At 36.4% G+C, this 288,358-nt stretch overlaps 6 protein-coding genes across 8 annotated transcripts in view; 4 read left to right on the top strand and 2 right to left on the bottom strand.

The window, feature by feature from the left end:
- The window catches only part of LOC149071749 (FGFR1 oncogene partner 2 homolog), a 7,535-nt gene extending 6,439 nt beyond the window's left edge, over nt 1-1,096 (bottom strand). Inside the window, exon 1 of the mRNA XM_089247895.1 lies at nt 980-1,096. The gene's annotated coding sequence lies outside the window, so the exon portion shown is untranslated. The remainder of the gene's footprint in view (nt 1-979) is intronic.
- An 826-nt stretch (nt 1,097-1,922) lies between these two features.
- On the top strand, nt 1,923-11,557 carry LOC149071748 (nurim homolog). Its single transcript, XM_089247766.1, has 4 exons — nt 1,923-2,198; nt 5,548-5,711; nt 5,827-5,997; nt 10,337-11,557. Exons 1-4 carry the CDS (start codon nt 2,036-2,038, stop codon nt 10,607-10,609), a joined length of 771 nt encoding a protein of 256 aa, XP_089103892.1. The 5' UTR covers nt 1,923-2,035; the 3' UTR covers nt 10,610-11,557.
- A 63,306-nt stretch (nt 11,558-74,863) lies between these two features.
- On the top strand, nt 74,864-222,070 carry LOC149071747 (ecdysone-induced protein 78C-like). Of its 2 annotated transcripts, none has more exons than XM_089247631.1 (8): nt 74,864-75,895; nt 124,263-124,390; nt 198,595-198,736; nt 205,609-205,829; nt 209,059-209,367; nt 213,701-213,806; nt 214,963-215,233; nt 216,455-222,070. In XM_089247631.1, exons 1-8 carry the CDS (start codon nt 75,442-75,444, stop codon nt 216,468-216,470), a joined length of 1,647 nt encoding a protein of 548 aa, XP_089103757.1. In that variant the 5' UTR covers nt 74,864-75,441; the 3' UTR covers nt 216,471-222,070. The 2 variants fall into 2 exon arrangements, with proteins under 2 accessions (XP_089103757.1, XP_089103758.1); XM_089247632.1 differs by having other exon boundaries at nt 74,866-75,895; nt 214,963-215,238.
- Nucleotides 222,071-225,386: 3,316 nt separating this feature from the next.
- Nucleotides 225,387-244,046, bottom strand: LOC149071746 (protein saal1). Its single transcript, XM_089247838.1, has 13 exons — nt 243,982-244,046; nt 242,370-242,412; nt 239,810-239,931; nt 238,718-238,852; nt 238,474-238,557; nt 235,972-236,051; nt 233,915-233,974; nt 232,037-232,152; nt 229,892-230,015; nt 228,253-228,338; nt 227,634-227,807; nt 226,902-227,245; nt 225,387-225,553 (listed from the first exon to the last, which is right to left on the bottom strand). The coding sequence occupies exons 1-13, from the start codon at nt 244,000-244,002 to the stop codon at nt 225,539-225,541; spliced, it is 1,404 nt and encodes a 467-aa protein (XP_089103964.1). The 5' UTR covers nt 244,003-244,046; the 3' UTR covers nt 225,387-225,538.
- Nucleotides 244,047-244,262: 216 nt separating this feature from the next.
- On the top strand, nt 244,263-256,299 carry LOC149071745 (uncharacterized). 2 transcript variants are annotated; one of them, XM_089247888.1, is made up of 10 exons: nt 244,263-244,329; nt 245,941-246,042; nt 247,374-247,510; nt 247,956-248,168; nt 249,424-249,503; nt 249,956-250,020; nt 251,188-251,351; nt 251,956-252,159; nt 252,271-252,359; nt 255,688-256,299. In XM_089247888.1, exons 2-10 carry the CDS (start codon nt 245,952-245,954, stop codon nt 255,911-255,913), a joined length of 1,269 nt encoding a protein of 422 aa, XP_089104014.1. In that variant the 5' UTR covers nt 244,263-244,329; nt 245,941-245,951; the 3' UTR covers nt 255,914-256,299. The 2 variants fall into 2 exon arrangements, with proteins under 2 accessions (XP_089104014.1, XP_089104013.1); XM_089247887.1 differs by having other exon boundaries at nt 244,291-244,385.
- A 480-nt stretch (nt 256,300-256,779) lies between these two features.
- LOC149071744 (uncharacterized) lies at nt 256,780-261,008 on the top strand. Its single transcript, XM_089248003.1, has 4 exons — nt 256,780-256,811; nt 256,924-257,158; nt 257,271-257,359; nt 260,694-261,008. Exons 1-4 carry the CDS (start codon nt 256,780-256,782, stop codon nt 260,917-260,919), a joined length of 582 nt encoding a protein of 193 aa, XP_089104129.1. The 3' UTR covers nt 260,920-261,008.
- Nucleotides 261,009-288,358: the final 27,350 nt, after the last annotated feature.

Genomic DNA, 288,358 nt, shown 5'->3' with positions numbered 1-288,358 from the left:
GGCCTGGATCCCCCTGCCTCGGCTTCATTCGCAACTTAAGATGTCTGACTCCATTCAGCTGAATATACGTATCTTTGCTCCATTCACAGCTGAAGACATCTCTGCCTCAGCTTCATTCACAGTGCTTGAGATGCCTGTGTAATGGATAAGGATGGGGTCCTTCTGTTACTTAATTTGTCTCATTATACGAGAAATACTCATATATTTAGACCTCAGTGACCTCTCGGCTATCGAAAACCATCCAGAAGCCTTAGTCTTATGGCCACAGGGTGGGGGTGTTCGAGAAATTTCCCCTCTGACCTTTCGTCCTTGACATTTTGCCCTTGGTATATTGCATTTCCCCAACAGAAAATTTTTCCTGTCCTGACCATATGAATGACTGATTAATTGAATGACCATATGAATGACCAAATGAGTTTGCAATTCACTGTACGAGGCACCAAGTTCGCAAAAATCGCTGTATGAGTGACCAAGGGAGTGGCTGTATGAGTGACCAAGGGAGTGGCTGTTTTCCTGATCAAGTCAGTCACCAGATGTTTGCAGTTCACTGTGTGAGTGACCAAGGGAGTGACTATTTCCCTACCACACTCACTTGGATTCATTCATACTATCACTCATCCATATGGTCACCACACACTTGCTCACTTACCAATTCTATTAGTCACTAACTTAATCACTCACTAATAGTCACTCCCAGGGTAATGCAATTAAAATGTACAAGGGGCGAAATTTTCGTAAATCCCTTACTCTCTAGGTTACTCGTTTGATCCCTCACTGATCTAGTTCCCTCGCTCTTTAGGTCGATATAGATAAATGGTCTTACCGTCTATGCGAATTCTGCCGCCCCCCGAACCTGCTGCCCTGGGCTATAGCCCGCTAAGCCTCCCTGTAAACACGCCCCTAATTGGTATGCAACATTTCATTACCCCACAAATTATTCAAAAGAGATTAGTATTCAATTAACAGTTTGAATACTCACTGTTTAACTTGATAAGAAAATAAAGAAACGCTGCATGCTACAATGTTCGCAACACAAATATGCGGGTGACCTATAAAATAACATTTCCCTTTAAAACATGGCAGTACATTGTTTTGATGCCAGATTCTATGAAAAATTTAACAAATTTAACGATTATTTGGGACAAATACTGAATTTACGACTTTATCGTAATTTTAAATATAAGGTATATTTAAAATTACCAGATTATTATTATATTATATACCAGATCGTAATTTTCCGTTTTTACCTGAGGAAATGTGTTCACCTAAATGGTTTTAGTTGTGATAAGCATTTTTACTTTCTTTTGGCTAACTTTCTAACTATTTTGACGAAAATCGTCAAAGTTATAATATTCAAGGTTTCCACTCGCTTATTTTTCTCGGAAAAAATTATGGTCAGAGTTAAGATTGTCTCTGCTGACCGTATTTCCTTGAAAGAAAATATGGGACTTTGCCAATTATCGCAAAAAATGACGCCAAAAGTAAACAAAGTTGCCAAGCATTGGTGAAATTACGTAAACATCAAAATGGTGGTTAATAAAGCATTACTGGAAACTGCAGTGAATTTAAATGAATTCCACGAAATAAAACGTTCACCAAGACAAAAGTGAGAGAATAATATTCTTATTTACAATTGTAATTATCATAATATAATTTATGAGTGGGAAAATAATTTCTATCTTTGTCTTCAATAAAAAATAAAAATTCAAGTAAGCTTCGTGTAAAAAACGGGTAAAACCGGGACACTTACGCTAAAACTAAGTTAGAACAGAAAAAATCGGGACAGTTCCGTAAAATTCGGGACGTATGGTAATTTTAGCAATAAATATATTTTTCATCGTAACGCTGCGATGTTTTCGTATAACATTTACGATTGATTCATGGAATTCGTCTGTTTTCTCGCTTGGCGTAGTCCGTGCTTTAATGAGCGTTGTTTTCGTTCAGCGGGAGGTCGTTTTGTTTTGAAATTTTTTGGTATTGAAATGCTATTAGCAAAGAAGGAGGAGGAGTGAAAGATACACACAAAAGAAAAAGGATGAAGTCCAACGCAGCTCTGTGTTGTTTTTGTTGCTTGTCGCTGCCGCTGTTTGTGTTTTGCGTTTGGACGATTTTCCGCTTCGCGTGTTTCCTCTCATCCCAGTCTCATCTCGGCTCTCCCTCATCATCATCCATCTTCGTGTTTGAGGATGACCACATTGGTAAGGAAAGCCTTTCCATATATATATATATATCCGTTTTATACGTGTATATTTGACCACCCGGGTCTCTTGTACGTGTAATACTTAAAAAGCGTGGTTAATTGATCCTTTTTTTTGTTTAGGGAAACTACAAACTTAGTTCCTGGTATCAAACAGGGGAAATAGAGGGCGTAAGGCATGCGCGGATCCAAGAGCTAGAAAATGGGGGGGGGGAGGATTTTTCTGTTTCCCCTCCCCCCTTAAAATATGGGACGATTTAACGAACCCAATGGTGTCTGTCCACTACATTCACAGCTGAGGATGTAAGCCCCCACTCAGTTTGAAGCTGAATATGTCCGCCTCAGCTTCATTCACAGCTGGTGATATCTGCCTCTGCTTTATTCGCAACTGATACCACCTCATTCCCAACAGAAAATGTCTGCATTCGCTTATTTGCAGCTGATAGTGACTGCTTGATTTTATTCGCAGCTAAAGATGTCTGAATTCATTTGCAGCTGATAATCATAGGTAGAGATAGACTTGTAAGTCTTGGGTGCATGATGATGATGTCAATTCATATATATGGAAATACATTAGATCAGTTGGCTTTAACTTTGCAGCTGGGAGGGCACCCCCCCCCCATATCTCCGCCCATGCCGATAAAGCAGCTTCATTATGATGATTTCATTTGCAACAATTAGTGCCCCAGCTCAATTTCATTCGCAGCTCAAGATGTCTGCCTATTCTACATTCACAGCGAAAGATGCCCGTCTCCACTTCATCGTAAGCTGAAGATATCTGCCTCTACTCCATTCACTACTTAATATGTCCACCTCTACTCCATTCACTCTCCCTTCTGGTTCATTTGTAGCTGGAGATATCGCCTTGGCTTTATTTGCTGCTAATGGTGTCTGCCTAGGCTTCATTCACAGCTGGAGATATCTGTCCCAGATTTGTTCGCAGCTGATGGTGTCTGCCACCACCTCATTCCCAACTGAAGGTGCTTGCCTCCCCTTAATTCACATCTAAAGATGTCTGAATTCATTCCATGCACAGCTAATTGTTCCAGCTCAATGATTCACAGCCGATAGTTTCTGCTCAATTTCATTCATAGCTGGAGATGTCTGCCTTGGCTACATTCGTAGCTAGAGATGCTCACCTCCATTTTATTTTAGACTGAAGATGTCTGCCGCTACTTCATTCACTGCTGAAAAATATCTCTCTTTCATTTCATTTGTAACTATGATGCGAGTCCTTAAATGTCTGCATCATTCAGCAAGATGCAAGCTACCAGATATTTTGAATGTTGAGCCATGAGTGTTCCATCACAATAATTTACCAGCTCACAGGTCCCTCCTGGTGTCAGATTACTTGTCAAAACATATTTTACAGCCAGCTTATCTTGATCCCCTGATCTTGCCCCATGTGACTTTTTCATTTTTCAGGCCCATCATTTGGGGGGGGCAGGTGGGGCTGTGGGTCCCCCCCCCCCCTAGCTTTTGAAAATACACTACAAATGGTATATATATACAAATATATATATATATATATATACACAAATATATGTATATACATACCTTTAGTACATGCTCTTTGGCCCCCCCCCCCTCCTGGAAAAAGTTGAAATGACGGCCCTGCCATTTTTCCTCAGATAAAAGAATTTGTTTAAGGGGCAGCATTTCTCAGGTTCCAAAAATATGCTGCAACGAAGGCACTGGAATGTGTGACAAAAAGAAACCGGCTTGTGATCCGCATTTACATCTTTCTACAGATAGTGGCAAAAATGTGTAATTACTTAGGTTTTATCTGTATTCATTCTCTTATGATTAAGTAAGTTTCGGAACTTCGTGAACGTAATAGTATTTGATCTATTACAACAAATCCTGCAAAAGTATACCTTTCTCGAACAGGGCTGGACAAATCCCAGATCTCTATGGCAACTAGAAAATTGATATTGGCTCCTAAAATTTTCTGAAGTTTGTTAAATTGCAGTCCAAGGGTGACAAAAAAATTTCTGATTTCATCGCGCTACATCTTTTAACTTGAGGAAAATAAAAGAAAACATTATATAGGACTGCCTTTCTTAAAGATTCCAAATTCCATGCTTGATTCCTAAGAAATCAGGCTGACCTTGTGTATCATTATATAGGAGGTTCTCTGCATACAGACACGCCAACATTGGCTTGAAGCTTGTCAGTACTGATGAATGTTTAGCTTGGCCATTAATTTGTTTGTTTTTTTTTTATTTCAATTCAAAGTTCATTAAATACAGCACTTGGAACCTAGAAGTCTCTGACAACATGAGCCTCCCGAAGCAACTTTCCAAGGTCGCTGAGTCCCTTAATAATTCATTCATATTCAATGCAATCCCAACCTGCATACACCCTTTTGGACCATATATACAGATAGCTAGCAACCCTTGACCCCATCCCTGTTTTCTTTGCATCAGCACCTATGACGAAATATTCTTTCCGACACAAGTTCCATGAGCTTAACCATGCACTATGGAAATAAAGCTAGGTTTAAACTTGCCGAACTGAACCACTCAAAAATCTGTTTTTGGCCCACAGATCAGGGTTTAAGCTACGGTCCCATTTTTTGCAAAATGCGAAAGAAAATCGTAGAATGTGAAAGAAGTAGTAGCCACTTTTGCAAAATTTCGTACAGGAGGTACGAAACGAGTAGACATCCAACCATCAATAATTACGTTAGCATTGTAGCATTTTGCTAAATTTCGCTTTCTTTCCCCCCCCCCCCCCATTTTCGCTTTTTTGCGAAAGGAATTTTTTATCCAGCTTAAACCCTGCCACAGCTAGGACGGTTTTTTGACGAAAAAACAGGTTTTTGCTCATTTGGGGATCAAGTAGAGTGGCAGATTTAGATGCAAATTTACAAATTGCCGCGCTCCAGATAATACAGATCGGCTCTCCAAGTTTGTCTTCTCGCGATTTCTCTCACATGGTGTACAATTTCATCATTATGGTAAAGCTTGATGCAATTTAAAAAATAATAATAGAAATAAGTAAAACGCACCACAAGAAACTTAAAGACCCAATTTTTTTAAACTGATTTCCGTAGTGTTGAGAGTGTCTCCAGTAGCTCCATGGTTAATTACAGCCGTCCTTAGAAACTAAGGAAAATTCGTAGCAGTTGGCAATTCTGTGCATATAAACAAAATATGTAAGTTTTTTTCATTGCAATTGTTCTCAAAGTCTAACATTCAGGAGAATATTCTAGCTTCACATATTCGAGCAAGGAATACCTATAGGCGTAGCTATTTTTTTATCATATTCAAGATTGAATGGGATCATCATATTTGGGATTGAATAGAGATGTGTTTTACTAATTTTTGTATATTTCTCTTTTGCAGATAATCCTTGGTCATCGGTCCTAGTTAATTTCAGTTTGCTGAGTGTTTTCATGTTACAGCACAGTCTGCAAGCGAAGAGTCTTTTCAAAGATATGCTGTCAAATTGGGGTATGGATATCATGGGCAGGATAATATACAACACCGCCACATGCTTAGCATTGCAGGTAAAAACTCTATTTTACTGAAATGTTGTGGCCGTTGCCTTCTTCAATTTGTAAAATATTGTACATTATAACTCCTAAAGAACCACTTTCTCTCTCACTCTATCTTTTGTATTAGCTACTGATGATGTTCTGGCAGCCTATCCGAAGTTGGCCGATTTGGGAACTCTCCACTGAGGATAGCAATGTTTTATGGTGGACGTTCACAGTTGTACATATAACTGCTTGGGCTACAATTTACACTGGTTGTCTTGTTTTAGATTTGTTCGAGTTGTTGGGAGTCAAACAGGCGAGTAAATTTCACCATTATTTCAGCTCTGTGTGTATTACCGAATAACATTCCACTGAATTACATTTTTATACTATTTAGTGTTCAGAAAATTCATCGCCAACAATTTACCACCATGTAATTCGCCAGTGTGATAATTTACAGACGAAGTGGCATAGTGAGCAAGTGGATAAGCAGGTGAACAAATTAACGAAACAGTGAGTGAGTCATTCATATGGTTACTCACTCGATTGCTCTGTCACTCACCCGATCATTCATATTGTCAATCACTTGGAAATATACATTTACCGACTCACCATCGCTCATTCATACAGGTACTGGTTAACTCACTCGGTCACTCATATGGTCATTCACCAACTAATTCGGTCACTCAATCATTCATACTGTCACTTGATCACATATGTTGATTGACTTACTCACTTGGTCTGTCATTCTCACACTCACTTAATGGCTTACTTATTCGGCCACTCATGTGGTCATCAACTCATTCTGCCATTCATTCGCCTGATCATTCATACTGTCACTCACTGTCACAAACATTCACTGACTTACTCAATCACTCACTCATAAAGACACTGGCTCACTCACTTGGCCATTCACACACTTACTCAATGGCTCACTCACTCGGTCACTCATATTGTCATTCACTAGCCCATTTGCTAGCTCATTGACCGACTCTTTCTCACATTTAGTTACTTTGCTCAATCACTCACTCATAATGATGTGTTGGCTATGAGTTGTTTGTCGTTAATTTTCCCATCAGTGGTTTCTCTGTCTGGGAATTGTGTGGCATTCAATTTTCAGACGATGTTTCTGTAAATCCAGCATTGCTGCCAAGTCTCACAGATTTTCCTGGAGTTTCCCAAATTTGTACTCCATCTCTTGCTCTCCCAAAAAATTATTCTCTCAAATTTTTACTGTGACTTAATTACAAAAAAAAAACCCCTATTTTTTAAGGGTGGGAAGATTTATTTTTTTCAAAGAATTCGCCCAAGAAAAGGCTATTGCCTATATTGTCCTCCCTCCAGAAAATGTCAGCACTTTGTTAAATCACAGAGAAATGTTTGTTTAGCAAGGAGAATACAAAATTCATGAATTGGAACAACTACCATCATTTCGGCATCTCAGCAGTCGAATCAATGACTTATGTCTGGGATGACTGCAGCCCCATTTAGTCCATCTTTCTGGCATTTTCAGACACAAAAATTTTTAGTTACAATGAATATGATTTGAGAGTGTAGTAATCACAGGTAATTTTTAACCTCAAGTTTAGTGATAATTGTTGATGGCTAGCATTGGTGTCACATTTTTCAATCTTAAGGATTTCTGAAAATAAATATATATCTTTCAACATACTTTATGAAAATTTGGAGAACTATGCAATCTCCCTAATTCTTTTTCTCCAAATTTTGGGAGGGTGGGGGAAAAAAACAGATGAACGGTGAAAAAAAGTGTTTTTTATTTCCCTTTCTCCTTCTTCGCGGGTTACAGTAGACTCTGCACTTCTTGGGGCCAATGCTGCCAAGAAGGGTGCTTATACTGCTTTTTCACCATCAGTGAGAAATTTCTACTACAAGCAAAACATGAAACTGAAAATAGAATCCTACTGTGATATATAAGGTGGAAGTGAGCATGAATTACACAATTTCACAAACTGAAGGATGTATGAACGTGGTAGCCCAGGTCAATAAGATGCCTAGTTCGTCCTTATCATAAACTTTTCTGACACACAGAAGTACAACAGAAATTGAGGTATAACCACAGAAAAAGATTGCTACCACAGGAAGTCCCACATCAAAGGGTTAGCACAGCACCTCTCTGTGAGTATAAAAAAATGCTGCCATTTGGAATCGGTAATAAATTGTAGGTCCCAATCTAATTATCCCTTGCGAGCAGAAAATGGCAGTGGTACAACAAAAATGATCAAATGATGATCTGAAGGATGTACCTAGATAAGGTACGTATTGAGCTATTCAAAGAGAACATCTAAAGAGGAAAAATAAGAAAATAAGTTGCAAATTTTATTATGCATTACTAGTTGAGAGAAAAAATAATGGTTGCCATTTTCGTAATTAGATGTAAAATTGTAACAAGTGTTTCAAATAAATTGATTCTGTATGTAATAGTAAAATACAATAGCCTATATCATTGTTAAATTTGATTGTCAGTATCGTGGCAATAAAAATCTTTCAATTACCAGTTTTTCAATATATACACTGCTCGAAACAATTAGGGGAGCACATGGTTTTAACAAAATTACGCAAAGATGTATACCGATAAGTAACATAAAATGAATCATCCATAATTTAAAGCCTAGCAGGAAACGGAAGAAGAAAACTTCATATGCAAATCAAAGTTCATGACGTCAAAAACCAGAAAAAGGAGATAAGGGCAGAAATCGGGATGTTGCAGAAACGTCTGTTTTACTGCCGTAACTGTGAAATTAGATTGCGCAGTATTTTTTTTTTGAGACAATGTGACTTGAGGATGTCTCAACAACGTGATTTACCGGAATCCATGGCATGGCGTGTTATAAGCAGACTGGAATCCGGGCAAACACAACGTAGTGTCACGGACGCTGTTGCAGTCGCCAGAAGTGTTGTTGCAAGGCTGTGGAATCGATTCCAAGAAATGGGAAATGTTAGACGTCGACCAGGGCAAGGTCGGCCATGCGCCACTACAGCAACTGATGACCGGTATATACGGTTAACAGCCCGTCGAAACAGAACAGAGAATGCTATGCAGCTACAAAGACAGTTGCTCTTGGCAACAGGACGAAGGGTGTCCAGCCAAACAGTACGTAATCAACTTCATGAGGGAGGGCTCTATGCACGTAGGCCAATGGTCTGCATTCCGTTGACCCCATGCCACCGTGCGGCCCGAAGAAGATGGGCTGCTGAACATCGAGATTGGGAGCAACATGACAGCCAAGTGCTGTTTACAGACGAGTCCCGATTCAGTCTGGAGTGTGACACCAGACCTGTTCTGGTATGGAGGGACAGGGGGCACTCGAAATAACCCCACATTCGTTGTGAAAGGTCACAATACAGACGAGCTGGTTGGATGGTATGGGGTGGAATCAGCATAGGCGGACGTACAAACCTGCATATCATTCGGAATGGCACTTTGTTGGCCCGAAGGTATGCAGACGAGATACTGTGACCTCATGTCATCCCTTACGCTGGAGCCATTGGAGATTCCTTTGTTTTCCAGGAAAATGCCCGACCGCTATAGCTTGTCTGGTGGAGAACATGCTTGAAGCTGAAACAATACAGCATATGGAATGGCCAGCGTGCTCTCCTCACCTGAATCCAATCGAGCATGTTTGGGACATGCTCGGACGACGCATTGCTGCGCGACCAAGGCCGCCTGTTACTGTCCGAGACTTGCAGATTGCACTTCTTGAGGAGTGGAACAGTATTCCCCAAAGTCTGATCGATAACCTCATCGCATCCATGGCAAACAGGTGTGCAGCAGTCTTAGCTATTCGAGGAGACCACATGCCCTATTAAAACTCGTGCATCATGTCTAAACAGTACTTTTTTTTATCGTTTACATGTAACCAAATTGTTGCCCTAAATCATCTTTTCATGTTTTTTCCATATTTTCAAAGAATTAAAGCTTAATTCCAAATTTTTTTACGTCTTTTTTCTGTGTTGCGCATTGATACGCATGTGCTATCCATTGTATGCCAATACGTGGCTGTCTCTCACAGTTTTCTTCACTTTTTTGCTTGCTCCCCTACTTGTTTTGAGCAGTGTATTTACTTAAATAATGAATTGTATAATTAAAATTCAATATTAATCATTTGAAAAATTACCGATAATTTTATTTTCAATTTTAAAAAGCAATTTTATTGATTGATTTTACGAAAATTGATATTCTGCCAGCAAATATTTGGTATTTCACCAGAACATTAGCCGAATATTCAGTATTCAGCCAAATCGCTATTCGTCCTATCTCTAGCAAGAAACGCGAAAAATGTAATTGACAAAAAAATTATTCAGAGTATCAGTGCTTATCCAATGTGGAAAACAAACTACCAAAATACATGTAACACGTGTGTGTCAATCATAAATAACAAGTCGCATGCTGAAATGGGTAATTCTGATGCAGCATTTTGCCCATCTCTTAACATGGTTAAACTTGAATGGATTTTTTTCACTATTGATTTGGAACAAACATTCACTGTTGACTGTATTTTATTTATCTGCTGATAAAGAAGTGTCCCTAAGAATTGTTTTCGACTTTTTAGGTGGCATTTATTTATGATAATTTATTTTCCTCATTTTTTTGTCCAATTTTGTGAGAATGACTGATATACGTCTTTTTCTTCCAGATCTATTATGCCATGCAGGGATGGCCCAGTCCATTGAATCAAAAAGGAGGCCGCTTGTTGAGACTCTATGACCACATGCGACATCCCGGCTTCACTGCTCTCACAATTGTCTGTTTCGTTCATCCCGTGATGCAGGCAGATCGTCTACTTCTTGCGTATGTGCTTGTGATTTACATGATTTTTGCTTTCAAAGTTGATCAGTTGGACTATGTCTATCACAAGAAGCAGCTGAAAAAGAAAAAGGCAGAATTGCAGATATCTTTTATTCACTGAGTGTTTCTTATTGTGTTTTTTCCCTCCCGGTTTCTGTTATTGGATTTTTGTGCCAGTTTTTAATTTTTTCTTAGTTATTCATGCCTTTTTATTTTTTGCATGCTATACAAGTTTCCTCGTCATCTGCTTGATTGTGGAACTAAAATATTTGATACTGGTGACATTTTTCTATATTTATTTTGCTTGTAATGTTGTTCAGTATTTACCTATTTGTAACGTTTCAAACGTTTAGTTCCTCTTCCCCATCCCCAGAAACTCCTGTGAGAATTTCAAATATTGTTCGGGGAAACATTTATGTCACAATCTGAGATTGTGTTTTTGTTTCAAAGGCTATAAAAAGGGTAAATAATCAAAAATTGCCTTAAATACCCACAAGTGGTCTGTAATGACAAAATGGGAATCACACAATAACTCCAAATGCTATCTGCTAAAAAAAAAAAAAATACAAGATACATGTGCAGTACAACGTCATCACTTCCAATATTGTCTGACTGAAAACCATCCCTTTTTATTAGTCCTGGCTATTGTGTTAGGGAATTATCATTGATTACTTGTTATAAAGTCACTCCACTAAAGTGAAGTTGCTCCCCATGAGTGATGTTATACTGAGGTCTGATATAGATATAAAAAGAAGGCTAGTCAACACCTTAATGCAGGGATTCTTAAAGCTTCTATGTCCTTTGGGCTGTTTGTGGCAATAAGACGAGGGTATGGCAATGAGCGATTTCTCGTCCCAGCTGATGGAACCCCCTGAAACCTCTCCAAGGAGCTCTGGTTAAGAACAACTGTCTTACGGTTACTGCCTACAAGCTATACAGATCTTAAAATTCAATTTAGGCCTGTCTCTGGACCAGGGCTGGACAAATCGGTTGCCCAACATGCCTGGGGCATGTAAAAATTATTACTGGGCATGAACTTTTTCAACCATATGCCTGATGCGAGCCACATAAAAACAAAACAAATCAAAACACTTTCGTATTTATATTATGATTATAATTACCGGCATTTATGCAAGTGCTCTTCCAGCATTCCTTTCATTTGACATAAAAAATAAAGGTTTTAGAAGACATAAGGCCAGTATCTGTCATTTTATGACTCTGTCACAATAACTGTATGGCGCATAATAAGGCAAACATGGGTATTTATGGCATATAATATAGCGTGACCAGAAAGTTTACTAATGAGGCCCTTAGTAAAATAAACAGGCATGTTATTCAGGTACTTTTCCTACGTTTCCATAACCATTTGAGAAAAACAAATGGATTGTGGGGACTTCCTGGACACACGCTGTATAATATGGTCTCTTGGTGGTAGCTCATAAATAACAATTACTTAGGAGCTACTAGTTATTATTTCATTTCCAGATATGACTGTGTCAGGCAGTAGCAGTTGATTATGTAGTCATTGTATTTTAAACTATTTTATTTTTACTGTCCCTAACCCTTACAGTGGCAATAACAAGATATCTTGTCTAACTTGGTGCGCTATATTTTGGCAATGAGTTGGCCATATAGTTCTATTGTTGGCTTCATCTTCGAACATGGTTTTTCATTTCTTTCACCCTCCGCCAAACTTGTCAATCCACTGCCAGTGGGTGGAGTCAACTTTTGTTCGAAGTTTGTTAACAATAGAAAGAGAGAACCCCCTCCCACTTTTCGGAGTAGTATAGGAATATGCATACAGAATAAGTATTAGAAAAAAGATTAGAGTATTTCTCTTCCTTGTTTTTTTATTATTGGTTTCGGGGGGGGGACCAATATCGGCAAAAATCAGGGAAAAAATATTCCTGAAAGTAGGTGCTAATTTCTAGAAGGTTTAGTAATGCACATTGTGGCAGTTATATTGCAGATTTAAAAATTTTTAGAAAAACCACTTAAAGGGTTATTTTGGGGCCTGGTGCTGCTGCTGTGTTCCTCGCACCTACCCAAGTCTGGTGCTAGAAAGTAAATCAGCTACGATTCCATTAGTTTAGTTATAATTTTTTTATTTATAATTTATAATATTTGATTTTTTTATAATTTGTAAATTTGACCCCGAATCTAATGGGATGTCTTAGCAATCAGAAAAAAAATTCTGGCAAGGGGCAGTAAGACAAAAAAGAAGATTGGGAATGCTTAACTCAGTGCTTGTTTCAATCATATCGCAGATTCAAATGATTTATATCAGTGGTTTCCAAACTTTTGTCACTCACGGCTTCCTTGCACAATTCATGATTCATCTGCGACTCCCCCAGCGTAGTTTAGTAGATATTTTCACTTATAAAGAACCATTTTGAAGCTTAAAAAGGTACACAAATCAATATCTTTAGCTCGCTACGTTGCCCCTGACAAAGATTGGTGATGCCCCTTAGAGCCGTGATGCACACTTTCAGAAACACTGATCCATTTTAAAAATTTCTGTATTCATTTTTTAAGAGGATTATGTGAATAATTATTAGGTATGATAGTTTAGATGATTTATTATGATGGATTAGGTTTACCATGAAGCTATTTTGTGTGTTCTTTTTAACAATGAGGAGTGATTTTTACAATGAAATAAGTAAATGCAATAACAATATCTATCGGGCATGTATTTTAAGTTACATGTCTGACCAGTCATGTAATTTTTTTGGAGATTTGCCCAGCTCGTGGTTTGGACCACCTCACTTATAAAGGTTTAAATATCCGATATGAAATCATAGATATCACATGTTTGTCTGTTGATTGTATCCTATATGTTAATTTTTTGCTTTTGATATAATATATCTGATAGTATATTATACTATGTAGTGAAGTTTAGAAATTCTATTCGAATGTATGTGTGATCAAAACTTACCTTTCAATTCATGAAACAAGAAGTGCCTCATCAGAATTGGTGATTTTTTTTAATTAATCTTCAAAGACAGTGAATCAATGAGTGCGAAAATTTTATATCGAGTGTTTTTTGAAATCTTATTTCCACTCACCCAAACGTTTATAACTAAAAATTAATATTTTGTACTTTTCCCGGATTTATTCAATAGCAAGAATGATCAACTTCTTTCTGTTCAACGCCGACATAATCATCAGCTGCAATGTATTGGGCTGCACTATGCGCCCCACCATCAGTTGTGTATGCTATTGACACTGAGAGTATCAAGTCATTGAATTAAAATAAATTTATTTCATTGGTATTACAGTCAGGAGCAACACAAGCTTACCGGTCACCCAGGTGCAAAGATTCACGTGCCGCCCCTAATGACAAAATTCTGGTTGGGCGATAAACCTGATTGTTCACATGCAAAGCAACAAAAGTTGTTTGTAAAGTGATAAAAAGTTGTTTTTGCCAAACAAAGTGTTCATATGGCCATATATCCCATTTTTTAAAGTGTTGTTGTGCGAAAATTGTGCAAAAAAACAAAAACAATCATCCTGGGGCTGGAGCCCTGTCAGCCCTAACTTTGCAGGAGCCACACTTATCCAGTAAAGAAAGAGCATAACGAGACAACTTGTATTAACAAATTTATTTCAAATCTGTTTCTTTTGTTTCAGAGTCGGACATGTAAGGAACCAAATTTTTCCTTTGTCTTTGTTTTTGACCATTTCAGAAAAATTACTGGGGGGGGGGGGCATCAAAATGCACACTTGTCCTCCTTCTGATACTGTACATTCTTGTTTCTGGTAGTACGTTCCTAGGACCATCTCAAGAACATCATGCCCTCCCCGACTAGAAATTGCCTGTCGACCAATAATTTCACTTTTTACTCTCAAAAGTTTTAATCAGATCTTATTTTTGCCAGAGTGGGCAGATGCCTTGAAACAGCACTGCCTCTGCCCTGTCTGTTCTTTCAAGTTATCTCATCTTTTTCGTCAAGGTATGGCTCGAAAGCGTCATGATCAAATTGATCAGTTTTGTCACACCATGGCCATTTTCTGCACACAAGAGCTAATTAGACTGGGACCTAGAAGCTATTGCTGATTCCGAACGTGTTTGACATTTTGCCCTTTTTGTGCACACCTAGAGGTTAATGCACTATCCTCCTTGGTGTGGGACTCCCTGTCGTAGCAATCTTTTCCTGTGGTTATGTCTCCATTCCTATTGTATCTCTGCATCAGGAAAGTTTCTGAATAGGACAAATTGGGTATCAAACTCGCAACATCTCTAATCCTTTGATACTTTAGGTGAGTATCTTATTGTGACCTGGCTATGATGCCCTCGAAAGCGTTGTATCATGTGAGTTTTTACTATTAGAAATTTTTAAAAATTTAAGTGTCCAACGAAAGACTCAAGTTGCAGCCAGAGAGCGCTGCACTCCTTGCACCCTCACTTATATGCTGCCTTTGGTAGTTTTGTAATTCATTTTCTATGAGGAAATATGTTATGTGTAAGTACATTAGTGAAATAATATGCTGCTCATGTGCAAGAGCTTCTAAGAATGTTCCTGAATATGCGGAATTCCAAAAGCTGTGTGGATCATGAATATTTTACACGTCTTTTCCTGCACAAAATGATATCTCCAGTCAGGTTAAAACTTAACTGGTCAGATTATTTTACTGTATCATGAATATCGGCAAATTTTTTCATGATTATTCCCAACATTTTGATTATATACACTATAAAGTGAATTTCATAGAAAGTGCAGATTTCGTAATGCAGAAATCACTGTCAAAAAAATCTTATGAGCATACACAGAATTTTTCATGTTTGATAAAACAATTTTTATGATTTTTTATATGGAAAGTTTGTACAAGTATTATTCATACTCATAACTGTTTTTAATGAATACACTAAAAGCCCTCTTTTGCAGAGACTTGCAGGACAAAAGAATTTGTTCGTAAAAAAAAAGGTGATTTTATCTGAGGTGGTTCTTGTCAAAATCGTAAAATACAGTATTGACAATAATTGGGCTCATTATTTGAAAATGAATGGTATTCTGACTATACAAGATGCATTTAAAGTCATGAAAGTGCATAATTATTGCATAAATTTTTGTGCAATTGAAATTACAAAATATTATACAAAGCGTGCATACTGATTTTACATCTTTTAAAAAAAACTGGTTAGTCACGAGTTTTGGTTTGTTTTGCTGAGTATTTCAACTCCTTCAATATGCATCTCAAGCTGTGAGACTGATTCAATGCCTTTCCATCATTGTGTTTACAGAAAAATATATTTTATCCATTCAATTCTTTAAAAACATCCAAATGGTTTTTGACACTGCTTTATTTCTCGTCACACTCGACTTCCATATCATCTTCAGTTAACTTTGCCCTGACCTTACTAATTTCTTAACAACATCAGATATTTCGGTAGTATCATCTTCTATTCTCTTATTATCATCTATGAGAGCATAATCTTCTGCTGATATTCTCATAAATCATTATTCTATGACATAAATTTTTTCTCTTAGTTATAGAGAGCGGCGATTACTGAAGTTGGCCGTATTAAAGCGTGGAATCATTTGTGAAATATATGAGCGAAACTAGCAATAGGTGGTTTCATATTCCGAACTGACAGAGTTGCCAAACATCAGCAAACTTCAAGCCAAAATTGCATTCAAAAGTAGCAAAAAAAGGGATAAAATATTAGAACATGTGTTGTTTTCTAGTGAGAATAATTTGGACCAAAATTGCAACTATTGGTGTCGGTAAAACAGTTCCAGTCCACTGGGAACGAGTCATGAAAAAGGTGTCTGACCTTTTCATGGGTCTACCTTCTACTTAGGGTGACCGTTAAGCATGGGTTCAAAATATACACTATTTAAATAGGCTTTTTGCCAGGGGGATTTTATTAGGCCATTAAGAGGGGTTTTAGTGTATTAACATTTGATATGAGCATTGTTCTCTCTTCAAATATATTTCGTGAATGATACTTTCATAAATAGAATCGCTTTTGTTTTTGGTCAAACCAGTAGTATAATTTTTGTGTTATTTGTAGTTATTCTTTCTTTCGATTGTAGAGATAGTTCACTTTTTATTTATTTTTAGTGCGTTTCTTTTTTTTAATATGATCATAACATGATAGAATGTTGTTGGCCATACCAAGTTCATACATTGTCGTTTACTTGAGAAATAAATTTTCATGTTGGTTTTTTTTTTCTATGGAAAAGAACCATTCCATGAATGTTGATGTGAGACAATATTTTTCTTGTATCATATTACATTTTTATAACTTTGGTAATGCCGACGAAATCAGTAGTGATCAGTGTGATTTTTCTTATTTACTTGATGGTGTAGAAGAAAAATGTTGTAATCACTTGTTTTTTGTGTAATTTGTGAACCAACACTGCCACCTTTACATATATTTTTTGTCAAATAAATAGTTTATTTTGTTATAAATTTCTTCCTTTTTATATGTTTGTTTGTATATATGGTCAAATTTGGTTAATTTATGTTCGAGACGAATGCAAAAAGTTGCAAAAATATCCAATTCAGCTAAATGGTATCTGAAGTTGGCCATCAATTGCAACTTAATCGTCAAAATTCACGAGTCATGTTATCTGAGACATTATTTTACTGTTCTTGAATCAGCATTACTTTGATTTCTTGATTATATTTAATACCTGATTCACGAAAACTTTTTGCTATGGTCTGTTATGGAACTTGTCCAAAATCTTTGCTAATCATTTAAAGCAGGGATGCATAGCATTTTTAGTCCGTGGGCCAGATCAAACTTCCCCATAGGAAATAATGTAAACTCGGATGATTCGTTCCACATGGGTTCATTCCTATAGAAAATGACTATATAAAAGCGTGTCATCAATACAATAATAATTTATTTAATAATGCAACACATAAGTAACCATACAGTACAATAATTTTGCAACGACCAGAGAGAAGGGGACTTTTTTAGGACTAATTGTATAATCTGCTGGCTCACCATTCTTTTTGTGTGAATTTAGAAAGAAACCAATGTAATTACGCTTGCTTTTTGGGGATTTCGCGGAAATGAGAAATTGCATCGCCATTCGACAAATTCATTGCTCGCACACTGCTGCAGCTTTACTTGGGTGGTTCTTTCTACGAAATTTTGCTTGGTTTTTATTATCTCTCTAATCTCACTTTTGAAGTGAATTACTCCTCATTTCTATCTTCAGACGAGAACCTGTCCATAAGCTCTTGCACGCAATGAAGATCCGTCAGTTCGTCTATGGTCAACTCCTTGCTCTGTTCCTCCACTACTACTTGAATGTTGTCCTCATTCACCTCTAGTCACGTGGTCTTTCCCTAGACACGAAACCTCTTCGACATTTTAATGTTAATGAGCGAGCGCCTCAAAGTCACGTTCAACAATGCAATCAGCCCCACAATTTTCTCCAAGCAGAATTGAGGGTTCACTTGGCAACTCCATCCCAGTCTATATTGATGATTTTGATGCAATGCACGGTGTTGAAATTTTTATCCGTAACTCTCGGAGTGTAACGTTTGTTCCGTCAGTCATCTCGAAGCATCACTAAAATAGTTCTTTGGTTAAAGCTGCTTGATGTTGTAAATTATGTATTGGTAATTGCCGATCTCGGAAATTCGAGACCGAAGGGGAGAATATTTCAGTCACCTCGTTGGGTATTTTTCCTGTTGTGACCTTTGTATTTGCATATTACCCACGATTCCACAGTACTTATGTGGACGAAAGCGAAAAACCATAGGGTCGCTTGTAATAAAGTTATACTAAATTACTCGTAATGCGAATCATCACTCGTTAACCGAGTCAAAATTTGTTAAAAATTTTCGCTTGTTATGCGAACTAATTAAGCGAACCGCTCGTTATCCGTTGTGTTTCACTGTATTTGATTATGCTACTAGTTCTGTGAGCCAATTTCTTCTTCACATGTGATGCAGAAGGAAGCTGTAAAAAAAGTGGCAGACAGCAGGTTTAAATGCATTGTCAAAAACAGTTTTTCCACTTTTTCTGTGGAGTGGCTTAAAACAGGGCAATATATCAAAGGAAGTGATATTTACTTGCCAGATTATTTAAAAAAATTATTTTCTTTATTTTTTTATTTGTATGCAAAAATTTTTCTTGTTGAATTTCATTCACAAACTCTCTCTTGTGTGGCCAGCCCAGGTGCTGGGGCACTTTCACTACGGCTAGATGGCACCGGTGAGCCTTTACTGTCTCTCTTGTGGCCAGCCCTGTTGCTGGGCCACTTTCGCTATGGCTAGATGGCTCTGGTGAGCCTTTACTGTCTCTCTTTTGGCCAGCCCAGGTGCTGGGCCACTTCCACTATGGCTAGTTGACTCTGGTGAGCCCTCACTTTTACTCTCTCTTGTGGCCAGCCCAAGTGCTGGGTCACTTTCGCTATGGCTAGATGGCTCTGGTGAGCCTTTACTGTCTCTCTCTTTTGTCCAGCCCAGGTGCTGGGCCACTTTCACTATGGCTAGTTCGCTCTAGTGAGCCTTTGTTGTCTCCATTGTGTGGCCAGCCCAGGTGCTGGGCCACTTCCACTATGGCTAGTTGACTCCGGTGAGCCCTCACTTTTACTCTCTCTTGTGGCCAGCCCAAGTGCTGGGTCACTTTCGCTATGGCTAGATGGCTCTGGTAAGCTTTTATTGTCTCTCTCTTGTGGCCAGCCCAGGTGCTGGGCCACTTTCAAGGACCCCACTTTCAACCCCCTAATCCGCAGGTTGCCGGTCCAAGTGTTGGGCCCATTAGATGCTCTAATCCTGTAAGTAGAAAAAGTCTCTCTCTTGGGTTTGGACGTTTAGAGCGTCTTTTGTGGACTGTTGGCTGCATATGCCAACACACACGTTGTCATATGTTTCCTGTGTGTGTACGTTCGCCCGACTCTGGAGTTCTGTTCACAAGTAAGGAGCCCTTACAAAATTAAGGACATAAGGCTCTTCTCAAAAACCTACAGAGGTTCTTTACCTCTGATATGAGTGGCTGGTCTTATTGCAAGAGTCTTGAATTTCTTTGTTTGCACTCTCTGGAATGGCGAAGAATCGCTGCAGACAGGGCCAGGCTTAGGAATTTCGCGGCCCGGTGCAAAAAAAATTTTGCGGCCCCTCCAAAAAAATTTTATGCAGTCTCTCTGATCGATCTGTAGGGCTCCTTCGAGTTGTGAATAATTCTCTTTTATCTGATGTATTATTTGGAATAATTACTATTGTTTCTGTAGTTGAAACATAACTACCTCGTTGTGTTATAGTGAAAAAAAACTTTTTTTATATTCCCACATATGCGGGACTCCTCCAAGTGCGGAGTCCTGTGTCGCCGCAGCTGTCACACACCCTAGACGGGAGGATGACTGGTCAATTTAATGGAATACTAAAAAATATGTATGTGAAATAAATAGTTTTTCGCAGTGCATTTGTGGTGTGAAAACAAAATCAAAATAACACTTGGGTCCACGGAGCTGTCTTCTTCTACTCCGCCTTGGGTGAGTCATGACGTTAACTGTTGACCTCTGGGAGTAGTCATCGGTCAGCTATACATATACAATATAGTCCAACGCCTGAGCGAGTCATATAATGTGAAGCATGTAGAGAAGCAAAAAAATTCTGATTTTCCTCTGCTTTTCTAGCATGGGCTACATCCATCTGAAACACCACGACTAACAGCCATGGACCCCACACGGGTGGGACTGACACGACTTCAGCCGGGGGGGGGACTCGATAACTATTTTTTTTCTTCTATGGGACCCGTGAAACATGTGACAAGGAGGCCTGCCAAAGATCCCAGCCCGGGTAAAACTTATGCAAAAAACTTCAATGCTTAATTGATTTGAGTTGCTTTGTATTATTTTTAAAATTCTCCCTAGACTCAAATTCCGCTACAACGATTTTTGTTTTGCACATGTTAGAAATTGGAAATTCCTTTATAACGAAATTTCGTTATAACGAAGTGATTTCTTTGGTCTACTGGAGTTCGTAATAATGGGATTCGACTGTATAACTTATTTAATAGTAGGCAAACATTGTCTTATCAGAGAATGAACTATCGGGGCTGCAGGAAGAAGGAAAAATATCAGGGAGGCCCCACCGCAAGCAACGTAGCCTACATCCTAAATTTTCTGACCTTTGTTCTCTTTAGTTTCTATGCATGAACTCGCTATTCATGAAACAAAATATCTCATGTTGGTACTGTACTAGGTGATAATCAAATTGAGAAAAAAAATCAAAGAGAGAAACGTCTTACCTTTTTTTCGGAAGAGAGTTCAGTAGTAAAAATTGTCAAAATTTATAATTTACACATTATATATCCGTCTTCCGGAATATATGAGAGAATGATTCAAACAATGTTAGTTATCTTGGGCCCCAGGGCTGGATCACTGTCGGCTCTTCAGCTCTACGCTTGTGGGGGGGGGGGCAGGATTATTGGTGTTGCTGTACTGTAGAAACGAGTTTTTTCTTCATGTGGAAAATATACTGTAAATCATTTCAAAAAAAAAAAAAAACAACAACCAGGGACCATTGACAACAGGCATCCCTCATTGTATGCTTATCAGCAGCTCTTTTCAATGAGTAAAAAAGACCGACGGATTCAATTATTGTTAATTGCATGTGCTCAGGGTAAACAGCCTGCAAACCCATCGGGAGTGTCTGGTGTCCGCGGGCTTCACACTGGACACCGCTGTTTTTCTTTTCCTACAATTTCAACAACAGGACGCAAATCCCTGGGGGGCGGGGGGGGGAGGATGAATACAAGAAATATCGGGAAGTAGATGACAATCACATTCGGTTACGGATGCCTTTTAAGCCGAATACTGTTTTGTCATCCCCAGGACTAATGAGCTAGTGCTAGATATTTTAGATATGCAAGGTTTTCATCAATTGATAGGTTCTCGGTAAGAAGGGGGAGATTGGTAGCTGTTGGTAGTACGAATACGAGGCGAAAAAAAATCGCTGAAATTAATAGCGATTTAAAATTTCTTGTTTTCTCACGCAAATATAGAAAAGCGCTTTCAGTGTACTATATGAGCTATTTTTAAATGACGTGGTGGAGCGCGGAAATTTAGGCACTAAAAATTGTAATAGTCAGGCAAAAAGGCACTAAAAATGCCTAAACTAGGCACTAAAAAAGGTATTTATAAGTTTTGGAAGGAAGAAAAATAATTAAAAACAAAGATATTAAGGGTCCAAAAACTAGCTGAAAAATTGGTTGCACTTAATCCGTCAATTGTTTTAATTATAGTTTGTAATAACTGCATCATTATCTAAATTAAACTGATTTCAAGCCCAAAATAAAATGTTAGTAAATCATCAGGATTAGGGTAATTCCCGGACCCCCCCCCCCCCTCCCATTACCAGACGTGGATCCGGTAGAGAAAATAATCTGTGGGGCTCCTTCGAGTTGCGAATAATTCTCATTTATTTTCTGTATTATTTGGAATAATAATTATCATTTTTATAGTTGAAAAACGGTGCTATCTCATTTTGTTTACAAAAATAGAACAACTTTTTCAAATATTACCACATATGAAGGTAAATACGGGCATAGGCGTACGCAGTATTTTCTCGTGGGGGGGGGGTGGTTGAGATTTTTTTTCCTTCTGGGGTGGGGGTTAGTTTTCTCCTGCTACACTATAATCTTGGCTCGGAAGGGTGAGAACCCCAAAACCCCTCTTTGTGTAAGCCAATGAATACAGGGCCCCTTCAAGCGCGAGGCCCTGTGTGGTCGTATCTGCCAAATGCCCCTGAGAGCCACTCTGGTCAATTTAATCGAATATTAAATGCTGTATGTATGTTTAATAAATAGCCATGGTTGTTTGCAGTGCATTTATGGTACAAAAAATAAAATCAAAACACCATGGGCCCTGTCTGCTTCTACTCCGCCTTGTGTGAGCCATGACGTCAATTCATGACCTCTTGGAACAGCCATCAGCCAGCTATGCACATACAACGCAGTCCAATGCCTGGCCGAGACATTATGTAAAGCGTGCGGGAGAGAAACAAAAACTTCTAGTTTTCCTCTGCTTTTCTAGCACGGGCTGCGTTCATCTGAAACAAAATCATTCACATCTAACACCATCTGGCCAAAGCAAAGTTAATGCACGGCAACACTAGTCTATCAGATCACTCATTTGCGTGAAATAGGCTGGAAGTGGGTGGGGGGGGGGACTGTCTAATAATTATTAATACTGAAAGTTGAAAAATTTTAAAAATTACGATTTTTTTGAAGTTTTTAATGCCCAAAATACCCAAGTTTTTCAGATTATAACCTTTGAAATTCACTAATAAACTTGAAACTATGTTGAAATAGGTATTTATGGCACGAAAATTTCAAAAAGGCATTTTTACCAAAAAAGTTTGAAAATAGGCAAAAAGGGCATTTTGCCTGGTCTTCAGGGCTCTAATGATTGGTATTGCTGAGCAATACCAGAAAAATGATTGGTATTGCTTTAGCAACACCAGCAAATTCTGGCCAGGATGTTGCCGTAATTCTGGCCATACAACTTTTGTTTTGCAAGATGTCCCGTATTTTGCTTCATTTTCAGCAAGGCTTATTTACATTTCTAAAATCACAAGAACTTTTTAAAGATTATGTTATAGTAGGCACGTTCCCTAGAAAATAACATAATCATAACTTCCGTAAGATTGAGATATCTGCCGTAGCTCTGCAGTTTATTGCGGCCTCCGTAGAAACTTCGGACAATCCGTATGGAAAATACATGATGCAGCTATACATACGGATCAGGGTAGTAGAGTGCCTTCGCGGGGTCCCAGGGCAGACGTTTTCTTGTGGGGGGAAGGGCTTAAAAGGGAAAGAGATTATGCATAATAAATGTACATTATTTGTGAGGTCACCCGTTTGTCCCAGCCAAGTTACGGCCCTGATGCATATTTATTTGTCGATTGAAAATATCGGTGTAACAAGAACCGAGTTTACTCGTCATAAAAAAATTGTCGTACCGACTTTTAGGCTCACGGGGACGGGGTTTCCAACGGCGAGAAAACTTTTCGATTTTTTTATACAGCATTTTATTTATTTCAAAATTTATGTTTTAACGTTTTCAAGAAAAAGTCCCAACAGCGAGGCTTCCATTGTTGATGAAGTTTCGTTGTTGTGGTCGTTGTTTCTCAACAGAAAGAAAGAAAACCATGCAATTCTTCCGAAAAACCATTGTTGTTCTCTATTGTTAGTTATAATTGTTGTCGGTGCTTTAATATCAATATATAAACAGAGCGAATCACCGTATCATAAAAAAGAGAGATCCGAGCACAAAAATCTCAGATGAAGCTTTTTGGTTATTTTCTTAACCGGGTTCAGCAACGCCATGACGAGATGTCTCTGATATGGTGTTGTTGTTGGAGGATGAGGGTATTAAGGATTTGGGATGAAATTTGGTGAGGGTACTTGCGAGACACTAGGACCTGTAATACTGCTCGAATACAGTCTGAGTAAATTGACCCTGGTTGCTATTTCAGGGTCGCATGCTAAGATACAAAAAAAGTATATTTACCGGGGAAGAGATATGTGCCTGCAGTATTTTTTTCTGTGTTCTTGCAAAACACAGATTAAAACACGGGGCGCCGTGTTACAGAGTGTTGACCTTAACTACGAATCCGTGTGGATGTTCTTTCGGTTCAGTGACGGCCTTTTTCGAAATTAGCGTTCGAATCAAAGAACGCCACATTTTTCGAGTCGAAGAAACATCAACCGTAAATTTACGGCTTCTTCGGTTCAGGGAGGGTGGACGGGTATGGCCGGATAAAGCGCACTGGTGAAACAAAGTTATGACCTCGTCCGTTTTTTCACTAATTACCTTAGAACGGTGTAAAGGCAAAAAAATTAAGGACCGATTTCTGGATAGATGTAGATGAGTTTGCGGGACGCTGCGATCATTGAATTTGATTTCAGAAAGGAGCTTGATGAATGGCATGACGATGCAATCATCAAGGGTCAGAACCTTCGCTCGGTCAAAAAAGAAAATCCTAGGTTGTCCCCTAAGTGTGTATGGGCCTGAAAACTTCGAGTGCACATTTAGAAAGGACACTATAACAAAAGATCATCCTTTAAATATGATTCTCGAATTTCATCGACATTATAGAGAACACACACCTCATACTTTACAACTTCTTGAAGACCAGAATGACGTTTTTAGGTCTGAAGAATCTATTTTTTGTTCTGCTGTCGTATAAAGATATTTCAACTAGATGTTGAAATTCTGTTTGAGACAATTTATCGAGTAATTTTTTTGGGAAACTTCTTGGCGTATGTAGTGATGTCCAATACCCTGGAATCTTTTCCGATATTGATGTTTCTAACGAACCACAAGGAAGTCAATCCTATCGTCTGAGAAGCTTATGCTGATATCTTTCGAGGGAGATTAAGCTGTAGCGACTAGCAAATATCCACGCAGGGGCAGCGTATAGCAGCACTGGTCTGATGATCACTTTGTAGAGTACGAGTTTGTTTTGAATTGATGGACTGCAATTCTTATGGAAAATTCCGTGACTGAGGTTACAGTTGCCTTACCAATAGCATCGTCACATTGCCGGAAGAAACTGAACCTCTTATCCACGACAACACCAAAACACTTCGTGTGTGTAACAAGTTATATGGGTGTACCCTGCACTAGTATGAGAGTATTTTATGGTAAATCAATTTTTTGTTGGTAAACCGCATAAAGACCGTCTTGGCAGCGTTCAACTCGACACGGGTTCTGACGCACCTGCGCTCGACCAGACCCACTAATTCTTGTAAATTTGAACGAGCCTTTCTGGGCTTCTTATCCGTATAGCAGTGGGCGCTATCATCAGCTTTAAAAGCTGTAATGCCTTTAGGGGCTGCCGGAAAATCATTCATGTGAGAGATTGGATCCAGCACACTTTCCTGAGCTATTGACGAACGAATGGGTCAAAATTTGACATTGAGTCACCTATAGGTACTCGGAAAGAACGCGAGTCGACATAGTTGCTCACGAACTTGATGATGTTGTAAGGCATTTTCACATGCGAATCATCTTAAGCAGCAGTCGTTCCTGCCATACGTTGTCAAATGGTTTTCGTAAATCAAAAAAGGCTACTGCCGCAGAGTCTTTGTAAATTTTGGCTTGGTGAATACATTCTACAAATCGGAGCAATTGGGTAGTGGTCGAGTGCTTGCTGCGGAAGCCATGTTGTTCTGGACCAATTATGTAGTGCTCTTCTGTATATTTGTGGATCCTAGCAGCCACAACTCTCTCGAATAACTTCCTCCAAAGAGCTGAGACGTGACGCCAATTTTGATGAGAGGATAATATAGCTCTTGCCCAGAATTAGGGAGAACCTTAATATTGACCACTTTCCAGTTCTCTGGGAAGTCGAAGAAATTCATAAAAAATGGTCACAAGGTGCTGAAACATGTTGTTAGGTAGTTTCTTCTATGTATTGTTTGTGATGGTATCCTGACCAAGTGTCTTCTTTTTTAGACGCCTTATGATTTGAAGTATCTCCTCCGTATCAGTGGGAGTCACAGAAGAGGGTTGTTCCGGGACTGTATCCCTGACATAAATATTTACTTATCTCTCGACACTAGCTATGTAGTGAGGAGGTGTGTTGTTGCATGGCGAGAATTGTCTTTCGTAAGTGTCCGCAAAAATTTCTGCCATATCGGCATCAAAGTTGCCAAACATATAAAAAAAAACTTTCAGCTAAAATTTCACTGAAAAGAAATCGAAAAATAGGGTGAAATATTAAAACTTTTGTTGCCATCTAATGAGCATAATTTGAACCAAAATTGCAATGTGATTGGTGTCCGTACAGAGGATTTGTTTAATGGAAAGAATGACAAAAATGGTGTGTCCGTGACCACATCTGAGGCTGATCGTTAAACAAGGGTTCAATACATTATTTAAATAGACTTTTTTGCCGAGATATTTTTATTTGGCCATAAAACAGGGCTGACCTAAACGGGTTTAACTGTACTTGGACGCCCCCTTCAAAATCGACGTGTGATTAAACGGTTGGATCCATGCAAACATGGACGATATATCTTTGACAAACTGTGTGGAGCCGTTCAAGTATTACGTCATCATCGATGGTGGGGATTTGCTGACTTTTGATGACGAGGGGGGAGGGGGGTTTTGGATAATCTTTACGTCATCAACCACCTTTCCGGAAAAAATCTATATATGTAAAATTGATTTTCCGTGTGTGTGTGTGTGTGTGTGTGTGTGTGTGTGTGTGTGTGTGTGTGTGTGTGTGTGTGTGTGTGTGTGTGCGTGCGTGCGTGCGTGCGTGCGTGCAAACACGTGGGTGAGCAAAAGTGTGGCCAAAACACTGTGCAAGCACGTGACTGAACAAGCAATTAGTGACTTGGAGCGTGAGCAAGCATGTGAGTGACCAAACCAGTGACCTACAGAACGTGAGCAAGTATGTGAATGACCAGACGAGTGACTTTCAGAGCAAGGGACCAGGTGATTGATTTAACTTAATGTGCGCGCAAGTATGTGAGTGATCAAAACAGTGTGCAAGCGAGTGACTAAAACAGTGTGCAAGCAAGTGAATGACTTAAAGAGTAACTTTTTAGAATCACGGTGTACTTGCAGGAATGGAGAAAGCCAAGCGTGTTATAGCACAAGATGCCGAATTCAAGGAATGAGTAGTCAAGAAATTTAGACTAGAATGGGAGAATGGTGGCAAAACTCTTGTAGCCCACAGAGGAGGCAAAACCACAAATGCGCCTCTGCCTGATACACAGAACCACTGCGTGTTCGTGAAGTTAGTGCTTCCATCTAGATTTCGCTTTGTGAGTGAAGTGTAATGCTTGAACATTTGTACAGGTATGTAGGCACACTTTTGTACAGGTGTGTAGGGCACGAGGGGTCTGTGGTCCCGTGCGCTGGACAAGAAACGGTGCAAAGTTTGTTTCTTGTTCGTTCAAAACCACGAGTAAGAGGTGCAAAAATGTATACTTTCTCTGGGTGACTGTTTCGATTTTAAAATTTTTGTCTGTGGCTATGGTTGTAGGATCTGTTGCGAATCTTCTCAACAGGGGAAACGACCCACAGTTGTTCCCACAGAGTAATAATACTATAGAGTGCGCGCGAGGGGTTACAATGTGAAGCAAAGATCCGGAGTCAGGTGACTTCGGTAGAAAGGCTGGTCAGGGAATCTCGCTGGCAATGCTTTCCTTATGGCTACTCGTATGACGATCTACACGTGCTGTCTTGTTTTTCATTAGAATGGTCACCACGTGTGCAGCTTTCGGATGTTCTGAACGGTTTAGGAAAGGAGGAACATTATCCTTTCACAAGTGAGTACTTTTTTACTTATTCCCCTTCTTATAAATTAAAAATTGGAATATTATATTGACGATGCAATGGATTTCTGACGTAATCTCAGTTTTTAACGACTCCATTTTGGATTTAATTCAATTAAAGTTCCAAATTTTGGTAAAATTCAAATGTCATGAATCATTATTAAATGTTTAAATAGAATTTTTGGCAATAAATGATTGAAATTGTGAGTTTTATGAAGTTTTAACTGAAATATACGTCTCCGCAAGATTTGGTGAGCTAGTGAGTTCATTCGAGTTTTGCTCAACTTGGAAGAAAATATGCTTTTCAGAAGGAGAAATTTATGAAAAATATTCTATTTAAATAGAATGTGAGGAAAACTCCCCCCCCCCTAGACAATTGCAGTTTTGCATAAAAATGCATAACAACCTCTAAAAATAATAGTATTCTTACCCCTCTTCACACCTGAGATAAAACTATTACAGAAAAGAAATTTTTTTATTCATTAATTTATGTTTGTTGTATGTGAAATTGCCTCTTCAAACAAGAAAATTAATTATTCAATTGATTTTTTGAGTCAATATCTGTACTAAGACCTGAAGTCATATATTGTGTACCTCAGATGTTATCTTGAAAAAGAATCATCCTAAAAACGATTTAATACCTTAAATTAAGATTAACATATGCATACTTTTGGAGCGAAGAGATTACATATGTCGCATATATATATATATGTGACATGTGTAAATATTATATTATACATGATAAATTTTATTGCATTTATTCCTTTTTATCAGTGATTATGTACAATCCCCAGCTCGTATTGATAAATGTGATAAATCGTCAAACAATAACTTATATTTTCCAGACATTACGCCCGAAATACCATATAGGAAGATGAATTCGATCAGTATAACGGTTATGTTTGCATATGCTGATAAATACAGTAAAAGCCAACATGAACTAAGCCGATTAAAAAAAATCTCTCTCTATTTTCGCATTTATTATTAATTTAATTTTTATGGCGAAATATGTGTAGTGCACGCATCTCATACGGACAGAACTAAGTTGTTGAAATAAAGTGACATTTCAGCATGGATTTTTTCCATATTCATTAAACTTACTAACTTCATTTTGAGAATTATTCGATTCATTCGTAAAAAGTGATAAATGCTACGAAATTCATCAAACTTACTAAAAATATTGGTAATTATGCATATATTTACCAACTATTATGCATAATTTCTGAAGATAACGCGCACTACGGATTTATCAAATTTACAGTAACATAAACATTATATATTTGTTGTATACAATATTTTGTTTCCTGTGTGTGTATAGATATTTAGAAAGATATTAAAAACTGTGCCAAAAAAATTTATTTCATGAAATTTATACTGTTTATATTCACTTCCTTTAAATATTATATATTCAATTAAAATTTAAAAACCCACGTGTTAAGAAATTATTAAGAATTATCCCTTAATGGAAAATAAAAAAAATTCCGTTTTCCAATATTTGTTTATTTTATAGAATTTATTTTTTCAAATCTGATACTCCCTAAATATTTCACATAAAAATGAGTGAAATTCATTGAAAAAAAATGAAGGAAAGTTTTCATCAACTTGATCGAATTGAGTCAAATTTCGTTACAGCAACATCCTAGCTTCTGCGAAAACGCGCCAAATGTAATAGCGCAGAACCTGTTCTTTCCCCGACAATACTGCTCATCTTTCCTTCACGTTCGACAAGTTTTATGAATAGCGTGCGCGGTCTATTTATATCTTAAGTCTATGGTTGTTCTTGCTGAGGGAAAACGGCAAAAATCCAACTTCAGCCGAATCAATTTGGATTGGGAGGTGGCGGGGGAGGGCACCGAACTAGCGTTAGAAGCCATGATGGAGAAAGTGGCCGCACAGAGACGGCTACAAAATGGCGTAGCTATCATCTCGGTGGACGTCTACGGAGCTTTCGGCGGGATCTCCCTGTCCCAGACAACCTACGGCAGATGGCAACTGGCATCCTTACGGATAGAAAGGTGACCATGGAGACAGACGGAGGAACGACGTACAAAGAGCACCACAGGGCTCTTGCTCAGGCCCGTTCGTCTGGAACGCGGTTCTTGAGGTTAATGAAAAGGACGGGACTGGCCGACTGGCGTGGGAACTCAGGCCTACGCCGACGACATAATCGTAACGGCCGTGAGTTCCACAGTTAAAAAGACCGCAAGACTGGCAGAAAGACCCTTGATCATTATACTGAATGGCTTGAAGAACACCGTATGACTCTCTCAAAGAGGCAAGTCGTGATAGAGAGATAATCAACAACGTATGTCTCCCACCATCTTCAGCCAAGGCACTAACCTGAAGGGACGTGATGGAAGAATGGCAGCTGGCTTGACACAACACGGAGACATCTGGACGAACGACACGCGACGTGAACCCTAATAATAGGTGTAGAAGATAGATCACACATCATATTTATCACCGGACACAGACCCTTCGCAGCGAGCCTTCGCCGTTTCAAAGTGGTACCAAATGACAAGTGCGGGGATGCGGTCAGATTGGGAGCAAAATGCACTATGCGACACACACACAGCGCATCTGCACTTCAGGGCCCCTGGTGAAAGCTGGACCACGACCTAGATAAAATTGATACTCAAAAGACCAGAACTAACCAAACGGTTAGTAAACCTCATCACCTTCCTGAGCGACAACCCAGAGAAGGCCAAGCTGATGGGGAGCCCGAATGATGGTGAAGAAAGGATGGACTCGGACAACCCAGTGCCTCTCCCCAGAGATCAGCTAAACTGACAACAGGGCAAGTGCACACAGAGATGCAGTCGAACGCAGAAGGATAGTACCTGGAACTTGCACAGAACCACTAACAACATGAGTAAGGTTCTCCTTTGGGTCCAATGGTAGGGCTCCCGATTTTCTTTTTTGTGATTTTGCATTTACACATTGTAAATTCTATTTTTGAATCTCGAATGGATGCATATTGTCACAATCATTATATGTATAACGATTAACGAATTTATATTGTACATTACGTAAGAAGCCCCCACCCCCGATATTCCCCCTTGTCTTTCAGAATTTTCTCCGGCAAGATTGCGCCCTCCGGGCGATTTCTAAAATCGCGTAAGCGACAGAGCCTCGTCGTGTTCGGTCTGTTCTGTTCTGTCCTTGAGGCCCGATATCTCGCTCTTGGATGTGGGTGAGAAGACTCATTGGAAACAGGAGCCACGAGATCCCCCCTTCCCATGAACCCAAAAAAAAAAACACTGATATAAAATATCAGTTAAATATTCTTTTTTCATTCAGGCATGCAGCGCCCTCTTGCGTCTGGAGGAACATTTCTGTTTTTAAATTAATTTTAAAGTATTTTATTTAAATATTTAATGCATCATTGTCGTTGAGAAAATCTAAATTCTTCGAAAAAGCTTCATGGCCAATGGGCCCCATTGTAGCCATCTTTCATTTAGTCGTATTACGATAAACAAAATAGCAACTATACATGGGTGCACAACCTCCGGACCCTCGAAACGTGCTCCGGTAGGAAAATACACGTGATACGATGCTTAGGCAGTGCCGTCTTAACGCATGGGCCCGCCCGGGGGCCTCAAGAGAAGAGGGCCTCACAAAAAATAAGATTCGGTGGGAATTTTCTAGAATTTACCAGGTAGCACTTCAGAAAAGCCACTTGGCCCGGGAGCCCATGATGCTCTTAAGACGGACTTGTGCTTAGGATGACCATATTTCCTTTATAAAAATTCGGTTAATCGCAATCCACACTGGTTAGCATCTAATATCGCTAAAAAAAATCTCAAATGCAAGTAAAGTTGACAATTACGGTCAAGAAATTACCAAATGCAAGTTGTGCAAATTACTGCCGAAAAAAATTGTCAAAGGCAATAATTTAAAAGGTTCAATCCTAGTCCTTTTTATCTCGATTTTGCGAAATGATCGCATTTTACGAAAAAGTTGGGACGACCAAAATTATATATATATACGGAAACGTCCCGTAAAATACAGGTCATATGGTCACCAACGAGATACAAGTTTCTGGCCCGCGATCGGTAGAAATACCGCTTCTGAACTTGGTGTTGGTTTGACCCGTGGACTGAAAAGGTTGTGCAGCCCCCTGATATGGTCTATTATGGCCTGTTTTAATTAATGATAGAATTAATCGTTAAATCATCGGAACCAAAGAAAGAAAATAATTTCAGAATTATGAAAAAATCCAATATAGAACTAAGTGCAGCGGCGGATTACCGCACAGGCGCATGAGGCGCGCGCCTGGGGCCTCGGCAGAGCGGGGGGCCTCCAAATAGTTGTGTGCTTCATCCTACATATGAATTTACATGCGCATCAACAAATCTCTTGAACTAAGTACAGTATCTGCTCTTCCTTTTTTTTTTAACCGCATTTTTTTTTTTTTTTATGTATACTGTACGTGTATGTATCAGATGGTAGTGTTTATGACTGAAACTAAGAAGTTCTCAAGCCTCCCTAGAGAAACATCATGACACTTCAGAGGTCCCCAGGAAAGCACGCAATTAACACTCTGGAGGACAGTCGAAGTTGCCTCGCTCCGGGGCAATCATCTCTAGAGATGTCCATGCTACAGACCAGGGGGTCTATTACGCTCACGTCGTTATACAACGAGGTCGTTAGTGACGTCACGCCCTTAACGCAAATTCTCAACGAGCCTCATAACGCAAATCTCAGCGACCATTGTCAAAAACTTGATTTTTTTCAGCAACCCGCGGTATGTCGTTATCTATTTTACGAAAAACTCCCTGGTCCGATAGTTGCGTTAGCTCCGAAAGGGATGGACCAATCGGATAATTCTTTCCGCTGCTGATAATAATCATCACTATCAACGAATGCTGCAGCACGTGCGTTATTATTATTTTATTTACTCGTGCGCGTTGGTTGTCCCTAATTTTCTAAGCTATATTTTTTTTTAATTCATCCGGATTATTTTTATTTTCATCAAATATTTGAGAAAAAGGTAGGCTATGCACGCACATGATACTGGCGCGGGGAAATTTTCTAAATTATTACGTTTAAAAAATGATTTTCTATTGAAATTCAATGCCGCTATATGAATTTGCAAAACGACTATCAACAATATCATCATCATATATTACCATGTTTTTAACACATTTAATCTACCGTCTTGATATTAAGTCAAAATCAAGAACAATTAACCTTTTATTTACATCATTAATTAGACAATTGGTTTCCTTGTGTCACACATGAAAATGAAGTGCCGCTAAATTTACACTGTTGTTGACATCTTTTTTGTACTCCGATCAGAAAATTCACTCAAGGATTAGAAAAAATTTATTTGTTGATTAATAAAATTTACTTTGATTTTTTATAGTGTACTTAGCGCGCAGAGTATAGTGTGTGTGTAATGGTGTTTACTGCATTACACTTCTGTGTACTGCACAGAATGTAGCAATACTTAATTGATATCACAAAATATCAATGTTATTAAACGAATTAAGAAGGGGAAAATCTGGAGACGTTTAAATATATATTGACGTCGATTTTGAACGAGGTGTAAAAAAAATATTGAGCGAATTTCAAAATGTCTTGAAAACATCGCGATAGAGAGATTTACCAGTTAAATAATAATCTTATATTGAGATGAGTTTAAGATTAGAATAAAGCCATTTCCACATTTCTGTACTGAATTTAACATGTCTAAGAAATTTTTATCACTATAGAAGCATGCACTTTATAAACTGTAATCATTGGCGTACGCAAAGGGGGTGGTGGGGGGTCCCCCCCTTCCGAGCCAAGAGATTATAGTGTTATTTTGCAGGGGAAAAGAGTAACCCCCGCCCCCGGAGGAAAAAATCTGAAACCCCCTCGAGACAATTCTGCTTACGCCTATGACTGTATATAATCAATAAATTCTGAATACAATTAATAGTATTAATAGATAAATTATTAAATTAATGAAATACGCGCCGTATATTCAACCCTTTAAGCGGAAGTAACAAAATATCTCGTCAATCTCTCGCCTCTAATTTTAGCGTTTACAAGACCAGACATTTTGTAAAAATCCATTAATGCCTGCTCCAGAGTGGGGGATTAAACACCCACCCCCCCCAAACTCGAATTGACCTTTGGAAGTGGCAGAAAAGGAGCGCAAGGAATTTCTTCCAGAAAAATTCCGAGTTATTAGCTTTCAAAAAGCATTTAAATTAAAAAAAATAATAATTAAGAATTGTCCTGTGTCCCCAGGCTGGAACCTCTCGACCCGACCCACGTCGAGGCCATGGTTTCCTTATTCCAACAGTGCACATTTGTGATTACTTCATAATTCATTACTTTCATAATTTATCTATCTATGAGATAAAAAGAATTGCACAGGAACGGCAATAAAAAGTCCATGCTATATGCAGCTGGGTTACAATCAAGGACGAATTGAAAAATTTGCCACACCATAGCTTCCAGTCTAACTTTTTGGTAAGTATTTATATGGTCCCCACATCCTGAAGCAAGGGCCCTCTTAAGGGGTTAGTTTTCTCCTGCTACACTATAATCTTGGCTCGGAAGGGTGAGAACCCCAAAACCCCTCTTTGTGTAAGCCAATGAATACAGGGCCCCTTCAAGCGCGAGGCCCTGTGTGGTCGTATCTGCCAAATGCCCCTGAGAGCCACTCTGGTCAATTTAATCGAATATTAAATGCTGTATGTATGTTTAATAAATAGCCATGGTTGTTTGCAGTGCATTTATGGTACAAAAAATAAAATCAAAACACCATGGGCCCTGTCTGCTTCTACTCCGCCTTGTGTGAGCCATGACGTCAATTCATGACCTCTTGGAACAGCCATCAGCCAGCTATGCACATACAACGCAGTCCAATGCCTGGCCGAGACATTATGTAAAGCGTGCGGGAGAGAAACAAAAACTTCTAGTTTTCCTCTGCTTTTCTAGCACGGGCTGCGTTCATCTGAAACAAAATCATTCACATCTAACACCATCTGGCCAAAGCAAAGTTAATGCACGGCAACACTAGTCTATCAGATCACTCATTTGCGTGAAATAGGCTGGAAGTGGGTGGGGGGGGGGGGACTGTCTAATAATTATTAATACTGAAAGTTGAAAAATTTTAAAAATTACGATTTTTTTGAAGTTTTTAATGCCCAAAATACCCAAGTTTTTCAGATTATAACCTTTGAAATTCACTAATAAACTTGAAACTATGTTGAAATAGGTATTTATGGCACGAAAATTTCAAAAAGGCATTTTTACCAAAAAAGTTTGAAAATAGGCAAAAAGGGCATTTTGCCTGGTCTTCAGGGCTCTAATGATTGGTATTGCTGAGCAATACCAGAAAAATGATTGGTATTGCTTTAGCAACACCAGCAAATTCTGGCCAGGATGTTGCCGTAATTCTGGCCATACAACTTTTGTTTTGCAAGATGTCCCGTATTTTGCTTCATTTTCAGCAAGGCTTATTTACATTTCTAAAATCACAAGAACTTTTTAAAGATTATGTTATAGTAGGCACGTTCCCTAGAAAATAACATAATCATAACTTCCGTAAGATTGAGATATCTGCCGTAGCTCTGCAGTTTATTGCGGCCTCCGTAGAAACTTCGGACAATCCGTATGGAAAATACATGATGCAGCTATACATACGGATCAGGGTAGTAGAGTGCCTTCGCGGGGTCCCAGGGCAGACGTTTTCTTGTGGGGGGGGGGGCTTAAAAGGGAAAGAGATTATGCATAATAAATGTACATTATTTGTGAGGTCACCCGTTTGTCCCAGCCAAGTTACGGCCCTGATGCATATTTATTTGTCGATTGAAAATATCGGTGTAACAAGAACCGAGTTTACTCGTCATAAAAAAATTGTCGTACCGACTTTTAGGCTCACGGGGACGGGGTTTCCAACGGCGAGAAAACTTTTCGATTTTTTTATACAGCATTTTATTTATTTCAAAATTTATGTTTTAACGTTTTCAAGAAAAAGTCCCAACAGCGAGGCTTCCATTGTTGATGAAGTTTCGTTGTTGTGGTCGTTGTTTCTCAACAGAAAGAAAGAAAACCATGCAATTCTTCCGAAAAACCATTGTTGTTCTCTATTGTTAGTTATAATTGTTGTCGGTGCTTTAATATCAATATATAAACAGAGCGAATCACCGTATCATAAAAAAGAGAGATCCGAGCACAAAAATCTCAGATGAAGCTTTTTGGTTATTTTCTTAACCGGGTTCAGCAACGCCATGACGAGATGTCTCTGATATGGTGTTGTTGTTGGAGGATGAGGGTATTAAGGATTTGGGATGAAATTTGGTGAGGGTACTTGCGAGACACTAGGACCTGTAATACTGCTCGAATACAGTCTGAGTAAATTGACCCTGGTTGCTATTTCAGGGTCGCATGCTAAGATACAAAAAAAGTATATTTACCGGGGAAGAGATATGTGCCTGCAGTATTTTTTTCTGTGTTCTTGCAAAACACAGATTAAAACACGGGGCGCCGTGTTACAGAGTGTTGACCTTAACTACGAATCCGTGTGGATGTTCTTTCGGTTCAGTGACGGCCTTTTTCGAAATTAGCGTTCGAATCAAAGAACGCCACATTTTTCGAGTCGAAGAAACATCAACCGTAAATTTACGGCTTCTTCGGTTCAGGGAGGGTGGACGGGTATGGCCGGATAAAGCGCACTGGTGAAACAAAGTTATGACCTCGTCCGTTTTTTCACTAATTACCTTAGAACGGTGTAAAGGCAAAAAAATTAAGGACCGATTTCTGGATAGATGTAGATGAGTTTGCGGGACGCTGCGATCATTGAATTTGATTTCAGAAAGGAGCTTGATGAATGGCATGACGATGCAATCATCAAGGGTCAGAACCTTCGCTCGGTCAAAAAAGAAAATCCTAGGTTGTCCCCTAAGTGTGTATGGGCCTGAAAACTTCGAGTGCACATTTAGAAAGGACACTATAACAAAAGATCATCCTTTAAATATGATTCTCGAATTTCATCGACATTATAGAGAACACACACCTCATACTTTACAACTTCTTGAAGACCAGAATGACGTTTTTAGGTCTGAAGAATCTATTTTTTGTTCTGCTGTCGTATAAAGATATTTCAACTAGATGTTGAAATTCTGTTTGAGACAATTTATCGAGTAATTTTTTTGGGAAACTTCTTGGCGTATGTAGTGATGTCCAATACCCTGGAATCTTTTCCGATATTGATGTTTCTAACGAACCACAAGGAAGTCAATCCTATCGTCTGAGAAGCTTATGCTGATATCTTTCGAGGGAGATTAAGCTGTAGCGACTAGCAAATATCCACGCAGGGGCAGCGTATAGCAGCACTGGTCTGATGATCACTTTGTAGAGTACGAGTTTGTTTTGAATTGATGGACTGCAATTCTTATGGAAAATTCCGTGACTGAGGTTACAGTTGCCTTACCAATAGCATCGTCACATTGCCGGAAGAAACTGAACCTCTTATCCACGACAACACCAAAACACTTCGTGTGTGTAACAAGTTATATGGGTGTACCCTGCACTAGTATGAGAGTATTTTATGGTAAATCAATTTTTTGTTGGTAAACCGCATAAAGACCGTCTTGGCAGCGTTCAACTCGACACGGGTTCTGACGCACCTGCGCTCGACCAGACCCACTAATTCTTGTAAATTTGAACGAGCCTTTCTGGGCTTCTTATCCGTATAGCAGTGGGCGCTATCATCAGCTTTAAAAGCTGTAATGCCTTTAGGGGCTGCCGGAAAATCATTCATGTGAGAGATTGGATCCAGCACACTTTCCTGAGCTATTGACGAACGAATGGGTCAAAATTTGACATTGAGTCACCTATAGGTACTCGGAAAGAACGCGAGTCGACATAGTTGCTCACGAACTTGATGATGTTGTAAGGCATTTTCACATGCGAATCATCTTAAGCAGCAGTCGTTCCTGCCATACGTTGTCAAATGGTTTTCGTAAATCAAAAAAGGCTACTGCCGCAGAGTCTTTGTAAATTTTGGCTTGGTGAATACATTCTACAAATCGGAGCAATTGGGTAGTGGTCGAGTGCTTGCTGCGGAAGCCATGTTGTTCTGGACCAATTATGTAGTGCTCTTCTGTATATTTGTGGATCCTAGCAGCCACAACTCTCTCGAATAACTTCCTCCAAAGAGCTGAGACGTGACGCCAATTTTGATGAGAGGATAATATAGCTCTTGCCCAGAATTAGGGAGAACCTTAATATTGACCACTTTCCAGTTCTCTGGGAAGTCGAAGAAATTCATAAAAAATGGTCACAAGGTGCTGAAACATGTTGTTAGGTAGTTTCTTCTATGTATTGTTTGTGATGGTATCCTGACCAAGTGTCTTCTTTTTTAGACGCCTTATGATTTGAAGTATCTCCTCCGTATCAGTGGGAGTCACAGAAGAGGGTTGTTCCGGGACTGTATCCCTGACATAAATATTTACTTATCTCTCGACACTAGCTATGTAGTGAGGAGGTGTGTTGTTGCATGGCGAGAATTGTCTTTCGTAAGTGTCCGCAAAAATTTCTGCCATATCGGCATCAAAGTTGCCAAACATATAAAAAAAAACTTTCAGCTAAAATTTCACTGAAAAGAAATCGAAAAATAGGGTGAAATATTAAAACTTTTGTTGCCATCTAATGAGCATAATTTGAACCAAAATCGCAATGTGATTGGTGTCCGTACAGAGGATTTGTTTAATGGAAAGAATGACAAAAATGGTGTGTCCGTGACCACATCTGAGGCTGATCGTTAAACAAGGGTTCAATACATTATTTAAATAGACTTTTTTGCCGAGATATTTTTATTTGGCCATAAAACAGGGCTGACCTAAACGGGTTTAACTGTACTTGGACGCCCCCTTCAAAATCGACGTGTGATTAAACGGTTGGATCCATGCAAACATGGACGATATATCTTTGACAAACTGTGTGGAGCCGTTCAAGTATTACGCCATCATCGATGGGGGGGATTTGCTGATTTTTGATGACGAGGGGGGAGGGGGGTTTCGGATAATCTTTACGTCATCAACCACCTTTCCGGAAAAAATCTATATATATAAAATTGATTTTCTGTGTGTGTGTGTGTGCGCGTGCGTGCGTGCGTGCGTGCGTGCAAACACGTGGGTGAGCAAAAGTGTGGCCAAAACGCTGTGCAAGCACGTGACTGAACAAGAAATTAGTGACTTGGAGCGTGAGCAAGCATGTGAGTGACCAAACCAGTGACCTACAGAACGTCAGCAAGTATGTGAATGACCACAAGAGTGACTTTCTGAGCAAGGGACCAGGTGATTGAGTTAACTTAATGTGCGCGAAAGTATGTGAGTGATCAAAACAGTGTGCGAGCGAGCGACCAAAACAGTGTGCAAGCAAGTGAATGACTTAAAGAGTAACTTTTTAGAATCACGGTGTACTTGCAGGAATGGAGAAAGCCAAGCGTGTTATAGCACAAGATGTCGAATTCAAGGAATGAGTAGTCAAGAAATTTGGACTAGAATGGTAGAATGGTGGCAAAACTCTTGTAGCCCACAGAGTAGGCAAAACCACAAATGCGCCTCTGCCTGATACACAGAACCACTGCGTGTTCGTGAAGTTAGTGCTTCCATCTAGATTTCGCTTTGTGAGTGAAGTGTAATGCTTGAACATTTGTACAGGTGTGTAGGCACACTTTTATACAGGTGTATAGGGCACGAGGGGTCTGTGGTCCCGTGCGCTGGACAAGAAACGGTGCAAAGTTTGTTTCTTGTTCGTTCAAAACCACGAGTAAGAGGTGCCAAAATGTAAACTTGTTCTGGGTGACTGTGTCGATTTTATAATTTTTGTCTGTGGCTACGGTTGTAGGATCTGTTGCGAATCTTCTCAACAGGGGAAACGACCCACAGTTGTTCCTGATGGGGGAAAACGGCAAAAATCCAACTTCAGCGGAATCAATTTGGATTGGGAGGGGACGGGGGAGGTCACCGAACTAGCGTTAGAAGCCATGATGGAGAAAGTGGCCGCACAGAGACGGCAACAAAATGGCGTAGCTATCATCTCGGTGGACGTCTACGGAGCTTTCGGCGGGATCTCCCTGTCCCAGACAACCTACGGGAGATGGCAACTGGCATCCTTACGGATAGAAAGGTGACCATGGAGACAGACGGAGGAACGACTTACAAACAGCACCACAGGGCTCTTGCTCAGGCCCGTTCGTCTGGAACGCGGCTCTTGAGGTTAATGGAAAGGACGGGACTGGCCGACTGGCGAGGGAACTTAGGCCTACGCCGACGACATAATCGTAACGGCCCTGACTTCCACAGTTAAAAAGACCGCAAGACTGGCAGAAAGACCCTTGATCATTATACTGAATGGCTTGAAGAACACCGTATGACTCTCTCAAAGAGGCAAGTCGTGATAGAGAGATAATCAACAGCGTATGTCTCCCACCATCTTCAGCCAACTAACCTGAAGGGACGTGATGGAAGAATGGCAGCTGGCTTGACACAACCCGGAGATATCTGGACGAACGACACGCGACGTGAACCCTGATAACAGGTGTAGAAGATAGCTCACACATCATATTTATCACCGGACACAGACCCTTCGCAGCGAGCCTTCACCGTTTCAAAGTGGTACCAAATGACAAGTGCGGGGATGCGGTCAGATTGGGACCAAAATGCACTATGCGACACACACACAGCGCATCTGCACTTCAGGGCCCCTGGTGAAAGCTGGACCACGACCTAGATAAAATTGATACTCAAAAGACCGGAACTAACCAAGCAGTTAGTAATCCTCATCACCTTCCTGAGCGACAACCCAGAGAAGGCCAAGCTGATGGGGAGCCCGAATGATGGTGAAGAAAGGATGGACTCGGACACCCCAGTGCCCCTCCCCAGAGATCAGCTAGACTGACAACAAGGCAAGTGCACACAGAGATGCAGTCGAACGCAGAAGGATAGTACCTGGAACTTGCACAGAACCACTAACAACATGAGTAAGGTTCTCCTTTGGGTCCAATGGTAGGGTTCCCGATTTTCTTTTTTGTGATTTTGCATTTACACATTGTAAATTCTATTTTTGAATCTCGAATGGATGCATATTGTCACAATCATTATATGTATAACGATTAACGAATTTATATTGTACATTACGTAAGAAGCCCCCACCCCCGATATTCCCCCTTGTCTTTCAGAATTTTCTCCGGCAAGATTGCGCCCTCCGGGCGATTTCTAAAATCGCGTAAGCGACAGAGCCTCGTCGTGCTCGGTCTGTTCTGTTCTGTCCTTGAGGCCCGATATCTCGCTCTTGGATGTGGGTGAGAAGACTCATTGGAAACAGGAGCCACGAGATCCCCCCTTCCCATGAACCCAAAAAAAAAACACTGATATAAAATATCAGTTAAATATTCTTTTTTCATTCAGGCATGCAGCGCCCTCTTGCGTCTGGAGGAACATTTCTGTTTTTAAATTAATTTTAAAGTATTTTATTTAAATATTTAATGCATCATCGTCGTTGAGAAAATCTAAATTCCTCGAAAAAGCATCATGGCCAATGGGCCCCATTGTAGCCATCTTTCATTTAGTCGTATTACGATAAACAAAATAGCAACTATACATAGGTGCGCAACCTCCGGACCCTCGAAACGTGCTCCGGTAGGAAAATACACGTGATACGATGCTTAGGCAGTGCCGTCTTAACGCATGGGCCCGCCCGGGGGCCTCAAGGGAAGAGGGCCTCACAAAAAATAAGATTCGGTGGAAATTTTCTAGAATTTACCAGGTAGGACTTCAGAAAAGCCACTTGGCCCGGGAGCCCATGATGCTCTTAAGACGGACTTGTGCTTAGGATGACCATATTTCCTTTATAAAAATTCGGTTAATCGCAATCCACACTGGTTAGCATCTAATATCGCTAAAAAAAATCTCAAATGCAAGTAAAGTTGACAATTACGGTCAAGAAATTACCAAATGCAAGTTGTGCAAATTACTGCCGAAAAAAATTGTCAAAGGCAATAATTTAAAAGGTTCAATCCTAGTCCTTTTTATCTCGATTTTGCGAAATGATCGCATTTTACGAAAAAGTTGGGACGACCAAAATTATATATATATACGGAAACGTCCCGTAAAATACAGGTCATATGGTCACCAACGAGATACAAGTTTCTGGCCCGCGATCGGTAGAAATACCGCTTCTGAACTTGGTGTTGGTTTGACCCGTGGACTGAAAAGGTTGTGCAGCCCCCTGATATGGTCTATTATGGCCTGTTTTAATTAATGATAGAATTAATCGTTAAATCATCGGAACCAAAGAAAGAAAATAATTTCAGAATTATGAAAAAATCCAATATAGAACTAAGTGCAGCGGCGGATTACCGCACAGGCGCATGAGGCGCGCGCCTGGGGCCTCGGCAGAGCGGGGGGCCTCCAAATAGTTGTGTGCTTCATCCTACATATGAATTTACATGCGCATCAACAAATCTCTTGAACTAAGTACAGTATCTGCTCTTCCTTTTTTTTTAACCGCATTTTTTTTTTATATATATATATACTGTACGTAGATGGTAGTGTTTATGACTGAAACTAAGAAGTTCTCAAGCCTCCCTAGAGAAACATCATGACACTTCATAGGTTCCCAGGAAAGCACGCAATTAACACTCTGGAGGACAGTCGAAGTTGCCTCGCTCCGGGGCAGTCATCATCTAGAGATGTCCATGCTACAGACCAGATAGTAACTCTAACGAGAGGGGAGGTTTTCAAGGAGAAAAAGTTACTAGATTTTTTTTGTGGTGCTCATTTTCACTTGCTGCCCTAAGCATTTTTTTTTCTTGGTTAATTCTGTTATTCTTTAATGGCAGAAAGAAAGGCCAGACTTTTTTTCAGGGGTAAAGAATGCGACCACCTGCATACACTCTTTTCCTCTTTGAAATAAGCCAAATAATAAGCCATGCCTGATAACTAGAGCCCGGATTATATGCAAATGCATATGTGCATATGCATTTGCATATTTTGGCCTTTTTTAGTATTAATGCATATAAATGCATAAAATCAAAGAATTTCCAGTATAAGTGCATATTTTTGAAGGTTTACTTAAACTCACTTTTTTTTTATAATTTTCCAAATAAATATTGTTCATAATATTTTCATAACATCGATTTTTTTCCCCGGTATGTGAAATTTAGTGAATTAATACATATTTATAAAGTATTTTACGATTACTAACTGTTTTATTGTAGGGCTATTTCTAGAGATGTGTCAAAATGTTAATTTTGTTTTTAGAAATAGTGTCGAAATTCTTTTATTACTGCTATTTTCTTTATTGAGCAGCTACAACAAACTGAAAACTAAAAAAATGCCTGAATAAAAAATATGTAGAAGTTATTTGCATATGCTGTATACATATATATGAGGGGATATTTTTCGGTAAAAATGAAATACATATGCACTAATAGAAAACATGTATTTTAAAAACACATTCGCTTTTTTTGCATGGTGTATTTTTTAATGCATATTTTCCCTTTTTTTATACATATTTCGGAATTTTTGACTTTTTCAAGATTTCTAATGCATATTCTGGGGTGTTTAATGCATATTTTGGAATTTTCAGTGCACATTTTGTATTTCAAGTGCATATTTTTGCATTTTTAAGTGCATATTTTTACATTTTTAAGTGCATATTTTTACATTTTTAAGTGCATATTTTTACATTTTTAAGTGCATATTTGCATATTTTTAGAGCATATTTTGCCACTTTTTTAGTGCATATAATCCGGGCTCTACTGATAACACTAAAAATGATGTTACTGTATAGGGGCTTTAAACTGATAGCCTCCTTTCACACAATCAATATGGAAAAAAATTCGAATGGGAAAAAAATAAAATTTTAATAAAAAATTTCCAAAACATCTGCTGAAAAAGGAAAGGGTTTTGATTGGGAAAATTGTGGCCCTGAAATTTTGCGGCCCGGTGCGACCGCACTTTTCGCACCCCCCCCCCCTAAGTCCGGCCCTGGCTGCAGATATGAAGATGTGCTACAAACTAGTCCACCACATGGAGAACCACCATCGGGAGAACCTTTCTTCACGATCCTGGAGACAGACAAGACCGTGGAACCAGTCTACATAGGCATTACTTGCAAATAAGATACGGTCAGAAGAGATTGCTTTTTTCTCGAGTACAGATGTCGTGTTGCGAGAAAATGGAGCAGTCTACCTTCAGAACTTGTATGCGGCACATACGCAAGATTTGCTTCCGCTATTGAAGATTTCGACCTGGCTCCGTATACGAAGAGCTTTCCCTTGTTTGACCATTTTTATTTTTACTATTATCCTTATTATTTTATTTATATTTATTATTACTTTTCCAGTGCAAGTGCATTCCATGCCTATTCTAGGGTTGTTGTAAATAAATAAACGAATAATTGCTCTCTTTTCACAAAATTATTCCTTACAATTAATCGAAAGGAGTAGAAATTTCAAAAAAAAATGTTTTGAATGACACTGGTTGCAAGTGTTTTCAGTAGTTCTCACCACGACATAGACGAGGTAGCTTTTGCTTGGGTGTGCACTGTAGTGCCGTGCACGTATCAAACGTATATTCGTTTCATAAAATGTAAATCCATGCAAGCTGTATCATTTTTAATAATTTATCATCATGATTTTAGTGTCCTCGTTTTTTTTTAAATCCTTTTATCCAATGGTTGTATATGATACTGCTACTCTCATGATATCACTTATGGTATTTTTTTTACATAACGCTGTTCTTCCTTCAATTTTAAACGAAATGTTACTTTCTTTTTTCTTTTTGAAGTTTCTTAAATGTTCTCATCTGGTGATGGATATCGCATTACCGATATCTGTTACACAGTATCGGCGCGAGAAAGAAAATCTCTCTCACGCGTCGAATACAAGCAATTCCAAGAGATTGAAAACTCACCTCAACCTTTTCCTCCCCTCATTGAAATCGAAGGAAATGGTCCGGTGCAAAAAAAATTTTCCTCCAAAGAGAAAAATTTTGATCGCGAATCCCCTCCTCCTCTCGCATTACGATCCAAGTCCCTATCCCACCTCCCACTCCCTCAAAAAATATCATCGTTTCTCAATATCTCTAAATTCACGGACCAGTAAATTGCCCGAAAAAATTATAGAAATTCTAATATTATATTTTCAAGTTTCCTGTATCACGTCTTCACAGACCACAGGCTGAGAAACGCTGCTCTAGAATAAACTAGCAGTGGAATTCAAATTTTAATCCTTTTTTTTTATAATCGAATATAACCTTTGGATCATTTGGAGACAATTTAAGTTATTATTTGCTTAAATAGGTAGGAAAATGTACTTGGTATGGGAAAAAATGGATTTTATCCAGTCACCCTGTAATACTGAATGAGAGGTCAATTATCCACAATGTTTTGTCCCAGCTCCTCCCTCCAGTTGCAGCTCTGCAATAAATATATTTTGGTAACCCATTGCTTTTTATAGACCTTGACGCATTGTTAGAAATCTTGATCTATTGTGGGTGTTTTTGTTAATTTTGAAAACATTCTTTATATTACTGCTATGTCGAACGAGAGAAATGGCATTTGTTGCGCAACAATTAATCTGATATCAATAGTCTTATAACAATCGAAGCTGTGTGCTACAGTCTTACTAATAATGATTCTCATTGAAAACATTGGTCTGAAGATAATTTGCAGTGCAGTCATACAGCTTCATTCAACTAGTATTGCACTAAACCGCACATATGGGCTTACCTACACCCCGTAAGTATTCCTGTAATTTCGAAATTTTTTACTAATTACGAAATACTATTCCTTTACTGGGTTGTTAGTCTTGTTACAAGCTGGTCCCACGGACATTGGAGGTGAATTTTTTGCACTCCTGAGAAAAGATCGATTACGAAGTAATGTGCGTTTGAATCTTCGATTTCTCATTCGATGATGTCAATGATGTCAATGACGCCCTCCTGGTCCAAGTGATTCTGGAATAAACTTCATTATAGTGCCAGCCGGCGACGCTATATAGTCTGTTTAAAATTGAACTCTTTCACCGCCATGTTGATAATACATCGAGCTGCTGTCGTGAGTGAGAGCTTTTTCTTAGAAGTGGTTTTTAGTATCTTTAAATGTTAAATGCACTAATAGAATCGATTACTTATTCGTACTTTGCACTATTTTGCCAATCAACTGCCAAAATAACCTTATTCCCGGCGAAGGCCTTCTAAAAATTGGAGGGTTTAAAATACAGTAATTTGAGTTTTTACACCCAAGGGCAAATGTGTGTTGAGGTTGGGTGTTCTGTCAGCATGTGTGTGTGTGTGAAGCTTTGTGTTTTCTTTACTTATGTATTTTCCGTTCATTCGATTTACGTGATTTGGAGGGGTTAACTCATGAACAGAAGCCACCATTTGTTGAAGTGATTGTGGCCCAAAAGGAGGCAAAAACAAGTATTTGTGCCTTTTTAGTCACATAAATAAAGAAGAGAGTGAAGTGAGCCATCCGATAATACTGTAGCCGAGTGATGCATTGGTAAGCTGCCTCTCTTTCCCCATGCAGATTACTCTGAAGGCTCATGGGTTCGAATCCGGGGATAAGCATCAAAAACAATTTCTTTACCTACCGAGCCTGGAGCGACCACCGATAGATGACCTCCATTATCAAGTAGAAATCAGTGCTTCTCGTCATTCCGAAAATATCAGCGTTAAAGATTGAGAATATGTCATATATACTGTGAAATCTGTGTATAATGATAAACCTGCAAAGGACGATATTTAATTTGGTCCTGGAAGAATTCCTATCCAATAGGAAATAGCGCAAATGCTCAAACTGTCTACAACGATAACCTGTGTCTATAATTATATTTTTTCTAGGTCCCTACAGTGTCGTTATAGGCAGGTTTCACTATGTATGGAAAATGTATGCATCGAACGAAGCGATGGTATAGTCACATGAAAAAAAAATGTATGCCTGTTCAAAATTTGTCTTGCCCCGTTTCCTACATTCAAAACAACAAATGAACACTAGAAATACATTAAAATAGGCATCGGCGTTATTTCAATGGTTCGGGCTCATGAAAAGAGAATAAACATCGTATCAAGCGATATTTCACTATATCCGATTATTTTATAAGTGGGTACACCTAATCAAAATAATCAATTATTTTGTAAATTATTGGGAAATCGATTTCTTGGATAAATTAAGTGATAGAATGTAAAACAAATTGCCAAAATGGAAATCGTGTAAAATTAGAAAGTAGTATTTAAAATCAACGATAGATGACGCTAAAAGCAGAACCAATTTATTCATGCGTGCACAAAATCGAAACTTAAACTGACTGGAAATGAAATGAAACTTGTCAACTGACCAAAATGAAAAATAAAAATATATTACAACCGGTATTTGGCTGCATCAATTCTCTCTATAATTGTGTTAGGTTGCAATAAATTTTATTAAAATAATAACTTAGAACATAAATTTTTGAAAAAAGAAGAGAAAAAAATATTTTTATGATTTCCTTCAGTTCAGAAATTTATGTTGTAAGTCAACAGCAGAGGACGCTAGTAAAAACTTTTCTATGTTCTGACTGGAATCAACAAATTTTTCATTGTTTTTTTTATTTCTTTACCAAATTCCACGTAAGTTTTACATATGATTCTGGTTGCTTAAGTAACAAAATCCCCCTTTGGGAAGTTTCAAAATCCTCCCCCCCCCCCTCGTTCCATCACCTACAATTAAGAAAATCAGACCGGAGGCAATCAACTTGTTGTGGAAACATGTTTAAAATTGAAACCCTTTCATCTGGAGGGCAATCAACAGATTTCCCATACCAAGAGTTGAAAATGTTTTAAAAAAATTATTTTGAAATTTTATCAATGCTGAAAACATTCTACAATAGACCAAAGTTCTACAGAATATGGTCTCTGAAAAATTCACGAGTGAACATAAAAAAAGATAGAAATAGGAATTTACGGCAGAAAACATTCGAAAAAATGCATTTTTGCAAAATAGGTAAAAAAAAGGCATTTGTGGCATTTTGTCTGCACTTCCGGGCTCTAGTAATCAATGTGTTAAAATTCAATTTTACTGCCCCAGTACGTTCGCACACTTCGCACCTGCCAAAGTCTGACGTTTACTATTGATTTCTGTTTTCTATCTGGTAAATATAGCTCAGGGTGACGATAGTATTGAAATCTTCAAAATCATCAACTGCATCTATCCCATGCTGGGTCTATCTATCAGGTATATTTCGTAAGAAAAACCAATCATAGTGCGATGAAAAGATCCCCCCGCGTCGCAAACTCTATATTGAAAGCAGCTCCATCGGTGAATACGAAATACACTGGATAGCGTTGATAGGAGACCCTCTGCTGGTCAATACAAAGAAATAAGGTAGAACGAAAGGGAAAAAAATGCGAAATAACTTTTTCTTTGTGGACATTGGCCGGTGGGAGTGAGCATTTTCGGAGCACAATGGCCCACAGCAGCACGCGACTTCTGTTGGCTCGCGCCCGTTTTCTTGTCCCGGACAATCGGCCGAATTCTGATAATAGGTAACATTAAACCGAGACTCTATGCACCCTTCCTTTCCGGTTCATTTAGTCCGCCGGGCAGTAGCTTTACACAAAGTCTACAAAAGAGAGGGTGAAAGCGAGACATTATTTGCTTTTTCAATCGCCTCCTAATTTCGCAGTGGGCAGTTGCTCACAAAAGACATCTTTTATTCCTTTTCTGCGCGCTCTTCTTGGGCAGCTGCTTCCGAACAACTGGATACATAAATAATATCATCAGAGTGACCAGGGTCCGAATAAGAAGGATCGTTGCGCCCTATACTTCTGGTATCGGTGACATGGGTTACTTAATGAACACGTCAGAATGGCATTTCGTATCCGGATTTGGCCTTTTTTGATGGCAGAGTATCTGAAATGTTATCTCGACAATAGTCAAGTTTGACACATGGAGAAAATTTCTCTTCCATAATAATTATGGCAATATTGCTGCTGGGCTCCGAGACGAGATAAAGTTTATAAATAAATACAGTGAAACCTCTATATAACGATGCTCTGCAGGCCAAGAAAAAATATCGCTGTAGAGAGATTATCGTTATATCGAGAGGGACCAGTTTAACATTAGAGTATAGTTATTTCCAAACAAGATTTGAAAAAATATCGTTGCAGAGAGAGTTATCGTTAATTCGATTATAGTTGTAGCGAGGTTTCACTACCGTGTTTTAACGTGTGTAAGAAATCTCCTAATTTTTAGGCATTAAAATTTGGAAAAAAGTTTTCTATGGCTGGTCCGATTACTCGATCAATTGTTAATCACAGTTAAAAATTTCAGGGGAATTATAATCGACTCTCGATCAATCCGATTAAAGACTTTTTTTGAATGAGAAACCGGCTCGCATTCACGCTTCAAAGTTGAAGAACCGCAGAAAACAAATTCGGCCGACCACCACGTAATTTATTAATACGTAACTAATAATACTATCCATGTATATGAACCCCCTTTTTTTGAGACCCAATTTTTTGGCTTTGTTAGTACTGTACCATCATAAAATGCATTTATCGACATTTGTTAGGCAGTAAAAAATTCTAATTGATTAGTTGATGAATAAAATTCATTTGGTTGTCTCACCCTGTAAAGTAGCTTGATTCACAACACTTTTTTGTACTACACAGAACGTAACTTCACGGAAACTGTAATAACACTTTCAGCGACAAATAATCATATCTTAAATCATCCTCGAAAGAACCGAAACTGGTGAGAAATTCAAAAATACATTGTGAACATGATTTTGAGTGAAATATAGAAATTATCGTTGGCGCAGTTTTACAATCTCCTCAAAAAATACCGTTATAGAGGGATTTGTCGTAGTAAAGGATATCGTTGTATCGAGAGAAGTTTAACTGTAGGGCCATTTCAGACAGGATTAAAAAAATATCGTTGTAGCGAGGTTTCACTGTATACAAATACAACAATATAAGAAAAGAGTGGGAAAAAAATTTACCAAGGGATCAAAAAAAAGATGACCCATTATGACAAATGCTAATTAAATTAGTACGGACTATAAAAAATAATAATGAACGGGGAAAAAAGTTAAAATATATAATATACTGAATACATAGGAAATTTATGCTATTCAAGGAGTGTGGTAACAAAGGAGTTCAATTTGATAATAAATTCACATATTGCATCAAATAAAATTTTAAACATTTAGTACGTTAGGAAAGAAATTAAAACAACAAGATGCAGCATGCAAATAAATTCAACTATTACGTTATAAAAAATTTTAAAAAAATACATGAGGAAAAAAGAGAAACATAAAACAAATTTTCTATACCATCCAGGGAGATTAAGTATTGTTTGTACGTTATATAATAATGTGTTATAACGTTAGTTAGTATACGTTAGTATACGTTATATAATAATGTAATATAATAATGTATTGTACGTTAATATAAAGGATGATAATTTAGTATTGTGTGAGTAATTTCTGGTGGTAATGTATTGAAGAATTTTTGGGATGAGATAAGTAAAATGTTTTTCTCAAAAGTGTTTTCTGAACTGATGGTAGTGAAACAAATAGGGAAAGGCTCGAAAGATAGTCAAAATCCCAAACAATTAGGCTATATATTAGGAGAGAGTGAAACAGGGAGTAATAAAGAGTTAGTAAAAAATACTGGTTTAAAATAAGGTCTAAGGTAATTTATAAACTATTAAACTACAGCATTTATAAACTACAAGCGCAGTAGTCTTTTTTAGAAAGTATTTGATATGACTTTCATTTAAAGATTGTGATCAATGTATATTCCGAGGTATTTAATTGTAGCAACATGTTCTAGACATGAACAATTACAATCGGAACCAATAGTACAATCGTTATTGTTACACCCCGTTTGGTCGAACGGGTAAAGATGACTTACTCACTAAAAGATGGCAGTACAACTGATATTGGAAAACTGGAGAACTTCTTTCCTATATAATTGGTTGCGAATGTTCAATCGTTCCATTCCAAAATTCTAAAAAAAAAACGGGAAACATTTTTTCTTTCCTTTAAGCTAAAATCCAGCATTTTTTTATACAGCCATTGTGAGGTGTTAGAATGTAACTGCCTAATGTATATCATTAATTAAAAACTCTTTTTAATGTAAAATACGTACGTTTCATAGGTACCTTGAGGGAAAAGGCCTCTCGGAAAAAGAAATTTTGAATCTTGTCAAATGAACGAAACTGATAAAGAACTGAAGGAAAGAACTTTTTTGTTGTCATGCATTTGCCTTCACCATTGTAAAAGCAGCGTACATGGATCACAGCAAGCACTACGGACCGATTACGACATAAAGTACAGAAATGTTTGTCAACAAGGGAGAGAGAACACCACTTCTAGCTTTCCACATTATCTTGTAGGCTGATAACGATTACTTAAAGGGGGCAAAAATAAGTTTGGTTATCTTCGGAATGCGCAAAAAAAAAAATCTTTCGACGGAAAAAATAAATTGATAACATTATCCAAAGTGCCGATAACTATAAACTAATTTTTTCCTCATGTTATGATATTGGTCCGTTCCGTTCTTTGGAAAAGTGATAACAATACTCGAATGATAACATTATTCGGGATTTTAATCGACTTCGACTGTAGCACAGTTTCTCTCCAAATCTTTCCTTTTTAGCAAGCGTCGCGTCGAGAACATACTCACCTATCCAGTGATCAGAATGGACCAGAGTTTACCAGATTCATACAAAATTACTAATACCATAATAGTAATTACCATAATCATAATTTCCATAAGGATAATTATAATTATGAGGCAAGGGGCAAGTATCAAAAGTTTGAGAACCAGTGCTGTAGGCCCATAGGATTCCTCCTTCACAAGCACATAGCACGAGGGACGCTGCCCCCCTCCAACCCCTCCCGAAATGTTAGGAAATAGCTGATTTTTATGGAATAACATGGTGAAAATCAATTTTTCTATCACTTTTGCTCCACCCCCCTCCCCCGAAATACTAGTCATCCCCTACGAAATAGAAATCCAAAAATCTGTCTACGACCCTGCTCCTTGATATAGTACGAATATTGGGCGTTGAAATCATAATGACTGCAGCTGTTCGTTTTGGACCAAGTTGGAGTTAATACCACGTTTCAGATGTCATTCACAGATCTAATGTCAATTCAGATAATTCTGTTATTTCGAGATGGACAATTCAGTACTGGGACGGGTTTCCATTCAACCCATCAAGACCGTCGCAAGTGATCGGAATCACAGCAACACAACCTGTCAAACATCCAGACAAAAATCAACCATTCAATGCTGGTTCCCACGTGCTGATACAAAAAAAAAAAAAAAAAAAATCAAGAACATTTATATTATATTGTTGATGTTGTGGCTTTTCAAAGCGATCTTCCGCGTATAGAGTACGTACAAATCCGTTCTTGATGCCGCTAATCTTTTCTTTTGATCCCGTCCATCCCTTCCGTAGATTTCTTTCTTGTTAAAAAAAAAAAAAAAACGGTAAAAAATACTGTGCACAAAATCCCAAACACTGTGGGTGTCGATGTTTTCGTTCCGCCTAATCAATAGGAGCGCTCTCTGTCGGGGGTGGATTTAGGTCTTTTCAATGGACCAAAGAAGTACAGTAACAGCAGCAACGACAACAAGGTGTGCCTTCTACGGGGTCGCTAGCTTCATTCAAAGTTTTTCATCGAAACGGATGTTCGAAGAAAACCTAGAAGGGCTATTTGTGACTAGAAGAAATATGTTAAGAGATGAGGATCGTGGGAAACTACTTCCTTATGTGTACGGCAATGTACATTAGTTTTCTTTTCATATATTCGATAGTGCATAGGCGTACATTTCTTTTTTCTTGCATAGTTAACGACTTTCGAAGAATTTTCAAGAAGAAGGCAATGTAAGGGGCAGGCAGGTTAGGCTTAAGTTAGACATAAAAATTTTTAAAAATCTCAATAGTAAAAACTCACTATTGAGATACAGTTCATATATCGCTTAGTGCGATAACATCGGGACTCAGTATTTCCAATAACAACAGCCGAATGATAACTATATCCGAAAAATACCATTTGCAACTGACGCATCCGGGCATTCATTAAATAACAGAAAATATACATGTAAAATTATTTTTTTAAAAATTGTAGACATTGTCAACTTTGCCATTGGGCTGTAATAACTATACAACAATAATAATAATTACAGCCCGGATTATATGCACTAAAAAAATGGCAAAATATGCTCTAAAAATATGCAAATATGCAGTAAAAATTCCAGAATATGCAATTAAAAATGCCAAAATATGCAATGAAAACCGGAAAAATGCGAAAATATCCCAAAATATGCATAAAAATCATATCAGGAAAATTAAAAACAAATTCCATTATATGTATAAAAACTGAGAAAATACGCATTAAAAATCATGCAAGAAAAGACATGTTTTTAAAAATGAATATTTTCCATTTCTTAGTGCATATTCATTTTAAAATATATACCTACATATCTACACTCTACAGTATACTGTATACTGCATATGCAAATAACTCCACATATTTTTTATTTACCCATTTTTGATTTCTTCTTTGCTGTAGCTGCTCAGTAACGAAATACCAGTGGCAAAACAATTACGACAATTTTTCTGAAAAGGATTTAACGCTTTTTGACATATCTCTAGGAACAGCCTTAGGCGGGAATTACACTATAAAAAATTGATAAAAGTACTTTTATAAAACTTGAAAATGCAACCAATAAACGTATCGGTTACAAGTTTTGTAAAACGGTTGATATTTGGAAAATACAGTATTATAAACAAACATAAAATGTTATGATAAAATGTTAAAATGTTATGATAAAATGTTAAAATGTTATGATAAAATGTTAAAATGTTATGATAAAATGTTAAAATGTTATGATAAAATGTTAAAATGTTATGATAAAATGTTAAAATGTAAAAATAAAAATGTTATGAAAATATTCTGAGCAATATTTGTTTGAAAAATGATTTTAAACAAAGTGATCGAGTTTAAAATAGACCTTCAAAAATTTTCACTTATTCTGAAAATACTTTGATTTTACGCATTTATATGCATTAATGCTAGAAAAGCCCAAAATATTCAAATGCAATATGCACATAATATAATCCGAGCTCTAATAATAATAAATTATCTGTTCGATCTGGGAATCGTATGCATCCCAGTTATTGATGACGATGCCCACACGAACGCACAGCGGCATTCAGACCTGCCAGCTTTCTGGATTTAGCCCGGGCAATTCCGGATTTCGCTACGTTTACAGGGCTTCCGGAATTCGAATTCATATTGCCGGATTTCAATTATTGCCATCAACGTCAAAAGAATAAAAACTTTGAAGAAAAGAAACGCTGAGTTTGATGTTTTCCCGTTGCCACTGTCTCTTTCCTTACGAAAGTGCCCCCCCCCCTCAACCCCCTGTTTACATAAAAAAACACTTGCGACATCACATCACCTGAACGGTACCCTGCATGAACGATAGTCAAAGCCGTCCAAATCTATGAACGTAATCAAACATGCAGCCCATTCACGTTGAAGGCTTTTTTATATGTGTTTGATCGCAAGACTGCTGGTAGATAATTCATCCCCAGCGCGACCCAACCCGCAAGGGTAAAAGGCTTATATCCCTGGAGGGACAGAGTCTGGGTCGTGACTGGTCTGTCGGTAGATAATTCAATAGGTATTGCTATGCCAGCCATTCATGGCCAAAATTATGAACAATCAGGATCAATGTACCGGAAAATTCGGGACATCTCCAGTTGTGGGCAGAATTCCTAATTTATAGCTAAAAATTGCCGATGGGAGGGAAATTAAGGACTTCTATATAAATCTTGGCTAATTAGAATGATTTCATGAAAAGTTTTATGTAACGAAAATTGCCAGTAAATATCAGAGAGCGTCCGCGTGGAGTGGTGGTAAGATGCTCGTTTACTACCGTGAAGCTTGCCGTTAAGTTCCAGGTAGAAACCGGGGGAAGATTAAAAATAACGAATATTTTCCCTAAGGAGCTTGAGGCGACCATATAGATGGCGTCTTCATTTACAGCCCTACTCGTTAAGGACAATAAATTGCGATATGGCCGGAGTTAGTGTTTGGTGAAGTAAGTAATATCAGAAATTCAAGGAAGTATCGTTGAAAAAAAAAGGTAATTTTTCTTTTGAATAGTCGGACAGCAAATGATAACGAAAAATACGGGAATGGCTCGTAAAATATGGGTGATAGATATATGGTCCCATTATTATGTCTTATGTTGGTAATAGTATGGTTTATGTCATAAAAAAAATTGGCCAAAAGTACGTTTGCCGAATTATTTTAGCATTTTTGTAAGGAAGTTGCAGGATTTTTACCTTATGAAGGTTGGCAAATCTGGACATTGTAATAGAAGTTGTAATCAATACAATTAATATTATAACAAAATTTGCGCTTGGAGTCAACAAGTCTTGACATCTGTTGCCGTTCTTCGGCACGCTCCCGTTTTGGCATTTGATGTCCAGTATCAGATACCTTGGACTTTTTGGAATCCTCAGTCACCCTATCCCAGATTTTCTCAAAGGGTACGTCTTGGCTCCTAGGGTCGTTGCGGCGAGCTGGAGGTATTGATTTGTGTGCCTATTTATGCTTTAAAGTGGTTCTTTTATATGGGAAAATATCTACCACACTTTTCTGGGGAGTCGCATATGAACCATGAATTTTGCAAGGGAGCTGCGGGTAGCAAAAATTTAAGAACCACTGCCCTATCCTCTCAAATGAATTTTTCGATGTTTTTAAAACTATTTATTAGTCAACTCTCACGTTGTTTTAAGAAAGAATCAAAATTTTGCTGTTTTATGCACAATAATTACAAATAAATACAAATACAACGCCACAATAGGCAAAATGCCCAACACGGTGGCTGAGAAAACTCAGAAGTGACTGAGAATCTCAAATACTCGTTATTTGGTTTATTTTACCACATTTGTAATAAAAGAAATAAGTAGAACTTATTAAGATGTATCGAATGATACCTCACATCGGAGTTTCGTTCTTATCATGTTGACTGCATACAATTTAACCAAATATTAGGCATCGATCGGCCAAAACTGGCCGGATGTCCTGCTTTCGACTCGAAGAAATATGGTCAGCCATTGATGTCCATAACATCCGAGTTAGGAAAACGGAAATAGGACAGGAGACTTTACTAGTCAACTGTACATACACCTCGTACACGTTCCGCTACGGAATTTCGTACGAATTAGTACATGTCGGAATGTGTGTTCCGAGTTGTATGTGTGGCCCCCCTACATATTTATGTTGTGAGAGTATAGCGCTTGTTTTGTGTTCTTGCTGGTGCCGCCATCTGTTTTCCATCTGTTAGAGTGAAGATGGTAAATGTTTGAGTTTTCGTGTTATGTAAGTACTATGCTGTAGGTCTGCCTGCTCTCTCTTCGAAGAGACTTTTTCAAATGGGGGAACGCTCGCATTAGGATAGGATACTATCATTTGGAACAAAATTCTTCCAATTTTTGGAGAGGGCTCTGCTCTCAGTAGAGTACAGTTAAATAGCGCTTGCGCGTGGTTTCGGCATTCGTAAGTGGGGCATTCACCCAAGGCCGCATAATTTATGGGTCCCTCAATTTTAAACAACAATACTGATTAGACAATCATCTTCAACCCTCACCACTGGGGGGCCCCAAATACCTGCTTCGCCCTATGCCCACTCAAGTCAAAATCGGGTCCCGAATAAGATTGGTAATAGTCACGTGATTGGCTACATCCCATAAAATAAATTATTGAAGATTGTTGAAAATCGCATAATTATCCCTTAAAAAGGAAAAAGTGAATTATAAAAGCTTTCGTATACATAACCACCGTTTCTTTAATAAGCTCAGATTAATTATCGGATAATTGACTCATTAACGTACAGGGGGAGGAGAACGATAGATGTATATAATCGTGATTGGATGTTATTTGCCAGGTAATTAATTTCCACAAGAAAAGAGAATCTTTGTGTGTTTTTCAAGTCCGATTCACGTTCCGAACGGGACTTCGAAATAATTACGGGTTGTTCCACCAGGTGGCTCACGTTTTTCTTTTGTTTTTCACCATCAGTTCTTACATGATAAATTCTAGTGTAATTTCTTGGGCGGATTGAAGAAAAAGACGCTTTTTTTTTTCGTCAAACGCCAGTTGTTGTACAGATGGGAGAACCTGCCGTGAAAGAAACGGAACAAGGCAGGTACTCAAATGTTCCCCAAAAACTGATGCTAGAGCATCTTTTGGTTATCCAGTAGAACTTCGTGGCTGCATCTGCATGTACACAGCATGCCATTATGTTGATCACTGTTATTCTCGGTCGTAATCCACAGTTTCGCGAATAATGCACTTTTTTTTTAGTGAACAGGAGCTTCCCATCTGCATCCGCTTATGAGAGTATATAAGTAGGAAATGGCAAAATAATGCGCTGTACCTTCGACTATGAAAATGTTTTTGAATATTCTAAAGTTTTACGAATTAGTGAAATTATTCGTCCCTTAGTACGGGCCCCCCGACCACTACAATCTTCTTTTTCGCACTTGGTCCCAAATCTGGTAAAGACGCCCCTTGCATTATATAAAATGTTGAGGGGAGGTACACAAGACCAGGAGTACATACGTATTCTATGCATTTCTAGGAGTACGCACGCATTCTACGTTCTATAAGAGTACGTACGCATTCTATGTTCTAGGAATCCACGCATTTTACTTTCTATAGGACTACGTACTCATTCTATGCATTTCTGGGAGAAACGAAAATCCCACGCCTTTCTAGACGTAAGCAAATCTCATGCATTTCTGGGTGGGGGGGGGGGGGAGCAGATACCACTTACACATTTGAAGAGATGTACAAGTATGATGAGCATTTCTAGGAATACACAGGCCTCCTATGCATTTCAAGGAATTACGCATTTCAAGGGGGGAACATTCACCTCCCACGCATTTCAATTGGATCCCACGCTTGGATTGGACACGCAAGCTACCTATGCATTTTTAGTGATAAGAACGCTTTCTTTGTGTTTCTAGTGACTTGGATTTGCGAGTCTCAACGCCAATGGTTCTCAAAGCGCGGCGGCTCCTAGGCGCGTTGGAAACCTTTCCCAGGGGTTACGTGAGAAGTTGGTGCCTAGTGATGTGTGCCCATTCAGTGCTTTCAAGTGGTTCTTTTCTGGACTATTCTGGGGAGCCACGGATGACAAAAGTTTGAGAACCACTGCTTAACGCATTTCTAGGCCCTGCGTTTCGCGAGTCTCTACGCCAGTAGTTCTCAAAGTGTGCGTGGCGGCTTTCAGGTGCGTCACCAATTTTACTCAGGGGTGCCGCAAGGAATTGGTGCCTATTGATGTGTTCCCATTCAGTGCTTTGACGTGGTTTTTTTTCTTGACTATTCTGGGGAGCTGTGGGTGGCAAAAGTTCGAGGATCGCTGTTCAGCGTATTTCTAGGAACTTGGATTTGCCAGTCTATATGCATTTCTAGGACACAGATCCCTACGCCAATGATTTTTAAAGTGAGGCTTAAAAAGAGAGGTTTAAAGTGTGTATCGCGGCTCTTAGGCCGTCAGGCTTCGTCAGGGGCGTCACAAACAGTTTGCGTATATAATGCACATTTTTGGGCGAACCGGGGGGGGGGGAGTCGCCCCCCTACCGCCTAATGTCCCGGGAGCTTCAGGTGGCAAAAGCATGAGCACCACTGCTTAACGTATTTTTAGCGTAACTTGGATTTGCAAGTCTACACCCATTTCTAGAGCATGGAATTTGCAAGTCTCTACGTATTTTGAGGAACTTGGATTTATGAGTCTCTACGAATTTTGAGGAACTTGGATTTATGAGTCTCTACGCATTTTGAGGAACTTGGATTTATGAGTCTCTACGCATTTTGAGGAACTTGGATTTATGAGTCTCTACGCATTTTGAGGAACTTGGATTTATGAGTCTCTACGCATTTTGAGGAACTTGGATTTATGAGTCTCTACGCATTTTGAGGAACTTGGATTTATGAGTCTCTACGCATTTTGAGGAACTTGGATTTATGAGTCTCTCTGCATTTCTAGGGCTTGGGCTTTGCAAGTCTCCACGCCAGTGGTTTTGAAGTTGTACGACGCGGCTCCTAGATTCATCGCCAACATTCGTCAGGGGCGTCGCAAGGAGTTGGTGTATTCAGTGCGATTTGAAGTGGTTCTTTTCTAGACTATTCTGTTCTGAGGAGCCGCGGGTGGAAAAAGTTGAGAACCACTGCTCAACGCATTTCTAGGAACTTCGGGTTTGCACGTCTATACGCATTTCTAGGGCTTGGGATTCGCAAGTCTCTCTGCGCATTTTTACAGCTACAAACACCACTGACGAATTGCTATCAGTACGCACGCCTTCTACGAATTTCTAAAGGGTACTCTCCCCACCTTTGCATTCTGAGAGGAACTCTAAGCTGCTACACTTATTCAGGAGGGGGGGGGGGGGTACTTGAAACATGAAATACTATGAATCACAGCATTGGATCATTATTTTTCGACTTAGAACCAAAAAAGTTACTCATTACAAAATGCAGTGGAGGATCTTTATAAAAACTTATTTCGAAAAATACTACACTATACAGACCGTTTACTCATTGTAAAATGAGTGCAATCTCATTGGACGTTTTCTTATTTGGACTATAGTTTTAAGAATATTAATCTACTTTATTCTCTATATGTCTGAATTTTTTTTTCAAAAATGATATTTTAATTTTGTACTTACAGGAATAGCCAATGGATGCAGGTTAAAGAGGCAGTGCGAAGAAATGATAAAAAAAAAGGTAAAAAAGTATCTTTCTGCATATCTATCACCTGTTTCTCCTATTGAAAGTCCTGCCATAGATGGCAAAACAGGAAGACCCTAGACCAACAACAACAACTACGAAAAAAAGGAGAGATTCTCCTACAAGTATTGAAAAGTTTTAGAACCCCCGTAGAGTCGATACTCTTTTTTTTGTATAGTTAAAGGCTTAAAAGGCTACCCACCTGTATAATAAAGGCTTCTTGAATGTCCTTCTTGTCCATTGCACTAAAGAAATCACTAACCGAGACAGGAGAAAAAAAACTCTCCCGAAAGAGAATATACAGTATATTTGTATTGATGGCTCGGTGCGGCACTGTACTGTATAGTATTGCAGCTATGAGTGGCGCGTGAAGGGGGACTTGACATTTTCACATCATCGTTGTAAAAGGAGAGGAAAATATTGCATATTGTGTAAAGGTTATACAGGCAGATGTTAGTGTACCTTGTACTTGAGTGTACTTTTGTTTACGGCTGGAAATTTCTGGGCTTGAATTTCAAGTCGAAAAAAAAATGTTTTCGTATCCTTTAATGTTTTTAGATCAAGACGATTATGTGCGGAACACTAGAGGAAATGTTTTAGATGAATTTATGTGCTTACAATATGTACTTTATAAAGGTTGAAGAAATGTCCCTTTCGAAGGTAACCGTTGGTCTGGTCACAGTTTGATAGTGATCGACCTCTTACAACGTCATTCTGTACAATAAAAAATCTGGGAATTTGAGAGTAATTAATGCACTTTATTAATGATTTCGAGAAAGGAAAATGCTGGATGTATAAGTTACGGTAAATGTGATAAATGCCGTTATTATGCATACTTACAAAGTATTTTGGTAAGTTTGATAAATTTCCCTAAATTAATCACTTTTCCCGGCACTTATGCATAACACCCAAACGTCGTGTCGTTGGTAAACATGATAAATCGTACTATATCATATACATGGTAATTCATACATGTATTGCACCATTATATCGGGGTACGCTCGCAAAATTTGTTATCATTATATCGGGGTCCGACTACATTAATCACACATACTAGACCCGTTTGGAATATTTTTCATATTTATCAAATTCGCCAATTACGGTAGGGTATTATGCATAATCACCGATAAAGGCGATGAATTTCAAATATTCATCAAATTCACCAATGACGCTTGAATATTATGCATAATCTCCGGTAAAAATAATATATTTTTTAGTACTTATCAAGACGATTGATAAGTATGCATACTAAGCGGTTATTATGTATATAACCGATTTATCACATTTACCTTAACATATACATTGCTGAACGATGTCCCTTTGTTTCTTCTGAAAACAATATATACAAATTTAGCTCGGGCTAATTCACCCTTGGGCCAGATTTGGAGAAGAAAATCTCTATTCGGACCCATTAATATTGAAGAACTGTTTTTGGTCAAGTTTGCTGAAGAACTGTTTCGGCCATATGGATTAATATTGAAGAATTATTCTGGACCACATCAACTGAAGAAGAATAGGTTTAGGCTACATTAATTGAGAAAGAACGTTTTAGGCCTCATTAATTGAAGAGCTGTTTCAGGCTATATTAAGAATGGAATAATACTGAATAATTATTTTGGACTACATTAACTGAAGAAGAATTGTTTTAGGCACAGTTGTTGGTAGAAAAGAATTGTTTTGTATTTGTCCTTTTATTTCTTTCTTTCGTTAATTATTGAATTATTCATTTCTTTAATTAATTCTGTATTCATGCATTCACTACGGATTTCTTTCCCTAATTCTTCATCAATTATAGAATTTGAGTACTACAGTAAAAACCCTCTTAACGAACACCCCCCCCCCCCACACAGATGCGGTCACCTCTCTTTTACGACCAAATAATTATTTCTCCGTGCATAATAAGGTTTTACTGTATTTCGTCAATTCCTGAATTTCTTTCTGCCAAGTATTTCTTTCATTAATTTCAAGTTCTTGTCAATTCTGAATTTTCATTAATTTCAAGTTCTCATCAATTCTGAAATTTTCATTAATTTCAAGTTCTCATCAATTCTAAAATTTTCATTAATTTCAAGTTCTCATCAATTCTGAAATTTTCATTAATTTCAAGTTCTCATCAATTCTGAAATTTTCATTAATTTCAAGTTCTTGTCAATTCTGAATTTTCATTAATTACAAGTTCTCATCAATTCTGAAATTTTCATTAATTTCAAGTTCTCATCAATTCTAAAATTTTCATTAATTTCAAGTTCTTGTCAATTCTGAATTTTCATTAATTTAAAGTTCTCATCAATTCAGAAATTTTCATTAATTTAAAGTTCTCACCAATTCTGAAATTTTCATTAATTTCAAGTTCTCATCAATCCTGAAATTTTCATCAATTTCAAGTTCTCAGCAATTCTGAGAATTTTCATTCATTTTTGTTTTTAGTGCATTCATATTTTTGTGAGACATTTGCAACATTCCTGTGCATTCTGCAATAATATTATGCTTTCTATATGTTGACATATCCCGAAAAAAAATACATTAACGACTTAAAAGGGTCCCAGTGCCCCTGAAACCAGTGGCGCAACAAACTGTAGATTTATTACCGCAGTGTAAGTGGATTTTTACGACCCCACAGGTCGTTTGAGTCACAACCCATAGGTTAATAACCCCCCTGCGTAGGAGGTACAATTATTACAATTTAATTGGAGATCCCTTGTAGCCGCGACACATACACTTCGATAACTACTTAGGTCTACTTAACCGTACAGGCATCTCGTACACATTACTCTGCGGAATGTCTAACGAACAGGTAAATGGGGGAATGTGTGTGTATGTGTATCTGAATGTAGGGTATTTCCGCTAACGTATTTATGTTGTTAGACTTGTGCTTGGTTTCTTGTTCTTGCCGGTGCTGCCACCTGTCTTTCATATTTTGAATTGAAGATGGTAAATTATATTTTGAGTTCCATGTTATGCAAGTATCATGTTGTAGGTCTGCCTGCTTTCTACGGAGAGACTTTCTCAAATTATTCCACAATCAGTCTTTCTGTGTTGAACATGGGGGGGGGGGGGATTTTTGATTCTTGACTTTTTCAAAATGGCTTGCATTCGCACCTCGAAGTTAGATAACCAGCTTCAGCCGACCACCACTGTGCCAGCAACGAGGTTCGAACCTGGATCCTCACGATGAGAGCAGTGGCCCACCCGGGCATGGCCCGGGTGCCTCAAGAGAAGAGGGGCCTCACAAAAATCTGATCTGGTTGAAATTTTCTAGGATTTACCAGGTACGGCCTCTGAAAAACCACTTGGCCCGGGGACCCATGATACTCTTAAGACGGCCCTGGATGAGAGTCCAGCATTCGAGAACTATTGCATTAATCCCTTAACTCGGCTCAATACCTGCTCATTAAAATCCAAAAACAACCCAAAAAAAAAAAAAACATGCCTTCTTTCTCAAGAAGCTGTACAACATGAAAGCAAAGACTTCGCCCTAGACCTGATTTTCTTCAAATAATCTCTCCATATTTACCCACTCTCTCAGGTATTCTTCAGGTAAAAAAGAAGGGGAAGCCTACATAAAATGGACTATAAAAAAAATAAATAATAATACCGAATGGGGTCAAGGGAAAAGAGGGTCCCCCCATACTATATTCTTAACCCTTTCTTGTTCGGCATGTGTCTGTGTATATACATGTATGTAAACCTGTTTCACGCTCAGCTACCACCTGGCCAAAGACGATACTGATCCTGAGAGGGAAAGGGTTAAAACGTGGGATTTTTTGGGAATCACGTGCGAAGGTTTTAGCATAAATCACTCACCTGAGGGGGTAAAGGCCCCCCCCCCTCCCTTGTGCATCTCGTTACCCATAAATTATATACCATTTTCTTCTCCTGTAACTTTCGTAAATAAAAATCGAAGAATCGCCAGAAATTTGCTCGTTGTGCTTTTTTGAATTCATGCAGTCGATAGAAAATATACGTGAATTATGACCGGTGTCGAATTTTATGACGTTGTTTATCGGCTGTATATGTGATATATCCAGGCCTTTTTTGGCCTATTTCATTTCCTTTCTGACGTTTACTTAGGTGTTGGTATCTCAAAATGCTTGATAGAGCTGTTATGTGCACGGGAAACCGTATCACAATTTACTTATTTTTTTCTTGTCAGCTTCCGACAGCTGTTGGATAGTCGATTGGAATTCAACAAAGATCAATTCTTCGTGGCTGTCGTTTCTGGAATTTTGTATGGTTTGAGAAATACGTGATAAATCAATCCAAAGTATGTATCATATGTCCAAGCAGAGGCGTACGCAAGAAGAGGGTGCAGGGAAGCCCGTGCTCTCCGCCCCATGACGATCAAAAAGTAACACTAGAAGGACCACCGTTCTGTTATACCTGGAAGCACTGATATCAGTCATAATGATTGGAGCTTAATTTTCTTACATACTCCAAATTTTCGTAAATTTTATTATATTTTAATGTACATATGAGTGTAGATAAGTAATAAAATATGAAAAATAAGAGATTTTTTCGAATAAAAACATACATACACTCAGAATACTCATTCTGGCATGTACCGATTTGTTAGAAATTCTGCAGAGGAATGTGTACGAAGTGCATGTACGTTTATAAGTAGTAAGTAGTAGCAAGCATGCAGTTCATGCGAAATTTCTAACGAATCGGTACATGGGCATTGTTTTTGTGCCCCAGGCGCTGTACCAGGAAAGTGTGCTGAGTTTACTTTTTTCCGCTAAAAATTACGAGGAAGGGGCGGGTGCCAAAATGGACACTGGTGCACAAACAGCTATTTTGACACCCAATTCAAGTGATTTTAAATAAATAAAAATTGAATTATAAGCAACCCGCCAACCCCCTTGTTTGTTTGCTGACCAGGGCCCTAGCATTTCCTGCCCCACCCCGTCCCTTCCCATTCTCAATGTTTTTGTTTTGTTTTTTCTAAATCGTGTTTATGCCATTTCAAATAGTATAATGAAAAAAATTGAATTTTGAACATTATTTGTAACCTCGTCAACCATTATAAAAATCTTGGTATTTTTTCGAAAAGGTCAAGATTCTCTGTAATACGAGTATGTACTTTGAACTTGAGCCTTCTGGCGGTATCTTCAGTTTCAACAGGCTATAGGTTCCAGTGACTCATGCGGAATGGCTCGTGTTTCGTGAACATGATGCGACAAAATTGAAATATTCGTATAATATAATACAGTGAGATACCTCGGCCAACGAGCACCTCGGCTTACGAATTTTTCGGCTAACGAAGATTTTCGTTGATACGGATGCACGCGCTAACATAAAGGAGCCTCCTCGTGAGCTGAATTTCAGCACCAATCATCACATCAGAATCTGTCACTCGAGCTTGATTAACTCATGTCTACTTCGGAATTTTTTTTTTGATGAGTACCTCTCAACTTTTCTTTGTGAAAGTTTTTGAACAATTTCATATAAAATGGAAGATTCAGCTGCTTTGAAAAAAAAAGAGTAAATGTTTTCAGTAGGGCCGCTCCAATTAATCGATTAATCTGGTCAGTTAATTGATCAATTACTAATCGGATTTAAACATTTTAGTCGATTCGATCGATCCGATTAAAATTCGATTAAAGTTTTCAGAAGAAGTTTGAGCAAGTATCACAATCACATGTTTGCCTGTTGTGATCTCTTTGTAGGAGTACTATCCAGCAAAAGTTTCTAGAAAAACGAGCAAAAGTATGAAGATTAGATGTAGTTTCGAAATCAGTGATTAACTTAAAATAACTGATTTAAATGACAAGATTCGAGTGAAGAAACTTCAAGATTTGACAAATACCTTCAGTATCTTAAATTGCTTATAATTTATTCTTATATTTCTTCGAATCTGAAGAATAGGTGTATGAAATGAAGAAAAATATTTTTATGGAATCAGTTAGTATTTATTTATAGTTGCGAAAAATATTCGATTAAAATTCGATTAATCGATCAAAAATTTCTGATTAACCAGTTAAAATTTTAAATCGATTCCTAGCCCTAGTTTTCAGAGCACTCGTTCTTTCAGTGCAAGACAAATAAAACTAGACATTCTAGGAACTTCTCTTTTCCATCTGCACATGGAAAAGATAAGGTATATAAAGGAAACATAAGACAGTAGAACCTGTCTAAGTTGTACATCTATGTTTTGATAAAAATCTGAGTTTTCGATAAATTAGAGGTGTCAGTTGAAGAGGTGTCCAAAATACCGTATTATGGACACACTGTTATAGGATTAACATTTAAAACTGTTCAATGTCGGGATGCATCCAGAATACAGAGGTGTCCAAACTGAAAGGTTTTACTCTATCAGACACAGAAATGAGCTGATTGAATCACAAATGGGTGAGCACACCTACGAACTCGCCTTGGTTGCGTTCACACCATTTTTTAACAGACTAAATGAAAAGGATGTTGGTTGTGTGTATATTAGTGTAAAAAATCAAAAGAGATCTTCAGTATCTTATTTTCCTCTGAATTATCATTTAAGCTCATTGAAGCTGTTAATTTTGGCATTCGCCCAATTTTTTTGTCTTTATTTTTATAGCGCTCTTAGCGTTTTAAAAAACATACCTTTACATTTCGGGCCGTTTCAGGAACGAATCAAAAGATCTGCTATACGAAACCTATGGAAAATGGCGTTTTGGCTAACAGACGCAATTCCGGAACAAATTGTCATCGTTAGCCGAGGTATCACCGTATACTGATCACAATCAGTTGGCAACGAGCAAGTCAGTTCGGAACCCCAACCATGTCGATGTATCGAGATAACCATCAATATAACATGAGTTTTAACCCTTCCATGCTTCAACTACAACTACGATAAAGGTCATCGACTTCATAAGGTGTTGGATTTCCTAACTTTCAACAATGATATATCCAGAATGTGACATCGACAAAAAAAAGGGATATGTATATGTCTTTGCACGAGACTTAGGTTTATCTGTCTTAAAAGTTAAAACTTCCAGAACGAAGTAAATTTCATAACAGTTCATGATGGTTACAAAAAAATTGAATTGAATGCTTATTTTCCTCACTGGAATGAGAGAGTCAATTATGGATCGACCTTTGAATGAATTGACCGGTAGAACCGATCACCCATGCATAATGTATTACACTCTTTCACTTTTGGGCATTGCCTATTAAATGTATTTATTCTTCAAGGAGAAAAGGCGATCGTGAAAGGTTTTAATGAAATCGTTGCCGACCTCTGACCAGGCGATTCATTTCAATCAAGGGTTCAAACCGGTTCGAACCCTTATTTGTTTGCTTTGGGTCTTAGTCAAGTGGTCATCGTTTACGTGCAGATATTGGGATGATATGCGGTGTATATTCGTGAATGAAAATGTTTCGCCGATGAAGGGTTTTTTTTCTTTTTGGGCACTGGTTCGTGTTCTCTACATTCAAACTACCCGTACATAGCACATTCGGGTAATATGGAATATCACTTTTAGTTTTTCGATTATTCTAATTTAAAACATGATAGAAACCTGTATTTCTATAGAATTTGATTTCTTGTCCTATTACCGACAAGTATGTCGCATTTAAAAATGAATATCATAACTAACGAAAAAGGCATTCAAAAAAAATCATTTTCGTGGGGAATTATCCCTTTCAGATCCTGGTGCCACAAATGTGTGTGGGTTGTTTTTTCCCCCATTGTATAATTTTTTCTTTTGACCTCAGAGAGCTAAGTCTTGACTAAAAGGATTGTGTAAGTTAGAAATATGGGGAACATAAACTTTGGAGGAGGGGCCTTTGATCAGAGTGCAGCACTTAAAGTTGGACTTTCGGGAGGTTTTTAAGATGGCTTCCAGGAGAAAGTGACTCCGGGAAAAGGATGATTTATTATATAAAATTACGATTACACATAATACCTAAGCGTTGTGTCGTTGGTAAACATGATAAATCGCATATGTGTACGATAAATGATATATATGTGTAAGATATAAAAAAAATACATGATATATATATGTGTGTAGGATAAATGATATATATGTATGCATATACGATAAGATGATAAATCGCTATATGTGTACATGTGTTAATTCATTTGATCATTTTTTTCGCGCCATGGTCATTTTCTGCACACGAGGGTTGATTTGACCATGACATAAAATTTATTGCCGATTCCGAATGGCACCCATTTTTTTTACTTAGTTGGGTGCTCTGACCCCTCGGTGTGGGATTCCCTGCGGTAGCAATCATTTTCAGCGGTCATGTCGCCGTTTCTGTTATACCCGCGCGTCAAGAAAATTTCTGACTAAGACGGACCAGGTATCGAACTCGCGACACCTCAAAATATTCTTTGGTGCTTTGGGCAAGTATCTTATCGACCTGGGCTAACACGCCATGGTAATTCATGCATGTATTGAATTATTATACCGGGGTATGATCGTAAAATTTGTTATCATTACATCGGGGGTCCGACTTTATTCATTACACATACTTTACTCATTTGTTGTTTTTCATGTTTATCAAATTCGCCAATTTTACTAGGGTATTATGCATAATCACCGATAAAGTTGATAAATTTCCTGTATTTATCAAATTCGCCAATGACACTTGGTCATTGCGCGTAATCGCCGGCAAAAGTGTGACAATGTTTTCAGTATGGATCAAATTTACCAACGACGCTTGGGTATTATGCATATTCGCTGGTAAAAGATATATATTTATCAAACTTACCAAGACAATTGATAATTATGCGTAATAACCGATTTATCACATTCACCGTAAAATATATATACTATAGATTAATACTCTTTATGATAGATGTAATATATTTAGGTGAAAGAAAGTGCATACGTACTTGCCCTACTTTCAGTGGAATTTCTCAAGAGCAAAATGCCAGATGCGTTATGTGTTGTTATTAGAGAGTTTTCTCCTATTTTTTTTTTTTTTCCATCGTTTTCCTCTTCATCCGCCGCCATCATTATGTACCGCTAAACTTCTTGAATGGGATTTTTCGAAGAGTGATTTTTTTTTTTTCATTCTCTCCTACCTCTTTCATAAATTTGTATTGTAATTTACCGGAAGTTCATAGCATGTTCTGTGCGGTGATGACGCCTGTTTACGCGTACAGTTCGGGTCAGGAATGGGCGGGAAAAAAAAAAATTACGTTCTCTTTGATCTTCTCTTTCATTGAACTTGTACCTTCTTTTCTCCCCTCACCAGTATCGGAATTTCCGATGCATTTCTTTAAAAATTATTATTATTTTTTTAAAAATACCGGAAGTTGAAAGTGTTATCGCTTTTCTTGTTATATCTTCATTTCTTCGCTTTTTGAATATTTTAAATGTGTCACAAGTTTCTATTCCCTTAAGAAGAGTGTAACCTTCGCGAATGATTCGTACTCTACGGATCTAAGAATTAAAAAACAAAAAAAATTTCCCCGCTTTTTTGTACTTCTCAACAGTGAAAAATTTAACTGAAATATCATGGAGGTATTATGATGACAGATACTTCCATGGGAAATATCCTCTTCGCTCCAGAAGTACATTGTGCACTTCAATTTTAATAATTTTAAATGATTTTTAATGGTTCTTTTTCAAATTAAGACCTGAGGTACTCGTATGTGACCCTAACTCAAATGGCCCTAGAAACATATCAACCGTAATTAATTAATTAATTTTTTTTTTCTTTTTGAAGGGCATTTTGACATACAACAAACATAAATTAGTCAAGGAAAACAGTTTTTTTAATAGTCAGTTTTGGTCCAAAGAATAATAATGGAAATAATGTGGCAAATTATTAAACGTCTAAACTCAAGTATATTCTGTTTTTTTTATAAATTTAAAACTTCAAAAAAATATATAGCAATTGAAGAAAAAAATTGTATTATCAAGAAAACTGAATACACAATTAAATTTTGATTTAATTGGTTATTGCAAATGTATACCACACCCGATATTCTTAACATTATTAAATTATCACCCTTCAAAAACCATCTGAAGCAATATCTATTTTCTATCAGTGACATGGGCAGTCTCTCTTCATTTGATCTTTCTACGCTCCTTATTAAGTTAAATTATGAAGCAATTCGATCTTATACACATTGCGACGTTATACAGATATTAATTATTCTTACTGTTCTGAAACTCATGCAATGTATATTTCATGTAATTACACTCCCTCCCTGTTGCCATAAATACTGCTCCGTCACCGGATCTCTCGGGCTCTTCACCTGGGACTTGAAGATGCTTAAAAACTCACGAGACAGAGGATTTAAGAACGAAGAAACGTTTTTTTTACTGCAACTAGAATTCCTGCTAAAACTACACCAGTCTTCTCTCTTCGAATTCTTCAGCCCAGTTCGTAAAATCTCACTCTTCTATTCGGACTCGAACAATCCTTTTCGAATTTCTACCCTTTGTAACATTACTATCGGTCATGCGAAAGTATTGTACAGACTGTGCTTCTAAAAATTAAAAAAAAAAAAAAATTCTAACAATTTAAGAAAATTAAACTTTCAATTTTTAAAAAGTAAATTCAAAAATTTTTAAAAATTTAACAATTAAATGAAGAGTTGATAGTTTTCAAAGATGTTAAATTATTACTTTAAAAGTTAATTACCTAAGCAATTGCTAAAATTTAAGAGAAAAATTTCAGCAAATTTTTAGAAACAGCACTTTTGAAAAATGGAAGAAAAATGCTTCGGAAAGTTAAAAAAAAAAAAATCCTTCAAAAATTTAAGGATTAAATGCTTTAAAAATTTCAGGGAAAAATGCTTCAAAAATTTGAAGAAAAACTGCTTTTGAAAAATGAATTTAAAAAAAAAATGCTTCCGAAAAATGAACTGAAGAAAAAATGCCTCTGGAGATGAACTTTTCAAAGATGGCAATAAGAACAATCACAAAAAAAGAAAAAGAAAGGCATTTTCAAGAAAAATGGAAGAAAACTAAAAAAAGTTTGCAAAAAAACTAAAAATCTGAAATATATTTACATGTCAGAAAAATATTTAAAGCAAAAGAAAATTCGATCCTATAGAAGCGTAAAATTTCAAAATACTTATTTAATTTAAAATTTTTGGACAGTTACGATTCAATTAATATGATTTACTCTCGAAGTATGCAAACAAATACAAATACAAGGACCACAACAGACAAAATTCCCAACGAGGTGGCCGAAAAAAGATGCCCATAAAAAATACGGATGTCGGAAATATATATCTAAACTATATCAAAAATGCAGCTACCCAATAAGAGCAATAAAAAATCAATCATTATGATAAAATATAAATATACTGTCCATAAAAGATTATGTTTGTCTCATCTAGGTATCAATAGCTTCTCGATTTATCCCAACATGTTTATCATATCAATTGTGTTTGGATTCATGACCCCCGGAGGTAAACTATACCATTTATTGACTACCCTATTAGAGAAAAACCTCCCTGCGGCACCACAACCTAGAATTTTCTCTTACCAATCAATACTGGTGTCCCCTTCCCGAATCAGTTAATGACGATGTATTAATAATTCATGTGGTCCATTCCGGTGAAATTTTTAAATAATTCGATCATATTCTCCCGACACCTGCACTCTTCCAATGTTTAACCATAAAAAAAAATCAAGTCTCTCTTCATAGCTTACTTCTCTTCCTTATTCTCTTCCTGTGGCTTACGGGCCGGGGATGCCTGCCGGTGGTTTGGTGTTAATGCTTATAGTCCTTTGCGTGGGTCGGGAGTCGGCCCGTGGTCTTGTGGTGGCTGGCGGGGCTTTTTCTTTTTTCCAGCATGGCCCAGCCGTAAGGTAGCGTGCACAAGAGAAAGAGCGGGGCCATGCTTGGTGTTTGCATAGCTTAAGCCTCGTGTGCCATCAAAAGCACGAGTGGCACTTCTCTGCACCCCCCCCCCCTCCCTAGCAAGTCTATGTCCCTCTGTAGGTATGGTCTCTAAAACCTAACGGCATACTCCAATCCAGGGCGAACTAAGCCCCGGAAAAGTGAAAGGACCACTTTAGAAAAATGCGAAGAGACCTTTATGAGAATGAATATGAGCATTCTATTCGATTTTTTGACCATCGCTGAGCAATGTTCAGAAAACCTAAGCCCCTCATTCATAAGAATACCCAGATCGGTGATCGTAGTTGCATCCGGAATAATAACACCATTCAACTCGTAGGTGAAACGTGTGTTTTTCGAACCAAAATGAGCCACCATGCACTTATCAACACAAAAGGCATACTCCAATCACTAACCCATGCTGAAATCATATTCAATTTAATAAGATAAGTTTGTCAATGACTTCCAAAATGGAAAAAAAAAACAATCTTGATTAGTGGAGTGGAGTGGTTATTTGTTACCGTCTAAATTTCAATCGAATTCGTATCGATTCTAGCAATATGGTACCGTTTGTTTACGGTCATTTCTCGAAAGTACCGCTGCGACTGCGGTATATGAGGGGATTTTCTTTTCTTATAACTAACCATCTGTCACGTTGAACCTAAAGTAAATCACCGTGACACCCCATTTCTACTGAACATAATAGAAGATTCTTAAGAACCCATCTTATAACCTGAGATACAATCGGTGTTTACGCCAAAGTAACGTAAACATCACATCCTCTCTCTCTCTCTTTATAAGGTACGTACGTACTTTGAAGCTTATATAACCTGTTCACTGTACAAGTATGAGTTGGAAATCAGTGTACACTCGAGTTGAGATTAGCCTTTTTTTGACGCACCCTTGCATAACCCTGCTCCACATTGTACGAATGAGGACAACATCCCGTTTTTTTCCCTATAGAAAGTGGTATATGTAAGAATAGTTTCTCCTGGAAATCGGGGTTCCGCGTACAATAAGGGTTCTTCTTTTTATTTTGTTATTATTATTATTTTTATGCATGCCCTACTTAGTTTAAATACGCTTCGAAAATTCTTTCCCACGTTAAATGAAGTGCACAGGCGAAAACCCTTTTTCTCCCCCTGTTTGTTTATGGAATTTTTTAAGAAATGAAATTTCAGATTTTTATCTTCATTTTGATTATTTATATACTGTGAAAGGCATGCTATCTCGCATGCCTTTACTAAATCGTATTTATTTAGATCTGAAATGGTTACAGCCCCCCCCCCCCCCTCTTTTTTATGGATAACGAAGGTTATATACATAGGCTGCATACATAGGCTATATATTTTCTTCAAAATTACTATAAAAACCGACGTATATAAATAGCCAAAGGAAAACACGCAGTTTTCATCGAAAATATAACGGCAGAGGAATTTTTAACATTAAATAGAAAAATATCTATAGAATGTTAAAATTCCTCTGCCGTTATATTTTCGATGAAAACTGCGTGTTTTCCTTTGGCTATTTACATACGTCGGTTTTTATAGTAATTTTGAAGAAAATATATAGCCTATGTATATAACCTTCGTTATCCATAAAAAGGGGGGGGGGCTGTAACCATTTCAGATCTAAATAAATACAGTCGGCCCCGCTTGAACGGATAATATCCTCCGGCACCAAAATTTCTTCTACAGAGACAATTTTGAAGTTCTCCGCCTAATATGATAATTTCAACTACTTTCCCATAATTGGATATTGTGGGCTGGAATCGTTGATATCCCGTAATATCAACAAGTAATATAATGGCATATAATTTGCCTTAAGCGGGGTCGACTGTATCTCCGTAGAGCTGCAGGAAGGCAAAAATTAGGGGTTTCAAGGCCTATATTGGGCTGCACATTGTAGAAATTAGCTTGTTTTATTCATAAAATTTTGCATTAATCTAACAGGTATATATATATCCACACATCATTTCCCCTATTCCCTTTAGTCACTGTATCCTCTCAGCCCGAACGTACAATGATTAACTTTAGCGTGTTCTGAGCTGTCTACAGCTTTGACAACCCATCAAGAAATTACGGAAGTTCAGAAACATCTTCATGAATAGGGGGGAACGTTCAACATTCCTTTTGAAGACGGAAAATTTATGCAAACATTCTGAAGCGAAAAATTTCTCAATATCTACATTAAGACGTTTTCTCAAAGATTGATAAACTATCTGATGAATATTTTCGGCTTTAGACAGCTCACAACGGGAATTTTAACTTTTTTGCACTCTGTATGTCAATGACGATGTACATCAATTGCTCTCAAAATTTGGTCTTCGTGACTTATCTTGTCTTAGCAACCATTTACATACACTTGCCATATAAAACCAGCGGCTCCCTCACTTTACTCATTATTTGCCACCAAATTTTACTCAGTGAAGCAGCGCCGTCATAACGCATGAGTCTACCCAGGAACGGTTGGGGGGGGGGGCACACGAAATTGAAATTTAATTGAAGTTTTCGAGAGTATTCATGTCAATTTGTCTGGTAGGGGCTGAGAAGAATCACTTGTCTCGGGGGCCCATGGTACTGTTAAGACGGCCCTGAGATGAAGATGCCTACCTTCGCTCAGGCGTGGATCCACAAGGGGGCAATAGGAACGACCAACCTTCCTAAGAGCCGAAAAATATGGGGGAAATTTTATGGGAAACACGAGTCTGTCCCGTATTTCCCATAAACTGCCGAAATCACTTCATTGAGACAAGGCGGCGGTCCATGATTTGGTTAGGAGGGTGAGGTATATCCCGTAAAATACGGGACGATCAAATGAACTCACACAATTCGCACCTCCCGTCACACATCCAGGGCCGTCTTCGGAGCATCATGAGCCCCTGGGCCCAAGTGGAATTTTTTTTTGTTAGGCTCCCTTCTTCTCTTGAGGCCCGCGGGTCGTGCCCGGGTAGGCCCACTCATTAATACGGCACCGGTCACATCGTTCTGGATCCGCGACTGTTCCGTTGTCCCACCCGTGCGGTATTTAAACCAGCCATCCCATGTAATCATGGTCTTAAATAAAATGATTTAATTACCCGACCGGTATCAAATCAAAACTCAGTCATTCGTTAAAAAAGAAAAGATAAAAATACAATACGAACCATTCTTCCATGGGACGGTCCCGCTACGAGATCGTGACGTCACGAATCATCCCGTACGTGACGTCACAGCCCAACTCCCCACGTGAGTGGTCGTCTGCACACACAACACCCCTTTCTTTCTTTCTATCTACAGTTCTTTTTATCAAGGAGCAGACGACTCTGGAAACTCCCTGCTTCCTGTCCAACCAGAAAACTTGTTCTTTCTTTACTTATTTCTTACTCTTCTCTTTTTTTTTTAACGTCAGCATCATCATCATCAGAGTATCGTCTGCTGGAATGGCCGGCGTAAAAGTTTCGTAGTGGGGACTTTTCATCACTCAGTTCATCGTCCGCGTAGTGTAAACATCGCAGTGTAGAGAGAGAGAGAGAGAGGCCGAACCGGGAAACTGACGTTACTACTCGACGACGCGTCCGGTCCCGTTCCGGAGTTTCACGTGACTTCAAATGTCTACGACGGCAACAACGTCCGAGACCGCTGCCGATAAACACGGTGTTATCTATTTCTGAACGGGACATTGGAAGGTGTCACAAAGGGAGAAGAAAGACCAAACCAGAATGGCTATTATCTGTGCCCATTAACATCCACGAGATTTCAAAAATGCTGGCTTTACCGGCACCTACTTTAGGGAGCTACTACTTGGCTACGTAGCCAAGTAGGGTATTTTGCAAAGAAAACTGTCATAGACTGTACTTTTCCCCCCTCCAAGACATTTACGGACTTGGATTGTGCGTGTATGTGATTCAAAGACATAGTCACCGTTTGATTAAGTTTTTGTTTGGTGTTGGGACTTTGTGTGGAAGGTTAAGGGGTTTTTTTTTTTTGGTTAATTTCAGTTATTTTCTGTTCGGTAGGTGCTGGTTTTGTCATTGGGTTAAGGGTGCTGGGTTATACATACTCAGCGGCTCCAATATCTACAAAGGAAATAGAACAAAGTTATGGATGTGTTTTCCGACAGTTGCGTTCTTGGATCACCCGTCACTAGCTCGGTAGTCACGACTACCGACTCGATAGCCTCGGATCTTGGATTTGATAGCAGTGAGAATGAGTTCAATTTGCATTTTTTCGAACCGCCATCGAAAAAGGAAGGCTACGAGGAGAAGCAGCCGCCGTTCTACAGTATGTCGCCGGAGTCTTACTTGCCTCCTTATCCGTCCACCATCAAGAGCGACAACGGGCTCATGAGCCCACCGCCTGTGGTCAGCAGTGGTGGTGGAGGTATGGTCAGCTCGAGGGCCATCGCTCAGGCCATCATCCAACAACAGCAGCAGCAGCAACAACATTCCACTTATCAGAGACAGCTCGGTGTCGTTTACGAACAACAGAAAAGTCTCAGTCCAGAAAGTTCGAGCCCAGGTTCGAGACATAATGGAAGGCACAAGAACTCTTCAGGTATGCATTCAAATTATAATCTCTAATGTCACTTGCCTAAATAAGAACTTTAATCTTATCCCTTCCAGAACCCCGAGCATTAATTTTTTTTTCGGAATTTTCAACGTATTTTTGCATTTTTGATATTCAAAAAATGCATTAAAAACATAAATGCCAACAAATCTGCATTTTTACAAATTTTCAATTTTTCAATTTTTTTTTGGAGCGAAATAATTCATTTCGTTTAAATTTATTCAGCCGGAATGACGCAGGGTATATTCATCTTCACACAAAATTTTTTCCAGAATTTTATTGCTAAATTTTATGTAATAAATCACACTTTTCCCGGAGGCACTTTCTACTGGAAGCCGTCTTGAAAACCCTAATACTTGAAGTCCAACTTCAAGTGCTGCCCTCTGATGAAAACCCTCAAAGCTCATATTCACCATATTTCTAACTAAAAACTTTCACTATACTTTAAGTCAAAGCTTATCTTCATGGGGATCAAAATAAAAAAATTGTACGGTGAGAATTAAACAACCAAGCATAATATCACAAATCAAACCCCCATATCAACATACTTTAACTAACAAGAAGACATCAGCACGTGGTCACCAATGGCAACGATCTATTCATTTTTTATGTGATCTTGCACTTCTGGAGCTTCAAACTGTAAGTCACAGCCTCATAATTCTTAAATACAGTCGACTCGCGACAAGTCGAACTCCGAATATTTGTTTAAGTCGAAGTTTTCACTCGACCACAGAACGGTTCCCGTATTTTTTAGTGTTTAAATTTTCCCTGAACTCGAAGTTTTCGGGAATGAGAGAGATTTAAAAACTAGCATTTAGCAGTAAATTTAGCAATTAATAGCATTTAGTTGTTTACAGCGATAAAATTTTAGCATTTAGCAATAGAATTTAGCATTTAGTAGCATTTGATTTTTTTTATAGCAATAAAATTTTGCATTTAGCAATAGAATTTAGCGTTTAGTAGCATTTAATGTTTTATAGCAATAAAATTTTGTATTTGCAATAGAATTTAGTATTTGCAATAGAATTTAGTATTTGCAATAGAATTTAGCGTTTAAAAACATAATTTAGCAACAGAATTTAGTCTTTAGTAACAGAATTGAGCATTTAACAAAAGAATTTAGCATTTGGCAACATAATTTAGCATTTAGCAACAGAATTCACCATTTAGGAATAGAATTTAGATGTTGCAATAGAAATTTGCGTTTAGCAACAGAATTTAGTCTTTAGCAACAGAATTCAGCATTTAGCAATATAATTTGGCAGATTCATTAACGAATTCATTTGTCTCCTTGCACTAAGTGATTGACTTTCTCACGAAAAAAATGACAAAAAATAGAGGAAAAAATGAAAAAAACTGCATTTTCTTCAGAAAATAATCTTACATAAAATTGATTTATAATTCATTTCATATATACAAGCATCATATGTGCGTTCGTTTCCATATGAAACACAGTATACTGTATATGTACGTCTAATTTATTTCTAAATATCCTAATTGAATAATTAAATATGATTAAATTAGAATAACTTATCTTTTAGAATTTCTCCATCTCCAGTTTGGCATGTTTTACTAATATGATAAATCACTGATAACAGATGACATAAATATCGCGGTTTTATTTCAATCAATCTTTCTTTTTTTCCCGCTTTGAAATCGGAATTTCCGATAAAGGCCGGGATTACACAATAAAAGTTTGATAATGGTTCTTTTATAAAACTTGAAAAACGCCACCAATAAGCGCATTGGTTACAATGGAGCGAATGTTGTAATTGATACGATTATTTGTTATTCTCCTAAGTTTGATAAAATCTTTTACAAAACTTTAAAAAATTCAACCAATAAAGCTCATAGGTTACATTCGAGCAAATGCAACCGATAAGCTTATTGATTAAATTTTTCCTGTTTTATAAAATGATTTTTATAAAACTTTTATAGTGTAATTCCGGCCTAAGGCGAGCTAACGATAGATCGAAGTTTTCAGTCGGCCGCTTCACCGAGATTATACTGTATAGTTAAAGTCCGCTTCCGTATCGTGTTTCATTATATTTTATTCGGACCGGTAGAAAATACTATTTAACCTGTTGTTTTGTAATTTTATAATGACCGGATTCATGAAGAATTAGGCCCATGGAGTGAACTATGAATACTTTCTTCATATTTCGAGGAAATTCATTATGAACTGCAGAGAAAAAATTCTATGGGGGAATAATTGCATTTCAAAACACATGATACGCAAATTCGGAGAAATACTGGAATGTAGAAATAAAATTATCTTTCAAGTTTCATGAATGAAAAGTCGTTTTGGAAAAATATCGTGCACAGAGAAAAATTTTACTTGGAAAGAAATCTGTGTTGAGCAGAAAAATTAATTAATTGATGAAAATAAAAATTTGCTTAAATTTTTTAGAAAAACGATTTGACAAAAAAAATTTCTCAGAAAAAAATTGATGAGGAATTTGCTCCAGAAAAACGACGTGTTGAAGAATTTGCTGTGAATGAAACTGAATGAAAACTAAAATTTATTCGGGGGAAAAAACCATTTACTGTAGTGGAAAGATTTTCCTCGAAAAAATGTGATATGTAGAAAAATTGCTCAAAAAAATGTGATTAATTGCAAAAGTTTGCTCAAACGAAAATGTGATGTGTAGGAAAAATTTGCTCGAAAAATCTAATGAATGGAAAATTCGATTTGGAGAAACCTGATGCGTAGAGCAATTTTTTCAAGAGAAGTCCTATGTGCAGAAAAAAATTGTATCTAAAAAAATGCTGTGTATAATGATTTTCATTAAAATGAATCTTATGTGGAGAAAAGTTTACATTAAAAACAATTCTATGCGCTAAAAAATTTCATTAAAAAAATCAGCAGTTTATAAAAATTTGTCCGAAAAAACATGAAGTCGGGAAAAATTCACTCCGGTAAAGTTTTATGGAGAGAGATATTTGTTCAAAAGTTTCGATGTGTGTATAAAATTTTACCCTGTAAAACGTAATGCGTAAAAAAAATTGTTTAAGCAAATAAGTCGGATTTATGGAATAAATTTCTCACCATAAGGATCATACAGAAAAAATTTACTCTGCAAATATCTGTCTGATGAGTCAGAAAATTTTCAGTTGTAGCGAAATAAATCACAAAAAAATTACCATACTCGAAGATATTCTTAAGGCCGGGATTACACAATAAAAGTTTAATAAAATTTCATTTATAAAACTTTAAAAGTGCAACCAATAAGAGCATTGTTTTTATTTTCTCGAATGAAACCGGTAACCTTATTGGTTACGTTTTTCAAGTTTTATAAATCAACTTTTATGAAACTTTTATAGTGTAATCCCGGCCTGAGGAATATCTAATATCTAGCAATTATCTAAAAATATTTGGATAAATTGCTTAGAAAGTATCTAATGAGTAGAAATACACGGATAGTTTGATAAAAAATCTAACGTGTAAATAAAATTGAGCATGTGAATTTAAAAACAAACAAAAAAAACCAAACGTAATGTTGAAAAAATTGCTAATTCGTTATGGAAAACAATTGTGGAAATTAGGCCGGGATTACACTATAAAAGTTTTATGAAAATTATTTTATTAGACTTGACAAATGTAACCCGTAAACTTATCGGTTGCATTTCCTCGAATGTAACAGATAATCTTACTGGTTGCATTTTTTAAGTTTCTAAAAGTTGTTTTCTAAAACTTTTAAAGTGTACTCTATACACTATAAAAGTTTGATAAAAGTAATTTTATAAAACTTGAAAAATGCCACCACTTAGATTATCAGTTTCATTTGCTCGAATGTAACCAATGAGCTTTATTGGTTGAATTTTTTGAGTTTCATGCACAAGTGATTTTATCAAACTTTTATAGTGTAATACCGGCCTTAGACAATGTATGAATTTCTGTCCCTTAAAAAATATATACTAGTATGTGAGTGAATATTTACGTATATATTCGGTTTATGGCCAAATATGCCGATTATAAAGCCGGGATTTCACTATAAAAGTTTTAAATAGATTCTTTTATAAAACTTGGAAAATACACTCAATAAACGTATCTTTTATATTCGAGCAAATGTATCCAATATACTTATTGGTTGTTGTTTTATTCAGGTTTTATAAAGGAAGTTTTCTAAAAGTTTTATAGCGTAAGGCCAGCCTAACAATTTTTTTTTCTCAATTTTTTTCGGTGTTTTCGAAAGTACATCTTTCAGTACAAAATACGGCTAGAAAGTACAATAACTGTTCGACTAAAACAATTGATTCGTTGTCGGTGTCATTTTTTTAGAGCTGTTGAAATAACTGCACCAAACTGAGGAAATTGAAAGTAAAATTCAAGGAAACACTATATATTCATTTTTGTAAAGCAAGATTTTATCTAGAGAGATATAGATGGCTTCTTTCTCAGCCAGAGATATCAAGGAAACAGTTATTTTCCGGATATTATGCTGAGGTGAGCTCGGAAAGAAAAGTCATCACGTCTCCGCCGGGACTCGAACCCGGGCCTTACCTTGCCCGGTATGCAAGAGACCTGGGTTCGAGTCCCGGCGGAGACGTGATGACTTTTCTTTCCGAGCTCACCTCAGCATAATATCCGGAAAATAACTGTTTCCAAGATTTTATCTGTTCATGGATAACAATAAAGTGAAGGCAAACTGTATATTTCACCCTTGATTAACTATTTTAGCTAGGTTAAAAAAAAAATCTGCTTTAATTAATTGAATTGCTGTGTTGGTGTATTGTTCCAAATAAAAATATGCTTACAGCAGCATCCGTTTCCGCAAAATAATAAAATAAGTTCAATGTTTTTATAGGAGTGAACAACAGAGCGATAAAAAAAATTTACAAAATAAGCTTTAGATTTTTTGATGAAAAATAACATAGAAATGATGAATATTATTAATTTTTCCTACACTTATATGAAATTGATCAAGTGAGTACCGAACACCTGTTGTTCGGCAGTTTCTAGGCACTTTTTTTTTTTTTTTTTTTGCTTTTTTGCTTTTTTGCGTGCGGATTATTATTGCATTGTGTTCAGTATAACTGGGAAAATGAAATAACAAAAAAAAAAATGAAGGTCAATGTCGAAAAAACGCGCACAAAAAACGCGTTTCCCTTTCCGTGGAGGAGGCGAATTCTTCCGCAAAGTCTCTCGCGCGCGCGTTATTACGGTCGTTGACCTTTTCTTTGCGCTTATAACATAGCGTTGGTTTTACTCGCTTTCTGGAAAAAAAACGCTCAGGCGTTGGTTCTCTTTTTTTTTTTTTTTTTTTTTGTGCTTTTTGCTCATCTTCCGCAATGAATCGGCCTCTCTGCCATAAAAAAGAAATCCCCTTACCCTGCGTAGAGCCACCATTAGGGGGCGTGCGACAGGTGCGGTCACACCGTGTTTTAGCCCCCTCCCCCGCATTTACGATAACAATAATTTCTTTCATAAATTCTGAATTTTCACCAGACGTGGAATTCTGAATTTTAATCAATTCTGCAATTCTTACCTTTCATTAATTCTGCGGTTCTGAACTTTCATTAGTTCTGCAATTCTGAATTTTCATCAATTCTGCCATTCTGAATTTTCATTAATTCCGAAATTCTGAATTTTCATCAATTCTGCAATTCTGAAATTTTATCAATTAATCAATTCTGAATTTTCATCAATTGTGCAATTCTGAATTTCTATCAATCCTGTCATTCTGAATTTCTATCAATCCTGTCATTCTGAATTTCTATCAATCCTGTCATTCTGAATTTCTATCAATCCTGTCATTCTGAATTTCTATCAATCCTGTCATTCTGAATTTCTATCAATCCTGTCATTCTGAATTTTCATTAATTCCGAAATTATGAATTTTCATTAATTCCGAAATTCTGAATTTTCATTAATTCCGAAATTCTGAATTTTCATTAATTCCGAAATTCTGAATTTTCATTAATTCCGAAATTCTGAACTTTCATTAATTCCGAAATTCTGAACTTTCATCAATTCTGCAATTCTGAAATTTCATCAATTAATCAATTCTGAATTTTCAACAATTCTGAGATTTATAACTTTCATAAATTCTGAGATTTATAACTTTCATAAATTCTGAGATTTATAAATTTCATAAATTCTGATATCCGTAACTTTCATCAATTCTGATATCCGTAACTTTCATCAATTCTGATATCCGTAACTTTCATCAATTCTGCAATTCTAAATTTTCCTCAGAGTTGTGCAATTCTAAATTTTCCTCAGAGTTGTGCAATTCTGAGACTATTTCTACCATTTATTTTAAATTTTTAGCAATTCTGGGATCATGTCATTCATTTATTCTAAATTTGCATCAATTTTGAAATAATTTCTTGCATTTATTCCAAATATTTACATGATTTTAATTTCCTGATTTTTTTTTTCGATCCCCTTCTCTCGCAAAAGAAAAAAATCGAAACTGAGGAACCCTGCAATTATTTTCGTGCCGGACCCCGTGTCTAGTAAGGGCGGCCCCGTCCCAGGGTCTCTAAAACAATTAGATTTCTTATAGTGCATAATCATAATAAAATGATGTCTTGCTTATTTTCCCTGGTCTAAAATCGTTCAAAATTATTTTCAATGTCACTTATTTTTTTAATGTAATCGTAAACAACTCAAAATCTGCTGCATTTCTGTATCACAAAATTCACTAATTTTAAAATTATTAAAAAAAAACACAGAATTTTTTCTTTTAAATCTAAATTAATTTATTTATTAAAAGCATTTATATAGCTAGATTAAAAGCTGTAAAAAAAAAACTTTGCGAAATATTTATTCACTAAAAATTTATCAACCTATCACTTCACTTCCAATCATTAATCTGTGATTATTATTATTCTCAATATTCTATATCCATCTGTTTCACCCCCCCCCCCACTACATATTAAACACATATATAGACTTTTCAATTGAAATTCAATGCTTACCTAAGGCTATCAATTCATAATTTAACAAAGTAAGTTCTTTATATAAAGTAAAACTAGTGCAAATCCGGGCTGGTCAAATCTATTTCCCGACGTGCCCAGTGAATGTAAGAATTTCGACTTGACACATGTTTTTTTTAATGAAATGCCTTACGCTAATTAGTTCGCACGTGTGTTATTTCATGTCGGGCATGGAAATTGTTGGAGATTTGTTCCTTATAAGTTAAGGCCCTGGCCAAATATCAATTTTTTTGAGCTCCTTTTACTTATGTGTAGTCTTCTTTGAGGCAGAGGCGTACGCAGGGGAAAAGGGCGTGTGGGCTGTGCCTGAAATACAAAAAAAAAACAATTCTGGGGCCTTGAAAATTTGTGAGCCCTGGGCACGTTCCCCGTTCTCCCATGTGAAAAATAGGCGCTGATCAGATACAGTTATAATGGACTTTATGGGATCAAAAATTTGATTCGCGAAACGAACTTGCGAAACGGCAGTTTCTAAAGGAAATTGACTGAATTATTTTTCTAAAGGAATCCAAACATAATTTCATTACTTATAATTTTGTTTCAGAAATATTGTCTTTTACATTCTCAACAATTTAGCTATAAATGGTTTTGTCTGGGTTAGTAATCAAATCATTAAAACTATACATTTTTACAATCTGATCGCAAGTGTGCCGCGAGATAAGAAAGATTGAAAAACACTGTAATAAGTGAACATCTTATCACAGTGGTTCTGAAACTTTTGTTCCCCGTCGCTTCCTCGCCCCATTCGTGGCTCCCCAGTCATGATTTAATTATTAAACCATAACTGGGGAGCCGCAGATGAGCCGTGAACTATATACAGTCAAATCTCGTTTTAACGAACACTTTTCCAATCTCCAGATAAATTTACATAGGAATAATGCAAAAACCTTCAATTCCTTTATAACGAAATTTCATTATAACGACGTGATTTCTCCTCTCTCTTGGAGTTCGTTATAACGAGATTCGACTGTATATATATATATATATGTATATATATGCATATATAATGTATATATATATATATATATATATATACATTTCCACTTACGAAAAAGAACCACTTCAGAGCCTAAGTAGGCACGCGAATCAATACCTCGAGTTCACCGCGACGCCACTGACAGAGATTGGTGACGCCCTTAAGAGCCGCTATGCACACTTTGAGAAACACTGTCCTATAGGATGGCACCGAAAATTTCGATCGTTATAACCGGGATCTCGATTATATTTCTCGCATTTCACTAACCCCCATCATGCTAATATTTATACGAAAATAACATCAAAGCGTAAAATAAATAAGTAACGAATTATGGTAATAACTACCTTATTATTTAACATAACCTGTCCTAAAACACAAATTATTCTTGGGGTTTTTTTTTTTTAGTTTTTTTATTTAACCTCTAATCATGTGGGAAGGGAAGACCTAAACCTGTTATTAGAGAGGTTATTGATAAAAAAAAATTATATAACTAGCCTTAAACGCCTATTTAAAAAGAAAAAAAAGATATAAAATGCTAGAACAATCATCGATATTTATAATATTTTTCGATATTCGGGGTAGGTGGTAAAACGGAAAATATTTCGAATGAAAAAGAAATCGTGAACAAACTCTTCCTGGAAAATTCAAGGTCAGTGTCAGAGTAGGGAAGAAAATCATCTTTTAGGGATTTTTCGCGTAGGATTTGTTTTCCCTATCCGTAGAGGTCATTGACCCATGGATGCTGAAGCGCGGATTCAGGAAGCACTGTGGAACAGGTCTTTGTATTCGCGATTTTCATTATTATTTGATCTCTCTTCCGTCTTGTCTATTTAACATTATCATCATCATCATCATTGTTATTATTATCATTATCATCATCCTCAGAATAGCGTCAAGTGATAAGTTTTATTACGAAAAAGATGAGATTAAATATAAAAACAAACGGATCAAATGTCGATGTTAAAACAATAAAAGTCAAATCTCTAATGAGTGACTTTTTTCTTTAGTTTCGGTTTCAAAATACATATAAATAGACATTTGTTTTATATATTTTGCTATTAATTTATTGTATTGATATTGTTTTCTTGTTATGTAATAGGAACTTGTTTTTATGAATGTCAAGTTCTAAGTACGATAATTATATCAAATTAATGGGAGGACATGTAATATTAAAAGAATCCGTTTGTTTATTATCAATTATTGTTATTATTTTAATTTTTTTATGTGTACTGTGGGAAGGTTTTATTGTGAGAAATAATGCATATTAAGACTGATGTATATTGAGTAGTGATAGTGATTGATGAGCATTCGAATGGAATTTTTGTTTTACTTTACTGGTATACGGATCTGTTATAATTCTTACGTGCATAATATACTTTTTGAAGTTGTTATGGGGGTATTAAAGTGAAAACTGGAAATTTTGTCCCAATTTATTTTTCGGATATTTGTACACTTTTTAATGCGTTCTCTGATAATTTTTTTTTTTTCATTTTTGTTGATTTTTTTAGATCTATTTTACTTATTGATAAAAGTGTGAAAATTTACTTATAATATGAAAAATCAATTTTTTTTTAAAATACTTATCTTCAAATTAAACTTAACTAAAAATTTAATAAAAAACTTTTACCCTAAATTGTTAATTTTAAATTCCTTCCAAAATTTATATTAAAACTCAATTCGAAAATTCCTCCTGAAATGATATTGAAAGATTCATCCTAAACCCTATCGAGAAATCCTTTCTGAAACTTAATTAAAGAATTTATCCCGGAACATAGTTTAAGATATATCCTAAAATTTAGTTGAAAAATTTATCCTAACTTTTAACTTGAAGGTTACAATTACAAGGTTACGTTACAATTTCAAAAAAATTTATCCTAAAACTGAAAATTTATTTTAACATTTAAACCGAAATTTCTTTTCTTTAAAATTTACATAAAAACTTCAATATGAAGTTTCTCAACATCTTTCTGCACAGTGGGTTAAAGGTTTATCGATCTGGTATTCTTCATATCCGTCGATTGGAGTGATTCCCAAAGTGTGCGTCGCGGCTTCTAGGCGCGGTGCCAGTTTCTGTCAGAGACATCGTGAATAGGTGGTGCAGGAGATATGTGCCTATAAACGATGATAAAGCCAAGGGAGCCGTAGGCTGAAGAAGTCTGAGAACCATTTATTTATTGGTAATAACTACTAAAGGTGAAGTACTTTCCACAATTCCGTGATTCTATATCTATTTGAGGATATAAAGTCGAACTTACCACACATATAGCGGGCCTGGCTTATAAAGAACCTCTGTACGTAACGAATAAAATTTTCGTTCCTGTCATTACGATGTGCCCCTATTAGATCTAATATAACGAACGAAATTTTTAATCCATCGAAGTTCGTTATGACGAGGTTTGACTGTATGTATATCCGAATAACATTCGCGAAACAATGAAATTACGATCTCACTGGGGGAAAACAAAATTTTGAAACAACGGGTCACGGATATCATTTTTTCTATGAAATGACAAAATAATAAACAAAGGATTGGAAACTAAATGATGATTCCTATGAACCGATTTCGATGCATAATATTTCTTGTGAAAGCATTTTTCAAGGTCATTCACCTTTCAGATGAATGAATAGCCGTATGATTATGGTTTGTTTGTTTGTTCTCTTTTTTTCTCTCTCTCTTCTCTTTACGATTGAATAATAGCAAAAAAATAGAGAAAGAAGCTGTGCTTGCTCTTATGTATTTACAACAAGATGCGAAAAGAAAAGGGACGATGTTTGGATGTAACAGGTTTCCATTCAGAGGATTCGGAAAAATTCTTATATAAAGAAAAATGAACGGGGTATATATACGCACACACACACTGAAAGATATATAGAGAAAAAGATGATGTACCTAGGTAGGAGAGAGATCTGTGCGGCAACTGCTACTAATAGTAATAAGCAACCACAACCGGAACTGTTGGCGCGTATTCAAGCGATTCACACGTTCACCTACTTTCCAAGGGTTTGTCTTTTTCTTGTTGTTCTTTTTTTTATGATGAACAACAACAAGAAGAAGATATCACTTGATATATGTGAATCGAATTCAAGGTAAGCTTCGTCATGTCATTGACCTTCATAAGGTACTGAATCAGAAAGAGTGGAAAACAAAAACTGACAGTGGAAAACAATTCAAGGAAATGCTCCACAATGAAGAAATTACATCGTTGAAATTTACATGGAAAATGTACGCTATCATAGTTCTCAACATTATTGTTTTTCAATAATGTTTTGTTTCCCAACTTGTAGTACGTGACTGGCAATTCAGACTTACGCAAAAAATAATCATTAATGGCGGAAAAAACAAGTTAAGTAATTAAAATTTTCAAACGTTGCAACTCTTTTCACTCATTTTTAGTAAGCAAACTTCCTACGTCTAGAGGAACGCAAGCCTCCCAGGCATTTTTAGAAATACGCAAATAAGACCTAACTAGGGCAAAATTATAAATTGGAGGTTTGTGGGAGAGAGGCAAAGGGAATTTTTTGCCATGGAAATTTTGAAAGAATTTTAAATAACAGAAATTCATTAATAACAGCAACAAAGGTTTCTTTCTGCAATTTTTTTCTTACCATTTTCTCTACAAATCTTCGATTGTCTCGGAGACCGCTCCCTGCGCACGCCCATGGGGATACGCAACCTAAGTGCTAACCTGAAATTATACCAAGGGATACGTAACCCTCCTGTACATTTCAGGTGGGGTACGGGTATCTTTTGTATATTCTGGAGGTATGAAAACACCACATATGCATGTTTAAAGAAAACACTGTGTGTAAATCCCGGCTTCTCGGTGCCAAAGTGCACACCTGCTACGTGTTTAGTAGGGGAGAAATAAATTTAGGTAAAAACTTTTCTGAAATATTTATAATGATATTAGTTCATGTTCAGAAATCGAATGGTAACCTGTTATGCATATTCATATATATATATATAAGATATATTAAAATAAAATAAATAAAATGAAAAATTATTATAATAAAGTAAAAAAGTAAACTAATAAATTTTAAATAAAAAATAATTATATAAAATGAAAAAATTATAAAAAAAATTAAGCAATGAGAGAGAGAAAAATTTGGTAATTTACGAAAAAACGAATTATAATAATTGTTTATTATTACAAAAAATTATTATGCAAAATTTAATAATGAAATTTTATCAAGTATCACATACAGCGAATATCAGAAAAAAAAATCTTGAAATTCAATTATTAATAGCATAATTTATTTTTAGCATAAGTTGTTTTTACAAATTTTGTGTATTATATTTAGCTATGTAATCGAGATCCTAGCTTTGAATATTCATGAATTTAAATGCACTGCGAAGTTGATCAATATTATTATCCATCGTAATTATCTTTTAAGTCTTTAAGTAAAGCTCAACTTTGGCAAATATGAATACTTATTGGTTTGATGATCAAGAAAGGTCAATAACCGCGAATATACTCGTCCTTCGACAAAACATGCTTTATGTATGTAATGTATACCGTAAGTATACTGACTGAGAACTGGGTGAAATTCCGTACGTGCGTCAAGCGATTTTCCAGTGCAGCGACGGCTGAAAATGGAAGAAGCTCTTCTTTTTTTTTCTTTCCTTCTGTTTTCACAAAAGCTTGGGGCGTGGGAGAAACTTTAAAAGAAAACAACAATGACAAAAAAAATGAAATTATATTATATTATTATTCCCGAACGAAAGCAGTTTTAGCTCTCGGGGCATTGATACAACACTAGATTAGCCGTTTTCTTTACAAGGAAGGAGAAGAAAAAGAAAAAGTTCATACATTGTAAGAGAAATTATAACATTTCTCTTCGTCTTTCATCGATGATGCTTCTTCTTACCTCCGGGGCGTAATCCGATTGTAAGAAAAGAAGAAATGGGTTCAATGACCTCGAGTTGGGATGCCCAAAAACCTAAGTCCTTACCATTACATTTCTTACGTTTTTTCTTCTCATTAACTGCATTAAAATTAGTTTTTTTTTCTTCAATATTTCAAAAAAAAATTTTAATTTCAAAATCAAAAAATTAAAAATAAATTTCAATTTCAAAACAATTTTTTTTTCAATATATCAAAAAAAAATATTTTTTCAATGTTACAGAATAAAAATTTTCTAAAAAAATTCATTTTTTTATGTTTGAAAATGAAAAATTTCATTTTTTTTCTGATCATTGGATTTTTCAAAATGATCAGGAAATGAATCTTCCGAATGGCATTGTTATTCGAGCCTATAATCAGTATATGTAACTTGTTTACTGATTGCATCTGTGAATTTTTTTCTTTCAATAGGAAACATTCAATATGATTTCTTTGTTTCTTCGTATTGTCTAAATTAATTACGAATGCATTCCTAAATATTAAAAAAAATTCTGTGTAGTGCATGAACTTATTGAATTATTGAATGTGGCCTTGTGATCGTTTGAAAAAATCGCATGAAATTTTAAAACAATAAAAGTATTTCAAATATTTTTAAATGTCACAGTTTGGCCAAATTGGTCCTTGTGCCAATAAATCCGAAATCCAATCCAATATTTTTAAAATTGAAATATTTTAATTTGCTTAATATTGAATTTTTTCGTCAATAAAATGAAATTTTAATAATTTTTCATTTCAGAAATGTAAAATATTTCTGTTCGATTTTCCCATTTCTTTGAAAAAGTATTTGAATGATAATGTTTAAAAAAAAATCCGAAGATTCTCAGTTATTTCATTTCTCATATTAAAAAGAATTGAAGTTTTTGATAAAATTTGTGTACCTATAGGATTAATAATTTTAACGACTTTTATCTTGTGAAAATTTTATATTTATTTTTAAAGGTAATTTTAAACAACAATTTAATTTCCAAAATTCGAAAATTACATCAATTCTTAAGTTGCTAACACGTATATGGGAATCAAAAATTAGGAATAAAGAAATTATGTAAAAAAGGACCGTACTTTGCTACATACAATCCATGGATAAGACGTTAAAACATCTGAATTTCTTATTGCGAACAATACGCATATTTTCTTTAGCTTTTTTCAAAGACGTAGGAATAGTAATAAATATTTAAAAAAAATAGTTAATTTGTAAAAATAAATTTTTGAAGATTCATTGTTGACATATAGATGCGAGTGGAAAACTGGACATTCTCTTCCTTCAAAAATATAACAAACAATCCTTTACATTCTTTAATATTTCATTATTGATGAATGAAATTTGAATATACGGATTATACGCCACTGCGGATTGTACGAAAAAATTCTCTCTCAAGCTTGTGAAATTCGCACCATCGAATTACGCACAGTAAATCACGGAATTTTTGTAAATCCGGTTGAATTCCGTCGCTTCCAACAAGATTTCAACATGGGTGGGAAAATATTACATTGTCAAAAACTTAAGTTTTCATCAAAATTTCAATAAAATTAATTTTCTTTTGGTAATATTTTTTTTTCATATTTATTTGTAAACAAAAATAAATATGATACCCTTCAACATGAATAAAAAATAAAAAAATAAAATATTCCCTCCTCACAAAAATATATAAATAGTAAAACGCATTATAAATTTTAATGAGGTCCCCTTTCTTGAATGATTATTAATTAATTATTCATGAATTAATTCATGAATGGAATAACTTCGGTGCAGGAAAAAAATCAAAATTCCATGCTCTGTTAATATTATTACTTTTTTGATGAAATTTGAGACAATATGCGCAAATCATGCAAACTTATCCGTCTTCGAAGTATCGATAAAGGGTCAGTGACTTTCTTTTAGCAAAAAAGAAGAAGAGATTCATCCACAGCCGTGTAATCTCATTAGAGATAAATCTCTTTTTGTTTTCTGTCTGAAGACAGTCCACTAGAGATACAATTGTTGTAGTTGTTGTTATTGACCGTCGGATATTAAATTGGTTTAAAGGAAGAAGAGAAAACATCTCGCGATTGTTATTGAGCTGCTTGTTCAAACACATCTCTCATTATCGAGACACATGATGTAAGACTTCATTCATAATGCCATGCCGGCAATAAACAACAATATTTGACATTGTCTTTTATCATGGCTTATGAAAAACCTATTATTGCCATATTATTTAAATACATTGTACCACTTAACGAATGAATAGAATATTACACAATAATTACGTGTAAGAGGTTTCATCCGATAGTTAAAATGAAAAATATAATTTTGATCATATATTATAAATAACAATAAAAATATAATCTGTGATTAGACATACAATTTTGATTATTTTAATTACAATAAAATAAAAAAAAAATCATCTATAAATTATCAATATATCCAAGTACTATAATTTCATCAGTTTTTAAACTAGTTTAAACAAATCAAAGAAAAATATTTAGTAAAGGGTAAATTTGTGATTTCATCGGTTATAATGTATTATCATTATACCTTCTGCTAAATTTAATTTCATTACTTTTGAATTTGGTTTGAAAAAATGAAAAACAAACCATTAGGATTTAATCATTAACTTTAATTAAAATTAAAATTATTAACAATTCAATGGTTATAAAAGTTTAATTTATCGCAATTGGTAATAAAAATGTAATTTAAATTTTCTCACAAAAACTTTTGTTTTTTTTATAATTACTATTATAAAAAAAATATAATTTAATATTCAATCTTACGATATTTTTTTTAATATCTGATTTGCAAACTTCAATTTTTGCATGAGCATGTCCAAATTTTAAATTTTTTTTCCAATGATTTTTTAGCTGCGACAAATTTTGGTTTTTAATATTGTTCATTGCAGAAAAATATTTCTTCGCACAAGTATGACATCGGGGGTTCTTTACAAATTACTGTATTTAGTTTGCTTCTGCACAGAAAGTTATACTGTAATCTTCGCCATGCGAAATAATTAATTAATCATTATAGTCTTCATATTATTAATCATTAATTATATCAAGTGAAATCAATCGGGTTTTTTCTCACGAGGTACCCTTAAGATAAAATTGTATTTACATTAATACTTGGAACAGCGATTCACATTCCCAACAGGGGTGCTTCGACACTTTTTAAACATTTGATATTGAAAATCTAATCCACGACAAGGGTACACGGATTCCTTGCGGCCCGTAGAAATATTTTAAGGGGTCCGTTAACCTTGGAAGACAAAACATTCAAGTCAATTATATGCATGCTGAATATCATTCTGGAAAGGAGCCTTCATGTTATTGGCTCAAGGTTCCAGGAACATAAAACCCCATTTTCTAATCTTGTTCTCAGTCTCAAGACCAGGGCCGAAAATAGAGAAAAAGAGGGTGAAACCGCACAACTATCCCGGCCGGCAAATTTTAGCACTGTTTTATAATCATAGACTTTTTAGACCAGCGATTCTTAACCTTTTTTGACTCACGGAGCTCTTTTTAGTGTATAATTTTTATGACGGAGCCTTTTTTCCCCTCAAGTGACCGCGAAGCCCCTGGGTAGTGCACATGGAGTTCCAAGGACTCCGCTGAGCACCGGATGAGAGACACTGTTTCACACTGACAAAAATTATCCATGTTCCTACTTACGACACTTTTAAGAGTGTCATAGTGGTAAAAGGTTTACATTCCCTGGTTCAGAGTTACCAAATAGAGAAATTTCATCTCATTGGCTCATTGGTTCAAAACCTGGGAAAATGTTTCAAATATTCAAACAGAAATTGGAGAAACATCCTGAAGAAACTTAAACTCACATGAATAGAAAAAACGAATAAAGACATATTTTAAGATAAAGAATTATGACGTACCGTAATCCGGGGCTACTTTACACCAAACCTGAAAAAAGATTCAACGTTGCCTAGTGGATATTCTAATGAAAGTTTCCAAACAGAATCATACCTATAAAGTTGTAAGTAATTTATTATTTATCATTATACGATGGATAGTAATTTGATGGCTATGTTCAGAGCAAAACTGTGACTACTTTGCACCACCTAAAAAGTCATGCAAAGCAACCCCAAAGTAGTTTTTTTCATTTTGTTTTAGGCTTATTCAGCTCGCGCAATTGATATTAATAACGGAATTCATTTCTCTTGTTTGTTAATAAAATAATACCGATTTTCATTCACATTAGTTGATATGTATGTTGTTGTATGTTAAAATGAGATGAGTTGCACTTTAGTGAATTTTGATAATTTTATCCACTCATGACAAAAAAAATCCATTTCCTGTCAGTGTCCCGTAGTACTATGTAGTAACACAATAAATTTTAAGTGGATCGACAGCTCCAAAATATTTTCTTGCTTAGAAATAATCAATATATAAGATGGTGCAAAGTAACCCGCTTTTATGGATCACTTTGCACCGATTTTAAAAAATTCGTGAAAATTAAGAAATAAAATTTGATCTCTTTTAATAGCAGCAGACCTGTTCTCACATTGTCATAAAATATGTGCAGATCATTTTCAGCAATAATTTTATGTATTTGCTATGCCTAGTATGAGTTTTTCCCAATAAACTCTCAAAAACGGTACAAAGTACCCCGTTTTACTGTATATGTACTCCCAAGAAGTGTTGAGTTTCTAGAGTAGAAGAAAAAATATGTATATATATATGTGTGTATATATATATATAATATTATTCTTTGATACTATTTATACCATTCAGGAAAATAAAAAATTGCATTTGGATGCTTAATTTTTGTAAGTAAATGAATAAAAATAATTAATAAAAAATTATTTAAAATTTAATATTTTATGATTAAAAAAAAGTATTTTTTGAGTAAATTTTAATAAATTTCACCACAAAATTAATAATAATCATTCCACACGAATAATAATACTTTATCATTTTATTTTTTGTATTTAATCATTTTATTTTTTTGTATTTAATCATTTTATTTTTTGTATTTAATCATTTTATTTTATTTCCCATAATTTTATCACTTTATTTTTTACATTTTATTGTTTCATTTTTTATATTTTAACATTTTATTTTTTTTATTTTAACATTTTATTTTTTTATATTTTAACATTTATTTTTTACATTCTATAATTTGATTTTTAATATTGAATGATAGAATTGAGTAGATTTTAATAAATTGCATTTCAAAATTAATAATAATCATCCACGAGCAAAAATATTTCATCATTTTATTTTTCATATTTATCTTTTCTTTCATTCTTTCATTTGATTTTTTTTATATTTTATCATTTTATTTTTGCATTTTATCATTTCATTTTTTACATTTTATCATTTCATTTTTTACATTTTATCATTTCATTTTTTACATTTTATCATTTCATTTTTTACATTTTATCATTTCATTTTTTACATTTTATCATTTCATTTTTTACATTTTATCATTTCATTTTTTACATTTTATCATTTCATTTTTTACATTTTATCATTTCATTTTTTACATTTTATCATTTCATTTTTTTGTATTCTACCATTTAATTATTTTATATTTAATCCTTGTACTTTTGTATATCATCATTTATTTTTTAATTAAATTAAATAAATAATGATCATCCATAAGTAAAAATTACAATAGCGTATATTGCATTGTATATACCACCAAAAAACGTGCTTTACTTTCGGTACGAGAAAAAAAGGGAAAAATTACAGTAAAAATCCCTAAAAAAACATCCCCGTAAACTTTCTCTTCGTGGTGGAAAAGGTCAATGAACTCTCTCGGTAGAAGAAAAAAAAGAATTCACGTGAGGAATTTTTTTATATTCTCGACATTGACCTCGATTCGTCGATGCGTGCATCATCATCATCATCGTCGATGGCGATCGCTTCACGTGACATGAATTTCAAATTCCTTTTTCCTACTCATTTCCAAACGTAAATTTTCATTCCCCCGTTTATAATTTTGACGTGTAACTTTTAGACCTTTTCAGATCTGAGCATGAATCATTCATTAAACTTGTCAGAGAAAGAGAAGTTACCCTTTCATTTCGGATAAGTTTCCGCTCACGGATTATAAATTAACATTATATGAATTATTACGTAATATATTCCCGATATCTATCTCCTCTCTTCCTCTGTTGATTTATTTTTCGCTTTTTTGAATAAATTTGCCCGGAAAAATTTGAATATGTGTCTCGAGCTGGGGACCACCTTCGGAAACATTCATGAGAAAAGTATAATTACTGTGAGTTTTCCCGTGGTATAGCCGTGTCTTACATGAGTATTTTGAATTTAATTTTCGGTCTCTGTGGCTTATTCAATGCTGTGGACGGTTCACATTTTTTTTTACAGCATTGGTGAGCTTTTGTTATTGAGTTGTAACAAGGACAAAAGCTTGACGTTTTGTCTGCATTTGGCATTTGTGGGGGATATAAAATGAGCAAAAACAAAAATGCAGTCAGGCCCGCTCAATCGGATATCAATTATTGCAGCACATAATATCCCATTTAAGCGGGGTATCCGAATATGCGGGGAACAATTCAATTGCTATTTTACAACGTTAGTATAGTTGATATATTGAGAACTGATTAAGGATCAATATGTACTAAATAAGGCTCCTCGAATGAATCGATGAAAATTATATTCAATTACAATGATCGTGATTAGGGCTCGGATTTTTATGCCCCTAAAGAGGAAACGTCATTGCTGATCGGTGTAAATTCAGGTTTTTGTAACCTATCACCAGCGACGTTTCATCTTCCCTAGGGCATAAAAATCCGAGCCTTAATCATGATACGTCTAAGATTTTTACTTTTCATTAGGAAAGTTTGCTCCCTCTATTGGCTCGACGGAGAACAAAAATAAAATAATTATAAATGTACGTATTAAAGAAAGCTTCAATACTTGGAGGATATTACCTACTCCTAAATGCTTTTTTTTTATCTTAACCTAGTAACGTATTTTAAATTTTAGTTCCAAAAATGTTTCATTCAATAAAAACATGTGTATAGTAGTTGACGTGTGAAGCGTAAGATTCGATTAAGCGGGAAACGTCGTTGAAATTATATATTATATCATATTGAACGGGAAATTTTAACGTGTTTCTGTGGGGGAATTTAGGTGCCGGAAGCTTTTATCCTTTGTTCGTTGAAGTGGAATAGTCACTTATCCATTATCCGATCAAGCGGGGCCGACTGTATTTGAAAGATTCGAATAACTCGGTGGGAAATTAGAATTCCCAACTTCGTCATGAGTTTCAACTACAGTCGAATCCCGTTTTAACGAATACTGATGTAGCGCAAATTTCGTTTTAACGAACACTTTTCTAATCCCCAGATAAATTTACATAGGAACAATGCAAAAACCTGGAATTCCTTTATAACGAAGTGATTTCTCCGGTCTCTTGGACATCGTTATTACGGGATTCGACCATATTTTTGCGGAAGGCTTTATTTAAGCTTTCCTTCATTAAATGATATTTTTGAAAGCTTTTAAAGCCTCAATGATCTTCTCTATCCACGTGGCAAGTGAGCTACCGATAAATGGTAAATACAAAGCTAGGGGAAAGGAATCTAAAGTTCATGAATGCTAGGGTAATGAAAATGCAGGTAAGTGACCATAGGGGCAACGGATATAAGTAGCAAATATGACAAGAGAGTCATGTGGAGTGGTTAGCAAATGGGAGCAGCGACGAAATTATTATTTGTTGTGACAAGAGAACCGCGGTCGCTCAGAAAAAGGGAGCAACAGCTAAATGTAAGTTATGCTAAGAGAACCGTAGGGGTTTTTTTGGAAAAAGTGAGTGACTGCTGAAAGAATGCTGAGGCAACGGAACCACGGATCATTGTGAGAAAAGGTTTACTCTTTCTCTCCCTCTCTAAGCTCACGGATTGAAATCAGATATAAATTCAATTATTTAAAAATGGGGTGAAATAGTGGGAGCTTCAATGATGAAAAATCTGTCTCTCTCTCACCTAAATCATATTTTGCGAAATTACCTGTGGTGATATAATGATATAAAGTTGTGGTAGTTTCCCTCAATTTCAATTATTTTGAAGATTTTTATCTGAGTCATTTTTTTTAAATTAAACATCAATCAATGATCGTGATTTACGGTGATTATTGAAATGCTTAGATCTTTAAAAAAAGTTTACATATATATATATATATATATATTTGTATACAAAAAATAATTCAAAAATGAAAAAGTCATAGCCAATGTCTAGGGCTCTCATCGGAGGTGAGGGGGGACACCCTGGCATTGGCTTAACACAGAACGTTTCTGAGAGCATTTCCTAGCTTAAATAGATGCTCGATCCCCCGACGTTCTGCTATAGTACCATTGAATTCAAAAATCAAAGAAACAAGCCAAGCATGTTTTTGTCAAGTTGGAGTAGCAGTCAATATAAAAATACATTAAATAGATGCGCGCAGAAGGTGCAAGTACATATCATGTGCTAGTCTTAGTTGTGGAGGTAAAATGTTACTGTGTTCCCCCAAATGAGAGCCATAGACATTGGCTATGACTTTTTTCATTTTCGAATTCTTTTTGAAACTTTCATTGTTCATATTTTTTGCTTTCCAGCTCAAATAATTTTTTTGTTCTTTGTTTTCTGTCTTCATATGAAAAAATTGATATTTCAACAATGTTTTTCACTACACTGCATATTACAGCTGCCTATGGCGCTGGTATTGGTGAGTTTTGACAAAAATTAAATTTTCATAATGCTCATTTTGTACACTTTTCTATATATATATATTTATATTTATGTATTTATTTACATTGCTTTTCTGAATTTTTATCGGTTAACAAATTTTCTATTTAAAAATTTTCCATATTATTCCAGTTTGTTCAAACCAAAGGAAAATTTCATAATAATTTAAAAAAAAAGAGAGAGAAGCAAATAAAGAAATTTGCAATATTACTCTAGAATATCAGAAACATTATTCGAAAAATGAAGTCAGAAAATATGAGAAAGAAAACCGAAAAAAATATGAATGAGGGGAAATTTTTTTTTTAATTTTGAAAATGCTATTTAAACTAATCTCAATGTCGGAAACATATTGTCACTACGTATAGTGACTTGACAATTTTTGTGATTGCAAAAAAATATTAAAAATTTATTATGGCAAAATAAATAAATTTAGTTTTTTTTTCAATATTCAGCAGTATTTGAAAAAAGTAATAGCACACTGCTAATTTTCGAAAACGAAATTTGTAAGCAGGAGAAGAAAATTAACTAAATTCCTATCCAAGAAGAAGAAAATATCTAAAAAATTAATAGTAATAAAAAAATTTTTATATATTCAATTAAAATTAATTATAAGTTATACAGGTAATAGTAATAATTTGAAAACCATAATTCAATAAATAAGATTTTTCTTTTTGATTTAACAAGAATTTTTTCGGACAGAAAATATGTTAACACTGATATATTTTTTAAATGCTCAAAATATTTTCGAAAAATTTCATTTTCTTAATCTTTTTGCATTAAAGACATTGATTTTAACTGGTTAAACCAACACCGTAACTTCCTGAGTAATTATCTGCGCTTTTTTTTAATGTGAAGTTGGGATCGAAAGAAATGCAATCGACGCTCGTTATAACTACCATACATTATTGCGACCATTCCATTATATTTGATTGGTATGATAATTTTTTCCAATTCATCCCATGCTATTTTTCATCCAATATAATGGCATAAGAAGGCAATTCAATCGAATACTACGTCCGAAGTATAATTCCAATCATCCGATTTCAATCCAAAATAAACGATTCAATCCAATACAACTAAGCTCTGCTTCGCTTTTTTCTGCCTAGAAATGTACAAAATTCGTGTTTTTCGTTTGCCAAAATAATATTTGAGAATTCAGTACCTTAGTACGTGATGTAATTATTACCACAATTTATATTATCATTTTCCAACGTGGTACATTTTCATCACATCTGCTTACATAATAACAAAATGAATAATATATTTTTTTATTCCGTTCAAGTATGAATTCTCTTGAGAAGATAATTTTTTTTCAATCGTTTGATACAACGAGCTCCCAACATGACTTCCGTTTTCTGTGAAACGATTGGTCGTTAAACGAATGCCGGCTTATTTTTAAAAAATATTTATAAATAAAAAAAGAATTTTTACAAAGATTTCCCAATTTAAAAAAGCAGCACGATAAACATAGTAGGATAAGTCGAGAAGCTATCCATACTTAGAATACAAGTACAATCTTTCTTATGGGCAGTGTATTGTATAGTATTAATTATCAGTTCTTTCTTTCGTGATACGTATTTGCTTTTATATTAGGTTGCTGTATTTTTCTTATATTTGACATCCACATTTTTATGGGCATCTTTTTCCAACCACCTCGTTGGGCATTTTGCCTGTTGTGGCCTTTATGTTTGTAAATGTGTTTATAGAGGGCGTTTAACTGCGAGTAGAATGATAAGACAATTTTTTCTAAAAAATGTGACCTAAAGATTTCATATTTGGTGGATGAAATTTGCATATGGGAATTATAGAATGTCGATTTTTCGCCCTCGAAGCTGTAAAATTCGGATCATGCACAGAAAATTACGATGATTGTAAAAAGAAAGAGGTGATTTTTATGTAAGTTTTCTCCACTTCTTGATTTCGAAAGGAAAAAAAAAATCATTATTCCGTCAGAGAATAACATCAAATCACAAATCCTATAGAATTACTCTCGGAACGATGAAGGAAAGCGGAAAAAAAAAACCACATTTGTGAGATTTCACGCCGAAATAGAAAGTTTCCATCGTAGAAACGTCACCGAGAAAGGGTTAAATACAAGGATACATAAGAGTTATGTCCACAAACAAGCGGATCATGGAAGAGTTGAGCAGAAAGAGAATTTAGAAAGAAAAAAAAAAGGAGTTTAGTACTAAAGAAAACGTTATGTTAATAATAGCTTAAAGGTGGGATCACCAATAAAAGAAAGAAGAGACTTTGTTACGCAACATTACACGTTCGTGATACACTTGATACAGGGGCTCGAACATCGCGGCTTTATATTCGCCAGTCGGCGTATCACATATAAACACACATACACAACCCCGAAGGTCATTCACCTCGCAGTGGAATGACCTAAACTTGGCCTAGTTTGATCAACAGCGTGGTATTTAGCTAGCCACGCAGCATCGCATTGGGCCTACTGCTTACTACCTGTTGTTGGATGTCGTGGGGGGGGGGGGGGGTGCTCTCTCACTAACTGGATGCATGGATGAGCTTTGACGTACTCGATAGATTTGACTGGTGATGAAAGAACCGTATGTAATACATACTAATGATACGCGATTGTCTCGCGTGCCTGAACTGTAACAGCCGGAAGAGAATATTGACACAAGCCTAGGATACTTCTGTCGGTTTTTTCGTACTTAAATTCGTTAGCACGTACTGAACATTCATGGCATTAATAGGTTCACTATAGAGGGTAGGCGAAAATTCCTAGACACATTAAAAAAAAAAAAATCAGCCAATTGACGTAAAAAAGTGCGATTTGCACTAAACTACTCACCAAGGCGTCGATTTTTTTTTTTTTTTTTTTGGAACATACTAAAAAAGTTCAAAATTCCACTCACAGATGACGCTAAATAATCCCAATTTCCCGTGGCTTTTTTCAAAGACCACTGCTCCCTTAGACTCCCTTGCCCTAAAAATCACAAAGCCATTACTCCCTTCTCCCCAACTACCCACGGTTATCTTGCCTCGACATTCATTTAGACGTTGGTTCCTTTTTCCAACGACCCTTGGCTCCTTTGCCCTTTCATTTTCATTCATTTATACGTTTGTTGTTTTTCCTCTGTTTGTTGTTTTCTTTTGTGCCGCTGTGGTGGTCGAGTGGTTATAGTGCCGGACTCGTGATGCGAGGATCCGGGTTCGAACCCCACAGTGGTGGTCGGCTGAAGTTGGTTTTCTGTGGTTCCCAACTTCAAGGCGCAAATGCGAGCCGATCTCCCCGTTAAAAAGTCTCGCCACAGAGAGCAACAGTCCTACAACGGTAAATCATTCAACCATAACACTTCACTCATAGTTCGTAAAACTGGGGGCAGATGACAGCACTACACATAACAAGCATTACACAGAAACAAACTATACGTCAGGTTGCACTACACGTACACGCACATTCCCGCATTTACCGATTCGTTGGGGGGGGTTCCGCAGGGGGGGGGTGCATGTGTGGTGTAGCAGTGGTAGGTAGGGGCTCGGGGATCCATGATGTTCTTAAGTCAGCCACCTCGTTGGGCAATTTGCCTGTCGTGGCGTTGTATTTGTATTTGTATAAAAAGCTCAATACAACATGCAAAATGCGACACAAATACTGAACAAATGAGGTTTATTAAGATTCACTTTATATAAAGCCATCACAATTCAATGTGAACACCCTTTCTAGCTCGGGCTACATTTAAACGGGCGAAGGGTGCTCAAATTAAAATGTGATAGTTTTATATAACGCTAATCGCAATAATATCGATTATGTATTGTCTGTGTAGCATAGTGATTCTCAAAGTGTGCTCCATATGAGCTGTCCTTATTCATCTGTCTTTTTTTGGGGGAGGGGGGGAATGACCGCTTCCTCCGGGGAACCCCGTATGGCGAACTATATTTGCCTGGCCGGGATTAGTATTCCTTATTCATATGTCCCTATTCAATACCATGATCCTGTACTTTGTTTGAGTATTCTAAGGAACCGCGAATATATGTCCACTAGGGCAAAGGAGTCGTGGAAGACAAATTTTGAGAACCAACTGGTGTAGCATTTTAGGTGTTATGTCGAGTTTTTCGTGATACAGTACCATCTGTGAGTGAAATTTCGAACTTTTTATAAATTCAGAAGGAAGAAACTATGTGACCCTAAAAAAGGTTTTTCGAGGATATTATTTATGAAAATGCTCCAGGAAGTCACGGATAAGCGTTGATTAGCGAAAGTGGTGCCGCGGATGGAAAAAAAGAACCCTTGCTCTGGGCCATGATAAGTATTTTAGTGCAAACCGCACCTTTTTATGCCAAATGGTTGATGTTTTATTAATTTGTAAAATTTGTCACGCACCCACCTTGTATATGTATTTTTCTGTACTGACGGGGTTTCTTTCCGGGAAGAATCACACAATGCATATTTAAAGAATTTTTCTCAGAGTGCAACTGTTATCAATATTAAGTTGTTATCCCGTATGAATGGAATTCTGTTATCGATTTCACACGTTGTTTTTCTTCTTCCAATCGATTTTATTTTGACATTTCAATTCGATAAAAAGGGGCTCTATCATTATTTGTGACAAAAAAAAAATTCTTATCAATGACTTTTTTATGAGATTTCTGTTGTAGTGGATTTTAATTAAAAAAACATTCAAGTGCCATATACCAGAACGGAACGGAAACACGTTAAAAAGGGGGGAAAAAAAGGAAAAATGTGTTTTCTGTTATCGTCAGGGGGGTCATTGTGAAAACTGTCAGTATTTCCCTCATGAGTTATTTAGCGGAACAAAAAGTTTAACGCCTAAATGCGCAGCTAAAATGCTCAAAGCATTTTTGAAATTCGTATTGCTGATTTGCACGTATAAATTCCTAGTTTTGTGCATATTTTCCTGAAAAAAAATAAAGGGTAGGTATACAGGAAATATTGCATAACGCATTCATGTATTACAAAAGAATTAATGTAAGGGTTTTCTTTTAACTTTTAAAGTGATAGAATAATCAACATAAAATGATAAGTATCTACTGTTTGAAGGTTGAATTTCTATTCTTGGGAATAAATTCCATTTCTCCCGTCTCAATTTTAAGCTACTTTTAAGATATTTCCATAGTTCCACTGTTGTAAAACTTAGCTAATCCAAGGTGTGGCTCACAAAATGATAAAACCGCTTATACGATTTGCTAAAAATAATAGAATTTATTTTCATAAAGTGAAAATTAACTTTTTTTTTCAATAGAAAGCATAAATGTTAATTCAATATGTATATAAATTTCTCCTGGCAGGAAAATAATTGACCAAATACATCAAACCAAGACATGTCTCAGAATGATATAGAGCCACTCAAACAAACTCAAGTCTAAAACTTTTCTACGGCCAATAAATTTTCTTTTTGTTCTGATTTATGTCGAACACTCGTCCATCCATCCATTTGGCGATCCAACTTTTTGGCGATGTTGTAGTAAAATATATTGCATTACTTTGACCTCTTCTCCCCTCAAAAGCTGAGATACTTTGTATTGTTAGCCGGGATTGCACTATAAAAGTTTGATAAAAGCTGTTTTACAAAATTTGAAGGAAAAAACCCAATTAATAGGCCTATATGTTACATTCGCTGGAATGTAAACGATACTATATTGATTAAATTTTTTCAAGTTTTATAAAAGGACTTTCTAAAACTTTTATGAAACTTGAAAAATGTCATTCGAGTGAATGTAACCAATAGCCTTATCGGTTGTTTCTTTCAAGTTTTGTGAAAGGATTTTTATCTAACTTTTATAGTGTAATTCCGGCCTAAGATTTATAGCCAGCATATATATTTTTCCCTGAAGTGAAGTTACTCAGAAGGATAGCAGTTTTTCCTCTTTCGGGTGGCTAGAATCCTATTGATTTGAAATAATTATAAACACTACTGCTATAGCTCACCTATGCGAGGCCAGGTGTGATATTAATAGCGGGGACCAGAGGCATCTAAATAGTGTCGGTGCTCCTTAGCTGGCATGCAAAAGCAATAAAATACTTCCAGCACTAATGACAATACAGAATTAATGAAAGAAATAATTCCAAAATATATATAAAAAACAAAAATTCCCAAATTTTACAAAAATTCAGAATTAAAAAAATCATTCCAAAATAAATGAAAGAAATCACATTCCAGAATGAATGAAAGAAATCATTCCAGAATGAATGAAAGAAATCATTCCAGAATGAATGAAAGAAATCATTCCAGAATTGATGAAAGGAATAATTCAGAATTAATGAAAGAAACAAATCCAGAAATGATGGAAACTCAGAATTACATAGTAGAAGCTCAGGCACCTTGTTAAATATAAAGAATGTATTTGATATATACGTTACGGCCAAAGCTCGAAATCGGCCAACTGGTGAACTGGAAGGCCGTTTGTCCGAAATTAGGGCTTTGACTGGGCTTTAACAGGGCTTTGATCAGCCAGTTCACGAGGTGGCTGGAGATCCCTGGCCAAAGAAAAAGTTTGAAGCGGGGTCATCCCCAAGTTGGAGGTTTTTTTTTTTGTATTTTTTTGGGTTTTTTTCGCGTTAATTATGGCCATTTGTAATTATGGTTAGCTATGGCAACCCTAACGATAAAAGAGATCGGAATATCGATACCTTGGGCTCTTGGGGGATTGATACCGATATTATAGAGATCGATAGTAGATCATTCTGGTACTGCAGAACAATCTGGAAGAATTTCAAGAAAAATGCAGAAAGCACTATTATGGGAACACTTTCAGTCAGCCAAGTTCTCATAGCAAAACTGCAAAACATTTTGCTTTGGGGGCTGGTTACTAAAGGGCTCCGCAACTATGCCGCGAGCCATTTAAGTGATCTGGAAATGCATCGTGGGTCACTTGAGTAAACAGTAAATGTGCCGTAGGTCATTTAAGTGATCTGAAAATGTGATGTAGGCCACTTAAGTGCTCTGAAACTATGCGCAGGTCACTCAAGTGGTCTTTAAATATGCCACGGCAAGGCGATATCGAGAAAAGGGGGGAACTAGAGTGCCCGGTCCCCCCCCCCGAAATGTTAGAAAGTGACTGATATAAGGTATGGTAAATGTGATAAATCCAGTTATTATGCATAATAATCGGCTATTTTGCGCGATCACCGACTATTTTGGAAAATTTGATAAATTTCCGTAAATTAATCACTTCTACTGGGGATTATGCATTATACCCAAGCGTCGCGTTATTGGTAAACGTGATAAATCGTAGTATATGATATAGTATGTACTATACATGATATTTCATACATGTATCATTGTATCGGGAAGCGATCGTAATTTTTTTTATCACTATATCACATACTAGACTCGTTCGGAATTTGTTTTCATATTTATCAAATTCACTAAATACACTAAGTTATTATTATGCATAATCACAGATAAAGGTGGTAAATTTCAATTTTTTTTCAAATTTACCAATGAAACTTGGTTTATTATGCATAATCACCGGTAAAAATGATAATGTTTTCAGTATTTACCAAACTTAACAACGGCATTTGTGTGAGTGGGTATTATGCATAATCTTCGGTAAAAGTGATATTTTTTAGTATTTATAAAATTTACTAACGACGCTTGGTTATTGTGCACATTCGCCTGCAAAAGTGATAAATTTATCAAACCTTCCAAGACGATTGGTAAGTATGAATAATAACCGATTTATACCGTAACATATGCATGGAGTACCATGCATAAGTCTATTGTTTTATCACTTTGGTCCCCCTTTCGAAATATCAGTTGCCCCCCCCCCCCCCACTGCTACAAAATGAATTTACAGCTACGGCTTTGTGCCGCGGGCCAATTAAGTGATATGGGGAATATGCCGCTGTCAGCTTGAGTGATATGGAACTGCACCGCGGATAACTAGACTGATCTGCAAATGTGTCAATTAGTTAATTTTCCAAAATTGTGTATGTGTGTGAGGTCGTGGGCCATGGGATGAGCATCCATGACGTAGATTCCCACGTGGAGAAATCTCATGGGAAGGAATTTATTTCCAAGTTCAAGTTGGAAAAAGAAAACTCTAGAAACTGACCGTTGTTCTTACGGTAACCACGACATGACGCGAGTCAATAGTTTTTACGAAACAACTGTTATTAGGTGTAATAACATGTTAGGTTTCATTCCTTTTCTTGGCCAATGACTCTTTTTCTTTTCCTCTTTTTGTATTGACGTCAATCTCTAGAGAGAATCTCTTCTTTTCTTATGCACATACGGGGATATATATATTTTTTTATTCTACCCCAGAATATTACGGGGGGGGGGGGGGCATTTTCAATAGAAGAGGATGATCAACACATAAAACGCGAAAGAGACATTCTTACCTAAATTTTGGCCTCCCGAGCATTGTTGGGAAATTTCCGTCATATTCTTGTAAGTTGTAGGAAAATGTTTTTGTATTTAGTGATCAAAATGATGGAATGGACGTCGTTGTTGCTGAACCTGAAAACGATAAGCACATGAATTGTTATTATTATTATTTTAGTGCGAATAGCAATGCCAGAGCTTCTAATCGCGATTATGAGCCCAGATCATTTTTATGCCCGTTTTTTTAAAAGTAGAAAGCATTTTATGCTGTCAACCGAGACTCGAATCCAGAATGAGGAACGTTCGGCCTCTTATCTGTCATCTGGAGATACCAATCAAGTTTTTTTTTTTTTTTACAGCTCAATAAGATGTGGTTCCGCAGATGGGTCATAGGAATGATCTGGACCTCTTTGTCACGGAAATGTTGATTCCTAGTGGGACTCGAAACTGATTGAAATCAGTTTTCTTTTACAATGGGTTCGATATTTACCTGCACGGAACAGAGCAGTGATTCTGGAACTTTTGGCATCAGCTGCGAAGTTGCCCGTATTTTCATTTAGCCATTGCTACCTTTTCCCTACGACCCGCGGCTCCCTCGGCCTAACAGTCATTTAGCAGTTTTCTCGACGACCCGTGGCTTCCTTGACTTGCCCATTCCATTCATCTACCTGCTGGTCCCTTTTCCCAATGACCTGCGACACCTGCGAAACGCCATTCATTTAGCCGTTGCTTTTTTTTCCCAAACGATTTGAGGCTCCTTTGTCCTTACATTCATTTAGCCGTCGTTTCCTTTTCCCAGCGATCCGCCACGCCCTTGCCCTTAAATTAATTTGTCCGTTCGTCCTTTTTCCCAACTACCAATGGCTCTTTTGTCCCAACATTCATTTAGTGGTTCGTGCCTTTTTCCAATTACCATCGGCTCGCTTGTCCTAAAAATTATTAAATCGTTGCTCCTTTTCCCAACTATCCCACCCTAAAAACATTTAGTCGTAGCTTCCTTTTCGTAAGCAGCTCCCTTGCCCTAAAAACATCTAGTCATTGCTCCCTTTTCCCAACAACCCGCATATTCCCTCTCGCATACATTCTATTATCCTTCGGTTCTTTTGCCCTAAACGAATGATGGCTTCTTTGCCCAAACATTCATTTAGTCGTTGTCCCAAATACTCGCAGCTCCCTTACTTTTACTTTGATTTAGCCTTTGATCCTCAAACCGAACCTGTGGCTCTTCACATTTAAATTTATTTAGTCATTGCTTCCCTTCCCCTAGACCCGTGGCTCTCTTGCCCTTGTAATTACTTTTCTGCGTCTATCTTGCCGTTACATTAATGAACTTTAAAATCCTTCTCCTCAGCTATCATTATCCGTGGCTCACTTACCTACGGATTAAGTAAGCCCCTTATCAGGGCTACCTCGCCAGTACTGGTTCCCCCCCCTCCCCAAATGGTCATGTATTTGCAACGTTCTCGTGGCGGAAACAGTGTCGCCAGTAGTCGGGAAATTCTAATAGATACCGAAATATTTACTAATGGATACGTAGATACACGCGAATCCTCTGCTCGACGCGACGCCTTTGATTACGTTTTGTGATGGGATCTAAACTTTGTTATCTACGGTCATCAGAAAAGTACGCTAATAAAGGCCACCACTACTACTAAACCGCGTGTGAACCTCGTGAATATTCATCTGAGCAATTTCTAATGAATCCATGCATGCCGAAATCTGTTGTTGTTAATGTAAACCTTCATATTTAAGGTGTGCTGAACTTCATTTCTGAATGCTCAAGAGCCAGGGGTCCCCAGAGGTTAACACTTTGGACACCCAGAAGTCCCCAAATTTAAGCACACAACATACGTACACTAATTCACCACATACTTTGACCATGAGAGGCCACTTACTACGTATCTATAGTGCCCAGAGCCACCTCCAGCCATAGCGTTACGGTTTTAAAATTTTAAAATAATGTCATCTATCTTTGAAACTGAAAATTAAAATAACAGGTGTGTGAATTCTTGGGAGGGTAATGATTAGAGCACAGAAGTTCAAGCACTAAAAATGGGCAAAATAGGCGGGCAAAAGGGCACTAAAAGTGACTAAATAGGCATTAAAAAAGGCATTTATAATTACTGGAAAAAAGGGAAAGTAACTATACAAATACAAATACAACGCCACAACAGGCAAATTGCCCAACGAGGTGGCTGACTTAAGAACATCATGGATCCCCGAGCCCCTACCTACTACTGCTACACCACACATGCACCCCCCCCCCCGCGGAACCCCCCAACGAATCGGTACATGCGGGAATGTGCGTGTACGTGTAGTGCAACCTGACGTAAAGTTTGTTTCTCTGTAATGCTTGTTATGTGTAGTGCTGCCATCTGCCACCAGTTTTTCTAACTATGAGTGAAGTGTTATGGTTGAATGATTTACCGTTGTAGGACTGTTGCTCTCTGTGGCGAGACTTTTTAACGGGGAGATCGGCTCGCATTTGCTCCTTGAAGTTGGGAACCACAGAAAACCAACTTCAGCCGACCACCACTGTGGGGTTCGAACCCGGATCCTCGCATCACGAGTCCGGCACTATAACCACTCGACCACCACAGCGGCAAATATTACGCAAGCAATTACTAAAAGCTACTATATTAAGGGTCCGAAAACTGGCTAAAAATTTGCTGCATTCACTGAATCTACTGTTTCAATGATAGATTATAATCATTGGCGAGACTAAATAAGTCCACGCCGATGAGAACGATACATCAAATTTACAATTCGGAATTAGTTCATAATCACGAGCCGGAATATGATCTCGAGACAACAAAAAAAAAGTGGTCACAACTTTACGAAAATAAGTCGTACTAAGCGGGAAAACGTACAGTAGGAACGTTATAAGAGGGGTCCAGTGTTATACGATGACACCAAAGGGAAAAGTCTTTTGAAAACTAAAAGAGAAGTCGTTTTGGAAAATCATCCAAGTAGCTTTTGTCATTCCGGAAATATCAGCGTTAAACATTGGGAATATACAGTGAAATATAATTATGAAAAAATTATGTATCGAACGAAGCAAACGTATGGGCATGTAAAAAATGTACGCCTGGACAAAATTTTTAAATGCTCTGCGCATTTCGGGCAATTTGTGCATCCCTGTTTCCTAGTCCAAGACACAAAACACACTAGAAATAATTCACAATGATCATCAAGTTTTTTAACGTTTCTTTCAATGGTTCTAGCACATGGAAACAGAAAAAACATCGTATTAACTGATATTTCACTGTATCCGATAAATTTATAATTGGGCACAACTTGAAAAAATTATAAATTATTCTGTAAGTTATTGAAGGAATTGATTTCTCGGATGAAAAAAAGCGATAGAAGTTGAAAAAATATGGCCAAAATTTATACGTGTAAAATCAGATAGTGATATTTAAAGTGAACGTTAGATGTCGTTGAAAAACGAAACTAACTTACCTTGACGCACAGAATCGAAACTTAAACTGATTCGAAATTTAATGATTTAAATGAAATTTAAACCAAAACAAGTAAGATAAAAATAAGAAACTAACTGATATTTGTCTTCATCAAATTTCTCTATAATGAAGTTAAAATATAATATTAGTCATCAAAATAGTAACTTACAACACAATTTTCTTCGACAAAAAGAAAGAGATAAATATTCCTATAATACGCATCAATTCAGAAATTAGTGTTTTAAGTCAACAACAGAGGACGTCAGTAAAAACATTTCTTCTCTGCCCGCAGGCATCCATCCATACAACGAGCGTTCTTCCAATTTCTTAACCAAATTGCATATCATTTTTACATATGATTACTCAAATAACATTTAAGAAGTTTCGAAACCCCTCCCTTTCACTGCCTACAGTGATAAAAATCAGACAGGACAATCGATCTGACGGCACGAGAACACGAAAATTCAAACCCTTCTATTTTGATGGCAATTGATCGAGCATTCATTCGTACTAAGAGTTGATGATTTCAAACATGAAAAAATTCTTTTTGAAGGTCTCAATACTATATACACAGGGTGAATTATAATAAAAGTTCCCGTACCCAGTTTAATAGTTTTATATTAATAGTTTCCTCTCATCCGAACACTGCCAAATTTTAAGGATATCTTAATCAGACCATGGGAAAGAGATTTATACAGTAAAAAAATAGTTCAATTTTTAAACATCAGGTGATACAGTGGTGCTTTTTCTATTGCATTTTCCTTTTTTTCCATGGCTCAGTAGCGGATATACCAAGTTTCAATGTGGAATGCGTTCACCATAACGGACGCAACAGAGGTCTAAGTGGTTTCAATATACCGACACTGCCCAGACCAATATAGTGTCCGTCGGTATACTGACACTACTCAGACCTATATAGATCCCGTTCTGGCGTATTCCGTTACATACACTATATGGGCCATTGGAAAAAGTAAAATGCAATAAATAAGCTCCACTTTTTCACCTGGTGGTCAAAAATTTAACATTTTTCTTATTGCATAAATCTTTTTCCCGTGGTTTCATTAAGATATCCTGAAAATTTGGCTGTGTTCGGATGAGTAGCTGTTTTACGTGGAAAAACTATTCAGAGTGCGGTAACTTTAATTATGATCACCCTGCATCTAAGTTCTACAGAACAAGGTCTTCAAAATTCACGAATAAACATAAAACAATATCGAAATAGGCATTTAAGACAGGAAAAAAAAACATCAGGAAAAGTTTGAAAATAGACAAAAAAAAAGGCATTAAACCTACAAAAAACCAACTTCAGCCGGATATTTAAGAAAAAGCAACCCAATGTCTTTATTCAATGGAGTTTCTAATCATGAACTCATAAAAAACAGCGCTAGGATGATTGTATAGGCTTACCACACAGGAAAAACTTGTATATGTTTTTCCCAACTTGAATTCATTTTATACCATACGGGGACTAAACCACCCAAAATTACAGTCACAAATTCATGAACATTATAATGATTGCGCTCCGTTCCACTACTCGGTGATCAAAAAATCATTATCGATACCAGAAAAGATTCGTCCCTGATGATGGAACCTGTCATCGGGATGTACATGTTCCGATTTTTCCTGATGATCAAACCGTACTCAATAATTTTGTGTTAGCGACGTACATGACGACAGCTGCCAGAAACATGGCAAAACTAATTGAATAGGCGTGCCTGATCTCTGCCCCATTGGGTCGAAAACAGTGTCACGGGTTGAAAGTTGGTCGATTATCGACTATCAAGACACCGCCTCCTCTTCGTACCGGAACTTCCTACCTTAAAAAATTATAATAATTACAATTTCTCACATGTGTCGACGGCTTTGACCGCGATTTTTTCTTAAGAAAAAAAATGTTGTTATGTAATAAAAAAAACAACACCCTCGGTTTCGATGATGAAATTTCGTAAAATAATTAGTAGGAGCCCGGAGAAGAAACTTCCCCGAGGGACTTTTGATGATCACTCAGAGCTCAGGGACCAACAGGTCCAGGGTTCGATGACCGACCTTGGATGTTGCTAAAAAAACATTACTGAAGAAAATATTTTCTTCCCTCGCTTTTTAAAAGAAGAAGAGTAATACTGTAATTCATTTTTCTTTCCAAAAAAAAAAAAAAAAGAAAGAAAGAAATCCATTATATAGTAAATATTGCGAGATAAATCGTGGAAAAGAGGCAAAAAATAATGAGAGGAAGGTTACGTCCGGCCTGGGTAATGCATCATCATCATCATTATTAATGGTCAGGTGGGGGGGGGGAGAATCCACGATTTATGATGTTTTTCTTCATTTCAGGAAATAAATCAGCTTTTGTTTTTCTGCTTGCTAAATATATCTGCCTTTTCTTCTTTTTCTGTTGAGTTGTCGAGATGAACGGTATCGAGACAATTACATTGATTTAGTCTTGTGATCTACACCGAATATAGTGTGTACACAGGGCTTGACAAACCTTAGGCGCAGGGTCACCATGGCGACTGAAATACTAGCATTATTATAACTGAATTGGAGCCTGCACACAGCGTAAAATGTATTGTGTCACAGTGCATTTCCACAAGTAGATCAATTAGTTACTACTACTACTTATCATTTGTAGTTCAACCCCCACCCCCTCCAATCAAAAAAATTTGCCTGCTCTCTGCGGATTTTATCAAATGAGAGATCGGCTTGCATTCACTTGGAAAAGCCCCAGAAAACCAACTTCAGCTGACCGCCACTGTGCGTCAAGGGGTTCGAATATGGATCCACACGAGGAGTGTGCAACACGATGCCCACATATTTGGAAAACACTTCAATAGCCGATAGAAATATCATGACCATTTTGTTTTTCACTTTCAACATGTTATATTTCCACATTACCACACAACGCTTGCATATTTAACCATTTATTTGGCAGTGTTGTTCTCAAGCAACATATTTTTCCTATATATATATTTTTTCAAATAAAGACATTGTCTATTTTGAACGCGTTTCGACATTGATGCTTCTAAGCTTCTCCTAAACATTCGATTTTTACGTGTGGGCTGTTCATGAAGTTTGTATAATTACCAGTGGAATGATTCAAAGATATAAATGTCTATTTCTTAACAAGCCAAGCAAAAACAATTTTTGGCCATTGCATTTTGGAGGGAAATACCATGTGTGGAGGGGATATATTACTGTGTGTGCATTCTTCAACAATGATATATATGTTGGCAAGTATGTCATAAGTATGTTGCAAACAATAAATGGCATTTTATACTATTCAAATCTATGTCAATCATATAAATACAGTGTGTTCCCCTGAAGTTCAACATCCCCATGTTTTTAAATAATGACAGTAATTTCTTTTCATCATGTATTCAGGGCATCTCATTTGTTTAATATAACCCCTCAAAATGTTTCTCCTCTGAATGTTTCAATGCTTGTCATTAAAGGGCTTAACAACTTTGTTGTAATCTAGATAATAAATATGCACTGCATGTATAAATCTTTTTCAACTGGTTCGAATAAGTTGGAATTTTCATCGATGATCCCGGATTACCCCATTGTCCACTCAACCAGTGTAGCTAATCTCGTTAAAAATTTTGCACAAAACTTCGGGTCATAATTATTATACAATTTTTATTAAGACGTAATATAGTGGTAGAAATCCAAACTGTTTGCAAATGGCGTCCCCGATGGTCCTGTTTTACACGTGTACAAAATTTCATTGTGAAATGTTGAATAGAACTCTCTATTCCGCCGGTAGGGTCATTTAAATTAAAACCACACTATGCGGTTTCCTACCTCCGCGTTCTCGAAATATTTACTTATTACCGCTTGTTATTACGCAGATAGTCAACGCCCATTATTTGACCTGATCATTGAATTCGTATGAATTCATCTATCGATTTTTTTCAATAGTTAAGATGGGTATTTATTAAATTTTTATTAGATGAATTAACAGCAGAATTCCTTGTGTGCGTCTTTTAGATGTTCATTAAATCCAATCAGTATTAAATGCTTTCCAATCAGTATTAAATGCTTTCCAATCAGTATTAAATGCTTTCCAATCAGTATTAAATGCTTTCCAATCAGTATTAAATGCTTTCCAATCAGTATTAAATGCTTTCCAATCAGTATTAAATGCTTTCCAATCAGTATTAAATGTTTTCCAATCAGTATTTGCCAATGCGCATCTGGATGCGTGTGATTCACACATCACAATTCAATTTCACTCCTCCAAATTTCGTCGAGGAATGAAAATACTCATTCAAATTTTAGGTTTTTGAAAAACGAAATTAATAATAAATAATTAAAATTAATATTTGAAGAAAAAATATAATTACAGAATTAATTTTCTTTTTTTTAAATAGAATTATTTTTCTGTTTTTCATTGAAAAACAATACTCCTCTTTTTTAGAAAACCTCTTTTTTACTTTAAACTTTGGAGAGGAAAATTAGTCTTCATTATTTTTTCAGACAACACCGCTTCCAATCTTGTTTTACCCCTCCGTGATGATATCTATTGCAATTTTATAGCAGGCAGTCTTAACAAGTTTGAGAGCGCCGTTACCGAAACATTTTCTGTGGCCCTCCTGACCTCCGTTATGATACACTTGGGGATGGGGAAATTGACATCCAAAAAGTCATATATTATTATGGAAATGCTTGAATGCTAAAGAAATAGTTTTAGAATTAAAGAAAGAAAAAGAAAGAAATAGTTTTAGAATTAAAGAAAGAAAAAGAAAGAAATAGTTTTAGAATTAAAGAAAGAAAAAGAAAGAAATAGTTTTAGAATTAAAGAAAGAAAAAGAAAGAAATAGTTTTAGAATTAAAGAAAGAAAAAGAAAGAAAAAGAAAGAAATAGTTTTAGAATTAAAGAAAGAAAAAGAAAGAAATAGTTTTAGAATTAAAGAAAGAAAAAGAAAGAAATAGTTTTAGAATTAAAGAAAGAAATAGTTTTAGAATTAAAGAAAGAAATAGTTTTAAAATTAAAGAAAGAAATAGTTTTAGAATTAAAGAAAGAAAAAGAAAGAAATAGTTTTAGAATTAAAGAAAGAAATAGTTTTAGAATTAAAAAAAGAAATACACTTGGGGATGGGGAAATTGACATCCAAAAAGTCATATATTATTATGGAAATGCTTGCTTAGAAATTGTGATGTACTGACGCAAAAAAATTTAAAACTGATGAATTAATTTCAGAACTAATGAACGAAAAATCGGAAAATTAATGAAAGCAATAATTTTAGGATTAAAATTTTTTTTTAAAAATCGAAATTGATGAAAGAAAAATTCTGTGAATCAATGGGAAAAAATTTTGAAAAAGTTAATGAACGAAATATTTTTGGAACTAATGAAATTAATAAATTCAAAATTAATTAAATGATTAAATTTAAAATCAATGAAATGAATAAACTCCAAATTAAAGAAAGAAATAGTTTTAGAATTAAAGAAAGAAAAAGAAAGAAATAGTTTTAGAATTAAAGAAAGAAAAAGAAAGAAATAGTTTTAGAATTAAAGAAAGAAAAAGAAAGAAATAGTTTTAGAATTAAAGAAAGAAAAAGAAAGAAATAGTTCTAGAATTAAAGAAAGAAATAGTTCTAGAATTAAAGAAAGAAATAGTTTTAGAATTAAAGAAAGAAATAGTTTTAGAATTAAAGAAAGAAATAGTTTTAGAATTAAAGAAAGAAATAGTTTTAGAATTAAAGAAAGAAAAAGAAAGAAATAGATTTAGAATTAAAGAAAGAAATAGTTTTAAAATTAAAGAAAGAAAAAGAAAGAAATAGTTTTACAATTAAAGAAAGAAAAAGAAAGAAATAGTTTTAGAATTAAAGAAAGAAAAAGAAAGAAATAGTTTTAGAATTAAAGAAAGAAAAAGAAAGAAATAGTTTTAGAATTAAAGAAAGAAAAAGAAAGAAATAGTTTTAGAATTAAAGAAAGAAAAAGAAAGAAATAGTTCTAGAATTAAAGAAAGAAATAGTTCTAGAATTAAAGAAAGAAATAGTTTTAGAATTAAAGAAAGAAATAGTTTTAGAATTAAAGAAAGAAATAGTTTTAGAATTAAAGAAAGAAATAGTTTTAGAATTAAAGAAAGAAAAAGAAAGAAATAGTTTTAGAATTAAAGAAAGAAATAGTTTTAAAATTAAAGAAAGAAAAAGAAAGAAATAGTTTTAGAATTAAAGAAAGAAATAGTTTTAAAATTAAAGAAAGAAAAAGAAAGAAATGGTTTTAGAATTAAAGAAAGAAATAGTTTTAGAATTAAAGAAAAAAATAGTTTTAGAATTAAAGAAAGAAAAAGAAAGAAATAGTTTCAGAATTAAAGAAAGAAAAAGAAAGAAATAGTTTTAGAATTAAAGAAAGAAAAAGAAAGAAATAGTTTTAGAATTAAAGAAAGAAAAAGAAAGAAATAGTTTTAGAATTAAAGAAAGAAATAGTTTTAGAATTAAAGAAAGAAATAGTTTTAGAATTAAAGAAAGAAATAGTTGAGAACTAATGAAAAATTAATGAAAAAGTTAATTTTGGAATTAATGAGAAAAATAATTTTTATAATTAAACAGAACAGCAAGAAATAATTCAAGATTCCACAAAAGAAATTTTTATAGAATTAAGGAAAAAAAATAATTTTTGAATACTAAATAGAAAAATTCTTTCTCTTCTCACCATTCATGAAAAAAATGATTTGAAACTAAATAGAAATTCCTAAAATTATACTAAAAATTCAGTGAAAAAATTATATCAGAATTAAAGAAAGAAAGGATATAGTTCGCAATAAAATTATAACAGAATTAATGATAGAACATAATAAAATTATATCAGAATTTATGAAAGAACAGAATAAAGTTATATCAGAACTAATGAAAGAGCAGAATAAAATTATATCAGAACTACTGAAAGAACAATAAAATTTTATCAGAACTAATGATGGAACAGAATAAAATTATAACAGAACGAATAAAAGAATAGAATAAAACTTCATCAGAGCTAATGATAGAACAGAATAAAATGATATCAAGACAAATGAAAGATCGGGATAAAATTATATCAGAATTTTTGAAAGAACAGAAAAAATTACATCAGAATTGAAGAAAGAAATGATACACAGAACTTCAGAATAAAATTAATCAGATCTAATAAAAGAAGGGAATAAAATTGCATCAGAATTACAGAAAGAAGCGATATACTTCGGAATGCAATTATATCAGAACTAATGAAAAACAGAGAATAAAACTATATCCAAATTAATGAAAGAAATTATTTCATTATAAATAATAATTCTCAGAATCAGTGAAAACTCAGAAGTAATTAATTAGATGATTTCGGAATTATTCGAAATTCAGAATAAGTGAAATAAAATATTTCACAATTGATAAAACAAATACCATCAGAATCAATAGAATTTATAAGAATTAATATAACTCTTAATAATTTAGTTGTTCCCTCTTTCCTATGCTCCTCTAGGTGCTCTGCTGTAGGACCACGTTAGCCCTGCATTAAAACACCACTGTTTTATAGGTAATTTCAGAAGCCAAGAAACATTCTGAAAAAAAGAAAAAAATTCAGCAAATTAAAGAAGATGCAATGAAATAATCTCAGCCGTGCATGAGTTAACATGATTTTTGCTTATGAAACACTATAAAAATTAGTTATAATAGGAGAAAAGTTTTCAGAGAACTCACTGACGATTGATTCATTCATTAATCTGGTTTCAGCGGCATCTAGTGGGTATATTGGTAACTTTTTAATTTTCTTTCTCAATTAGAACCCGACGTCAAATTATGTGTGTTCTTTCTGCGTATCATGTTGCAGGATCTTTATTTGCTGATTAGCATAAGAAATATACAACCCTGTTTTTTAAAAATGTTCCTAACCTTTTAAATTGCCGTGTGCACTTAAACGGCAACTAAAATCCTTTTTTTCTTTCCAAAATCTATTTTTTTCATCGAATAAATAATTTTTCCCCTTGATTTGTACAGAAAAGAAAAATTTCAACAAACTGGAAAAAAGGGAAAAAGTTGTTTGAAATGCGGGGAAGAAAAGAAAAAAATTTGCATAAATTGCGCGGGTTTTACAGCGGTAAAAAACAAAAAGGTCAACGAACTCTCAAATACACATAACGGTATTACTATCATCATAACTAGCATGACGATGATGATGTCAATTTTCAAACGAGGATGAAAACTCGGGTTCGAACCGGTTTCATCTAAATCCGCTCCACACACTGGGCGAAGTCATTTCGGGCATCACTCGATTTTTACGTGCTATACTCATAACATAACATAGATACCGGAACCGGACATAGGACCTGGAGGCTGAGCATATTTGAGCCCCCCCCCCTTCCCAATTTTTGTGAGGGGTCTGAGCCACCCCTCTCCCCCAATAATTTATGAATGTACAATGCAAAGCATTTGTCCGCCTCCTGCGTACGGGCTTGATAATAAGGGAATATTAATACGAATATCGGACAGGAGAAAAGATGACAACGGAAGCTGAAACTCTGCAACTTAGGACGTTATCGTGACCTTCGAACGTGATGCATTTTCTCAACGACCTTTCATTCAATGTTTTACGTTTTAAGGTCACGAATATTTGATCACTAGAGCCCGGAAGTTCAGGCAAAATGCCATAAACGCCTCTCTTTTTTGTCTATTTGCAATTTTTTTTCTTCTAAAGGGGGCCGTTCAAGTATTACGTCAGCACATTTTTTAGCCATCTTTGACTCCCTCGTTCCCTTGTCTGGTCTGCAAAAGTCAGCGAAACTCTGACCCCTCCCCCCCCCCCGTCAGCAAAATTTCATCATCTTGGCCCCTACCTCCTAACACATATTTGCGGGATCAGAGACGTATGCACGGGGGGGGGGGAGATCATGGGGGGTGGCACCAGACGGAAAAAATATTTCAAAAATAAATAAATAAAATTTCGAAAGAAAATACCTTTATATGTTATTATTATCAATTTATGTTAGTTTCAATGCTATTTGGAAGACTAAGAACTCAAAATTTATTTTTAAGAAATTCATTGCGACCCACCCTCTAAGCCATATATGGTGAAACCTTGTGCCCGTGGACCAAATGTAGTCCTGGGGGTTTTTTCGGATGTGGCCTGCCCACTTAAACCTAATTTTGAAAAAATTAACTAAGCGGCACAGTTACTGATCGCTTATATGACCCATGGCACAATTCCAGAGCATTTAAGCCACCCATGGCACATTTTCAGATTACTCAAGTAGACCCACGGCACGTTTACGATCACTCAAGTAGGCCCGTGGCACATTTACAGATCACTTAAATGACCCGCGACACAGTTCCAGAACACTTAAGTGACCCGCGACACAGTTCCAGAACACTTAAGTGACCCGCTACACAGTTCCAGAACACTTAAGTGACCCGCTACACAGTTCCAGAACACTTAAGCAATCCGTGGCACATTTAGATATCCCTTGAGTGACATGTGGGACAGTTTTAAAGTACTTAAGCGGCCCCCTCAAGTTACCCGCGGCACGTTTCCAGAATACTTAAGTGATCCGCGGCATAATTACGGATCACCTGGGTGATGCGTGGCACAGTTCCAGAGCACTTAAGCGGCCCAGACACATTTCCAGATCACTTGGATCATCGAAACAAGCTTGGATCATCCTCCTGAAACATTTAGAGATGACTTAAGTGGCTCTATAGAGGACTTGTGAATAGGGAGAATGTTCAGTTGCGCACAAACTAGCGAAAGGTTTTTCCCGTTTTTGACGCACCGAGTAAGATGATATTAAGAATATTTTATATTTTTATGAAGAGTAGTTGATGACGTAAGCATCATTCAAACCCCCTCCCCCTTTGTCATCAGAAGTCAGCAAGTCGGATCCCCCCCCCCCCCCCGATGCAAACTTAATACTTGAACGACCCCAAAATGTTTTTTTTTTTTTTTTTCCTGACGTAAATTTCTATTTCGATATCGTTTTATGTTTATTCGTGAATTTTAGAGGCCATACTCTACAGAACTTAGTGTTTTTAGCATTGAGAACATTTCAATATTTTTTTTAAATTTTGAACACTTAGTATTAAGGGTCTCTGTTGATTGCCCTCCAGATGGAAGGGTTTTAATTTTAAACGTGTTCCCGCAACAAGTTGGTTGCCTCCAGACTGATTTTCTTCATTGTAGGTGAGGGAATGGAGGGGGGGGGGTTTAGAATTTCTCAGGGATGTTATTTAAGTAACCAGAATCATATGTAAAAATTGTGTGGAGAAATTGGAAGAACAATGAAAAATTTTTTGATTCAAAAAAAAAATTTACACCAGCGTCCTCTGCTGTTGACTTGAAACATCATTTCTTAATTGATGCATATTATAATTTATTTATCTCTTTTTTTAGAAAAATTTATGTTTTAAGTTGAAATTTTGATAAAATTCACTACAACTTAGCCCAATTATAGACAAATTTGATGCAGTCAAATAACGGTTAATGTATTTTTTTATTTTCATTTTGTTCAGCTGACAGTTTAAGTTTCGATTATGTGCGCAAATGAATAAAACAAAACTGATTTATTCAGTTTTGTTTCATCGTTTGTTTAGCGTCATCTATCATTGACTTTGAATACTACTTTCTAGTTTTACACGAATTAGAGATTTCGTTTTATTTTCATATTTGTTTAATTCATATTTTTCTCACATTCTGTCGTTTTTTACTTATCCAAGAAATGGATTTGTCAATAATTTATAGAATAATTGATTATTTTGATTAGCTGTGCCCACTTATAAAATAATCGGATACAGTGATATATCGATTACTACGATGTTTCTTCTGATTTCATGAGCCTGAACCATTGAAACAACGTTGAAAACTTACTTGATGCCCAAGATATTAATGTATATTTATTTCAAGTGTTCATTTATTATGTTTTGAATGCAGGAGACGGGGCTACGCAAAATGCCCGACATGCCCAGGGCATGTGAAGATTTTGGCCTGCACTACATTTCTTTCAGTATGCCTATTCGATCGATCACTTCGTTCGATGCGTAAATTTTCCATACACAGTGATACATGTCTATAACTTTACTATAGGGATCTAGAAAAAATATTGTTAAAAACACGGGTTATCGTTGTAGACAGTTTGAATAATTGCGCCATTTCCTATCGAATAGGAATTCCGCCGGGACCAAAAAAAATATTGTTATATGCAAGTTTATCGCTATAGACACAGCATCATTATACACAGATTTCACTGTATATACTGTAGAAGCACTGATTTCTACTTTTATGACTTTCAAAAGGGTCTTGACATAGTTTTTTTTTCTTTTTTACGCCATTGTATTCAGTGGATCCCGCTTATAACGTTTTCACTGTACGTTTTTCACGCTTAATACGACTTTTTTTTTTCCACTGTGTCCCAAATTTCACCAATACTAATTGAAACTTCGAGCACGGTCAAGCCCAATATATGTTGTGCATATTATTAGTAACTGATAGATCATTTCATTCTTGTGTGGCTATAGCTGTAAACGTTCAGTTGGTTCCAGCCACGAAAACTCCACTAATTACGTCTGATTACTCGACCACGACAGCGGCGGGTTTTGTAATAACAATAACCAATTGATAACTATATCCGAAAAGATCCTGGTTGAAAGATGACCATATGTCTCGTTTGGTTGAAAGGGACGTGTGGAAACGGGACAATTCCGTTTATCTTTCCAACGTAACGGGTTTAAAAAATGTTGAATCGTGCATTTTTTTTTTCAATTGTATTAAAACAGTATCCTCCCACAAGCAAAAACTTTTTTTTGTTCACAAATTGTAAGGAGTTAGAATGGAAGTGTCTAATGTGTATTTATACTTTTCATGATATACTTACGGTACGTTTCATAGATCCATAAATGCCATAGTAAATTCTCCCGGCCGAGGAAAATGTAAATGTGGTGAGCTGAGAGAAACTGACCATGAACTGAACAATGGGACTTTTTTTCAACCTTACGCATGCCTTCACTATAAGAAAAAAAAGCGCTACACGCATACATGGATTATAGCGGCCCGATTGTTGACCTGAATACGGAAATTTTTGTCATTAAGGAGCTTTTTCTGACCTCCAATATAGTCTTACAGATTGCTAATGATAACTTATAGGGGAAAAATGAGTCTGGTTCAAACTTGTCGCAGCAGAATATGCAGCAAGAAAAAAAAATTGATAACATCAACTGAAGTCCTGATACGAATTTTTCCCCATTTTATGATATTGTTCTGTTCCGTACTTGACGGAAGTGATAACAATACCCAAATGATATTACAACAATACCAAATTATCTGTGATTCTAATAAGTGCCGAAATACATGATAAATACATGCCCATACTTTCCCCCGGCCACCATATTTGTTCAAGGTTTCATTGCCCTTGAAATCATTAACACTTTATCCTACCCATCATTTACATGCTGTTCCCTTGCTCTGACGGTTCTCCAACCACTGGTTCATGCATATTGTTCATTTTCATGCGGGAAACCAACAACCGATTCTACTTAAAGAACAAAAGCAAATTTTTTTTCATTTGATTGCGGCAGGCGTCCCTGTGTGACAAGGAAACGCATGTTTTCCGCATGTATTATAATAGGGTACGTATATGGTGTCCCATAAATTCGTAAATAGTTCAAAAATTCATTAAAACTGAAGGAATTGGTAATTATATTTGAATGCAATTTTTACGAAAAAATTATTCTCATGAGGGAAGGGGATTATCATTATTATACATATATTTATTTATTTATATATTTTTATTATTTTTTATACGGAAGAAAATTGTTTAAAATTTTTATCGATAGAGGGTGTTGCACGAAAGCGATTCGCAAAATTCTGGACCTGAACCTTTCACATCACAATGAAAATCTCATGTAAGCGCCAGTAACAGGAAAATTTCGAAATGAGCTGTATTAATGTTATGAGACTACGATTTGAACATTTCCATTGATTTGCTTTAGTGCAGCACCCTCTGTAGACAAAAGTTTCAACTAAATTTCTTTCCTGCATACACAAGAAAAAAGAACCCTTCGTGGGAATAACTGTTTCACCAACCACATTCAAATGAAACAATTTGTTCAATTTTTATGAGTTTTTAAACTACGTATTTTTGGAAATTTATGGGGGCAATTGTATATTATTGTTACAACAGAACGTCTGCTGTCATCTACAAAAAAACATTTATACATCGCAGTGGGTTGTTGCCCTTTAGTTTCGAGTTCTATATTCTAATTATTATCTTCCTGCGCATAATCCGTGGCGTACGTTAGTACGTTAAATAAGCATCGGAATTTCTTGATGTGCATTAAATAAAGGCAGCTTTGCGTCTTATCTGTAGATTTTATTTTTCTTCTGAGAAATTGGATTTGAAATGAACATTTTGGATTTTTTTTAGTTATTACTTATATGGGATTTTTAGAAGATTTTGTGCTTATACACACAATCAGATCCCAAAAAATACCTATTCAACTCCTATTTAACGGAAGAATATTCCACGTCGGACCCCGATATAACAAACCCTCTACTTGACTAATTTTACGATTTTACCCCAATATAATGAACTCTCGCTTAAAAACTTTAACCACTTCACTCATAATTTTGCTTTTGGCAAAAAATTTGGATTACCTCTATTCGACGAATCGGCGATAGGCGGTAAATCTGGTAACCTCGTCCTAACCGCACGTTAGGAAAAGAAAGGAATGAAAGGAAAGAATATATAAAAAGAGAAAGTATAATAGATAAGGTAGACAAGAGGGAATTTTTTTAAGAGGTTCTTTTTTTCACCCTCACCCTACGTGTTCTTTTTCACTCTTGCATGCATATACGGGTGAGGGGGCGGGGAAGTCCGTATAAACTTAAAAAATTCATAAAAACCGGAAAAATAACCGAAATAAAAAACGGTTTGCAGGGTTAGCATCGCTAGGTCACGGGATGTTTTTTCAAGACAGGGAAAATATAACTCAAAAAACAGCCGACTGATGGCACTGACGTACGCAAGTCAAAGAAAAGATACGCAAATAACGAACAGAATGCTTCCAAATCGATTATTACAGTAGTATGTGTTCCACTTGACCACCACCACAAGGAGATAACACATTGCAGGAGAGTCACAAATCCAGCAACGGCAGAGTGCAGCAGATCCGGAGGTATACATGACACCTCTCGGTGGATCGCATCTTTCAGTTCCGACATATTGGATGGACCGGATCGATACACCCGGGATTTCAAATACCCCATGGTGCCACCTATCGGCGGTTTTATGAGTTATTTTTTTCGTGTCAAAAAAATTTCCGTGACCTAGCGATACTAACCTTGTGCAAACAGTTTTTTATTTCGGTTATTTTTCTATTTTTTATGAATTCAGCTTCAGTTAATAGGGTTGCTACAAAGTTTTGTGATGATGAAGACAGAGGAAAGAAAACACAGAGAACTCGTTCGAATTTATTCCACTGTCGTTTGGACGCAATATTACGTCGGTGATCGTAAAGGGGATTAAATATCACTCAGTTACGTCATAACCAATGACGCTTGGGTGTTATAAATAATCGCATGTAAAAATAAAAAACATTTTTATCATTTATCAAATTTACCAACAATGCTTCGGTGTTATACATAATTACCGATGAAAATTACAAATTTATCAAACTTAACGAGATGCTTGGCAATTATACATAATTACTGGTTATAATGCATAATAACTGATTTATCACATTTACCGTGACATACGGCAGGTTTTCAATTTTCACGAAAACCTTCCGCTCGTTTGAAATTTTTTAGCAGTTAGTACGTCTTTGTGATAGTATTGGATGATTGTCTGACAAATTCGGCTTATTCCACGGTATACCAAATCGCCATGGACTTGCTTCCCCTTCCCCCAATAATATCAGCTGCTCCGTACGGCCGTATGAAGGTTAGAGTAGTGAAACTTGTGTGTGCGTGCGTGTGTGTGGCAGAGCGAGTGCTACAACCGCTAAATTAGTATTAGTTTTGCATGATCTACTTATTTTTTATTTTAAAATATTTCTGTTCTAATAATGATAAAATTTAATTCAATTTTCCTTCTCTCTGTATTGGCAGATCGTCAGTTCACAGCGGCAGATTCAAACAGCGGCAACTCTTCTCCGAAATCCGTCCTTCCATGTAAAGTCTGCGGAGATAAGGCATCGGGTTATCACTACGGAGTCACCTCGTGCGAAGGATGCAAGGTACGATTACATACTGTAATACCCTCATAAATAAATAATTCTCGGTAAATGTGATAAATCCGGTTATTATGCATAATTTCCGGCCATTTTGCCAAGTTTGATACATTTTGCATATTTATCACATTTACCGGTGATTATGACAAACTCTCAGCTCTTGTTGTTGAATATGACAAATTGTCAATTTATTACATAAATTTTCCTGACATTTTGCTCATACTGCAGTCTAGGATTATGGAATCGACCGTTGATGTTGTGTTTATGTTTAAAAATGTTGATAATTGAGAAGAAACCTATTACAATGCTGATAATATTTTATAAGTTTTTATCCTTATAACATTCATTTTAATTTAATTTAATTTTTGTGAAAAAATGTGTGCAGTGCATCTCCATCACATACGGGAGAAACTGATTTAAGTGGTTAAATTTAAAAGTGATATTTTTGAATTATTTCTATTTCATTTATCATACTTAACAACTTCAATCGGAATTATTCATAATCACCGGTAAAAGTGATAAATGTGGGAAAATTTATCAAACTTAACGAGAAGATTGGTAATCATAGCAGATTTATCGCATTTACCGTAGCAGATACGTACCTCAATTATCCTTCAATGGTTATAATTTATTTCACTGATCAGCATTGGAAATAGCACATCTTTTTTCAAGACGAAAGATTTCTTCCGATCAGAAATTCAGCATGAGCAAATGCCTTCAATAACTTCAGAGACAATTTTTTCCTTTCGCGTTTGGTCACACGGTTCTGGAGCAACCCACTGTGCAGGCGCGTATCAAGAGGTAAGGTGATCGCCTTCCCTAAATGCCGTATAATATGTGAAAAAAAATTGGAATGTCCCGTAGATATGATAAGATCCAAACAGGCAAAACTAAACATTATTTGGCCCCTTCGACACATCACTCTTGATAAGCACCTCCAAGAGCAGGGGTTTCCAACGTAAGCGTTCTCGCGCAACACTTAATAATTATTAGTGGGGATCGGATTTCTTATGACCTAAAAAACTCGAAAATATGCAGACATTTATGACGTAAAAACAATATGACCGTATAGTATTAAAATTATTTCATCAATTATTTTTCTGTTATTGCTTCTTATCTTATTAAGTTAAAAAAAATGAACATAAAATACATTCATCAATTTTCCATTTTATTTAAAATTCTCTCGTCAAATTCAAATGAAAACCACACCTATCTTACGCACACAATTTACTTTGATATGTTCTGGAATCGCTCTGGATATTATGAGATGTAGTCTGAAATGTTTAGAAAAGAAAAACTGCTGTTTAGGAATATTCAAATATTCAAAATTTCCTAAAATATTAGCGATCACTCAAAAATTCTTAGCATACGACTTGTCATAAAAAAATATGGCATGTCATAAAAATCTAAGCACTAGTTACAAGTTATAACTTATAACTATCATTTATTAGTTCAACCAATAAATGATAAGCCATGGAGAATTAAAACTAGTTTTTGAATATGTATCAAAAAAAAGGTGTGTCCCTACTTGTATCTCAACAGCATCACCGGTGTAAAATAGAAGAGGGGCTTAGGCACTACCTCTTAAAACAGTATACTGTAAAACCTCTCTTTTGCGGACACCGGTGGGACAAAAAAGAATTCCGCAAAAGATGGGCGTTGACCGTTAATTAGGGGTTTGAAATGCATACTTTTATTGTACACGGGGAAATTATTATTTTTCCTGCATATAAGCTAAATTTTCACATTGGTGCTTTTCGATGGAGGATATTTATTAATTATCAGGCGCTGAGTGTTGTTTCACCCACTCTGTTTGTTTCTGAATTGTAAGTAGGAATATATTGCTTGATTCCTTAAATAACAAAGGTTACCAGACGTCTTCCTTTTTGATGTTATTTCAATCGTCCTCCTGTGTTTTAAAAAATTTGCCCTTTTGTCCTCTTTTTCAGTTTTCAGGGAATTATTTTTCATTTTTTCTGTGAAAAAAATGTTTTTTTCCACTCTGAAACATGTATTTGACTATTGTTTTTTTCCCCAAAAACCTTTCCACACGCTTTGATCAACCACCGTCGAAATTCCCAGAATACAAGAACTTAAGTTGGTCAGATGCTATTCTATGGCTCAGCTTGCTCCAGGATTACATGAAAAAGACAGACCAAAAAACATCTCTAGAAGAACAAAACGGCAACAACCATTTTAAGAATACCATTGTTTGCTCACCAACAGCTAAAGCTGGATATTGAAGTGGGAAGGGGGGGGGGGGTGTTACCTCTTTCATTCAGAAATAAAGAAAATAGAATGCAAACAATACTCAGTGCCGATTATTATGACAAAATCAACTCTGGCAAAAAAAGCAACGCTCACAAAAGAAAAAATAATCTGAGGGTAAAGAAAGAAAATATCTCGCCTTGCTCCAGGCAAAGTAATAAAACTAGCCTGGCTGTGCAAAAAATTTATCAAAATTGGGAAAAGTGGCGCTACCAAGCGTGGGTATGCGGGTTTCTTACTTTCTCAGTTTTCTAATCTGATAACCCTAGAAACTTCCCCAGGGCCGTCCGAACACATGTACCCGTCTAGCAGGGCCTGGAAGATATCGGGTGCATGGGACACTCCACAATAATTAAATTCGGTGTTATAATAAATAGCATGTACCACTTGGGCAAATGCTTCATTTTTCCAATTGAAAATTCAAGCAATAGACAAGGGCCACATAATTTTAGGCTCCTCTGATTGGGATTTGCTCGTGGGGAGGGGGGGGGGCCCTCCGGAGGCAGATTTGTAATTTTGACACCTATGGGCTTTACAAATTTTTCCACCCTTAACCCCTAGTCTAATTTTTTTTGACTAATCATTCCTGTAAATTAGTCGCCCGTTTAGCCACTCTACCCCATCCACACCGTAAACATACCGCTGGGTCCAAGTCACTCTTTTGGTTGTTCACATGCTTTCACACACTCTATGTCACTGTTTTCGTCCCTCGCTCACCAGATCATTCTTACGGTCACTCAAATACTTGTGTACTGTTTTGGTCACTCGCATGCTTGCACACTCTCTAGGATCTAGAGATTGTTGATGAGACCCGTATATTCTGTTAGAGATGTTGCTTGGATCTCTACCTGGATGGCAGTCAGCTTTGTGGACAAATTTTTCGAACGGTTTAAGTAATTGAGAGGTATTACTGTGTAAGTCAGGGATTCTTAACTTTTTGTGCTCCACTGACCCGTTGCCCCAATAAGATGAAGTCCGCGGCCTCCCTGTGCAAGGTCACGACTAGAAACAAAAATGTACTCCGTCACCCGTGGTAAGTAGTTATTTTGGAGCCTTCGATTTGTAGTTTTGAACGAACGAAGACTAAAGTTGGCATCCTATTACCCTACCCTAGTTCCAGCCCTGTCCTTGCGCCAATAAAATATAGCAGAAGTTTTCTTTCTATATGTATAAGTTCACACAAAAACCGTGATCGAGGCTTTTCCATGGAACCCTTGATGAAACTTCTACGAAGCCCAAACAAACATTCCAATATAGCTGTTTGTATTATAACAAAAAATGTAAAAGTTTCAGTTTCAGATACCGCGAAACCCATGAAAGGTTCTTGCAGAACCTAGAGCTCCACTGAATACCGGATGGATACCTAGAAGAACCAGTGCAACCAAACGTGCAGAGATATCTCAAATCATTGCCAAAACTGTTGATAACAATCATCAACTTGATGTTATTTACATTGATTTTTCTAAGGTGTTAGACACCACAAATCATGGTATTCTCCTTCAGAAAGTCTGGGAGTTTATTGGTGTTTTTGTAAAAAAAACCTAGTAAACCCCCTGACATAGTCCTTAGCAGTCTGAGTAGGGACTAGGTCTGTGAGAGACCAAAAGAGTGACTTAGTGAGTGTGAAAGCATCTGAATGACCAAAAAAGTAGCCCATAAAGCAAGAAACCATGTTAGTGAGTAATGACAAGAGTGGCCTAAAGCATGTGTGAGCATGTGAGTGACTAAAAGAGTGAGTTAGAGACACGGATGGACTTGTAGGAGTGGAGGGGTTAAGTGAGTGTGAACAAGATGGCGAATTCGCGGAAAAAGTAGTCAAGAAAATATATTAGATAAGAATGGAAGAAGGGCGCAAAACCATAAATGCGCGCATTCAATAGTTCCTTTAACTTCAATAAACATAGGGAATAATATGCAAAGCATCCACAAATGTTGATTTCATCATTCGTCATAGTCATTTCTTTCATAATACTAAAACTATCCTCCTCCTCCTTTATAACTCCTTTGTCAGACCAACTTTGGAATTTTTTAGTGTTGATTGAAATCCTTAGTGTGCATTCAATGTATCAACAATTTGGATACAACGCATCCGAAACAGTTTTCACGCTTTGCTCCATTTGAAAAATTTCGTATTTATAATGTCCGCTTATCAACTGAAATCCTTGGATCAACATTTCAATATGATACACTAGCACTAGAGACTCGACGTCAAAAAGTTTTGCAGAGTGTTTTCATCAAAATACTCAAGAATGATTTTGATTCACCATATATACATCCTGTGTTTATGTATTTACTTTTTAATTGTCCGCGCATTAATCTCAGAAACCACTGCTTATTCTATGTTCCTTCATTTCGCACAAATATATTAAGAAAAAGGGCCGCAACTACTAGATGCTTGGTCAGCCGGGGCAAGAACTCATTTTCGAGTCCTCCTTGTAATGCTGCAGAAGAGGTGAAGGGTGAAATTTGCGGCCCCCCCCCCCGGTACAGTGCCAGGAGCACCCACTCCCCTACCCCAGTTGCAGCCCGATTAAGAGATTTCCCACTTTTTAGTTCTTAATGTACATTAATCTAGATTTTTAATAAATATGCGTATTTGTATGTGTGCGTGTGTGTGTGTGTGTGTTTTCATCTCTGTAATTGGGGTGGCGCCTTTTGGGAGTGAATAAGTAATTTAATTCATTAAAGATGTTTGGGAGGGGCTTGGCTCCCCCCACATCACTTATTTGGTCGGGGGCAGCTCAAACAGCGTCAGCTCCAATGTTCCGGTGCTTATGCTGCTCGCCTATTTGCGGCTTGATCAACCCTGTATATGAACCCGTGTGGTAGGTATTTAATAATTTTTGTACTCATTGTCATAGTTGAGCAGCCGCTTGTGTGTGTGGTTTCATTATTACCAAAAAAAAAAAAAATCGATATTTCTATTCGGAGAGTGTGGGGGCCCTTCAATGCTTAGGACCCCATGCAGTGACTTTACTTTGCTTGAATGTGGCTCTGAAGAAAAAAGTATTGCCGATTTTCAAGCAGGGCCTTCTTAAAAGAGCATCGGGGGCACAGGGGGCAACTGATTTTTCTGAGGTCCTACCGGACAAACTCTTGAGAATTTCAATCGGTTATAATTTTTTGTGAGGCCCTTCTTCAATTGTGGCCCCCGGGCCGTGTCCGAGTAGGCCCATGCGTTAAGACGGCACTGTTTCCAAATGGAATTTTCAAAAATGAATACTATAGTATTTTTACTGATTTACACATCGTTTCTATATTTACTTCCTAGATGGCGCTATCTAAAGGACACAGAGGTTTGGAATTTCCACATTAATATTTTTACCACCTTTTTTATCTAATTTTAATCTTTGTGTTTGAACAGAAGAAGGTCGGAATGACCGGTAGACACGTTTTTCAATTTTTGGTGGATATTTATCTAATTGTGCTTTCTAGAATGGAATATGGTGGTTCGAAAACTGAAAGGAGGACGCCTGCACCCTTCGTGACGTCATCCTTTTTTAATTTCTGCAATAGATGGCGCTACTATTCCAACCAATAAAAACTAGCAGCAACAATAATTTTTTCGAACTGGAGTGCTAAAAAAAAGCAGAAACAAAATATTCTGGAAATTTTAATGGCTATTGGTGAATGAGTGGGGAAAAAAACCACAAAAAAAAACACTCACATCAATGAAGAAATTTGCTGGGGTAAATGAAGAAAAGCTTTAAAGCGGGGAAAAAAAAACTTCATAGAAATAGAAAAATATAATTACTGAAACTTGAAAATGAGGACAAAAGGGTAAATTTTTCGAAATGTGGGAGGACGCTTGAAATGAAATAAAAATGAGGACATGTCCTTCATCTGAAGGCAGGGCCGTCTCGAGACCATCATGGGGTCCCAGGCCAAATGATTTTTGTGAGATCCTACCTAGCAAATTTCCACCAGATCTGATTTTATGAGACCCCCTTCGTCGCTTGAGGCCCCGAACCGTGCCCGGGTGGGCCCATGCGTTAAGGAGGACTCTCCCTGTCTAAAGGAGGACTCTCCCTGTCTAAAGGAGGACTCTTAGTTACCCTGTTGCTGATAGAATTCAATGAATTTCTCTTTGCAAAACATGGCGCCTCACGTGTTTTGTGCTGCCATCTGTGGGGCATATTATGAAGCGATGAGGAAAATAAATTTTTGCCTCTGTGTATTTGTTTGAGTACAAAATGTTCATTGTTTCAATTTTTTGACACAAAAAATTTTGATTTCCTTTTATAATTTTCTCCAAGCACTATAATTTTTTATAAATTGATCGAGAAGTTATGTATTTTTATTCAGAACTTTCAACAAATAATGGATTTGTCATATCTTAGACACGTACACGGGTCCCGTGAGAAATTCAAATTTTCGGGAAGTTCAACTGATTCTCATGTTGCGGAGGTGCCTGGGTGCGGGCCCATGCGTTAAGACTGCACTGCACCTGGCTATAACTAGGCTGGTGCAACTGGGGTAGTGCCCCGAGTCGAATGCGAGCATCACAAATAATATACGTTTATTTTACATAATTTTTTCCCTTCTTAGAGGCTCCCGAAAGAAATGCGGCAAATATGTATCTAGAAAATCTACACAATGTAGTAAGGAAAGTTTCTACTCCACATTTTACTGGCGAACGGTTTATCCAAGAGGAATTCTTTAAATTAGAAAGCGTATCCAAATGACATGTAGGTCTTACGTCACATACCCAACCCCTTGCCCTTGCAGTATGAACTGCAAGGGGTTAGGTATAGTTATTAAAATAAATAAAAAACTTAACTTCTTATATGAACACCCTGTCCTCAAAAACACAATTAGGAAGTTGTTGCCCTGTCTCTCCTGAGGCCAACAAAAAAAAAAATTACACATTTCTAAGTAGAAAATTCGCTGAGATAATCGGATTCAAAAATTGGCTAAAAATTGAAAAGAACGACGTAAACGAGGGGAAGAAGAGTTATCCGTTATAATTTACGCGCGGTCTGTTTCCTAATTTTTCTATAATTTTTGAATTTAAATATGTCAGTGAATATTCCTCTCGAAAATGAGTTTATTTTTCCTTCTTAGAAGAGACATGTCAACAACTTTCTAATTGGCAATTGACGAAAAAGTCAATTTCAGAATTAATGAAAATGTCATGCGGCCTCAGGAGAGACAAAGCAACAACTTTCTAATTGAAAAGCAGAGGATAAAGGGACCGTATATAAAAATTTAGATTGTTTTGATTTTGTGAGACACTCAGTGGCGGATTAAAGTTGGTCGAGGCCCCGGGCGCGAAAGAAAATAATGGGTACTTAAATTAGAAAAAAGTGTGCGTTTGGGTTTTTCGGGGCCCTTTAGATGTCGGGGCCCCGGTGCTCCCGCCGTTGAATCCGGCTCTGGACACACTGTATTCTCACTCTCAATACTGGTGCAGGGTAATTTTCGAACGCCTTTTGAGCATTTTTTTAAATTGAAACTATACCTCTACGACGTTGATGAGATAAAAGCCGCATTAGCAATTACAGGACACTTTGTATATAATATTTTACAATTTGCAAGCCTATTTCCAGGATTAAAGTTAAACTGCAAGCCGAATTTCACAGATTGGAATTCCCAAAAATCCGGACCTTTAAAATCGCGTAATAGCGAAATCGTGTTTAAGCGAAACAGCGTGAATTAAGGAGTACCAGTACCAGAAGCAGGAATGTATTCTTTCACAAGGGGGGTATAACCTGATTATTTTTATGTCTGACCTCGCACATATTTTTTGTAACTGTATATGAATGCACATACATGACTGGGGTCCTTGAAATCCAATGATAGAGACCCCAATTTTTATAATTATTTTTTATTTTTTCTCCTTGTAAATCTGAATTTTTTCCGGCACAACCACTCCCTCCGGGGTAATGAGCTTATATCACGTAAGCGACAGAGCCTGGTTGTGGTTGTGTTTGATCCGTTCTGTTCTGTTCTAGCGTAATTGAGAACGGTAAAATAATCCTGGACCAAAATGGGGAACAGTTTCTTTAATGGAGGGGCGTATGGTCACGGGTATTTTGTTAGCAAACAATGGCGTATGACTTTTTGTTTACAAAAATCAGGTTTGTCCCAGGATCATCTAAGCTAAAGCGATGCCAGCCTCTATCGGGGTCGTCCTTGGGGGGGGGGGGGGGGGTGCCCACGTAGCAGGTAAGAATGATCCGCCCCTGTGTGCACCTAATAGGTTATGTGTTGCCTCGAAAGGGTTAAAGGAAACTCGTCACAGCACAACATGTACCAACACATTGAATTCAGAATCAGAGAAAGTTATTTAAACCCCTGCTGTGCGTGCGTACCACAGACCGGAGCTCCTAGTCAAAAGTGTCATTTACAAATGCCATGTTTTGACACTTTTATTATTGAGAAACGGTAACGGAGGTGCTGGGGGGGGGGGGGGGGGTGCAGACGCAGCGCTTCACAAGTGACAGGCCAATTTAAAGATTTCTCAGCTCATCCTCAGAAAAGCTAAGAAAAGTTGTGTCAAGGGTGGCCCATCGCGTTCGATCAAGATTCTCGAAAGTTCATACGGGGGGTTCACAGGCTCGTAATAATTTGAAGAAAAAAAATTCCATTGGTAAAACATACTGAAAACCCTGGGCTCAAGACCGGGATTCCGCCGAAAAATTCAATTTTGATAATATTTTCGAGTGTGTGTGTGTGTGTGTTTCTTCAAGTTAATCCTTAACGTATTTTTTTTTTTTTTTTTTTTGCATTTTATTTTTCAATGAAAGTGAAAAAATAACTGTTTCTTCATGGGATGGACGAGTAGAAAAGACTAAAATATGGTAGAAAAGAAGAGAAAAAGTAGAACAGAGGCTGTTCTACATTTTTTTTTTTTTTTTTTGACAATTGGGCCAATCACAGGACTCGGTGGGAGGAGGCAATTTTCTATTTTGACACCTGTGAGAGACAAACTAGTCGCTTCGTTATTATTAATAGACAGATTCTGCTCATGTGTGGTGCACATTAAGGGAAGGGGTGTGTAATTGTGCAATTTTGCTCGTGTGCGTGTGTTTTACGGTCGATTTATCATTCGTTACCCTGTGTGGACTATACTGTGTGTAGACTTCGTCATTCTTCTGGAATCGCTAATAAGGTATGTCGATTACTTGCAATTTAGATATATTTTCAGGATCCTGCATCCCTGATCTGAACCTCAGGTTACTTGGTGGGGCTTCAAGTTAGTAAAATTAAAATTTTAAGAAAAAATAATTGTTAAATTGAACTTTGTAAATCAATGTGAACGGCACTTACACAGTCTGGTAGGAGCCACTGATATTGTTAAGGTGGTCCGGATTGTCTCAACATGTAGAGATCTGGGCATGGACCTCAAAATTGACCCCCCCCCCCCCCCCCCGAGCTGCGACTTTATATATTTAGGAGTAGGGCGAGTCGGCATCTAAAAAGACAAACAATTACAAACTACTGCATTTCACATATTATGCTGGTACATTCAACTTTGGAATGCACTTAAGTTGATTAAAGATATAATTTCGGGAGGAAAAAATGATTTCAGAATAAATGACAGAAATATGATGACAGAATTAATGAAATATAGTAAAACCTTGCTACAACATTACTCGAGATAACGATAATCCATCTGAAACGAAATTTTTTTCTTTGTCTGCAGAGTATCGTTATAACAAGGTTTTCCTGTAAATGGTTTCAGAATGAATAAAAATCTGTAATTAATGAAACAAATTTTTTTAAAATGAATGAAAATCTGGAATTAATAAAAGAATTGATCCCAGAAAGAATAAATGAAAAAAATGATTTCACAATTAATGAAATAAATGGCTTTATAGTGAATACAAATCTGGAATTAATGAAGGAAATGCCTTCAGAATCAATGAAGGAAATGATTTCAGAATTAATGAAGGAAAATATTTCAGAATTAATGAAGGAAAATATTTCAGAATTAATGAAATAAATGGTTTTAGAATTAATGAAATAAATGGTTTTAGAATTAATGAAATAAATGGTTTTAGAATTAATGAAATAAATGGTTTTAGAATTAATGAAATAAATGGTTTTAGAATTAATGAAATAAATGGTTTTAGAATTAATGAAATAAATGGTTTTAGAATTAATGAAATAAATGGTTTTAGAATTAATGAAATAAATGGTTTTAGAATTAATGAAATAAATGGTTTCAGAATTAATGAAATAAATGGTTTTAGAATGAATAAAAATCTGGAATTAATGAAGAAAATGATTTCAGAGAGTAAATGGAAGAAATTATTTCAGAGTAAATATATAACCCATATAAGCAGTAATTAAAGAATACCCTAATTAATAAAACCAATTCTTTTAATGAGTAGTAAAAAAATACATCCCTAGCATTAATTGAATAAAAGTGTACATATCGGCCCATAGCTCTTCTCTCTAGTTTAAGTAAGCATACATATACTGTAACTATATGAGAAAAAAAAACAGGATTATATTAATTAATATTTGACTGGACATTGAGGTATTTTCCCTCATTTTCGGCCGTGCCAACATTTCTGTACAGAAATTTCCCTGATATTCAATGCTGAAGGGAATTATTATTCTTTATTGAAATCAAAGCAAACAAAAAAGAAAGATAGTATGTCTGGAACCAGGACTGAGAAGAATTTCTTATCCTCCCTTCAATTCAAAGGCGATGGGGAGGGTTATGACTATATATTATATATTTTTGCAACTAAGTTAACAGTTTCCAAACAGTAAATTTCACACTTAATTGCAAAAAAAATAAGTGTAAAAAAGTAAGATAACGGTTTTCCCATAAAAACCCGGGGTAATGCTCTCTGACACATTATGGGGGAGACGTATAGTCCCTAACCATTTGTCCACCAGCAATTTAAAGTGTTTATTAAGAAGAGGAATACATAATAAAATTGAGCGCAAGCGTGACTGACGGTCTTAAAATATATCCCTATAGCATTAGTAGCTTCTGCAAAAACCGGCGCCTTCCTCCAGGTGCGCAATAAATTGAAAAAGCGTGGTTTTTACACCTCACCTTGAACGGGGCTTATAAATATTGACAAAACGGTGACGTATGGACCGCCGCTGCTAAACTAACAAGGCATATATGAAGTCCGTTGTGACTAGACTAGTCAAGGGGCAACAAGAATAAGTGGTTACAAAAAAAGCTCTTTTTATGCCGTTATTCAATTCTAGTGAAGAGGCAGTTAACCCTTTATATTCCATCAAAACTTGAGCACATTAGCATATAATGGAAGTGGAGGGGGGTACTCTCTCTCTCATCGTTGAGATGACGCAAAGAACTTACTTGGGGGGTAAGTAAGTATCATATTATTGGACTCCACGCTGAGTATGTTATGACGGTCTTTTGCACGCATTGTACCGGGAAGAATCCTCTTTTTTTTTTTGCGCAATTTGGCCTTGACGTGTCGCTTTATGTGAAGTGAAAAGACACTGGAAAAATAGAGAGAGAAAGATAAGAAAAAAATTGTCCACATTGAACAGTAGGGGCTGCATGGAGAGAAAATAAATGTCTATACATACAGACATACTCTAGTGACAGGACAATAATGGAAAAAAAAATATATGTTGATCCAGGAGGAGATGGTTAGAGAAGAATCCTTTTATTACAGTGGAACCTCGTTTATACGACGTTCAAAAGGCCGGGTCAAAACATCGTATAAATGAGTAAGTCGCATAATCCAGACTCCTATGAAGAAAACCTTCCCACCCCTCTAAACAGACATACAAAATATCCATTGAAAATTTATTTGAGTGTTTTCAAATAAATTCAATGTGTTTTTGATTCAATCTTGCATTTTCACTGTTTACAGCGTATATACTCAACCCACGATCGCAGGTTAAATGTGACTCTCAACGTCATCTAATGGGGATCTCACACCTAATTTTGTAAGACTAGACTGCACATCGTGACATGGAAGTGTGCCATAAAGTGACCCACAGGGTGCTTCTAGATCACACTGTCCCGTGGCACAATTTCAGATTACTCAGTTGACTCGCGGCCTATTTACATATCACCGCGGCACTGTTCCAGAGAATTAAGGGGCCGTTCAAGTATTACATCAGTAAATTTTTAGCCATTTTTGACGCCCCCCCCCCCCGTCAGTAAAATTTCGTCAGCACTGCCCCTACCTCCTAACGCATATTGGTGGGATCAGAAACGTACGCGCGAGGGGGTATAGGAGGTCCGCGCGTGCGCCTCCCCACAGACGAAAAGAAACTGTTTTATCGCAAAAAAAAATTTTTTTTTAAATTAAAATTTCGAAAGAAAATATCTTTATACGTTGTTATAATCGATTTCTGTTAATTTCAATGCTATTTGAAGGGCAAGAACTCAGAATTTCCCTTTAAAAAATTCATTGCGACCCACCCTTTAAGCCATATATGGTAAACCCTTGACCTGCAGACCAAATGTGGGTCCTGAAGGTTATCTGATGTGGCTTGCCCCCTCCCAAACCTACTTTTGTAAAAATGAACTAAGAGCCACATTTTTACAAATCGCTTAAATGACCCGTGGCACAATTCCAGAGCATTTAAGTGGCCCGTAGCACATTTTCAGATTACTGAAGTAGGCCTCAAAGATCACTTTTCACATTCAAAGATCACTTTGTCTTAATTATCTCAAGTCTTAAGTAACCCGCGACGCAGTTTCAGAACACTTGAGCGATCCGTGGCACATTTAGAGATCCCTGGAGTGACATGTGGCACAGTTTTAGAGCACTTGAGCAGCTCCCAGTGCGTTTCAACATCACTGAAGTTACTAGCGGAACCTTCCCAGATTACTTAAGTGATCCGTGGCATAATTACGGATCACTTGAGTGATGCGTAGCACTGTTCCAGAGCACTTAAGCGTCCCGGAAACATTTCCAGAGCACTTGAAGGATCTGTGAAACATTTAGAGATCATTAAAGTGGCTCTGTAGGGGACTTATCAATAGGTAGAATGTTATTTCGGTGCCCAATAACTATCGAAAGATTTCCTCCGTTTTTGCTGCACCGAATAAGATGCCATTAAGAATATTCCATACATTCATAAAGGTTGGTTGATGACGTAAGCAACCTTTAAACCCCCTTTCCCCTTGTCATCAAAAGTCAGAAAATCGGAACCCCCCCCCCCATCGATGCTGACGTAATTCTTGAATGACCCTCTAAAGCGATTCGTCGCATATTTAAAGATTACTTAAGTGACTCGCGCGATACAGTTCCGGATCATTGAAGTAATCCGCGACCTATTTACAGATCACCGCGGCACCATTTTAGAGCACTTGTGCGACCCGTGGCACATTTAAAGATCACTTAGTGACCCGCGGCACATTTACAGATTACTCAAGTGTTTAGCGGTGCTGTTCCAGATCACTTAATAAGGTGTCCCGCAACAAATTTCAAGTAAATGAAGGGTGACCCGCATTCGCCTAAAGGGTGAACACCTTCCATCTACATAAATTGTGCACATTCGATGGATATATAATGATGTTTCTCAAAAAAATTTATTAGATCCGTGAATAGGGCCATAAAAAGTTCGATTCGAAGTGATAGCGTCGAATAGAATTATTTTAACATTAAAATGTATAGGAACCAATTGCGACCGAAGTTAAACGTCGTATAAATGTCAAAGTCGTATAATTGAGCGACGTATAAACGAAGTTCTACAAGTATATAAAGTTTGGTTCTTTTTCTTTTATCGAAATCGCAGACCTTATCGACTTCCAGCCTACGATGGGCCCTGCTGAGAAGATGCTGTAATCGTTAAAGAAGTTCAATACATATCCGTTATCTCGTATAGTCCTTATTATTCCGATCTTGATTGCCACGCCTCTGACGTGCGTGCGCGTCAGGATCTCGTTATACAGTGTGCGCGTGCGTACGTGCGTGCGTGTGAGTGTGTGTTTTCTTCTCCTTCTCGAATGGATTTACCGAAATTGAATATCAAGTAGCTTTGTCAAGTTGAAAGGTGGCTGCTTGGAATATTAATTATTGTTAATCCTCTGTGCATGTATGTATAATGTAAATTGTGTGTGTTCAGGTGCTGCCACCTATTTCCTAAAGACGAAACTCGCAGTGAGTGAATACAGGGCCGCACTTCAGACACGGGTCCGGGTGCGAAAATAATTTCGGACTCCTTAGCCGAGATTTTAAATATTTTGGTGGAGGAGGCGAATCACACAGGCAACCCCAAATATTCATACATTATCGCAAATATACAGAAATGCTGAAAAATATCTACTCACCAATGAAAATTCTGAATTAATGAGAGGAAAATTTTCAAAATTAATGAGAGAAAAAATTTTAAATCAATGAGAGAAAAATTTTTAAATCAATGAGAGAAAAATTTTTAAATCAATGAGAGAAAAATTTTTAAATCAATGAGAGAGAAAATTTCAAAATTAATGAGAAAAGAATCCAGAATTAATGGGAAGAAAAAAATCCAGAATCGGTGGAAATTCGGAGTTAATGAGAGAAAAAAATCGCAAATTAAAACGAGAAGAAATCTCAGAATTACAGCCGGCGTGAAGGAAATCCCGAACAACAGTAAAGCAATCAATCAATCATCACTCTTCAATTCTAAGTATAGATGGCAGCTTTAATGTCACACACTAAATGCGTACGCAGCCTGCTAGGTACACACACACATATACTCCGACCATGGCCCCCACAAGGGGTGGGCTGGCAAGGCTCTAGCCCTGGGGCCCGGGATGATTTTCATTATTTTTTTGCTTTTCACGCTATAAATCCACCATAAAGGGGCCCGTTAAAGTCTGGTCGGGAGGCCCAAAAAAGATCCCAGCCTAGGGCCCTACTCCAGGATGTGGGGGGGGGGGCCATGACTCCAACTATGTAACAACAGAGCATTTGATGACACCCATCAGCACGAGAGCCAACCCTAGTGTTCTTTTAATTGTCTGGCTTCTTTCACCTCCTCTTTAACCCTTTAAGTGGCAATTGGAAAACGCTCTACAGCCCCTTTCAAAATACATCTTTTTTAATGAAGTAGACTTTCTTCCAATTTTCAGCAGGTGCAAACTAAGGGGTATAGGGGAAAGTTTTCCATTAAGAAATAACTTTTACAAACTATCTGAACTTGTCAATGCTGAAATAAGAGACTTTTATGGAGGTGAGATATATCATCATTATTGCTTAAAGGGTAAAGTTATAAATATGGACTTCATGGATAAACTTCGTGGAGACGGTTTGGGCTTCCATTTCATAGATTTCTTTCTTTTCATCAACAATAACGTCTAAGAATGATTAAAACAATGGCTTCTACAAATCTTCGAAGGGTTTCAGATGAAAGTATCGGGAAATGACACGAAACAGACAAAGAGGGTTTGTGTGTGTATGTATAGAGCTTATGTAGAGAGGGTATATGTGTAGAGCTTCCTATATTGGATTAGTAGATCGAAGCCATAGAGAGAGAGAGAGATGAATAAATTGAAGACTTATTAGGACACACACGCACACTCGGCTTAAAACACGGACAGAAAAATTGCGCTCAATAATGATGACACAGTTAATTTCTATTTATTTATTTCATTTCCAAAAGAGGAGTCTTTGACCGATCATTCGTCCACCCGATGATCGTTTCTTTCTCATCTCCTCCATTTGTTTTTACTTAAGGGGTCTCTTACCTTTTCACATGGCAAGAAAACTTTCTTATGTAGAAATATTATTTAAAAAAGAATTATTTTTGATTTAATTAAAATTTTTACTGTATACATTTAATTGTGTATATTATCCTATGTGGCAGTACAAAATATTGCACATCTCTAATACTTTTTTTTTTTGCATAATTTTCCAAAATATGCATTAAAAACAATTTGGGGGCCGTTCAAGTATAACGTCGGCAAATTTTTAGCCATTGTTTGACCCCCCTCTTTCCCCCTTGTCAGCAAAATTTCGTCAGCACTGTTCCCTCCCTCATAACGCATATTGGTGGGATCAGAAACGCACGCGGGAGGGGGGCATAGGGGGACATAGGAGGCTTCATGCGCCTTTCCCCCCCCCCCCAGACGCAAAAATATATTTTTTTAATTAAAATTTCGAAAGAAAATACCTTTATATGTTACTAAAATCAATTTCTGTTAATTTCAATGCTATTTGAAGGATAAAAACTCGAAATTTCTCTTTACGAAATTCATTGCGACCCACCTTTTCATCTTTTAAACCATATATGGTAAACATTTGACCCGCAGACCAAATGTGGCCATGAAGATTATCTGACGTGGCTTGCCCCCTCAAACCTAATTTTGTAAAAATAAACTAAGCGACACATTTACAAATCACTTAAATGGCTCGTGGCATTATTCTAGAGCATTTAAGTGGGCCCGTAGCATATTTTCAGATCACTGAAGGAGGTCTCAAAGATCACTTTCACATTGAAAGATCACTTAACTGTGTCGCGGGCTACTTAAGTGATCTTTGAATGTGAAAGTGATCTTTGAGGCCTACTTCAAAGATCACATTAAAAGATCACTTAAGTAACACGCGACACAGTTCCGTAACACTTAAACGATCCGCGTCACATTTAGAGATCCCTTGAGTAACGTGTGGTACAGTTTTAGAGCATTTAAGCGGCCATCAGAGTGGGGCTATACATCACTCAAGTTACCCGCGGAACATTCCCAGATTACTTAAGTGATCCGTGGCATAATTACGGATTACTTGAGTGATGCGTAGCTCAGTTTCAGAGCACTTAAGCGGGCCGGACACGTTTACAAAGCACTTAAAGCCGGGTTTTTCTAGGAAAAGGCTGAGCGCACCTAGGTGCGCTCAGCGTGAAATCGCTGATTGGTTAAAAACCTGTAATTCACGTATTTTAACCAATCAGCGTTTTCACGCTGCACACGGTGCAGGTAACCTGCTCTTAGAGAAACCCGGCTTAAGCGGCCCGCACACATTTCCAGAGCACTTGAAGGATTCGTGAAATATAGATCACTAAAGTGGCTCTGTAGGGGACTTATCAATAGGGAGAATGTTAGTTCAGGTGCCCAATAACTATCGAAAGGTTATTCCGTTTTCCGCGCACCGAATAAGATGCCATTAAAAATAAATATTTCATATCTTCATAAAGGGTGGTTGATGACGTAAGCATCATCCAAACCCCCTCCCCCTTGTCATCAAAACTCAGCAAATCGGAAACCCCTCGTCGATGCTGACGTAATACTTGAATGACATCTTGGGAGTAAGATAAAATAACTTGACATCAATGAAATTGAAAAATAAAGTAATTCAAAACAAAAAGAAAAAACTATCTAGTTCATGAAATGAAAAAAAAAAAAAAGATTTGAGACTCATTCATAAATACTTGAATTTAAGAGAAAAAAAATGTAATTTTAAAATGATTGAAATTTTTTTTTAATTTAGACTTCAATTTTGAATAGGATTGAGTCGATAAAACCAATCTTTTTCATCATTTATGAACTGAACAGTTTTCTATATTTTGTACCATTTTTTTTCATTTAATTATATTGATTTCATGCAATTTCATCATGCGTTCAAGCTGTTTTTCAATGCATTTTTTTTTTAAAGTCTATAAAAAATTAAGTATTGGAGATATATAGGCCTATAAAATTTTCTACTGCGTCGGATATAGTATACACCAGCGTTTCTCGACCTTTCTGAATCGAGAAGGACCAGTAAAATATCTGAGATGATTCGATGGACAAACTTATAACATGAGTTGCGTGACCATGTTTCCCGTATTCTACGGGACAATCCCGCATTTTTGTCCATTCCGAGTTTATACAATTGCGCCGTTTTTTTCAATGAAGCTCATTCGAATTTATAATTTTTACGTAAAAATAGTAAATGAAGATAACTTTCATAACTTCTAAATTATACTATGATAATTATGGCTGTAAATTAATACCCATCTAGTACATTTGTCATGATCAACGTTTTTTCAGTAAACTGCATTTCAAGTTACCGTGAGTTTCAGTAGTCCATTTCCACTCAATCATAATTTTCAGCCATTTTAGCAACAATTGGTGATTTTGCCAACGTGTGACAATGTTTAAAAAACAAATGGCAATATTTTGAATTTGGCCATACTTCAGATCACACAGTTTCCCGTATTTTTCTCATTGGAAATGGTCTACCATGATGAATGCTTTTTCATGAAATACATTCTATTCAACTGAGATTTGCTGCAGTCCTTTATTTCCCCCACTCTTCAGCAATTTTAACAATAGTCGTGAAATTTGTCGTAAATTGCATTTTTTGGCTACAATTTACCACACATTTAGTATCGCAATGAACAGTATTTTTCTCAATTAGATAATGGTTACTCAAGGTGTAAAAGTTTAATTTCTAGTCGAACCCATGAGAATATTACTAAAATCAATAAGATTTATAGATGGAATATTGCTAAAATCAATAAGAATATTTTTAATTTTGTTAGAATTAACATTATAAAGTCTTGGAAGAGTAGATCAACTTCGCCCAAAAATATTAAGAAAAAAAAAGTCATCAATGAATTCGCCTTATTCATTGATGACACCTTAATATTATCAAGTCTGCCTGTGGACCACCTGCCCACCTGCACCATCGCTGTGAACAACCTCTGGTCCGCGGACCATAGGTTGAGAAACGCTGGCATACACAATCAAATATATGTGGAAAATAAATTTTTAATAAATGAATGGAAAATAACGTTTTTAACAATATTTCTGCATCAGAAAGTTTTTACTATGTTAAAAGATAAAAGACCCCCCCCCCCTTAATAAAGGAAGATTCCCCTTGAATAAAAGGATTGTTATATTATTGCTCATCTTTCTTGGGTTCTTGCATCCTTGATCAAACCATTGATTCTCAACCTAGGGTCATGTAGGCATCTTTGTAGTCCTGGGATATTCTGGGAGGGAGCACGGGTGAAAATAAACTGGAAGGTGATCCATGGCAGGTGGTGAAGGAAGCTACAGAGAGCTATTAAAATAATCAGAGATGTGTTGTAATGCAGTTTTCAAGTAAATGTAGCGTGAAAAAAAGAAGAACTACAGTCAGAATCCCGCAGAACTGACCTTAGAACCAGGTCCATCTTAACACATGGGCTAACCCGGGCATAGCAAAAAGCACTGAGTATGTAAGGGGCCGTTATGAGGTCTGTGGGCATCGTCATTGACTCGCTTCGCGAAGGTGCAGGTTCGAACCCTACCTTAGTGGTGGTTGGTTGAAGTTGGTTTTCTGTTGTTTTCCAACGTCGAGGAGTGAAGGCAAGCCGATCTCCCATTCCTGAAAGGTCTCCCCACAGAGAACAATCAGCCCACAGCATTTAGAAAATTTACGCATGACACAAGCAAAGAACCACCAGCATATTTGTCTGCTTCCTCGAATTCGGAAGTCAGATGGCAGCTCCTGACAAGCATTCCACAGAGACAAACTTCACGTTAGGTTCACAACACACGTATTAGATGCGCATATTCCGGCATGTACCCATCCGTTAGTACAGTGTTTCCCAACCTTTTTCATTTCGTGGACCCCTTGTAGAGAAAGTCAATGCTGAGCGGACCACCTGTAGTGAAGGTTAATTACCTAATTTCGAGCCACCCATCACACTCCCCTCCCCTGTCCCATGCACAAAGCCTCCAAATCCTGCAACGGGCAACAAAGTGTATTGTTTTTCAAAATATGCATATCGTAAAAAATTGAGTAAATCACAATTTCACAGTACAAAAAGTGTTATTCTCTCAATTGTAATAAATGAAAATGATCCTGCTGATCCCTTCCAAATTATTCGTGAACCCCCTGGTTCCGCGGACCACAGGTTGGGAAACACTGCGTTAGACGTTATATAGAGTAATATTGACGAGGTGCTTGTGTGGTTATCATAGAAGTAGAGTATTGTATGGGGGCGTAAAAGGTGATAACTGGTATTGTGATTTTTGAGAATATGTATGCAAATAAATATGTAAGCTATTAATTTCAGCAAAGTACAAGAATCGCCCCCCAGAACCCAGGGGTCCATAACATGAAACGATCCTGAATAGAATCAGACAAGAGAAAACACACTGAACTCAGGAGTACAGAGACCGACCTCATTTATAACATTTCCGTTGGGTAACAATTTATTGAAAAAACTAATTCAATAAGTAGAAAAGGTCTCGCTCCTGGATAAAGAGCCATAGATAACGCATAGGGACCACGAAAAAGATATGGTTCTATGGGATACAGGCGAAAAAAGGCCAAGAAACACTGGTCAAACGATGCGTCTATGCATGCAGTTCGGTACTGTAGAACTGGAGATGGCTCATCACATCCTAGAGCTAGTATCGTAAGCTACGGTCTTCAGCAAAGACCATAGCGAACACCCTCCTCCAGCCAGGATTTTTCACGGGACCCTTTTATAATAAATTTATGGTGCAAAAAACAAATAATGGGATTCATCTTGGTCCTCTCTGAGCTGGAGCACAGCCAGGACTCCTCCCCTTCCCCACCCCATGTGGCCATGGAGATCACACTGCCTACATCGATGGTTCATGAAATTTTGTTGTTAGATCATGGCTTTCATCAGAAATAGTTCTGGTTTTCGATTGCCCTGCCTTCACTGAGTACTGTCGTTGTTTTATGGGTCTCTCCAAAGGAGTCCAGTCATACATCCTGACAGAGAAAATACCCGAAATACCCGTTTAAAATAAATTTTACAGAAGTAATATTTCATCAACTGACTTCGAAAATGTATCAACAGGAAACGCAAAGTGGTGACGCAAAATTAATGAATGTATTAGGATCAAATTATATGTATCTTTTAAAAAGATTTAATTTTCAACAGTTAAGCTGAACATTTCGTTTTTTGTCAAAATCCTAATTTTTCGCACTTAAAATGGAAAAATTCGGCTATTCCGGTAAAAACAAAATTTATTTGTGATTATATAATTTATTATTTATTACGTGTGTATATAATTTATTACGTGCGTATATAATTTATTACGTGTGTATATAATTTATTACGTGTGTATATAATTGCCATCGTCCCTTGTTTTTCAAATACGAGAAGTCAACGTGTCGACAGAAAATCAGAAGGCGCGTCTTATCTTTTCAAAATAAAAATTCGTAAAAAATTTTATTTGGTCGTAATATCATTATTATTTTGCACCGTCACATCCTGTTTAAAATTTTTTAAAGTTAGTTTATTAATTTTTTTATATAGCCATGGGTTTGACGGTGTGGGAATTTCAGCCATGTCCAGATTTTGGCCGTTTCAGTATCTTGGTTTATCGGGATTTTGGCCGTTTCGAGATCTTGGCCTGTTGATATTTTGGCCGTGTCGGAAACTTGGTCCTTTTGGATGTCAGCCGTGTCGGAAACTTGGTCCTTTTGGATGTCAGCCGTGTCGAAAACTTTATCTGTCAGGATTTCAGCAGTGTGGGGATTTTGTGCATTTCAGGAGTTTGGTCTGTTGGTATTTTGACTGTGTCAGGATCCTTGTCGGTATTTTCGCCGTGTCGAAAACTTGGTCCTTCTGGGTTTCAGCCGTGTCGAAAACCTGATCTGTCTGGATTTCAGTAGTGTGAGGATTTTGGACGTTTCAGGATCTTGGTCTGTTGGTATTTTGACCGTGTCAGGATTATGGCTGTTTGGAGATCTTGGTCTGTTAGTATTTTTGCCGTGTCGGAAACTTGGTCTGTCAGGATTTCAGCTGTATCAAAGTTTTTGGTTGTTTAAGGATAGTCTCGATAGTCTAGTTGTTTAAAGATAGGTTTATCGCAGTCTCCCAAACAGTTTTGTTCCATCGCCCCTTTCTTCAGAAATTTTTCTTTCTCATCGCCCCTCCGCCAACTAAACCCATAAGATCCTATATTAAATTAGTAGGTTCTATCGCCCCCTTGGACCATTCCATTGCCCACCGGGAGCGATATTGCCCACTTTTGGAAGCCATAGTTTATCGGAATTTTAGTCGTTTCAGAATATTCGTCTGTTATGATTTTAACTATTTCGGCATCTTTGTCTGTTGGTGCTTTGGCCGTGTCAGCCAATTGGTATGTCGGAAATTCAATCGTGACGGAAACTTGGTCTGTCGGTTTTAGGTCGGGATTTTGGTTGTTTCCTTGGTTTGTCGAAATTATAGCCATTTCTGGAGCTTGGTCTTTCGCGATTTTGGCCTTATCCCGATCTTGATCTGTCGGGAATTTGACTGCCGCAATTATGACCGGAACCCATTCCCAAGAAGATTGATATTCAGAACTTTCTCCCACCGTAGATCACTGATGAAACATATAAAAATAATAAAGAGAAAGTCATGATATTAATTATATTGGCAACCAAGCAAGACGTCGCTGTAATAAATAAGAACGTCCAGTCAGCAGCAGCCGCAGTAACTTCTGACCAACACCCCCGCCGCCGCTATTTTTTTCTTTTGTTTACGTACTTAAAATAATTATGATGATGGATAACAAAAAAAAAGAGACATGACCGATATCGTCACGAGTGTTAAATGCGAAACAGAACGCGAAAAATGGGAAAAAAAAAGGAGGCTTTTTCTTCTGTTTTCCTGTCTCGCTGACCCATATTATGATCACGTCAGGCTCGCCGTGCGGTCATTGACCACTGATCCACTGATCCGTCGCTGATGCGCGTTCTAGGCATTCCGTGTTTGTGTGTGTGTGTGTAATATGGTGAGGAAGAGAAAAATCGACACACAATATTGTATATACTGCATGATATATTTCCTCATCCATCTCCTAGCGAACGTATATAGACGTTGAATGCGCCGTTTTGGTGTGTATGTGTGTGTGTGCGCGCCGCAACCAACTCTCTCTTTCTCTCATTCCTATCTATCTATATGTGTATCTCCCACTGGTCGTCGCTCTACTTTTGAGATTTTTTTTTTTTTCTGGTTACCCCATTGGCTGTCCGTGTTGTGTATTATTACTGTATTATGCATTCACAAAAATGTTCAGTCTTTTGTTTTGAAATCACGCCAAAAAATAGAAAATCTGACATTTTGCGATTTTTTTTTAAGTTTTATTATTCTCTTCGGACGTGTTTTTTTAGGTCGTTTATTATTCGGAAAATGTTGACGGGTTTTCGGTTTAATATGAAAGGATTATTCAGAGTCTGACTTTTTCTTTTTTTTTTACGGTAGTCAGAGGAATTAGTGTCAGCTGGAAATGTGACGATAGGTATTTTTAAAAGGAGAGGAAGGCGGAAATATCCTGTGATCACAGCGGATAATTTTACTGTAATTATCAAAAAATTAGTTTGGTCTTAATTATTTTTTAGAAAAAAAGAAAATAGGAAATGCATTGCTAATTATCACTAAGCTATGAGAATATTGTCAATTATGATAAGATTTCTAAAACGGTTACCGTGTTACCAGATATACGTGGGGGAAATAACGGGCAACTGCAACCAATTCTCAGTAAGGTCGATCCCGCTTATAACGTTCCCACTTAGAACGTTTTCCCGCTTAGTACGACTTACTTTCATGGTCTCAACTCTAACAAATTCTCGTAAAGACTTCCCGTTTAAATTGTTTTCCCGCAAATAAAGTTTTCAATGGCAGTTTTTGAAAAACGTTATAAGAGGGATCCACTGTAAATCAAAATGAATTTCATGAGAAAACTTTTGAACATGGCAATGATGTGAACGTTTGTATTTATAGTCATGATTACAAACCGTGTTTTAACGTGTATAAAGAATCCTCGTATAAAAGGAATCCATGATTTTTTAGGCTTAAAATTTGGAGAAAAGTTGAAAATTTTTACATCTATAATACTATTCGTGTATAAGAAACCCCCCTCCCCTATCTTTGGGACCCAATTTTTGGCAAAAAAGGGATAATTCCTTATATATACGTTAAAATACAGTATAATGTAATATTATAATCATTTCAGACCCAATACCAACAAACCTAGGGTCATTTTTTCTTGCTGTAGATCATACATGCCCAATCCATGACCCGCAGGCCAAATGTGACCCTCAGAGCCCTCTGATGAGGCAAGTAGCCAAACCACTCAAGTGGACAGTGGCACATTTTCAGATCATTTAAGCTGAGAATGGTGCAAATCCAGATCACTTAAGCGGCCCCAAAGCTCATTTCCAAGTCACTTGAGTGACCCGCGGTACACCTCCAGTTCACTCAAGTAGCGCGTGGTATATGTATATATCACCCCAGTGACCCACAGCGTGCTCCAATATCACTTGAATGGTTGTTGGCTCATTCGCAGCATAGACGCGGTTCAGAGAAGGGGGCGAAAGGACTATCCTCCCCCCTCCCACCCCCGTTTAATGAAAAGTGATATTATTGGCATAAGCAGGATGATGAAGGTGGACACTCACCCCCCCCCCCCTCTCTGTTCACTATATACACTATCGGTGATTAACCCCCCTTCCCTCCCGTTCGAGGAATCTGTATCTGCTAATGATTCCCATATTACTTAGATTGCCTGCATCACATTTCCAGATAACTCAAGTGGCCACGATGTTTCCAAACCAATGTGAAGTGGCCCACGCTCCCCAATAAGTTGAACACCCTTTGCTGTAGATATTCTTCTTCAGTCTCGTCCGCAACTTCAATGATAAAACACCTTGAAGTCACAGCTAAAATAAGTCCCGAGGTTGAAAAAAGAAATATCTATATCAAGAAAAGGTGGTTCCTTCCCCCAGGGCCCCCCGTTTGTACGTACAGGATCTGAAAGGGATGTGTAATGAAAATTATCAAATTATCGTCATCTTCCATTTAAGCTTTGATTAATTCAAGTAATCGAGTAGGCTTCGTTATAACTACGGCAAAACGGATCATTTTATACAAAAGAAAGTTGGGCGAAAAAAATACGGGTCAAATGTGTGTGTGTAGGTCCCAACATTACAAATAGTGATGTGGTATCTTACAGCACATTATGCTGTAAAAAAAATCATGGGAATTTATCGGGTGTTTTTCCGGCCTATTTATCGCCAATGCGCTGTATAAAAATCGGTATAGGGCTCTCTGCGGTTCTCGAATGCGATCCTTGACTTTCGAAAGAGAGAAATTGGTGACTTATTTTTGTTTATTTATGTTTTTCACGTCACTGAAATATGAAATTATTGGCTTCTTTTGCGCTTAATTGCTTCCTATTCTGCTCCGCAAGACACGTGGAGCTGAAGACCGCTTGAAGGGTTGCATGCAGACGATTGCAATAAAATCGAATCTCAAACTATTTCGAATGTTTTATGAAAAGCAACAGAAAAGTCTAGAGAAGCGAGATTTTCCTTGTATACAGTGATATTGAGGAAATTACCCCAGTCTATACATCGGGAAATTGTTGCTCTCTCTCACTCTCGTGATGAGATCTGGTGATATTCTTCTCTGCGTGTATATTTGTTATTATCATGGGCCCGGAAGTTGATGACATTTGCATTCTTTTTGCATTTTTTGCTTTTTTCCACGGTTAGGGCACATTTTCAGGATTTTTTTCCATTTTTTACACTTTTTGGCAACGAACAAAAGATTGCCAAAATCATGCGAATACTGATTGCATTGAGCACTTATGAAAAAAAGCATCCTTGAAATTCGTGGAAAATGAAATAAAAGATGCTTTTTGGCTTCTTAACCGTAGGCATGCACAGGATTTGCTCGTTGGGGGAGGGCTTCCTTTCAGTAATTCAGAATTTTAATTATTCTGGAATTATTCCTTTCATTAATTATATATCTTAATCAGTTCTCAAATTATTCCATCATTTGTTATAAATTCTAATTGGTTCAAGAAATATTTGTTTCATTAGTACTAAATTTTAATTAGTTCTGGAATTATTTTTTTCTTTAATTCTAAAATTAAATTTGTTATGGAATTATTTCTTTCATTAATTCAAAATTTTAATTAGTTCTGGAATTATTCCTTTCATTAATTATATATCTCGATTAGTTTTTTAAATTCTTTTATTTAGTTATGGAAATATTATTTTTATTAATTCCAAGTTCTAAGTTCTAAATTCTCTAATTATTTCTAGAATAATTTCTTCCGTTAGTTCTAAATTTTAATTAGTTCTAGTATCATTCCTTTCATTAATTCTAAATATTAATTAGATCTGGAATTATTCCTTTCATCAATTATATATCTTACTTAGTTCTGGAATTATTTTATCATTTGTTCTCTAAATTCTAATTAGTTCTGGAATTATTTCATCATTTGTTCTCTAAATTCTAATTAGTTCTGGAATTATTTCTTTCATTAGTACTAAATTTTAATTAGTCCTGGAATTATTTCTTTTCTTTCATTAGTACTAAATTTTAATTAGTCCTGGAATTATTTCTTTCATTAGTACTAAATTTTAATTAGTCTTAGAGTTCTTTCATGTATTTGAGATTTCCCTCATTTCTCAATTTTCTTATCTCTGAATTTATTTATTTCGTGCAGTTCAAATTTTCATCAATCCTGAATTTTCGTTAATTATAATGACAATTTTCACTTTTTGTGAATGAATTGTTGGGCGGAGAGAAACATTGGGAGCGGGACCCTCTTGACCGTGTGGTACGTCTGGTACGGCCACCCTTGTTGCATACTCTTCAGTGCGGCTCTGAGTTCAAACAAAAACCGGCTTCATAGTATTTTCCTTAGCTATCTTCGTGAGCTGCTATTTTCATTCGATTAGGAGGTATTGGACCCGGAAAAGAAGACACCGATTCCATTTTTAGCGAAATAATTATGTGATAAATGAAATCTTTTAGACATTAAATTTATCGTCGAAGTCTACATTAATAGCTTTTAACATGCATGCATAAAATGTCTTTCGAGTTGATCCCAACCCTTTACTGTTTCTGATGCAAACCATCCTTACCCATAAAGGAGGTAGGGGGATACCAAGATGGGTGTGAATGTCACGCAGCCCTCTTAAGAACTTTTTTTTTGGCCAATGTGGGCAAAAATCTTGGCAGAGATTTAGCGATTATGCTGCATCCTTGGACGAGAATGTGTATATGTGTTTTGAGACGAAAGAGGTTCTTAACCTCTGGGTGAGGAGCAGCAGCTGAGACCTTGATTCGATGTGACGCGTTTGAATTCATCGCCTTCTACTTTTTATCTCCAAGCCCGTGAAACATGCGAAGGGCACGAGCAACATTCACTCTTCTTCTTTTTTTTATGTTTAATGTCGGTTCCTAAATATGGCATCAAGTGAAGAAGGGAAAAAAAAGGAGTTACTCGTTTTGTTTTTTTTTTCATTTGTGTGCTAAGTTAGTGTGAAGATGGGGATCGTGTAACATCTCATGAACACTTCACGATCGCTCATCATTAATCGTTATCATCACGCCTTTAAGAGTTTTATAGTCACATTCGTTTCTCCTAATGCGCAAAACAACATGATCAAAAGACTTGTTATCAATTACGAGACCGTGATATGCTGCAATATTTGACGTGCGGTAAACTTCATAATTCATTATACGACCATAATGTTGACTTAATAATAATTATATGACCATCATATTGTCTGGGTATTAATTGCGACAATTATGTTGACTGGATATTAATTATTTACAAATAACGTTGACTCGATATTAACTACACGAAAATAACGTTGACTCTATACTGACTACACGAAAATAACGTTGACTCTATACTGACTACACGAAAATAACGTTGACTCGATGAGTTAAATGACAATAATATTGACTTGATACTAATTACATGACTGTAGTGTCGGCTCAATATTAACTTCACAAGCGTAATGTAGACTCGATATTAACTTCACAAGCGCAATGTAGACTCAATGTTAACTTCACAAGAGTAATGTAGACTCGATATTAACTTCACAAGCGTAATGTAGACTCGTTATCAACTTCACAAGCGTAATGTAGACTCAATATAAATTTTACGCCCATAATTTTGACTCGATATTAACTATATCTTACTACCGTAATGTTGACTTGATATTAATTATACGACAATTACGTTGAAAATCGATATCTATCATACGTCAATAACGTTGACGTGATACCAATTGTACGACCGTAAATGTAGAGTCTATATAAATTATACGACAATCACTTTGATGTAATACTAGCTATATGACCGTATGTTGACTGGATATCAATACATGACCATAATGTTGGCTTGATATTAATCGTACGACAGTTACGTTGACTCAATATCAATTTTACAGCATAATTGATAGCATTGATGTGATAATAACTACACGGGCAATCTGATACTTCTTCAAGAATTGGACAAACGTCCCCTCACGGTCAGTTCACAAATTCTTTTTTTCTAAAATTGTTCAAGTGCCCAGATAAGGACAGTACGATTTGTCAAGCCGTTTGATCTCAATGATCTCCAAAACAGAAAAAAAAACGTCCAGAACATACATAACATATTTCTATTTCTGTTGTTGGCTTTAAACGTACTTTTTTATTTTTATTTTATTTTTACTTATTTTATTATTTCTCACAGTTCGATGCACTTTGCAAAGAACGAGAAACACACATTAGAAAGGAAAAAGAGAAGTAGAAGTGAGTGTCTGACTGAGTGCCAGCCAGACTCTCTCTCTCTCTCTATCTCTCTTATGTTCCTTATTTAACGGACAGAGAGGAAACTAACTAACGGTTCACGAAAAATCGACAAGAAAAGAAAAAAAAATATTGCTTGGCGATTTTTTTTTCCGTGTCACGGGGGAGAGAAAAAGGAAAAACGAAAAATAGCAGACATATGGATAAAAAAAAGCAAAACAAAAAAGAAGGAGAGCAGCTGATGCTGTGAAATTGATGTCGAGAGAGAAGTGATCAGTGTTTTGAAATCGACGCGCGCGCGACATAACTACTCTCCGTCTCTCTTCGTCGTCGGAGAAATCGAAACCATTCTTTTTCAATTCTGATTCCTTTTTTTTAAAATCCGTAGAGTGTTCTTGAAAATATTTTGTCTCCTTTGATATTGTGTGAAGTGATTGGATATTGATTGGATATTATACATGCGGGGGAAAAAGCTCCTCTTAGATAAAAACTCTGGATAAAGGTGAGTGTTAGTATTTCTGTTTTGATGATGATGCCTGGAAAAATTAAGGGATTGTGTGTTTATTTTATTTTTTTTCAATTACAGTAGACGCAGCTTTGTAGAATCATTGTTAAGAAGTTACCATTCGGGTGTTATTATCACTAGAGCACGGATTATATGACTTAAAAATGTCAAAATATGAATTAAAAAACCCAAAATATGAATTAAATATTCCAAAACATGAATTAAATAATCCAAAACATGAATTAAATAATCCAAAACATGAATTAAATAATCCAAAACATGAATTAAAAACCCAAAACATGAAATAAAAAACCCAAAACGTGTATAAAAAATCCAAAATATAGTCCACGATGCTTAATGTGATCACACCGGGACATAGGTTTCTAATAACTATAGCAAAATGATAACTATATTCGAAAAATACACGCAAGTACGGTGACTATACATCCCGTTTGGTCAAATAGGACGAATGGTAAACGAGTATTTGTGAAACGTAACCACTATGTTTTCCCCCCCTACATAATTGGTTGCATAATTTTCAATCGTTCCGTATTTTTTTTAAATTCAAAAACGGGACTTCTTTCCCCCCCCCCTTTTTATCTAAAATCCTGCATTTTTTTATTCAGCTGCTGCGAGGAGTTTGAATGAAACGGCCTAATGTATATCGTGAATTATTATTATTTTTTTAATGTGCAATATGTATATGTTTCATGGATCCCTTAAGAAAGCGTCTCGGAAAAAGAAATTTGAATCCAAGCCCATTGCAAAAGCAGCTACACACTTACATGGATCCCAGCAATTACTACGAACCAGAAATGTTTGTCAACAAGGGAGGGAGGAGGAGAGAACACCTTCTAGAGCTTCCTACATAGTCTTGCAGCCTGATAACTTACCGGGAAAAAAAATTTTGGATAAACCTTAGAATACGGAAAAAAAAATTGGTAACATTATTCGAAGCCTCGATAACTATAAACGAGTTTTTTCTAATGTTATGATATTGGTCCGTTCCGTTCTTTGGAAAATATGATGACAATACCGGAATGATAACGTTGACCATGGTTTTAATAAGCGGGATCGACTGTATGTACTATAAAATTCTGAAATGTGTACCAAAAATTAAAAAAAATACACATAAAAAATCACCATGCAAAAAAAAAAGTTTTGAAATGTTCTCAGTGTTTTTCCATTTCTTCCACACACATATATATATAACGGGTGATCAGCGAATAAGCCCTTAATTCAAAATTAAATATCTCTACAACAAAGATCAATAGAATTATGCGGTAAATGTTACGTTTATTAGCAAAACTGTAAAAATGTTGTACAGAAATTTCGAAAATTTAGGTTTTTTTTTAAATTTTTTAAAATTAAAAAAAAAAAAAAAAAAACTGGAGATTTTGGGGTTCCGAAAATCCTCATTTGTGTGAAGAGAAACCACTGCATTCACCTAAAATTACTGCATGGGCTGCGGTATGCGCCTTGTGTGCTGACAAATTGTTCCAAAATTGTAACGTAACGTTCAGTAGTAATCGTTTCTCGCACGAAGAAGGGGCCGATAATGCCTCTGGCGCATACCGCAACCCATGCAGTAACTTTAGGCGAATGCAGTGGTTTCTCTTCACACAAATGAGGATTTTCGGAACCCCAAAATCTCCAGTTTTTTTTGTTTTTTCTTTTAATTTTAAAAAATTTAAAAAAAAACTAAATTTTCGAAATTTCTGTACAACATTCTTACAGTTTTGCTAATAAACGTACCATTTACCGCATAATTCTATTGATCTTTCTAGTAGAGATATTTAATTTTGAAATAAGGGCTTATTCGCTGATCACCCTGTATATATACTGCACATGCAAATAACTTATTACATATTTTTTATTATGGCATTTTTAATTTCTAGTTTGTTGTAGCTGCTCAGTAACGAAATACTAGTAGCAAAATAATTCCAACACTACTTGTATTTCTAGAAATAAATTCAACACTTTTGGCATATCTGTAGAAATAGCGTTACAATATATAAAACGGTTGATATTTTGAAAACACTGCACATTACAAACATCTCTATTAATTCCCTAAATCCCGCCTGGAAAGGAAACGATATTATTAAAATATTATGAGCAATATTCATTTGAAGAATTATATTTTAAAAAAAAGTAGTAATATTGAGCTTAATTAGAATATTGGAATTCATACGACAACTCTAAATACATATCAACCACTTATGTACATGGTATTTTATTGAATGAAGAATTCAGAAATTAAGTGGAATATGTGAAGAATTGAATTCAAAAAATTCAGAATTGATGTCCTTATAACGCTATGTTCAGTGCATTTAATTATTTTATTTTGGTTCGTTCTTTAGCCCATAGAGGGTGCTAACTTTCTAAATATAAGAAAAAAATCTTTTTAAAAAAATCTGCACAAACGCCATAGCTTCATGCATTGTCTTTAAAATGGAAAGAAATCACGTGAAAATAAAGAATTTCTGTTTGTGAAACAAACTGAAAGTTTTTATTGCAATAATAATAATAATAAACTCAAACTGAAATGCCAGAGAGCATGGAATTTTTCAAGCTCGGGTATATTAGCATTACAAAAAATGTGAATGAAATTGAAGAAGATTTGAGAAACAACGGAAGCTTTTTTTTTATCAGTAAACAGAAGAGAAAATCTAATTTCGAAGGTGACGACTAATTTCTATGGCAATGGTAATCCAAAATTGTTGAAATTCCACAAAATGCATCAGGCAGCTTCGCTATGGTTAGGCAAAATACAGATTTAATCGCCAAAGATTTTGGAAACTCTAAAATATAAAAACATTAAGTGTCCAAAAACTGGCTAAAAAATGGTTTTATTACTCTGTCTAATAACTGAATTATTATCCAAGTTGAATTGATTTCACGCCAAAAATAGTGTTTGTGGTCCGTCAGGAGGTCGATTCCAGGGCCACCTTAACCAGACGCGGAATCCGAAGAAAAAATTAATGTGAGACTCCATCGAATTATGAATGACTCTCATTTATTTGTCGCATTACTTTGAAAATGCGTAATCATTTTTATAATTGAAACAAGACTACGATGTTCTATTGCTGTAAAAAATACTTAATTTCTTTTTTTCATTTATATTACGACATGTAGGATTCCTTCAACATAGCCGGAGATAGACATGAAAGGCTGGGGGAGGGGTGCTCGATAATGAAAGCTGGGGACATGATGGTGATGTCGATTCATATATATATACATATACCGGCTCCGTCATTGACGCTGGGGAAGGGAGGGGGCACCTTCCCCCATATCTCCGCCCATGTCCTTCAAGGGCAGGGCCAGCGTGTCCGCACCTGTCGTACACCTCTGAGGGCGTCTGTGGTCAATTTGATCGGATACTAAGTACCTAAAATAACCTGCCATGATTATTTGCAATGCACTTGTGGCGTAAAAAAATAAAATCAAAACAACATGGGCCCCAGGGCCAGAGTCCTGCCAGCTCCTTCATGGCCTGAATGAACCAAGAAGTGGACTGATGAGCCTTTTGGAACAGTGATTGGTCAGCTATTCATACACGTTGCAGTCCAATGCGTGAGCAAGACGTGTTATGTGGAGAAACAAACTTTTAATTTTTTTTTTTTTTAAACTTCTCTCATGCATAGGTTGCGTTCATCTGAGGCAAAAACAAATCCATGTCTAACAGCATCCGGTCAAAGCAAAGTTAATGAATGGCAACACTAAGTTTTCTATCTTAGGCACTTGCATCTATTCGCGTTTAAATAGGGCTAGAAGGTGGGGGCGCTTTCTGAATGTAATTAATACTAAGAGTTGGAGATTTTAAAGAAAGCAAGTCTTTTCAAGTTCTCCGTACTGAAAATATCCAAGTTCTCCGGAATATGGCTTCTGAAATTCACGAATAAACTGGAAAAAAAAATTTAAATTAGCATTTATGGCAGGAAAAATTCAGAAAAGAGGCGTTTTTACAACAGGAAGAAAGTTTGAAAATAGACAAAAATATATAATTTATGGCATTTTGCCTGAACTTCCGGGGTCTAGTTATTAAATTATGAATATTAAATTTAAAATCTGATAATTTATTCATTGTGCTCTGATATATTTGGGCTGCACGGATAATAAGACAATTATACGTACAGTGTATGTTTTCAATATAAAGCCTATATTATAATGTATACGGTATGAAAATGCGATGTAACTTTTCCACTGCATAACCGGATATTGTGTGCTGGTATCGTTGATATCCGTTTAAATTGGGCCGACTGTATATGAGATGAATATTCATATACATATAGCATAACTATCCTTATATGATTTATAAATCATGAAATTAATCTTCACCCTTGATTTGATTTCAGTAAAGATTTCCCTTTTAAGAAGCACGGGGAAAAACTAGATTTTTTTTTAATCGAGATGACTAAAAAAACAAAGAGGTGATAAGTGTACATATAGAATATACTTATACCCTAGACAGGGCCGTCTTAAGAGTATCATGGGCCCCCGGGCCAATTGATTTTTCAGAGGCCCTACCAAACAAATTCTCGAAAATTTCAACCAGATCTCATTTTTGTGAGGCCCCTTTTCGCTTGAGGCCCCCGGGCCGTGCCCGGGTGGGCCCATGCCTTAAGACGGCACTGACCCTAGAATACTTATCACATGGTCATCCAACTACTCGTGTACAAACCTAATTACGTAACCCCGGTTGGTGCTGCCACCTATCTTTCAGGCTAACAGTTTAATGGCAAAAACGTGTCCGGTATTTAAATTAAAACTGGAAGATTTGCACAATTTGAATGAAGAATCTATTCCTATTAGATGTTTTTTTTTGGGTGGCCGACCGGTTTTGAAATTTTTTTTATAAAATGGAGAGTCCGTGGTGCCCCTTGAGGCCATCCTCAAGTGAAATAGATCCTTTCGGGCAGCCTTCTTTTGATTAAGCGAAAGGGGGGGAAAAAGTAGTGAGCCGACTCTGTATACGTATCTCCTCTTTCCGAGTGCATTGGCATTTCACTTCTTTTATTTGTAATGGAAAGGAAAAAAAAGTCTCTTCTTTCTACTTTTTATCTCTCCTCGTTATGATTCATTTCCTTTCGAGAAAACCGATTTTTTTTGAGGCGTTATTCGAGCCCTTTATTTGTGTTACAGACTCCGTGTGGGCCTCTCATTCCGATTCTTCTGAAATCCCCCTCACCGAGAAAGGTATAGTGGTCACCACCATGGTGCGGAACAATGGCGGGTTTTATGTGACAGCGTGGACGTCAATTCGAAGTTGACATAGACCCCCCCCCCCTCCGTTCCCCCCTTGGATGTATCAAGTTCGATTCCGTCGACGAGTCAGATTTCAAATAATGTAACACAAACTTCTGTTAACTTATTATAGTGTATCGCAAACTCCGATAGGATTAGGTATGAACCATGCAAAATGAAAGCAGTCATTCCAAAAGAAAATTAAAGTAAAAAAATTATTGATTGTCGTTATTTCATAAAAAAAAATTGTATTTTATGTACATGGTACACATTTTCTGTAAAACTTTACAGCTCCTTACTAGGCATGAGCAGGGCGGTCTGAAGACCAGAGACGGGTGGCGAGGGGTCTCAAAGATATTTCTCGCTATTTCCTTATTTTATATATTTTGGACGGAAGGAGGTCACCACACACATCCTCCTAATAATAATTTCGAAATTTATTAAAGCTCAGACTTAATGCAAAAAAAAATGTTTGAATACATAATTGGAAGAAATAATATGAGAATACATAATGGAAGGAAATAATTTCAGAATAAAAGTAATTCCAACATCCATACTTGAATGAAATAATTTCAGAATAAATGCACGTGTTAATTTCAGAATTACTGCAAAAAGTAGTTTTATAATGTACATAATTGCGAAAAATACCCTCAGAATACATTGCTGCGAAAAATAATCTCAGAATACATTTTTGAAAAAAATAACAGAATACGTTATTGAGAAAAGTAACATCAGAATACATTACTGCGAAAAATAATCTCAGAATACATTTTTGAAAAAATAACAGAATACGTTATTGAGAAAAGTAACCTCAGAATACATTTTTGAAAAAAATAACAGAATACGTTATTGAGAAAAGTAACCTCAAAATACATTTTTGAAAAAAATAACAGAATACGTTATTGAGAAAAGTAACATCAGAATACATTACTGCGAAAAATAATCTCAGAATACATTTTTGAAAAAATAACAGAATACGTTATTGAGAAAAGTAACATCAGAATACATTTTTGAAAAAAAATAACAGAATACGTTATTGAGAAAAGTAACCTCAAAATACATTACTGCGAAAAATAATCTCAGAATACATTTTTGAAAAAAATAACAGAATACGTTATTAAGAAAAGTAACCTCAAAATACATTACTGCGAAAAATAATCTCAGAATACATTTTTGAAAAAAATAACAGAATACGTTATTGAGAAAAGTAACATCAGAATACATTACTGCGAAAAATAATCTCAGAATACATTTTTGAAAAAATAACAGAATACGTTATTGAGAAAAGTAACATCAGAATACATTTTTGAAAAAAAATAACAGAATACGTTATTGAGAAAAGTAACCTCAAAATACATTACTGCGAAAAATAATCTCAGAATACATTTTTGAAAAAAATAACAGAATACGTTATTAAGAAAAGTAACCTCAAAATACATTACTGCGAAAAATAATCTCAGAATACATTTTTGAAAAAAATAACAGAATACGTTATTGAGAAAAGTAACATCAGAATACATTTTTGAAAAAAAATAACAGAATACGTTATTGAGAAAAGTAACCTCAAAATACATTACTGCGAAAAATAATCTCAGAATACATTTTTGAAAAAAATAACAGAATACGTTATTAAGAAAAGTAACCTCAAAATACATTACTGCGAAAAATAATCTCAGAATACATTTTTGAAAAAAATAACAGAATACGTTATTGAGAAAAGTAACCTCAGAACACATAATTGATAGAAATAATAATTTCAGAGTTGATGAGAGCAATAGTTTCATGATTCATGTGAACTCAGAATTTCATGAAAATCTTCAAAGGTTTTGGGGGGCTCGTGCCGGAGACTTCCCGTTAGGATGCTAATGGGTGTGAGTAATAGGGTCATAATGCAAAAATTACTTAGGCTGAGATTATGCTATAGAAATTTGATAAAATTTCTTTTATAAAAATGTGAAAAATGCAACCAATAAACGTATTAGTTAAAGTTATCGTGGTTGTTTTTTGTTTTTTCAAGTTTTGTAAATTGATAAAAGATATTTTATCAAATGTTTATAGAGTGTAATCACAGCCTTAAAAATAGAATCTAGACTTCTTCCACAGAAATGGAAGAGGTCTAGTCCACCTTTCACCAATAAAATAAAGTTTTCGTATCTCTTTTCACCGGCCGGTATAATACCGGCATACAAAGTAAAATTAATAAGTCAATTTTGTTTTTTGTGTTTTCTAATCCTATCTCGTGGAGCTCCCTAAAACAGGCAAAAAGCTATTTCAGTGCGCGTTCCAGGTATGCGGTATTTCTGCCGGTCGAGGACCAGAAACTTCTATATAAAGAGTGACCATATTACCCGTATTTTACGAGACATTCGCGTGATTTTAATCGTCCCAACTTTTTTCTAAAATGTCCCGTTTTTTCCTCCTGTTTTTGAAGAGGCTAAGTTAAATTTTAAAAATGACGAATTGAAATTATTTTAATGACTTAAAAATTATATAATGATAATTGTGACTAGTTATCATAATTAATATTACAGATATATTTATCTCACATATTTGTCAAGCATATACTTTTTTTCAGCGATTTACATTATGGTTTGAAATGCCTATCATTTTACACGATTGGTGATTTCTCAACAATTTACTTGATATGGATAATGAATGTCTTTGGCTGTTATTGGAAATTAATAACAATACTTGCAATAACAGACATACGTTTGATATTTTTTTGCTGTAATTGGCAACGACATTTGCCTTTGACACTATTTTCGACTGTAAATTGAAACTTACTTAATATTGACAATTTCTTCGGCTGCGAATGGCAACTTTACTTGTCTTAACTTTTTTGGCTATACTGTATACCGTATTTTTATGAAACAAATATGGTCTGCCTAGATATTTATCGTGTTGTTTGTATCAATACTTTTCTATCGGAACATCTTTCGTGAGCTGGATGGAACCCTTTGGCGGGCTGCGCAACCCGCGCTGTCCTAAAATGTTCCCAAGAAACCCAGTTCTAGAGATATTCGTGACACGGATTAACTCTAATAGTCCAAAGGTAAGAAAGGACAATTCCACTTCCTCTCACTGGCGTACTAAGGTGGGGATGGGAGGGGTATCTGGAATCTTTTTATATCATTAAACACTTTAATAAAAAACAAAAAATAATGCGCTTCCCCTTCCCCCTCATCCTCTAGAAAAGTCCTGCGTATGCTACTGCTTCTTACGTTCTCATCCAATCACACAGCATTTTTCAAAATTAGTTACTATTGGATCCCCCTTTTTGCTCCTTATGAAGATCAAGAAAATGCACAAAATTTCCCACACAGATTTTATGTCTCATAAAAATAACCGATTGCCTTCGCCATTTTTCGCAACACCCTACCCCCCGTCCCACCTTATGTAGTCTGGATATTGTCTTCGCTCTCGTCATTTCCCTTCCCGGGGGGTCGGTCGTTGATGACGACACATCATTTGTTGTTTGCTATTATTACAATTATTTTTATTTATTTTTATACCATAGTTGGACGCGTACTGTAAAGTCATCACTCATCATGACGATTTCCGACCAGGATAATAATAATAATAATGAAATGGGAATAGTTACGTTGACATCCAGAGGAAACCGTAGGAGGTCCACCTTGTCATCGTCGACGATAATTTCGCTCTTAATGAGAGGATGACGTCGTGGGCGGGGGAGGATCGAGGGGTGGGGAGGGGGGGGGGGTTGCCATCCATGCACGCTGTCAACCGAAAAATTACTTTTCTCTGGTTGAGTAAAATAAAATGAGTTGAAGGGAAGGACACGACAGAGACGCATATTGTGTCTTTCTTGATAATAATAATAATAATAAAATAGTCCCCGCGTCGTATACACTGCATATCGTTCATTAAAACATGCATGTTCTTAAATAGTTCATTAATTGAGACTCGTGACGGACGAATTAAGGGCATGCTCTTTCCTCACCCGTGGCGCCTCCCTTTTTGGACCATATTCTCTTCTCGTGCCTCAGAGAAAGCCATTTTACTTATTAAATTGACTTTTGAGTAAACGTAATGTGTACGAAAAATTTTATATTGTTCCGGATAATGTCTCTCGCAGAGGTCCTTGAAATGAGCAGAGGATGAAACAGTTTGCAGGACGTCACAGATTTATTCACCGAACAGCAATTTTTACTGTTAATCGCTCGCAGAGATACGCGCTAACCAAAGAGAGACAAGAGTTCTCGCATTGAGGATGAAGTCTAACAAAACGGACTCCTCTCTTGTGATGGCATCACTTTTTATAGGTCTGGGAGAAGCTTTGAAAAAACAGAAGATTCGAGTGATTTCTATCCCATAGTTCCAAATTGGTGGCACCACTGGAAGGGCAGAAAATCAACTTTCAGGAGATTCTGGATGTTTCGCGTTATACCTTCATATTTCTTCTTTTGCAACAGGACATTCGCTGACTTACAGCCGTCGCCAAACGTGCCAAGTTCGTAAATTTCTAAATTTTGAGGGGTTTTCAACAAAATGCGCTATCGAATATTTACTGGTGAAAAAATTACGACTATTTACACAATCTTCGTAACAATATAGTGTGTAACAAGGGTGTTCAAACTTTTGAAGAGTGTGGGCCCCACTCCATTCTTTTGAAACCATGTCTCAAGCCACTTGTGATCTGTAAATGTGCAGCGGGTCACTAAAGCGACCTGGAACTCATCGGAAGTCACTTCACTGAAGTTATCTCTGTAAATATGCCACGGATCGCTTTAAGTGAACTGGAAATTTCCCGTGGGTCACTTAAGTGATCTATAAATGTGTCGCGAGCCCAGAATGGTGTCGCAAATCACACAAGTGATCTATAAATATACTGCGGGTCACTTAGGTGACCTGTAAATACAGGGTGCATAGCAAACATGGAGTATGACATTTTACTGGTGAACCGTTGATCCTAGAGGTATACTTCCAATTGGAAAAAGTTTCCAAATGAAGTGTAGTACTCATGTATGTCATTCTTGTTCCAAGGGGTTGTATAGTTATTAAAATATAAAAATTAACTTTTTTTTACAATCCCCGTATGCCCTAAAACCCAATTAGAAAGTTGTTTCACTGCCTCCCTGATGCCAACAGGAAAAAAAAAATTCCCACGTTTCTAAGTGCAATATTCACTGAAGTATTGTAATTCGAAAAATGGAGGAAATTCTGGGAAAAATAGTGTTAAATGTGGATAAACCGTTTTACCCGCATTTAACGCTGTTTTTGCTCCGGATTTCCTCCGTTTTTCGAATATCTCAATTAATATTGCGCTTATATTGGCATCAGCAGAGGCAGACTACTTTATCGCAAACGAACTCCGATCATGTACCGCCATTCGGCAATTTCCAACCAGTGGAGTTGGGTGGGAAATGAAGACGCCATCTGTCGGTGGTCGCCCCAGGCTCGGTAGGCAAAGAACTTGTTTCTGATGTTCTTGAATTCAAACGCGCGGACCTTGAATGACACAATCTTCACGGTGGAAGACGAGCATCTTACCACTCACTGCACCACTCGGGCGCATCAGGAGAGACAGGACAACAATTTTCTAATTGGGTTTTGGACCGCACGGGGACACTGAATTAATTTTTTTTTCAATACCTATACAACCCCCTGAAACACGAATGACGTATCTGAGAGATCTACACGTGTTATTTGGAAACTTTTCCCAATTTTGAAAGTATACCCCTAGCATCAAGGGTTCGCCAGTAAAACCCCTTATTTGCTATGCACCCTGTATACTGCGGGTCACTTAAGTGTCTGGGAATGTGCCGGGAATCACTTGAGCGATATGAAACTGCACCGCGAATGATTTAAGTGCTCTGACACTGTGCCGCCACACGTCACTTCAGTGTAGTCAGAGGCGTATTTATGGTTTGTCCGCCTGTGAGCTATACAAGTTTTGCCACCGATCAGGTCTAATTTTATTGACTCAAATTTGCAGCTTCCCCCGCCATCACTGCAAATACACCTCCGTCTCTAAGTCACTCTTATGGCCACTTAGATGCTCACACACTGTTTTGCTCACTTTCATGTTTGCACACGTTCTAGGTCACTACTTTGGTCGCTCACTGGCATAGTGCTTCGCTCTCTAGGTCACTCTTTTTTAGTCCCTTAAATGCTTGCACACTTTCTTGCTCACTCTTTTGGTCATTCACTGACCTAGTCCCTTGACCTCTAGATCACTCCCACACTGAGAAACCGTCTAGGTCATTTTTTGGTTACTTACTGACCTAACCACTCGCTCTCTAGGTCACTCTTTTAGTCATTCACATGCTTAAACGATGTTTTGTTCGCTCTTTTGGTCACTCATTGACTAAGTTGCTCTCACTCTCACGCATCTGAGTGTAGTGTGTTTCCTTTAGCCTTGTAGTCTATTTGGTGGCAAGCAAGATTTTGCCTTGTCACCCTTTTCGGTGTTGGACGGCGTAAAGCTGTTATCAAATTACGTTTTAAATACGATCATTTCTAAGTTGAAAAGTTATGAATTAATGAACAAAAAACAATACATTTTACGTTTCGTAGGAGGGTGGCGTCACTGCTCTAGGTCACTCCCATTCAGGGCCGCAACTAGATGCTTGGTCACCCGGGGCAAGTGCGCATTTTGTCTCCCCCTTGTAATGTTGAAGGTAAAGTTTGAGAATGAAATTTGCTTCCCTCTGGTCCAGCGCCCGGGGCACGAGACCCGCCTGCTCCCCCCGTAGTTGCGGCCCTGCTCCCATTCTTACATACTCTCTAGGTCACTCTTTGGTCGTTTACTCGCCTGGCCCCTCACTCTCGAGGTCACTCTTTTGGTTAAACTCTGGCTTAATTAATCATTTACGCTCTAGGTCACTCTTAGGGTCGCTCTGACCTAGATGCATTCTAAGCAGAGGCGTATTCATGGTTTTGCTGCCTTTCTCTCGAATCCTACTTTAATTTCTTTGACTACTCATTCCTCAAATTTACCGCCCCTTCCGAAATTGCCGCCCTGGGTAACAGTCCGGTTAGGCTTCCCCGAGTGGCTAATTACTGTTTTGCTCAGGGTACCTTCATTTTATATAAATCATTCCATTATAACGACCGGTAGAATAAAGCCCAAATGTTTTCAACTATCATATATGTTTCACTTTCGTTATAACGACCCTCCCAATATAAAGTCCGTTTTCGACGGGACATAGAGGGGGTTCGTCGTATCGAGTATCGACTGTGTAATATTTAAAATCCTTCATAGATGGCGCAGCAAACAAGACCCGAGGAAAAAAAAAGTATTTCGGGAATTTGAAACACGGTATAGAATGTAAAGAAGAGATAAAACGATATTTCGAACACGCATGCGTCGACTGTATACATTCTATCCGTGACGTAACATCGATCAAAATTCACTCGAGTGAACTGTATTGTTTGTTTGAAAGGGTGGAAAGCAAACAAAAGAAATTGGAGCCCTAATTATTCGTCAGTGGCTTATATGCTGCTCCGTCCATATCTTCTTCGTGTATCCCTCCGCAGTGCGTGTGTGTGTCTCTTTTTTTTTTCCCATACTTGAAGCCGCGACCTAATCGCATTTGCAGCAGCAGCGCGTTCATCCATGCGCGACCCTTTTACGGTCAACGACCCTATCAACGATCCCAGAGAGAGAAAGAGAGAGAGAGAGGTGTTGCTTTCTCTCTCTCTCTCTTTCTCTGCTTCCTCCTCCTCCTTCACGACCCATATACATCAAGCTAGTTTTTAAGAAAGAAAAAAAGGAATAGTAATGAAGGATAGTGAAGAAAACACAGGGTGAAAGGGCTTTTCAAGCTTTTTTTTTTTCTCGCCAATGTAATTCGCCAAATAGATTTCACTGCAAGTTTGAAATTCCGTAACGAAAGGGGTGAAGCTTTACCTGTAGCTGGTGTTATAAAAACAAAAACATGCCAAGCGCTTTTCGTGAGTTTGCGATACTTCATACCGTGCGCTTCACACTATTAGGCAATGACAGAGTGGCTCTCCAACTTCTGTCACATACGGCTACCTTGCCCAATTCATGATTCATCCGCAGCTCCCCGTAATAGTTTAGTAGATATTTTCACACGCATTTATAAAAGAACCACTTCAAAGGATGAATAGGAGCACGAATCAATATCTATAGCTCGTTTCGACATTCCTGACAAAAGTTGGCAACGCCCCTTCACCCCCCCCCCCCAAAAGTCGCGACGCACACTTTGAGAAACACTGGGCTAAGAAAATGAAACTAATTTCGCCTGGGAGACATTTCTAAAAAGTCAATGAAGCCTTTTACATACCGTATATCATAATATCGCAAGCTAATATTTCTTTTCAATCAGCCCATGTTCCCACACAGTGCCGCCCTGGGCTCGACAGGTGCGGTCGAACTGGGCCCCAGCAATCACGGTAAATTATAGGAGGCTTTCAGCGTAATTCTGAGGCACTACAATTGGGGGGGGGGGCATTTGCTGAAGTTAAGAGGGACTGCTGATGCCTCTGCTTCATCGCCTCACGCCACAGTGCGTGGAATAAGGACGTCGTGTCTCCAGGGGTGTGGATGGCAGCATGCTTGCCCGGTTTGCAGGAGGGCCTGGATTCGAGTCCCGGTGGAGACCACGTAACTCTTCTATCCGAGTTCCACCTTGGCGTAATAACCAGAAAATATCGGTTTCCGTAATCCCGAAATTGTTTCTTGCACTAATTCAGAATTTTCATTGGTTTCGGAATTAGTTCTTTTCATTGGTACTGGAATTAGTCCTTTTCATTATTTTCAATTCATGAAGCCTAAAATTTTCATTACTTTCTGGAATTGCCCCCCCCCCTGCCCTCATTAGTTCAAAATTACCTTCATAGCTGACTTTTCCTCAATTTTTTGTATTAATTTGTGTGTTTTAAATTTCTTATATGGATATTTCTCAGCATTCCTGTATATTATGAAATAATGGATGCCATATTCCCTCCCCCTACACATAATATATATAATCAGGGCAAAGGGGAGGGGGAGAGAATTCTAAACATCGTCACGAAATTTTGAGAAGTGTACCTGGCCTAAACATTATTTTTGCACCGGGCCCCTGCGTCTGGTGGCCCTGATTCTACAAGTAGGAAGCTGGCACGATTATAGCCCTGAGAACGAGGAACTTTCTCGTCGTATAAGAGCCGCCCTGAGAGGTGTATATCAAACACATATTTTTCATTGTAAAAAATATGCCTAAGCTTTCAACCGATTTGATTCTGAAATTATTTCTCCCGTTAAATCTGAATTTTCATTAATTCTGAGATTTTTAACAATGATATTAATTTTCATTAATTCAATCAATTCTTGGATTTTAAACTCATTAATTCAATCAATTCTTGGATTTTTAACTCATTAATTCTATCAATTCTTGGATTTTAAACTCATTAATTCAATCACTTCTTGGATTTTTAACTCATTAATTCAATCAATTCTTGGATTTTTAGCTCATTAATTCAATCAATTCTTGGATTTTTAACTCATTAATTCTATCAATTCTGCGATTTTTTTTCTTTCATTATTTCTGAATTTCAATAACACATACAATTCATACAATTCTATAATTGTTTCTCTCTCATCGGATTTTCATCAATTCAGGTGCTTTTCTCTCGTTAGTTCTGAAATTCGATCAATTCTGGGACTTTTTCCCCCCACATTAATTCTGAAATTAAATCAATTCTGCGATTTTTTTCTCTCATTAATTCTGAATTTCTGTCACACACACAATTCTAGAGAAACATTACTCTCTCATTAATATCCTGGATTTCCATCAATTCCCTCCTCTTTAATTCTGAAATTCAATCAATTCTGGGAATTTTCACTCTCATTAATTCTGGGAATTTTCACTCTCATTAATTCTGGGATTGTTTTCTCTCAGTAATTCTGAATTTTCGGTGCATAGATATTTTTTAGCTTTTTTTTGGCATCCATATATATTCTGTGATAACGCATGTATCTCTGGGTACTCCTCCACAAAATATATATAAAATCGGGGCTAGGTAGCTCCGAAATTATTTTCGCACCGGGTCCCGAGTCTGATAATGGCGGCCCTGGTCGTATACATCTCACAATGATCACATTATCACTGGTATACAATAACAAATACGAGTCGAGAATTATTTGGTGAAAAAGAGAGAAATGCAATTTTTTTTTCCCCCATACATATAATCTGCCTTTTTCTTTTTTTGCAAGTGGTGACCTCATTTCTCTCTCGAATGTTGTGCCATTTGTGTTCACCGACGACATATTTTCCACCTGTTGGCCAAAAATAAAATTAAAAAAGGGGAACTCTCTCTAGACAATGGGTATATAACCCAAAACACGAGAAATCTGGTGTAAAAAGAAAAAGTGTGGGCATCGACGTGTACAATATATGAGTGCGCGAGGGTCCTCACATTTGAACAAAACCAGGTCTAATTTGGTGTTTGTTTGTTGTTGTTCGTATCACATAGAGAATATATTTGGAGAGAGAGAGAGAGAGAGGAAAGAGAAGAACCAGGAAGAGAGATTTAAAAAAAAAAAAAAAGGAAAAGAAATATGGCGATGATTATGACGATGACGAAGATATTTTGTGTTTGTTAATGGGTCAAACACGACTGGACGGTTTAGTTAATATGAGTGACGGCGACGACTGAGTGCATTGACACCGGCCGTGTCTTGCTCGATCGTTCTTCGTGTGTTGTTTAGCACCCAGTCCAGACTTGTTTTTCCGGTAGATGGCGTGGCTAGGGAACATTCTGTTGCCAACCCGTTTTCCAATATACAAATGCATAATTTCATTAATGTTGTAAAAAATAAATAAATCGAGACTGTTTAGAATCGATTACATGGGAATGAAAAATTATATATTTTTTTCACGGCTCGCGTCTTTTCCTTTAGCATTATACAGGGTGATTCTAAATTCATGGGACAAACTTTAAGACACACAAGCTAAACCCATAGTCCACGGGCAAAATGTGGTCCTGGGAGTCATCTGATGTGGCTCGCGGCCTCAATCCTGGTTTTGTAAAAATTAACTAAGTGGCTAATAAACCAGATTGCTTAAGTGACCCTCTGCACATTCCCAAATCACTTAAGTGGTCCACGGTACAGTTCCACAGCACGCACAAGTGACCCGCGACACATTCGCAAATCACTTAAATGATCCACGGCCCAGTTCCATAGCACACAAGTGACCCGCGGTTCATTTGTCGTAAGCATATTAACAGATCACTCGAGTGATCTACGGCACATTTACAGACCACTCAAGTGGACCGTGTCACATTTACAGATCACCTAAGTGACCCGTGTTACAGTTCATATCCCTCAAGCTGTGGGCTGAACAGATCACCTAAGTGACCTGCGGCACGTTTACAGCTGCAAACCACTCAAGTGGACCGCGGCACATTCACAGATAATACAAGTGATCTGCAGCGCTGTTCCAGATCATTTAATTAAGTGGACCGCAGCACATTCACAGATAATACAAGTGATCTGCAGCGCTGTTCCAGATCATTTAATTAAGTGGCCCGCGACACGTTTTTAAACCAATGAAGTGGTCCGCACTCTTGTACAGGTTGAGAATCACCTCTACAGAGGCGGTAGAGGGTGTTTTCAGAGAGAGCGCACACAACAGCACTTCACCAAAAACAAATACCATATTTTCCCGGAGGATTAGCTGCGACATGTGCAATTAATCATTTGAGGGGTGCATTATGCATCTCCTCCGGATTGGATTGGAGTTTGTGTTTTATTGGTGCAAGGACCATCAAGGTTATACTGCGCTAAACAAACAATGCTTTGCTTGAAGTGAAGTGCTATTGAGCACCCTCTACCCCGCTATTGAGATTGGAAGGCACATTCTATGACCAAAAATGCTTGTTTAGGAGTCTTATATCACCTCTTAAAGTTTGTCCAATGAATTTAGAATCACCCTATTATTTTGTTTCTTTCTCTTCTTATTTGAAATAACTATCGATGTCTAAATGACAGCCAGGGCAGCAAACTAATACGATGCAAGCTTTTTATATTGCTCACGATGCAAGCTTTTTATATTGCTCACGATGCAAGCTTTTTTTGCTGGTTGTTTTTCTTGATATTGTTGAGGACACTTACTGCCTTAGGAAATGGCCATTGTCTGATAGAAAATTGAATCGTTGGCGACGCAGGCTATCGTTGGAAATGTTCATTGTCTGATATAAAATTGATATCGTTAAAGACGCGAGCTTTCTTTAAAAATGATTAATGCTGGCTGGTTGATTCTTGATATTCTTGACTAAGTACGTTTTCTTTGGAAATGACTATTGCTGGCTTATGTTATTGAAGCCACTGGCTTACTTTGGATCGACTAAGAAAAATTGAAACGGCTGGCTGATTGAGTTTTGATATCGTTGAGGACGCTGGTTTTCTTTAGAAATAACTGCTGGATAGTTGCAATCAATTGCAGTTGATTGACTCTTGATATTGTTGAGGACGCTGACTTTCTTTGAAAATAGCTATTGCCGACTGATTTATGATTGATATTGTTGAGGACGCTGGCTTTCTTTGAAAATAGCTATTGCCGACTGATTTATGCTTGATATTGTTGACCATACAAGCTATCTTTTGGAAATAGCCATTGTCTTATATAAAAGTGATATTGTTTACGACGCAGCATTTCTTCGGAAATGATAATTTTTGGCTAGTTGAGTCTTGAAATTGTTGACGACGCAGACCTCTAAAATTGACATTGTTGGACTGATTGACTCTTAGTATCGTTGAGGACGCTGGTTTTCTTTAGAAATAACTGCTGGATGGCTGCAATCGATTGCAGTTGAGTGACTTAATGCTGTTGACGACGCTGGATTTTTTGAAAATAGCTATTGCCGATTGATTGGATCTTGATATTGTTGACGATGCAAGCTTTTTTGCTGGCTGATTGAGGCTCGATATTGTTTATGATACATACTGTCTTTGAAAATAGTCATTTTCTGATATAAAATTGGTATTGTTAAGGACGCGGTCTTTGTTTGGAAATTACCATTGCAGACTGATTGAGTCTTGATATTTGTTGAGGACGCTGGCTTTCTTTAGTAATGGCCATTGCTGGATAATATTATTGATGACATAGACTTTCTTTGAATATGACCGTCGCGAACTGATTGTGTCTTGAAATTGTTGAGGACACTGACTATTTTCAAAAATAGCTCTTGCTGACTGATTGAGTCTTGATAGTATTAATGGGCGACGCAGGCTATCTTTGAAAATAACTATTGGTGGTTGATTTGTATGTTAAATCAGCAATCTTCAACCTGTTGTTTGCTAGCACCATGGTATTCCTCGAAGTGCCAAGAGTGCTTAATGCTCGTGTCCTATTTCATACTCGCGAGCATTATTGGAACGATATCGTTCCAATAAAACTCCAATTGTAAAAATTGTATTCGAGGACTACAATTGCACAGATTTCAGACATGCGTATTTCATTGTTGCCTTCATTTGAAGATGAGTATAGGCAGTGATTGCGATTCAAGAAAGTTCGAAGACCCATGTGTAAAATTCTATCTCTAAAATTACTAATCATCGTTGCCTAAATGCGGACTTTGAAAATAGCAATCACCGACTGATCGGTCCTTAAAATTTTTGACGATCTTAATGTCGTATTAGATCTCTCAAATTCATCGTTGATTTTGGTCGATTTTTTTCAATCAAATTCTTGGTGGTGCGGATTTTCTTTAAAACTGGCCATCACTAAATTTCCGAGCATTGACACTATTTACGAAACCAACAAATTGAAAACACCTCGGAATAATTAACCCCGTACCCTTGTGTCGCCCAAACTGGGTTCAGACAACTGAAAAGTGCAATATTTGCGATTAGATTGAAATCGATCCCTCTTATAACGTTTTCCCGTTTTGAACGACTAATTTTCGTGAATTTTACTTTTTTCCTACATCGATAATGTTAACTTCTCCCAAGTACAAAGTTTAAATTTTTTGCTATCCCCGCTTGCAACGTTCGGAAAATTGATATCGGAATTTTTCTTCCCTTGAAATCAGCATATTTTTTTGCCTTTCTTTCATATAAAGAAACGAAAATTGTGATTATGTGTGTGCTAGCGTTGAACTTTTTTTTTCTCACTGTACATCAAGAGTGTACAGAGCATAATTACCCTTACCACTGTTCAAATACACAAGGGTGATCGAAGTTATGTCTGTGAATAGGGAGACCAACACAGATAAGATATAGAAAAAGTTCTCAGTAGAGATTACATTTTCTTTTCCATTGCTGTCTTATTCAAATTTGCCATATTAGATCGATTCCAAAAAAATTCATTTTCTCACAGTGGTTTTCTGAATTTATTGATACGAAATCAAGCCGCAAAAGTGACATGGACACAAAATATAAACAACTTGACAGATTTTCAGACGCCGCATCAAGTAGCATTTAAAAGCAGCTTTTTCAGATAAGAAAAATCGGATTTCTCTACTTTACTTCTTCGAATTTAATTCTTCATAGAACTGCCAATTCAATGCTTTCATGGCCTTTGAAATTTCTGAAGATGAAGCGGTAAAAGCGTTAGACTTTGGCGAACTCAGGACAAGTTAAAAAGAAAAGCTCTAAGTTTAGAAGAAAAAAATTAAAATTCTTAAATTTGTAGATGATAACCACAATCACCTCCAGTTGAAACGTTTGCGAAAAGCAATTGAAGCACTGGAAACTTTTCGATTTTTTGTAGAAAAGCAAGAAAATGTGTCACATGTGATGTTATCCAAATTTTACGGAAAGTTGACTGTTATAGTTTGTTATAGCAAATAATTACTTCTCATTAAGTCTCTATATGTACCGTAATGTTTGTTAATAAATTAACAAAGACATGAAAAAAAGCTATGGTCGGTGTAAAACTATGTCTTATAAAATATTCTTATAGACATTTCTCGCTTAAAACGTTTTCCCGCTTATAACGTTTTTACTTACGGTTTCTTGAAAAACGTTATAAGCGGGATCGGCTGTATTTCTTTTTTGTGATGAAAAAATTGGTTTCGCCTTTCACTTTTTTTTAAAGAAAAAATTGAGTTTATCTTTTTTATTGATAAATAAATTGCAATTTAAGCGGGGAAAAAGTCATTTTTTATGCATTTCTTCGAAACACATTCCACTGTTAAGGGGGTTAATCACTGACTGATTGGGTTTAAGATACTTGGCGATGTAGATTCTCTTTAAAAATTATCATCACTGAGTGATGTAGCCTAAAACTTAAATCGATATTTCAAAATAACAATCGCTCGTGATCGATCACAACTTTCGAATTGTTGACTTCTCTTTCTTCGTACAAAAAGCAAATAGCCGCCACTGACTGATCGATTTTTAACAATCATTCACCTGTGAAAGTTATGGTGGATTGGAGGCAATTGAATTTTTTCCTAAATGGAGGAGGGGGATTGGGAGGAGATCTCGAATAGATGAGAATGTTGTTATAGTAATGAGGTTAATATGTTTCAAATTCGTTTTCTGTACGATAAAATAAAGGGTCAACCAAACAACGCAATAAAAAAAAATCACCCCCCCCCCCACACCACCGAGGTGAAGGAGGTTCCTCAAGGACGAGAACCCCACCACGGGTAATTCGAACATAGCGTATAAATAAGGGGATCTCGAGTTACGGCCGCTCTTGGTGCGATCCGCACCCAGTTCTTCATTCTTTTAGACAATCAAAATCGGTTAGGCCCCCTCCTTGCGAACCAAATTTCATTTAAAGGCATCGACATTACTCACTTATTTACTCCACTATCTACATGGGGGCAAGAGGTGCTCGCTGTGTCGGGTCGTTATAGGATCGTTGCTCTTTTTAAAAATAACCAGCTGGCGGAAGAAATACCTTTTATAGATGAAATTGAGTGGAGGGGAAAGGAAAAAGTTTTCCCAGTTATATACGTACATAAAATAGATTTATAGTGCCACCACCCTCTTTCTTCCATGGAGATTGGCGAGAACTGAAAGGCTATTTTTTTACATATGTATAACAAACGTCTTCAAGAGAGAGAGACTGGATATTCCTTGTTATGATACCAAGATAAACTCTATATGCCCCCTTTCTTTACTAGCAGGTAAAAAGAAAAGAAATTGCTAGATAACAACAGCAAAAAAATGCTGTTCAACGCTGTTGAGATGATGATGACTTTGGGCGTGTCGTTGTAGTACAAGAGAGAGAGAGAGAATATATATACACTTTTACTATCCACCAGGTAAGACAGAGAAGAGGTAGAGAGGGCCCAACTGGATGATGTGGGGCAAGTTCTACATCTCTCTCTCTCTCTCTCTCTCTCTTGCTTCTTTTGCTACCCCTTACCTGTCTCTGCAACTATCTTTCTCACTCTTTGCAGGTGAACACCCACTTGAAACGCAATGGCGGTATAGGGTTAAGTTACGGCAACTACCTGTACACCGGGTACACAGCGAATATTTATCTTGCAGCTTCGTTATTCAAGTTCGTTATTTTTTCTCGTGTGTGTGGTGTGTGTCAATGTGTCACACCCTCCCATCAGAAGAACAAAAAAAACTCTGTAGTTCACTTTTTTGGTTTCATATCGTTGGTTCTTGAGCTGATTGAACCCCGAGCTATTTTATAAGGGCTATCTCATGACGCACCGGAGTCGGTACAAGCTGATGTAATGCGTGATGTCACTGTTCTGACAGAACCGAGTTAAGGCGCCTTGATAAGGAGGCTGTTCAAGAAGCTATAAACCGAGTATAAACTCGCTTTGCTACCTTGATACTTATGATAGTTTGCAATCGCATTAGGAATTATTCACATTACGCTGTACATTTCACTGAATCATTTCCAAAAGTATCTTTTCGAGTATTGCCATCAGTATTTGCATACACGTTGGTTTGCTTCTTTCAGCTACCTAAAACTTTAAGTTCAGAAACACCATGTTTTATGAAAGTTTTATTGAAAGTTCCAATAAAGAATACTTTTCTCGGATCCATTCCACTTACCACAGCCCTCCTTTAGGACGTCCTCTTTTTTTTGATGGGACTTCAAGCGTCGTACTACGTTTCGGAAAATTCCTTCGGAACAGCCCTTACTAAATAGCCATAGATTGAACCCCCGCTGAAATCTTCATGCGCTCTGTCTGATCTCGAAACTGATCCACAACTTTTTCATTAGTTTGCCAAATAAACTCTTTGTTTCTCACTATATAAGGTGAACATACAGTATTTTCCGATTTCTCTCTCGAAATCGGTATCTTTCAAAAAGGTAGTAATGCCATGCAGGTACATAGAAATATATAATAACTTCAGTTTCAATATTAAATAATATTTATAAACCATAACAGATGGTAGTTAAGATGTGTCTTCCATAACTCACGCAGTAGCCACTGATATTTTTCTTAGGTCGGTATTAGGCACCGATTACACTACAAAAGTTTTAATATAGTTCCTTCACAAAACTTGAAAACTAAACTACCAATAGCGTATCAGTCACATTAGTAACTAATAGCCTCATTGTTTTTTGTTTTTTTTTTGCAAGTTTTGCAAAAGATCTTTTATCAAACTTTTATAGTGTAATTCTGGCCTTACACTATAAGCGTATGACAAAAGTTATTTATAAAACTTAAAAATTCAACCGATACGCATATTTGTTGCTTTTGTCAAATTTAAACTTTTATAGTGTAAGGCTTTACTGAAGCTACCATGAGCGAAAACAATTCGCGTGTATGCGCAGAGGCGTACGCAGGAAGATGTGCAGAGGGGCCTATGTACTTCCCCAAGACGATCATAATTTAATTATTCTTTCCAATATTTTTGCAAAAAATTAAAATATCGAAAGAAGACACCTTTATACGCAATCTTTCTCAATTTCTATTGATTTAAAGTGATTTTTGAATATTAGAAATTCGATAAGAATCCCCCCCCCCCCTACAAAGGTCGATTCTTAATTTGTCAAAAATTAGTCATTATAATTCTTGTCAAATAGTCATGATCAAGACCCGGATGCTGTTGACCTTAAAAAATCCTGAAAAATGAGCATAAATATGGCAAAAAACTTAAAAAAGACTAAAAATTCGGAAAAATTCCCTAAAAAACTAAGAGAAGTATTCCCCAAAAAATTCCGGAAAAAATGCGGTTAAAATAACAAAACAAATTTCTTTAGAAACTGAACCAGTCTTTATATTGACTGGAAGTCAAGGGAAAAAAATTTTTTATAGTATTTATTGAAAACCCGCATTCATTTTTCAACATTAGATTTTATCAAAAATTGCCACTGGAATTTTTCAAGTAAGCAATTCACATAACTTATGAGTGAGATGATATCTACAAGACAAAAGCAGAAATTTCTAGAAACAAAAGATAAACTTCTCTCAACATCAACAGATGGTATTGGAGGGTAGAGTTTTAGGATATCTCTGATCTGCTCACAGTGTTAATTTCTCATCAATTTCAAAACTTTTAGCCGTTCCCGTAAAGACATCAAAAAATTTTCAACAGGTAAATTCCGTTTTTCTTTTTCCTTCATTTTTTTTTCAAATTTCATGATAGCAAATTGGCCTACCCCACTTTTTAGCCCACTGACTTTATCGATAGCATCAATAAGCTCCATACTTCTCTGTAAAGACTGAATGGTGGAAACCAGAATGCTGAAGAATGATTTTATCTCTCGTCATCAGCATTGATTTCTTCAATATTCTCTAATGCAAAAAAAAAAAAAGAAAAGAAATAAACTTACGAAATCTTACTGCATGCAGCAATATATAAACAGAATTTTTTGAATTCCCTTTCATTTATTGTTTGGTTAAACGTGGACAGCTCTTGGAATTTTTACTAAATACTGAATTTACCTGGAATCGATTCTAAACTTGGTATGTCATTTGCAAACGCAGATACAAGTGATAAAAGTTTTTCTCTTTTTTTTATAAAATTTTAGCCTACTTTTTTATTTTGGAAAAAACTTCACAAGTGAAAAAATATCTCAAAAATTCCAAAAAAATCCCTAAAACCTGAAGAAAAATGTCTTAAAAGTGAAAAAGTACTGAAAAATTCAAAAGAAACGGAAGAAAATGCAAATGTCATCATTATACGGGCCCTGGTCATGATGATGATTATACCGTATTTTCCAAGTGTTTAGTTTTTTACGAGGAGATTAAAGAACGCAAAAACATTCACGTGGGGTTTTATTATTACTAGGCCGCACAACCGCGTGGCGTCGTTATTTCTTTTATCGCGTCGTCAACCCTTTGCCCGTTTATTTTCTATTTTTCAAGGCTGCCCGGGGTCATAAAATTTCGCCATTTATCTGAAATATGTTCCGATGTGATAAGGAACGAAACCTTTCCGTCTCGTGTTCCAAATTAAATATTTGTAGACAATGTACACATACACACGATGTATCCAATTCAGAAGCTCGTAGTTGTTATCGCTGATAATAACACAAAAATATAGATGTTGAATTCACACCAAATATGATAATGCACGATTGGTAGAGATGAAGGATTCATAAATCCCCAATCCTGTAGGAAATAGGACTTCTGCCATTGTCTAATGCAGGGGTTTCAAACTTTTCGAAGCGCGATCTCCTTTCGACATGAATTTTTTTTAATCGGCAGCCCCTCCGAAATAGCATGGCCATACGCCAAGTTTTCCGGGACATTATTTATTTATTGTTAATGAATGTGCTTTAATATCCGTAATCAGTGATGAATGAAATCAAATTATTTTTCCATATTCAGTTGGCAGAACTATTTCATTAAATGGGATTTCAAACTACTAGCATGCTTTTTATCTTTTAATCGGCGGAGGGTGTCATCAACAGCTTGATAATTTTTTGATTAAAATTCCCAACTTTACTTGCTTTTGCTGTAATTGGCAACTTTTCATGCCTTCGGAAATTTTTTGGCGGAAATGGTATTTTTACCTGTAATAAAAAAAAAAATTTGGCGATAATTGGCAATTTTACTTGCACTTGACAATTTTTTTTTGTGTGACAATTGATGATATCCTGTATAGAAGAACCGCAAGTTAGGACGGAATGCGTATTTTGTGCATCCTAATGGTGCAGAGTTGATAACTTGGTAACTAAACTCAGGGTCACCTTACCAAATTTTCGGTTCCTTTTGTAGGAGAAATAACTTTAGTTGATTTGTTATATTATTTTGAATATTCACAACATTTTCATAGTTATGGCACAACCACCCTTGCTTTATCATACAAAACTATTGTTCAATTACAGTGGAGTTTTCTATTGTAACGAGTAAGCGGTTACTCGCCCCGAATATTTTTAACCCCGACTCTCCTCTCCTTCCTGATATATTCAATGATTTCACTTCTTCAGCAAAAGAGCTTCAAAAACGACGCACTAGCTCTGTTTAATTGCTCATAATCTAAAATTTAAACACTTCTCCTATACGAACTGGATGACGCGAAGGTATGTTTAGGAAAGAGAGAAAATTCAACTTCCTGCGGGGAATCGAACCCATGTCCTTTCACTTTCCGAGTGAACGCCCTAGACCACTAGACTACAAAGTCAACGAATAGTGCAGTCTTTTCCTTGGAGCTCGTGTGCACTGAACATTACCCGGAAAGTAAAAAGACGTGGGTTCGATTCCCCGCAAGGCAGTGATTTCCCCTTTCCTAAACATATTTTCGCATCGGCCAGCTGTTAAAAACCTTCGTATGGATAACTGAGAGTGACATTATCCTCGAACTTCCCCTATACATTTACGTATTACTCATCATTCTGTTTTTAATTTTTTTTTTTAAATAGGGGCTATTCAAGTATTACGTAAGCAGATTTTCAGCCATTTTTGACCCCCCTTTCAGCAAAATTTCGTCAGCAGCTTAGAACATTTCATATCTTCAAAAAAGTGTGGTTGATGACGTAAGCAACCTTCAAACCCTCCTACCCCCTTGTCATCAAAAGTCAGCAAATCTGAACCCCCCCCCACCCTCCCCCGCGATGCTGACGTAATACTTGAATGACCCCCATACAGTCAAACCTCTCTTTCTCAAAAACTCTCTTTCTCTAGTATATTTATTACTCGCAGAACTCTATACCTCGAAAATGAAAAATTCATTGCATTTTCTGTACTAAATCAATGAATTTTCACCTCTCTGTCTCGAAGCAATTTTCGAAAAACTCTCTATCTCGAAGGCCAAGCCGAATGATAGTGAAAATAAAACACAAAAAATTTCTTTTCTTTCGTGCGAAAATTCCTTTTCTAGCTTTTCTCCATTGGTGAAAGAAACTGATATAAGAATCGATTATTCGTATTACAGCCCATTGTGTTGATGGATCTTGTCGATCATAGGCGGATACTGTGATTGACTGACAGGCGGATGCCTTGTTCAGCATGGCAGAAAGTCAACCAACAGATAATTCAAAGTTGCTTCAAGGAAGGTACGGGTTTCGAACCAACCATCTCAGTGATGATGAAAGGAATCAGATCTGGCGAACCACTCGAATTTCAACGAATCTCAGAATAACGTTGAACATGGAATTTCAGAATATTGCAACTAAAAAACACTTGAAAAAAATTCGAACGTATTTTAGTGTATTTGCATATAGTGTGATTGAACACTGATTGTGTAACTTGACCAATAAATTTCATCAGCATGTAGTCAAATTAGTACGGTATTTTTTAGTTTATAAATCAATCAAATTTTTCGTCTTTTTTTTTACGTGTTTTTCCTTTCTTACTAAAATAAACTCTATTTCTCGAAAAATCTCTTCTCGAAATTTTTTTCGGTCCCGTCAGTTTCGAGAGATAGAGAGGTTTGACTGTAAACAATTTTTTTTTAAATCAGTTGATTCTTTCTGAATTTCCCTGATTGACTTAATCTATATTGATTATCATGCATGTAAAGTTTGAAAAAAAAATTACATTATACGTGATGGTAAGCGAACGTATTCATTTTGGAGGATCTATCGTGACTCACACTATGGGAACCACTGGTCTGATGCATATGTTTTACGCTACTTTTCTTGCCTCTGACAATTTTTTGATTAAAATTGGCAACTTTACTTGCTTTTTACAATTTTTTGACAATTCGTTCGTTTGATGATTTTGTGATTGAAATTCGCAACTTTACTTGCGGAAATTTTTTGGCTGAAATTGTATTTTTACCTGTAATAAACAAAATTTTTTGGCGATAATTGGCAACTTTACTTGCAATTGACAATTTTTTTTTTTTTTGTGACAATTGATGATATCCTTTATAGATCCTAATTTCCCGTATTTTTTATGAAGGAGATATGGTCAGCCTAGGCATTTACAACCAAACTCAGGGTTGTGTACACACACACACACACAAAACACGATGAACGCCTCGGCTGACCATATCTCCTTCATAAAAAAATACGGGAAATTAGGATCTATACAGTCATCATCAATATCATCATTGTGTGTGTGTTAACATTTTTGTACGACAACACTATTCGAGGACCGGGTGGAACCTTATGGTACATCCCCTGGACTTCGATATGTTACGTAACTAACGTGAATCACATTGCATTCATGGATAAGATAAACGCACTATCGATAATTTTAAATCGATATTTTTGTTTTAATTGCTTAATTGGTTTTTATTTATCGTGTATCCAAAAATGAATGTCACCTCGTCCGCTTATCATTCCTCGATATGCATAATCTCATCGTAAATATTCATGTCCATCTTATCAGGTTTGTTTTAGAATGGAAAAAATAAATACTCTTCAAGGGCTTTTTTTTTGGTTTGTTAGGATCGTTATCATAACTTTGAAAGAATTTCTTCATCTCCCTGCTTCCCTGGTTAAAATTACATGTAAACATTTTCGTCATAAGCCATAAGTTAGCCATAAGTTACATGCATTCTCGTCATAAGCCTTCATTGACACTCAGTAGCGAAAGAAAGCCGGATTCATCCAATATGATCGAATGCTTTGTTTTCATGAACCGAATCTTGCCTAATCCAAAGGATAGCTAAAACTAGCAAATGATGGCATTACTCTTTTCCTAACCCTCTAACACAGTAAGACACCGGTGGAAAAAAAATAATTTCCGTAAAAAAAAGGGGTGTAGGCAGGACTAGGGTAGGCAGGCGACTGGGGTATTGCCCCCGTGCCCCAAGCAGCGTGAATGAGTCCCTCACAAAAATGTACTTATTTTGCATAATAATAACCTTTTCAAAGCGAATGTCCCGATGCCCCTCCTTTTTTGGAAAAAGTAGGAGGTGGAATAAGAACAACCCCCCTTAGCTCTCCTGGCTCCAGTGTCCTAGCATTATGTCCAATATATCTCTTAACCCCCTTTACGATCACGATTTCGTCCAAACGCCAGTGGAATAAATTCAATCCAGTTTGTCTGTGTTTTCTTTCCTCTTTCTCTCCTCGCCATCGCGAAGGTTTATTGTAAACCTATGAACCGAGGTTTTTTCCATACTCCTGATAGGGATTATTGCCCTTTCATATGTATTTTTCTAGTATATACATGTAAGAACCAAAGAGAACACGAGAGAAATCTACTGTATATACTCTTTTATCTACTTATCTATTCATTATAGTGTTTTCATTTTTTTTTTGCTTCCTTCTCTTCTAGTTTTTTCTTTCCCTTTCTTCTTTTTTCTAACGTGCGGTTAGGTTAGGACAAGGTTCGCAGATTTATCTGAGATTCATCAAACAGAGATAATCCAAATTTGTAGTCAAAAGTTTGTACGTGAATTGGTTAATATCTACCTGACTAATAGCCGATGATCGCCAGATACATGACGAAATTGATTTAAGATGAGTTTGTGCCACCTTGTGGAATATATCGACCGACGATGAGACTTATATAGCAGTTCAGACTAATGTTAGTATGCGAAAGAGAAACGTCACTGATTGCGCAGTTTCATTCTCATGGTTTGTGTAGATGAGCATTTAAATAGCAGGCAACAGATCAATGGCGAATGGAATTGCTAAATCAAATAATCATCCCATAGTCATAGGAGTATTTATTGTTTTGCCATCTGTGGTCTATAAACAAATTTTGCCACCTTTCTCCTATTTTCTATTCTTATTTTTCTGACCCTCTCATTCTTCAAATTTGCAGCCCTAGGCTATAGCCTGTTAAGCACCAACCCCTGTAAATACGCCTCTGTCTCCAAGTCACATGTTTGGTCACGCCCAAGCTTGAACACTTTCTTAGTATTTTTTTTATCACTCTTTATTCGCTCTCTAGGTCACTCCCGTGCGTCCACACTCATTCGGTTATCTCTATGGTATCTCTCATGCTCATGCACTCTCTCGGACGCTCTTTTGGTCACTCACTTATCTGGTCGTACTCTCTTTTGATTATTCACGTGCTTGCACACTTTCTTGGTCATTCATTAACTTCGCTCTCTAGGTCACTCTTTTTATCTCCCCTATGCTTATACACTCTTTCGGTCACTTGTACGATTATACACTATTTTGATCACTTGCACGCTTACACACTCTTTTGGTCACGCTTTCGGTCACTCGCTGACTTGTTTCCTCATTCACAAAATCACTCTTTTAGTCACTCATACGCTTGCACACTTTCTTGGTAACTCGCTGATATAGTCCCTCACTCCCTTGACAGAGGTGCACGGATTAATGGTTTTTACCACCTGTAACCTATAAAAATTTTGCTGCCCTTCTCTCATTCCACTAATTTTCTTGCTCTCTCATTCCTTAAGTTTGCTGCCCTGGGATATGGCCCGCTAGCCACCACCGCCCCCCTCCCCCCCCCCGTAAATACATTTCTCTCCATAGTCACATAAATAACACCAAGTTTAATTTAACTGATATATTTCTGGGACATAGTATCAGACATGAAAACCGGGCCTGAAAAGAGGTTCGATTTTCTCACATTTCAATTCCAGTCAAAGTGGTCAGCGACTCCCCGTCACTGCGAGTAGTAAAAGTTAATGCCCTATGGCCAACCCTCTCCCATTTTCTGTAGCTCGCTCACTCTCTCTCTCTCACTCACTCGCTCACCAATGATGGACGGGAAAATGAAGGGAAGGGCCCACGGTTTGAGAACTTAATAAAGTTCCTATTAATGACAATTATTCCATCAAATGTCCATGTCCAGAAAAGTTGTCAGTAGGTACTTGTTTTTATTTTGTGTCTCCCCCCCCCCTCTCTCCTTCCGCTGAAAAGAGCTTTTGGTTGATAATGACAAGAATTCGCCGTCAGTTGATGAGAAAGATGCAGAAACAGCTAAAGCTGATGGATTCGTTCATCTCATCATCTCAATTATTCGTCCGAGGGGTCATCGTTTTGATTAGTTCTAAAAGTACTTACCCCCCCCCCCCACCCCCCATGTTATAGCTTCCTCTGCGAATAATTGTTCACTTGTCATGGTAGACATTCGGCTCCGTGGCGAGTCCCTTAATAATCACGATTTACAAACTCTCCTCCTCCTCCAACTTTCTCTCTCTTTCACTTTATTGCTACACAAGAAGCCCTTTTCTCCTCTCTTTCGGTAGCAAATAATGTTATATAAGTAACGAACAGGGCCACCAATGAACAAAAGATAGAGAGGAGACGAGCCCCCCCCCCCATCCCCACCAAAGACGGAGGAAGTTGGTCAATGGCAGGAATCGCATCCGCGATATAATGAACTGTGACTGGACGAGGAAAATGAATGAATATTGTTGAGACGGAATATGATGGCGATCGGCATTGTGTGCCCGTTGTTTCAAAATAAAAACTCGTTAATTTTCACTCAAGTGGAAATGGAAAGTGATAATCATAATAATAATAATAATAGTAATAATAACCCAGTCGGAAAAGGGAGTAAATGAAGTAGTGTTAAGAGATTTTTACAGAACTTTTATAATTGCCTTTATTTTCCATTTTCTTATCAATTATATATTTTCCCTAACTTATAATATCAAGATGCACTTTTCTGTTCAAAATGAAAGTTTCGTGGTACCGCGATCCCTCCACGTAATATCCGGTTTGCAAAAAGACGTTGGAATTACGGGGTTTCTATTCATTTATTTAGTCACTTTCACTTTAGAAGGGTCAAACGGACCCAACGCGGGATGAAGGTACAGCAAACGCCGCTTAATTCCATTACGTCGAAACCCATGATTTTTTGATACCAATAACCAATTGATAACTATATCCTAAAAAAAAGATACCAATAATATTAAACATAACTTCCGTTTTACTTATAAAAAACAGGGTAACAGCTCCGGAAAACAGCTGTCATGGATAACATCACACTAGAGATATTTCTAGTATGGTATTGTCATGCCCCAATGAGAACAGACGGGGAGTACGGGAATGTTTGTCACAAATGGTGGGAGTACATCCCTCTTGTGGCATCCTACATTGTGTGCAGGCGGATAATTTTTCCACCCGCGGCTCCCGTGGTATTGTCATCGTTTATCCGCGGATCCCCAAAACAGTCTGGAAAGCACTAAACAGGCACACATCGATGCACTAACTCCGCGCAACGCACCCAGGAGTTGAGAACCAATGTTCTCGTGGAAAAAAAGAGGTTTGGTGCAACCTCTGGTTCGAAATAAGTAAAAAAATAAATAAAATAAAAAGACCACGAGAACGGAAAAAAATAATAATATAAACCGAAGTCCTAGTTATTATAAATGAAGTTTTTCCCGTCCCATACTCTTTGTAAAAGTGAAAACACTCCCGAATGATATCATTATTCGTGATGCCAACAAGCGGTGTCTTCTATACCACATTCTGGAGTCAAGCCTCAAGGCTAAGATTTTTTCACTCATTGTGTAATGGCAAAAAAATATCATCCTGCGCCTCTGATCTGAAGCCCTGTCAGGCTTTCTAATGTAATTGTGTAACCCCCCCCCCCCATCACAGTTTTATCATGAAAATAGTCCATTAAAACTTTTCCGAAGCCCGACAAATGTCCGAAATTGTAAAAAACAAACCGTCCATCACAATGGTTTCTTGTCTTTAATAATGACTTTCAATGCTCACATTGTTGTTGCAACGGCTTCAAAGTTATGCTTTTCTCAACAGTGAGAAGACATTTTTTTTCGTAATGGTTTGTCTCGTCTTTAAAGCTCCAAGTGTGGAGAAAAATTCAGGTAGAGGGCCCCCCCCCCCGAGTATTTCTTCTAGTAAGTTAATAAATGAAATTTTCCGAAAAATCGTTCAATTGAAAACAAATACCTCAAGGAAAGATTAAAAGATACAATAAAAATTCCTTTTCTACGAAAAAAATCGATGAAATTTCCATGTAAAAGCCAATTTCTCTTGAACGCCTTTTTTCTATGATATAAATTATATTATATAATTCTCATCTGAATTTAACTGAAGCTATTAAATAATGCACACAAAATATGATAATAAACGTATATCTTGAATCAAGAGAGAGATTTCAATTATTTCTTCTCGTAGAATAGATAGGAAGGAAAAGCTTTATTATTATTACTACATCCCTCTTTTTTTCACAGGTCATAAAAATCCGAAAAAAATTGTGACCGGTGAAAGTCCTTATTCGCATGTCATTAATCATTCTCAATTAATTGTTTTTGATTAAATTAACGTATGATTAGCATACGGAAGCGTGAAAATTAGGTCCTTCAACAATTAAAGAAATCGAAACTTAATTATAACTTAATTAGAATTTGATAATGTCGTGAGATATGAATAGCAGTTATCTTACGGCGAAGCTGGCGGGTTAATTCTTCTTTTTTTTTAACTTTTTAATCGTACACGATCCAGGCTGTTGTCAATACGACTGTTTTCAATTTAAGCCATTACTCCTGTTAAGGAACCGGACCGTGTCGGGAAAGCTATATTTCAAATTATACTGCCCTGATTCATTCAAAAGATTATATTTAAATCGGATAATGATATAGATGGGTTGTTAAAGATTCACTTCACAACTGATAGACAATTTACCCTAATTGTTTTTTATTTACTCTGTTTGATATCTTTCTATATTTGTGATAGCAATCATATGAAAATATCATTTGTCATATCTTAATTATGAAAGTATCGTTTATCGATGAATATCTGAAACAGGGGTCTCCAACCTTGCAGACACACATTGCTGGTCAAATAAAACTTCTCGAGAGAAGCCCTCGGGCTACCAGTTCACACCGCGGTATTCTTGTTTATTAAACAGGGTTCCCCAAATTATTGAATACTTTCATTTACTCTGAACTTATTTCTTTCATTAAATTTGAAGTTTTTATTTATTTCAAAATAACTTCCTTTCATTGATTAATTAATTAATGATTATTTAATTTTAATAAATTATTTATTTTATTGAATTTGAAATTGGCCCGATAATTCTGAAATTATTTTTTCATTTATTTTGAATTTCCATTAATTATGAAATTATTTTTTCATTTATTTTGAATTTCCATTAATTATGAAATTATTTCTTTGAAAAATTCTTAGCATTTTATAGAAATTATTGGAATTATTACTTTCAACAAGTCTGAAATCACTCAACAATTTTTTAAATTGCTCTTGAGAGTTCTGAAACTATTTTTCTCTATCACTAGTTCTGCAGTAAATTCCTTCGATAATTCTGTAACAACTTTTTCATTAATTAGAGATTTTCATCAATTATGAACTTTGTGATTCAATAATTATAATGCTATTTCTTTCATTAAGGTGTTTTTTAGCATATCTGTAAATTCTGTAGTTATGTATGCATTTTGGATGTCGAATTTGGCCTCTTGAAACTTGTAGCCTGTTTTAAATCATGCGGGTTCATTGACCCGGGTTATGAGGAGCCGTTTTAATGTATGAAATGCACAGCATTCCTATTTAATCTGGAAAGTATCTCACAAAATTCTTAAATACAGCAGTACAGATTCCAGTGGCCACAGAGTTATTTAACGAATATTATTTTTGGAATTTGATCACTCTATTTTTTTATGTAAAGTAGTCATTTTCTAAAAATGTACGGGCCACAGAAAAAAGCTCGGAGGGACATGGTAGTAATTATGCCGTTGCGCAAAAGTATATATTATTTAAATAAGCATGTTCCGGCGATTTCGGCAATCCAACACACCTTGGTCGGATTAGTGAGAGTCAAGTCAACTGTATTTATAATTTTAAATTTAACACGTTTCCCTATGTATTTAACATTATAATTTACTATGTTTATAATTTACCACTAATTTCTAGGACTGGAACAGTACAAAGAAAAATATTTTTTTTTATTGTTTGTTTATTACGTATAACAATTGATTATTCATTGATTGTAGCTTATCAGCTACACAATACATTGGAGAGACCAATACTTTGGAAACAACCAATTGCATATAACATTCTTTATTCAATATAGTTCATGAATCAGTACTTTTTAAATAACGTCATGGAATTAATTCCTTCAACAATGCTATTAAAAAAAATTACTACAAAACAATAGTGACATTGAATAAAACTGATTCCATATCAATAATGCATTAAAAAAATTGACTCCAAAACAATAATGCCATCGAATAAAATTGACACCAAAAAATGAAATAATTGAGTAAAATTGACTCCAAACAATAACGTGGGTGAATGAAATTAACTTCACATCAATAATACATTTAAAAAATTGACTCCACAACAATGCCATTGAAAAAATGTTACTCCAAAACAATAATGACTTTAAAAACAAATGGCTTTAAAATAACAATGCCATTAAAAAAAATTGACTCCAAAACAATAATGTAAATGAAGGGGGAAAAAAGACTCACAACAATGCTTTTCCAAACAGATATCTCTCAATAATGTTGTCTCTCAAGCATATCTTTAAAACGATTCTTTCGTAACAATGTCACATTCGAACTTATGGACTATGTTATTGTTTTCAGTTTCTGAGCAATGATTTTTTTGTCTACAACGCTTCTTATCAATATTTTTATAACAATGCATGTTCACTAAAGAATGTATTTAATTTAATGTATTAGTTTTAATGTATTTGTGATTATATTTAATGTACGTAATTTAGCGTATAATCTGCGAATTATATGTTTAAAACCATTTCTTAGTGTGAATTATATACTGTACCATTGCGTCTTATCTATAGCTTTTTCCCTAAGACAGGGCTCTTCAACCTTTCAGACACGGCGGGCCGATTTGAAACTTTCCACGAAGCCCGCGGGCCACCAACTCATGTAATTTAGTTACATCTTAATAGAAGATGCCCATGGGGGAGGGGCGAGCTAAATAGGAAGAAAAATAATTGAAGGCTTTATTTTATTCTAAAATTATTTCTTTTATTATCAATTTTGACCAATTCTGAAATAATTTGTGTACTAATTCCGAAAAGTTTTTAATTAATTACTGATTAAATTGATTAATTTTAATCTGAAATCACTTTAAATTATTCTTTAATAATTTATTTCGGTAATTCTGAAATTATTTTCCTTCTCAATATATCTTGAAATCCCATTTTTTTCAATTATTATGTAACTATTCTTTTATTGATTGTGAAATAATTTTTTTATCGGAATTACGAAATTATTTCTCTTATTGATTTATAAGTTGTTTTCTCACTAATTCTGAAATTATTTGTTTCAAAAATTCAAAAAATGATTTCTTTGATCAATTCTGGAATTTTTTCGTCAATTTGTTGTTAAAAAATTATTTTTTCAGTTATTCTAGAACTAACAGTTTTTCAATGTTTTCGATCATTTTCTGAAAATTGTTGGGCCACAACAAGTAGTAGTCAAATGTGGCCAGCGGGCCATGAGTTTAATTTCTTTTTCTACGAAAACGTAACTAATAAATCCTTTTCCCATTCCTTATTCAACGAAAATTAACCTTATTGAATTAAACCTTATTTCACCCATATTAACCCAAAATAAATAACTGAAATGAACTAAATATTAAAATTGTATTTGATATAAAAAAAATCAATAAACTAATATAAGATCACTTTTTTTTCATGATTTAAATTTTTATAGTCCGAATAAAAGATGAATATTTTCTGTGCTGTGTTAATTGATTGTGATGAAATTAATGAATATTACCAGAGAATTAATTCATTTGTGTTAAGGTAATAAAGTCTCTCTATGGGGTAGTAGACAGCACAAAAACAAATAAACAAACTCACATAATACATTGAGGCAATTCATCGACCATTTACTCTTATTTATTCTTGTCCACTTGTGATGTGACGGGAAAAAAAGAGCATTAAACTCTTTCCTTTCTGTTTTTATCATTATTGTACAGATACTAAAAGTGACTTGAATTACGGTAGCTAAATATCCGAAAAAACAGCGGGACACAACGCGACTTTTCTTTTTCCAGTGAGTTGTATGTGATCCCACGAAATAAATATAAATTCCCATTTCCACGGCTGTTCTTCCTCGCATTAAAATATCACCGACCCCTTTTGATGACTGTTTCTCTTTTTGTTCTTTTTATTTATGGTATGTGCCAGAGTACCCGGTTTCAGTTATTATGCTAATGGACACCACGGGGTATCCGAGATTCTCGTTCTCCATTCCCCCCTCCCTTTTACTTATTTATTTTTTTTCTGAATTAATACATGGAATATGTATAGTTATACGTTTGTGAAGAAAGAGTTATATAGATGCGTGTATATTGACTGGTTTCCCGTTTAGCCGGAGGTATTTGGACTCTGGGGTAGAAATTAATTCTGCAACGTGGGTGGAGACGAGACAATGAACCGTCCGTCGAGAGTGAGTTGCTGACTCGGTGTAACCCGCGTTTCACGCTGAGTTTTTGCTGGTGTGGTTAAGCCTTTAGTTACTTATTTCACTGTTGAAAGGCGTGTTATGTATTTATTCCTGCTCATGTATTTCTACCTCTTCATTTGGAAATCAGTAAAAGAAAAAGAAGAGTCATTTCCGGTGTGAGAAATAGAAAAAGGAAAAAAAAAAAACCTCGTTTGGGTTTTTAAGTATATGTTCCCACACCTTCTTCCAGGAATTCAGAGTGGCAATCACCTTGCCTTGTATCCACCTGAGGATGATTATGACACGTTCGGAATCGATAATAATATCGATGACACCGGAGATTCTCGTCAGCAACCTCGTGCACGCTAATCAACATGAATATTAAATGGAAGTAATACTTATTACAAATGTACCCCCCCCCGGCCCCTTCCCGATGTCTAACCAAACCCGCTTAAAGCCAGAAATTTTCGGTGAGCAAACCTTCCGTTTATAGGCTTTACTCGTTTCAAACCATATATGCTCATCCCATGACCCGCGGGCTAAATGTGGCTCCTCTTTGGAGTCATCTGATGTGTCCCGCAACCTCCAACCTCTAATTTTGTAAAAACAAAACTAAGTGGTACACATCACTCAAGTGATCAGCCGCAGAGTTCCAAAGCAGGCGCTTAAACTTCTCGTGGCCCAGACCACTTAAGCGACCAGTAGCACGGTTTAACATCACTAAGTGATCCGTGACATATTTACAGATCACTTGAATAATCCACGGCACAGTTCTATAGCACTTAAGCGGCCCCGTCACATTTCCAGATCACTTAAATAATCTGTGAAACATTTACATATTAGGTTGCCCGTTATACAGTTCCACATCACTCAAATGGCCCATGGTACAGTGCCACATCATTGCTGCTGTGGTGGTCGAGTGGTCATTGTGACGGACTCGTATCGCGAGGATCTGGGTTCGAACCCCACCGGCGCTACAGTGGTGGTCGGCTGAAGTTGGTTTTCTGTGGTTCCCAACTTCAAGGTGCAAATGCGAGCCGATCTCCCCGTTAAAAAGTCTCACCACAGAGAGCAACAGGCCTACAACGTTACAAATATTCAATCATTACACTTCACTCACAATTTGAAGTATAGACGGCAGCACTGAAATATCAAACGTAACACTAGCTACACACTCAGACTGTTAGGTGCACTCACTTTGTTCCAGACTCTGCCACGAAGCTGGGCTGGAAGAGATCTCGGCAACGGGATAAGTTCGGTGGCAGAGCCCCTGGCGTTCATTCATTCAGTGCCACATCATTTTAGTGGCCCGGGACACATTTACAAATTAATCAAGTGACCCTACGACATATATTTAGAGATTACGTAAGTGACATGTGGCTTAGTTATAGATCATTCAAGAGATCCATGGCGCACTTCCATATGACTTAAGTGGCCCGCGACCATTTACGAATCGTTTCAGTAGCCCACGGCAAGTTTTCAAATCAATGAAGTAGCCCGCACTCTGCTGAAGGTTGAGCACCCTTATATTATACCGTGATTCGTTATAGCGCTAGAATTCTGCGAAATGGTGGCGTTAAATCGAGGTTCGACTGTATACAAACACAATGGTCACAACAGACAAATGTCCAACGAAATGGCTGAGGAAAAGATGCCCATAAAAAAATATGGATGCCCAATATGCCAAAAATACAGTCAAACCAAAATACAGTCTATCTCATCTACGATGTTCCCACTTAGAACATCTTTCCGCTTAGCAGACTTGTCCCAACTCTAACTAATTCTCATTAAGATTTCCCCCGTTTAAAGCGTTTTTCACTCACAACGTATTTTCACGATGGTTTTTTGAAAAACATTTTAAGTGAGATCCATTATTGTGTATATATATATATACAATGGATCTCACTTAAAATGTATAATATATATATATATATATATATATAAATGTATAATATATATGTATGTATGTATATATATATATATATATATATATATATATATATATATAACGTGTATGTATATAAAACGTGTATGTATTACAGTTTTACTCTATTACATATATATATATGTAATAGAGTAAAACTGTAATACATACACGAAAAGAACTAAAATCTATGCTAAAATTACACTGCCCATAAAAAAGTTATGGTTGTCTATCAGTACGGATAGCTTTTGAATGCGAATGTTACGGTAAATGCAATAAATACTGTTATTAAGCCTGATAAATTTTGCCAATTTATTGCATTTACCGGTGATTATGTATAACTCCCAGCTCGTATTGGTAAATATGACAAATCGTGAATTAATTAATTACATAAATTCACCGGACATTTTCCTCAAACTACAATCTAGGATAATGGATTCGGTCATTGATATCGATTATTGTAAAAATGTATGAAAAACAAATACAAATACAAGGCCACAACAGACAAAATGTCCAACGAGGTGATTGAGAAAAAAGTGCCCATAACAAATATGGATTTCATATATTTCTAAAATACAGCAACCCCCCAATTAATAACGTGAATTATAAAAACCAAAAACTAATATTTCCATCATGTATATATAGTTTTTATAATTATTAGTTTTTATTTTACTTCTATCAGGTATATAAATACAAATCCCATAAAAAAGATTATTGTTGTCTTACTAATTCTACTAATTCTTACTAATTCTAAATAAAGCTTCTCAATTTATCCCAATATGTTTTTCGTATTTCTTTTTAAACGTGTCAATTGTGTTAGACGAAACTCAACATTACAATGCTGATATTAAAATTTATACGTTTTTATCCTTATATAACACTTACTTCCATTCAACCCTAAATAACCAAACTTAAATCAGTGTTACTCATTAACTAATGTAGTTAGTAGTCTATTAGACAAGCGTGTGTGTGTGTGTTTAGTTGTCTAGGGTTAATTTTTATAGTGATACCCCATCACGTACGCGGGGAACCTGAATGAAAATTCAGTTCACAAACTAAATTTCCCAGGTAGGGTCTCCAGAACATTATTTGGATAATGATACTCTTAAGACGGTCACTCTTTCAGCCATTCACATGCTTGAAAAATTTCTAAGTCACTCTTTTGGACGTTCAGCAACCTGGTATCTCGTTCTCTAGGTCTCTCTTCTAGTCTTTCACATGTCTACAAACCCTCAAGGTCACTCTTCTTGGTTACTCACTGACCTAGTCCCTCACTCCCTAGGCAGAGGTGGATTTGTGGTTTTACCGTCTTTCTCCATTCTACTAATTCTCTTGGGCATTCATTCCTCAAATCTGCAGCCCCTTCGAACTTGCTGCCCTGGGATATAGCCCGTTAATCCCCCCCCCCACCTAAATATGCCTCTCTCTCTCTCTGATGACATCAGATTTTATTTCCCCTCACATGCACAGAGATTGGTACTAAAGTATTCGTACCCCAATTCTCTCTGTAAAACATATTACAACATTTGTAAAAGAAAAGAGAGTGGGGAAGAAGTAATATTTGGTGGATTTCAAAAGATATTCGTAGTTTCGTTGGTATCCCGTTACCCAAACCAGGAACATTTATTTTATAGAAGTCGGGTTTAAATTTGTCTTATTTCATCCTCCGTTTAGAGCTAATTAATTGTTTTGTCCTTTTAACATTTGATTTACGAACCCAGCGCATGGAAATTTTAACATAGGTTTGTTTTTTTCCTGATTTAAGACGAGTTTATTACTGTATAAGGCAATGGTTCTCAAAGTATGATTCGCGGCTCCTAAGGGCGTCACCAACTTTTGTCACGAGCGTTGCGGAACCGCTGGTGTGAGGTGGTAATAAATTTTAGTGAACAACACAATTAGGGTGAGAAACTTACTCATAAATTCCCGGAAAATGTCACAGGGTATTTAATTTTTAACGTATATTTCCTCAGTTTTATGCCGGCATTACACTATAAACGTGTGATGAAAGATATTTTACACAACTTCGAAAAAAACAACCAATAAGCCTAGTTCTAGTTGTTGCATTCACTCGAATGTAGCCGATACGCTTGCTGGTTGCATTTTTCAAGTTTTATAAAAGGGCTTTTATCAAACTTTCATAGTGCAATGCCAGCCTTATATTTTGGAACTTTTAAAGACTTTATGGGGATTTTTTAGTGGATATTTTAGCATTTAGTGCATATTTGAATATGTTTAGAGGAGTGTTTCCCAAAGTAAGCAAAATCACTCCCAGGGGGCGATAGAAAGGTATGGGGGTCAGCAGAAGCTACGAGTTTAACATAGGATCCATGGGTTGGCTTGAGTTGGGAGCAATGAGAGAACACATTCCGGAAGAAGAGGGCGATGGAACACACAAGAAGTTTGGGAAACGCAGTTTGTTCATCTTTTTCCACTTTTTAGTATATATATACGTATTATATTTCATTTGGGCCTTTCTCGAATCGGAAAATGGGCACGTGCCCTGTGCCTAAGAATTTTCAGCCCAAAATTTGCTGTTTTTTGTATTTCAGGTAAGCCTTTGCCTCAAATAACACTATATGCGAGGGGTGCCTCAAAAATCCATATTTACCCAGGGCCCGACCTTACAGAACCAGGCCCTGCCTTCCGTTTCCACTTCCCCAGACTCTACTTATGTCTCACACAAGTCTATCTCTACCTACGTCTGTGCATGTAAAAAAAATCACCGATAGCAATGTGTCTTCCTGGTTATCCAATGATTTCAATTATCCGACGATTTCAATTATCCGACTTATAGTTAGAATCCCTCCGAAGAAAATAGAAAGATCAAAAGCCAAATGCCTGATGAATTCTTCTCAGAAATTCTGGTCAGGGCCGCTCTTACCAGCCGAGGGTCACTTTGCGAAAATAACATGGAGGTATTAGGAAGATAATACCTCCATGTGAAAAAATAATTGTGGGCCTAGAGGCGTCTTAATCATTTCGGTGCCTTTCTGCTCTGATTTTATATATTCTGTGAGAGAGGACATCCAAAAATTCCATGAATCGAAAGTAATTAAAATAATTGACAGAGATGATTCCAGCACTCATGGAAATTCAGAAAAAATTAAAGAAATAATTTTAGCTCTCATGAAAATTCAGAATTCGTGAAAGAATATAATTCCAGAATTATTTCTTCCGAGATGAAAATGCAGAACAGTGGCGTCTTAACGCACGTGCCCACCCGGGGGCCTCAAGAGAAGAAGAGGCCCTCACAAAAATATCTGTTGAAATTTCAGAGATTAGTTCATGCAAATTTGTAGCCTTTTCAGCTAGGTAGTGAATCAGAAAAGTCACTTAGCCCGAGGACCCATGATACTCTTGAGAATTATTTCTTTCTAGATGAAAATGCAGATTTCCTGAATGAAGTCATTCATTCTGGAAATTTTCATCAAAATTTAGAATTCATGAAAAAAAAAATACATATATATTATTACCAACTATTGCCATAAGTGCGGGGTCCAGTGCTACCGCACCTGTCGCCATGGCCCCCACAAAGGGGGGGGGGGCTGACAGGGCTCTAGCCCTGGGGCCCGGGACAGTTCTCATCATTTTTTTTTGTTTTTCACGCTATAATTTACCCACAGAAGAGGCCCGTGAAAAGTTTAACCGGGGGCCCCGAAAAAGGTCCCAGCCTAAGGGCCCTGCTCCATAATGTGGGGTCCATGCCTGTCGCGCACTACCCAAGGACAGCTCTGATTTTAAATAAAAAATATCTTCATTATATAATTCACCGGGTGTGTGGGGAGGCAGAGCCATCTTAAAAACATCATGGCCCCCGGGAGAAGTGATTTTTCTGAGTCCCTACCTGGAAAATTCTCGAAAAATTCAACTACTTCTCATTTTTCTGAGGCCCCCAATTCTCTTGAGGGCACCCGGGCACGGACCCATGCGTTAAGACGGCAATAGGGGGGTAAGGTAATTCCACATCTCCGGCATCTCTTTCTTCTTCCTAAAACCTCCGCCAGATGGCGCTGAAAGCCGCCGCCAGCACTTCCATCGTTGAACATAAAAAAAAGAAGAAGCAAAAAAAAAAAAACACCACGCAGCCAAGCACAAGCAGCGCATAAGCTTCTCTTCTTTTCGCGCATTTAACAAAAAAAAGAAAAAAAAAACCCTCTAGCCAATGTACATAGTTAGATAGATTCTTATTTCTTTAATTATTTAAAAACATATAGCTAACGCTTCACAAATGGAATCCCTGTGATTAATTAAAGAAATCCTTTTTTATATATTTAAAAAAGTAAGTAATATATTTTTCTTCTTTTTTTTGTTGTTGTTGAATGATATTATCGATCGCTCGCTCTCTCTGCGAACAAGAGAAAGGGTTGGTTGTGATGGTTAAAAAAATCCTCAGAACCGGTTTTTTTATTACAAGAAAAATGGTGAACCCTTTCTCACATTCGATGTTATGGTAAAAAAGAACTCGAAATTTAAGAATTTCATCCATTTGTAAGCCATTCTTCTTTTCTTTTTTTTTTGTGTGTGTTTTCGGTGTTTATTTCTATGTAATTTCTATTATTTATTTTGAAATTCGCTACGTTATGCTTTACTGCTGTTGGTGTGATGTTGTAGTATAGGTGCTGGGATCAGCTGTTGGAGATGGTTTCAGCCATGTTGGGGGGGACCACATAGTTACTTTTAAAATTATTCTCCATGTAGTGATATAACAAGGATTAAGACCTGATTAAATAATTGGAAAATAATTTTGGGGGAACTCATTTGTGTTTTCAAGATCAGCTAGTGGAGTAGTGTGAGATATATAATCACTGAACATCATGATTTAAGTCATTTCAGCTCTTATTCGTGTTCTTATAAATTCCATTCTTGTTAATAATGTGAGTTTTTATATTTTCTATAAAAATATCTATATGTATGAAATTGATTTTCAGTGTGTCTGTGTGTTCTCTATACACTTTTGGGCTGATTGGTGCAAAATTTTGCATTACAGCCTATACCAAACAGGACCTGACTTCAACGATATAGGCTACTTTAAAAGTTTATGCCCGAAATGAGCGATATATTGTCTGGAAACAATGGTTCTTTGCCTCAACAATGACTTTCGGAATGTTTACTTTGGTTACCGTGGTTCCCAAACAATGAGTTTCAGGCATGTTTGCACCTTTATAATGGTTTGTCACTTCTTTAATGCTGCCAGTACATGGAGAAACCCTGGGTATAGCACCAGATATTACAGCTAGCAAAAACATAACTATGTTTTATATTTTAGCATATATTAATTTTATATTGACATATGTTACTAGCTATATAATACCCGGCACTGCCCAGGTTTGTTTTTTATTTATATATTGGCAGCATTAAAGAAGTTACAAACTATTGTAAAGGGATGAACATTTCTGAAAGGCATTGTTAAAATTGTTACGGAACAATGGTGAATAAAGTAAAAATTCTGAAAGTAATTGTTGAGGCCCGCGAGCAATTGTTGCCCAATAGTTTTTTGAGGATGATGTCACTCTCCGCTATCCATACGGAGGTTTTTAACAGCTGGCTGATGTGAAGATATATTTAGGAAAGAGAGAAAATTCAACTGCCCTCTTGCGGGGAATCAACCCCAGTCCTTTCGCTTTCCCTAGACCATTTGACTACAAAGGCAATGAACATCTCAATCTGTTCTTGGAGCTCGGTTGCACTGAATGGGAAAATGCATGGACTATCGGACCTAACCCAGGCCAAGGCTCACAATTGCTGACACTGCCACTTGATTAACTGGGTGTGAAAAAAATACAAATAAAAAATTGTGAAGATCTAATGGTAGAAATTACTCTACTTCCCCTACCTGGAACATTACACAAGATAAAATCTAAAAAATAAAAATGGTGGAAGGTCTAGGTTCTTACTTATCCGAGCTTGAACACATAAGACTTGGTCAGGGTTTAAGCTACAGTTGCATTTTTCGCAAAATGCGAAAGAAGTAGTAGCCACTTTCATAAAAATGCTTACAGGAGGTACGAAACGAGTAGACATCCAACCATCAATCATTACATTAGCATTGTAGCATTCTGCTAAAGCTTTTCCCCTATTTTCGCTTTTTTGTGAAAGGAATTTTTTATCGAGCTTAAACCCTGGACTTGGTGCATCAGTTTTATGTTGTAGTCCCTGATGTACATAAAAATGATCAATATATAGCAAAAAGTAGACGAAGGTGTTTGCATAAATTGTTCAATAATTTTTTTGCGTGTAATTTGATTTTAATTTATTCTTTTGTTATTTTGCAGGGATTTTTCAGACGCAGCATCCAGAAGCAGATTGAATATAGATGCTTACGTGATGGGAAATGCATGGTGATTCGTCTTAACAGGAATCGTTGTCAGTTCTGCAGATTCAAAAAATGTCTTGCTGTAGGAATGTCCAAAGACTGTAAGTTGAAAAACTTTGAGAAAATGGGAACATAATTCTATATTAATTGATCAAAACAGAGTCATGATGCAATCACATTAAAAGTCATGCATTGTACATCAAAAATGTGTAATGCAAACAAAAAAATATGATTCAAAATATAACGCAACAAAGATTAAAACATGACGTACAGCGGAACTCGGTTTATGAATATAATTGGTTCTGTGAACATAATTTTAATCTGAATTACTCATATATTGAACAAACTGTGAAAACTAGACTCCTTTCATTTTGCTCACAACAAAACTTTTTCTTTTGTAATCAGCTTGGCTTTCTCCCAAATGAAAACACTGAATCTGTTCTTCATTTCACCTCTTATATGTAGTTGACAATCTTGATGTTTCCAGAAAAACCCTTGTTGTATTTCTTGATATATAAGAAAAACATTTTTTAGTGTGAACAATACAATTCTACTCCAAAAACTTGAGGCTTCTGGTCTAAGAGGTATAATGTCCTTGTGTCTTAATCCACAATCTTATCTTAACAATAAAACACAGTTTGTAAGATATGGACCATTTTTAAGTGATTCAATGAAAGTAATAAAAGGTGTTCCGCATGGTTCTGTGCTTGTGCCATTGCAGTTCACCATTATCATAAATGATCTTTACAGGAAAAATCATAACATTTGATAATGATACTGCCATTCATTACTATTACTCTGAATCTGACAATCAGTCTCCAAAATATGTCAGTGATGATTTTTGTAAGTCTGTAGATAACTCACTGCTAATGGCCTCCAAATTAATATATTAATAACACTAAATCCATTAACTTTACCCACGTCCAACAAATCAGCATAACATAAATCTTATTTTTCTCACTCCTACTGTACTTTAGACCTTTCTTGTACCTGCAAAGTTTAGGAGCAGGTTTCCACAATAAAATACCTTGGCTTATGCATTGATCAAGATCTGAAATGAAAAATCTCGTATTAAATTCCTTTAATGTTAACTAAAATTTATCCTTTATAAATTTTACCACCTTTACATGTGTTGTTATTCCGCCTTTTTTTATTATCACTGTGCTATTCTATTTTTCACTCTCACATTTACTTTACAGTCTTCCAATCTGGAGCAGTGACTATATTAGTCATATACAGTTGATTCCCGTTTTACGATTCCCGAATACTGTTACAGTGAAAGAAATCTCATTTTAACAAAAACTTTTCTAATCCCTCAGATAAGTTTACATAGAAACAATGTAAAAATCTGGAATTCCTTTGTAATGAAATTTTGTTATAACAGTGATTTCTCTGGTCTCTTGGAGTTCGTTATAATGGGGTTTGACTATTTAACCAGTTATTTTTCTTCAAAAAAGAATCATTCAAATTCTTACTGGTAATTATCATTCTCCTTCTTTTGTTTTTTCAAATCGTTTAAATGTCTTGTCTCCACATCATCTTTTTTTATCACTCTTTCTGATTTTCAAAATCAGTTTTCTTTAAATTTTAATGTTTAGTTCTTCCGCCAGAATTAATTCAATCTATCCATTACTTCATGTTCATAGAACTTTGAAAAGAAAGCATTTTACCTTACAATTCCTAAATTTAATAGTTCGCTGCCATCTGATATGAAGTTCAGCTGTCAGTCTTCATTCATATAGAAAATTAATCAAATCTAACTTCTTCCAATTACTGACATTGAATAATATTTCTGATTTTTTCCAAAATGTTTCATTTCCTTCTTCCCCTACAAACACCCTCTTTTGTAATCCACATCAGTGTTTCTTAGCCTTTTTCAATCCATGGCCCTTTTGAACCGTCTTATCCAGGGCTCCCTACCCTCATCTGAGAGCTTTTCTACTTATTGAATTGAATTAAGTCAGAACTAAATTTAAAATGAAAAAAATTTTATGAATACGACCAATCTCTGGAACCTTGATCAAAGTACGGGTATTGAAAAATAGGTCTCAAAAATACAAAATGATCCAACGAACCTATGCAGCGGATGGTGTTAATTTAAAAAAAAAGGAAATGCTTACGAACAAAAGGGTTGAAGTAGAAGCATGATCATCAAAGTAAAAGGAAATGTTAAAAGCAAATCCTTCAATCTTTATTAATAATGATTACCTTTTATTTGCAAATAAATACTCATCTATTAGTAAAAGGTGAACAGGAGCCAATCACATTGACCCCCTCTTCACTCTGAATCTCAAACTGATTGTTAATATACATGCCGCAGGGCCATCATTTCAACTTTTTCCGGGGGGGGGGGGCGGCAAAGAGCATGTACTGAATGTACGCATATATATATATGTAGGCCTATATATATGCCATTTTTAGTGTATTTTCAAAAGCCAGGGGCGACCCCCCCCCCCAAATGACGGGCCTGATAGAAGCTATTTAAGAAAATTCACAAATTCTTTTTGGCTGCGGTACTTTTTTTTCCCAATTTATTCGCAAAGAATTTAATTTCTTTAAGCCATTTCCAGTGTTTTGTGTAGCTTAATTGTTTTTATTCATCAATTAATTTTAGTAAATTGCATAAATTTCATGTAATTTACGTAAGATTATGTACACTTGACAGGCAACTCTGGTATGCAAAGCCTTATAGAATGGCCCTCATTTAGAAGGCTTTGGTATAGTTTCTATTCGCATTGAATTCTAATAAATAAATACTTATATTGGAGAAGCATTTAGTTTTATCTGGTTAAAATCTGTTAAAACTTGCACAATTTTTGCCTGTATTTCAAGACACGGTTTAGTCAATTTTTTTTTTCTTCTGATAAATCCTTTGGGAATGATCTGGGAGGTAAGAATAAATCTGGAAGTATCAAAATGGCAGCTATGAAAGTCAATAGGCCTAAAAATTCATGACCATTTTGTTATATTAAAGAAAATTGTTTATACGATGGCCAGGAAAGAAAAAAATAATGTGAATGATTTGATTATATTATATCAGTTACAGACTATGCTTGACATGGTCTTTTGAAAATAGCCCTTTATCACAGCTTGCATGATAGCAGCCCAGTCTGTTTGTCATTATCAAGATAAGCATTGGGACAACCTTTCGACATCACTTTCAAAATTGTCTGTCTGCTCTTCATAATTATGGTCAATAGTGAAATTCGAAATTCACAGTTTTCTGGTTTCTAGACCGACATGATAAGATAAGAAGTTTTTCTTCTCAATGTGATACAAAAAAAATTACATCTGATTGAAGTTCAAGGTTAATGGATACTCCATGGGAATATAATGAGGGCCATACATCTAAAGAACATCCAACGGAAAGTAGAAGAATCCACAACTAGAAAAGCATTTCTGCCCTATATTCCTCTAATCACAGACTGAATCAGATGCCAACCGAGAAAATTTGGCATTGGAGCCATCTTTAAGCTAACCAAAAAGCAAGGTGAGTGTCTCAAGATGTGGCTGTCTGAAAACAACTGGGTATATACTATCCCATGCAGTTGTGAAGTGTATATAAGCACTACAAAAAAGATTGATATTGGCCAGATTAGTCTAGCATAAACAAAATTGTAGACTTCAAGTTGCCAAGTCAGCCATAGCTGAGCATGCCTTGGCCAAACACAATGATCACAATATTCTCATCACAAATGCCAAAGTGTTATCCCTTATCCAGTGACATAAAATATTTTCCACCTATTTTTAGAGAAGCAATCATGATTCAAAAGCACAAGAACAACTTCAACAGAAAGGAGGAGAGAATGAAGATCAACTGTGCTTGGTTTTCCATCTTAAAGATGATAAAATTGACACCCCACATATTATTCAGAGCTGTTGTGGAAATAACTTCAGCCAATGGACAAGGTCTTGCTCAAATGACCAATCCTGACAAATCAGTGCGACTCAAGCAAGGAAAAGTAATAAATAGTAGCCTTTTTCTCATGTTACGTAAGATTTCGTGAAAACGTTTGCCACCCGTGAGAGCAAAACGTCGAAAGATACAAGCTTTCTATCATGTCGGTCTGAAAACCCAAAAAAAAAATGAATTTTGCATTGCATGATGACCATGAAAGCCTTGTTTTATTATAAATGAAAATGTCAAAACCTTTTCATTGTTAACATGGCTGCAGGACAAAAATATGTGATGTGTCTTGGATAGGCATGTCAAGGTATTTAAAAGTGCTTGTGTGGGCGAGGATAATAAATAAATGCACCCAGCTTTTGCTTTTCTTTTTCTATTTTCTGCCCATACACAAACAAGTTGTGACTGCATTTCCCCCCCCCCCCAAAGCTTTCCGCCACACAAGATTCTAGAGGCATGGCCAGAGTCTCTTCGATAAAACGTTTTGATTCACTGATATTCACAAGTAGACTGTGCTTTATTGCTTATCTCACACCTTAACATCCTGTTCACTTTACATGGGAGTGCAGAAAATCACTCAGTGAAAACATATAACATGAGTGCCTAGACATATATATACAGTGGAACCTTGGTTTACGAACGTGATTCACTGTGTGCACATGCTTGTGGTCCAAAAACCTTATACATTGAATCAAACTTTGTCATAAGAAATAATTGAAATTCGAATAGGTCTCCCTCGTGCCAGCCACAATTCTTTCTAAGATAAAGTGCAGGTTAATTTATTTTATATAATTTAATCTTACTTCATATCTTGTATAGAGGGCATATGGATTTTTTTTAAATCCTACCAGAAAGTGGGGGAATCTACATTGAAATCCCCGCTCACAAAAAACAAAAGAATGAGAAAGTTTAATAAGCTTGTGCTAAGAATACCACTCCTGTAGTCCATAATGAATAGGGTCCTCAAGTCAAACATGTGCCCTAAACTGTTGAAGGTTTCCATTAATAACCATACAAATACAATATAGGCAGGGTTCGATTTCTCCATGGGGCGCATTGGCATTTGCCCAGGGCCCCATGTTTTAGCAAGCACCCCAAATTTATAATATCATGTACTTTACTTAAATTTTTTATAAATTTTATTTGGTAAAATTTTGGAAAATCAAACAATTTTCCCTAAATCACATCACACTATTTCCAAAGTGTCCATTATTAGCAAACCCTATTAAATATCAATTTTAATGTTGTACCAGCCAGTAATAGACTTTACACAGCATTTACAATAATTGTACAATATTGCAATATTAATTCCATGACAAAAATATGTTTCAATGTCTCACAATACTTTGTTCGATTTCTCAAGCTCACATTTCTGTCGAATGATTTATGACAAGAAAGTTTGCATGTCTGATCAACATGAAATCCTTGGATCTTCATGAAGATTCTGTATATTTGCAATGCAAAACTTTATGCATCTGGTCTTGCAAACACTTTTTTTAGACGAACTGCAACAATTTTCATCCTTTGTTTGGGTTGGTAACACAATACTGCAAATGTTAAACAACGCTAGAAGTTAAAAAGGAACATTTTCCAAATGTTCAGACAGCATTGACAGGGTTCTGTCTAGCCAAAATTCAGGTCAGTTTTTTTGACCCTCCACAAAATTCTGAATCTCAAAAACAGACCCTTCACAAAATACAAATTAACGAAAAACTATTATTTTTCACCAAATCACAGTGGAGGGGGGCCTCCCCCAAAAACAGGGTTGGCAGGTTTTTGACGAGACAGTTTAAACCGTCAAAAATCTGCCAACCCTGTTTTGGTCAAAAACCTCAAATATTGCTTTTCAATATAAAAATTCCCATTGGAAATGCACACATTAATTGCATGTAATGTTTAACCCGTTGGTTTACCATTGGTTTTTGATGTCAAAAACCAGTTTTCGACATCAAAAACCCAACCCTGCCCTATAACTCTTTTGCCCATGTTCCCATCAAGTCAAATTCGAACCCTGCCATGAACAAACAGAATTTTCCATAGGTTAGGTTTCTATGAAAATGTTTAATTCATTCCTGGAATTGTCCAAAATTTCAGAGTAACTTTCATAAAATACTGAAAAAGCACTATAAAAAAATTGAAACTGGCTGAATGCTAAGATAAACCAACTTCTCAATTGGATGAAAGACAATTTAAGGAAAGATGAGATACTGAACATCTTTTGATTTTACACTTTGTACTGTATGCAGTCGGGTTTGTGAATCATAGGTGTGCTACATGATATAGACAACTCATTTACCTCTCACATACATGCAGATGTAAAAGATGAGTCCAGACTGTTCAGCTTGGTATTTATAGTTGTAAGCATATATTGTTGGAAAATGTAAGTTTATTTACATGAAAAGAAATAAATATTTACATTACTGAGAGGCAACCACACCTACAACATAACACACACAAAGTGGGTGGCATGGCAACTTCTTCTCTGTTCGAAAAACTATCGAACTCTCCTGGCCACGAGAGCTGATTTTGGGCACCACCTATATTTGCAGACTAAGTCTAAATCCAAGACAGAAAAACGTTTAAAAACATTGTACCAATCACTATATTCTAGTCAACCTGTCGTCTGGTATTTGACAAGCCCTGATTACTACATAAACAGAAAGTAGCTGCATGAAAAATTTATAAACACTTTCGATTCTCAATTGGTGCAAAATCACACACCTTCAGAAGGACAAACACTGGTGATACATTCAAAAATATATTGAACATTTTAAGTCTGTTTTTTCTTTGTTGCATAGTATATCATTGTATCTAGAGGAGTTTAATATTATACCATGTGTGATTTTAAAAAGTTATTTTTCAGAGAGATTGATTGTTAGATTGAATATCTTTGTTTCAAGGTTTCACTGTAAATTTTTCTAATATTTCTAAAACTTTAGAACATCGTAAAAAGATAAACAAAAGATCTGTGTGGTTATTTAGTATCAAGCTTTACAATAATGGTATTTAATTTTTTAAAACCATAATATTGTTACACGTGTTAATGCACTTATTCTTTTGTTGCAGCCGTTCGCTACGGTAGAGTCCCTAAAAGATCAAGAGAAAGAAACGACGATTCCTGCGTGACCCAGTCAGAGGCAGACCAGTCAAATCAAATTCCAGAAAACAAAGAGAACAAGGAGGTAGCCATGTATGACCTGGTATTAAGTATCTCTCAGGCTCATCACACCAACTGTGCCTACACGGAAGAAAAAACAAGGGGCTTAGTGCGCAAGCCAGCAATATTTGTGAGTATTATGTATGTTGTTATTACACACCCACGAATGCAGTTGAACTGTGATTGCCTGCAATACTAGTGTGTAACAAGGAGTATGGGGAAAAAGCTTCATTTCCTGAGAAACATTCAAAAGTTCAAACTCTGGTGCTTCCTCTCCTAAACCGTCCTTTAAAAAAATTGTGTATTTAATTTTAATATGTTAATACAGTATAATGCATAGGTGCAGATGCTTCCGATTTACCCGGAAGCCTTCCAGTTTTTTAGCCTCATTAACATCTTCCAGTCAGAAGTCAGATTCTTCCAATTTTATATATCTTTATAGAAATATCCCTCAACTATGTTACGTTTGAATGAAAAATTCTTAAAATACTCTTTGCAATCTCAGGCTGACCATGTTTTCCTCAGAAAATATGGGAAATATTAGGATTTCAAGTATGGGAAATTAGCATTTGTTGCCAAATATTATGCCAAAAATGAGCGAATTTGTTAATTACTGCTAAAATTTCTAATGGCATAAAAGTACTGTGCTGCAAATCACAGTGGATTAAAATGAATTATATGGGGGGAAAATGTTAATTATATGACAAATATGTGAAATATTCCTTTTTATAGTCATAATTTTTTTTCCCGTAAGTTATCACAATAATTTTTACTTAATTTCAGTGGAGGATAAAAAATTCAAATAGGCTTCATTGAAAAAAACAACATTTTCATTAAAAAATCGTTTGATGGCGAAAAATCTGGTAACATTCTGGGAAAATGGGTCATATGGTCTTTTCATGCAATTTAAAAAAAAAACAGTTTAATCCTTTTATTTATACTTCGTGTTTTATCTGATGCAAAATATTTCATCACGTGATAAACTACAGATTTTTCACGTCTGGGAACCAGCACCTATGATAATGGGTACACAGTAATTTGAGTGTATGTAAGTACCTATCGGCTGTATACAATGATATTTTCTCTTGAAGGAGCAAAATTGACATCTAAGGTGATGGAAAAAAGTTTAAGGACAACAGAAAAATTACTATATTTTGAAAATTTGTGGATGTAAATATATGAAAATATTAGTGCAATAATTACAAGCGAAACCAAACATTTCCCATTAAAAATAATTTTGATGAGTGCTGCACTGCTCCATAAAAAAAAATGTTCAAATTATGATAAAAGTTAAAACCTGGAAAAAAAGTAAGGGCAACTGAAAATTATGTGCAGAAATTTTGTTCGACACCTTTTTTCTTTATAATTTTTGTCATTTCGAGATGTCATTGATAGAGACAAGCTATTAATAACTAGTTGTGTAACAGTTTCTTCTCTCCAAGCTTGTTTTATCACTGCAATAAGATTGTGTTTGTTTTCATACTGCTGCCATTTCTATAACCTTCATATGCTGAATCAAAATGCAACACAGTACCCTATAAGATTAAAAGAATGACATCTCAATGACTACTCAAAAGGTTCCATCTGAATTGGCTTCGAACAAACAACTTTTAGACTTTGAAACATGTGCACAATAGCATCGTCCTGTTCGTACAAAAATTAAACATGTCTAAAATTTATGAGAGGTGCCTCAGAAAATAGAAGTTCTGCTGAAACTGTCTTGGTATGCATATAGTTCCAAAATATGGCTCTGTCATCACATGGGTCATTAATATTTAAAACCACTGAGTCCATCTAAATTGCTTCTTATTAAAGAAAACATCCTTATCCCACTTGGGGCCAAAAAAAAACATGTTTTTTTGGCTAATTCACGTTGCTTTTTCTCTGTGCTGTTTTATAAGGTGGAGGTTGTACTTCTTGGTTCTAAATACCAGACATTTGAATTTTTTAATTAAATTAGGCTCAGTTCGATGTGTGCAAGGCAAATTGTATTCCTTCTGAATTACACCAGAGAGATTTTTTTCCAAATAAAAACTGAATTTTGTGAACTGCATCTTTTTTTAAGAGAAAGAAGACTTCTTGTGCAAGCTTTCAGTCCATAATTCTCGGGCCCATATATGAAACTTTATGACCAGCAGTCTTCAATGTTTTTTTAATTCTTCTCGAAATTTCATCCCAAGGCATCCCAGTTTCTCTGAGAGCAAGTATTTTGTCTTTTCAATGTCCTCTGAATATGTTGTCTTTGACCATCATCTTTGACCACTTTCAGAAAAACAAGTTTGATTTCAGAGCACATGACTGCTCAAAACACAGTCACAGCTGTTACGCCAGTGTGAGAAAAATGCAAGTTCCTTTCTTTGACGTCAGAAAACACATGTGCCCTGATACTTTTACCCGTGGAGAAGAGTCAGGCTAGTCCTGAGTCCCAAAGCAGAATATGCTGAAAACTGCAACATATGTCACAGAACAATCAGTATTTCTACTGAACACACACACACAATCTCAGGAAACATTTAAAGAAAAGTATATAAAACACAAAAATGGGATATTTTTTACAGCAGAAAAATTTCAGTCCGTTAGTTACCAACACTATTGGTGCATTGTTTCTCCCTACTAAATATCACAACACATATACAGTGACCAGAGAAAGGAACCTACACATGGATACCAACTGAAAATTTATTTATACAATATTGCTTGGCCGAGGCCTATACAAGGGAATGTGGTGGTGAAGTTTGACAGAGATGATTAATGTTACAAAGGAAATCAGAAACTGTTGTACAGTCATTAATGTTTAATGGGAGGTTGTTCCAATCAGTTATTGTTCGAGGAAAGAAACCAAATTTGAAACAATGTGTGAATGCAAAGATGGGTTTCAATTTTTGTGAATGGTTAATTCTTTTTGAAAAGTATGAAGCTGGAGTTAGAAAATTGGAAGTGTCGATATGAAAATGGCCACTGAAAATTTACAATGAAATAAAAAGTGTCTAAGACAGTGCTCATCCTTTGATCTTTTGGTAATTTGTATCTTTTTAAGGACAAAACAGTGATAAATAGTCTCAATAATGATGGGGAGGAGTTGTGTGCTGTAAAGAGAGAAATCCATATTTTTTTGCAAGGAAAAAGTTATTCATGCCGGCTTTTTTTTTAACTAAAAATATTTTGTTCACAAATGGATAGTCATCACACCTTTTGGTTTCTGGATATTCTGTTATGATCATTGCAATTTTTAAGCAGAGATATGAAAATGTTTTGAGTACTAATTTCTTGTTTTATTGTTTTCACAGTTTGTTGTTTATTGTTTTCAACATTTGTTTCAAGTGGTTATGGAAATATGTTTAAAAAATTTTTCCCCATAGAGCATGAATGACTTTCAATCCAATTCCAACGACGGACAGACTGTCGACAGCTTAGAGCAACAGAAAATCGTCATGTGGCAGCAGTTTGCTTCTCTAATCACACCATCCATACAAAGGATTGTAGAATTTGCCAAGCATGTGCCTGGATTTCTAGAGCTAACGCAAGACGATCAACTCATTCTCATAAAGTTGGGATTCTTCGAAATCTGGCTGATTCATGTGGCAAGGATGGTCGACACCATGGACAGCACATTAACCTTCTGTGATGGCAGCTACATCTCTAGACAGCAAATGGAGTTCATGTTTGATGTAAGTTCATTCTTTTTTCTGATTTCTTTCTCCTTCAGATTGATTGATTGAACTGCATGCCTGTGACAATATTACACATAATTCATCTTGTGTATACAGGGGCAGGGGGCAAAAGTAATCAGAATTTCTTATTCACAATTTGTTTATTCAGTTTTTTTTTACAAAAATTCTTCAGTCACCTCTTAAAAGTACTCTCCATCAGCACTGATGCACTTATTCAGTTTTTCCTTCCATATTTCATTTTTTCAATATGTCTGTTGTGATGCTGGACAGTGCCTCCATCATTTTTCTTTTCACCTCATCCACGTTGGCAAAACTTTTTTCTTTCGGGCCCCTCTTCATCCATGAAAATAAAAAAAAAGTAGGACTGGTCTGATTTATCGGGTTGGTTAATCGTAGTTAAAAATTTTAGTTGTGTTAATCGGCTCAATCAATCCGATTAAAATTTGATTAAAATTTTTATTAACAGTTTATAATTTTACTTGATTTGTTTGGCAAAAATGGTTAAATGTCTTAAATTATGTTCCCGTACATAACATTTCAGGTAAGTAAGTGACTGCATTTAAAAATATTTGAATAAATATTTTGATCAAATTTTTCAACATGAGGAAACACAAGTCAATTCAACAAAAACTAGTGATGATTTTTAAAATAACTTATTAAAAAGAAGATCCAAGTTAAGAAATTCCGGAATATAACGAGCATGTTCAACATATTGTCCCCCCTTATGCCAGAGACATGAATGTGCAAATTTTCATTTTTGGATTTATCAGCTGGTTAGATCACTTGTTTTGCTAAGTTTTGCCAGAAACACGCAAATGTGTATCCCCCCCATTGAAACACATTTTACAAAACATTTTATAACAACTTCCATAGAGTGGGTGGAGTAAACATTCAAAAGTCATTTTCCAAGTTCTAGAAATTTGCACATTCATGTTTCTAACAAAGAGGGACAATATTAAATAGCTTCAAGTGGGCAGCCTTTATTTTTTAATCTATTTCTATATTTATTTACATCCATTCAGTGCATAGATGCGTGAAATGAATAAAATATGTTTTTATAACATCAGTTAATATTACATAATTACCAACACCACATTTGCTATGAATTGAATAGCATTTGAAAATATTTGATTAATTGATTAAATATTTTTCTGATTAATGAGTTAAAAATTTTAATCAATTCCCATCCCTAAAAAAAGGTCACATGGAACTAAATCAGGTGAATAGGCCGGGTGAGGCACAGCTGTCAGGCTTTTTTTTTTCTTTGTTAAAAATTGGCACCCTCTGATGGCTGTGTGAGGCATAGCATAGTTGTGATGGAAAAACCAGTCTCGTGTCTTCCACAAATCAGGTCTTTTTTTTTTTGCTGCACACTGTTGCACAATCTTGGCACCTCCAAGTGGAAATCCTGGTTAACAGTCTGACCTTGAAGAAGAAAGTCTTTACGAACTACCCCTCTCACATCGAAAAACCGGATGAGCATTGTGTTGACGTGTGACTTCACTTGGCAAGCTTTTTTGGCCAAGGCGAGAATGATGCCTGCCACCGGCTTGACTGTTGTTTGGTTTTGGGATTGTAGCCATAGTATAACACGTCTCATCAACAGTAATTTCTCTGGATAAAAAAGAATCTGGGGTGTGTTTGGAGATGCCTTTTCAAAGCATGACATGCTTCCAATCGAGACTTTTTGATTATCAGTCACATACCTGCCAACTCTCCAGATTTAGGCATGAGACTCCGGATTTTTCATCATTCCTACTACTTTCTGGATTTGTTAAAATTTCTCTGGATTTTGGCAGAAAATTAGATTTTATGCTAGCTTTCACGTTGTCATGACATCAATAATTGCCATCATCATTAGGGAAAACACCTGTAGAGGACAGCCGTGGTCATTTCCATCACCCACAAGCCACCGGAAAAAAGTCTTGGTGACCGCATTTAAGCAACTGGCAAAGATGTGACTTCGTTAATGTAGCGTTTATTGGCAATCATTTATCAGGGGTAAGCCATTGTGGTTGCTGAAATTCCTGTATAATCGTTATGGTATTCCATTAACAGCCATGCGGTAAACAGAAGTCTTTTCGTCAGCAGCTTTGTATTTTGAAGTTTTTTAATTGTTTCCTCTGATTAAATGTCTTCAGAAAGAAAATATTAAGCTTTAAGCTAAATATAAAGCTTTTAAGAGTTCATATACCCAAGATTATCAATCTCTGATAGCATCCAGAAAAGGAAATACTTATGTTTTATGAACAGTATGTAGATATGATTTCTCTATTCTGCATAGAAAGACTGACACAGAATTATATTCTGCTCAGGGGCAATGCTGAACCTGCCTTGGGGGGGGGGGGGAATGGAACTTTTTCTTAATTGATTAAAAAAAAAAAATTTTGTGTGAAATTTTTTTTGATCGAGTTGGATATGAGTGCCGGAAAGGGGGGGGGTACGCCCCTCGGGAGAATACCCGGATTTCTGGATTAAAAAAAATTAGCACGTCTGCAGTCAAGAGCAGAGGCACAAACTTTGCACTGACTCTTCTCATCTTCAAATCTTCTGATAAAATTTGCCGTCCCAAGCTCTCAACTTACTCCAGACAACTCCTTGATTTCTTCTATCGTAAATTGTCAATCTTCAAACAAAATATCACAATTTTTTTCTACATGTCCATTCATTCAAGAAGTTGAAGGATGTCTAGAGAGTGGTTGGTCGTCAATTGACATTTCTTTTTTGAAATAAAAACCACTTGTACACTTGAGTTAGCAGCATCCCAGTAAGCTGTTTGATGTATGGACTTTATTCTTCATTTAGGAGGGCTCATGTTGTAAGAAATCTTATTTATCAAGTAAAAATTTGTTGCTCATTTGGCAAAACACATACAATCTAATGTTTTACTATAATTATCATGTCCCCATAATCAACAAAATAAAGAAAGAAATAAAGAACAATAAAAAAGGAAACATACATGAGTGACAAAGAAATATTGTTCATACCATCAGTGAAAATAAGTGAATTCTAAGTTGAAAATAAGCTATTAAAATACAGTAGAACTTGGTTAATTTGAATTTTGGATAATTCAAACTTTTACGAACTGCCCTTGATTTTTCTGATTTAATGTTAAAACTTCTTGTTTTTGGATAATTTGAAGTTTGAGGGGGACAAATCATGATTTTTGTATGAGCAAATTTAGTTTCAGTTATATACTAACTCGTGATGATAAGAATGTAACAAATAGGTTTGTTGGTTGTCTTTTTTTCCTTTCAAGTTCTGTGAAAGATCTTTCATCAAACTTCTATAGTGTAATCCTTTCCTATTAAAAGTTTGAAAATTCTGTTTTTCCTCTACCCTTTTTTTGACAATTTAATGCTAATTTCAACATTGTACAGCTAGAGTGCATCGATACTATGCACCACTTAATGATTATGTTTTTCAACCTATCAAGGTGTAACATTCAAAATCTGAATCTTTTTGTTGTCATTAAGAGTATGGAAAGTACAGGAGAGCACAAATTGTAATACGTTAATGAAAGTATATTTTCTTGATAGCACAAGAATTATAAACAAAATTTGGGAAACAGTTTCATAATGGATGATCCTGAACTGTTTCCGTAAATCAGGCTTTGAAAATAATGAAGGAATTCTCCAATAATGCTGATTCCAGAACAGTGGAATAATGTAGCAGATAAGATCAATTATGTTATAAATTATTAAAATTTGGGAGACAGTTCTTAACAGATGATAAAATTTTAATAGTTGATAATTGCTATGTAAATATAGGAAATTAAGTTGAAATTTGTAATCATTTTACAGATCCGGGATAGATTAATTGGATAATTAAAATTTTGGAAACTTTTTTTCAGTGATTTTGGGCTTTGAATTAACCAAGTTCGACTGTAGATGGAACGTGTTGCAGATGTTATCATCAATATTAAGTTACATCGCAATATTTAAGTTGTTACATCAATATTAAGTTACATCACAATATTTAAGTTGTTACATCAATATTAAGTTACATCTCAATATTTAAGTTGGTGCTGAAATATCAAAGTATCAGAGCGATTTGCCTATCTCTTAACATTCTCAAAATTAAATTAATTTTGACCAAACTTTGCCGCTTATTGTATTTCACTCATTTGCTGGCAAAGGTATTGGAATTTTTCTGGTTTTTTTTTTTTCAGTTGACATTATTTTATTTATGGCCTTTTTTTTCCAGTCTCGTGAAAAGATACTTACATCAGTTTTTTTAATTCTAGGTTTCCACTTTAATGTTTATGTTTAGTTTTGAATATTGTGCTCATGTTCACCTTTTTTATCATGATTATAATTTTTCATTTCAGCCTGAGTTTGTTTCAATCATTTTCAACTTTATCATGTCGCTGAATAGCTTACAGCTAAGTGATACAGAAATCGGGCTCTACTCTGCAATCATTCTTTTTACATCTGGTAAGCAATTCGTTTTGTCATGTCTAGTAAAATATCTTTTTGAGGAAACAACCATCACTGGACTTTCTTTTCTTTCTTTTTTTGGGGGGAAGATCTCAAAATGTGTATGACGTTAAAACAATGCAACACCAAAAATGATGTTAAATAATATGTAGAGCTACAAAAAATATACTGACGGTGAAAAAAAGGCAATGTGAGTGATAAAATATCCATGCAATTTAGAATGAGAAATCAATCTAGTATACCTATGTTGGAGAAGCCAACAAAACATTTTGAAAATATGGCAGAGCAGGTTATTTTGAAGCATTCCCTTTCTTTTGATGCGTGTCCCCTTTTAAAGATAAATTTTATTTTTTAGTGGAACCAACCAGAAAAGTAAAAAACGTAATTTAAACCATAAAAAGCACAAACATTTTATTATTTTGGTACATAAAAGCTATAATTTACAACTTTAGTATGCAAAAAATTGATGTTAATTATACTTTGGGATGTAGAAAACTGACAATATAGAAATACCCTTCATATCGGATAATATTACTGCCCGTAAATATTATCCAACATAATATGAGCAAATGAGAAAAAAAAATAAGAAAATGCGGGGTATGTGGTGTTAGTGTAAATTTTTTTTTTTTGGGGGGGTTTTCCACTTGCCTCAGCACAATGTAAAGGAGGGGGCATAAACATTTTAATTCCTACTTTACCTAAAGAGATATCAGAATGACAGATAAAATAATTAGAAAGGAAGAAATTGAGAGAAATATCAATATTAGGCCAACTCTCATTTGCAGAAATAGTCGAAATGTAAGGGGCACAACGGGTAGTGTCTTGATCGCAAACTTAATTTCTCCATATGAAAGCTCCTTGTAACCTTGTATGAGCAGCTATCATGACACTTATATTTTTACTGAAAAATAGAGTAAGCATGAAAGAAAATTTCCGCAAGAGGCCGTTCCCAGAAGCTAACTGAATTTTACAAATCGTGTGTGGTTCCACTTACCTCAGTTTACTTTATTTGTTTCATTTAGTTGGTTTTTAAAATCCATCATTACTGTTTCGCAATGCATTTGTATTATTTCTTTTTAACGTTGAATTGTTCTGATGTCTGAAGATAAAAAAAATGTGTATTCATTTGTGTTTTACTTTTCTGTGGTTTCAGAGAGAAACGGTATATATGACCATAAAGGCATCGAACAACAAAGAGAGAAATTTATGGAGGCACTGAAATTCCAACTGAACCGAAATCATCCAAGCGCACCCCATTTGTTTGCCACCCTTGTCATGAAATTACCAGAGCTTCACAGCATAGGAGAGAAACACATGGACCATTTACGGTGGTTCAGAGCTAACTGGATGCACTTGAAGCTGCCGCCATTGTTTGCCGAACTCTTCGACATTCCTCGATCTGAACAGGATCTAGCACAACGATAGTAAGGTCAGCTTTTCACGTGTACTAATAACATTCTAGTTACTAGTTCTGATTGATAATGGGTAGAGTAGTCAGAAAAAGATTGAGAATGAATTTACTTTTGGAAAGGCAGACAGCAGCGAAGCAAAGCTTTGATATTGTTCTGCTAATCTGATAATCGTCTGCTCACGAGACTCCATTTTCAAGAGTTCAAAAAGAATTTGTTACATCTTCATATTTTATAAATAGCCAGAATCGCTTACTACTTCTCCCCTCCAAGCGAACAATATCAAAGCACAAATTCTTTTTCAACTCTTGAAAATGGAGTCTGCTCACGATGAACAATACACAGCCTTAAAATTTAACATTTGTTTGCAAAAATCTTTCACAGAAGTATAGGAAATGTTGGAGCAAGTATATGGCGAAGATGTTTTACCACAATCAACTGCAAAATTTGCTAATTCAAACACTTTGAGGTATTCCGTTTTATAAGCAAGGTTTTTCATCATCAGTTTTAAAACTGATTGCTCATGAGCACATTCAAAATATTTATAAGCAATCTCCACTTGCAAGAAAGCGAAATGCGACAGCCAACCTAATGAGTGAAAGAATTGATTGCCTAGAAGTAGTATTTTTGGGGATATTTTTCCTCCAATTATAAGCAACTGAGTTTTGGAGTCACTTGGCGGAATCTTTGTTAAATTTTTAAAACCAGCTTTGTCTTCTAGTTTGAGGTCAGAGATAAGCCTGTTGCATAACTGTGTCTTCCATACATAAGTGGATACAGGGTCTTTGGGGAGGGGGGAATCAATGAGAGCGTGTATAGTGAACAGGTGTGGGGGAATGCCCATCCTGCTTATGCCAACAATACAAATAAGGGGGGGGGGCACCAAGCATTTATGCTTCATAATTGCTTGCGGTGTCTACCACCATCTTTTGGATTTCTTTTGGAAATTTTTGTTTACTTTTCCCATGTTCTTACATCTTGGGAATCTGATATTATTTGTGTCGATTTGGAACACTTTTGCACCATGTTACATTAGGAAAAACCATTTCGTCCTTAATTTTTGCACACCAGTAATGGTTTTATCTTTATTTTTTGTTATATCAGGGTCTGACTATGTTTCTGCAGTTATGCAGTTATTCTTATCATTAAATCGTGCTTTCAGATTATATTCTGTAAAACAAGAATGAACATGTTTACTATCATTGTTTTAATTAGCATTTTTCGCTTTCATTTCAGTTACAAATATATGTGATCATGCAGGTCATGCAAGAAATTATCTTCTGAAGGAAAAAAAATGAAATAAACGAAACTCGGTGTGCATCCAAAAAAAAACCTAGTTTACAGCCCAGTACAATTCAAAAGGCCTATCGTCTTATTATGCAAGCAAGCGTAAATTATTTGCGTCCTGGATATAGGAGTTCTTATATATTATATATATATATAAATATATGTAGGTGGTTGAACGAAAAATAAGGACAGATTTACTAAGATTTCACATTTTTTTTTTTTCATCTAATAGACGTTTTTTTTTAATAGTGTGGGACCACAAACTTTTATTTATTGTTTTACGTTTTCAATCACACTTAGTGTTCGATTTATATATATATATATTTCCCATCAGCAAATTAGTAATCAAATTGTACTCTAGTTGTCGATTTTCTTTTTCGCTTTATGAAGTTATAATTAACGAGGACTTTTTTTTTTTGCCTGTAATCAAAATGTATCGCTGTAAAAAAAATCGTAAACAAATATGTCTATTTATGCAGATTTTTTTTTTTATCGGAATTATCCTGTTACAGCCACTTCCCAAATTTGCGTTCCGTTCTCAAACACCTGGTGATAAGTCAGAAATGTGATATGAAGTTATATAGTGTAACATACCTGCAGGTTTAGGGTGATTATAGATGTCACTTGGAAATTTTAGTGTGGTTTATGATTCGATTTAAATTGTATATCAATGGTACTTAGGGTGGCTTCGACAAAATTTGGAGATAAGTAATGAGTCAAGTGATACGTATGTTCAAAAACATACATAGATTACATAAGTGTTTCCATATCTATGGTTCGCCATTACACAGAAAATGTTTCATTGGTAAATAAATTTTAAAGTCAAATAATGAATGCCGATATGACTATTTAATAGCATTTAGTGTGAATTTGTTTAACTTTTATCCCCATTTGACTACAAACTTTGATTACGAAGGTTTTAACAACTGGCCAGCAACAGCCAGTTGTTAAAACCTTCGTATGGTAGCGGAGAGTGACGTCATCCTTGTATAAACTTTGATTAGCACAATCTCTACAAATAGTAAAAAAACAAGTCTAGGAAACTTCTGATCATGTTCTGCATACTATTAAATAAAATTCAAAGATTCCTCTTCCATATCCTGTAATTGTACAATTTTTCCTAATGGTAACTTTAATAAATTAAAACGATATCATGTATATCTCGGTTATGTTTTATTCGGAACAAATTTTGTTAAAAAAATATCCCCATATCTCCACCGTAATACTTTTGGATGATCGTAAATCGGGAAGTGTCTGTATCTGGTGTGTTGTCTTTCTTCCAACGAACTGCCAGTTGAATGAGATTTATTTTAATGAGAGACGTTATCTTTTGCATCTGGCCGTTTTATATGTATCAGCATTTTTGTTGTAAATATCTTTTCTTTTTTTTTGTTTTTCTTGTTTTTTTAAGAATCGCAAAGCAAATTAATTTTTTTTTCTTTGGCCCGAATCAAAATTTACTTAAAAATTGCATATGGCTTTTATTTGTGGCGTTTTGCTAAATGGTGATTATTATTATTATATTATTTGAAATTAGCTTTTTTTCTTTTGTTCGTGGCTTCATACCACATGCTTTTTTTAATATTTTTGTTGCAATAGAACTCCCCCCCCCCTTTTCTTTTTTATGTGTGTGTGTTTCGTGTGTAGTTCCGATGTTTTAAATTATTTATTTGTATTTTTTACCTTGTCATATATATTTTGTTTTCTTCCCTTCTAAAGTTTTTTTTTTTTCCTGCTGCGGGAAATGGCGATTTTATGACTTGAAGTTTTTTTTTGTTTTTGGACGATAGGGACAATGCTCGTAACTATTCTCTCAATGTTTTTTTTTCTCGTATCAGCTTATTTAATCGATATTCTTGCTGGATTTTGCTTCCTCTATAATCATGATATATGTGTGTGCTGATCATTAACGATTATGGGAATTCAGTATTCTGTTGTTTTTTTGTTTTTGGTTTTTTTTTGTCATTCAAATTATCTCTGTCTACTCGAGGCTGAGATGGACTGTGATACCGTTAACTGATACATTCTGTCACGAGGATTTCCAAACTTTCACGACAGAATTGAAATTTTTCCATTATGGTTTTTTCCTCTCCTATCCATGCTATGAATGCAATTGATGTAGTTGCTGGGCTTTTTGTTTCTTGTTTGTGTAGCCTTTAATTAGAGCTTGTGCTTAAATATTCTCTGCTCAGTTGATTTGAAGCGAGAGTCTAGACCAGCATTTCTCAATACTTCTTTTAGAAAATCTTAAAATAATTTCATTGCTCTGGGTCAGCGGTTCTGAACCTTTTCAAGCCTGTGGTCTGATTTTGTTCATTTTTGTGCGTCAAACACCTGGTCAAACATGACCAACAGAAAATGAATAAGGAAAAATGAAACGGTTAATCACTTGCGGCCGGCTATGAATGATATCAGGGCTCCGGCAGTTGAAATACTGCTCTAGGTAACCCTTGAAGCAATATTATAGGTAGCCAATTATAGATTAATTGCAATTATTTCCCAGGAACAGCAGTATAATGTAATAAAAGGCTACTATATGCTGACACTAGTTTAGAATGTCATGTCCATGTGCAACTTTAAAGTAAAATTTAAAAAGTTGGAAACTTTTGCACTTTAAAAAAAAAATTGGTACCGAACTGATCAGTTTCAGATTTTATGAGGAAATTTTTCGCATTTATGATGTTTCTGACCATTTTCAGATGGTATTAAACAATTTTTGTGTGAGTACAATAGATTGCAGTATTTCTTTTAGAACAGGGAGGTGCACAACTATTTAAGTCTGCAATACAGATATGCTCTATTTTCTTTCAAGCCGAGTACAACTCAGGTCTATCACCATCTATGGGCAATTTACTACCTAATGAGTTGTGCCGGAAGTGTAAGTGTGCGTACCTAACAGTCTGAGTGCATATTTAGCATTGTGCCTGATTTTTAGATGCTGCCATCTATATTTCAGAAGTGAAGTGTAATGATTGAATTACATTTGTATCGTTTGTAGGTCTGTTGCTCTCTGTGGCAAGACTTTTTAAAGGGGAGATCGGTTCGCATTCACGCCTTAAAGTTGATCTAACTATGCTGCATTCAAGCCGCTCACAGGCCAGAAACTTATACATATAGCGTATATAAACTTATACATATAGGGTGGCCATATGACTCACATTTTACAGGAAATTGCCATAATTTTGGCCATCCTGACTTTTCTGTAAAATGTACCGTTTCTTTCACTTAATTTCAACTAGGCTTACTTGAATTTTTATTCTTTACTGAAACGAAGAATTGAGATTATTTTCATGTCTTATAAATTTTATTATGAAATTATGAATCTTATAATTAATATTATGATCAATTCATATCACATTCATCAGTTGCATGTCATGTCGGTTACCTTCATGAATTACATGTTTATCCATTGCAACTTGCAGTGGCCCTATATTTCCCCTGGTATTAACATTTTTTCAACAACTTTATAGATAGTTAGCCACTTTACTTACCTTGGGCAATTTTTTTGCTCTTAATTGGCAACTTTACAAGCATTCAACAACTTTTTTTGAGATAATTGACAATATCTCATATGTATCCCGCTTTCCTTTATTTTTTATTAAAGAAGTATGGTGAGCCTAGGTATTTATCGCATTGTGCATTTTGATACTCTTCTACTGCCAATCCGAGAGATGCTCAGGACACATCGCTATATGGCAATATCGGCTCATTGTCCCCCGGACTGGGTACCCCTCTGGCACAATTTATTCATAAAATTCATTCAACCACTTGTCATTTTTGTGAGGACCCTCTTCCGGGTGGGGCTTATGGGTGAAGATGGCACTGGTTCCTACTTCTTGTGGGACATTTAGTGACGACTCTGGGGACCCTTTTCCAAGAAACGCTTGTCTAGACTCTTCCCCATGCAATATAAAAATTGGTATAAATTTATGTGGCTTTTCTGTCATTACTGTAACTATCGGTGGTGTTTTGCTTCTTTTTTTTACTTGTATATTAGTTGGTCTTGAACAAGTTTAAAAAATAAGAATGTTTTAATAGCCAGAATATCGGCCAAATATTTTCTAATTGGTATTTGTTTGTTGATCAAATGCATGCCTTCTAATAATGGTGATACTGTAATATCATAACATGCTGTGTGATAATAGTCAATCAATCCTTAAATGGTGGATTCCAAAAACACCCGCTGATTTCAAAATTGTGTGAGGTAGCAATAAATATGTTGTCGATGCACAGTGATTTACAATCAATACAAAGCATTGTTGGTGATCAGTGGTCAGTTTTTAAGATACTCATTCGCTATAATATAATTGTTGCCTATTAGGGTTGGACAAATCTAAAAAAATGTACGTGCCCGGTCAGGTATGTAATTTAAAATAATACATGCCCGAATCAATATTTTACATGGCTGAAAAACATTGCTCAGTTTTCCCTTTTGAGCAAATTTTCAAAACAAATTTGCATTCAAAACAAATGTGTTGCCATCTATTGATGGAAATAAAACTTATTCAAGAGTTTGAATAATGAGAAATGTATTTATGCATTTGAATTCCGTTTTAACGAACAATACTTTAACCAGTACGTTTTACATGGGAACATTTGTTTTTTAAAACGATTTCCTTTATAGCGAAATTTTGTTATAACAAAATGATTTCTGCAGTATCCTGGAATTTGTGTTATAATGGGATTCAACTGTATATATACATTTATATATCTTTGTGTACATTTCTCATTTGTTTGAACTCTCAAAATTTCCCATAAACCCTAACAATGCTCACCCCCTCCCCATTTTTGGACTTTTTACATGCCCACATCTGGCATGTGGTCGAAAAAAAAATACATGCCAGAGCGGAATTTTTACATACCTCGGGTATGTCTGGCAATAGATTTGTCTCGCCTTGTTGCCTACCATGGTTTGTTTGTTTTGCTAAGCTTCGGTTATTGACTAAAATCTTGCTTATGAATGACAGTGGTTTGCTTGCGTTTCTTTTTAATTTATATTTGATTAACACTTGATGAATTTTATTACATTTTTTTTTTTAATGGAAGAGCAAAAATATGTCAAATCGCCATTTCTGCTGTTGCGATTTCTACCGATGCTTGCCTAAGAGAGAAAGTCTTCTTTTTTTTTCTTTTGAATGTTAATGATGGAATCTCTGTGACATTATATGTGGATTTATTTTTTTTTATCGACAACATCAAATGCGATTTTATTTTTAAATGTATATCATGACATGAATACCAGTGAAGTATTGTTCTATGAAGTGATAGAATCGGTACAATGATCAAAAGTAAGATACACTTAGCTCTTCTTTTTTTGACTTGTCGTTATTTTTTTTTTCCTGATCATGTTCTTAGAGTACCTACACGTTTGGGAGGGGAAAAAAGAAGTGAAATTGCCGGTGCCTTTCTTTAAAAAAAGCACTGCCGTTCTTCATGAATGTTTAAGGGACTGGCAGTTTTATTTTTAAAAAAAATAAAGATGGCTGCATATATGGTGTGTAAAGGAAAGTTATCTTTCCCCCGTTGCGAGAGTTTTAATAAATCAAAAACAATTTTTTTTGTGCATTTTGTCTCATTTATTGTGGATGTTTGACAGAAAAACATTGAATAGCTTTGACATTGGTAGGTTTACCAGCTTTTCAATTCAAAACGCAAACTGGTATTTTCATAAGCATATATTTATTGGTATTGTTAATGTCGGGGGGGGGGGGAATTGAGCCCATGGGCTAGATACAAGTTTATGCATATGGATATTTTGAGAGAGAAAGCGAGACATGTCCAGTTAAAATCATCATCAGTTCAACAATTAGATCAAATTAACTGATTCTACCTGGAGATTAAAGCTTCCCAAGTTTTTCCTCAATCCCAGGATTTGGTTAAAGTAAATTTAAAGGCATTTAATAACAGATAAAATATTAATATTCAAAGAGTTTATTAACTAATACAATTAATAATTATGTGTTTATTAATTTGTTATCAAAAGATATTTTCAATAAATACTCATACATTGATTTGTAGAAAAATAATTTGCTCCCTTCTCACTGAAGATTTGACTCGAAAACAGGTCAATGTGTCTGGGAGGAGGGAGGAATGTATCTCCCAGATTGCCAATAGTGCTTAAAGTACTATTTAGTAATGAGTGTGGTTAATAAATTATTTAGAATTAAACAATTACACCATAATATTCTCGTTAATCAGAAGATTTATCGAAGTTTAAATTATTCTTTGTGATATTGTTGGAAATAGTATAATTTCATCATTTAATTTTTTTCTAGTACTTCATTTAATTCTTGTTATGTCGTTATGGCATTTCTTAATTTGTTTCAGATGGTATCTAAATTTTTTTTAACTCATTGTTTGTAGGAAAACCTCAAAATCTGGCTGTCCTTAACTAGAAAAAGTGTTAATATAGAGACTTGGTTGCAAATTTGGATTTTTTTTTCAAAAAACTTCATATCACAAATATTGTCTGAGGCTTTCATGGCTGGCGTTAAATGACTTGCAGACGGTTTCCGGGTTATTAGGCCATGGTCTAGGAGATTTTCTTCCTGACGTTTCGCCCACATCTGTGGCAGGCATCATCTGAGGTTAATTCGACGTAAGTCTCCGCGGCAAGCGAGAAAGGCTTCGTACATCTGTCATCGACTTGTTCTCTATATGCATTTCTGAGACTTGATCGGCCGCAGAAGAACCGCATTGGTTGGCTTGTGTGGATGTGTTGTGCGCCGATTGGCTGCAAGTGGTGTCTGGCGACGATTGGCTGTCGAGGTCATTTTCTCTCTGGCACTCATCGGGGGCACATCTCAACTCTCTGCGGCGCTGAAGTACTGGGACCCAAGTGGGATGCACCTTCATCGTCTCCTCCTTTCGATTCATGTTGTGGTGCTTGAATATTTCAATGGCTTCTCTATGAAGACGAGCATGGTAGTGCACCTCCGACGATATTACCTCGGTCTTTTCAAATTTAATTTTGTGGCCGGTTTCCCACATATGTTCTGCAACGGCTGAACTTTCCGTTTTACCCAGGCGGCAGCTCCTCTGGTGTTCCTTTATTCTTGTAGCAGTACTTCTTTTTGTTGTTCCTATGTATACTTTTTCACACGAGCATGGAATCCTGTAGACACCTGCCATGCACAGCGGGTCTCTCGGATCTTTTGCCGAGCGTAGCGATTGTGCTAAATTTCTGGTGGGTTTGAAAATGGGCTTGATGTTGAACTTTTCCACAACTTTACCGATTCGATCGGTGACCTTCCAGATGTAAGGTAAGTAGGCTTTGGGTCCCAGTACTTCAGCGCCGCAGAGAGTTGAGATGTGCCCCCGATGAGTGCCAGAGAGAAAATGACCTCGACAGCCAATCGTCGCCAGACACCACTTGCAGCCAATCGGCGCACAACACATCCACACAAGCCAACCAATGCGGTTCTTCTGCGGCCGATCAAGTCTCAGAAATGCATATAGAGAACAAGTCGATGACAGATGTACGAAGCCTTTCTCGCTGGCCGCGGAGACTTACGTCGAATTAACCTCAGATGATGCCTGCCACAGATGTGGGCGAAACGTCAGGAAGAAAATCTCCTAGACCATGGCCTAATAACCCGGAAACCGTCTGCAAGTCACTTCATATCACATTTTATACGTGTGCCATAGATGACTAAAACTAGCAATAAAATTTTGAAATTTTTTATTTTTTTTTTTTTGTGTCCCGAAAATGTTCTAATTTCAAAATGTCCGCTCTGTTACGGTCATTTGGGAAACATATTTTTGATATATACTATTGAAAGGTTTACTTTTAATGCTTAATCAACAATTTTGGATTTGACTTTTGCAAAATGACTTAATATTCAAGTTATGTCTTTAGTAACCCCCTGGACTCTGCCACCAGATCAGAATTATCCCGTTGCCGAGATCTCTACTTGCCCAGCTTTGTGGCTTCTTCTCCAATCAGCCTACTGAAGATTCAGGTTTTTATCTGCAAATTCAAGATTGAAAGCAGGTTTCTTACCACTCATTGTTTTCAAATAAAAAATATGCACATGGAAATCATAATATACATATGCTTCATCCTGCATTGCTCACTAAAGTCAACTTACGAAACTATCACAACTGAGCTTTCCTGATACTTCTTATGCATTGGTTTCTATGATGGCCAGTTAGGATACGTTTTCGGAAACACTTTGTATGCAGTTATGATAAGGTTGCAGAAACATGGACTTACAAAATCCTCATTTCTCCTTGGCAGTTTTTTTTTTGTTTTTTGCATTTCATTGCGAGATTTGCAGATTATCAATATTTACAATGTTATCGGATCACAATTTACATTATCGATTTTCCTTTTAAAGGGATATTTTCTTTATTTTATTTTTGATCAGATGACAATCAACAATTTTCCAATTATCAGAAATTTTCAGACTCTGCCACAAAGCAGGGCTTGAAGAGATCTCGGCAACAGGATAAGTTCAGTGGCAGAGTCCTGGCATTCATTCGTGACAGAAATTTCCCGGATTTAGAACAAAAACAGGATATTGTCTGTGATTTCCCCAGACTTTTTTTAAGTAAAAAAACTGTTCCCTGGACCTTATGAACCCTGTTTAATTCAGATAATAAATTTTAAATATTTTCAATTCAAGAGATTTCATGTTTAATTCCACAAGATGGTTACTTATGTTATTCCTACTAGCCATTAAAAAAAAATTTAACATTCTTTATGGGAATAATCGATCAGTTATGCTGCAGCACAATAATTTTATACACGAGGCGATAATCAAACCAGGACCTACAGCTTAAAGCTAACAATGAGCGGGTATGATTTGATGTCACTCTGAGGATTCAAACCACATTTTTTTTGTGCCAACACAGAAAATAAATGAAAATGAACAAACTATCAAAAAATAAAGTACATTTATATGTTGTCATACCTTAAAATTGTGTTTACAAAATATCGACAACCTCAGTACAAACAACAACCATGTGGGTTAGAAAGAATGAGAATATCGTACAAATGGCTTGCGACATAAAATCTTCTCAGATCTAAAATCAGCCGATGTCCTCCTGAAACCAAAAATTACACAGACACATAATTTATATTGTATAAATTTTGTACAATCAGATATATATTTCTCCATGAACAATAGCTGAACTTAATACTAAAATAAACATGATGGGCACTGAGTTACTTAAAGGTGTAGTAGTTTCTGTAGCTCCTAATTTTATTCAACTGGACATTACTAATAGGCGTGAAAAAAAATTAAGTAATGATTTTTGAGAGGGTATTGATGGTACTGGAAATGGGTGCATTTTGAGAGCACTGTGCACTTTCTCATTACTTGCAACATGTTGCCATTTCCTTTGTTAGTTGGATTATATTTCAACATGATCTCAATATTCTAAAATACCACAAAGGTAGGGTTAAACTTAAATATGGGAATGTGCACAAGCACACCTGGCAACCTAACTTACATATGTTTACAGCAGATATTGCCACCTATTACTCAGAAAGAACGACTATTTTCCCAAGCAAAAACAGAACCGATTTTAATATGTTTTCAGTTATGTACGTTTTTTAAACAGGTGATTTTTAACGGAGGTTTTAAATAAAAAATCAGGCATTGAGTTGTTTCACCCATTTTATCTAGTTCTGAAGATGGAAGAGGCCTGGAATGGCCGGGGTATGACCCAGAGGCCTTGGCAGAGCTTCAATTAGATGCTTGGTCAGCCAGGTCTTACACACAGGTTTGCACTCCTTTTGTAATGATTAAGGAGAGGTTAAAGGGTGAAATTGTGCCCTCCCCCCTGGTCCAGCACCCGGGGCATCAGACTCGTCTTCCCCCCCCCCTCCATTTTCAGCCTGGGGGGCGCCAGTAGGGTATGCAAAATTTCTCAAGGGCAGGGGGTAATTTATCCCTCTTCCAAAGGAAGAGTTCATTTTTTATTCACAAAAGAAGGATATCTGTTAACCCTAGATCAGTATTTCCTTCAGTGGGCAATATTGCTACCTGGGAGGGGGGGGGGGGTGAAATAGTCCAAGGGGGCAGTAGAAGCTTTTGGTTCAATATAGGATCCTATGGGTTGGCTTGAATTGAAGGGGGCGATAAGAAGAAAACATTTTTGAAAGAGGAGGCCCTAGATCAGTGGTTCTCAACTGGAGCTCTTGAGGCTCCTTGTGCACTTCTCAGGGACTCTGGGGCTACTCGAAGAAAATAAAATAAATCAGTAAATTTGATAAATAAATAAAGAAAAACAGGCCTTCAGGGCTCAACCATAGAAAATATGCACTAAAAAAGGCTCCAGCCCAGGTTGAGACCTGCAGCCCTAGATCAAGGATCAAGACAAGCAAAAAACGATGATGCAAGGGATTCCGTAGCATACAAGGAAAAGGAATAAAAACATAAGTTCTTACTTTTGCTGGCAGTATGGAAGGAAGAATTATGGCACAGAGCTCAACGATCGTTTCTTTTAATATGAATATATTATTGTAATCATCCTCATGAAGGCTGATAGATCGGCTCAGTTTGTCATAACTAGATGAACTAGCTTGGCCATTACAGGGTGTGACCAATTTCGAATCTAAACTCTTGCTCTCATCTTGCCGTTCTTTATCTGAGGTCTCGTCTTCTGTTGGTTTATCTTCACTCACAACTTCTTCATCATCATCCTTGTCTGTCTCTCTTATCACAATGCCTTTCTCGAGAACATCATTGACAGTACTAAACATGTTCTTGATAAACTTCAGAAACGTTTCATCTGGTAAAAAGAAAACACATGTACAATATCTAAAGCTGAGTATCATTACGACTGCCACAAAAAAGAAAAAAGTAATTTTACCCGTAAACACAAAAAAAGTTAATAACGGTTGTTCCTTATGTTGAATATTTCTTAAATCCTTCCTGCAATGCTTTTCTCAATATTGTAATAGAAGAAATTGAATGTGCGAAAGGATCATTTTTTTCGCACCACAATCATTTTCTGCATACGAAGGCTAATTAAACCGGGACCTACAATTCATTGTCAATTGCGAATGGCTGCATTTGACATTTTGCCTGTTTTTTAAGTACAAAAAAGAAGCAAAGTGTTTGAAAATAAAAAAACCACATGCATAAACAAAGTGTTATACAAAATAAATGAAGAATACCTTGCTTAATCAAGTCAGTTCTTATTTCAAAGTCTTTAAGTAGAGTAGCCAAGGTGGTGAAACTAGCTGCCAGTGCTGCAATGCGATGTACAGGAGGTAGACAATAATTTTCATTATCTGCGAATCTCATCAGGTAAGCAATGTATATCGGATGAAGCTCACCAAAGCAGTTGCCTAGTTATTAGAAAATTAAAAATACCTTTTGTTTTAATTTGCATCATAAATCTGATTTATTAAGCTGGAATAACATTATAATTTGCTATTATGTAAGTTTAAACTCTATCACAACAACAATCGCGACAGCAACTAATGAAATTTACTGCGAAAAATACACATATCAGAAATTCAAACATAATCACATGATTATTGCTGAGATAGAGGTGATTGTACTCAGTGATAATTAAGTAAAAAACTGTTTTATTCAATTGGAACAAAATATATAACTAAATTACGCTGTTTTATTCAATTGGAAAAAAATATGTAACTAAATTACACTGCATTTTGAGAAATACAGTGCATAGAGATGAAAGTCACAGTTTGTCCATCAAGCAATAGTTTTTTTCCCATCTCATAAATCAAGAAACAAATGCAAATTCTTCAATAAAGGCTTGTTAATTACCAAAAGCCGAAATATTTTGATCATGCTGGAACATCAAATTCAAAAGTAACCAAAATTCATCCATTGCTTCATATTCTTTCAATGCCCTGCAAAATCAAAAAAGATTACATCAAATATAATAAGACTGTAACGATCTCTCAAAATTACAATAAGTGGCTGCTGCACTTTGATAAATCATGACACCACTCCAAGTGCAGACAACCCTGTGGACATAAAAACAGGACTACCGCATATACTTGTGTAGTATAAGCCAAACCCACCACTTGAGGATCACCAAAAGGCGGAAAATTTAAAACCTGTGTACAAAAACTGACAACCCCAAAATTAAACGCATTTTAGTGGAAAAATCCATATCTATGATATAAAAGTTACAATGAAAAATTATCATTAACTTTCAAAATATTTTCTTACCTCCCATTTATTCTGCTAACATTTTACGAGACAGCAATAACTTGTTTTCAATCATACCGCATAGGCAAGAAGGCATGTCTGTTCAATCTTCTGGCCAGATGAGAGAAATGGCTATGAATCGCAGGTTGGTTTAATTATTATGTCCTACCTTTTTTTTTGGAAATGGCTTTCATGCATGTTCATCTTAATGCAGGGGCTCACCTGGGTGGTGCCTGTGGCCTATTGGTGCATGAGGGGCCTTAGATGACCTTGCATAGCAATTACCAACAATTGTATCCAACTTGTAAGGGATCTCGGTGCATTGCTCAGCCTCAGGATCTCACAATGCTGCAAAGATAGCTTGATTCTTGTGGGCTAGGAGGAATAAAGCACTGACTTTGCAGGCCAGATTTTGTACACTCCTGCTATGGGGTGAGCAGGTTGGTAAAACTTGGGTTGAATCTTTTCCTCCTCAAAAACTGACTGGTATGGTATATATGCAACCCTCCCCTAATAAAGGAACATATTTTTGAACTAAAATTTTGGCATACGCACAAGTACATACAATAATGGTCTGGTACAGTCATTCTTGATCGGGGTTCAAGGGGACAATTTCAAAGGCAAAAGCTAGAAAATATTCCATGATGAGATTATTTAGAGAGATGTGAGCGAATATAAATCGAAGTTCACTGGGGGGGGGGGGTCATGGTCCAGTAAAGAAGTTAAGAACCACTGACTGTAGAAACACAGTCAAAAAATGTGTCGAATTTCTGGGCATGCTGGTCTCCCTCGCTGTTTCCCAGCATGCGGGGGAAATGTGGTATGCAAATTCGTGAAGATTAAATAAATGTTGAATAATTTGGAATAGATGAAGAGATATGATTCCGCTATACTAGCTATGGAAGATGGGCTCACCAACAGTGTTCAAGATGGGAGACTGCAGAGAGCTATATTTGTAACTTTTGTAGTAAAAGCTGTTTATATTTTTATTCACTATATGTATTTCACTTTTTAATATTATTATCTGATTAATTATTACATTAATTCTTATAAAAACTGGTGTTTTGTGTTATTTTCCTAAATTTTATGTGATTTTAAATGAGTGAAACGTCTGACTGCCATTACCCCCCCCCCCGTTTAGGTGTCTGTCATTATATATACCCCAGTCTCCCCTACTCTCAATAATTAAAAATTCTAATTTATGGGTGTATGGGGGAGGGGAAGAAAGAGAAAATAATGCTTTACTCACATCAATTGTTTGCCAGAAGCAATCACAGATTGAACATATTCACTTTCAGCCCATTTGATGCAAATGTCATCTTCTCTGTCAAGGATGTAATACAGAAGCTGCAGAGCACTTTTCAACACCTCACCTAAAATTACAAAACACATCTCTCTTTACACAAGCAAGTTACACCAACCTGCTAATCATCCTGTGTGTCTGAAACCAGGTAGTTTGTGAAATATTTGATCGCTGGAGTTGTATAAGTGTACTTATAGACTGTTTTAAGAATACAGTTTCTTTCCTAATACCATAATTGAATGGAATAAGCTCCCCTCCACTATTGTCAATTCCCCACGATCTCAGATTTCTTGTCAAATGTTACAAAACATCTATGTGTAAATATACTCCTTAGATGAGTGTCCTCTTGTGTAATATTGCATAAATAAATATAAGCATACTGTAACAAGACAAATCCTGTTGATGTGTGAAGTGAATGCAGAAAGCGTTATGTTCACCCCTACTGTGAATATGTGTGAGGGCTAAACTGCTACAGTTGAGTTATTCACAGTCAAAATGAATCTGGGAGCTACCAGATTTCTGTCTAAAATGTCAATGTAGAGAACCTTGTAATATATTGTACTGCAAAGCAGGTGGTTAATCACTACACACCCATGGTAACAAAATTGTTTCTGTATAAATAAATTCACTTTGCACGAGAGCACTAAAATTAGATCTCTTCTAATTGGCAAATCAGAACCTCCTCAGATTAGTCACAACCTATAATATCTCATTTTGTATCTGTAACTTTTAAAGTCCCATTGCCTCCCCTAAAAGGGGCAATATGGCCAGGCCCATCATTTAGGAGGGGGGGGGGGGCAGGGGCCTTTGCCCCCCCCCGGCTTTCGAAAATACAATAAAAATGATATATATATATATATACATACATTGAGTACATGTGCTGTGCCCCCCCCCCCCCCCCGGAAAAAGTTGAAATGACGGCCCTGAATATGGCCCATTTTGTGAAACACTATTCTGAGAGAGATATAGATGGCTTTTTTCTCAGCCAGAGATATCAAGGAAACAGTTATTTTCCGGATATTATGCTGAGGTGAGCTCGGAAAGAAAAGTCATCACGTCTCCGCCGGGACTCGAACCCAGGCCCTCTTGCATACCGGGCAAGCATGCTACCATCTACACCACTGGAGACACATGAATCTGCCTTCCTAATTTCACGCACTGTGTCGTGAGGCGCTGAAGTAGAGGCATTAGTAACCTCTCTTAACTTCAGGAAATGGCCCCCGGGTGGGACGGTTTAGAGAGATATAGATGGCTTTTTTCTCAGCCAGAGATATCAAGGAAACAGTTATTTTCCGGATATTATGCTGAGGTGAGCTCGGAAAGAAAAGTCATCACGTCTCCGCCGGGACTCGAACCCAGGCCCTCTTGCGACACAGTGCGTGAAATTAGGAAGGCAGATTCATGTGTCTCCAGTGGTGTAGATGGTAGCATGCTTGCCCGGTATGCAAGAGGGCCTGGGTTCGAGTCCCGGCGGAGACGTGATGACTTTTCTTTCCGAGCTCACCTCAGCATAATATCCGGAAAATAACTGTTTCCTTGACTATTCTGAGAGTCCCTAAATAAATTTCACCACTTATAAGCTCCCTGTATATGCTGCAGCAATTTGTGAACCGATTTGTTACAGTGCTAGGTATTTAAAGCACCATTTTACTGCCAATAATTTTTGCAAAGTATCTCGGATAACCTGAAACTTGGATAATCGAGGTACAGCTGTACTTCTCAGGTCCAACAATTCACCAACTATGTTTATTAACTGCACAAATTTTTTTTTTCTGCATATAAACTGGTGGCCTCATGAATGTGACTCAACTGTTTATATATATTTTTTGCTTTCTCAATGGAAGAGCTAAAGTGAAACTACTTTCAGTTGTGAACATCGTGACACAAAATATCATATTCATTTGAATCTAATATCTGCCCATTCCCCCCATCTCAAATTGAACCTGTCTTAATAAATACCAATTAGAATATGTGACAATGTTATGCAACAATAAACAATTTTGCAGCTAAGAAATAAGGTTAGATGCAAATATATTCCATATATATACAAAATTATTTTTGCTTCAAACAAATAGAAAAAATGAAAATTACCATTCAATGAATTCTCCAAAATGAATCGGATATTCTTCATGAAGGAGTCATCTTCGCAAAGATAATACAACCAAATGTCTCCAACTTTTACATTAACGACACCGGAATGAATAAAACTAAAATAGAAGGGAAATATACAGATACCGAGCTTTTTTCAATATTACATATAAATATCTTGAGAAAATTATCTGATATAAATTTTTTTGTTGAATGAACTTTGCTAATAGCTCGAAAGTCATCTGTATGCTTGGGGAAATTTTTTTCAGCGAATTAAGCAATTTATATGGCTGAAACAAAAGATAAATAACTTCAGTTCATTTTTTGCCTACAGAAAATGGGGTCTGTTCCTGATAAGCAACATTCAGCCTTCAAGGTGAAAATTCATTCATTTGTGAAAATCTTCCACAGAAACATATGAAATGTTGTGTGGTGTGCACTGCTTGAGAAATCCCAGATGATGTGACGACTAATACAGGGTGAACGAGACATGTTCTGCCAAATGAAAGGGGGTGATCGATGAGCCCAAGTGGAACATGAAACACCCTACCAACACTGTTCTATCTTAAACCAATTTTGAGATATGGTCCATTATGGAGAAAAATGCATCTAGTCTGAAAAAAAAACCAGAATTTGTAAAGTGTCTGTAAAACCTACACACAAACTATGCATATATTTGGAAAGTGCAGAAAAAATGCTATAAGGAGACACCAATTTAATCAAAATATTTGAATTTAATGGTCAGTTACAAGTGCTGAAACATTTGCAAAGTTCAAAATTGAATTGTTGGCAAAATTTTTAATCTCCAATTCTGAAAACAACTTTTAGCAACAATTGATCCAATTTACCAAAAACTTGTTCATTCTACCAGCTTCCGAAAAAGTTTACAATAAAACATATTAGTTATCTAGTTCAGCAGAAATTTAGTCTTTTGTTTGCAATACATCACTGAAATTAGAACTTGTTGAAGAAGATATTCAACAGAAATTTGGAATTGGTGGTTACAGATTTTGGCAACAATTTGATTTTGCAAGAAAATATCCTATAAGGTGGGATTATCTCTATCTACAGGATATCTGTATTTAATGGCAAGCTTCAAGTGCGGAGAGATTGACAAAAAATTGAATTGTTGCCAAAACCTACTAAAATTACTTTGACTAACACAGATTTCAGTGATGTATTGCAAACAAAAGACTTAATTTTTCCTGAACTAGACCACGATATGGTTTTTGTTGGCTCTTTCGAAAGCTGGTGCAATGGACAAGTTTTTGGTAAATTTTACGTGGTTATTTGTTTTTTCCCTCAGAGGGAAAAAGTCTTGGCTCATAAAAAAATCTGGCTGGCAACTAAATTTTTTTTTCAATTTGCCAAGCTATGGTAGAAAGCATATTGTTATCATCAAATGCCAGTAGCAAAAGCTTACGCAAATCCATAAAACACATTCTTTAACCAAAATTAGAAGCAGGGCCCCCAAGCCAGATCCCCATGTCAAAGTCAGGCCTTGACTGGCTCTTGCAGCTAATGTTTGAGTTCTTCCAAATGTGTGTTTTATAGGATTTTGGCTGGGGCTCTGAATAAGCCAGTCCAGTTTTTGAAAACACAGTTTATGGGAACTAGTTATCGATGGGATGGCCAGTATGGACGGATGCCTGATCCACACTGAAACAGAACAAAACAGATCTTCCCTAAACAGTTGCCATAATGGGGGATAGAGCATATTTAATATTGTAACATACATTGCCAGAATGCCAAGCACACGAACAGAAGGGCTGAGTTCATATCAAGAGAATCAGTTGTACAATCACTGATCAGAACCACTAAATTTCAGGGACATCTGAATACTCATGATCAGATGGTATTTATAAAACATGCATATCATACCGTAACACTTGAACAACAGTTGGTGAATCTGAAGAGCCTGATAAAGGAATCACAGCCTTCCTAATAATAAGAAAAAAAGAAAACAATGTCAAAATTTTGCTCAAGAAACACATACATATACTATATTTACTCGCATAAAGGCCGATCTTGCATACAGGACGAGGAAATATTTATAGATCAAAATTTGGAAAACACTAGATTTATTAATGTAATTCCTTATTTTGTTTATTCACAGGTAACAGCATAAAATGTATGTATTAAGGCAAACCATCACGTTTTCTCAAGGCTATCGTCTTTCATCTACTCTGACTCTCCTTCTCTCTGAAGCTTTGTTACTATTCTCTTCTTTTTCACTCTCACTCTACAAAGTATCGTCGTCCATCGAGTGCATTTCCTGAATGACTATGATATTAGCTCTCTAGAGGTATACTCTTAAATGCAAACTGACAAACAAGCAAGATACAGCAAGCTGTGAAGCATTAGCCCGTTTGATACGGCTGGTTGGGGAGTCACTACATGATCTTTGGTAGTAAGCCAGTCAGTATACAGATTTTTCATGCAATCTTTTTTTTTTTAACTAAAAAAAATGCATATAGAAAGACCTGGTTTTAGAAGCAGTGAAAATTAAAGAAAACCCCCCTTCCTATAGAAGGCAGAAAAATGGGCAACATGGACGTCGTGCAGGTAAACTGTTTTACCAATGTTTAACGCTGTTTTTTCCCCAATCTCCCTGTTTTTTTAAATTTGAATATCTCAGTGAATATTGCACTTATAAACATGTTTTTTTGGCATGAGGAGAGACCGCACTACAACTTTGTAATTGCGTTTTGGGGGCACACAGGGAGTGTATTAAATGTTAATAAATGTTATTTTTTTTATTTTAATAACTAACAACCCCTTGAAACATGAATGACATATCTGAGTACTAAACATTATTTGGATACTTTTACTAACTGGAAGTATATTTCTAAGATCAATGGTTTGCCAGCAAAATAACATACACCCTGTTACCTATACACCCTCTATAAAAAAATACTGATACTAGTGATATACAAGCACTGCCGAAATATTTCATATCACATATTTACATTAAAAATTAAATACAAATGCATACACATAAAATGCAGATTAAAATTTCAAATAATAAATTGCACAAAATAACACAATTTCATTCAAAATAAAATAAAATCACACAGCAGAACACCTGTCGCCATTTCTAGTGACAGTCAAACATAATAATAACTCACAGATTCCCTAACAGATATGATAATATCGTCCAAAATAATTTCAAGGTCTAGATTCTGCAGTTGCCATTAGCAATCATTCATTAAAAATTGTGACAATTAGATTTATAGATTCACTGTACAATTTGCACCCCATTACTCGCCATGTTCTCACTGCCATGATTTTCTTCCTCTCCCCCAGCTGAAGCAAATAAAAAAAAATGGAATGAAAAATTCAGTTAAACTGAATGACCATATGACTTGCATTTTACGGGAAATAATTTTTTTTCCAAGTTATTGCCTTTCAATATATGCATTTTAATTTCATCGAAACTCGAGGGATTGGTGAAAAATCAATGGCATTAAATTTTGGAATTAAATTTATGACCTAAAGTTTTCCAGGAAGATGCGAGCCCTTAATTATTTAGAAATTGCCCGTGAATAATGTATTGTTTATCGTTATTTTAAAAACATTTCGTTGACGTTAAATTTTTTGCTCGAGCATAAAAATGTTTGAAAGTATGAAAAATAAAAAGACATATTTTAGAGATTAGTCAGGAAAAATTATATCTGATGACGGAGTAAACCACCATATTGTCCTTAGCAAGTCTTACAGTTATACTATACAGTTCTTAAATATATTTAGGGTATACAATTCTCCCTTTATAATGATTCTTGGTTTTTAGATGTGAAAAAAAATTCAGAATCTCTGAACATAATATCAATAACTATGAATTAAAATAGAAAAAAAGATTTATTTCATATACAGATATTCCCTTGTTATTTTGTGTGTAACTTTAGGAAAACCGCAGCATAACACATGGATATACTTACACCAAGGTCTCATTCTCAGATAAATTTTGGTTCAGGTCTTCGAATGATGCCATATTGCCCAGAATTCCCACCACAATCTCCTATTAATGCAAAGAACACACTTATATAATTTTATAATTTTAATCTTTATAGGGAAACATATAGGATGCATAGAAAAGTCCCTTTAATTTTAAAATGATCAAGAAGATCTACAGTTATGTATACTTCAGATAACGTCTATAGTACAGTCACTATATCTGATCAGACAGACTAAACAACAGTGCACAAAATAATACTGTAAAAGTATGATATAACAAGAGTACATTTTATAACAAGAATCTCACTATGAGTGATTTATAAGAGATTGTCCAATAGTTAATGTTGAAGGTACAATATTCAGTTATAGTGAGTTGAAAATCAAGAAGCATTCGCTATAAGGTAAAAATATTATCAAAAAATGCCCGTTTCCTGCCCCCCCCCCCCCCTCAAGAATTAAACATGACTTTCATGTCATCAATTGAATTTGTTTGGTAAACAAAGAATGGACACAGAAAAGTGAAGTTTTTCTAACCCCATTTTCACATTTCACTGCTTCTACACCAGGGTAAGTCAATTAAAATTGTTTAAATTTCATTATTCCTTTGTACTAACTTCAATGATATTGAGGTAAAAGTAACCAAGTATGGCATACATGTTATTGAAATGTGATAAAGTTGTTGATTAAAAGAAATGTAGAAGATCTGGTAAATATAGACTTAAACCTAATCCCCAGATGCAGGGCAGAAAGATAGCTGTTCTATTTCTATATTTTGTGCATGGAAAAAAATCACAGAAAAATATAGGGAGCTAAACTTAAATATAACTGCACTAAGTATTTGGAAGGCATTGGGACCAGTTTTGCCTAATACGAATCTAGATGCATGATTCACTCATCAAAATTCCATTTTACTCCTCCAAATTACGTTGAAGAATGAAAATAGTCCTTAAAATGTTAAAAAATAAAATGAAAATAACCTAAAAGAGTTATTTCTCACTGGTAAAAAAAATACCCCTCATTTTCCAAAAATACTCCTTCAAATTTTGGAGACGAGTGAAATTACACTTCAAAATTATATTTTTGGATAATGCTGATTGGGGCATTACAATAGGGCACCAGGGTTCCCCTGATAAAAAAAAATCTTGAATTCTATACCCTAATTAAAGATTTAAAATAATACAGAGAGATGTTGTACCAACATAAATACCATTAGACTTACAATTTTAATATGAAAAGTGAAAAAGTCTAGACTTTGTCAGTTTTTTTACCAAATCTGTGAAAGAATAAAAATATGCAAATTATTAAGCAACATCGTGCACGTCTGAAATACATCATAATAAATGCATCCATCAATCGCACAAGAAACAGTCTTGTCTATAGAATAGGTTTTTCATTTCCTTCATGCTGAATGACCCTTTGGTTGTATATCAAGTGAATCAAGAAACCTGCACCACATATGATATTGAGCAGTCACCAGGCATTTACTTTGAGGGGGGTTGGGAGCCTTCATGAATGAAAGCATACTACAAGAAAAATGCTAATCCATGAAATTAATTCAAGCTCAATGATCTTTCATGTTACATAATCACAGGTTTTTGGTGTTCATATCTCTTGCTTGTAGTTTGTTTCTTTATTATTTGTTAGTTTATTCATTAATGCTAAATTAAATTTGAGAAATTAGATGAAAAAAAATATGCACTCTTAATGATTAACAATATTTGTTTTAATTAATAAGAAGTCAGTTAATTTGAATATTTTTTATACCCTATTGTATATTGGGAATACAATAGGGTTATACAATTACAAATATATGGGATATTTGATGATTTTATTCACCTTTTGTCTCTCCCTGTGACCAACAGAAAATGGGATTAGAACTTACATTCTTGAAGTCATTTCCAAATGACTGATAAAATCATGCAACAAATTTTTCATAGAAAAATCAGTTTCATGACTGAACAGTTCCTTTCAGTGATTAATATAAGAATGAAGTGATTAAAACACCTTATACCTTTTAATATGCATGAAGCAACCTCTGCAGATGAGAATTGGTCCATTTTTTTTTAATGTATGATTTGCAGATTATGATTTGGGGGGGGGGGGCATCATAAAATCTTAATTGTTATATTTAATCTCACATCATTTTACATGCTATCATTTGTTTCATCTGATGTGTGTAGTCGCTTTGCAACAGCATTATATAAGAAAGGGGTTCTTTACTTTTTTTTAATGTGGCCAAAATTCAACAAACAATCAACTTTGTGACCCATGGCTTCATTTCAAATTCTAATATATGTTCCTTATTAATAAAATTTTTGGTTTACGTACAATCCATAGGTTAGGATCTCTCTAGATCTAAGTTGTACAGGTGTAGCTCTCTCCGTTTCCGAGTAATTCTAGGTCAAAGAGATCTTCCCAAGGCATTCTATATACAAGCATAATGGCATTACCCAATAAAATTAGGAGAGAAAAACATGCAAACTCACCAAAAGTCTGGGACTTTTAGTCTTGTCTATAACCTCAAGAAAGATGTCCTCAACTTTGAATTCATGGAGAAAATGAGCAACATCCTAAATAAAAACAGTATGTGACATATTTTATTGAGGATGAGTTACTGAATTTAACAATCACTGGCATTTCTACAAACTCATACACATGCTTAACACATTTATAGGCATAGCTAAACTATACTTAGAATATGGGAAGTACAGTTTCTGTTGATGCACATACCTTATTGGCAGACATGTCCCAAAGTGAACAAACATCATCCTCCAGTTTGGTATCCAGTTCAAGAACCTCTGAAGTTACCACATTGGAGCTTTCAGCATTGGATTCAATGTTGCTTGTTGTTTCTTTATTCACAGCCTGGGAGGGACAGGGAGACATAATATGCATTAAAGTTATGGCAAATGTATTCAGAAGAAATATCTGAAATATTGATTCTTGATATTTTAAAACATTATACAGGGTTCTTCGATATCCACCTTCTCAGAGTCAGATTATTGTGAAGAGCTCTCCACTGGTACAAATTTTACAGAAGTCAACGAGCAGGCACTTTAGATCGGTAATTCCCAACGTGGGCGATGGAAAGTTCCGGGGGGGGGGGTGGTAGAAGTTACGGGTATAACATAGGATCCTATGGGTTAGATTGCGTTGGGGCAATGGGAGGAAAAAATTTCTGAAGAAAGGGGGCGATGGGACAAAAAAAGGTGAGAAACTATACTTTAGATGATGTGTTCATCGTTTATCACAATTTAAAAAAAAATCGTACAAAAATTTGCCTATAGATAGTGCAGTTGCTTAGCAAATCGTTTAATATGTCCCACTTGATTTCCAATAATGCTTTCTATTCACAAGTGTAATGAGAGCAACCTGCAATCCAGTTGCACCTAAAAAACTACATTACTCTCTTTTTTTTTGAGGAATTAATGAAGAGTTACTGTGTTCAGCTGTAGAAAACAGGGTTTTGCGAATGGAAAACATAAGATTAATCAAGAAGAACACGTTGAATATTCACAAAATGATTTGTCAACAAGTAATGCCATCTATCAATGAAATTTTGTGTGAATTTTTTTTTTATATTACTTAATAAATGATGAGCACATCATCTGAAGTATAAACTGTTGTTCATTTAATTTGTAACGAATTCCCTAATCCTATGAGTAAGGGAAGTTTAATTTTGATAAAGTTGTAGTTAAAAAAATGCTAATAAATCACTTATAAAAAAAACTTAAAATGCAATAGTTTTAAAAAAGTCAAGCTGAACTTGAGGGAAATAATTATTTTCACATAATAGAAATGAATCGATGGCATCATAATTACCTCAATTATATTCATAAGTATTTGGATGAGCCAGCGCTTGCTGAACATGGAATCTCCAACTCTATCAGGCAGAAGATCATCACAATTTTGTAGAAATTCTGGAGGAGGGGACGGATTCCTGTCTGGGAAAGAATGGAAATAATTAGGCAACACTTCATCTTAGACACGCTCATAGGCGTAATCACTAATATTGGGCCCAGGCACCAACCCCTAATATTTGACACTCTGCCTTAGTACTCATATATAGAGATATTGGACTTGAACTATTCAACTATTTCCAAATATGTTTTCCCCACCAAGCCAGACAAAAACAAGTTTTGAGGAGAGGATCAATAAGGCGTGGTTGCACGGGAAAAACTGTGCAACTTGCGCAACACTGTGAAATGAACAAGGTTAATGGATATTGTTACATCATACTTAGAAATTATCTTGTTCGTGTTGTAACAATACTTGTTACCCCGTGCAGGGGTCCGATGTTAGGCCAGAAATTGGTATCAATATTAAATCGGTGTTAGAGAAAAATCTGTATATAAACTTGTTTCATTGACAATCGGCAATCACAGCCGATCTGTCTTGCTGCTGTGTTGAATAATGTTTTTGAATTAATTTTATAAGTACTTTGTTTCCCTTGTGGATAGCTGCAGATTTCCCATTGGTGCCGATATATTTTTTGTTTTGTTCATCATACAATAGGCCTCGTAGACATTTTGGGGGAAAACAGCTGGTTTCCCTGTATTGCTATTTCTTGCTGCCACTTCAAAATATACATACTTGCTTATTCATTGTTGTATATGGTTATGCAAACTGGTTGTGTGGAATCCATATTAGTGAGATCTTTGGCTGTTGTCATGATTTATGCTGAAATTATTTGTGTGAAGTCTAATTATTGAAAAACAAGAATTTTAATATGAATTCTGCTTAACTGAGAAAATTTAAAATCTGAATTGTATAAATATATTAAGCGTTGTTAATAAATGTTTTGTTGGGAAAAATTAGTTTCATGTCTGTTCCCCCAAAGCAGAATGTTTTACATCGTTCTGCAATGAATCTTCGACTGACTGGAAATGTTCTCCAGTAAAAATCTCCTCCATAGTGTTTTTCTAAATTTTTTCTTAGAATTCTTCCAGGTTGTTCTGTTGTAGCACCAATTGCTCTGTGACGTATGTTGCAGATTTCAGCATATTCTGCTTTGGGGGGTCTGTTAACTGAGGCTAATTTCAGTGTGCTGAGCCAACACCTTCTATAGCAGAAAGCCTCCGTGCGAAGCTTGCGACGTGACTGAAGTCATACATTTCACCTATAGTCATTGAATACACTGCAAAAAAGGTAAAGATTTTGCATAGGTCAGACTGCTATAACCAATGGCTACAAGTAAAATGGACTTTGGTGACGTCAAAGCTTCGTGCAGAGGCTTTTTGCTGTAGAAGGTGTCGGCTAAGCCACTCTTCCAAATTGTATTTTGTTTGGACTGGTATAGCACTATGAGTTGTTCTGGGATCTGATTTCACATCGCACAATTTTCCTTGACACTGATGATAATTAATGAGTGTTTGTTTTTGATTGAATAGAATTTGTTAAGATAGATATGCAGACGTGCCAACTTTTGAAATCCAGAAATCCGGAGATTCTCCCGAGGCCCCCCCCCCCCAGCACTCACAGACTCGATCAAAAAAAAAAATTCGAACTTTTTTTTTTAATCAATTAAGAAAAAGTTACATTTCCCCCCCCCCATCCCAAGGCAGGTTCTGCATTGCCCTTGAGCAGAATATAATTCCATGTCAGTCTTTCCATGCAGAATAGAGAAATCACATCTACATACTGTTTATAAAATATGTTTCCTTTCGTGAATGCTATCAGTGATTTTAGCTCGGGTATATGAACTCTTAAAAGCTTTATATTTTAGCTTTATTATAGCTTAAAGTTTTATATTTTCTTTCTGAACACGTTTAATCGGAAGAAAATTAAAAATAACTCAAATTACAAAGCTGCCGACGAAAAAACTTGTTTACCTCACGGCTGTTAATGGAATACAATAACGATTATACAGGAATTTCGGCAACCAAGGTCATGCCCCTGTAAAAAATAATTGTCGATAAACGCTACGAAAACGAAGTCTCGTCTTTGCCAGTTGCTTAAATGCGGTCACAGAGACTGTTTTTAAGACTGCTCGATGGAAATTACCACGGCTATCCTCTATGGGTGTTTCCCCTAACGACGACGGTAATCATTGACGCCACGGCAACGCGAAAGCTCGCGTAAAATCTAATTTTCTGCCAAAATCCGGAGAAATTTCAACAAATCCGGAAAGCGGGAGGAAGGATGGAAAAATCCGGAGTCTTCCGCCAAAATCGGGAGAGTTGGCAGGTCTGGGTATGCATACTTTCTGCATTGAAAATCTGGTCACGCTACACATATTTTACTTTCCCTTCTAAATTTATATATATAAATACATTTTTTTAAAGTTTTGATAATTCCATTTGTAAGCAAATAGATGGTCTTTCGAGAGTGAACAAAACTCTCATTCGGTCATTTTACATGAGAAACAAAACAATCAACTCACCAGGTTCTAAACTCATATTCCTCTTGAAACTCGAAGTCAAAAGCTGCAAAATAAATGTAAAACAATCAAAAGTACACAATAACAATATCACAGACAATTATCACTCAATTGCTCCATAAGGAATTAAAGCTGAAAATGCCAAATTTCACTACATAGCAGAATACTCTGAGAATAGCGGTATCATTCACACTAACAGCTGTGACTCAACCATATAATGAATGAATCAATGTTAGTCATACTCTGAATTTTATCTTAAAGAATTTGTATTTTGATTTCACACTTTGATTTCGACATCAGGTAAAGCAAACACAAGGTATTACCAAAGTATAATATTTGACACATGACTATGTATATTTTCATGCATTTACCAAAACATTTCAACAGCATCATAGACCCTGAGCCATGCGATGAACTGTGGTGTTCTACAAGTTAGCCCAAATTGATAACTGAGGCTCAAGGTCACCCAAACCCACTCTTGTTAACTCGGAACTTGTTAACACTAAAACCCTCCTCTGCAAAGCTGGAATGAACCCATGCATTAGGATGGCCTTGCATTTATATCTTCTATTAGGCCTATATTGATATAAGGATTATGTTATAGTCCTTATCTGATGGCTAACATGTTCAGGAACTGGCCAGTGCTAACGGATGAAGGAAAGAAGGGGTAATAATAGAATGCATATAGCTAACGGGGTGGGGGAAGATTGCCCTTTCCCTGTATTCCCCTATGCTTTCCAGTATCTGAAGTCTAGGCAACGTAAAAAAGAAGGGAGTAGACTGCATACTTGGACCTCATCAACAGCTCCAGAAGAAGCTCATGAAAAATCTGGTGACGCAGAATCATCGAATCACCATCAGAGAACTTTCAGAAGGTGAGTATTTGCATTAAATCCATTCATTCTATTTTGACAAATTATTTGGGCTTCAAGAGACTCAATGTCAAAGTCAAACTGGCCATCTTCATACACTCGGAAGGGCCGTTATTTATTTAAGAGTCTGGATACCCAGAGAGATGCTCCCTGCTATTACTGGCAATATTCTACTCAAAAGTTATCCAAATAAAATAATGAAGCACGTGAACACATTACACCAACACAATTTCTGAGTTCGTTTTGTGTTTACACATTATACAAACACAATTGTTTTAACAAACATTATTCCAACTACATTAACGTAAAATTATGATAATTTAATCTGATTATTAAAATACACATTACAATTTGGATGAATATTGAAAATACTTCATGTTTCTCAGTATTAAATGAAATCGTAATAAAATTTCACTTGTAAACGAAATACGATTTTGATATCCTGTGAATTACCAGGGACATAACCCGCGAGCTCTCCAGGGTATATTGATATCCGAGCTATTTCTACAAATATTTAGTTTTTTTTTTAATCCCAGGGTATTACCCGGGGTTCATTTACTGCTCTGGAAATTACCAGTTATACATCAATGGATTTGTAACATTAAAATTTTAAACAAGTTCAAATAACACATGAATAATAAATAGAAAATAAAATGCCAATCTTTATAGGCACAGATTCATGTTAAACACTTTTACAAAATCATTGAAAATTTTTAAAAAATTAATGAAAGTGACAAAATTACCTGAGAAATTGAATGATCCATAAAACAGTGAAAATAAACAATAAACAAATGCTTTTAGCCTTTGTATCGGCTAGCTTCTGGAAACTCTCGAAACAATGTTCATGTCAAAAATGTCTGTCTGAAATTATTTCCTTGACTAATCATATAATGATAAATATGACAGTAAGCATGAATAATCCTCTCTCGTATTAATCATGGTTTTTTTTTAATTTTCAATATTTTGTAAAATTAAATAAAATTCTATGTTGCGGAAGAAAAACCGTAAACGTCAGTCCTGTCTATAAAATGAATCACGTGATGGAGCGGCAATTTAAATTGTCAGTTGATGGCGGTCTTTGTTTACATCACGTAAGTGTTTGAGCCGATTTGTTTCTAATGAGGGGGCCTATTTCAACGTGTAAAACGTAGGCCCATGTGGTTTTCTTTGTGAAAATATAGTGCAATATTTAATTTTATGCCGGTTTTTTTTTTTGAGCGTTATTGGTGCCATAACACTAGATTTTAACGCCATTTTGTAAAAATATTTAAATTGGTGGGCCACTTTGAAAATGCGCCATTCAAAGCGGAGTTGATTGCTGGGCAGGGATTCAAAAGCTTTTTTGTGGGGGGGGGGAGGGTGACGCATGTGGTGGCGAATCAGTGAGCGAAACATGCACACCTGCCGCCTTTGTGATTCGTCATGACAAAATAAAAGCAAAATTGCATCCTGCTAATTATAATATAGATGCGTATAATTATTTGTTTTATTTATAAAAGGCATGGCAAGAGCCGCTACATAGATTGAGCCCAGGACTTAATCAAATCTACGGTACATCAAATAAGCATCTGGTATCGCGACTTCAAATGATTCAGTAAAGAAGGTAACGTCGTTTCAAGTCTTTCGCCGTATACGTATCCTCTGCCAAAAGAAAAACCTGCAAATTATTTGATTCTATTTCAGCTCCCAAATATTTCCCGACATTAGTAACAAGCTCATGGTGCCTTACATCTCAGTGACATAGGATGAGTTTTCTAGCTATTCCTTCGTAGTAATAGTTGAGAATGACGAATTAGTTGCCATCTGGTGACAGTGTCAGGAATGTGAGCTTTGACCTGAGTTAGGTCTGGCTATCCATGTAGCATACAGCCCCTTCAGCGCACACGAGCTGTAAGGAAAAAGGATATTGTGCCTTTGTAGTCTAAGATGCTCACCCTGGCAAGTGATAGAACATGGGCTTGATTCCCTGCAAGGACAGAAATTTTCTTTACTAGATTCATCATCAAATTAGTCAGCTGTCTAAACCTTCGCAGTTTCATCTAGCCTAACAAGTTTCAATTAAACATAGCTACTTAACAGATGCAGGGCCATCTTAAGAGCATAGGAGTTTCTAGGTTAAGTTATTTTTCTGACCCCCCCCCCCCCCACCTGTTAAGAAATACCTGCCTATCAACTTGCATGCTTACTTTAAATTTTTGTTCAGATCTCATTTTTGTGAGGCCTTTTCTTTACTTGAGAACCCTGGGCCATGCCCAAGTGAGTCTGTACGCTAAGAAAACACTGACCAGATGCGCAAGCATCTCATTTTTTTTTTTATTTTGTTGTGAGCCAAGGGCTGAACAAATTCCAGGTGCCAGGTTGATATTTTGACTAAAAAATTAGAAGTGGTACCTAATACTTGTTATGTATAATTTAAGGTTGACAGCATCATTGTGGTTGACAGCACAAAATTATTGCAAACTGTACCAGCATGTTTGTTAGCATGTAAAGGGGTCCCTAAGTCCTGGACAAGTAAAAAAAAAAATACACTATTCTCTCAACTAATTTTGTCTGGGAAAAATTGCTTGGCGCCTAAACATTTTTATCGATTTACCAAGCCCTGATATTAAGAACAATATAATTATTTTTGTTTCTTAATTGTGATACAAAATTATGTATGTGGTGTGAAATGAATGAATGATTATTTGTGGTTTAATTCTTAGATTTCACAGAAATGGCAGCTCGTAGCTTCTCTACAAGATCTCGCTATCATCATGGTTCTTGTCGAACTCGGTATAGACGTGCTTCTTCACAAGGATTCATAGGTACAGTGAAATTTAATGTAATCTTCACAGGCCGTCTTAAGAGCATCATGTGGGGTCCCTCGGACAGCGATATTTCTGAGTCTCCCTTACCTGGCTAGAAGTGTCTGCCCACCAATTTGCATGATACTTTAAACATTTTCAATCAGATTTCATTTTCACGAGGTTCCCCTCTGCACTTGGGGCTCTAGGCCATGCAATGGTGGCCCATGCGTTAAGACAGCACTGAATCTTGGATATGACATAAGAGTAACTTATTTTGTTGTGTATGAGCTTGGAAAGGGCTTTGGTTTTTTATTTGGTTTGAAACTTTAATAGCTCTAAAGTTTTAAATTCTTTTGGGTGCTGGTCTGTTGTTGGAACAATCACCAATTCACTATCTAAAACCCAGCCTTAATATTGTCTTATGTAGAGGTATTTTGACAATGAAAAAAAACTGTTTAAATGGACAAATGCTCATCATATATGCTTAACCCATGACCTGCGGGTGAAATATGACACATGATCTCAAACCTAGTTTAGTAAAAAATGAACTAAGTGGGCACATTTTGCAGATCACTATAGGAAGTTAGTGTCATGTTTAGAGATCACTTGTGACCAGTCGCACAGTTCCATAGCACTAAAGCGACCCTTGGGTACACATTTATAGATCACTTAAATGACCTGCAGCACATCTACTGATCACTCTAGCTGCCCGTGGCACCTGTTTCCACATGACTTAAGTGACACACGGCTCATTCTCAGATTGCTTAAGTGACCTGCGGCACAGTTTTCAAACCAATGAAGTTGTCCGCACAGGGGACCAGGACATCCCCAGCAAATATTCATTATCTGAAATCTAATTTTTTTTTCTCATTCATTTATTCAATCATAAAAAATACATATTCAATTGAAGAAATTACACCCAAGGAACCAGGAAAGCCTCATACTGGATATTTAATACATACACAAATTGGTGAATGTTAAGTATAAATGATACATAAACAATAAAATAATTATAGAAGAAAAAAAAAGGAATAAAAACAAAACATTAAACTGGTGCTTTGAGTAGTTACATAGGGGAGGGGGAGGGAAATGAAAGGCATATAAAGTGTTGGAAACGTGTAAGTTCTAGGTAGGGAAAAATGATATACAAAAACGAAGAAACATTCTAAGATGTAACTCAAATGCAACAACCCGTGAATATGTTCTTCATTTTTTCCTCTCACGTGTCCTCCATATCTATCCTGAGAAGTATCATGATTAGTTTTTCTGAATCTAAATTGGAAGCTTTGAATAGTCTTTGATTTTGAAAATGTATATTTCATGTTGTTTTTCCTCATATATATTTGCAGGTCTCAGGTCTGCGTCAAGAAATGCATCATCAGTTTCATTAGTTGACAATAACCAGGAGCTGCTGTTCAACAACTTGATCAAAGAAAGTGTTCAATCAGAAGAGAAATATACAAAAGAACTTGAGCAACTTTTGATGGTATCCTCATGTTTTTTTTTTTCCTTTAATTTAAAATAATTGATGGAGCATTCTTCGTAATAGTATGAAATTTATCTCTAGTACTAATTCATTTTTACTTTGGCCTATACTGTAAATTCCTGATATAACGAATGTGGCTTTTAAAAGAAAATCCATTATGAATTATTTGCAGTGTACGGTTACTGGACTAATGTTGAAGATACTTATTATAAAATGCAATGCCCGGTTGTGTGTGTGTAACCATAATTTTCCTCACTATTGCGAGATCTTGTTGAAATTCATTAGACTTTTATTGTTTTTCCATATGAAATTTTTCATTGTTTTAATATTGACATTTTAACTGCTTGCCACTGATTCATTATCAAATTTTATTTTTTCTCGACCTGTGAATTTATTCTTCCCTATCTGAATTTTTTTTTTTTTTTCATGGTGTATCCGATTTCAGTTAATGCATCATCCTGGTTTGCAAGGGAATGTATTATTGCTGGACGAGTTCATTAGAAATGTCAAGGATTTGTTGAGTGTTCACAAGAATTTAATGGATGACCTTACATGCAGCATGTGTTCTGTAGCTTGTGCTTTCTTCAACTTCATGCCGTACATGAATTTTTATCTTGATTACTGCCATTTCTTAGGACGAATTCATCACTCTGTAGAAGTAAAGTTATTATTTTTCAATAATTATGTATTATGTCATGTTCATCAGCAGTTATTTTTGAATCAAAAAGACAATGTGAAAATAATTTTTGATTTCTTGCATTTCCATAAACTCTATTTTGAAAATTTATCATTGCATTTACATATCAGTTGTATCCAGAAATTTACATTCAAGGGCAGTAAAGTAGGGACTGGATCACAGAGGGTGTGTATAGTGAAGGAGAGAAAGATTGTTCACCTATGCCAATACGAGGTTTGTTAAAAAAGGTATCCAACTATAACTTTTAATTGCTGAACCAATGAGCTAGGGAGGCATGATTTGGTGCATATATGTAGGCAATTCTAGTGCACATGCTTGAATTTTTAACTGCTAGTCGCTGGCAGACCGCTGATGAATGAGGAAGTCTAAGTAAGCGTCATCACACTTTTCGTTTTTGAGAAAATGGCAGGAAAAATGTATGCACTATCACATTAAATTTTGTGTGAAGCTTGATGGTTCCCAAGTGGAAACAATCCACAAGATTCAACAGACCTTTGGAAGTGAAGAGTTGGGCCTAACACTGATAAAGGAGTGGTACAACTGCTTCAGAGTTAGCGAACATCAATGGAGAGTGAAGCATGTTCTGGTAGGCCCTCAACATCTGGAAATGAGATTATTATTGACCAAGTGAGGACTTGTGTGATGCAGGATCATCAAATTATGATCAGGGAACATGCAGACAAGATATTATCTATGTTTATAAAGTCAGCATATAAATAATATTGTCGTTGTGTAACACATATTTTTATTATTTTTCTGACTTGAAAGCCTGTCTTGACTGTAAATACAGTTTTTTTAGTTTGGGGGGGGGGGGGATCACCCTCATCTTTTTTCTGTGTATCCGCCTATGTCCCATCCCCATATGTATGGGGCATAGACAAAAGTAGGCCTATGTTTGCACAAAATCTGACCTCAGACAATTACATGATCTCTCTATTTTTCTTTCTTTGCAAGTTTACAAATTTAATCTTTAGAAGCTATTTTCTACCACTTTGTGCGAAAACAAAAAAATGAATGTTCATTTTGGTGAAGTTTATTCTTTAGAGCAACTTCTATTAGGGACTCCCCAGAAGTCTAACAAAGAGCCGTTTTGAACACACACATATCAATATTGGCAGCTCACTGGGACACTCTGTACAAAGGTTGGTGACACACCTAGAAGACCCGATGGACACTTTGTGAAATGCTGCTTTTGTCATTTTTTTTTTCATTGCAGAAAGTTGTTGGCCAGTGTGAGAAAGGACTCTTCTCAAAATGTGTACAATTGCTTCAAGCTCCCATTCTCCACATCACAAAGTAAATAGTTTGAACTTAATATCCTAAACTCAATTATTAGTTGAATGTGCTTAATCCCTAAATTTTTGAGCACAAAAAAAAAATGTTTTTCTTCAATTCATATATTTACATAACTTTGTAGTCATTTGCAATCTGCTCTTTTTTGTCCACATCATGGAATAATTTACGTGGCAAAAATGAATTGATGGCTATTATCTTTTCATATTGGTTGTCAACTTTTGCCTTGAAACTTGTCATCTTTCATGTAACTTTTCAACCCTTCGATTGGAATATATGAAGTAAAAAAAATTACAAATTCCAAACAGAATTTGAATTGATTTTATTCAGATTATTTACGTTTCACATAAAAATACTATAGAATAATAAATCTGTCTAAAACGGAATATTATTTCAGTCTCTTGCTGTTTCATACAGGTTTCACTGTAAAACATTTTGAGTTGTTATCTTTCAAGGTATCAAGATACTCTAAAGAAACTAGGTGATGTAGCACCTGAATTTGAGAAAACTCCATTGCAAGGTATGTTTCTAAAGTTTGAATTCAATTTTGGTTTTTAAATTTTTGATGCTTTGCAGCATTTTTGTTTTATGACGGGCAATTTCAAAGAAAAATATGTTGCTGCCAAAGTTCAAAGTGTCGCCATTTTGCAAAATGGTTGGAGATCCCTGGACAAAGTTAGATGTTCTGCTGATGTAAGATAATCTGGTTGGTGCCAAATCCATTTTTTCATTGCCAATGTGTGATACATGGCTATATATAGTAGCTGTGTGTATTGGATTTGTTCCATGTGACGAGAGATAAAGCTATGTATATAGGCAGCTTTTTCTGTCAAATTTGAAAAAAAAAATGATTGAAATGAAAAAAACATTGTGACTGATTTGATGGGTTGCTATAGCTAACATGCACAAATATGTCAACTTGGCAATCACCCTGAATCGCGTTTTCTTTATTACACTTTGGCCAAGGATCTCCAGCCACACTTCATGAACTGTCTGGTCAAAGCCTGAAATTTGGACTAGATCAATATTCAATGAAATTGACCATTTATTGTTGAACTGAAGAAAGTCAGCTTCACTGACGTCATAATTTCCTTTTCTTTTTGTGGAATAGTCTTGTGTCACAATCCCTTCACAGATCGGTTCCGCTATAAGTGTCAGAAGCTTTTTTTTTTGATAAAAATAATGTTTTTCTAAAAATCTGATTTGATTCTAAGGAATACATATTTATTGTCACTACATATTTATGTAGCTGCCAGCTATGTTCTTGTCCAAATGATGTTCTCCATATTTTTCCTTGTGAATTTTCTGGGCTAAGAGCTAATTCGCCAAATCAGTCTATATTTGACAATCATGGTAATGGCAGTTGCCACATACTTGGGGTAAATTTTAAGATGTAGCATCTCTGAAACCAGATAAGTACCAGTCATAAATTTCATACCAAAAGTTTCACATGGGAGAGGATTATCGTGTGAAAATTTCATGATTTTTCATTCAGTTCCTTTTCAAACATTTTGCATTAAATTTGGTTAAAATTTTTATCTTTGTTCTGAACACTTGATATGCTGGAAAATTAACTGTCAAAACAAAAGATGAGCAAAATTTTTCTATATTTTATGTGAATAGACCCACTTAATATTGTTATTAAATAGCCTCAATTCAGCTTTAGTTTCTTCATTCACAACTTTAGAGATACATGATGCTGTGAATAAGACTATAATCGAGATGACATCTATATGCAAGAGAACAGAAAATGCATTGAAGTTGCTAGAGATTCAGAAATGCCTTTTTGATAGACAGCCAAAGATTTTTTCTCCAGGAAGAGTGTTCTTGAAGAGCGGAACCTTTCACAAGGTTGGTGTAAGATACAAGAAAAGTTTCAGGGTTTGTTGGGAATACCAGTAAATTAGTGTGAATGAATTCAATTTGTATATGAAGTGTAAATTTGAAGACCTTTTGGTAGTGGCTCCAGACTTAGAATTCCATGTCAGACAGGGGAAGAGGGACAAATTATTATGAAAAATGCATCAAGTTTGTACAGTTGAACTCTGATGTAACGCCATCATTTATTTCACTGAATTCTGGGGCTATAACTAGGGTTACCAGACATCCTCCTTTTTGATGCCATGTAGTGCATCCTCCTATGTTTTCGAAAATTCACCCGTTTGTTTCTTGTCTAAAATATAATATCTTGAGGATATCCAGGGACAAATTATAATGTATTTTCTTGTGGCATACTTTTTGGAGTTTATAGATACGATTTACAATGGGAAAAGAATAATTTTCAAAATGTAAGTGGTGAAATACAGTGATTTGAAGGAAATTAAGGTCAAGGAAGTGGAATTCTTGCCACATAATTCAACAGTTTTTTAGCTTCAATATTGTTCTTGAAAATTAGTTTTTTAAATATATTTTTGTTAAATACTGTTTTCATGTTGGTGACTTTTTTCCCCATCAGACGAGAAAAGTATTTGGCATAAGATTAGCAGAAAGAGTACTTCTACTATTCAGTGACATCCTGCTATGCTGTAAAAAAATCAAAAAATGTGATCAGTCTTTTAAGCGAAATTCCCTGAAGTGTTGCGCTGTCATTCCATTACGAGATTGCTCTGTGGTTTTGGCTAAGCAGCATGAAAGTGGGGTGAAATGGCCAACAATTAAGGTGAGATATTTGACATATATTTCTTTAAAAAAAATCACTTTGCGTAAAATTTTTTTTTAATTTTAAAAAGCTTATCTGAAATATTTTTGAGAAATTTTTTTCCCCCTTTAGATATCATGGTATGGTAACAAATATTTTCTGTTCTCGAAATATGTTGATGTCATACAGTCATGGCTGGAAGAAATTCAAGAGGCAACAAGGTGAAATTTAAAAAAAAACTATACTGCCAAAAAATTATATTTCCCTCCAAGATGATCGAAAATTTGAAACATTTTTATTATTGCAGAGCTCTCGCTTTTCCTACTTTCTGATAAAATGTCCTACTTCTGTTCTACTTTCTCAGTGTTGTCCTGCTTTCCAGTTTTAATCCTACTAAATCCTATCAACCCAAGATTTGTGCAATTGATTTTAATTGAGGAGGGAATCATTGATATATTGCCAAATTACAAATATTGTAGATTACAGTTAACAATTTTGCCAAAGCAGAAATTGTATCGTTTTAAGGTTATTTGTGGGAGGAGTATGTGGCCCATTTGGGTTATTAATTTTTCATTTGCTTAGTTTGAGGGTTCAAGTAGAGCAGTCATTAAAAACTTTTGTCTAGATGGAAAAAAATAATTTTGTATTTACTGCTTCATGGTCGTGTATAGTTGAAACAACAGTTTGTATTACAAAGCAGTTGGGTACATTGGTCAATTCTAGGTTTGCGGCATTCAGTTGTCTTCTGTCATTTTATGGCATGCATTGCCAAGGCATAAACAATATTTACGACGCTCAGCAAAGAGCTAGAAATGAAAATGCTTCATTTATATCAAAAACAATTACACCAGCACTGAACAGTAAAATGTAAACAGATCTCTTTAAAAAAAGGATGGACAACACAGTAAAACAATTTGGTTCACCTTGACTTATTTACATTGGACCTTGTAATTTACGCATGTGCTTTAAAAGTGGTCTTGAGAGAGCATCTTTCTTAAAAAAACGTATATGTCTTCATAATTTCCTGTGCATTGTTGAAGAGAGTTGACAGACTGGACTGTGGAAAACTCCAAAGAGAGTGTAATTTGTATTGTGAGGAGAGACAGAAAAGAATTATCTGAAGTTGCTAGTTGCCTGTTTTAGCCAAAAATTGTTTTTGTTACCAAGTCATTTTTGTCAATTTGCTTTGGCTTGAGTCAATCTTACAGGGTACTGAAATAGTGCTATGAAAGAAAAAGAAATTTACAGATTTTTATCATTAAGAAGAGGCCAACAAATAAGGCAAATACACGAAAATACAGAAATCCTAATGCATTCAGACACCAATGGTTGTCGTCTTCATAGGAAAAATATTTAACCACTAGTCACGCTGACCGAGTTTCCCACTTGGGTTGAATACCAAATCTTAACGCTCGGTTGCTCAGCGGAAAAAGTATGTCTGTTGTTATTCTTGGGCAAATTTGATCTACCCTTCCTTGTTTTAGATTTTTATTATGTTATGATTATGTTGTCTAAGGGGAGTACCCCCCCCCCCCGGCCTACTTTCATAATTTTTTCAGTGGGAGCCCTATATTGTTAAAAATATAAAATATTGAAAGAAAATACCTTTATATGCTATTTTAATAAATTTCTGTCTATATACCATAAATACTTTTTGAAGATTGGTGACTCAAATTTACTCCCGAAGAAATTCCTAATGCCCCCCCCCTCCCAGAAACCTCTTTGGGCCCCCTCTAAGGCTGGTATTATACTATAAAAGTTTGATAAAAGTTCTTTTATAACAGTAGTTCTCAATCTGGGGCCATATGCCCCCTTTCTGGTCCTGGGATATTCTAGGGAGGGCCATGGGTGGAAATCAGATGTAACAGGAGACTCTACAAGTAGGGGCCATAGAAAGCTGTGAAGAAATGGTTTTCAAGTGAAATATGGGAAGTGGGGGGGGGGGGAATGGTTTCAGAATCCACAGCAAAGCTGTCCATAAAACCAGGGCCATGTGAACATAAATGATCAGATCTGACACTATGATATTTTAATCTAGTATGTAACAGGGTTTAAGCAGGATAAAAAATTCTTTTAGCAAAAATGCAAAAATTGGGGGGGGGGGGCCCTAATGCTAATGATTTATGGTTGGATGTCTTCTCATTTTGTACCTCCTGTACGCATTTTTGCGAAAGTGGCTACTACTACTTTCGCATTCTAAGATTTTCTTTTGCATTTTTCAAAAATGCGACAGTAGCTTAAACCCTGGTATGTAAATATGTAAGCTGTTAATTGCAACTAATTATGAGGCCCCAGAACATCTTTTTACACAAGGGCACATTATGTTGAGATAGCCATGCATAAAAACCCTCTTCATGAAGGAAGCTCACTAAACTCTTCTAGCCCAGGGTAGGTGGCCCTAGCCCCCCTTCCCAAGGATGGAGTTGATAGGACTCCAGTCCTCAGACCCAAGACGATTCTCATCATTTTTTTTCACGCTATGCAAATGTGAATTCATTACATAGAGGGCCTGCCAGCCCTCTTTGAACGACCCCCCCCCTCTGTTGCGACAGTGGTGATGTCCAAACTTCGATGCACAAATGTGAGTCGATCTCTTCGTTAAAAAGTCTCACCACAGAGAGCAATAAGCTTACAATGGTACAATCATTACACTTTTCAGAGTTAGAAAAATTATGTTAGATGGTAGCACTACACATAACGCATTATACAGAAGCAAACTATGTTTGGTTCACAACATATACATGTACATTCCAATATATACCAATTCGTCAGAAGTTTTACAGAGGAATATGGATGAGGTGTATGTGTGGTTTTGAAGTAGTACTAGACAATACTGTATAGTTATACAGGAAATGATCTCAATAGAGGGTGTCGTTATGCAGTATTTTCACTATATACAGCTTGGTCCAGCTGTTACCTGTGGCTTCATTGGCGTGGATTTCATTGTCTGAAAGTTCTCCCTTATGGACCCTTATAGGGATTGAATTTTAAAAAATTCCTTCTCTGTGAATCTATAAAATAAAACTGATCAAATTTCATATTTATTGTTTCAGCAGTTTTGGCTTAGCGATGACGAATCAGTCAATCAGGGCATGTTATTTTACACGTACATGAAAAAAACATATTCACTGTCAGCTTCACACCCATAGAAGTGTTTTAATGCCTGTGATTACTTGGCTTATGTCTTATGTAGGAGATTGTGATTTCAGAATTGTTTCCGGTAGTACATGGTCGAAATTAATTCTGGAGGTACTTGTCTAAAAAATAATGTGGATTTTTTTTTTTTGAGAATACTGGTCAGATATATATGACACCTTGATTTTCTTGTCAGGCCTGGCATCACAAATATGTGACATGTGCTACTTTGCCTATAGCATGCTTAGTCTCTGCACTGTAAATAAATCTGAACTGACCAAAGTACACATGTAGCAAAGTATTACATGGAAAATAACTTCATACATTTCAATGTATGTGTGCATTCAATTACAAAATTTTTGAAGGATAAACATGTTTGACTTCACTTTTTTCCCTTCATTTTCACTATTTCAGATGTATCAAAGAATCTGTCTCAGTGAAACGGGCGAATCAAAGAGCGACAGGATCAAGCCTCAAGAGGGCAACTGTGATCCGCAAGAAAAGTCAGTTCCATTCTTCAGATAATGTCTCTGTTGAAAGTGATCACAGGTCCCTGAAAATGCGGCCCCCAATGGTGAGACAAAAGTGTATTGAGCTCAGCGATTCACAACAGCTGTCCGGAACAGACTGCCTGCCATAAGTGCCCGATTACTTCCCTATTCAACTGAACGGCTGCAATTATTTTAAAACTGGCTTGCATCTTGAAAATTTTTCAATCATGAAACATTTCTTTTTACATCAAACGTTTTGATATCCACCACATTGCTTTACTTCGATCGAGCTATGCCTGCGTATCTGTATATTGTCGTATTTACATTTTCTTGTCTTTTATCGTGATAGTATTGAATCATAGCACATGAATAAGAATGAATACTTGTGAATATTTTTTAATTGTGAAATGACATATAATCAAAATTTCATGAATCATATTTTAATTTACGTCTTATGTAGTTTATGTGCAATATTTTGTAATTTATGGAAGAATCGTGGGGGGAAAACCTCATTAAAACATACATATACTTTTAAGTGTTGTTTCATTTCTGATGAATAGGTGTTCATATGAAACATTTTATGCACTTTTCCCCCCATATTTTTGGTAGTTGCCTTTGCCAGACTTGGGGATATGTGTGAAAATAATCACAGGATACAAATAATTACTTACACAGTATAACTTCCCATTATTGACATTTCTCACATAAGTGACAACTACTGTTAATAGGACACTTTGTAACTGGACACTTTTCTGTCCCCATGGAATAAGGCTTAAATGTACATTTTTGTATTAGAGAGGTGTTTGGCTTGAGTTTTGTGTAGGTTTTAATTTTTAAATAAATTCTGTGGGCATGAAAATACTCTGGTTGTTCCAGCATCTGTAGCATGCTTCCCAACATTTTGTTACATCCCCTCCAAAATAATTTTTTCCTCTCATTGCCCCCCCCCCCCCCCAATTATGCCAATATCGCCAATAACTATTGCCCTAACTAAGCTAATCCATAAGATCCCATAATGAACCTAAAGCTTCTACCGCTCCCCCAGGGGTGATATTGCCCGCTTTAAGAAACTGATCTACAGCATCCCTGGCTCTGAAGCCATAATCCTATTTAACAACAGTCAGTCCCTTTTGTGGACAATCACCCCCCCCCCTTCAAGGTGCCTCATTACTGACTTTTTTTCCCATCAGACGAGAAAAGTATTTGGCATAAGATTAGCAGAAAGAGTACTTCTACTATTCAGTGACATCCTACTATGCTGTAAAAAAATCAAAAAATGTGATCAGTCTTTTAAGCGAAATTCCCTGAAGTGTTGCGCTGTCATTCCATTACGAGATTGCTCTGTGGTTTTGGCTAAGCAGCATGAAAGTGGGGTGAAATGGCCAACAATTAAGGTGAGATATTTGACATATATTTCTTTAAAAAAAATCACTTTGCGTAAAATTTTTTTTTAATTTTAAAAAGCTTATCTGAAATATTTTTTGAGAAATTTTTTTCCCCCTTTAGATATCATGGTATGGTAACAAATATTTTCTGTTCTCGAAATATGTTGATGTCATACAGTCATGGCTGGAAGAAATTCAAGAGGCAACAAGGTGAAATTTAAAAAAAACTATACTGCCAAAAAATTATATTTCCCTCCAAGATGATCGAAAATTTGAAACATTTTTATTATTGCAGAGCTCTCGCTTTTCCTACTTTCTGATAAAATGTCCTACTTCTGTTCTACTTTCTCAGTGTTGTCCTGCTTTCCAGTTTTAATCCTACTAAATCCTATCAACCCAAGATTTGTGCAATTGATTTTAATTGAGGAGGGAATCATTGATATATTGCCAAATTACAAATATTGTAGATTACAGTTAACAATTTTGCCAAAGCAGAAATTGTATCGTTTTAAGGTTATTTGTGGGAGGAGTATGTGGCCCATTTGGGTTATTAATTTTTCATTTGCTTAGTTTGAGGGTTCAAGTAGAGCAGTCATTAAAAACTTTTGTCTAGATGGAAAAAAATAATTTTGTATTTACTGCTTCATGGTCGTGTATAGTTGAAACAACAGTTTGTATTACAAAGCAGTTGGGTACATTGGTCAATTCTAGGTTTGCGGCATTCAGTTGTCTTCTGTCATTTTATGGCATGCATTGCCAAGGCATAAACAATATTTACGACGCTCAGCAAAGAGCTAGAAATGAAAATGCTTCATTTATATCAAAAACAATTACACCAGCACTGAACAGTAAAATGTAAACAGATCTCTTTAAAAAAAGGATGGACAACACAGTAAAACAATTTGGTTCACCTTGACTTATTTACATTGGACCTTGTAATTTACGCATGTGCTTTAAAAGTGGTCTTGAGAGAGCATCTTTCTTAAAAAAACGTATATGTCTTCATAATTTCCTGTGCATTGTTGAAGAGAGTTGACAGACTGGACTGTGGAAAACTCCAAAGAGAGTGTAATTTGTATTGTGAGGAGAGACAGAAAAGAATTATCTGAAGTTGCTAGTTGCCTGTTTTAGCCAAAAATTGTTTTTGTTACCAAGTCATTTTTGTCAATTTGCTTTGGCTTGAGTCAATCTTACAGGGTACTGAAATAGTGCTATGAAAGAAAAAGAAATTTACAGATTTTTATCATTAAGAAGAGGCCAACAAATAAGGCAAATACACGAAAATACAGAAATCCTAATGCATTCAGACACCAATGGTTGTCGTCTTCATAGGAAAAATATTTAACCACTAGTCACGCTGACCGAGTTTCCCACTTGGGTTGAATACCAAATCTTAACGCTCGGTTGCTCAGCGGAAAAAGTATGTCTGTTGTTATTCTTGGGCAAATTTGATCTACCCTTCCTTGTTTTAGATTTTTATTATGTTATGATTATGTTGTCTAAGGGGAGTACCCCCCCCCCCCGGCCTACTTTCATAATTTTTTCAGTGGGAGCCCTATATTGTTAAAAATATAAAATATTGAAAGAAAATACCTTTATATGCTATTTTAATAAATTTCTGTCTATATACCATAAATACTTTTTGAAGATTGGTGACTCAAATTTACTCCCGAAGAAATTCCTAATGCCCCCCCCCTCCCAGAAACCTCTTTGGGCCCCCTCTAAGGCTGGTATTATACTATAAAAGTTTGATAAAAGTTCTTTTATAACACTAGTTCTCAATCTGGGGCCATATGCCCCCTTTCTGGTCCTGGGATATTCTAGGGAGGACCATGGGTGGAAATCAGATGTAACAGGAGACTCTACAAGTAGGGGCCACAGAAAGCTGTGAAGAAATGGTTTTCAAGTGAAATATGGGAAGTGGGGGGGGGGGGAATGGTTTCAGAATCCACAGCAAAGCTGTCCATAAAACCAGGGCCATGTGAACATAAATGATCAGATCTGACACTATGATATTTTAATCTAGTATGTAACAGGGTTTAAGCAGGATAAAAAATTCTTTTAGCAAAAATGCAAAAATTGGGGGGGGGGGGCCCTAATGCTAATGATTTATGGTTGGATGTCTTCTCATTTTGTACCTCCTGTACGCATTTTTGCGAAAGTGGCTACTACTACTTTCGCATTCTAAGATTTTCTTTTGCATTTTTCAAAAATGCGACAGTAGCTTAAACCCTGGTATGTAAATATGTAAGCTGTTAATTGCAACTAATTATGAGGCCCCAGAACATCTTTTTACACAAGGGCACATTATGTTGAGATAGCCATGCATAAAAACCCTCTTCATGAAGGAAGCTCACTAAACTCTTCTAGCCCAGGGTAGGTGGCCCTAGCCCCCCTTCCCAAGGATGGAGTTGATAGGACTCCAGTCCTCAGACCCAAGACGATTCTCATCATTTTTTTTCACGCTATGCAAATGTGAATTCATTACATAGAGGGCCTGCCAGCCCTCTTTGAACGACCCCCCCCCCCCCCCGTCTGTTGCGACAGTGGTGATGTCCAAACTTCGATGCACAAATGTGAGTCGATCTCTTCGTTAAAAAGTCTCACCACAGAGAGCAATAAGCTTACAATGGTACAATCATTACACTTTTCAGAGTTAGAAAAATTGTTAGATGGTAGCACTACACATAACGCATTATACAGAAGCAAACTATGTTTGGTTCACAACATATACATGTACATTCCAATATATACCAATTCGTCAGAAGTTTTACAGAGGAATATGGATGAGGTGTATGTGTGGTTTTGAAGAAGTAGTACTAGACAATACTGTATAGTTATACAGGAAATGATCTCAATAGAGGGTGTCGTTATGCAGTATTTTCACTATATACAGCTTGGTCCAGCTGTTACCTGTGGCTTCATTGGCGTGGATTTCATTGTCTGAAAGTTCTCCCTTATGGACCCTTATAGGGATTGAATTTTAAAAAATTCCTTCTCTGTGAATCTATAAAATAAAACTGATCAAATTTCATATTTATTGTTTCAGCAGTTTTGGCTCAGCGATGACGAATCAGTCAATCAGGGCATGTTATTTTACACGTACATGAAAAAAACATATTCACTGTCAGCTTCACACCCATAGAAGTGTTTTAATGCCTGTGATTACTTGGCTTATGTCTTATGTAGGAGATTGTGATTTCAGAATTGTTTCCGGTAGTACATGGTCGAAATTAATTCTGGAGGTACTTGTCTAAAAAATAATGTGGATTTTTTTTTTTGAGAATACTGGTCAGATATATATGACACCTTGATTTTCTTGTCAGGCCTGGCATCACAAATATGTGACATGTGCTACTTTGCCTATAGCATGCTTAGTCTCTGCACTGTAAATAAATCTGAACTGACCAAAGTACACATGTAGCAAAGTATTACATGGAAAATAACTTCATACATTTCAATGTATGTGTGCATTCAATTACAAAATTTTTGAAGGATAAACATGTTTGACTTCACTTTTTTTCCTTCATTTTCACTATTTCAGATGTATCAAAGAATCTGTCTCAGTGAAACAGGCGAATCAAAGAGCGACAGGATCAAGCCTCAAGAGGGCAACTGTGATCCGCAAGAAAAGTCAGTTCCATTCTTCAGATAATGTCTCTGTTGAAAGTGATCACAGGTCCCTGAAAATGCGGCCCCCAATGGTGAGACAAAAGTGTATTGAGCTCAGCGATTCACAACAGCTGTCCGGAACAGACTGCCTGCCATAAGTGCCCGATTACTTCCCTATTCAACTGAACGGCTGCAATTATTTTAAAACTGGCTTGCATCTTGAAAATTTTTCAATCATGAAACATTTCTTTTTACATCAAACATTTTGATATCCACCACATTGCTTTACTTCGATCGAGCTATGCCTGCATATCTGTATATTGTCGTATTTACATTTTCTTGTCTTTTATCGTGATAGTATTGAATCATAGCACGTGATTAAGAATGAATACTTGTGAATATTTTTTAATTGTGAAATGACATATAATCAAAATTTCATGAATCATTTTAATTTACGTCTTATGTAGTTTATGTGCAATATTTTGTAATTTATGAAAGAATCATGGGGGGAAAACCTCATTAAAACATACATATACTTTTAAGTGTTGTTTCATTTCTGATGAATAGGTATTCATATGAAACATTTTACGCACTTTTTCCCCCATATTTTTGGCAGCTGCCTTTGCCAGACTTGGGGGCATGTGTGAAAATAATCACAGGATACAAATAATTACTTACACAGTATAACTTCCCATTATTGACATTTCTCACATAAGTGACAACTGTTAATAGGACACTATGTAACTGGACACTTTTCTGTCCCCATGGAATAAGGCTTAAATGTACATTTTTGTATTAGAGAGGTGTTTGGCTTGAGTTTTGTGTAGGTTTTAATTTTTAAATAAATTCTGTGGGCATGAAAATACTCTGGTTGTTCGAGCATCTACAGAATGCTTCCCAACATTTTGTTACATCCCCACCAAAATAATTTTTTCCTCTCATTGCTCCCCCCCCCCTAATTATGCCAATATCGCCAATAACTATTGCCCTAACTAAGCTAATCCATAAGATCCCATACTGAACCTAAAGCTTCTACCGCTCCCCCAGGGGTGATATTGCCCGCTTTGGGAAACTGATCTACAGCATCCCTGGCTCTGAAGCCATAATCCTATTTAACAACAGTCAGTCCCTTTTGTGGACAATCACCCCCACCCCCTTCGAGGTGCCTCTTTACAGTCTTGTAGACATTGAAATAGACACATCGCACAGATCTAGGTGGTTTGATCCTCAGTGGTCAGTTGAACTTGGTTTCAACTTTGAGGTGTGAGTGCAAGCTGATCTCCCATTTTATAAAAAGGTCTCTGCAGTGACTAATCTTTACATTTTAATATCGACACAATAATACAACAGGCAAACTGACCTGCAGAGTTGTTGTTTTCGAATTCAAAAAACAGACTATAGGATTTCTTGAACACATGTGATAAGCATTCCTCACAAACAAACTTCAAGTTAGGTACACAACAAGCACATTACAGCATGCACTAGTTTGCGAGAGAAACATTTATACATACGAGGTAGAGTTCCCAGATTTCATAACTTACACATCAGGACGCATGGGTGCGCACCTTTGGCAACATGCAACCAACGGTGACACTAACACTAAAGCAACAATGAACAAAAATTACTGTTTCCCCCATCTAAAACAGTACCAAGTTGTTTTATACGGTAAACAGAATTTCTTTAGGTATTAGTTTTCAACTGCGTATTTATTGAATCAGTCAGTTAAATATAGTGTTGCACCAATTTTATTTCTAAATAGAAGAGCAGACGTCCACATGCCGCTGCAAGGCGATTACTAGATGCTTGGTCAAACTGGAGCAAGGATTTTGGCACCCCCGTGTAATATTGGAGAAGCTAAAGGGTGAAATTTGCGCCCCTTCTATTCTGGGGTACCAGACCCAGTTGCGGCTCTGATAGCCTGAGATCTTTTGCGAGATCTCGGGTCAGATTTTCAGGGTCACTCTATAGTGGATTTATAGTATGAAACACAAAAACAAATCATCCGTCAGCAAAAGGAAGAATTAATCACAGGTGAATGAGAGACGCGCCGAGAGATCTGGTGTCAGGGTTTTGAGATGTATGTAAATTGTTAGCTTGACATTTTCAGCCAAGTGGAAGAAGCCCGATAATTCGAGAAACCGGAAAATGAGGACAAAAGGGATGATATTTCAAAAAAGGTATGAAGACGCTCCAATGATAACGTGCCATACTCATGCTTTAAAAAATATTAGCCTTTACATCACCCCCTGTTCCTTCTTCCATTCACAAATAAACAAAATGGGTGAAACACATCTAATGCGTGATCTCTTAATGAATATCCTCCATAAATACACCCGTACACAATAACCACAGGTGATAATAAGTAAAACCTCTCTTGTGAACACCGACGGGACAAAAAAAATTCATCCGTAAATCAGGGGTGACCGTTAATCATGGGTTTGAAGTGCATGCTTTTGGTATATGAGGGAAAATTATTTAGCTGTAAAAGAGGGGTAACCGCATCTGAATGGTGTCCGTTAAGAGGCGTCGCACTTTTATTTAAAGTGTAAAATCTAAAATGCTCTATGTGCATATTAAAAGCGGTTCTGTTTTGGTTTGAAATAATTGTTGTTCCTTTCGGTATAGTGGCGTCATCTTTTGTGAAGATACATAAGTGATGCATTGCCAAGAGTGTGCACTCACGCGTTCTCATTTCTTTCTTTCGGAACCTGGTAATCCTACATTCAAGGATATGTGATAGCCTTTCAGAAGTGCAAGAAAAAACGGGTAATATTAAGTGCACTTGAATTCGAATACTTTCCATTTGGTACAAGGAACTATGATTCGAATGCTTTGCACTTATATTTAAAGTGTAAAATACCCGTTTTGCGCCCGTCGGCTGAAGTTGGTTTTCTGCGGTTCCCGACTTCGAGGCGCGAATGCGAGCCGAACTCCCCGTTAAAAAGTCTCGCCGCTGAGAGCAACAGGCCTACACACAACGTTAAAATTATTCATTCATTACACTTCCCTCACTATGAGTTGAGAGAAAAAAAACCTCAATTGCAAAAATTGATTGCAGATGGCAGCACTACGTATAACAAGCATTACACAGAAACAAACTTCTCGGAAGGTTCACTGTACATACACACACATTCCAACATGTACCGATTCGGTAGAAGTTCCGCAGAAGAATACGGACGCGCTGCATGTCTGGTTTAGTAGAAGTGGATATTATCCAGACTATAGTTGATTCCATACCTTCAAAATTCATATATTTGACTGTAACCTTATTAAGAGTCTGCTAGCTTTAATTATTTATAATTTAAGTAACTAATGAATTAATCAACCACTATAAGTAATTTATTTACTCCGAACAATAAATCCCACCAACATTAACTTAAGTCATAATTCATTAATATAACTTCTTTAATCATAATTCATTAACAATGAATATACTGATCGTATATGTGTGTGATGACGTTTCAATATCAATTCTTTTGTGTCGTTCTTTAAGACGTGTACTACCATCACTATCGCACTAATGTTGGAGGGGTTTCGAGAGTCGTCCCCCAACCGGGAATATGGTGGGGGGACAACCGTAGAGATCAGCCACAGATCTCTCGCCATAGTGATTATCTTTACACTGATTTGCACAAGAACCCACTGTTCCGTGTGATATCGTTAATAAATTAACAATTAATTAGCGATTTCTCTTTTATTGTCATAATCGATTGACTTTAATATTAATAACGGTAATTAATCATTGTGAAAACTCCGTTGGATTTAGTGCAGTCGTCAATTAAATTGCAATTAATTAATGATTTAGCTTTTATTATGTCATAATTTATTTAATGACGATAATTAATAGTCACAAAAACTTTTATTATTTAACCTTTTTCAAGTTTGAAGCTATTTAAACCTATTTTTTCGATTCAGTTCTTTTATAAAAACATTAAAACTGATGTTCTTGACTGGATATTTGAAATAATGAAAATTAATTAGTGAAACTAATTAGTTGAACGATTATATTTTAGGGTTATAATAAAAATATTGAACTCTCTTAATTATTTAATTGCAATGACAGCATGGGTTGCCAAGTTCAAAATATTTCTCAGCAAATCATATTAAAAATGATACATTGAAATTTATAAAATGACATCTAAATCTCATATTTTTTTCTTCTATGTTAGTAATTATAAGATAGAATATACAGTATATGTATTTAAAAAAATGCTTGAGGATGCAGCCTTGCAAAGCTTGGCGAAGATATTACTAATAATAACCCCAGAGACCCTGAAATATAATCGTTCAACTCCATCTAGTAGTGAGATAATAAAATAGAAGGATGCCCGTCCAGGTCGCCGCAGCTGTATGACGAATTATTCCGTCACATCCATGTGATAAAGACCGGTAATCCGCATGATGGCATATACGGCCGTCATAGGCGACACCATTGCGTATGGCCGCGACGTAGTAGTCATTGTAGCCAGATGACTGGTTTAACTTCCAATTTCGAAACAGTAATTAGAACACTTCCCTACGCTACCTGACAAGTAGGGTCACCTATCCCCCCCTCCCCCAAAATTCCACCGAGGGTATAAGGAATGAGTTCTCATATAAAAAATTATAACAAACACACAAAAAAGATCAGCACAAACAAAATCTCAATGAAAATTTCAAATTTTATTCTTCAAGGGAAATAAAAGGCGTTTTTAGAGTCATACTTTTACAATGATTTCTTTTTTCTCATTTTGCATAAGAAGTGCTTGCGTAAAAATCATAATTTCTTTTTTCTCCGATATGATCCGTGAAGACTGTTATGTATATACCATATACTTTGATAACATCAACAAAAAAACAAAACAAATTGTACAATTCAATAATAAATCCTTTAAACCAACCTACCTACATACATATATATATATATAATAACTGACATATCGTGTGCATATTCTCATGTAAACATAAAAAATTTCAAATACTGAATCATGCACTTTCGGATTAGGTGTTGCATATTCTCCGACATTAATGTCTCGAATATTTCTTAATTTACCAGAATGAAATTTGCAATTAAATTTGTTTTTGGAATGAAGAAAATCTTTATATTTTCAATCAAAAAAATAATCCAAATACCTTTTTGAATTCCTGTTAATTTTTTTTACAATAATTATATTTATATACAATTTTATCATTATTAAAACATACGAGAAAAATCAATTTTCAAAGGGATCTATAAATTTTTTTCACTGGTTCATTGCTTCTTCGACAACTGATATATTTTTTTTTAGTGTATCAAGAAATACAAAATCACAAATAAGTAGGTAGCAGTAGTTCTATACAATCAATATATGCAAATTATTAACAATTATACATTTTTTTTTAATTCTAATAATTATTATTAAAGAAACAAATGTAACAACGTATGTGACAGGAACTTTATTTTCTTGTTGATATCTTTTCCATTATCATTTTTAAAAAATAATCAACTCAGGAGCTCAGCAAAAGCCTATACGTATATATCAAACAAAATACATGCATTTTTCCGAGATATAAGAGCTATGTGCGATGTATAATGGGATATAATTCAAATCAAATAAGAAAAGCTTATTCGGATGAAAGTTGAATGTACAAAAAAGAAGTTAGTAAAGAGCAGGGCCGCAACCATGGGAGGAACAGGCAGTTCTGGTGCCATGGGCCTACGTAGGATCGACCTTTGAAGGGGGCACAAAAATTTTCTTCCCGGGAAATTTTGAGTTACCACCTTTCAAAAAAGCATTTATATTAACAGGAATGGGTTGATATAGCGTGTAAAAGGTATTTTCTTTCGATATTTTAATTTTTTTTACCGAAAATTTTGTTTCTCCCCCTAATTTTTATTTGGCTTGGGGGCAGATGCCCCAATACCCCTACCGACGCGTACGCCTATGACCGGGGAAGGGGGTTGAATTTAACCCTTTAACTTCTCCTTCAACATTAGAAGGGTGTCGCCAAAATTCGTGCTTGCCCCAGCATCTAGTTGCTGCCCTGGTAAAGAGTACCGCGACTAAGAAGAAAGGATTTAAGAATTCCGAAGAGGGATTTAAGCTTTCCGAAGATACAAGAAGAAGCAGATGTTCTCAAGGATTCCAAAATGACTTCAAACAAAAACGTGAGTTTATGAGGATTGAGAGTAGCGACGGAAGCGAGTTTATGTATACTAATGGTTTTCGAGAAAATTCAAGCAAAAACGCTCATCCGAAGATTTCGAGGAGTTACATTCAAGTAGCTCATATTCATAACACAAGTGGATATCTAAAAAGAATACAAACAAAAAAGGATTAAAGAATTCTGAGGATCGGGAATCAAAGAAGAATGTGAACAAAAACGTTGATTTGAAGGTTTTGAGCAGGAACATTAATAAAACCATCTATCCAAGAAGAATACAAACAAAAAAAGAAGCAAACAATGCGGCCAAAGCTGGTATGAACACATCCCAAATTGAAATAAAAACATTGATTTAGAAATTCAGAATCAAACAAAGGGAGATATTGGAAAATATAGCAAACAAAAACGATTCCGTGGAGCGACCGAAGCTGGTATATCCAACGTCTCCGAGAAAAATACGAACAAAAACTTAGATATGAAGATTCAGAGACGAAACCATATAAACAACAGCAGGTGATGAAGAAGATAACAGACAAACAAAAAACGTGAGCTTGCGGAGGATTCCGAGGAGTGAAGACGGATGAGTGTGTTTCCAAAGTCTTCGAGAAGAATCCAAATAAAAACGTCGACTTGAAGATTCAGAGCGCAAAGGCAGGTATTCAAAAAGAATGCACAAATAAAAACGATTCTGAAGAGCGTCAACAGCTGGTAAGTGAGTATATCCAGTCCCCGATAAAAATGTAAACATAACCGTAGATCTGAAGATTCAGAGAAGCTGCATGAACAAAAGCAGGCATCCGAGGTGAATACAAACACAAACGCTGGTGACGAAAGCTGGTACACTATACGCAAGTCTTCGAGGAAAATACAAACAAAAACGTATAGATCTGAAGATTCCGATGCATGATATAAACTTAAGCAGGTATCCAAGGTCTTCGAAAACGAATACAAACAAAAAAATGTCAGATGCAATGATTTTGACAAACAATGCAAAGAAAAACTGGGTTATACAAGAATTTTCAAAAAGAATTACCTCGGGAAATACTTCACGATTGCAAAAATGAAATAGAACTGGCAAGAAAAATTTAAATATTCCATAAAAATTGATTTAAAATCAAAATTACGATACAACGAAGTAAAAAACAAAACTGGATTACTTTCCAGAAACATGTCCTAAGAATAAGTGCTCTTATAAGTACCGTATTTCCTGGCCTATCCTTACGTTTCCAAAACCATAATTTTTTGAGATTTACCTTCTCATTACCTTACTGAAGTACCTATTTAGGTACTCATAGGTACCTATGTTAATTTTTTTTCCTAAAAACACCATCTCTATAATGTGTCTTATTGCAGAGATTATAATTAAAATTCAATATTTACTAATTAAATTGAATTTCACTCATTAAAAAACGGTTCTGATAATTTCCAGCATTGAATAAATTTCAGAATACATAAAAATATATTTTTTTTTCAATTACATGAAGCGACAGATGTCCCCAAAAAATACGGTAAATAAAAGCGGAAATACATTATACAGTCGAATACCGTTATAGCGCAAATCTCGTTTTAACGAAAACTTTTCTAATCCCCCCCCCCCCAGATAACGAAGTGATTTTTCTGGTCTTTTGCAGTTCGTTATAACGGGATTCGACTGCATATATAGGCCTATATTTTTTAAATAATTAGCAAATTGGACTCAGAATCTAAGAAATAAGGCAGAAAACAAGAGATTTATTATATTTAACCAACGGCGCAAACTACTTTCTACCAAAAAGGAATGAAATAAATCATTATAAGTCTAGAATAATATTGAAATATAATTTTCACCTGAGCTGTGAAATCCTGAGCTTCATTTTAGAAGAAAAAAAAAAAGAAACAACTATTTTATTCATTTTATTCAGAAACGCACATCGAACCCTGAAATGTTAATGAGGTAATTATTCATGAGGAATTAGTACGAAGGAAAAGACACACACAGAGTCTTTTTCCTCTTCCAGTAATATTTACAATAATATATCATTTACATTAACCATGCACTCCACAAATATCAATTCCAAAAAAAATTTAAAAATTATCGAAAAAATTGTATTAGATTTCTCCATCATAATAAATTACTGAGGTATTTTTTACGACTTTTTTCCCGTTTTGTATAAAAATGTAGTTTTCTTCCCTTATTTATCACAAATGTCCAGAGTATAAAAATCTTTGTGTTTTATGTGATTTTTGTTACAAATTCACACAGGACAACGAAAAATTGTGAATTCAACAACAAATCGAAGTAAAATATTGGTTTTTTTTTTTAAAAATGACATACATATATATCAAATTTTATGAATTTCTAACATCATTTAACGAAAGACATTTTTTCTCTTCAAAATCAATTAATTATTGGCAATTACATTTATAAAAGATGAAAAAAGAATCCGTGGATTACGGATATACGCACATACTTACATACACATAAAATACATGTATATTTATATATAAATGGCTATACGACAAACGTCCATCACACAAAGAAATGAACACACAGTGAGCAAATGGCCCTTACATGAATATTATACTTTGTATAATTTTCTCTTGTTTAATACTAAACGTTATACTCGGTCCTGACTGGCTTTCGCTATTTTGTATTTTTTTTTTTTACCTGTTCCTGGAAACCAAACTCCCGTTATAACGCAATCGTTCAGATTTCTTTCTTAGCGTTCATTTAAGACAGTATATAAATCATGTCTAGTTTTCTCTTCCATCACCATGAACTGCATCACTGACAAATAGCATGACCGTATGACCCGTTTTTTAGGTTCCAATTTTTGCCGATGAAAGTGTCCCGTTTTTTTTTTTTTTTAAGGAAGCTTACTTGAATTCGTAATTTCGACTGAAATCGTGGATGAAAATAATTTCCATGATTTACAAATGATATTATGGCATTAAAAAAATGTAATTTTACAATTTGTCGGGTTTTTTTTTTTTTAGTGAAATTTACTGCGTGTTTTCTGTAGCTTTAATCGACTACCTATTGGCAATTTTCAATAATTTTAGCAGCGATTGGCAATTTTGATTGCAATTAGAATTTTTTTCGGTGAGAATCGACAAAATCTAAATGTCCCACATTTGTCTGGATGAAATATGACCCGTTTTTTAAAGTTCCAATTTTTCCGTAAAAAATTTCCCGCATTACTTGTTTTTAACGGAGCTTAATTAAATTTGTAAATCTTGACTGAAATTACGGAATAAGGTAATTTGCGTAATTTAAAAATGATATCATGATATACGTAGTTAAGACATTAAATAATTTTAACAGTAATAGGCGATTTCCAATAGTTCTGGAGGTTTTTAGTTGTTCTTTCAATAATTGGCAATTTTTGGTTGCGATTGAAATAATTTCTTTGGGGATAAGTGATTTCCTATATCGAAAATCTCTGAATGTCCCGTATTTGTCTGGATAAAATATGGGCACGCGAATGAGAAGCATTCATTCCGATAGAAAGGGGGGAAAAAAACCCAGATTTCGATCGTGGTGCCATCTTTTAGTGTTTTACTTCAACATAACGCGGTTTAGTGCTGGCTACTAGTTTTATTACCGGTTTTTTTTCTGATATTACTAATTTATATAAACTAAATTAAAAATTCATTTTTCCGTATTGTTGCCAAGCTCATCCAAGGAAAATCCATTGTTATTGTGGTGGTGGTGGTAGACTTTTTTTTTTAAAGAACTTTCTTGGGTATTATCATGTTTCAATGAGTTTGACACAAAAGGTTTTCGTGTGTCAACTTACCACTAGGAAGTGGGTCGCCCACGTGCCGTAGCGTGGTGGGGTGGGAGGTCGGTTGTTGCTCGGCAACGGGCCGTTCAGTCAACAGACACAATAATAACACCACCCCACCCGACTCTTCCACTTTCTGGGGGAATCATCCTCCTTTCCCAGTCGCCTTCATTCCAACAAGATTAGGAATTAAGTCTATTTTCAATGTCTAGGTTACACACAACGGATCCTACATGTCTTTATGAAGAACCAGATACAAATACAGAATCAGGAGATATTCTGCAAAGTGAGCGAGATGATTCTCTTGAGAAAGTACATATAATAGGCAGCAATTTATCAGGAAAGACTGAACACTCTTGGAGGTGATTATCGTATCCCAGACTGTATGGGTTACCAGACGTAACCCGGGCTCTCTCCCATGTGGGATGCGAGCCGTATCCTCAAAAGGTTGGGGGGGCCATGTCAGAGAGTTCTGAGAATACTGGGCCGGGAACCCTTGAGCCACTGGCCTTTCGAGTGTCTCAGTCTCCGTGGATTGGAGGGTCTCCAGGCGCTTGGCCTCGTGATAATGAGATTTGGTATTGTGATTTTAGAGAGTGAGCATGTAAATTGGTAGGTAGATACTTGGTAACGGCCCCAGAATATCACTTTGCCAGAGAGCCTATGGTGCCTACTTGACCCTGTTTAAGGATATTGGAAGATTGTCAGAAATGGGCGAATGGCAACGGGAAAATAGGTATGATGGCCGAAATTCCACTACTCTGCAAAACATTGGCAACACTAGATACTATGAAACGTCATGTAAGCTTCGTAATATTTGCATTTCGTGGTGAGTTATCACTGGTTATAACACTTTCTTTCTTTCAAACCAGCACAACTCAGGTCTATCACTATTTATGGGCGATTTACTGCCCAGTGAGTTGTGCCGGAAGTGTAACTGTGTGTGTGTACCTGAGTGCATATGTAGTGTTGTGTTTGATTTGATTTTTCAGTGCTGCCATCTATATTACTGGTTAACACTTTTGAAAGTTCCGTCTTTTATTTAATATCATCAAAGGATAAAGCAGCCGGCTAGGTACCGTTTCATCCTCAAGTAAAAATAGTGGCGTTTCATCCTTAGTTTGATAAACAGTGTCTCGTTCGGACCCTTTCTGTTCCTTAGCCCCCCCCCCCCCCTTTTCTTTCTGTTCTACCCTTTCAAGCCATCGAATGGAGGATTTCATAACTCCAAATTCGGATATTCTTTCGGAAGAGTCTGGTCCAAAATTGATTGCCGATGACACTTCGCGAGCACCGTTGTGCTCTCTAAAATATTAAGAATTATTATGTATGCCTGACGTGTAGGCTCACGTGTCTGATACCCGTTTGAAACATTCCTCATTTATGTTGGTTATGGTTTAAGATATCAATGCGTAGGTCGCATACACATGCTCAACCCATTGTCCGTCGGCCAAATGTGGTCCTCGGAGTATTCTGATGTATCCCTTGACCTCAAACCTAATTTTGCAAAAATTATCTAGGCGGCGCATTGACAGATTACTTGAGTGACCCACCACACATTTACAGGACATATAAGTGAACTGTGGTACAGTTCCAGAGCCTATTTCCATTTAAGCGCCACATTTCCACATGACTCAAGTGACCCGCAGCACAGTTCCAGAGAAGTTAAATGGCCCACGACACGTTTTCAAACCAATGAAGTGACTAACGCTCTGATACAGGTTGAGCACCCTTGAAATAGGTGCTCCTCTTTTAATGATGAGCATGAGCCGGTGCTCTTGACCCAATAAATATTGTCCACTATAAACTCAATAGTTAATATGTCACCATACGAACGGTAGGGGGAATGGAGTGGATAAAAATCGAACTGGTATTTGTCACCTGAGGATGAAACGAAACGTCACTATCTCAACAAGAGGATGAAAAAGGGAAAGGATGAATCGGGACATCACCAATTATATCGGATAATCGTGAATAAATGGCCACGAAATGCAAACAACGAAAAGTAAATATTCGGGGGCTTAGACGACATTTCATAGTATCTACTGCGACGTTCGATAGATGGCACGACAAGCAAGACCACAAAAAAACCGGTCAGGAAATTTTTTCTTAAAACAAAGAAGGGAAGTTTATTTTATTTTTTGTTTGGATTTTTCTACACGAACAGGTAAGATGAATAGAGGAGCACTAGATGGCAATAGTCTCAAAATAGACATATCCCAGTACAATTTACAGCACGGTTTAGCTCTAAATGAACAAAAATTATAGGTACGCATCTATCGAAAGAACTCTATGTCACAACATTCATCACAAATGATGACGTGAATGCTAATCAGCACGTCCCGTGAATCCATTGTCTTCAATTCTGTACAGATTCCCGACGGATTCTCCCCCCATCATTGTATACAGGATACAGAGTAAGATAATACCCTAAAAAAAAAGATGGGTTTCCGAAGGATTCCAGTTGTTGTTCTGCAACACCGAACACCCAATGCAAGGTACAATGACATGGGTGGGTACGGTGAAGAGTACTCGACTGTATCACGACTGATGACGTCAGCAGATATAAAATGTGGAGGTGTGTATGTATATATGCGCATACCTACTCATCATACTTGCATATGTGCCTGTACTCCCCCCCCCCACCCTGCCCCGTTTTTTCTAGTATTCTCCCCCCCCCCCGGGGCACATTGTACATACACATCCACGGTCTTACCCAGCCCCGTTCTCCCTCCAATCACAGAGAAGGATGGAAATTCCATCTCTCACTCATTCGATTTCTCTTCCTCCCCCACTCTTCCCGGTACATACAGTACCACACATAGTCCATTTCCCTCTTCCTCTGTGCCCCCCCCCTCTTCCTTCATTTCAACTATCTCTTCCCCTAAAGTTGCAAAAAAATCGATGCCGGTATGTTTTGACAGGGATGGACATTGAGGAAAGAGTGGGGTCCAGTTCCCCCCCCCCCCCACGGTACCCACAGGGTGTATTGCTTGGGGTTGGGGGGGGGAGGGGTGTGGATTCCACAGACGCATAGGAAATATCCAAATGCGTGGGAGGGGCATGTTATGCATTTTCCACCTCCACGCGATGAATATTCGGGAGCCCATTGTGAAAAAGAGGGACGGGCTGTGAATGTTCATGCAAGGACGTGCATAAAATTATTTGCGGCTTACCACAAACGGTACGAGTTGGATCCGACATTGGATTTCAGGTACATTTTGGTCTTTGGTCAGTACGTGCTCCCCCCCCCCCTTCTCCGTTGCTGGCCCTGCTCAGTTTAGTGGCAATAGTTACGAGCACCTATCAGCGCTCATTATCAGAGGAAGAGCACCAATATGACAACTTTAACATAGGTTCAAACTCAAATCATCATAATGTACATAATTTGGATGATACTGTTGTGTGCCTAAAAACAATCGAGAGTACGATATGAAGACAACCATTATTCTTTAGTCGATGCTAGTGAGAAACTTGTTGGAGGTGCCTTTAATGGAGCCTAGGTATGAAGGGAGAGGCCAGTTAAAGGAGGAATCCTATTTACGTACCGAAATCTGAAATAGTAATCTAATCCTGAAATTGGTCAGCAGTACAGAAGCAAGTACGTGGCAGTACTTAAGCCATGGGCTCATCTTTGACATGAAGGGGTCCTGGACAAAGTAGGAATTAGGAGCCCTCTGAGACTGCAATCAAAGGTCTTTGGTTAGGGGGGGGGGGTTATATTTTGATAAAATTTTAGGAACCCCCTAGAATTATTGAAACCTGGGCAAATGCTTCACTTCACTTACCCATGTGGAAATCAAGCCTCCGGTGCATTGCGGGTCCCATAATAATGGTATCTGCTACCATGTTGTTGTTTTTTTCGAGAATGGGTGTGTAAATTCGTAGGCTCCTTTTCCAGCCAGGTAGGACGTCCATGGTTTTCTTAAGACGGTCCCAATGAAACGGCGAGAAAAACTGGACAGTAGCTTCCCAAAAGTGGTCCACATCCCTCTGGGGTCCAGAGCAAACAGAACCGAAAATTAAATCGTAGAAAATTCATACATCCTTCTTGCAAGTGAATATGACAGTGACGCAAGATGTATTCAAGAGCAAAAGTGACTATGACAGTGTTTCTCAAAGGGAGCAGCGTGGCACCTAGGGGCGTCGCCAACCTATTCTGTGGGGGGGGGGGGCCATGAATTCAGCCAAAAAGCCATGGTAACAGCAGTTTGAGAACCACTGGACTATGGACCCGATTTTTTTTTTTGGGGGGGGGGGGGGTCCTTGGTGATAAGCTCTGCTGGTAAGTACTTATTGAAAACATTCCCCCCGCCCCCTATAGTAACAGTTAAGATCAAGTTTTTAGGCTATTAAGTTGTACCTTCGGTACTAGGCGGAATTTTTATTTTTTTGCCGGACGTCGTAAAAATAATGATGAGGAAGAGGTAAAAATAGCGTGCGTGAAGAATATATTAGTTTCGATCCAGAGGGAGGTCACACACACACACACACACACACACGGCAACGTCTGTGCTTCTGGTGGTACCTCCTGTGTACAGTCAAGTATATACTGGTATGTTGTTGTATGAGAAGCGGTAGCCCCTTTCGTGCCGCTGTTTCATTTTTTAACGCGTTATTGCCTAGCATGAAATCTCTACATTAGGCGCGATCAATTTTCTTCTACATGCCGTTGACATCCCGCTCCCCCCCCCCCCTCCACCCTGCCCATATGAGTACAGGAGCCATACGATAATCAAGAGGTCGATGTGTTTATTGTACGTAAAATGGAGCCCACTATTTGCCCATTGTCGTGGCCCGGAAATGTTCAAGAAATAATATACGTTGCCTATGAGATCAATTTCTAGACCGTGAGACATGCCGTTTAGATTGGGGGGTTTCAGATTCGGAGGGTCGTTTAAATTCCCTAACAGCCAAGGGCTCTTGAGGAGCTCATGGGTCCAGCCCTATCTGATTCGCAGGGGGCTTCTGAGATGAGTGTTATAAATCCACTTACAGTCCTGTTATAAATGCACTAATTGCGTTACTGGTTTCACTAATTCCTCCTACTCCAGGACAATCTTAATGCATGGGTGTGTGGGGGGGGGGCTCCATGATAATAATGAGATCTGGTACTTTGATTTTCAAGGGTAATTTTATAAATTGATAGATTGGTCAAGCGAGGTAGGGTGCCCTTAGAACATAACTTTGCCCGGTGGCCTGTTGAGATCGCCCATTCTAAAAGCTAACTTGAGCTCCGTCTCACGTCCTCTTTTTACCACGGCTCGCTGAGGGCCTCCACCATAACTTCTGACCGTGACTTCCTTTTATGCGATTTTCGCTCGTGGCTTTCTTAGAGTATTTTAGGACAATCTCGGCAGCGAATGTTTTTTTTTTGCATGGGCCAATGGGACACGTACCTAGTGCACACAAAAATTTTCAGGACCTCAAAATTGGCTAATTTTTGTATTTTTTAAGCCCAGCCCACATGTGTCCTTCGCCTGCATACGCTTTCGCCTCAAAAAGACTCCACATATAAGGGAGTACCAAAAAATCATATTTGTCCTGGGCATGAGCTTATGAGGAACAGGCCCTGCTTCTGAGGGCAGGTTGCGTGTGCACTGCTTTAGAGAATTCTTGAAATATTATGCATAATTAGTAGCCGTGCGTCAATATCAGTGATTCCCAACGTGGGCATTGGAATGTTCCAGGGCTTATGTTCCATTCACAAAAATGAGATCCGGTTGAAAGTTTCGAGAATTTGCCTTGTAGGGCCTCAGAAAAATCACTTGGCCCGGGGGCCCACGATGCTCTTAAGACGGCCCCGGGGGAGATGGGAAAGAAAAAAATTCTTAAGAAGGGGGCGATGGGACAAAAAAGGTTGGGAAACTATGGTCTATATTCATGTAACTCTTTTTGCCGTCCATGCCACTCCCCCTAAAATTACCTGTTTGACGCTTCCCGGTCTTAAGGTCTCCACATCAAGGAGTGTGAGACCGTTTTTACTCATTAAATAGATTTCTGACTAAATTTATGATGTATATATTTTTCTACCTTAAACTGTGTTTCATTCATTCGCGAACCTTATCTCATCACTCATGGCTCTCACGGTAACACAGCATTTCCTAGATTTGGCGAGGAATCCCTACAGTCAGGAAGCGGGTAACAGGCATTGTATGGCGGTGGACATCTCGATTTCCTTAAACATTTCCAGCCAACGACATGATCGAAAATGGCGTCTGTAGTATGTGTGCAAAGCAATACCGGAAGACACTCGTTTTCAAAATATATTGACTCTGTCCGTACATTCAAAAACGTACCTCGTGTATTTTCAATTAAGGATTCTACAGTTGAAATTGTCAGGAAAGGTGTTGTTGAAATTGTTTCATCATAACCATTGTGTTACTATATTTGATCAGAGATGGCGCAGATTTAAAGCCGGGATGACAGCTAGCACGTGGCTGTAACTCGTTGTTCCCCTTGGGGCGTTTTATACCTGCTAGCGAGTAAAGTTTATCACCCTTTAGGATCTAGATGGGGCTTGCGGTCCATCATTGTCGTCATCAATAATGATAATTAAAAGGATATGAACGCAGGTGTGAGATTGTTAATGAAATAGCCCTTTGTTTTTTAATGAAATCGATCTATTAAAACCTTGTTTACATGCATCTATGTTGTTTTTTAAGTACAGGTGTCAGTGGAAAGATGTTATACGACCCTTTAAGCACATGCTACGGTGTTCGTCTGTCGATGGGTATTGAAACTACCGGGTGAATGAATGGTCATTGGACCCAAGTTTCACCGATGTAGACCGCTTTAGAATTCCGATGACGGTACCAAAATCGGATCAATTCTCGGAGCCCATTTCTTATAAAATGAACTCGTCCTCTTAACCCAAACATGTGGGAGCTCTTTTATTCTTTCAGTAGCTGAGTTCAAGGCCATTTTCTTCATAGTGCTGTTGTACTATGAAAATACGCCTCAATCAGGACATAAATTTCAGGACAAAAATCGGCAAATGATTCGTTGTTCAGCAACCTAATGCACGTTTTCAGAAGGTTTTTAAGATGTATCTCAAAAGATCGGAACCAGTTACTATACCATGAAGACGAAATGCGTTTGCGAAAGGTCATTTCGGCCACCAAAAACAGTGAAAACAAAGAAACTCTGGAAAACAACGACGAAGTTAGTGATGAAGTAAATTTTAGCAACCATCGCACTCACTCGCAGTTTAAAATGAGACAGAACAGTCAAAGAGAGCCATAAACGTAATTTGAATAACGAAAAGGATAAGTTTAAACAAATTCATTACCTTGTCTTTCAGTACAATCACTAAAATAAACATTAGGGGGGTCTGATAGACTCCACACACGTCATCGAGTTTGAATTTCAACACGCTCTGTCGGGTTAAAGACCCATCTAGCTCTGCCCAGACTGCACAAATCCATAATACTAGATATAGACTGCAGCCCAGTTGGCTCCCGATACCCATGACAGGCTCTCACCAAGGCAGGACAAATAAGAAAAAAAAAATCTAGGCATCAGAAAAAATTTTTAGGCACCAAACATTTTTTTACCCGAAGAGAAAGGTCCAAAATAATGCGTCTTTTGAATTTTTCAGGGCATAGTGACCCTCTTTCACATATTGGCAAATACGCTGCTATAAATTCCAAACATTCTGCGTTGCTCTCAGCCTGCAATTTAGTAACTACACAAAGGACATTTTAGGCGCCAATACCAATTTTTGCAGTCGCCATTGTGATTCGCCCAGCCCTGCCTTCCACTATCTTATTATGTTTTTAGACCATCTCGCTTTTGCTGCTGCTACTGCCCAGTTAGCTGGCAGTTACAATAAATGTGATTCGACTGTATAAATTTAGGAATGATCGTTATATGACTAATAGAGGTGGATCAGGAGAATCGGTCATAATGATCATTACAATAATGACCTTTTCATACGATGTCATTGTATCAAGATGACTTGTTATTCAGAAGATACCCGGAAACAACAACGACTAGAAATTTGCTAACACTGCCACATGCGTCAGTATGATGTACAATTAAAAATAGATTATTTTAAAATCATGTTGTGGGGGAAAAACAACAAGGCTGTTTTCTTAAGACACAGGGGGGTCACCTTTCCTCCATGTATATCTTTTTTTTTTCTGAAACCCCCCCCCCCCCAAAATACACTCTGAGGTCATGGAGGAAAATACCTGAGTGTATTTCTCTTAAGAGATAAACACTTACGTAATAGACTCTATACAAGAAGGGAGTCGTCAGTCTCAGCAGTTACATAATCTTTGCTTCTTTTTCATAACAAATAAATAAGAAAAGCCCCCCCCCATCGCCCCCTGCCCCCCAGCCACCACCAAACAACACGCTATCGCCCCCCTAAAACTGTGAAAAAAAAAATAAACCTGTTCATTCGGCGGATTTCTCCAGGTAGAAAAAGAGTCTGAATGCCTGTTTTGAAAAATACTGACACCATTTTTTTTCCCCAACCTTGTTGTCCACCCCTTGAGGGCGAAAAAATTCCTACCCTTGCACATGCAGGTATACATTTTTGTTGTATCTTTGCCCTTCCAGCCCCCCGAGGTTTGTTTTTTTTTTCTTGTTTTCTGTGGCCCTTACGGCCAGGTGTAGGGGGTCGTTGACTTCAGGTGACCGTTTTTTTTTCCAGGGGGGAATGAAATTCGAAAGGAAAAAAACCCCTAGAAATACTCAGACGGTGGTGCATCAAGGGTATTATGCAATAACCATCACCACCCCGTGGGGTTTTCGCTGATTGGGGGGGGGGCCCTTTCCCCCTCCTAGAATAAACTCTCTCTTTTAAGGAAAAAAATAGAACAGACCCTTTGCTCGATTTCGGATTCTGACCCTTTATGAAAGTCTTATTTGCAGTTGACTAATGGCTCTTTAGAAGTGGGTAAAAGGGCCCCGATTCAAACAGGGGCACCTGAACCATTGAAAAGTTTTATTCACAATTTTGTTTTCAATTTCTTATCTTTATGTCTATTTTATTAAATGTAATTTGATTCAATTTTTTAATGATGAAATAAATTTTTTTAGCAGGCACGAGCGGGGACATATGACTAGTTAAGATGCCCCCTTCCAAATTATTTCATGTACTATGTTATCGAGGATGGTTAGTGAAGTTAAGTTTCGAAATTTCATTGAGATTTGAATCAATTTTATTTTTATATTGACACACAATCGTTGCAAAAAAATTTTGGGTTTGTGGTAGTAGTTCTCAAAGTGTGTGTCGTGGTCCCCTGAGGCATCGCTTGACTTTATCTGAGGCATTGCTGAGCTGAGGATGTTATCAGGGTCGTCTCAGGAGCATCGTGGACCCCCGGGCCAAGTGATTTTTCTGAGGCCCCCAGTTGGCAAATTCTCGAAAGTTTCAATCAGATCTCATTTTTATGTGGCCCTCCTTCTCTTGAGGCTCCCGGATGAGCCCACAGGCACAGTCGGGTGTCCGCCAATTAACTAAGGAAATCATATTTTGTTCTACTTGTGTTGTGACTGATATTTATTTTCATAAGGATATCATGGCGAAATATTAATGGAAGTGAGGGAGCCGCAGAGAATATTTACTAGAAGTGAAATGGCCGTTCAAACGATCACTAGAAGTGAACAGCACAGGAAATGTTCGCTAGAAGTAAGGGGATATTGGAGCTGGTCACTAGAAGCAGGTGAGCATTGGAAATGATCACTAGAGGCATAGAGCCGCAGTATATGGTCACTAGAAACTATACAGCCGCAGTGTATTATTACTAGAAGCTATACATCCTTAGGTATATGGTCACTAGATTTAAGGGCGCAGCAGGAAATATTAATTAAAAGCTTTTGAGCTTTAAAAACTGGTCACAAGAAAGTCACACCACGATTGTTACTAGAAAATACACAGCCGTGGAAAATGGCCACCAGAAGCTGTAAAGTAGCAAGGCAATATTCACTAAAAGCTACAGAGCCACAGAAAATGCTCAGCAGTTGCTATAAAGCCGCGAAAAGTGCTCAGTTTAAGCTAAATTGCCGGGGAAAAATTATCACTACGGAAGCTATAGAGCTGTGATATATGGCCACTAGATTGAAAGGAGTCACGGAAAAAATATTCATGGTCCAATTTCATTCAATATTCAATTGCTAGAAATCGCCAATCATTGTCCGAAATGATGCCAAAGGCACACAAATTAAACTGTCAATTGTTGTTAATCTCGCCGAAAAATCGCCAATTATCGCTGTTATCGTCGTGAAATTGCCAATGTGGGAAATGAAGATAGTGAAGAGAGTGAGCTTGAGGGGAAAAAACTCTTCATTGATCTGCCGAAATGTGCAAAATAATGCTCAGAAATATAAAAATATGCCTCAAATTTTGAAAATCATGAAAAATTATTCAAAATGACTGAAAAATCACGAAACATTATTCAAAATGACTGAAAGACTAGTCCAATATTCATTTAAAACAAAGGTCTTCCCAATTTTTAAAAAAAAATCCTGCATCGATTATGTATATAGTGCTAGCTGGTTAATATCATTCACGACTCCCAACTTAACTCCTCCTAAACCAACATGTAACCAGAGCCACATGTCGAGTGACTCTGAGACACACAAATATCTGCTTTTTTCCCGAATTCGAAGTAAACAACTCAAGGAAACTAACCATACAAAAAAAAAAAAAAACTATTTTCTGTGTCATATAATATACCCACCCTTGTAATTCTTCAGTTGTTTTGTACACGTAAAGGTTATTTTTGCCTCTGAAACAAAGATAAGGGTAATGAGGGAAGGACCGAAATTTAAGAGCTTGAGGGGGCGCGGGGGGGAGGGGGGCAGGATATGATGGTGATGATGATGCGATGGGAGGTTAAGAAAAAAAAAAAAACACCACAAAAAAACACATGCTCTTCCTTTAGAGGAACCGAGCCCGGCTGCATTAATGAGGCTACTAACCTAACTATCAGCCGCGATGAATATACACTAGGTATTACTAAAAATTGGGCGCCGAGGAAACCGGCGACTATAACCCGAAAAGGCGATTTTTCTTCGGAGCACGAGGCACCCCTTAAAGATATATATATATTTTTTTTTGGCTCGAAATTTATAGTTTTTTTCCGAGGGGTGTAAAAAGAATACGGCCTAGTCGGTTACTGCTTCAGGGCCGGAAAATGTTATTATGTTCCCTTGGCACGAGTTCGAAATTATTAAGAGGGGGGGGGGGGGAAACAAGAAATTGTCGTCGCTTTTCACCTGGTTTTTAATGTTTCGGGTCGATTATTATTATTATTGGAAACAGGAGGCTCTTCTGTCTCTCATAACTATATTAATCTAATAAAATATATACGACCGTTATATTTCGATTCGAATTTTATTCTAGATCCTCGACTTACGTAATTGAGGAATTCTAAACGGCGAGAAGCTATAGAGCCGCGAAAAATGCTCAGCAGTAGCTATAGAGCTACGAAAAATGCTTAGCAGTAGCTATAGAGATACGAAAAATGCTCAGCAGCACTAGCTATAGAGCCACGAGAAATGCTCAGCAGTAGCTATAGAGCCGCGAATAATGCTCAGCAGTAGTAGCTATAGAGCCGCGAAAAATACTCAGCAGTAGTAGCTATAGAGCCGCGAAAAATGCTCAGCAGTAGCTATAGAGATACGAAAAATGCTTAGCAGTAGCTGTAGAGCCACGAAAAATGCGCAGCAGCACTAGCTATAGAGCCGGGAAAATAGTCACCAGAAGAAGAAAATTAATTGCATTGGTATCATGGGAATTTTCTCGCCTATCGTTTGGGGTCTTTCAGAGCTAGGAGAATTCTGAATAAAAAATATAATTTAAAATTGATTCCAAGTGTGTAAAATAATTTTAAGGGAAATTTCGACAAAATATTCGGAAATTTGGAAATTTTTAGAACCTTTTTGAGAAATCCAGAAAAAATATAAATTGAAAATTGAACAGCAGGAAAGTCTGGTGGAGATAATTCAGGGACCTGATTTCCAAAGACTCTGTGACTGTAAGTAAAACGCGTTTCCAGGATCTTACGACACCAGGGAAAATATAACATAGGGCTTGATAAATCGGAAAAAAAAATATTTAGGCGCCATCTCCCAATTTCTTAGGAGCCACGGGCATGGCATTTTTCTCCCGAAAACCGATCAATAATTTTCTAATAAATAATTTTTCCTTTTACTTTAACCATGTTAAAAGATGTAGGTAGTGCAATAAAATATCAGAAAATTTTGTGTCACACCAGAACTGCAATTTAGCAACCGCATATAGCAAATTTTAGGCGCCAATACCGATTTTCTAGTCGCCATGGCAACCTGTTGAATGGGATTCGTCCCCAGCCCTCATTTGACTACGAATTTTTTTTAAGCAAAATATTACTGAATCTCATGATTTAAATTAAATTGTTTCCAGAATCCTCGAAGTTTAATCAACTCATTTCACAAAATCTTCAAAATTTAAGCAAATTATAACTGATCCTAATTAGTTGAAGTAAGTAAATGACTTTCGGGATCCTCCAAGTTCAAGCAAAGTGTCGTTCTCTGATCCTAATGAGAGTTTAATTATTTCCCAGGATCATCAAAGTATATCTCATTCTCATGATTTTGATTAAATTATTTCAGAATCCTTCAAATTTAAGCAAAGCACTATTGATCCTAATAAGTGTAAATTATTTTCATGAATCTCCAAGTTTAAATATTGGTGATCCTAATTACTTTAATTAAGTTAATTTCTGATCCTCCAAATTTCAGCTAAGTATTTCTGATTCTCACGAGTTCAATTAAATTACTTTTAAGATCCCTGAAGTTGAAGAAGAGATATATATACAGGGTGATTCAGAAAAACATTGCCAAATTGAAAAGGTAATTCACGGACATACGATAACAATCCAAAATTCCACAGGAACAATGGGTGCGCAAACGTCATCCGCTGCCGCTACAAGGAGTTGTTGCGCCATACACTTTTAAATAAATCCCGAACTCAGCAAGCATGAAGTTGCAATTCTGACAACATTAATACGCTACTCAGAACACACATTCCGGCATGCGCCGATTCGTTAGAAATGCCGCATGAATTGCATACTTGCTACTACTACTTAACCGTACATACACCTCGTACATATTCCTCTGCGGAATTTCCAACAAATCGGTACACGTCGTAACGTGTGGTCTGACTGCATGTGTGGCCACTAACGTATTTATGTTGTCAGAATTGCAACTGTTATCATTCTTGCCGAGTTCGGGATCGCTTTGAAAATGTGTGATGCAACAACTCCCTGTAGCGGATCTGGATGGCGTTTGCGTACCTATGTTCCTATGAAATTTTGCATTGTTATCATATGCCTGAATCGCCCTTTCAACTTGGCAATTTTTTTTAATCACCCTGTATATATCAGATTTAAATATTTTTGTCCCTTCTGTTAGCGTAAGTGCGCCTACCCCCCCCCCCGACCGCGGGGCTCGGTGCGACCGCATTTGTCCCCCCCCCCCCATAAGGGTGGCTTTTCCTATGAGTTCCAATTAAATATCTGAATACAAGAAGAGTATTACAGCATGCCCGTACACAGAAATTTCGTTCAGAGGGGGAACCACTTTAATTTCGGGGGGACCAAAGTAATGCAACAATAGATTTGGCCACCTTTTCCCTTCTTTTCGGTCATTTTCTCACATTTCGGGTGGACCAGACCACCATGTCCCCCCCACCCCCGCTACGCCCTTGTATTACAGGATCCAGTAAATTCAAGCAAAGCAGTGTTCTCTACAATCTCAACAGTACGTACCTATCAGCAATAACAAGATCCTATATTTTTTTTGAGCAAAAACTTTAACAGAACATGTTTAAATAATATTTCAATCGTCTGCACAGGGGGCAGGACCGAACCCCAAATTATTTTGCTCATCTCGGCTACAGTATCGGTACATTTTCCACAAAATCGGTAAAATTCCGTGACCTAGTATATCGTGTTCCGGTTGTCACACAGAAAACATCTCATAGGTACCTTTCTTCTAGTTTTTTTATGCATAAGATGAAGATTGAAAAAAAAAATGCATATGTGTATGCAAGCAGACAAACATCGGTTGGTTAGCCAACCGGTAGGGCCAACCGGTTCCCTCTGGTAGGGTCAACGAACAACAGCTCGTGACCTCATACCCTAAACTGCTATCGTAACCCCCCTATTCCCCACACAAAAAAACTTGGTAGGCCTACGTGCATATGAACCATATAAGGAATAAATAAATAAATAAAAAAAAATAAAAGGAGCCCTTTTTTTATGGTACCTTAGGACCCTTATTTTGTGTGTGTGTGTGTGTTGCCTAACCTCCCCCCGTGGGTCTGGAAGAAAACATGCACATGTAAAAAAATAAGTTTGGCCCACAATAACAGGTTGCATGGCCGAGTTCCTAAGCAGTTGTTTACCTGTAAAAAAATGGCAAGAAGGGAAAGAAAAAGGGGATAAAAGGGGCCCTTTTTAAGGAGGTCCCGTCTTGGTCCCCCTTTTTAAAGCAAAAAAAATAATACATAATTCTCTTGGACGTAGCTGTTATGCTCCAAGTTCAACTGCTATGCAATGAAGGCTTCGATTCAGATGGTCAATGCATCATTACAGCATTTTTTCCATGCTTTTCAGTAATTTTTCCATGATTTCAGTAATTTTTCCATGATTTCAGTAATTTTTCCATGATTTCAGTAATTTTTCCATGATTTCAGTAATTTTTCCATGATTTTTCAGTCATTTTGAATAATGTTTCGTGATTTTTCAGTGATTTTCAAAATTTGAGGCATATTTTCATATTTCTGAGCATTATTTTGCACATTTCGGCAGATCAATGAAGATTTTTTTCCCCTCAAGCTCACTCTCTTCATTTCCCACGTTGGCAATTTCACGACGATAACAGCGATAATTGGCGATTTTTCGGCGATATTAACAACAATTGACAATTTAATTTGTGTGCCTTTGGCATCATTTCGGACAATGATTGGCGATTTCTAGCAATTTCCTCGAGGAAATATAGTCAGCCTATTTATAAAGGCACACTTTTAAGTTTTTGGCGGCACATTTTAAGTTTTTTAGGGCATAAATGCATTTTTTCTGTCGGTCTTTATAAGGTCATAAAAATCCTAGCCCCTACTAGTCATTAGTTTCTACTAACTCCAAATTTCGGAGATGATCCAACATTAGAGACTTTTCTGTATGTTGGTTATGGCTACCAGCTTTAAATTTTTTAAATTGAGTAACATGGATCTAATTTAAATTCAAAAATTAGGGAACGATGAGAAATTTCAATAGCATGAAAGATGTAGATAAGGGGGCCCCCCTCAAACTTTTCAGGAGTGTGGGCTACTTCATCGGTTTGGAAACGCATCGCGGACCACTTGAGTTATTTGGAAATGTGCCCCGAGTCACTCAGGTCATCTGAAAATGTGCCGTAGTCCCTCATGAGTCCTCTGGAAATGTGCCACGGGCAGTTTAAATTATCTGTAAATGTACTAAGAGCCGCTTAATTAAGTGTCACGTGGCAGTGTTTGTCGTAGGTAACAATTGATGCGTTTAACCTTATTGCTCACAGGTACGGAGGTGCTCGCTGGATTACCCAAGAGTGCTCAATGTAAAGTCCGATTTCGTAATTTCCGTTCAATTTTGCATTCGGGAATTGCTATCATGGAGGCTTGACTGAAACGTCTTTTGCGATATGGGTGCTCTCATACGGTGCTCACTTCTCAAGAAAACCTCAAAACTCATCTACACGCTTGTGAATGGGTTTTAAAATTGTTTCCAGTTAAGGTGTCTCCTCAACCAAGATTTTAATCGTTAAAAATTGTTTTGGTAATAGTAAAATCATTACAAAAGGCAAAAGATTCGAAAATATGAAGTAGGTGCTCTTATTATACGGTGCTCGCGTCTAAAACAAAAAACAAAAAATGAAAACTGACTTTTATTCATATAGAGAACGGGTATTTAAATTGTTTTTCCACCGCAAATTCCCCAGTGAATGCAATTTATGATTATCTCATAATTATTATCTGATAATCAATTATCATATCAGCTATCTGATAATTTCAGAAAAAAAAAATTTTCATGCAATAATTCCTGTTTTCACATCAAAAAATCGGTAAGAAAAAAATTGATTTCCCGCTTAAATCTAGAATCAATCGGCCAAGATAGATTCATCTATCTCGCACGATGAAAAATTAATAGATCTATTCCCATGCTCTGATGGTTTCCAATATGACAGTTACATCAAAACTAGAACAACTGTAATTCAATGTTCCCTCGCCCCACAGTCTTGTCAAATCACTAAACGGTTTTCTGACAGAAGGGATTACACGTTATTGTTATTCCCTCTCATAATTTAGGTTACAGCTCTTTAACTCGATCTTTATAGAAAAGTTAACAAGGTGTTTCTAATAGGAGGAGATAGAGACAGAAGGGGCCCCTGTGTATCGTTAAAAAATAAATGATAATAATCTCTTCAAGGAAGAGGCCGCCGAAGGGGTTCCCAAGGAGGGAAATGAAAGGTGGATATAAAAAAACTGAAAATATTATCCATGGATAACCACCTGTATTTGATTGCCTTTCACGTGAAATCTTCTCATTTTTACGGACTAGACAGATTGTGGGCCTTAACGGGGGCAAATAACGACGGATTTTTGGTTCAATTTGACTATTTTTCTACTACAGAGTCAAACGTAGTCAATGGGTCACTCTTGGTAGAGCAAAAATATGACCCTGTAGGCGGAGTGACCCGATAAACGGAGTAAGCCATGTCCTAACTTATTTCATTGATCCCCTTAATGATGCACTCATGTAAATGAAACATACTTTTTCCGTTATTCAAATGAGTTTATAGTCTTGGAAATTTATTATAATTCAAGTTAATTACATTAATTTTATATTACATTAATTTCATATTACATTAATTTTATATTACATTAATTTTATATTACATTAATTTTAAACACTTGTCTATATTGGATAGTTTTGAATGGAACCCGTTATAATCCTGTATCAAAGCATGTCCTAAGTACTCTATATCAGGCATCCTCAATCCCCTTGCTCGCGAACACCACGGTGCTCCCCTGAAGTACCCAGAGTGCTCGATGCTCGTGACCGATTCCGTGCTCACGCGAGCACTTGATCAAAGTTCCAATTGAAACACCTTGTAGAAATTACATTCAAGAATTGAAATCATTCTGATTTCATGCATTTATATGTTTAACTTACCGTAAGGGTGCTCTTCTTTCATAATCCTGCTTTTTCAGGTGTATTCGACTTCCAAAATAACAAAAATTCGCTCTCCCAAGTTAAAAAGCAAAATTCTAAAATATAAAATTGCCATTTCCTGCCCTTTTTTTTAGTCAGTCGTACGCTATTGGGAAATGAGGCTGGTTACCCAGGAAGAAAAATCGTCTTCTAAAAGTGTTAAAAAGTTTTGCATGGTGTTTCTTGCAATAGAGATAAAAATCGTCGGCATTTCCGAACTATCGTTATAACCGAGTTCGACTGTATTACATGTCTGGGAATTGAAGCAACGATTGAAAGTAAAGATAGAAAACTACCAAAAAAGACACATTTTGAGTATAAAAATGGGGGGAAAATTTCCCATCTCAGAGTTGTCCACTTCACTACATATAGTTCGTTCCCTATTTTTTTTTATTAAAAAAAGGGCATCTAGGGTAAAAAAAAGGGACGGGGAAGATGTATTTTTTTTTCAAGGGAAA

The sequence above is a fragment of the Pholcus phalangioides genome, unplaced genomic scaffold, assembly GCF_987345545.1.
Source record: "Pholcus phalangioides strain wild (caught in Gottingen) unplaced genomic scaffold, Ppha-v1.0 ptg000018l_1, whole genome shotgun sequence".
Classification (NCBI taxonomy): Eukaryota; Metazoa; Arthropoda; class Arachnida; order Araneae; family Pholcidae; genus Pholcus; species Pholcus phalangioides.
The sequence above is the reverse complement of the archived record's forward strand: the minus strand, read 5'-3'. Positions and strand labels throughout refer to the sequence as shown.

Bases quoted from the DNA above. Each gene is read 5' to 3' on its own strand.
- LOC149071748 (XM_089247766.1), top strand. From the start codon at position 2,036: ATGAAGTCCAACGCAGCTCTGTGTTGTTTTTGTTGCTTGTCGCTGCCG. The intron at 2,199-5,547 runs GTAAGGAAAGCC...TCTCTTTTGCAG, and splicing joins GTTTGAGGATGACCACATTG to ATAATCCTTGGTCATCGGTC. The intron at 5,998-10,336 runs GCGAGTAAATTT...TTTTTCTTCCAG, and splicing joins AGTTGTTGGGAGTCAAACAG to ATCTATTATGCCATGCAGGG.
- LOC149071744 (XM_089248003.1), top strand. From the start codon at position 256,780: ATGAACCTAAAGCTTCTACCGCTCCCCCAGGG. The intron at 256,812-256,923 runs GTGATATTGCCC...CCCCCCTTCAAG, and splicing joins CTTCTACCGCTCCCCCAGGG to GTGCCTCATTACTGACTTTT. The intron at 257,159-257,270 runs GTGAGATATTTG...TTCCCCCTTTAG, and splicing joins TGAAATGGCCAACAATTAAG to ATATCATGGTATGGTAACAA.
- LOC149071747 (XM_089247631.1), top strand. From the start codon at position 75,442: ATGGATGTGTTTTCCGACAGTTGCGTTCTTGGATCACCCGTCACTAGC. The intron at 205,830-209,058 runs GTGAGTATTATG...TTTTCCCCATAG, and splicing joins TGCGCAAGCCAGCAATATTT to AGCATGAATGACTTTCAATC. The intron at 209,368-213,700 runs GTAAGTTCATTC...TTTTCATTTCAG, and splicing joins AAATGGAGTTCATGTTTGAT to CCTGAGTTTGTTTCAATCAT.
- LOC149071746 (XM_089247838.1), bottom strand. From the start codon at position 244,002: ATGGATCATTCAATTTCTCAG. The intron at 238,558-238,717 runs GTATGTGCATCA...GTTTTTATTTAG, and splicing joins GGGACATGTCTGCCAATAAG to GATGTTGCTCATTTTCTCCA. The intron at 227,808-228,252 runs GTAATTAACAAG...TCTAATAACTAG, and splicing joins TCAAAATATTTCGGCTTTTG to GCAACTGCTTTGGTGAGCTT.
- LOC149071745 (XM_089247888.1), top strand. From the start codon at position 245,952: ATGGCAGCTCGTAGCTTCTCTACAAGATCTCGCTATCATCATGGTTCT. The intron at 246,043-247,373 runs GTACAGTGAAAT...ATATATTTGCAG, and splicing joins TTCTTCACAAGGATTCATAG to GTCTCAGGTCTGCGTCAAGA. The intron at 251,352-251,955 runs GTTGGTGTAAGA...TTTCCCCATCAG, and splicing joins AGAGCGGAACCTTTCACAAG to ACGAGAAAAGTATTTGGCAT.